Here is a 243,793-nt window from a genome sequence, read left to right on the forward strand (position 1 = left end):
AGCAGCAGCTGACCATGCCACGGGCCTGAGGTCACGCAGTGGGAATGGCGTGGTCAGAACCTGAACCGCAGATGTCCAGAGACTTCCATCTCTGCTGTCAACACGACTTGAGGCGTCCTGTGTGACCCAGGGTGGACGCTTTCCTCTTGAACACCCCCAAAATAGATCATCCCCAGACGCACTTTTTGGGGGACTCCCACAAACCTGCTTTATGTTCCTTTACTTCATGGGGTTTGGCCTGATGTCAGGGTCTTGATGCCCCCTCTGGAGCATACCCCATTGCCCTGCACCCCCATTTTCTTTAGTTTCAGTTCAAATGTCACCTCCCAAGAAAGAACTGTGATCCCCCAGCCGAAGTCCCTCCCCAGTTGTCACTCTTACAGCACTGGCCCTTGTCTGGCCTGCTCGGGTGAGGGGAGCCTGTCAGCCACGGAGCGGCCCCAGCCAACCCGGCAGTAAGTGCTCAGGGACCCTCCGGCTGCCTGGGACCCTCCTGCCCTCCCAGCCCTGAGCCTCAGGGCCACCCCCAACCGGAGCCTGCAGCGCGGGTCGCGAGCCGGGCGCTGTCCGTGGTGCTGAAGGCGCTGCGGCTCCTGGGCTGCAGGTCTGTCCAGGCTGCAGAACTGTGGCTGCCATGGGGACTGTGCATGTCCACCTCCCACCTCTGGCGGCCTCTGTGGGCAGGAGCCTCTCCTGCGCAGAGGCCTGGCCTCCCAAACCCACTGGCCCAGAGTTCTCTCCACTCTCATGAGAATTCGGGAGCCATGGGTTGTTGGGGTGACAACCAGCCCCGTGCTGAATCCACTGTCCCCACGTGCACGCGGCTGTCTCTGCCTCAGTCTTCCTACCTCCGTCCGCCTGTCTGTCTGTCTGTCCCCATCTGTCCCCGTCTCCCCCTCTGAGAGCTCCTGGCACTCCCTCTGCCTGCCGAGGGCCCAGCCTCCCCAGCCACAGGCCACGGGGGACAAGGCCGGACGCAGGCCCTCGGCCGCCCACAGGCCCTCGGCCGCCCGCACACTGGCCACGCGAAGGCAGCAGCGCCCCGAGGCCCGTCCTGCCACACCCTTCTGCGCCCCTTCAGAGCTCCGCATCACCCCAGGAAAACAGCGGGGGCCATCAAGCAGTCACGCCCCTTTCGGGCCGTGGCCTGCAGAGCAGTGGCCGCTTTCTGTCTCTAGAACTTTCCCGGCTTGGTCCCCAGACTGTTTTTAACGACCACTTTAAGATACCAAGAGAACAAACCATGACTGACCGCTGGAGCGAGGAGGCCGGCCCCTGGTGGGGGATCAGAGATTATGCAAATCACAGAGCAAGCCACTGCGTGTGTGTGTGTGTGTGTGTGTGTGTGTGTGTGTGTGCGTGTGTGTGTGTACACGATGCTGGGGATTGAACCCAGGGCCTGGTGCAGGCTCTCTACTAGCTGAGCTCCATCCCCAGCCCATAAGCAGGGCCTCTGGATAGCTAGAGGGAACGGCAGGTGCAAAGGCCCTGGGGCAGGAATGAATCTAAAGCAGAGGGAGCACGAGAAGATGAAGGGAATGAGAGCAGAGAGATGGGGCCACACTCTTCAGAGCCTTGAGGCCACATCAGGTCATTTAAATTTTAGTTTAGTTTAAAATTAACATACAGTAAAAATGATTTTGGGGAAGGGCAGAGTTCTATGAATTTTTAATGAGCTTTATTGAGATAAAATTCACATACCAACAATTCACCCATTTAAAGTGCACAGTTCAGTGCTCTTTAGTGCAATGAACCTGCAGCCACCAGCTACTCCGCACTCCACCAGCCCCAGGAAGTCACATACCAGTGAACAGGGACCCCAGCCTGGTTCTGCAGCCCCCTGAACCACCAATGCACCTCCGTCTCCGGGGACTCGCACCTGGACCGCCTGCCTGTGCGCTGGGGTCTGCCCCTCTCGTGCCGGCTGCAGGCTCCTCCCTGCCAGCCGGGTGCCCTGTGTGCACATGCGCGAGCCGGGCCCTCGGTGACGGGCACCGGGCTTTTCTCCAATGTGATTCTGTCACTGAAGCCATCAGGAACATCCATCCACAAGAATGTGGCCACACACCTGTGGTGTCCCTTGGCCAGGGCAGGAGTGAGGTGACAGCTACAGCATGGGTGGACCTGGGGACCTGGTGCTCAGTGAAAGACACCCAAGGCCACAGGGTGTGACCCAGTGACGGGAGAGTCCAGGACAGGGGAGTTCAGAGATGGGACGGGGCTGGAGAGGGTGGGGGCCCTCCTAGGTTCTCTTGGCCACTGGCTCCTTGAAGAAGCCACAAGCCATGGACCTGTGTGCGTTAGCCGGGTGACACATCGGTGAAGATCTCAGTGAGTGGTTCAGAAGAGGACGAGGACAGACAGGCCTCCGTGCCTTCACCAGGCTTCCTGCCATGGGGCCTCTTGGAGCCTTCTCCGTTTTCTTGGTTGAGTAGTATTCCATCATCAGTTCAACTGCCACCACCCATGGCAGGACACTGGGTTGGTGCTGCTCATCACATCAGGCCTGCGGGTGGCGAGGTCTTGGCCTCCCTGAGGTGTCCCCTGATGCAGGCGCCGGGTCCTGGGCCAGTGCGTGTTTGCTTTTATAAAACAGCAAGCAAAACAGAATCTTCGAGACCCTTTCCTGGGGCACTGCAGGGCTGGTGGCTTTTCTCCGCCCGCCGGCACTTGCCGTGAGTGCTGCCTGCACGGCTGTGTGGTGACACCCTCGGAACTGTCCCTGGTGCCTGGGAAGCGGCCCCTTTTCCTACCGCCTGCACCTCCCCTTCAGAGAAGCCTCCGTCCGCCTGCTCGCTGGGTCCGGAGCCCTGCCTGTACCCATGTCCCTGTGGCACGCTGATGGCCCCTGTTGTCCCCATCCTCTGCCACACCGTCACTGTGTTGATTCCAGTGAAGTCCAAGGTGTTCCTCCCGCGGGTCCTCCCTGGGGTCCCCTCTCAGGCAGCGCGAGGCCGTGGAGCTGGTCTCTTTTAGAGGCTCAGGCCTCCACCTGGGCAGGCGGCCCAGGGCCATCAGACCGCTCCTCCGAGGGGGAGGACAGCCCAGGGCATGTCACTGGGGGACCCCAGCGAGCCAGTGAAGGTTCCGGAGTGAGGGTGGGCAGGACGGCCCTGCTGGGAGGGTCGGGCAGCCACCTGGCTCTGAGCCTCAGTCCCCAGCAGTCAGCAACCCCCAGGGCAGAGGCCCTGCAGTCACCAGTAGGGAAAAGAGGCTGCGGCCCTGAAGCCGTGTCCCCAGCACTAGGGCAGGGACAAGCCGTCCCTCCCGCCGCGTGGGCGTGGCCCGTGGGTGGCTGGGAACCCCCTGGCCCCAGGCTGTGCTCCTGGCCCTGGGTGGCCTCAGCAGGCCACTTTCAATTCCAGTCACTCTCCTTCATACATAAAGTGTACCCAGAGCCACTTTCCCGAAAATCTAAATTGAAAGTAAATAGCACAGGGACAATTCTCGGTGATAAAACCGGCGATTTCGGAGCTTCTGGGGTGACATTTATTCTGCCCCCTCTGACGGCCCCAGCCGAGCTGCCCAAACCCAGGCGGCCCCCACCCGGCCCGGCCTGCAGAGGCCCCGCCGCCTGCTCCCGGACAACGACATTAACGGCCGCTGGTTTGCAATCACTGTAAATCAGGGAGCGCGTCGGCAGGACTTGTTTTCTTTATTGAAAATGTTTAAACTTCATGCATCGCAAACACCACTGCCCCCGACTGCACGGAGCTGAGTCTGGAGGAGGACTCTGCGGGGTGCGGCTAAGACCAGGCGGGCGCCCAGGAGGAAACTGGGTTCCGAGAGGGAACGCCACGCGCCTGAAGGCACGCAGCAGAGCACCGGAGCCCACTGCGTACTGCTTCTGTTTTGTTTTGAAGTCACGTGCCTCGTGGAGAGACCGGAGGAGAGCTGCCCTCGCTCCTCCTGGGAATATCCTCCACCGACCAGGAGGCGAGGCCATCCTCCGGGGTTTCTTCTCTGCTCGTGTGGTCACGGATGTACCCAGGAGGGCAGCCGTGCTGACCCTCATTCCCTGAGCACCCACGTATCTGTGGAGACCTGTTGTGCGCTGGGTGCTGTTTTAGGCCCTGGGGACACAGCTAGAGATAAAACAGGTCCGGGAAGCCGGTCCAGGCAGAGGGAGCAGCAGCGCAGAGGCCCCGGGGCTGGACCACACCGAGTGGGCAGTGGGCAGCGGGTGAGCCGGGGCAGGGGGCGGAGGAGCAGCAGGAGAAGGAGAAACTTAGGTACTTTCCTGTTGTTCTTTTCCCGGCGGCGGCCTCTCAGGGTGGACTCCAGGGTCCGCTGGAGGGGAGGAGGGCCAGGGCAGGCGGGACACCGGGAGGGTCCTGGGCTGGGCGTCTCCGGGGGTCAGAGGCCGCCCAGGAGGTGAGGAGGACACCACCTCAGGGTGGACCTCGATGGGGCAGTTCCAGTGTGGACGGTGGGGGCCGAGGGAGAAGGTTCTGGAGAAGCAGCAAGGGCCACCCCGTGGGGCTGAGGCACGTGTGGCAGCGGGGGTGGCCCAGGGGAGCGGACAGAACAGGACGCGCCTCCTCCTCCGCCTGCCTCCTGTTGGTCCGCCCCACAGTCCAGCACGGAGTGTGTGCAAGGGGTCACTGTCCGCTGCCCTGGCTGTGGCCCGGGGAAGTAGACAGCTCAGGACAGCTGAGCGGGAGAGGTCCCTGGGAGGCAGCCCCCGCCCCGTCAAAGTGCTTCTTCAAAAATAAACAGCCTGATTAGCATAAGGCATGCAAATGTATGCTAATGTGCCGACTATTAAAAGATCCCAAATGTCATCGAGGGAAAACACACGTCCTGGCAGGAGGAGGGGGGCACAGGACGAGCCCGGACCTCGGGAAGGTCGCGTGTCACACACACAGGTTCTCCCCGCGTCCCCCAGTCCCCGGGCTGTGGCTGCGGGCCTGAGTGGGGGCCTGGCTCACCCCGAGGCACCCGGCCGGTCCTGGAAGCTCTGCGCTGGGTGAGGGTGCCTCCCCGCCCCTCCGCGCCCAGGTGTGCCCCACAGACCTTCCTGGAGAAGACACAATGACAGGGTGACGGTCCCCAGGCCTTCCCTCCAACAGACACCCCGGCCTCCCTGCAGGTGGGAGGTGCCCCTCACTCGGGAGAACCCTCCTCCCAGCTCCGCTTACGAGCCACACGGGGGACCTTTGGCGGGGGTCACGCGGCTGTGCCGTCCCGCTGCCCCCAGAGCCAGATGGTGCCGCGAGTCCTGCTGAAAGCCTTTTCCCATCAGGACACGGAGGTCAGAGAGGGAGGGCGCCCTGGCCCAGGTCACAGGGCCCTCCCAGGCCTCTCTGCTGCCCGGCCACCAGGTCCTGGCTGTCCCCGTCACACACCCACTTTGTAAAGTTCTGAATCACTCAAAGGAGGCTGTTCACCAGGTCGGAAGTGACCACAAAAGCCCGTTACTGACTCCTGAGCCAAGGCAGCCCCGCCGAGGCCTGCCCTGGACTTGCCCGCGGTCCCAGCGGAGGACAAGGGTCCAGGAGGGGCCCAACCTGACCTCCTCCCGGAACAGAAGTGAGCCGCCCGCCAGGCGCAGGTGCTGCGCCATCCACCCACCACGGGAAACCGTCTCCTGGCCTCCAGGTGTGTCCACCTCCCTGAAGGGTGGGCCGAGCGGGGACAAAGGCCCCACTTGGAGGCGCTCGCTCGCTGTCAACAGCACAGCCAGAGCAGCGCAGCGTGACAAGGGAGGGACGGGCCATCTGCCCACCACCCACCCGCACCCTCCCACACCCGCACCCACTATTGGCCCACCCTCCCCCTGCCGGCCACCGTCTGATGACCCTGGCAAGAGCGGCCACCTGCGCTCCATGCGGCCACCAGCCACGTCTCCCGGCCAGCACCCAACCATCACCATCCACCTGCTGCTCACGTCCACCCCAGGTCCACCTTCCCACCCAGGCCTGTCTAGGATGGGCCTCAAGGTGACCTGCGCCCCTTGTTCTGGTCCCTGGGCTGTCCGGTGGGTGAGGAGAGAGGTCACCGGAGACACCAGAGCTGCCCAAGCTCCCCCTGCAGGCCTGACCCCCCCCCCCCCCGTTGGGGCTGCTGGCTGGTCCCGGGGCCCTGCACCAGGCCGGGTCTGCCTTGTGAGCGCTGACCCCAGGCCCAGCGCAGCCCTGGCGCCTGGGGGCCCCTCAGTCTTTGGGTGAGTACAAGAAACGGAGGCTTCAGGCAGCTCCTCGGCCGCTGAAGCTGCCCTGGCCATGTCCAGCGCAGGGCTCCTGGGCGGGGCAGAGCTGCTGGAAGAGGACTTCAGGAGCCAGGTCTGGCCAGTAACGGGACAGCCGGTGGACAAACGCCCCACGCCCGCCCCACCCGGGAGGCACTGCCAGGCGCGTGCTCTGGGCCCTCTCCCAGGGTCACCGAAGCTGCCCGCAGCACAGGGCGCACTGGCCCTTTCCGCCCCCCGCTGCCCCCAGCCGCTCCTCGCTCCAGGAGCAGCTCCCAGGCCCAGCTGGGACCCTGCAGAGGCAACCCCTGCCAGGCCCTCGCAGAGCACCGGGGAGGATGGCCGGCCCGGAGGACTCCGTGCCTCTGGCCCCCGCCGGCTGCAGGACGCAGGCTGCGACACTTGCAGTTGTGTATTAATTGCAGTGTTTTTTTTTCTTTCCAGAAACGAGATGTTCCTGCAGTGTGTGTGTGAGCGAGTGCGTGTGTGTTTAATGACTTTCTCATTTTGAGATCGGGCCAGATAGCTTTTGAAGCAAGTCTGCCCAGCGCCTGGAACATATAGAAAATTCTGCCGGCTTAATAGCACCCCCGCCCGCCCATCCGTCTCAGAGGCGGGCGGGATGACAAACAGGCACATTGATTGGATCCATTTCTAATCGACAGCCTGAGATGCTGTTTGAGATGCGCTATTAGACGGAAGGGCGGGTGTGGAAGTGGCCGCGTCTCATGTCTCAAGGGCAGGAGTCTGCAGGAGGAGAAAGAGGACCCTGGCCAAGTTCAGCCAGCAGTGTGAGCCGTGTCCTGGGCGGGGTGCAGGGACCCGCCAGGGAGACACGTCACCAAGATCACAGTCATGATGGGGACACTCAGGGGTTCTGGGGCCCAGAGGAGCTTCCTGACTCAGCCTGGGGGATGGGGCTTCCAGGGGGCGAGGAGCACGGAGAGGTGGAGGCTGAGAGACGGAGGCCGAACGGGAGTGGAGGGTTCCAGAGGCGGGTGGTGTGTGTAAAGGCCCGGGGCAGAGAGTAGCTGGGGTGACTGCAGCGCGGGGGGGTGAGAAGCAGGAGAGACGGGGTGCAGGTGGTAGTGCTTTAGGGCCGTGGAGCGGGTTGGAGGCCTCCTACAGACTCCAAGCAGCCGTAGAAGGATCTGGAACAGGGACAAGTGCTATTTGGTGGCGTTGCCTTGTCCTCGATACTCAAGATCACAAGTGGGAGGGCAACTAATGGGTCCCTGTCTCAAAAATAAGAAGGGCTGGGGTGTGGTCAGGGGGGCACTTGCCCAGCCTGCACCCGGCCGGGTCCGCTCCCCACACCACAGAAACTGTCACCTACATAGCATTATCAAAGGCACCCCACGGCACTCCTAGGCGTGTGCCCGTGGTTGACAGCGGGATTCAGACACAGGGATTCGGGGGATGGTCACATTCCAGCAAGGGTCCAGAAACCCTGACGTCCATGGTCACCACAGCGTCACGACAGCCAACCTGGGGCTACCCCGTGGCAGGTGCAGATGAGTGGGTCAACCTGAGTGGCCCAGCCGCACAATGGGACGTTATTCCGCCTTCGAAAGAAACCACCGCTCTGGGGCAGCTGCCCCTGGCTGTGCAGTGAGGACCTTATGCTGGGGAGGGGGGAAGCAGCCCTGGATTGTGTCCCCACTGTGAGGTCCCTGGGGCGGCCAATCCGGAGAACTGAAAGGAGAAGGTGGCCCATGAGCTGCAGGGGGCGGGGGCGAGTGCTTAAGTGGGGGAGCTTCTGTCGCGGAGGAGGGTGTGGCCACCACGCTGTGAATGGGCCAGAGGTCACCCGGCACACTTGAAAAGGGTTCAGACGGTGAGTTTCATGTATGTCGTGCCCTATTTTAGAAAACAAAAAGGTCTGTAACTTGAAGAAAGAAAAAGATTTTGGCTGCTATGTGAGACCCAGGCTGGAGCAATAATGGGACTCAGACTAGGTGGGTCCTGGGACGAAAAAGGAGAGTCGCATGGGCAGGGCCTGGCGCGGCGGGGCGGGGCGGAGGTGAGAAGCAGGATGGAGATCCCGGACCGTGCAGGCGCCTGGGTTCATGTGCCCATTTCCTGGATTCCTGGACACCGAGGTCCACCCCGTGGCCGACCTCCCTGAGTCCCCTCCGTTCATGGCCGGGCCTCAGGTGTCCCACAGGGAGCCCCCAGTGGGAATTCGTGTCGCTTTCTGGGTGCAAAGACCAGGCAGCGCTGGATCCAGACGCTCCGCTCCGTCCCGCAGCGCCTCTGCCACGTGCGTCCTCTTGCAAGGTGCAGCTGTGACACCTGCGTTTAGATTCAATTAAGGCGACTCGCTCCTCCTGGAATACGCGGGGAAGGGAAGGAGAGCGCAACACAGCCCAGGCCTATTTAGAGATCTCCCTCTAAGTGGATTTTAATTCTCTCGATTTATCAGAGGCCGGAGGAGCTGCTGACAGCCGGTGCTCCTTCAGCGTCCGCACACCCCAGCCACAGGCGGGGGGAGGGGGGCAGGGCTGGGCTCCCCCTGACGTCCCAGCCCAGGGTAGGGAGGTCGGGGGTCGCCTGTGAGGTCCGGATCCCAGTTTTGCCCTCAGTGGCTGCGTCACCTGGGGCCAAGTGCCGGACCTTCTCTGGGCTTCAGTCTGTTCATCTGTAAAATGGGGGCAAGGGTTGGGTCTAGCGCCGAGGACCCGTGGACACCGGTCTGGACTGCCACGGGAGTCTGGGCCCAAGTCTTGGTGCGCAGAGAAGGCTCCACCATGACGGGGGAGTGACTTGCTGCTGTGTGGCGCCTGGGTCACCTTACTGACGCTCCTCTGCAGCCCCTGGCCCGGCCCTGGGGGGAGGGAAAAGGGAGGCGCCCGGCTTGGCCCTGCTTCCAAAGGTCGGGAGGCCCGGGGGCAGGGGCAGGAGGACCTGGGCGGACTGGCCAACGCCAAGCAGCAGATCCGGCAGCAAGGCCTGGCAGGTCAGGGGATCTGGACGAAGGACAGAATTCAATTCATTCTCAGCAGCCACACCCTCTGTGAGACCCCTCCAGCCCCCTCCCTTGTCACCAGGGAGAGCTGACCAACCCAGCGCCGGACAGCAAAGCAGATAATGGCCAACCTGCTCCCTCTCCTGGAAGCCCCGTCCGGCCTTGAACTTCAGGGCAGGAGAGAGCTCCCCTGGCTGCTCCCTAGAGGGCCACCCTGGCCCCGCCCAGGACAGCGACTGATATCCCAGCCCCCAGCACCCGCTTAATGTGCAGTCCCCCTTCACAGGCGGGGACAGGACTTGGGAAAGAGAAGGGGCCATGCTGAGGCCAGCAGCTGGGGCTGTCCCCTGGAGGCTGGCCGGGCGCACACTCTGGCTTTGGTGGCCGTCCACGCCGGGCCTCCATTTTGCCATCTGTGGGAGAGAGTGTTCCCCCTCAAAGGCCATCTACAGGCGCCAGGTCCCCTGGGAGGGCACACGTCTTCACAAGGGCCTGGTGGCCAACACGGGGGCATCTCCAGACCCCAGACAGATAGGGTTCAGGTCCAAGGGGGTTCTGCCTGGGACGCCCCTGGGCAGGCCCAGCAGGTCACCGCTGGCTTCACGGGAATATCACAGCGTCCCCAGGTGGCCTCCCTGGATCCCGGGCACATTTCCCACCTGGCCCTGTCCTGGGAGGCCAGTGTGGCCAGGAGACCTACAGGGCCAGAGCTGGAGGTCGAGGCTGGAGGCCAAGAGAGACGGAAAGGGGCCGGGGGAGGGGCGCGGGCTCCTGGGCGGGGCCTGGCCTGCATCCCGCCTCCGCCAGCCGCACCTGGGGACAGGAGGGGGGGGCAGAGAGAAGGAGGTGGAAATTAGGGGAGACCCAGAAAGACGGAGGAGACCCACGCACAACAAGAGGAAGAGGGAGGGGGAGAAGGGGAAAGCAAGGGAGAAGGCGGGGCTCGGCTGAGGCGGGGAGGGCCGGGAGGCGGGAGCATGGCCGTGTCCCTAATTGTAATTACACGGGAACGTTTAGTGTGTAGATGCCGCGAGATGAAGGCCCAGCGCCCGGCCATTAATCTAATGGCTGTTAGTCAATCACGCTTCAAAAGGGGCCCGGCTGCGGCTGCGCGGGGGTGGCCACAGCCTGCAGAGCGCGAGGGAGGCTGCGACTAATGGTGCCCTCCGGGACAGCCGCAGGGGCAGCTCCAGGGAGAACACTGTTCTGTTCTGAGCCAGGAACTCCAGACCCTGCAGGCAGCCCCAGGGCAAGTGAGCCTGATTGCCAGGGGGCGCCTGCGTGGCGCGGGTCCTCCCTAACTGGCCTCCGCGGGTGTCTGCGCTGGGCCTAGAGGCAAGAACCCGGGGGCTCTGAAGGAAGGGAGGGCGGAGGAGGGGGCAGGGTCCTGTCTTCTGAGGGACAGGCAGCCACGAGGGTCCCCAGCAGACGGCGGTTCAGTTGGTGTTGGAAAGACAGCCCACCTGGGGCGGGTGGGGCCAACATAAGGCCTCTTCCTCACTCAGAACGCCTCCTGTCCCAGGGTGAGCAAGAGGCCGGCCACCAAGCCTCCAGGGGAGACGAGGGTGGGAAGGCCTCCTGCAGGCAGGCGGAGGGGGGAGCAGGTGGCCCCACTACACACTGCCACCCACCGTGGGCACCACCGCAGGTGAGAACCAGTGACTCCCGACAGGATCCTTCTGGAATACACCTGTCAGCTCCAAAGGACCCCACCCCTTCTGCGGCTCCACCTTTGATCTGCTGTCGCCTGCGCTTCACTGGACCAGCCCCATCCCCTGCTCCCTGCAGCCTGTCCTCCCTATAGCCACCAGAGGTACCACCGTCAGCCACCGGGGCTCCCACCTTCCTCAGGAGTAAAAGCTCAGGTCCTCCCTGGGGGAAGAGCTCCACCCGTCCTGTCCCCTCCCTTCTCCCCTCCCCTCACCCCCTCCGTCCAGCAGCGCAGGCTTCTTGCTGTACCCCCAACACGTCAGGCTTGGTGCTGCCTCGGGGCCTTTGCACGGGTTGTGTACTCGTCTTGAACTCCCACATCTCACAGCCTCCTCAGGTGAGCTCTCCTTGATTGTTGCTCCAACTGTCTCCCCACCTGTCTGCCTCTCCCAGCTGTTATTTTCTGCAAGACACAAGGATCTTCCGGAAGGAGCCACCTGTTCCCCAGCAGACCTTAGGGCGCAGGAAGCTGAGCCAGCGTCCTCAGCCCCAGCACAGGCCACGAACACAGTAAATGCTCAGTTAGTTACTGTCCCTTGCTGGAGTGGACCTTCCAGCAGCCCCTGTGGGGACTTCCGTGAACCCCAAGCCACACAGCAGAAAATGGGGAACAGGCTGAGAGGGAGCCTGCAGCTGCGGGGACATCTGGGTCCCTGCTCCTCAGGATGCCGGGCAGGTGGCCACAGTTCCACTAACTGAGCTGTGTTTGCGCTGAGGTGGGGGCGTCTGGCGGTGCCGCCCTGGGACACTGCTTAGCGAGGGCGGGTTGATGACCCGGCCCTTGGGAGGTGGGTCCCCTAATTTAGACTGGGAGGGGGCCTGTCACTTCCATTCTGATCCCCACCCCACTCCCCAAGATCGTCCTGGGGATAGCCGGGCCAGGGGACCCACGTGGGGGGGACACAGAGCGGAGGACACCATTCTAGAGGCCCTGCCCACGTCGCGATTCCCTGACCCACGCTGTCCCCGCCCCCTTCCCCTCTGCGCTCTACCCTTCCTCGTCTCGGACCCTCCCCGCTGGCCTGCGCAGTCCCCTCCCGTCCCCGACCGGCTCCTAGCTCCCGCCCACCGAGAGCCTGCAGCCAATGCCCGCGCCGCCTGGTGAGGTAATGCGCCCCCTCCGCGTCCCCATTGGCCGGCTGCAGGGCTCTCCGCCCGCCCCGAGGCCGAGGCCCGCGCCGCCGGCTCAGGCCCAGAGTCCCGAGCCTCGGGCTGACGGGGCGCAGGGCCCAGGTGGCACGTGACACCTGCGCCCCTCCATCGCCCTTACTGTAGCCCCCCCCCGCCTGTGCCCCTCTCTGGCCCTGGAGACCGCAGCCTCCCAGGGTGGCCGTGTGACCACCGACAGGCAGCACGGGAGACCCTGCACTTCCCTGAGCGCCCAGCTGCCCGGGGGACACGGGTGGCAAGTCAGCCCCGCCACTGTGGGCTCAAGAAGGATGGGGACGGGAAGCCCCGCCAGGGCCGGCGCGGCTGCGGTGGGCCGGTGACCGTGTGGTCCCCGCACCTGGCCCATCTCTGACACTCCTCCTTTTCCGTCCCCTCCCCTCCCGCAACCACCCACTGATTTCTTTGCCAGGGGGCCTCCCGGGGTGGGGGCTGAGCCAGGACTCAGTTGGGCCGGGGAGGGTGGACCCGGGCTTTACTTGGAACGTTGGTGTCAGGGTCACCCCGGAATGTTTTGGAACTAAGTTTGAATTAAAAAAGAAAAAGTGCTGCAGTCAGATGTCGCTGGGCCCCAGCTGGGGACTCGGGGTCTTTGGGGCTTTCTAAATTTCTGCACCTCAGATAAAGCCTGGCCTCCCCCTCCTCCTCTGCCCCAGCGTCACCCCGGTGCCCGCACACCGAGCTGCCTCCCAGCCCCGGCAGAACTTTCGGCCACCTGGAGGTTCCCTCACTCCCCACCACTGACTTTCCAGGCCCCAGGGCACCTCCTTTGCTGCGTGGACTTTAGAATTTGTCGCCTCTGGCTCAGCCTCACAGCTCTGGGATCCTGAGTCCTGGACCTCTCACCTCTTGTCTCCTTTCCATGGCTGCATCGTATTCCAGTGTGCAGAGGGGCCGCGGTGCAGGCCCGGTGGCGAGGGGGGGGGCATTTGGCGGTTCCCTGCGGCTGGCGCTTGGGGAGACAGCTGCGCCCCGTGGACATATGCTTTCTCTCCTCCCGGGTAAACACCTAGGCGGGCCGCGGGCTGAGTGGTAGGTGTGCGTTTCACTCCTTAAGAAACTGCCAAGTGGTTTTCCGAGTGAGGGAGCCATTTTGCAGGGAGGGGCGCGAGGTCGGTTCTTGGCAGTCCTCCTCCTCCTCCTCCCTTGTAGGCTTCGCCAGGCGCGATTTAAGGATCCAGTCGGACAAGTTTTGACAGATCTGTGAGTAAGTGCTACCCACCAGCGCCAGGCATCGCTCCCCAGAGAACCCCCGGCCTGTGTCAGACTGGGAGAGGCAGCTCTGCGCCTCCCTCCCGGCCTCCCCTCCCTGGCCACCTTTGCACTTGCCCCCGGCTCTCGAGCCATTCTCCAGCGCCCCCGAGTCTCCTCCAGTCTATTTGATTTTTGGGGGGTGAGTACCAGGGATTGAGCTCGGGCCCTGGACCACCAAGCCCCACCCCAGCCCTTCTACATTTAGAGACAGGGCCTCACTGAGTTGCTGAGGCAGGCTTTGAACTTGGGATCCTCCTGCCTCGGCCTCCCGAGCAGCTGGGATTCCCGCCTGGCTGGCTTTTGTGTCGTTTGGGGCTGGGGACGGACTCCAGGGCGCTTTCCCAGGGGCCGCCCCACCTCCTGAGACGGGGGTCCTGCTCTTGCTGGTCTCTTCCGGAGCCTGTGTCCTCCTGTCCCTGGGCGCGCCCCTGCACCGGTGATGATCCATGTTCAATGTGACGCCCAGCTGACAGGCCAAACCCTGGGGCAGCCGACACAGCCACCTCACTTAACTCCACCTGGTCCCCGTGAGCTGCCCTTCGCCATGCCGTGGGGGAACAGGGGTGCAGGCGAGCACTGTCACCTGCCCCAGCCCCATGGTTCCAACGGGGGCCCTAGACCCTGGCCCTCCGCTCGCTGTCCCTTGACCACCCTGCGCCCTCCTTGGCTGCCAGGGAAGAGCCTCCCCACACGGAGGCCGTCAGCCTGGGCCACCATCCAGCCTGCCAGCTCCGGAAGAGGGTCGATGACATCTGGAGGACTCCAGAACTTTCCGGATGCCCTGGTGGACTGGCACCCAGTCCTGCGGCCTCCACCCTCCCGCTGGCGGCCAGCCTGGGGGTGGGCATGGCTGCAGCCCTGCTGGGTGTGTGTCTCCCCCACCCGGAGCTCTGGAACATTCCGGAACCCAGCAGCCTGGCCCCGTGGGTGAGCTCTGTCACTGCCCCAGAACCCCCTGGGCACCGGTGGCCCAGGCACACCTGGCCCCCGAGAGGTCCCTGGGTCGGCAGGGAAGCAGATGGTGATGCAGCCACCGTGGGAATGACGGCCTGCAGGGGCCCTGCCACAGACTCTGCCAGTCCCTGGGGTCAGAGAGGGAGGGACCTCGCCCTGTGGGCGGGAAGGCCCAGGAGGACCCTGTGCCCTTCTGCTCCCAGAATACTGTGCAGCCCTGGGGGCAAGGCATGGCTGGGCCACCAGCGGGCTTCCTGGAGGAGGTGACGCCCAGCAGAGCCCTGAGGCTGAGCCCTGGCAGGGAGGACGGGGTGTCCCAGCAGCAGGCTTGGCTTGTGCAAAGGCCCTGAGGTGCTCCGTGGGCCTGAGAGGTGCCCCGTGGGCCCCACGTCCCCCAGGGAGGGGAAGGACAGCCATGCTGGCCTGCCCCAGCGCCCGAGCCCCTTCTCAGGCCATTTCTTGTTTCTGTCCCCCGGAGGCGGGGACACTTGAGCCTCTGCAGACAAGGCACATCCTGGTCTCTGCAGCCCTCAGGGCGTCAGCACCCCCATCCATGAGGCCAGGGTGACCCTGGGTGACGGGGGCCACTTCACCTGCACAGCTGCCTGGCCCTGGCCGATGGCCAGCGAGAGGTGGATAAGGCGTCTCTCGGGAAGGCGGCAGCCCGGCGGAGCCCGACACCTCGCTCATCAATGGCCAGAGAACTGGGGTGAGCAGCTCTGCCCGCCCCTTCCAGACGGCACAACGGGCACCTCCCTGCCACGTGCACCCCCATCCTAGCCCCCATCCCCACCCACGTGACCAGGGGTCGCCTGGGTCCTCCTCCCCATCCTGTCCTCCCTGCAGCCACCAGAGGGCGCCGTGGGCACCCGGGTCAGGCCCCGCCTCCTCTGCGCACAGACTGTGGCTCCCGGGCCCCTCCTGGGCTCTTACTGGCCCTCCAACATGCAGCTCATCCTGCCCCTGGGCCTTTGCACAGGCTGTCGGGGGACATGAGATCCAGGAAGGGGCAGAGTGGGTCAGGGCTGGCCGCGGTCATCCCCAGCATGGTGCTTGGCACGCGGTGGCTCTCAGTAGATTCCTTCCCGTGACAGTTACTTCGTGAGACCTGGACAGACAGCTGCCTTCCTGCTCTGGCCGGGAGCCCTTGGCTGCGGACAGTGATAGAGACGTCAGGGGGACTCGGGTCTCGACGCCTCCCCTGCCTTTAATTATTTTGTGATGAGGCTCACAATTCAGCGAGTCAAGGTGGCATCTGAGAGGGAGGACGGTTCCCTTTAGCGTAGCTGACAGCTAATTTGTGGGAAGTTTAATTACAGGCGGCGTTAATTAACCGGCAGAGCGCTGGGCGAGGAAGGCAGCCATCTGTTCTGGAGAACGTCCTCCCTCCTGGGTGGGCACGGGAGCACAGGGCTGGGGAGGAGGCGGGACCCGGAGGAGGGGGGCGGAGGACCCAGCCTCCACACCAGCCCCTGATGCAGTCGGTGGAGATGTTCGCAGCCAGCGTCCTTGTGGCCTCCCCCAGTGACCACTGGGAACAGCCTAACAGCCCCACCTCTCCCTGGTTCTATCACCAGGAGCAGAGGGTGTGGGATAGAGGAGGAGGAGAACACCCTGTTCTTGGCCTGCACTGGAGAGGACTGGCACCCAGCAAAGCCAGTCGGGAAGAGGAACACGGACAAGATCCAGGGTGAGAGAGGCCCTAGGCCACGCAGTGGGGGAGGGCGGGCCATCCCCTCCTTTGTCCATTCGCTCCTTCCTCCCCTGGTCAGTAGGGACGGTATGGACGAGGCAAGCCACCTCCGGAGATGGGCGTTTTGGATCCACATCCCGGTTTTGTCCCATCTATGCTGTGTGTCCTAGGGAAAAATACCTGACCTCCCTGGGCTTCAGTTCCCTCCTCTAACAAAGGGGGTTGGCCAGCTGTGGTGGTGCCTCCTTGTAATCCAGCAACTTAGGAGGCTGAGGCAGGAGGATTATGAGTTTGAGGCCAGCCTCTGCAACTTAGTGAGGCTATCAGCAACTTAGTGAGCAGGGGCGGAAGGAACCCGCCGTCCAGGCTGCGCAGCCACGGGAGGGCGCGGGGTGTGGGCAGCCGAGGACCCGCGGTGAAGAGGACCGCGGCTCAGCGGCCAGTCGGAGGCGCTCTAGGCGCAGGCGCGGCAGCCACAGACCCCTGTCAGGACTCAGAGGTCCGAAGGCCCCGGTCTCTGCTGTGCAGCCGGAACCCCGCGGGCACCGCCCACTGCTCCCCGAAGTGACTTCAAACTGGCCTCCATGGCCGAGATCCTGTGTCCTCAGCCCTTGTTTCCCCTCTGGCCTCCTCTTTGCCCAAAGGCCCCTCACACTCCTGCCCTGCTGCGGCCTCCGAAGCTCCTCCTCAGGGCCTTGCACGGCCTGTTCCCTCCACCTGGATGCTGTTCCCTGCATCTCCCCACTTCTCCCCAGGGCCGAGTCCTTTCCGCACTCAGGTCTCCGCCCCATGTCACCACCTTGGGGACGCCCTCCATGATCACCCTGTCTCCATCACACGCCTGTAACGCCACCCCCTTAACAGCTAATAGCAAACTCGGAGTCGGCCAAGGAACTCCCTTGGTCACAATGTCCCAGTGCAGCACTGAACACATAGTAGGTGCTCCTTAGTGTGGATCCAGAGACAGTTGAGGGAAGAGTGAGGGACAGGAGGCTGGGAACCCAAGTTGGAACCCTGGCATGGCCCTGGCACGCTGTGTGGCCTCCAGCGATTTGCTGAACCTCTCTGTTCTTCACTTGGAGGGTGGGATTGACCTGCGTCTCCTGCGGGGTGTGTGGAGGTGTGACGAGGCAGGAGGGAACAGGAGCCAGCGCGGGGCACCCCAAACCCTACAGGTGAGAGGCCACAAGGGGAGGCCCGCTCCAGGGGCGCCCAGGACCATCGTCGGCGGAGTAAATGAACCGTCGCCAACGCGGGTCTCAGGCCTGGGGGCGCCGGAGTCCTCCGCCCCCTTCCTTGAGCCCGGCCGCGGCTGCCGCGGTGCCCGGGATCCGCTGCGTGGTCTCTGCTCAGCGCACCTGGTGCCCCGCGTGCCCCCTGCCTGTGGCACCTGCTGGTCCCTAGTCCCCTCCTTGGGCGCCTCCTCCGAGCCTCCGTTTTGCCACGTGCAGCTCCCCCTTCAGCAGACACAGAGGCGTGGGGACGGGGACGGGGACAGGCAGGAGGGGCCTCCACGGTGCTGGGACAGCCGCCCGGGCGGGGGCGGGGGCGCGGGGCTGGCACGGCGGCCTCTGTCAGCTGAGTCCTTGGCAGCACGGCCTCGCGGAGGCTGGGAGAAGCTGGCACCTTCCCAGAGGCAGAAGGTCCCAAGCGGAGGCAGGGAGCTGTGCGTGCACCCAGGAAGCACCTACTGGCTGCATGCCCGGCCGCGCGGGACCTGGGGGTGCTGCTGCGGGCATCCGGGTCGTTTCTGTTCGTTTCTGTATCGCGGCACAGGGGGGCCTCGCCTCCTGCCCCCGAGGCCCGGGTCTGGAGGGGTCGGTCCTCACTCTTCCCCACCGGCTCTGGGCAGCTGTGTCCAGCCAGGCTGGGGCGGGTCCCTCGGGCCCAGACTGTGCCCAGTGCCCTCAGGGAGCCGCCCGGGCGTCTGGCCTCAGTTCCCAGGTGGGAGGCTGAGGCCGCATGGGTTGAGCACACAGTGGGCCTCCTGGCCGGCGCACAGTAGGGCCTCAGTGAGGGCTTATTTCCAGGCGCGTGGGCTCCCCCCCACCTGCCTGGAGGAGGCCCTAGCGCGGGGAGGCACTCACTCCCAGGAGGTGCCCTTGGGTCTCACGGGGCAGTTGGTCACTCGGCACCATCACTCTCCCTGCCGCCCACCTCCGGGCCCAGGCAGTGTGGACACGGTGCAGTGTGGGGTTTCTGGAGAGCATCCTTAAAGGGAGAATCAAGTCCTTCCTCGTTGCCTGGAATGCACATGTGATAGCTGGGGCTGAAGCAGCTGCATTGCCCCAGGAGGAGCAGCCCACTTGCTGAGGATTTTGGACAAAAGGACGTAAAGAGTCCAGTTCCAGGTGGCCCGGAGCCTGCGAGCCACCTACAGGCCCTCTCACGGCAGGAAGAGCCCTGGGTGCTGTGCTGCTGGGTTGGGTGCTGGAACCCACCCACCCCTGGCTGTTCCGTTCGTCCCTCGCTGCTTCTGTCCCGTGTCCCCCCCGCCTCGGGCCTGGAGCTGCCCTTGCTTGGTAGCCTTGGCCACCAAGGGCCGTCCCCAGTGGCCAAGGCAGCGAGCCCTGGGAACGGCCTTCCTAGTGGCACTGGACAGGCTGCTGTGGGGAGCTGGGTGGCAGTCCCCAGCATGCAGCTGTGGCCTGTGACCACCTCTGTGTCCCCGCCGCACGGGCCAGAGCATGACCAGGGAGAGCCAGGGACACTTACAGGGGACAAGCCACCGTGTTGGCTTCACGCAGCAAGGGAGGGGCGTGCATGCAGGGGGGAGAGGCCCCAGGGGACGCTGTGGTGGCCCTGGGGTGCTGGGCGCTCTCCGTGGTCAGGTCTGGGAGGCATCCCGTGGCCTCCTACCTTCCGCTGCCACTCGCCAACCGACAGTCAGACCCTGGGCTGGGGCGCCGTCGGGGGGGCAGTGAGGTGCCCAGCGTGGCCCCTCGGTCCTTGGTCCTCCGGGCGCTGCGGGAACGCGAGGCCGGCGGGAGAGGGGAGCCGAGGTGACCGGGAGGCACATGGGTCCCTCCCACAGCCAGGTGTCCGGCCGCAGACGCCCGTGGCGGGGCCTCTCGCCGCACGTGGACGGCGTTTCTGGACACCCAAGGTGATTCCAAAGTAACCCTTTATTTAGGGGGAGGCGCCGAGCCAGGGAGGCCGGGCTCCCAGGAGGGCCTCCTGGGCCAGCGGAGCGGGCAGGGCGTCCCTCCTGCTCCCAGCCGGAGTGGCCGACAGCAGCGCAGGGCGAAACTCACATTCAAACCCACTTTATTCTAGAAACACCCGTCGCCACCCCCCCGCCCGGACGGGGTCGGACCGGGGGCCCCAGCTCAGGGGGGCCCTGGGGGCCTGTCGGGGGGCGCGGCGGTGTCTGCTGCCCCCAGGGACGTGGTGCTGCAGTGGCGGCTGGGGCTGGTCCGGGCCAGCAGCTCCAGCCTCCGGGAGCGCAGCCGGGCCTGGATGGCCCAGATGGGCGGCTGGTGGCCCGGCAGGGAGGCATCCTCGTCGCCGAAGCTCTCCACCGTGGAGTCGGAGCCGTCCTCGGTGCTGGCCACCGACTGCTTGCACACGGGGCAGGAGCGCCGGGCGGCCTGCGAGAACCAGGGCCCGATGCAGCGGCAGTGGTAGGTGTGCGAGCAGGGCAGGATCTTGAGCCGGTCGCCCTCCTCGTACTCGTCCAGGCAGATGGCGCACAGGTCGCTGGCCCGCGTGAAGGTGCGCACCTGCGCCTTCTGGCTCGCCTGCGCCTTGGCAGGCGGCGCCCGTGGCCACCAGCTGTGCACCCAGAGCCACAGGCGGCGCAGGATGAAGCAAGTGGAGGCCACCAGCGCCAGGGTGCGGCCCAGCACCCAGGACATGGCCAGCACGGGGTGGCAGTCCAGGTCGGGGCAGGGCGGGGCGTCGGGCAGCAGCAGCACGTGGGCGGACTTGTCGCAGCGCACCATGACGCGCAGGTCCTGCGAGGCCGCCTCGCCCACGAACACGGAGGGGATGGCGATCTGGCGCCGCAGGTCCTCGTACACGTGGGCCATGCGCACCAGGTCGTCGGAGCGCACGTTGTGCACGATGGCCGCCTCGAAGCCGGCCCGCTGCGCGTTGAGCACCTTGAGGTCGAAGGTGCAGTCGTAGCGGCGGATCAGCGCGATGGCGCCCAGCGAGCGGTTGCCGGGCCGCGGGCCCTCGATGGGCTGGCAGGCGTTGGCCGGCTTGGCCTCCATCAGGTAGCCCCGCATGCCCCCTGGAGCCAGGGGCACCCCGAACAGGGCCGGCAGGTCGGCGAAGTCCACCGAGCTGCCGTTGCCCTCCAGCACGGCGCGCACCACGGCCCGCGAGGGCCCCAGCAGCACGGCCAGGACCAGCGCGGCCAGGGCCAGGCCAGGCCACCCCATGGCTACCGCTGCTCCCGCTGCTCCTGCGGTTCCCGCCTAGGTCCCACCAGGGCAGGGCGCCAGGGGCCCCTGGGGCATCTCGGAGGCCTCTCCGGGGCTCCTGGGCGGGGAACACAGGACTCTGGGCAGCGGGGGCAGGCCGGCAGGGGCGGGCAACGGGCTGCGGCCGGACGGCCTTAGTCAGAGGCGGCTCAGGGCAGCGCGGCCTGCATGGTGTCTCCCAAGCCTGGTCTCAGGGGTTCCTGCCCCCCAGCCGTTCTGCCAGATGACACTGAGCCAGGAGCCCTCAGGGTTCTAGATGCCTCCAGCCTCTGTGACATCGTCCTGCCACCTGGGCCTGGGGCTGCTGGGACCTTCCCAGGCCCCCGACCTGGGCCCAGGCGCCTCTGAAAACCCGCTCAAAGCTCAGCGCACCTTGGCTCCCGCACTCAGGGACCCACAGAGGGACCAGTGTCCCCAACACGGGTTCAGTCCTCAAAAGCCCATAGAGAAGATGCCATTGTCACCCTCCTCTGAGACTCCAGAGGACCTGGCTTGTTGCCCCCCATGGGTTCAGCTCTTAAGACCAAAGCCACTCCCCTACCCTGCCCCCCTCCCAGCCACAGTTCCCTGCTGGCCTCCAGCACGGCTCTGCCCTGCCTCAGGGCCTTTGCACGACTGCACCTGTGCCTGGAGACCCTCCTTCCTCCAGAGCCCAGTCCCCTGGTCACCTAATCCAGAGCAGCCCCTGCACCCCACCTCGGCATTCTGACTGCGCATCCCTCCAGCACGGGACCTTGACTACTATCTGCCTCCCCCATGGACCATGAGTTCCTGGGGAGAGGCCTCAGCCGTCCTCAGCCTCCAGAAGAGCCCCTGGCACATAGTAGGTCCTCGGTATACATCTGTGAAAGGACCAGCGGTCCTCAACCCCCATTTTATGAATGAGACCATAAAATTCAGAATCCAGGCTGGCCGGCAGGGCGCCAAGTCCCCTTCTGTGGGCACTCAGCACCCGCCATCCCCGCCTACTTCTCCTTCAAACTCGGCGTGGGGGGCGGCGGGGACAGGTGGAGCTCAGGAAGGCGGGCAGAGCAGACCTTGGGGACATCAGATGCCCCACCCTGGAGCTTCCTCTCTGTAGGGAGTCGGGGAGCTGGAGGTGCCACACTCCCTTCTCCATCTTTCTGGTCCGTCCACATCTTACCACTGGACTGTCATGGACTTAAGAGAACCCGTCAGTTCGTGTCTCTAGGAGATCTGGAGCGTGGGCCTCAGGTGCGGCTGGCTCCAGGCACTCGAAATGGCAATCAGGAAGGTGCTTCTCTCCCTCTTGGATTGCCTCCTCCTGTCTGGGCTGGGCTCAGTCTGGTCAGGCCTGCATCTGGCCAGCTTGGCCACCGGGAGCAAAGCTCCCTTTAGGCCCCCTCTCGGCCTATCTTCAGGCTAAGCAGTGGCCGGAGGGTGCAGCGCCTCAGCCTCCTGCTGGGTGGGCTCCAAGCCCAGGGAGGCCGCGGGGAGAAGCACCAGGGGTGGGGGACCCCCGCCTCGGCACTGCCAGCCCCCGGGGAGGCTGGCTTTGCCATTTTGGCGAGGGGGGGGACAGGGCTGCTGCTTTCTCCGGTTTCACGTCAGGGTCTGGACAACGCAGGCCAGCGCGGACCACAGCCTTCCCAAGGGAGGCTCTTCACGACGCTGCCTCCAGCCGCGGCCTCCCCCTCGCTGCGGATCGCGACGCTCCTCCGGCCCTTGGCTCAGCTTCGCCGGGAGCCCCAGCGTCGCGCGCGGTTCTTGCTGGCGACCCGCAGTCTGCGCTGCCCTCTGGGCCCGACTCACCTCTCAGTGAGGGACGACAATGGTACCACCTACCTCTGGCGACATCTGCTTGGGGCCAACGGCAGGGCGTGTCCGCGGGCTCTTCTTGTCGGCGCAAGTGGACTCTGAGCGTCGAGGGACAGGGCAGGGCAGCCGGGCTGCGGGGTAGGCACATGACCCAGGTCTGACCAATGAGAGTGTGGCTGTCCTCCAAGCCACAGTGATTGGCTCAGGGGAGACATGTGATCCAAGCTGGACCAATGAGAGTCCAGCTCCCAAGGGTGCATGGGAAAGAGCAGACCTGCCCGGCTCCTCGCCACGTGACCCAAGCCTGACCAATGAGAGCACTGTATTCTCCCAGCCACAGTGATTGGCTCATGGTAGAACATGTGATCCAGCCTGGTCCAATGAGAGCTGGTCCTGGGACTTTTCCCCAGGAACCAGCAGGAGGAAGGCGCCTGCTGCCTTGGTGGCTGAGCTGGGAAGGCCACTGCTGCCCGCTGGAGCCCCCCGGGCCTTGGCAGGGGAGTCCGTCCCACCCAGGGAGCAGCCCTCGCCAGTGGCTGAGGGGAGTTGGCGGCAAGCGCCCCATGGCCCTGGCCCCTCTGCCGCCACCCCCACTCTACTGTGTGCTCTGTGTCCATCTTCTGTCACCTACATCTGTGCCGTCTCCTTATGGACGTGTGCCTGTCACATTGTCCCTGTGTCCTTTGTTTCCCTATCTTCGTCGCTCTGTCTCTGTTTCTCTGTCTGTCTCCCTAGTTCTGTGTCTGTCCGTCTGTCTCCTGCAGCCCCACCCCTGCTCCAAGTGACCCACAGAGGATTCAGGCAGCTTGAAGGCTAAATGCCACCTTCCTGGATACAGCTGAGCTGCCCCAGTGAGGCCAGAGAGCTGGGAACGCGGCTGGCGGGGCCATGGCACAGAGGGAGCATGAGGAAGAATGGGTAAGGAAAGTGAAAGAAGACCCTGGAGGTCCTAGTGGACCACAGCAAGATTTCCCTGTGTTCCAGGTGCAATCAAGATTCCTGGGGGCCAGGGACTGACTCACATCTTGACGTTGTCTCTGGCGGAATAGATTGAAGGGTGGTGAGGGTGGCCCTGAGGACCAGGGCAGTCGACCTGCAGGGAGCCATGGTGGAGACTGGAGAATGGGGACGGGAGGGGGGACAGACTGCGCGGCTGGGACAGTTTGAGCTCATCTAAGCCTTGACTGACGCAAAGTCAAAACCTTGCTCCTCGCCCTCCTGGCGGGAGGCAGGGAGGGAAGGGCTCCGTCCCCGGAGGCTTCTGTGCCCACGAGGAGCTGTGGGGGTCCTCCGCGCAGGGACCATCACTGGCGGCCAGGCTCTGGAGGGCGCCTGCCTCCTCAGCCTTCCTGCCTCCGTCCTGGGCTCCACTCCCCCTCGCTGCCTTGCAGTCTGTCTCAGTCGCTTCCTCCCTTTACCCACAATGCACTTCACAGCGGCTCCCGCTGCCCCTGTCCTGACCTCGGGGCACCCCTCACCCCAGGGGACCCCTGATCCTGCTCCTGCCCTGAAAAACCCCAGCCCCTCGGCTCAGGACCCACCAAATAGGGCTCCTCGTCCATCGCTGGCAGGACACGGATGGCAGCCTGCCCAGGGACAGAGCCGGGGGAAACTGAGTCACACCCGGATGCGCTCCAGTGACTGAAACACCTCGTGGCAGTTCTGCCCAGTGCCAGAAGCCCTTCCCTTTGACTCAGAAATTCCATCTGTGGCCTTTCATCTCATGGTGACCGGCTCAGTGCAGTGTGACCGTGACTGGAGACAGAGCAACTGTGTTCCCAGCAAGAGGAAGCGAGCCAGCAGCTCCCGGCCTGGCCAGGTAGAGGAGTACTACACGGCCCTGAAAAGGAGCAGGGCGCCCCCACGTGCTGACGTGGCGCAGGGGAAGACGGGAAAGGCTGAGCGCGCAGGCAAGGGCACCCGGCACTGTTGGCCAAGCAGGGAGAAGCCCCCACTCGCCTCCTGCACACTGGGCCCACACGCTCCACACCTGCGACTCCAAGCACCGGTTGTGAGCGTGAGGCAGAAACTCTGGTGGGTTGAACAGGCACAGATGGTTCTCTTGTCCCCCCAGCAGCCCAGCGCTCTGGCCTCCCCGCAACCAATAAAAGTGTTGCCATCACGGTGCCCAAGGACCAGCTTCTGAGCACTGTCTTCAGGACCCGCCTTGGCTCCTTGGATCCTGACATCCCAGTCACACGCCGCCCTTTACCTTCAGTCGCACACATTGGTGCCTAATAACAGCAGGTCCACAGTACACAGCTGGCGCACCATAAAGGCTGCTTCAATGTGGAGAGCCCATAGGTCCTTTGGGGTGGTGCCCCTGTGCTCCGACCCAAGGCCGTGGCGAGAGAGGCATCCCTGTTGGGGACGCAGGTGGCAGAATTGATCTTGAACAAAACACGGGCCTGGGGGACCTGTCCCCACACAGGGACTGCTCCACCCAGCCTGCCCTCCTGGGTTCTCCTCTCCTTCCCTGGGGTCTGTGCTGAGCGGCTTTAGTGCAGTGGAGGCCAAACTGACCATTCCCCTCTTGCTCTCGGTGGCTCTCAGTTCCTGCCCCACGGTGCCTGAGACGGTGGCCGCCAGGAGGAAGCGTTGGCTGTGAGGCTGGCGGCCCTGCTCCGGCCGGTGGCGTGGGGCAGGGCCACGTGGAGGAAGGGAGACAGGAGGGACCAGCTCCCGGTTCCCCTGGGGGACGCCCGTGAGCCTTGGGGCCCTCAACTCTTCCCCTCGGCCTTCGGGGTCCCTGTTGGTGGGGGGCAGAGTTCAGAGCGCCACGTCCAGAGTCCCCTGGGAGCCCTGGGCCTTGTCCCTGCTCTGCACCCGGTTCCCAGGGGCCCGCAAAGCCACTCCCCAAGCTCCTGGGACCCGCGTGGCGGCTTCACTCAGGGTCCCTCGACCGTCACCAGGACGCCGACGTGGGGGCAGGGACCCCCACTGCCGGAGCCACCCGGTCCCCACCCCGGGCTCTGCCGGGAAGAGCGAGGTGCCCGTGGCGGACGGCAGGGGACAGGGGCCGCAGCCGGGCGCTGGCCAAGGCGGAGACCGCAGAGTCCCCGAGGCGCCCAAGACCCCTGCATTTGGAAAGAAGGGCTGAGGGTCCCGGAGGGACCCTGGCCACCGTGGCCCAGGCCCAGGACCAGCGTCCAGCAGTGAGACGTGCTGACGCAGTGGCCTTCTAATCCGAGGGGCCGAGGGTGGCCTGTGGGCAGGAGGCAGGGCCCAGCTGATCCCTGGGCAGCACCAGGTGCCCCCCCCCAACCTTCTGCAGAGGCCCGCGGGTTCTCCAGGAGTCCCCGGGGATCCTGGCTGGGGTCCCGACAGAAGAAAGCCGTCACTGGAGAATCTGGCGGGATGTCTGGAGGCTGACATGTCACCTCCCAGAAGAGGGACTAGAAAGGGCTGCTGGGCCTGAGGACCGAGGGTGGCAGAGACTGGCCGTCCAGGGCGCACCGGGCGGAGGAGCAGCTGTGGGGGTGCTGGGGACGAGGCCGGGGCTCACCCCTGGGCCGCGCCCGGCCCTTGGTACTTTTTATTTTGAGACAGGGTCTTGCTGAGTTTCTGAGGCTGGCCTCCAACTTGTGATCCTCCTGCCTCAGCCTCCCAGGCAGCTGGGTGACAGGCGCAGCCACCTCGCCCTACCAAGAAGGATTTTTAAAATCTGGCGGAACTCAGTAAAGTGCGTGGATTGGCTCTTAGTGACCCGGTGACACGCGCACATCCTGGTCTGACGGGCTCTGTGCTTGTGTGAGGTGTCGACCTCGGGAAGCTGGGAGACGGGGTGCACAAACCCCGAGCTGTCTCTGCAGTTTTTCTGTGAGTTTAAAGTTATTTAAAAATAAAATTCTTAAAAAAAAGCCCACAGAAATCCTTGGGCACTGAAGAAACATCCTTAGCGCACTAGGAAAAGCCTGAGGCAGAGGCAGCGCCCGTCCTGGGGGGCACGGCCTGGGGCCAGGGTGGCCAGGGCAGGGCAGCGTAGTGGGTGGCCCCCGGCACCAGTGACCGAGCCGAGCGCCCATGACCGCTGTGGTCCACCGTCCTTGGACGCGCAGGGCCCTCGGCGGTGCCCACTGTCCCTGCTGAAGTGCGCCTCACGGTGCCCGGCCTGGCCCCACGCGGGCCTCCCCCGGCACCAAGGTCCTCCCCGATGCTCTGCGCCAGGGGGTGCGGCCCAGGGGCCCGATGGGGAGGCTCGCCTGCTGGGGGACAGTGACCCGGCGGCGGGAGGCGCGTGGAGAGCCGCCAGGCTGGAGGTGGACGGAGGCAGGAGACGGCCACTGGGACCCCAGCCGGGGGACGCGGTGCCCAAGAGGAGGACGAAGCACTGGACTCCCCCGGGTGGAAGAGGCCGGGACCAGGGAGGCCGGGGCCCCAGGGCCCGCGGACATCAAGCGGGTGCCTGGCTGGCGGCTGGACTGTACTGCCCAGGCCTGGGCAGGCGGGGACTGGGGCGTTTGGCCACAGGCACAGTGGCAACCGCCGGGCCGCGATGCGACTTGTGGGGCGGAAGTGAGTGGCACACAGGATGAGACGGCTGCCCGGAGCCACCTCGCCTCCAAGTGGCTCAGGGTGTGCGCGAGTGTGTGTGTGTGAGTGAGTGCGCGAGTGTTCGCGTGTGTGAGCGTGCGCTCGCGTGTTTAATTCGGGAATGAATGAATTCCAACTCCGCGGCTGGGGGGAACAGCTGTCTGCCGAGCCCCGTGGCTTTAAATAGCCGCATCTGCGCCGCCTGAGCCAGCCGCCAGGCCACCTCCGCTCTGGGGCTCCGAGCCTGGCGCGGTGGGGTGTGGGTGTTGTACAGAATATCCGGTGGCTGTCCCGAGACCCCTACCGCCAGGCCTCGTGGCCGTGAGCCCCTGGGACCCTGCTGGTGTTTCCCGAGGATGTGGTATCCAGCAGGCGCACCATAACTGCTCAGACCCAGAGGAGCGCCTCTGCCCTCTGGAGATGGGGTCTCGCCCTCCCACCCAGGCGCACGTGGCTCCGACTGCTTCAGGTCACGGCCTGAGCCGCCCAACAGGACCCTTGGAACAGGCAAGTCACCTCTGCCCCGGGGACACGGGCGCCTGTCTGTGACAACCAGGGCTTGAGCCAGGTCCTGTGGGGACCGCAGCCAGCCAGGTGGTGAGGGTGTCCCTGGCGGTGTGGCCAGGACCGCCCACACCCTCGCCTCCTCGGGGACAGTGACAAGGTTGGGGAGTCCACGCCACCTGCCCGCGCCGGCTCCTCACTGTGAGCCACTGTGCTTCCAAGGACAGAGGACGGGACGGGGCATGAGGGGCCGTCGGTGTGGGAGGCCCAGAGGGGTCACTTGAGGAGGTGGCTTTGAGGTGGTGCTGCAACCAGGGGCCGTCCACACCCAGTTCAAGAGCAGAGTGTCCAGGCAGCGGAGCAGGGGGGGGAGGCCCGAGGCCAGCCCAGGCCTGGACGCTCCACCACAGCAAGGCCCTGGGGCTGCGGCAGGAGCAGGGAGGGGACTCGACCCGGCAGGTTGCAACCCAAGGCCACAGGGAGCCACTGCAGGTTCTGGGGGGAGGAGTGAGACCGACTTTCTGCTGGACACACAGCTCCCATCTGGGTTTCTGTGAGCATTAATTAAGTGCTTGCTGGATACCGAGCCCTGGGAGGACACCACACAGAATCCAGGCTGCTCACGGGCAAGGTGGGAGAGACACTGAGGTGCGCATCCCACCCCGCCTGCCGCGGGGCACCGGGATTCCACCCTGGACGGCCACTCACCAGTCACAGGGCCTGGCCGCAGTTTCCCCTCGGGAACCGAGTGGTCTCAGGGATGGAACAGAAAGGACGTGTCCCTCAGGACGTGCCGTGCTCAGCCCTGCCCGGCCTGCTCCTGGATCGTCCCCAGAGGCCGGGTGTCCAGGGCTTGGTCCCAGGGGCTGCCAGCAGGAGTCCGAGGAGGCTTTAAGAGGCGGGGCCTGGGGGGTCTGTCCCTGGGGGCCCTAGTCAGGGTGGTGGAGCCCAGTTGGGCCACCACGGGGAGCGGCTGCTCCCATCTGGACAGCCCGCCAAGGCCCAGACGCTAGAAGGCCAGGCAGAGGGCCTCTTCTCCTCTTGGGCTGACGGTGTGGCGTTTTGTCACAGCCGCGGATAGCCGAGGAGTCACCCTCTGTGCCGAAGCTGTCTACCTGGGGACCCGCCCCGCCCCCAGGCGTCCCTTCACCCCAGAGAAATGCCAGCCCACGTCCCGTGAGACGGCACAGGCTCAGACCAAGCAGGAAACTCCCAGGTCCCCACAGAGTGGATCCACAGGGCCCTTCAGCCACGTGAGGGGGACCAAGCCCGGTGCAGCAGCTGGCGCTGAGCAGAGCCGCCGTCCCCAACCCAGCGGGCGCCGCGGCCAGGCTGCATCCCCAGCTGCCGGGAGGCCGAGGCAGGAGGAGCGCAGGTCGAGGCCAGCCTGGGCGACTACTCAGCGAGGCTGATGCAAAGTCATTTACTGAAGTGGCCCCTTCCCACAGAGAGGTCCGCTGCAGCACGGCGGGTGTGGGACTGTCAGCAGAAGCGTCCAGCCTGGGTGACCTTCCCATTTCCTGTCGCCCTGCTGACTTGGCCACTGGCCGGGAAGATGCAGCTCCCCGGTGCTGGACCCCGTCACTGTTCACAGACGTGTCCAGGGCAGGGCTCTGTGGAAGTGGGCACAGCAGCCTCCGCCTGAGCCGCCTTCACATCGGTGTGATGTTTCCAAGGTAAGTCACAGCTGGCCATGGTCACAGCTGGGGGGGGGAGAGGAGGCCCCTTCCCAGGTGTGGTCCCTGAGGGGTCAGCGTGCCCAGAACAGAGGGAGCGGCTTTAAGGGGCCTTCTGCAGACCGTGGCCTCTGGGCGCCCCCCACTCGCTGGGTGTGACTCTGAAGCCACCTGGACCAGGGCTCAGGGCACTGGTTGATCACAGCTGCTGTGCCCCTGGACCTGGCTGCGGCCAACAACACTGTCTCCTGCCGACTTCGGTGACCTGCCTCAGCTCATGGGGCCACTCCCGGCCAAACGCCCCGCCTGGACCCCGCCTGGACCCCCCTGTGCTCACCTGCCCCAGGCACCGGCTCCAGGAGCAAGACTCAGGGCGCCTGGTGGCGCGGGGGCCATCAGCACGAGGACCCTTGGTGTGGGGACCCCCTGGGCACCGGATCCCATCCACTGAGCCCGGGCAGTGCGCGGGGAGGCGGTGGCCGCGTGGGTCCGGCCCAGGCGCCAGGCGGGAGGGCGGTCCTGCTCATGAGAGGCAGACCCAGGCCAGTGTGGTCCAGTGGCCGCCGAGTCCAGCAGAGTCCACACCCAGGGAGGCGGCCTCGGCCTGCCCACCGCGGCTCCGGCTCAGGGAGGAGGCGTCAGCGAGAGCCCGGCCCGTGTCCAGTTGTGACAGTGGTTCAGAGAGGACTCGGAGAGACGCAGGGACCTGGCACCGCCACCACCCTGCTCCTGGGGACCTTTTATGAGGGTGTCCAGCAGCCCCCTCCCCTTCTCCCCGGGTTCATCATAGACTCCCCTAGAGGAGAGCAAGGCGGAGGGCGTCCAGCTGGGGTCACAGAGGCGTGGACCCAGCTCAGCCTCTGAGGCTTCTTGGCTGTGTGACCTGGGGACAGTGCCTTTATTTCTCTGGGTCTTGGTTACCTTATCTGCAAAACGGGGATTTCAACACTTCTGTGGGGGCCTAAGGGCTCAGACGGTCATGAAGGTGCAGGTCGACTCAGCACCCTCCAAAAGCCTTTATAATTCTTAATAGGTGGGGCTGGGGATGTGGCTCAGGCGGTAGCACGCTGGCCTGGCATGCGTGCGGCCCGGGTTCGATCCTCAGCACCACATACCAACAAAGATGTTGTGTCCGCCGAGAACTAAAAAAAATAATAATAAATATTAAAAAAAAAAATTCTCTCTCAAAAAAAAAAAAGTTCTTAATAGGAAGCCAGGTATACAGCAGGCGCTGCATTGACGTCAGCCTCCACGAGGAGCTATTCTCACCATGTGTTGAGCCCAGACACTGTCCCGGGTCACCCCTGTGCTCACATCTTATTTCTTAATCTTTCATCTTTGCATTTTACATATGGAGACTCACAGCCATGCAAAGACGTGGTCAGGGACTTACTGAAGGACGTGGCTCAGCGGGCCTCGGGCGGACACCTCGGCCCTGGACGCCACCGCCCTGCAAGCCCGGTGCAGGTGCTTAGCAGAGTCGCTTCAGTGACGTCGAGGCCTTTCTGTCTGCCAGTGGGAAGGGACCCCGAGACTCGCATTCTCCTGTCACCCTCCCCGCCACCCTCCCTGTCACCCGTCACCCGTCACCCTCCTTTCCCTCCTTTCCCGCTGCGGGAGCTTCCGGCCTGCCATTTAGCAAATGTGACAGCGTCTTGGCTGGGTGCTGCGGCCCAAGCCAGTGTCTCTGGGGTGTCACCTCCCGCGCTGCCGAGCCCCAGTCGGAGGAGCAGGGATCGGCCCAGGAGGGTGGGGACAGGGGTGGGGGCGGGCCGCGGGCCCTGGGAGTGGAGAAGGTGGAGGTCAGGGCCAGCCGTGGCCTGGCCAGCTCTCTCTGAGGTGCGCTTTGGGTTCCAGGTGCGGGACGCAGTGATGAGACCTCGGGGGAGAGGTGCAAAGGCCCTGGGGTGGAAGCGCAGGTGGAGCTGGGCAGCCAAGATCGCCCTGTCCTGACTCTCCGTGGCCCCCTGGACTCGGTGACCAGGCCGTAGAGCGTGGAGGTACCACGTGGCCCTGCGTCCCCTCCTGGGCGCGTGCTCCTGAGAGCCCCGGGCGCTGCTCAGACGAGGGCCCTTCACAGCAGCGTCCACAGAGCCCACAGGGGGCGCCCAGGAGGCCGTCTGCAGAGGGAGGGGCGCACGGCCTGGCCACCACCCGGACCGTCCTCTCCAGGGCGGATGAAGGGGACAGCTGCAGACGGGCCCGAGGACCTTGTGCTCATGAGAGCCAGACCCAGGCCGTGTGTGACCCAGTGACAGCAGAGTGCAGGGCGGGCGAGGACCTGTGGGCAGGGCTGGGGACGCGCGGGAGCTTCTTTGGGGTGATGGAATGTTCTGGAACCAGGTGCAGCCGCCTTCCAGCCGGGACCTTCGACCTCAGTGAAAACTGTCTGGATCCGACAAAGCTGCTCGGGGCTGGGCTTCCCTGGGGCTGGAATGTCCGGGCTGGGCAGCTGAACACGCCCCCGCGGCCTTCCAAGGGTCACTCTGCGCTGGGTGGACTTCATCTCCACGGAGCAAAAGCCCCGCCCCTGGGTGGCCTCGGGGAAGCTGTGGGCGGAAGCTTCTGGAAGCCCTGCTGGCCTGGCTCCCCGGGCCTGCCTCACCCTGTCCTGGAAGGCAGGCTTGACCCAGGTGCGCCCCCTAGAACAGGCCAGGCCAGCAGGGGCCTCCCACTGTCCCCACTGGGTAAGGGGGCTTGTCCCCGTCCCTCTCCCCTTGTCGGGGCGGTGGAGTGGTCAGGTCCGGGGCCCTCTCCCGTGGCCTCCAGACCTCCCCTCCACAGCTCAGCCTCCACCCGCTTCCACACGCAGCCCGAGGCCTCGGTAGAGGCCGGAGGCCCAGCTCCACTCCAGCTCTGCACCCTCCCAGGCGCCTCCCTCTGCGGAGCCTCCCCAGCTCCTCCCTGCCCCTCCTGCCCCGGGGCCTTGGCACGGCTGCTCTCCGCCTGGGGCACTCCTCCTGCTCACCAGGGGCCACGGAGCTGCTCAGCTCCGAGTCTTTTATTCCTTCACTGAGGAAGGAGAGGCCAGGGACCCAGCTGGCAGGGGACAGAGAAGGTGGACGGCTGGAGACCGGTGAGCTGGACCGGGCAGGGCGGGGGCCAGCTGTGGTCCCTCCCATCCTCGCCCAGATCTCGCCCGTCGACACTCGCCAGAGACGCGGGACATATTTTCTCTCCGCTGACACTTTTGGCAAAATACAGTTCCTCCAGCTTTTTTCGTGCAAAAAACATGTCATCAAAACGGTCCCCGCGGCACGGAGGGGCCGCTGGCTTGGCCCAGGGACTGTGGGGGTGCTCCTGGGAGAGGAGACTCTGGGGGGCGGGGGCGGTCATCAGAACAGCCAGGACACAGTGAAGGCCACTCGGGCCAGCTGGGGCGGACGCCCACTCCCGAGCTGCTGCAGCCCAGCGCCACCCGCCATATCACCTCCAGGTCTGAGCAGGAGGCCGGGCTCAGAGTGGGAAGGCCTCTCCCAAGTCACACAGCAAAGCTAAGGTCTGGACACAGGTCGCCCTCGGCCCCAGGGGCCTCTACCCGCCAGGGATCAGCAGGGCTTCAGGAAGCCTCCAGTCACCAGCAGTGAGTTCCCAGGGCCCCAAACAGGGACAATTGTGGCAGCAACTGCAGCTGGTCAGACAGAGGAAGTAAGAGCAGGCCTCAGGCCTGGCGCAGTGGGAGGCTGAGGCTGGAGGATCCAAGTCCAAGGCCCGGCTTGGCAATGCCCTGTTTCAAAATAAAAATAAGAAGGGCTGGGGTGCGGCCCGGGGCAGAGCGCCGGCCCCGCCTGTGCCAGGACCTGGGACCCCCCAGCCCTGGAGACCAGGGACCTCCACTGGGAGGACAGAGGGCCACCCGGCACTGCCCGTGGGCTTGAAGCCAGGCCGGCCACCCACCACCACGGCTCCACCCACGCCCCCGGTGCTCCCAGCCCTGCCATGTCACCTCTCTGAGTCTCCGGGGGTGGGTCACGGTGCAGATGGCAGACACAGCAGAGGGCGGGAGGGTGGACCCTGGGCCCCACAGGCTGGGTTCAAATCCCAGCTCTGCCAGTGTCCTGCTGTGCAACCTTCAGCAGGTTGCTTGACCTCTCAGTGCGACATTTCCTGGCTCATAAAGGGCACTCACAAAAATGAGTCGCCGTCCAATCTAAACCCTGTGGGGGGAGGACGGGCGCACAGTAGGTGCTGATAAATGGAAGAGGGTTAGCTGGTGACTCCTGAGGGGAGCGGGCCGCAGGACGCGCGGGTGTGGCCCGGGAACAGGGTCCCAGGCCCAGTCCCCCGTGGGAAGTGGCTTCTCTAGGAGGCTGCCCCTCCCCCGGTCCCCGGAGCCGCACGAATCCCGCTTCTTGGCCGCGGTGGGTGGAGCAGGAGGCTGCCCTGGCGAGGCCAGATTGATCTCCCCGTCTGGCATCTGCGCCGCGATTCCTGAGCTCCCGCGGGGAGGGGCAGGGGGGCTGGGCACAGGAGGCTGAGGACAAGGACGTGGGCAGGCCAGTGCTCTAGAGCCCACGCGAGGAGCCCTGTCCAGGGAGCCCAGTCCCCTGCCCCACGCCTGTCTGGAGGTGGAACAGAGGAGGCCGAAGGTGGGGGGCGGCTTCCGGGTTTAATAAGGATGAAAATGAATGTCACCAGGAGACCTCCCGGCAAAACCTACAGGAGGCGTGGCTTTGGGAGGGACGCTTGCCAGCCAGGGCAGAGCCTGTGCAAAGGGCCTGGGGCAGGGCCAAGCCTGCGGCTGGAGGCAGAAGGAGCCCGGAGCCTGGGACAGGGGAGGCGGAGGCAGGGAGGGGCGGGCAGGTGGGCGCGGCCCTGAGGGCTGTGGGAGGACTTGGGCTCCGACCTGGAGGGCGGTGGGCACCGGGGGTCCTGGCGCCGTGCTCACGGGCGCCCCCTGGCGGCTCTTGGAGAACTGCAGGGAATCCGCAGTGACCTCGCTGCGGTGACGTGGAGGCTCAGCCTCTGCCCTGGTGGTGGCGACGTGTGGCCTCTGAGCTTGTGAATGTGCCGCCGGCGAGAGCTCACGCTTCATTCAATCTGGTGGCCAGGCCTGGTGACACGCCCTGTCAGCCCGGCTCTCCGGAGGCTGAGGCCGGAGGGTCACTGGAGCCCCGGTTTGGAGGCCGCCTGAGCAACAGCGAGGCCCTGTCTGCTGCCACCTGGACCATTTTTAGTTTTTCCAGGTTGGTGACCCAGCCCCGGGGACACCAGGCCAGCGCCAGCCACGCCCGGCCCAGCTTGACCCGCACACCCAGCCAGGGGCACCACGGCACTGGCCATCCCCAGGCCCCAGGGCCCCCCGCCCCCAGCTGAGGCTCTGCCCCTCCACGTGGCCCCCCCTTCGAGTGCCACCAGGCTGCCTCCACCTGTGGCTCTGGGGACGCAGACCTCCTCCGTGTGGACCCTGCTCGTGTCCCGTGTCCACTCAGGTCCCCAAGTGCCGTGTCCTTGGGTCTGTCCACATGTGGCCGTGGCACGATGGGCCACACCTGTGTCCTCGCCCGGCCAGTGTTGCAGGTTGGTTCTGCCTCTGTCACAAACAGATGACAACCCTCCATTTGAGACCCTCTAATGAGGTCGGGGTGTGCTGGGACACATTCACATTTAACCGCCACCACACGGCCATCCACCAGGTCATGAGGGTCACTGGTGGGACGGGTCGTTGTCTTCGTGGTCACTAATGCCCCGCCTGGGCAGCGGGCAGTACCTCCTAAGCCACCTGGGCCAGGACAGGCCGCCCAGCGCAGACGCAGCACCAGGGCCCAGGGGACGGGGAAGCCCTGCCCAGGACGGGTCTCCAGTCCCCCACTTTCCCTGTCCCAGCAGTTGGTCTGGACCCCAGAGTCTTAGGGCGAGAGTCACCATGTCCTGGCCACCCCTGTCTGGCTGGCCTGCCCGTGCCAGACCTGGGGTAGCCACGTCCTGCCCCTGTCCTAGGCTTCAGGGGACGGTGCCCAGGAGGTTGGGTGGCGCATCTACAGCTCCTCCCACATGTACCCCGCAGACGGCGGGAAACGGTCCTCGGGAGTGTATCAGTCAGCTGCTGCTGCGTGACAAACAGCCCGCTCAGAGCAGCTTCAGCCGCACGGCGTTGCCACTCAGACTCCGGGGGTGCGGACGCTTCGTCCTGTGCTCTAAGGTTCCTCACAGTCTGCAGTGTTGGTGACACTCCAGAGGTGGACAGCAGGAAGCTGGGGACCTCAGTCCTGCAGCAGGCTGGCAGAAGTGACACCCCAGCCCTTCTACTCCTCCTGTTGGTAGAGGACGTGGCTTGGGATGGAAGGGTTACCGGCAGAGGGCAGAGCCCGGGCAAAGGCCCTGGGGCAGGACCATGCCTGCACACTGGGGGCAGAAGGAGCCCACGTGGTGGAGCAGAGGGGGGAGGGAGAGAGAGGCGGGGAGGTGACCCCAGGCGAAGGGGTCGCACCTGGGGGTGAGCACCAGGGGGCAGGAACCTCAGGGTCCTCACTACCGGTGGCTCAGGGGCAGAGCTTCCAATGGCTCTGGGTCCCTTGGGCACCTGGGGGGACGCAGGAAGGGGAGGGCGGGCTGTGGCTGAGGGCCAGGCGGGCAGGGGGAGACTGGCTGCCCTCGCCCAGCCTCGTGTCCCAAACACCAGCCGTGATCCCGGCCCCTGGCGCCCCCGCCCGGGGGACCATGTGGTGATGGGGGAGCCGGGGATGCTGCGGCTCAAGCCTGGGGTGAGGAGTGGCCCTGGGGGACGAGGCAGGGTCCTGAGGGTGACACCTGGCCTCTCGGGGAGGTGACACTGGGCCCTCGTACAGATGGGGAAACTGAGGCCACAAGAGGGTCCCGAGGCTGGCAGAGGAGCTGGCTCCATGCAGGGAGGACGTCGGGGTCCTGTGGCCCTCATCCTGCCCGGGGGGCCCGGCCTCGGGGGCAGCGCCTCGGTTCCAAGCCCCTGAGCTGTGCCCGGCCTCTGCTTCCCCCTGGAGGGTCGCCTCGCCCAGGCCGCCCGGCGCTGGCTCTGGCTGCGCTTCCTGGGTTGAGTGTCCCTGCGAGCTGTGCGGCGGGCCAGCGGGGGCCTGGAGCAAGCCGCACCTGCAGGACACGTTGTCTACAACACCCGAGGATGACCCTGGGGGTGTGACCCTGGGGGTGTGACCGTGACGCGGAGTTCAAGTTTCAGGGCTCAGACGCCAAGCTCTCCGGGCACAGCCAGGCCACCTGCAGCCGCCCTTCCCACGGCGGTGGCAGAGCCCGGGTGGACGCTCTGTGTGGAAGCAGCCAGTGGCCCTCAGCTCACGAGTGGGACAGCCCCGCGCTCCAGCTCCGCGGGGAGCACGCTGTCCCGCTGGCTTATGTCCACGCGAAACCCGAGTCACCCCCGCAGGGCCAGGTGGCCTGGACACGTCACAGTGGTCGGACCCATTGGGAGCCAGGGGCGGGGCTCTGTCTCGGGGCCACGTGGGCTGGGGACCCAGGCGCTGGGCCGCTCCTCCGCAGAGGCTGGGGTGCGGGAGTGAGGCCGGGCTCCGCATGGAGCCTCCCCAGGGCGCCAGCGCTGTGGCCCAGGAAGCGGGAAGCGGGGTGGCCACTGGGCCCAGCAGCTCCGGCCCTGCTCTGGCCTCCCCCGGGGCCATCTGGAAAAGTGGCCAATTAAGAGCAAATCAATTAAACCCACGGCGCCCTGGGTTCCCAGTCCTGCCCCGACTCGGGGTCACAGAGGCGCTGTGGTGGCATCTGAGAAGGGGTCAGCGGTCTGAACAGAGAGCTCTAACCCGCCCCAGGCGGGATCTCAGACGGTATCATCTGATTCCCCCCAGGGAGGGGACTGTGAGCAGCCGAGGGTGACAGAGAAGCCGGTTCTGCCGAGGACGAAGACAAGCGGCCGGTGTGATCCGAGTGTGAGAGGAGCCCTGGGAAAACAAGGCTATAATTTGCTCATTTCTCGTGTCAATCAAGCAGGAAGTGGCTGCTCTTGGCCGCCTGCTCTCTGAGCAATTTGATACCTGAAAGGGAAGGGACAATTCAGACTTCCCTGCGGGGCTCAGAACCTGCAGTGTCTCTCGTGGGCCACATGCAGCCTGAAGGCAGAGCAGAGACACGTAGGAGAGCTCCTGGATCCAGCCCTTCCTGAAGCTCATACACCCTGGACTTTCCAGTTACAAGCCGGTGTTCCTGTGTATGGCTTTGGCACCGTAACTCACACCGAATTCCTCCTGATTTCATCCACTGAGATGGGAGATTAGATTATGGGTCAACCTCAGCTCTTCTCAAACGTCACCGGGGGAACACACGTCCCACTTCAGGGATGTCGGCCCAGCGAGTGATTTGCCTGGACAAGGCACTAGAGCAAAGGGAGAGCAGGCCGACTCTGAGCGTTGGACTAGGAGTCGGATCTTCTGCGTGTCTTGCGTCCCTGTCTTGAGTCACAGCTAATCCAAGCAGAAAGGGACACATAAGCACCCGCTCTGGACACAATCCCCGGTGAGACCGGAGCCCAGCCGCCTGCTGTGTGAGAGTGAGAAGGAAATGCTCGCGGTTGCGCCTGCAGAGATGTGTGGGCTGTTTGTCACGCAGCAGCAGCTGACGGCCACACCGGCTCATGGGAGAATTGCCTTTCCTGGGCTCTGATTGGTCAAGTTGGGTGGGACCAATGGAAACTGGCCAATGGGAACCGACCTGAGCCACTTGCAGACCCGAGCACTTGTTGCTAGTGAGAGACGCCCTCAAGAGTTTCTTGCCCTGGGCCACGGAAACCAACAATATCCCAGACAGTGGACGTACCAACAGCCAGGGTCCTGGAGAAAGGTGACGGGGACAGGTCCCTAGCCCAAAAGATCACAATGAATGTACAGTGTGAGAGGGAAATAAACCTTCAATGATGTTTGCTCCCGAGACCTGGGGCTGTTTGTTACTGCAGCAAAACCCAGCTGATCCTGACTGACACATGGAATGGGCTTTTGACAGTCGGGACAGAGATGGCACGGATCTGAGGTGAAAGGAGACCCTGGACCCTAACTGGTAGAGTTTTTCCGGTCTTTCTGCCTGCCCCCTTTCTGTGATTTTGCACGTGTGTGTGTCGGGGGGGTGCTGGGGACTGAACCCAGGGGTGCTCTGCCGCTGAACCCCTCCCCCCGGCCATGTTTTTTTGTTCTAAGATTCACTGGTCGTAGGCGGACACACTACCTTTATCGTACTTCTTTATTTTTATGGGCGCTGAGGATCCACCCAGGGCCTCACACGTGTAAGCGAGGGCTCGACCACCGAGCCGCAGCCCGGGCTCCCAGCCCTTTTGATTCAGAGAAGCAACTTTGAGACAAGTTGTGGAGGCTGTCCTTCAAGCTTGTGATCCTCCTGCCTCAGCCTCCATCGAAGCTGGGGTGGCAGGTGTGGCCTCGGTGCCCGGCTTGGAGTGATGCCGTTGGCTGCCCATCGGTGCCAAGCACCAAGAGCTGAACTGTGCCCCTGCTCAAGGCCACCTGGAGGGGAAGTGCTGGGCAGGTGGCCCCCAGAGCCTCCTTCCCCTGTCTGGCCTCCTCCTGGCTGCGAGGCTCCTCGAGTCTGGAGCCTCCCTGGGCAGCCGCAGGGGTAGCCGCCCAGGCCTGGCGCCAGGCCTCCTGATCTCCCTGCGGTCTCTCATCTTGTCCCCCCGGAGGGCGTTGGGCCTTCTTCCTCGCTGGGGCCTGAAGACTGGTTGGTGCCTCCGAGCCTCTGAGGCCACCTCTGGGTGATCGCAGCTCACAGCCCGATGTCCCCTCCCTTGACCTCTGGTGTGTGGGCGGCCGGCCCTGCCCTGTGCCAGAGGATGGGAACAGCACGTGCCCTTCCCTCTGTGGCCGGCATTTCTCGCCTCCTCACCCGCCCGCCGCCTCCTCACTCCTGTGCTGCACCGAGGCCTCGACCCAGCAAACACGAGGCGCACCTGTTTTCAATCCCACTAGGAAAGAACACAGCCCTGTGCGGGTCAATCTCCCGTTACTGTGACAGAACACCCGAGCCCGAGCACGTTACCAGGAAAAGAGGCTGAGCCAGGGGCCGTGGTGACCCCCGCTACTTGGGAGGCTGAGGCAGGAGGATGGCGCATTGGAGGCCAGCCGGGGCAACTAGGCGAGGCTGTCTGTGAATGAACATGGGGGGGGGGGCTGGGGTGGCGCTGGCCCAGCAGAGGCGAGGCCTGGGCTCCACAGAACAAGGAGGAAGAGGCTCTGGGGGCCGCGGACCTGGAGGTAGCGCCCCCTCAACAGGGGCCAGGACCCACACAGGCGCCACTCTGAGGTCCCCACCGCCCAACTGGCCGAGCTGGGGACAGAGCCACCTCACCACGGCCCCAGCCCCCGCCCTCCGGCCCAGCCCCCGGGACTCTGCAGAAACCTGATCGCGCCCCAACAGTGACATCGGATCACGGCGGAGCCCTGGACTCTGGTGATTAAGAGCGTTTGGGGACGCGGCTTGATCAGCCGCACATCAGCCGCTGGAATGGACACTCAGAGCAAATGGCCTCTGTCGCTCTTCAAACCGCGGTCTGCAGCTGGTGGAGCCGTCACCTGCTGTCAGGGCGCCGGGACCCTTGCGGCAGGCGGCGGGGACCTGGCAGGGTCAGACCCGCGTGGGCCTACCTCAGCCCCGCCCTCCTGCTCCCACTCAGGGACATGGTGTCCCCCCGCCCAGCCCTGGCTCAGAGGCCAGCGTGCTGCCCTGTCCCCACGTCCTGCGAGCCCCTCCCCAGGCACCTGCTCCCCACCTCCTCCCTGGCCTCCTCTCCAACCTCCTCCCTGCCTCCTCCTGGCCTCCACTGGGCTCCCAGCCTCCTCTGCACCCACTGCCCTCCTATTCTTCCAGTGTCACTTCAAGGTGACCCCAGGACTTGGGCTGGTGCAGCCCCCTCTGGGGGCCCTTCCGGCTCCCTGGGCGGCCCTCTGTGGCTCTGATCACCTGTGTTGTGGCTGCCTGGCCTCGGGTCTGCCTCCCTCCTGGACCGGGGCTGCAGGTGGACAGGGCCAGGCCTCCTGGTCACTGATGTGCCCTGAAGCCCAGCTCAGGCTGGGGCACCCACGGGGCCGGCAGCACCAGAGTGAGGGAGGGAATCGGGCGGGAGGTGGGGCCCGGGGGCCGGGCATCAGCCCTCGGCCCTCGGCAGCCCCCGGTCCAGCAGGCCTGTCCAGCCGGGTCCCCAGCAGACAGCACCGGGAGGCCCCGTCAGTAATCCCGCCCCCCGACGGCCAGCGCTCTGCCTCCCCTGGGAGCGGGACTCATCCACCCCGCGGGTGGGGCAACCCGCTCTACGGAGGCTGGTGGCTGAGGGGACAGGGACACCAGGGTCTAAGGGGCAGAGGGAGAGTTTGAGCAGAGGTGGGGGAGCCACAGCAGTCAGTGGGAAGTTCCTCCTGCAGTCTACCCACAAGCTGGGGTGCCGTCAAGGGGAGGATGGCGATGAGCTCTGCAGACCCAGCCGCAGGAACTCCACTCCTAACGAGGAGAAGCAGGGGTCTCCCCCGAGCCAACCCTGCCCTCAGGGGACACTGGGTGACAGGCAGGGACATGTGTGGTGGTCATGCCTGGGGTGTCCTGGCCGAGGAGGACGGGCCTTCCTTCACACCCGGCCCTCCTGGGGCGTCCCGCCCTGACTTCCCTGGGGGGACCCAGCGTCACCCACTTTCAGATGACGAGAACCCCCACGAGGGGCTGGGGATGTGGCTCAAGCGGTAGCGCGCTCGCCTGGCATGTGTGCGGCCCGGGTTCGATCCTCAGCACCACATGCCAACAAAGATGTTGTGTCCGCCGAGAAGTAAAAAATAAATATTAAAAATTCTCGCTCTCTCTCTCTCTCTCTCCTCTCTCTCTCTCTCTCTCTCCTCTCTCTCACTCTCTCTTTAAAAAAAAAAAATTCATTAAAAAAAAAAAAAAGAGAACCCCCACGAGGCAAACCCCCGTCCCAAGGTCACCAGAGGCAAGGAGGACAGGGAACTGAGGTGCCCTGTCCACTCGATGCCCGGTCCCTGGGGCCCGGAGGCCAGGGCTGAGGCTGGCCTCCCGTGGTGGCGCCCTGGGTCGGCGCTGGAGAGCCCCTTCCCGGCCGCGTCCTCGCTCAGATTGCGCTCTGCCTCCAGCCTCTGTGGGTCCTTTGTCCTCCGTGGCCTTCAGCTAATCGCCGCCTCCGCGGAGGGGGAGGGGGATAAGTACACTCGGAGGCTGGAATAACGGAGGCCGCTGGCCGGGCAGGGGATACTGACAAAGGCGGCCACTTGGCCCAGGTGGCCGCGTCGGGATATTCAGGAAAACAGATCCGGCGGCGTCTGGGCGGCTTGACTGACAGATGGTGGCTGGCCTGTGCTCGGGAAGGCAGTGGGTGGGGAGCGGGCCGCAGAGACCACCGGGGCAGCCCCTCTCCCACCCTCACTTGCTGTGTGACCTTGAGGAACTTACCGGCTGTCTCTGTGCCTTGTTGCTACTAAGCAGTCCCGTGGGTGCCCACAGTGGAGGGAGCCAGGAGGGTCGGGGGGCAGGGGCTGCGCGGTGTCCCCCCACCCCCAGCTCGGAAGCCCCACTCCAGGCCCCGCCCATGCTGCCCCCCGGGGGAGGGCCTTTCCACAACCCTCCCCCCTCCTCGCCTGACTCAGCGGCTGACCCGACCCTGGACCAGCCTCTGTGTTGGGCCTGGGGACACAGTGGTGGCCGAGGGAGACAGGCTCAGCACCCAGGTCACGGGGTTTTAATGGGGGACCCTGGCCGGCCGCACAGCCCCAAAGTCACCTTGTAGTGACAAGTTTCTTGGAGCCGGGCCTGAGGCTGGGCCAGCAAGTCCCCCCTGTGACAGACGGTGGGCGTGGCCTCGGGCCCAGGAGGACGCTGGGCAGGGGGAGGCCGTGGTGGCGGACGCAGCCCCTCCTGGCGGTCCCTGTCTCTGTCACCCTGGGGTGACCCTGAGCTTGGTCCCTTCTCAGGTGACCCCCGGAGGCAAGTCGGGGCCCGGGAGGACACCAGCACCCACGTCACCTGACCACGACTCGGGAGGAAGCTGCTGGCCCTCAGGAGCCAGGGACGGCCCCTGCGCTGCTGGGAGGGTCCCCAGGAGGGCTGTGCCGCTGGCCGAGCGTCCCTGGGCAGAGCAGCTGGGCAGGCTGGGCCTGCGGGGCCCAGGGACAGTCCCCCCCCCTGGGTCCAGAGCCACAGCCCAGGGTCCTCCAGCCTCTCTCTGGCCTCGACCCTCTGCCTCCTCTCGGAGGACCTGGAGGTGACCATAGGCCACCGCAGCTCAGGGCCCTTGGCTGATCCCTCTGCCCCCGGGTGGCCCAGCCACAGAGACGAGGAGGTGGACCACCTGGGGGGATCCAGGGTCTGGGCCTCAGTTTCCCCGTCTGCACAAAGGGGTGGGGTCCTTGGAACACTGCCCAGTCCTTTCTGGGGGACGAGCAGGAGCAACACAGCCCACACCCTGGCCAGGGAGGTGGCCAGGGAGGTGGCCGCCGCGCATCAGGTGGACCGGAGATGCCACTGGGGCAGCGTCCTGGGCGGGAGGAGGGCACGCAGCCTCCGGAGGAGCCAGGGGAGGGCGCTCTGGGACCTGGGGGCAGCCGTGCAAAGGCCCTGGGGCGGGCGGCAACCCCTCTTCTCTGGGAGCCTCCCCTGGGGAGCGGGCGGCGGCTACAGGAAGGACGTCCACTGTGCCCCCAGCCTGGAGGGCCAGGGCAGAGCCAGGGCAGAGCCAGGGCAGAGCCAGGGCAGCACGGCAGGTGTCGGGGCACCAGCAGGACGAGCGTGGGAGGCAGGCGGGGCAGAGGATGGCCAGGGACACAGGGGACCGGGCCACTTCTGAGATGGGCGCAGACGCTGACCTGGCTCAGGCCCGAGGAGGGAGGGTCGGCCTGGGGACCTCCAGGGAGAAGCCCAGGGGCCTACGCCAGAAGTCCGGCCGTCTTCACCACCGCGGAGGCCCCTGGAGAATTCAGGGACCAGGACGGGGACCCAGGGCTACTCGAAGGCCCGCTGCCCGCCCACCGCCTGCCCAGCGGGAAGCAAGTAAGGGCCAGGGGTCATGGGGTCATTTTGAGATATTTATTCAAGGTGCCCCAGGGGCAGGAGGCCTGTATACACTGGCAGGCACGAATTGAGCACCTACTGTGTGCAGCCACTCCCCAGGCAGCGTGGACCCGGAGGTGACCCGGACAGAAACAATAAATAGGAACAAATAAGAAAAACCTCACCTGGGCACCGGGGCCAGCCTCCTCCCGGCCACGGGGAGGCTGAGGCAGGAGGATCCCAAGTTCAAGGCCAGCCTCAGCAACTTGGCAAAACCCTGCCTCAAAGTGAGAAATACCAAGCACCGAGCTCACGTGGAGCAGCCGGGTTCAGTCCCCGGCTCTGGGGGCCACGAGGTGGGAGATGCGCCGAGCACCCCGTCCGTCCTGAGTGGTGGCCACCGTGTGCCCACCCCGCCCTGGACCACTGTCTGCAGGCCCGGCAGGCCCTGAGGCCCGCGCCAACCTGTCCCGGAACACAGTGGGCACCACGTGGACGTGTCCCCCCCGTCACGAGGGTTGGGGTGTTCCCGGATCCTGGCCTCCTGGCCTGTCACCCTGCGTGGCGTCACGGGGGGCTGGGGTAGCTGCTTAGCTGGGCACCCAGGGCTGCAGGTGACAGTCCTGCTGGCCCTGTGGCCTGAGGCTCCACCAGGATCGCAGGAGCCCCTGCCTGGGCCACCTCGTGGCATGGACGCGGGTGAGGACCAGGGGGATGCGGGAGGCCTTTGGGGCTGGCCCTGGAGTCCACCGTCGCTGAGGCAGGGTGCTGGCCACACGGTCACTAGGGACCACAAGGTCGCGAGTGCCTGGAGGCCGGGCTCTCTGAGACCGCTGGGTGGCCAGCCGCCGGGGAGTGTCACAGCAGCAGGAGGAGCCTGGGTGGCTGAGCAGTCCCCCGGAGCTGCCCGGGGAGAGGCCGAGGGAGACGCACCTCCTGGTTCCTGTCTTTGATGCCGTCTGTCAGCGATGGCCGGGGAGAGGCAGCCGGGGGAGACTGAGGCCCCTCCACTTCTACTTCTCTCCCTCCCTCCCCGTGGGTCGGGACGGAACCGGGCCCTTGTGGAGCCAGGCAGGCTCTGTGCGGCCCAGGCTCTGCTCCATGCAGACCGCCCATCGGGGAAGGCCCCCGCCCTCCTCTTGCAGGGAGCTGGACCCGCCTCCACTGCCTTCTGGGCGGCCTCCTCCCGGGCCACCTCGTCCCAGCTGTGGAAATGGTTAACCCTGCACCCGACACCTTGGGCCAGAACAGCCATCGTTTCCTCTGAAAACGGAGAAGCGTGGGCCCAGGAGTCCCGGCCAGGCCGAGAGGGGCCGCGGGCGGTGCCACGAGGTCAGCCCTGGCCTCCCACTGCAGCAAGTGGCCTCTCCAAGGGGGTGAGCACTGGAGGGAGGCTGCGACGGCCACGGGACCCCCCACCCCTGAAGGCAAGTGACACCTAATGTTGATACTAAAGTGCCACCAAGAAGATGACCCCCAGGCAGCACCCCTCGGGGGCTCAGGTCAGTGACACAGCAGGAGGGACTCTCAGGACTCTGTTTCCAACCCTCTGATTCTCCAGGTGGGGAAACTGAGCGGCCCTGGGTTGGGGAGCAGCACCTTCCCGACCCCTCCTTCCAGGGGCTCCTCATTTGCGGCCTGTGGGCACAGCACAGCTGAGCAGTTGGGGGAGAGGGTCTGGAGCAGCCAGTTCGTGGAGGCCCCCGTGGGCGTGAAAACCCGGAGTAGACGGAACACCCTGCAGCCTTCGGGGGAGTCTGGGCTGGGCCTCAGAAGGTGGGATGGATTTGATTCTTGCTGATCTGTGGAACAGGCTGGATCAAACCATTCCTGATGTCCACCCACTTCTGAAGTGAAGGCCAACCTGGCCCCGCCTGGCCTTGTGAAGTGCTGGAGCTGGGGGCCATTCAGAGAACCCACAAGCCTCAGGGAAGACCTGTGGGGAGCCCCTTCCTGCTGGGCTGTGTCCCTGGTGGAGTCCCTTGGACCCCTTCCCCTCTGGGCGCCCCGGACGGTGCGGGAGCAGAGGAGTGTCTCCTCTGAAGCCCTTGAGCTTGCGTCTCTCTTTCGCTGGCGCCTCGGCCGGCGGGGATCCCCCAGTCCTCCCGGTCCCCCCCAGACCTGCTGCTGGGCTGTCATCCCGGCGGGAGGGCCTGGGAATCGCAGCAGAATGACCCTGATTGTCGCAGAGTCCTCTGGTCTAATTTCCCCCAACGGTTCTGAGCGGCTAATGCGGCCCCCGCTGGGCAGGAGATGGAGCTCCCGGCGGGGCCTCCGCGCTGCAGCGCCAGGCCACCAGGCAGCCAGCCGCAGCCTGTCCCCGACCCCCAGGCCGGGGTCTGGGGGAAGGGCTGGGGAGACCCTGCCCCACTGGCCAGGCGCGGAGGCCGACCCTGGGGGACGTCAGGGCTGGGACCCAGCCGCGGGGCAGGGCTGGGGAGCAGGAAACTGAGGCTCGGCGGGGCGGGTCCTGGCCTCTGGCCCCGGGGGCTCTGACCACGGAAGCTGCTGAGCTTGGGGCGCAGTCTGGGCCAGAGACTGGGTCCAAGCTGGGCTCCGCCAAGGTCAGGCACAGGACGGGGACAGGGACAGGGCGCAGGTGGAGGGGGGCAGCGGGGGAGGCCAGCCGGGCCCCTGGTCTAGACCAGCCCCGGGCGGCCCACGTGTCCCTCTGCGGTCCCGCTGGACGCACTGGGGCAGGGCTTCGGACCCTGCCACGGTCCCCCTGCTGAGTGCTCCTGTGCCCAAGCCCCTCCAAGGCCGGAATGTTCCTGAGGGACACAGGGAACTGGGCACAGGTACCTCTCTGGACGCGCCCACCCGGCAGGGGAAGGTGGGTGGGCAGTGGGTGAGCGGGGGTCTCCATGAGCGGCAGGGCCCAGACCAGTGAGGGCAGCCACCCTGGGGTCCCGGGGGCACTGAGTCACCTGGGACCAGGCAGCTCCTGTCCCGAGCCCGGGCTCTGACCTGAGGGTGTGGGAGCCCCAGAGACTCTGCCAGGTCAGAAACCCAGGGCTCCCCCCTCCCAGGGTCGAAGCCCAAGTCCTCCCTGAGTCCTGGGGTCCCCCACGTCCTACCTGGTCCCCTCCCTCTGCTCTGGCCGCAAGGGCTCCTGGCTGTGCCTTAACACGGTGGGCTCCCCTGCCCCAGGACCTTGGCACGGCGGTGTGCTGCCCCAAACGCCCTTCCGCCAGGTGTGCCCAGCTCCCTCCCAGTGTGTAACTCGGAGTTTGAATATCACCTCCTCCTGGAGGCCGTCTCTGACTTCCCTGACTTAAGCCACAGCCCTCAGCTTCTTAACCCTATCTCCCTACCTGTTTTAGCCCCAACTTGATCAATGTCAAATGAAATTTCTGTCAAATAGTTCATTATTTGAAATGACAGGTCTATTTTATTGATTGATGATCTGTTGAACGTGCTGGGTCACACCACTCCTAACGTTGACACCCTTCTGGATTAAGGGCAAACCCGGTCTGGCCTTGCGGGACAGCACATCTCACTCCAAAAGGCAGGGGCACGGGTCTGCTAGGTCTTCCTAAGCACTCGGTACTTTCAACCATGGGGCTCCAACAAAGGAAGTGTATCATCTCAGAGTTTTGGAGGCCAGAAGTCCAAGATCAAGGTGTGGGCAGGGCCACCCACACACTCACCCCACCAAAGGCGCCAAGAGCAGGTCCACCCCAGGCCTTTCTCCTGGTTTCTTTGAGGGCAGCAAACCCCCATCCCCATGGGATCCCCCGTTACACAGGATTCCTCCCCATCTGAAGACCCCCCTCCTTCGCCCCTGGTTCTGTCTGATAGAGCAGGGGTGCAGTGCCGCCCCTCACCAGCAGAGGCCGCCCAGCACCTTCCTCCTCCAACCGGGGGCCCCCCCCCCTGCTGGCCTCGCCCAGCAGGCGGCCTGACTGGAGCCGGTTCCAGGCCCCTGACGAGGCCACATGGGCCCCGTTTTACAACCTGGAAGACGGCGGGGTCGGCAGAGGCCGGGTTGGCAGCCCCGTGTCCTCCAGCTGCCTGTGCCCACGGCCTGACCGCTAAGACCTCAGGAAGCCCTGGGCCGGCCACCTGCAAAACCTGCCCAGAACTTGCCCACCCCCTCCTCTGCCTCCCGGGTCTGAGGCCCATCACTGCTCCCCTGGGCCAGCCAGTCACCCACCCTGGTCCCTGCAGCTGGTCCTGCCTGCCTCGGCCACCAGAGGCCACCAAGCCCCTCGCAGAGGACAGAGGACTGAGCAGAGAGACCCGGCAGAAGCCACCCCAGCCTGGCCCCCACCCTGCGAGCCCATGCACCGAGCCCGGGGGGATGGACTTGGGACGGGCCTTGGGAGGCACCCAGGGTTGGGGGGTTGTGACAGTGTCCCCATGGTGGCATGAGTGTCCCACGAGTCGAGGCGGCACAGAGGGCATCCTCTCCTCCCCCTCCCTCACAGCACGGAGGCGGCCGGCCAGGTCCGCAGGGGGGGACGCAGGACGCCTAGAGTGAGCCAGCGCGGCTGACCCCGGGCGAGGCTGAGCCGCCAGCAGGCCCTGTCCTGGGCCTCCCAGGCCTCCTCACCTCCTCCGCCTCCTCACGCGCCTCCTCGCGGCAGGGGAGCCCCAGGCTGCAGGCACGCTGGGCACCTGCTGGTGGCGGACGAGCACCCAGGACACTGTCCGGGCTCCATGTCACAGGGGCAATTGGCAGGGGCGCAAGCCCAGGTCGGCTGTCACAAGAGCCATCCTCCTTCTGAACTTGGGGATAACTAGGACACACACGGGGTTCCAAGGGAGACAGGGAAGAGACTGGGTCCTCCAAGCCCCTGTCCCTGTCCTCACTGAAGCAGGGTCCCCTGGCACCAGGTGGTTCCTGGATGGGCATCCTGGGCACTGCAGGGAGCTGAGCCCCACCACTCCAGGCCAGGGGCTCCCATCAGGCCACCACACGTGTCCCCAGCCTGTCCCCGTCCCCCACCGCCTGTTTCCACGGTGCTGTGGGGGGCGGGGACCAGTGAGCCCAGAGCATACTGGCTGACGGGACATGGGGGGGGACACGTGGCCAGACCCTGGCAATTGGATGAAGTGGGAGGAGCCCCGAGGAGCGTATTGATCTCCACGATGCGAAAAATTAAATGATCCCTTTTGTTACTTAAAACGCTGCTCAGCAATTCCGTAATGGAAGGGGCTGGCGTGGGCCAGCAGCTGGCGGCCACCCGGCCTCCCGATGGGGTGGAGGACGAGGAGCCGGGTGCCGACCTGTCCCCAGAGATGGGGACAGAGCCCGCTGCCTGCGCCTGCGGCTTGGATTTATCAAAGACGGACGATTATGAGAGGAGCCGACTCCTGACCACCCCACCTGCACCCGGCTGATTTCCCGGGTGACACCTGGGGGTGGGGGGCTTTGGCACCCTGGGGACCGCGGGCTGGGCTCCGGCTTCTGTCCCCTGTGCAGGGGGGAGGCCCCCAGGACTGGGCACCGTCCCCAGTCCCCTGTGCTCTGGGGACCTGGCTGTGCGGCCACAGGCCCGTGACAGCCAGGCTCGTGTTCCCGCGGAGTCGGCCCCACCATGTCCAGAGCCTTCTGTGCCCCGGTGCTGAGCCGCTGGGCCAGGGACACGCAGGCCACACTGGCCCTGGGGGTCTGAGCCGGTGGTGGCGGGCATACTCTGGGATCCATTTGCAGAGTTTCTCTGAAATTCAGTTGGAACTGGATGTCCCCTATTCTAGCTGACGGTCCCACTGTGACATTCGGGTCCCCAGCTCCCAACAGCCCCACGGGGGAGGGGCAGGTGCCGCTGCCTGATGAGGGAAAGGAGGGGAGGGGCTGGACCTGGCTGTGGCACAGGGCAGGGGGCCCAGAGTCAAGGCCGCGCCGGGCACCACAGGCGCACAGTCACCCCAGCGACCCAGGCTGAGGCAGGACGAGCCATGCCAGGGGCCGTGCGATTCTCCAACCAAACCTGACCTCTGAGCCTCCAGAGCCACCGAGAGTCCACGCTCCTTCAGAGACAAGGGCCTTGTGCTGGGGCTGGGGTCCACGCCTGCGGTGAAGGTCTCCGACCCCCTCATTCCCAGGCACCAACCATCACATCTTTTTTCTTTTTTCCTTGATGTGCTGGGGCGGAACCCGGGGCCTCGCGCCGGCTGGGCTAGCGCTCGGCCACCTCGCTGCGTCCCAGGCCTCTTCTGAAACTATTTGCAGACAGAGTCTCGCTCAGCTTCTCCGGTTGGCGCACATTTGTGGTCCTACCGCCTCCGCTTCCTGAGTAGCCGGTGTGCACCACGGTGCCAGGCCGACCTGCCTCTGTCCACGTCGGCGACTCACAGATCTCGTCCCGTCAACAGACTCAGTGCTCTGTCACCACAGGGCCAGGGCCAGGGTTGGTCAGGGCCAGGGCCAGGGTCAAGGTCAGGGTCAGGGTCAGGGTTGGTCAGGGTCAGGGTCAGGGTTAGTCAGGGTCAAGGTTAGGGTCAGGGTCAGAGTCAAGGTCAGGGTTGGTCAGGGTCAGGGTCAGGGTTGGCCAGGGCCAGGGCCAGGGTTGGTCAGGGTCAGGGTCAGGGTTGGTCAGGGCCAGGGCCAGGGTTGGTCAGGGTCAGGGTCAGGGTCAGGGTCAGGGTCAGGGTCAGGGTCAGGGTTAGGGTCAGGGTCAGGGTCAGGGTTAGGTTTGCTCAGGGTCAGGGTCAGGGCCAGGGTTGGTCAGGGTCAGGGCCAGGGTTAGTCAGGGTTAGGGTCAGGGTTAGTCAGGGTCAGGGTCAGGGTCAGGGTCAGGGTTGGTCAGGGTCAGGGTCAGGGTTAGTCAGGGTTAGGGTCAGGGTTAGTCAGGGTCAGGGTTAGGGTCAGGGTCAGGGTCAGGGTTAGGTTTGCTCAGGGTCAGGGTCAGGGCCAGGGTTGGTCAGGGCCAGGGCCAGGGTTGGTCAGGGCCAGGGCCAGGGTTGGTCAGGGTCAGGGTCAGGGTTAGTCAGGGTCAGGGTTAGGGTCAGGGTCAGGGTCAGGGTCAGGGTTAGGTTTGCTCAGGGTCAGGGTCAGGGCCAGGGTTGGTCAGGGTCAGGGTCAGGGTTGGTCAGGGTCAGGGTCAGGGTTAGTCAGGGTCAGGGTTAGGGTCAGGGTCAGGGTCAGGGTTAGGGTCAGGGTCAGGGTCAGGGTTAGGTTTGCTCAGGGTCAGGGTCAGGGCCAGGGTTGGTCAGGGTCAGGGTCAGGGTTAGTCAGGGTCAGGGTCAGGGTCAGAGTCAAGGTCAGGGTTGGTCAGGGTCAGGGTCAGGGTCAGGGTCAGGGCCAGGGTCAGGGTCATGGCTAGGTTTAGTCAGGCATCAGATGGCCCCAGGAGGACCGGGCTCCGCCAGCTCAGGCCCCTGAGGAGAGCCACCCGTGGCAGAGCGTCCCCACGAGTCCAGCAGATGTGGCGGGACCTCAGGGGTGGAGATGCCCTCGCGCCTCTGCACACAGGTGAGTCCCAGGGCGGACGCTCGGGCCGCTGCACAGGGAGGGAGCCCCCCCTGGTGTCCAGGCCCGTCAGCCCCACCTGGGCCTCGTGAGCCAAAGGCAGGACAGGGGACGTTTAGGGGAAGGTCCACGGTGCTGCACCGGGGGCAGGAAGGACCCTGGTGGGCAGGAGCAGCAGTGGCCCAGCAGTGGCCCAGCAGAGCCTCTGGGGCCACTGCCCACCTCTCCTTTGGCGGTGGGGGGGCAGATGCCCCAGGCCCCTGGCTGTCCCCTGGCGCTGCCCGGGGCATCCCTGCCACGGTGCTGTGCTGGCATCCGCCACCAGGTGTCACTGTTGAACAGGCCCCTCGCGCAGCTCTGCTCTTTCCCTCGTCACTGTGTCCCCAGGAGCTCCAGCACGGCCCCCAGGGATCCTGAAGTCTGGTTCATGCTCGTGACCAAGCGGGACGGGACGCTATGGGGAAGGAAGAAGGAGGGGACCCTGCGGCCACCACAGCAGCAGGACACAGCCCCGCGCTCCGTTTCACACAGTCCCCCTGGGACACACCACATGCCTCTCCCTGGCTCCAGATGTCCCTCTGGGCCACGGAGCCTTCGGAGAGAGCCTCGGGAGGAGGCTGCTGGGCACGCTGCCATCTCGGTCTCTGCAGTGGACAGTCAGGACAGGCTGCTGTGGTCTGAGCAGGGTGACTGTGGGGCTAAGTCAGGCGGTCACCGGGCCCTCCAGCTGTGTCACAGGCATCTGGCACAGGACCTCCGTGGAGCCCGGCTCCTGTGAGGATCAGCCCAGGCTGATGATGACCGGGGACAAGAGAGGGCCCGGGGTCCCGGCCACCCGCCACCTCACTCCCAAACAAGGAGCCGGGCTGAGGTCTGCCGTCCCTGCTCAGCTCAGGCCCACCACGGAGGAGGCCGGGGTGCAGCCAAGGCAGGGCCTCCTCAAGACCTGGCCAGCCACAGCACCACTGGCCGCGGCTCGCTCGTCACACTCGCGGCTGGCACTGACGGGTGCACTGGGTGGCAGGCCGAGGGGGTGTCCCACAGCCTGCCCGCCGGACACAGGCCCAGGGAGGGCTCAGCGCAGGCTCCTCGGGCCGTCGGGCTGGGACACCAGCCTGGGGCTGGCGGGACCCGGAGGCCATGACCAGGACCCCCACCACCCAGGAGCGGCGACAGAGTCCCCCGTGAGGACCACGGCCATTTCTTCCCACACCCTCGGCCTCTCAAGGAGGAGGAAGAGCATAAACCCAGAGGCTGGGACCCGACGCCAGCGGATTCAGGACAATGCCATCTGCGCCCCGGGCTCGGCTGTGACCTGGGGCAGGGCAACGTCCAGGAACAAACCGCTCCTGCCTGGAGCTGCACTGACCCCCACGTGCCTGGCCCTTCCCTGGGTCCCCCAGACCCCCCCAGGGCAGGATCCCCAACAGAGCTGCTCCAGGACGCTGTTCTCACAGGTTAGTGCCACAGGCTGCACCTGCAGCTACATGGCCTGAACGTCCCCAGGAGAGCAAGGGCTCCTGGCCACGCAGCCCAGGGGGGGAGAGAACTTCCCAGGGAGACCCGGTGGACAGGCTTGCAAAGCCAGGAAGGTCAGTAATGAGGGAATGCAATCTGCACCGCGTGGAGTACTACGCAACTGTAGAAAAGGAGGGCTTTGGGGCAGGTCTCCAAGGTACTTTCCCTTGTCCAATGCTTCCTAAGCTATGTTGGCCATTAAAAAGGGACAAACAAACTGTGTGTTTCATTGTGTTTGTAGAAATTATAGAAGATTCTCAAGGAATTAGAGAATCCATGAGAAGAGAATTCCCTGGCGGGGTGAGCCTCGGGTCTGAGGACAGGATTTCCACTGTCTGCGACTGGCTCCCTCCAAACACCAAGTAAAAATAGAGATAAATCAGCAGATAAAACGCGGAAAAGAAGCCCCAGAAGACCAGGACCAGACGGAGCCAGCAATGACCCCCGCCGCGCCCTCGCGGGAAGCCGGGAGCCGGGTCCCACCTGGCCTCGGTTTCCTCATCGATAACATGCGGGCCGCGAGGCTTCAAGGGCCATCGTCCAGGTAAGGGACGGTGTGCATGGGATTTCTGGGCAGATCTGGGTGGGAACAAGGGCTGACGGAGGCCAGGGTCCTCCCCGGCCCCACCCCAGTCCACTGAGGAGGCGCCAGCGAGTCCAGGCTGCAGGGTCACACGCTGACCGGCTCTCCCTGAGGCCACCAAAGTCCCCAACCAGGGAAGTCTGAGGAACCGGCCCAGCCTCCAGGAGGCCTGGATGACCGAGCCTCCGCTGGGTCCCTCCGGGGACCAGAAGAGACGGGAAGGTGAGACCCGCAGCCAGTGGTCACGTGGCCTGTGTCTGTGCACCCCAGGGACTGCTCTCTCCTGCCCTCTGCTCAGCTCCGCCTCCGAATGGGGCCAGAGGGTCACACAGACAGGAAGCAGCAGGTGGGAGCTAGTGGCCTGAGGGGTCAGGGACTGGTGTTGATTGGGGCCGAGTTCCTGCTGGGGAAAATGGAAGGATCTGGAAACAGAGGCCGCCGCCATGCACTGAGACAGGAAACTGGGAAGTCCTTGTCTTTCTGGGGTGGGTGGAGCCCAGGGCTGCCCTGCCCCCGCGGCCCCAGCCCTGGTTACTCTACTTTGAGACAAGGTCCTGCTCAGCTGGGAGGCTGGTCTGGAACTGCCACCCTCTCGCCTCAGCCTCCCTGGCAGCTGGATGACAGGCTCAGCCAGAAGCAGAAGCCCAGAGAGGGTGGAGAGTGACCCGGGCAGCACAGCGTCAGGGGAACAAGCAGGACTGGGAGGGGAGGGAGGGAAGGAAGCGGTTTCTCTGTGTCTGAGCCCCCGAGGTCCTCCCTGGGGAGAGGCTCGGACTGTGTTAAACCGCTGATCACGAGATTAGGGCTTCACATTGGATGATCACAATACACCCACAGGCGCCAGGCCTAGCGGGTCCCCAGCTGCTCGGGTGGGGGCCAGGGTGGCCCTGTCCATCACTGCCTGGAGGGAGGAGCTCAGAATCCGGGAAGGACAGGGACCAGCCCAAGGTCGCCAGCAGAGGAGGGGCAGGAAACCTCCTGGTTAAAGCGCGTCCTCTGCCCACCGTCCCCCACAGCACCGCCGCCCTGTGGTCAAAGCCCAGGTCCCTCCCTGAGGCCTGCAAGGCCACCAGCGAGTTCTCCTCGGGGAAATGGGGGTTCCAGGATAAGTGAGGTCCCAAGGGAAGCTTGGTCACCGCCTGAGAGCTGGGCAGACCCCACGGAGACCCAGCCTCAGCCTCTTGGCCTCTCCCTGTCCTCTCGCCTCCTCCCTGCCCCTCCAGCTCAGCTCTGTGCTCCCGCCTCTGCGTGTCTGTCCCTGCTGTTAGAAGTCACACTGGGGAAGCAGCTCCTCAGCCACAAAGAAAATTGCCGCCCACGCGGCGGGGTAATTGAATCTGCGGGTGGCCAGGATGGAGGCCCAGGATGGAGGCCCGGCAGCTGGAGGTGGGGAGCGGGGCCCGGGCAGGGGGGATGCGCCCAGCCACCATGGGGAAGGACGGGACAGCTCCCCGCTCTGCCTGCAGCGACCTGAGCCCAGAGGTCTGTGCCGCATCTGTCCCCATGTCCCCCGGGCCCGGCACATGGAGCCTGGGCAGTTCTGCTCAGCCTTCCCCGCCCTCCACCCACCTCCCACCCCAGCCACCCACCCGGAGCTCCATGCTCTGCGCCCACCTGCCACCTACCCCTGCACATGCTGGGACAGGAGGCCGCCCACCCACCAGGGTCCACCCCCATGCTCCTTCTCCCTCCCCCGCGCCCCTAGCCGGCTGATCAAGCACCTCCTCGGAGCCGGGCATGGAGTCCCCAGGGTGAGATTTATTTGCAAAAATCATGGTGTCCATGTGATGTGCTGAGAACTGGGGGCATCCCACACCAGGGGGACCCAGGGGAGCACAGCCCGACCTCGTGGTGAGGAGACACCAGGACTCAGGTGGCCTTTGGGCCGTGTCCCACCCTCCCTCCCTCTGTCACTGAACTGGTGTTCACAGTGCACCCAGGCCCTGCTCCAGCCCTGGGGATGCAGCTGTGAGCTCCCAAAGCTCCGTCTCCAGGAGCTGTCAATCAAGCAGGTGAGACACACAGTTACACACAAATGCAGAATCCGACTTCAGGAAGCAGTTGGAATTGGAAAGCAAGGTGTGCAGGGGGAAGGGGAAAGAGACGGGGTGGTCACAGACGGCTTCCCAAGGAGGCCAGATGTGAGCAGAGCCCGTGGGAGGAGGAGACTGGCCAGAGGCTGGGAAGCACATCCCAGCCATGGGAGCAGCATGTGCACAGGCCCTGTGGCAGGACTGAGTCCTGCATTTTAAGAATTAGCTACTCCCCCTCCCCTTTGCAGTGCTGAAGCCGATCCCAGGCAGCGCAGCCTGTGTGCCCTGCAAGGGCTAACCACCTGGCCACCTGCAGCGAGGCAGCTGCCTGTTTGGCTGGAGCAGAATGCTGGGGTGGGGGCGCCCTGACACCATTCTGGCTCTGCTCACCGCTTCCCTGTGGCGGTTCTGCTTGGTTCACACCTCGTTCCGGGGCTGCTTCTCCCTCGGGGAGACGGGCTCCTCCCTCAGCCCTGGAAATCTTCGCCTGCGCTGGAATGAGGCGACGACCCGGTGAAGGAGGGGGAAAGAGCAGGTGTCCTTCCCGCGAGGGCCCTCGAGGCCACCTGGGAAGGCGGTCAGCGTCTCTGGCCACCGAGAGGCCCCTGAGGAGGTGGGGCTGCCAGCGGGGGTCAGGGCCTCCTGGATCCCCAGACGCCCATTAACCCGGGGCGGGGCGGCTGGAAGAGTCCAGATAAGTGGGGGGGGCTCAGGCGACAGCAGCCCCGCCCAGCCACCCGCCAGCTGGCCAGGGAGGCGGCCACGAGAGGTCATTTGCATAGGCAGGTAATTGGTTTTGCAAATAAATCTGGTTCTTGAAATTTGTAGATTAGCAATAATACGTCTCCAGATGAGAGAGAAAGGTCACGGGTGGATAAAACCACAATTAAACTTTCGGGAGATTATTAAACTAAACAGAAGCCTGGCACCCGGCGGCCGTGGCGCCCAGGCTGGGGCGGCGGGGGCGGGGAGGGGCCCTCCTGCGTCCGGGTCTGGGCAGAGTGGGACTTTCTGGGTGACCCTCCCAGGACAGGTTTGAAGATCCCCGTTTCTCAGTAGAGGAGACTGAGGTCCAGGGAGGACCCCAGGTGATGCAGGGAGGTGGCAGTGGGGGGAAGGGAGGGAGGAGGGTGGCCCGGGCAGGTCTGGGTTCTAGTCCTCCACCTCCTGGCAGCGGAGCAGCGCTATTCTGTCCCCTGCTGGGCCGCCCTCCTGGGCAGCTGGCAGCATCTCCTGTGAGCGCCACGCTCTGATGCTGCGGTGCTGCTGCTGTGCGGGTGGCAGTTCCGTGTGACACAGAGCTAATGGGATGGGCACTGGGCCTGGCATGACGCCGTGGCTACTGGGCCATCGCGGCTCCCAGCTGCAGGCAGGAGCCACGGGCTCTGGGCAGCTGAGCCTGAGAGAGGTGGGGGGCGCGACCTTGGGACATGGCTCGCTCCTGGATTCCAGACAGGCACTGAGCCTCTGCGGAGGGCCAGCTGGGTCCAGCCCAGAGACACTGCAGGGAAGAGCAGAAATCCCCGCTGCCTGCCTGCACGCTGTGAGGAAATCAGGGCAGGAGAAGAGCCCGAGGGAGGCAGGGGCTCAGGGGGGCAGACGGGGACGTCCTGGAGGGGGCGGGGGAGGGAGCCAGGGAGAGGCCGGAGAGCGCTGAGGCAGGGGGAGCAGCAGGGCAAGTCCCTGGGGCAGGGGGCCTGGTGGTTGTGGGCAGGAGGAGACCTGGGGCTGCAGCAGAGGAGGAAGGAGCCAGGGAGGGGCCGGGTCAACGGAGGCCACAGACTTAGGCTTTGAGACCAGAGCCTCCTGTGGGGCATCTCGCTGCTGTGGTTGCCGACAAGGTGACAGACCCCTCTCCTCCTTCCCAGCTCACCCCGTGGCAGAGACCAGGGTCAGCTGCGATTTCCACTCCCCACTTGACCCTTCAGAGACTACAAATGATGCATTTCCCAGCCTCCCTTGCAGTTCAGGGTGACCATTCGACACTGGTGCGAAACCTCAGAAGATTAGGACAGAGCCTCCTCTTTCCCTTCTCCCCAGGCCCCCCCACCCCCTTCTGGAAGACAGCCATGATGGCAGGACCTAGGCAGCCATCGTGGGCCACAATATGGAAATTAGGGGCTAAGGAGGCAGAGAAACATAAGAGAAGGAGCCTGGGTCCAGAGTGGTGGTGGAGCCCCACTGTAACCTGGTTGAGGCCCAGGTGGTGAGGACCCTGGACAGTGACCTCCCTCGTTTAGGCCATGGCTGTATGGCTTCCTAGTAGATCTCAGATAATCAAGGGACCAGAGCTCGGCCACTGCCCACTCTGCAGACTGCAGCCCTCCCTCCTCCCAGCATCAGCAACCAAGCTGTACCCAGAAAACGTGCCACCTTGTGGTCACTCTGGTCACTGTCCTTGTCTGGAGGAAGTCCTGCCCTGGGGGTTGCCCACTTCCTCAGCAGACCCCAAGACGCAGTGTGGACACCCCCCAACAAATCCTCTGACCTCACGCCCCCTTCAGGCTTTAGCAGGGGCACCAGAGCTGAGCGGGGACCTGCCAGCCTCTAGGTCCGATGTCTGTGTGATTCCATACAGCAGCAAGGGGACCAGAGAGGGTGAGTGGGTCACACAGCAGACCATCCTCTCCAAATCGGAAGCAGAAGAGCGAATGTGGCCAAGAGAGGGTGGACCACTGGCCCAATCTGAGTGCAGAGGACAGCAGGGACCCTCAGTCTGAATGCCCACCTTCTATCAGCCAGATATTTTCCTGGCCTCATTCATTCCCCAAACACTTATTGGGCAACTGCTGTATGCCAAGTCCTATTCAGGAAGCCAGGACCAGTCTAGCCAGGGAGGCAGATGGCAGGTGGGGATGAGCCAGGAGCCAGGCCTTGGTCCCAGGCAGCGGAATGGGGTGAGGGCAAGGAGGGCTTCAGGGCAGAGGAGGTGACCGCTGATGGCCTGAGGAAGGCTGGGGCGGGGCCTCCCTTGCTGTCCTCCCCACTGTCCTCCCCGCCCACCTCCTGCCTGGGCCTCGCGGGAGGGGACCGGCCGCCAAAAGCTAACGAGGTCGACGTGGCGCCGGCTATTTTTAGCGGCCGCTGCTCCGGACGCCCAGTCGCGTCGCCGCCAGGCTGCCATGGCAACGCAGTCCCGCCCGGGCTGGGAGGGACACCCTCTCGGGCCGCTCCGGAGCCTCGCGCTGTCCCCGCAAGCTCCAGGTCCAGGCCGCGCTGGGCGCTGCTGTGCGGGGCGTCGCCCGCGGCCCCATCCCAGGGCACGAGGGCGGCCTCAGCCCGGGGCTGGGGAGGCAGAGGGCGGAGGCTGCGGCCCAGGGGCCCCGGGGACACCGAGGGGCCAGCACAGAGGACCCAGGGTGGCGGCCAGCCGTGACACCCCCAGCGAGTCCTGGCAAGTGGGTGGGGACTGAATGGGGCCCCAGGGGGTCCGAGGTGACAGCAAAGCCCCGTGAGCCAGGACAGGAGGCAGGGAAGGGGACAGGGCACAGAGCAAGGCCTGTGGCCCCAGCGTGTCCCTCTGTGCCTCGGTTTCCCCCCCAGCAGGGCCACCCCCACGTGTCCCGGAGCCACCCCAGAGCCCTGCCAGGCCTGGGTCCTCGGTGGCACCACCGGGAGGTTTTTGGTCCTGGTCAGCCCTGAGCCTGGGGGAGGGGACCTGAGGTGCAGCTGGCGTCCCCAGGCCTCCCCGCCCCCTGCCCGGTGGCCGCTGTCACCCCAGGGGCGCCTCCGTGCTGAGCCCGAGGCGGGGTGGGCGTGGCCCAGGTCGGCCCCGCCCCTGCCAGGCTATAATTAGCCCCACGATGAATAAACATGAGGCGGGGCTGTCCTGTCGGGGCTGTGACAGCCTCTGTGACACTCTAATTGTTCCCAGGCAGCAGGCAGAGCACAGGGATGATGGGGGCTGGGGAGGGGACATAGGCCTGCTGGGTGCCGGGCGCCAGGGGCAGGGGCACGTCCTTGGCAGGGACAGAGGCCTCCGTGTGTGCTGGGTGCTCTCCGGGGCTGGGGCCGGGTGGCCCCCGGGTGCAGAGGGCTGGGGGCCAAGCTGGTGGCGGGTGGGAGGAGGCAGGACCCTCCCCAGCCTCGGCCCCGCTGCCACGGGCACCCACACCTGCCGGGGCCTCCTGGCTCCAGCCGTCCACCCGGTGGCGCCTGTCCTTTGACTGGGGCCGTCACCCTCTTCTGGCTTCAGGCCACCTCCACCATCTTCCAGTTGACCTGCTTGGGTCTCCGCTGGGGGACAGGGCTGGGGGCCATTCTTCCCTGGCACCTGCGGAACACCGGAGCCCTGGACGCCTTTCCTCTCTGGGCTCGCCTGCCCCTCGGGGATGGGATCAGGGTGGCACTGTACAGTTAGATGTGCCCTTGACCTTGGCCCCGGGCACCCTGCCAGGGGCCACTGGGTCCTGTTTCTGCAGCTGGAGGGAGGTGGGAGGTGGGCTGGGACAGGGGACCCAGGCCCCTCCGCCTGTGCCAGCACCCACCCCGGTGGCCGTCTGTTGAGATGAGGAGCTGTCCCCGGCTCTGCTGCATCTCATGACCTCGCCAAGGTTACTGGTGGCTCCAGTCTCAGGCAGGGTCCCCACTGCCTCCCAGCCTGGTCCCCTCCTGGTAAGACTGGGCACAACAGTGCCAGGGGCAGGGACTCAGGGGCCCCACTGCAGAGCCTAGACCCCAGGACATTTTCCCTGTTCATGTCCCTCCACCTGCCCAAGCCCCAGGGACTCCAGTAGCATCCCACGTTTGCAGGGACCCCACCAAACTGGGTCCAGACACCCAGCCCTGAAGAGGCTGCCGGGTCGGGAGGTGGGCCTGGGCTGGATGTCATGGGCTTCTCGAGGCAGGCACCTGCCAGAATTGACACCCGAAGTCAAGGAGTTCCCTGGGGGCAGTGGCCTCAAATCAAATCCCCTCTGTGTCATCCCAGCCCTCAGGAGGCTGAGGCAAGAGGTTGGCAGAGTCAAGGCCAGCCTCAGCAACTTAGTGAGACCCTGTTTCAAAATAAAGAATAAAAAGGGCTGGGATGTGGCTCAGGGGTAAGCGCCTCTGGGCTCAATTCCCTGGAGGGAAAACAATCAATCAAACCCCTGGGCTGTTTGCAGGCTGTCACCCCTTGCAAAATGGGTGCAGCAGCTCACACCCCCGAGCTATCACAGGGTAAAATGAGCTGGAGAGAGTGGGCAAACACTTGATGCCTACTGGGTGCTCAGAGAGCAGGGTCTGTTACTCCGGTACCCAGCACGCGCCTGCGGCTTGCCCTCAGCACGCGCCTGCGGCTTGCCCTTAGCAGTTAGGTCCTGTGTGTGGAGCCCGAAGTGACACACACACTCAAAAGCCAGGGGACTGCCCAGAGCAAGGCCTCGCCTGTGGGAGGCCCTGGGCTGGGTTCTCGGCACCACGGGTAAATAATGAGTAAAAGAAGGCCCTTCAGCAACTAAGAATTAAAGAAAACGAGGGGGCTGGGTCTCCTGGGGGCGTGTGCTTATTTTAAACAAATGGAGGGGCTGGGGATGTGGCTCAAGCGGCAGCGCGCTCGCCTGGTATGCGTGCGGCCCGGGTTCGATCCTCAGCACCACATACCAACAAAGATGTTGTGTCCGCCGAGAACTAAAAAATAAAAATAAATATTAAAAAAACAAATGGAGAGGAGGTGGGGAGTGGGGGGCCTGGCATCTTCCCGCCTGTTCCTGGGCGGGGATCAACCCCCAGGCCACTCACCCACCTCGCTCCTGCCCTCCCTCTCCCTGGAATTGAGGTTTAACCAGGAGAAGTTCAGGGAGAAGGCCTCCCAGGTGTGAGGCCAGAGAGGCCGCATGGAGGGGGCGGGACCCGGGGCCGTGTTGATGCGGCACCGCGGGGTCTTCACTTTGGCCACTGAGTGTCTCGTTTGCTTGTTCATGGGCGGGGTCTGCCTGCCCCGCTGGACGGGGGCTCGAAGGGTGGTATCTTCGTCTCCTTCCCTGCAGTGCCCGGTGTGCAGTAGGCACTCAATAAGTGTTGAGTAAAAATACACAGGTCCTGCAGATACTCCTGGGCTTCTCCCAGAATCCCAGCCCTCCCCCGCTCCCTCTGTGGCCACACCTGGCCTGTCCCGGGTCCCAGCCATCCCCCTTCCCTAAGGCACAGGCCACACGGCCCCTGCACCCTCTCCCCATTCCCCCACCCTCAGAGCCTGATGCACCCGGGGGCTCTCTTGGAGGAGGTGGACCCTTTAAGAGGCGGGGCCTGGTGGGAGGCCTGAGGCCATTGGGGGCATGGCCTCGGGAGCCCGTCTCCCCCCTCCCCTCTTGGCTCCCGACCCGCTGCGCCCGAGCTGCGCCCTGGTACCTTGATGTCCTGCCTCCCTGCAGGCCCCGGGCAATGGCCAGCAGATCCCGGCCTGGAGCCGCCAAAACCATGAGTCAAATGAACCTGAGGTGACCGTCTCGGGTATTTGTTATGGTGACAGGCGGCCAACACACTGAAGTGGTCGGGGGATTACCGAGTTGGAAAGGTTTTACTAAAATCAACTTCAACTGTGCTGTCTCCCTCCCCCGCGGCTACCCGAGCCATGTCAGATTGCCCTGTGGCCAGCGGGAGGCCAGCGGACAGTGCCAAGGTGAGGAGCTTGAAGGGTAAGATGTGTCGCTTTTCCACCAGAGGGTGCTGTGCCCCTGCAGCAGGGTAAGGCCATCTGAGTCTGTAGGAGCAGGAAGTAGTTCTGGCAAACTATTGGTCCTTTGTGGTTGTTGAGTTCTTAAGCTCAGACCTGTTTGCCACCCACATTTTTACCGTCTAAGGGACACAGATCTGTCCACTGGGTGAGGATTCTATTCCACCTCTGACCCGTTTTATTCTGCCAACAAGGGGAGAGAATTAGGCTTCCAATACCCCCACTGATTCTGCAGCACTTATTGGACACCTGTTGCATACTACACTGTATTTGCTTGAGGCAGTCCCCACCCCTCAGACCAATTCATCCCAACAGATGAGAATGTTTTTCTCTTCCCTTTTTCCCAAATGAGAAAACTGAGGCCCAGAGAGGGAAAGTGAGTTGCCCAAAGTGGCCCAGCTCAGCCCAGGCCTTCCCACCCAGTTCTGCCTGGCTCCAAAGCCTCTGGGCTCCTTCTCTTGGCCAGCTGCCTCTCAGCCTCTAATAAACTCCCGAGAAGCACTGGGCAGACGTGTCGAGGACACTCTCTATCTGTCGGGATCGGGCGGCTCGCTGGCACAGGCAATGATTAATTCTGAGTCTGGCCCATTTATCACGGCGGCAGGAGCGAGGGCGTCTGGAATCCCAACCCGGGCCTCGTGCCCCTGGGCAGCCTGGAGCCAGGCACAGAGGTGGCAAGAACTGGGCGGGGGAGGGGCCTGGGCGAGCCGGGGCAGGAGCCGCACTCGGGGCTGCTGGGTCCCGGGCGCCCTGCAGTGACCAGACCAGTCTCCACCTTCACGGTGCCCAGAGGCTCACGGGGAAACACACCAATGAATAATAATATAAATAATTGATGTCACCGAGGAGTGGAACAGGATGTCCCCAGAATACAAAGCCAGGTGGTGGCTGCTCCGCCCCCACCAGCAACTGGGAGGTGCAGGGGAAGGCTGGAAGGTGGAGGCAGCAAGTGTGGAGGCTGGGCAGCCTCCATCTGGGGAGCTGCGGTCAGGGCCAAGTCAGGAGCCCTCAGGGAACAGCCTGGAACCCTCACTGTGTGGCCAGCAGCCTTCAGTGGACAGCCAGGGGCCCTCACTGGATGTCTCCTCGATGTCCGGGGCGTGGTGAGGCCGCCCTGCCCCAGGTGGTCGGAGGCTCTGCTGGTTCCCCCCCCCCCCAGGATGTCCCAGCCCCCCTGGGGCACGAGGGGCAGCCAAGGTTCCTGTCAGGAAGACGCTCCAGGCCCCGTCCGAGGCCCGTCCTCTCTGGGCAGGTGGGAAACTGGCCCAGGAGAGGCCTCGCCCGAGTTCAGCAGGACGCCGCTGGGCGAGGGGCTTCAGAGCCCCCAGGAGCCCGCCCTGCAGCTCCCACACTTTGTTAGACCGTGGGCCCATGGGGGCGTCAGCTGAGTGGCCTGGTACCACACTGTCCCCAGGACTCGGTGGTGCCTAGGATGGGCCCAGGGCCAAGCGTGCAGGGCAAGTGCTGACCAGGGAGGCGCACCCAGCCCCAGGGAGGCTCAGGCCCAGGCCTGCTCAGCAGGGTGTCTGGGACAGTCTGGAATGGCAGGGTGACCCAGGTCAGGGACGGGGTCCTGCGGTTTCGGCTGCACTTGGACACTCCTGCAGAACCGCCTGGGTCCCCCCCACCCAGGGAGCCCCTCCCACCCTCCGGGGCCCTGGCGGGCTGCCAAGTCTCACCTGAAACTCGGGCGCCCAGACTTGCCCTGGGTGGGGCCGAGCCGGCCGCCTCCGCTGCCTGGCGAGGAGGTGGCCAGGACGCGGAGGACACCCGGGGGGGGGACACAACCAGGTCGGAGGTCGAACTTGACTTTTATTCTGCACACGCCCCACTCAGCCCCCAGGCTGCTGACCCCAGGGAGGCCGGACCCCAGTTCTGCCATAGGTGGCTGAGGCAGGACGGCCCAGGACAGCAGGGGAGCCCCGGGCTCTTGGAGACCCGCGTGAGGGTGGGATGGGCGAGTGGAGGGGCCCGGGCTGGAGTCTGGCCGCGATGAGCAGAGGACGAAGCAGGACAGGCCGGTGCCAGGTCCAGGGCAGCCGCTGCCTTCAAGGTCAAGGCCGAGAAGGCCCCAGTGTTCCGGGGCCCCGCCCAGCCAGGCCAGTCCTGGGAGACCTCTGAGGACTCCAGCCGCAGTCACCTCCCCTGAGCCTCAGGTTCTGCCCACTCTGCTCCACGATGACGCCTGGGGCAGGGATGCCCTCCATGTGGCTGTGTGACCCAGGGCCACCCTGGCCCTCTCTGTGCCTGCTGACAGCAGGAAGTTCTGCCGCTGACGACATCCATCGCAGGCCTGGGGGGGCTGGGACAATGAGGGGAGAGAAGAAATGGATGGAGGGAGGGGGAGGGAAGAGGAGGGGAGGGAGGGGGAAAAGCAGGGGAGGGGGAGGGGAGAAGCAGGGGGGGAGGGAAGGGGGCCCTGGAGAAGAGAAAGGAAGGGGCAGGGAGGGAGCGGGCAGGAGGCCTGCACCCCCACCAGGCCATCACCCAGGGACAGGTCCGACATTATTATTTCAGACCACGCCGGAGCTGTCGGGGCTTAAGAAATGGGTGGCGATTTGCATGCAATTTGCATGCGATTTGCATACTGTTTGTTAAATGTCAAAAGCCCTGAAAACGCCCCTCCCCCACCGGCCTGGCAGCAGGGACCCTGCCGTCCTCCCTCGGGTCCTCCCGTCCCGCCTGGGCTGGGCCCGATCCAGGGGCTGGGCGGGAGTCCCAGGCCGGTGCCCTGGGCAGCTGAAGCCCATCTGTGAGCCGGCCAGGCGCCTGGCTGGCTCGCGGTGGCAGGGAGCGGGAGTCTGCCCTGCGTCCTTGGCAGCCACCGCGGCCTCGCTGGCCCAGCGCAGGGGAGGCCTCGGGGAGGAGCCGGGGCTGGGCTGCAGCCAGGGATCAGGTGGGGACGGGAAGGCCACCCAGGACGGCAGGGACCTCCTCCCGGTGCAGGGCCCGGCCTGCAGAAGAGCAGTGGGTCCCCCCTGGGTGGGGTCTGGCGCGTCCCGGGGCTCAGAGCCCAGAGCCGCGGCCACCCAGGGCGCAGGGCGGAGAGAGCACCCTGCTGGGGTACAGCTGCACAGCCCAGGCCAGAGTCCACGCAGGGGGACAGGGAGGCCACCCAGCGACAGGGGGACAGATGCATGTTCAGGGACTTGGAGGGACACAGGGTTCGAGAACCAGCCCAGGGCTGGGGCCACCAGGTCCCCCTCTGGCTTATGAGACTGGGTGAATGTTCACAGCAGGAGGCCTGTGGGCCCAGAGGGGACAGGTGCTGGCTGCTGGGGAGGAGCCAGTCCCAGGGGACTTCCTGGAGGAGGCTGCACTGGGCTGGTTGGTGACGGGGCGCCAGGCAGGGGCAGCAGGGGCAGGTGTGGCCATCACATGGTCCGAGGCAAGAGGGGCCCCTCTTGTGCGGAGCTGGGTGGGGGATCAGGTGGGTGCAGTCTGGTGCCAGTCAGGGGTCCTCTCTGGCTGTCCACAGGGAGGAGACTGGCTTCCAGGTTACGGCACAGATGGAAGGCCACGGCTGGGGTGTGGAGCTGGTCAGGGACAGACGTCCTAGGTCAGCGTCGGGGACAGGGCTCCATCAAGAGTTCGAGGTGCAGCCGCAGCCTGAGGCCCTGGGTCTCTCGTGCACCTGGGAGCCCCGACCTGGGGCAGCAGCAGAGGGAAAGGCCACTTCAGCCCAGGCCAGGGGGGTGACTGGCTCTCAGGCCCATGTCCTTCCCCTTTCCCTAACAGCTCTGACGTTGGCCGCTGCCCCTGCACCCACCCCTATGTCCCTGTTCCCTCCAAGAGGGACGGGTGGCTTCCAGGGGCTCCCCTGCCCCCGGCTCCGCTGTGTTGGGCCACCTGGTGGCAGACTCAGGAATTGCAGGCAAAGAGTGAGGCGGAAACAGGTGCCAATCAAAGCCCAAGGCTCCATTTCAAGATGGCAGCACAGAGCCCAGAGGGGATGAGCGACTTCCCAAGGTCACACAGCAAGTTGGGGGCAGCACGGCTCAGAGCCATTTCCTTTATCCACAGGCAGTTGAGACGTGGAGGCCAGAATCTCCACCCCAAGGGCAGAAGCACTGGAGGAGGGTGACTGTCCTGTCTGGTCTCTGACCCTGTTTCTGCCGAGGTCCCTTCTGGGTTCCAGGTGCTAGAGTGACCTACCTGGAGTAAGGCCCAGGTGCCCGCGCCCGCCAGCTCCTTCACGCAGCACCTGGAGGCCCCTCCAGCATGGCTCCGCCTCCTCCAGCCCAGACTACCTGAAGAGAGGGACAGACAGACACAGGTTCAGACAGACACCTGCCGGGACGTGCCTCCCCACTCCCAGTCACCACCAGGGCAGGCAGCGTCCTGAGCAGACAGGCAGCGGTATCTGAACACCTACTGTGTGCCGCGCACTGCCCTGGGGAGCGGGTGGGTGCGGTTCTGGGTTAAGGAGGTGCTGGGTGGTGGAGGTGGGGCCTGGTCAGACCCCAGCCCCACGGAAAGCAGATCCACCAGATGAAGGAGGGGGAGGGGGAGATGGCATCTAGGCAAAAGCTCCTGGCAGAGGGTGCAGCTGTGCCAAGGCCCTGGGGCAGGACTGGGCCTGGCGGTTGGAGGCACAGGAGGAGCCTGTGTGGCTGCAGCAGGGGAGGGGAGGGAGGGGACAGGCAGGAAGTGCAGGGGCCTGCAGTCTGCAGGGCGGACCTGGGCTTTGACTCCCCCCCCCCCCCCCCCCCGGGAGGTGGGAGCCCTGAGGGCTGTGGGCAGGGGACAGGGACAGTGCAGTGGGCACCTCTGGGGCTGAGAGGGTGGGTGCTGAAATCATCTGCAGGGGCTGCAGGGGCTGGGGAAGGGGCAGTGAAATGACAATAGAAGTAAGAAGTGAGTGTCCCCACCGCGGAGGGCTCCGCCCCCCTCCCGCCTGGAATCCAGGCAGACAGTGGCGCCCGCCCCAGGCAGCCGGGGCCCTGGGGACCCGGGCGCCTCCTGGTCCACGCTGGCCTGCATGGGCAGCAGGTGCCCTGTGCCGACTGCCCTGGGCAGTGCGGCCATCTGGAGGCGGGAGAGTCGCCACCCACTTCACAGTTTAGAGACCAGAGGAGACAGGAGGGAGCCCGGGCCTGGGTGAGGCACCAGCCAGCAGAGTGGGCAGCAGGTCCAGCGCGTCCCCCTCTTCTCTGACGGGCAGCTGGGGCCCCGTCCACCTCTGTCTGCGTGTAGCTCCAGGTCTCAGAGCCCACTGGAGGCCCAGAGAGGCTGGGTGCACTGCCCCAGGACACACAGCCAGGGGGTGGCAAAGACGAGGGGCCGGGGCCTGTCCTCCCTGTCTGCTGGGGGCACAGTCGGGCTCCGCCATCAGCCCAGCTCTGTGTGGTCAAGGACCCAGGACAGGACAGAACACCAGGGCGGGGCTGGAGCCAGAGGAGGCCCACATCGTCTCCGCCCTCTCCTGACCCCCAAGCCCGCTGCCCCAGAGTTGGCAGAACAGCCCGTGGGCACCCGAGTCAGGCCCGTCCTCTGTCCACTGCCCTGCACGGCTCCCGGCTCCCTCCTCCCTCAGGGACCCCCGCCCGGTGCCTCAGGACCTTTGCACGGCTGGCCGTGTCCTCTGCCTGGAGCGCCCCGCTCCTGTTGCTGGCCCTGTCCCTCCCAGCCAGACTTCCGGCCACTGCTGCCAGAATGGCCGCCTCTCCTCGCAGCCATGGTCAAGAGCTGGCACTTCACGACAGGCGCGTCTGCCCCCCAACTGGACAGCAGCTTCCCCAAGGCGAGGCCTGGAGCGCGCCTGGCCGAGTGGCGCTTCCTGCAAGCTTCCAGCACCTTGAGCGACCATTTTCCGGCTGTTTGAGGGTTGCCCACCGCCAGGAACATGGTCTCTCAGCCCTGAGCCCCACCCTTCATCACCCACAAGCCTCCCCCTGCCCCCAGAGACCTTCCTCAATCGGGCCCAGCGGGGTCCCCCGCCTCCAGCCTCCCAGAACAGAATGGTGGCTGAGGCTCCATCTCTCAAACCATATCCCAAGCTTGGTGGACCAGGCCCGGCCAGTGTCACAAGGGCCACACTGTGACACCCTGTCCTTTCTCCGCTCAGCACCTCAAGGTGGCGTCTGAGACTCCATGACCAGCCCCTGTCCCCTCTGCCACCCACCCACCTTGCCAAGTGCCAGCTGCCACCCAGCTCCCAGGGGCCTCCCCCTCTGGAGGTGCCATTCCATGGCCAGAGCCCCGCTCTGCAGACCCCTCCTGGGGCGGGAGACCCTTCCTCAGTCGCCTCGGCCAGGGGACTGCCCTGGAGTCCCCTTGTGGCCAGGTCCAAGTGTGGGCAGCAAGTTTCAGGACAAACTGTGGAGAGACAAGTGGGCGGAGAAGGAACAGAGGGACAGGGGACCAGGCGGGGACAGAAAGGCAGAGGCAGCAGGGGCCGGGGACCAGCCTGTGATCCCAGCAGCTCGGGAGGCTGAGGCAGGAGGATCACAGAGACAAGGCCAGCCTCAGCAACTTAGCCAGGCCCTGACTCAAAATATGAAAAGGGCTGGGGAATGGGGCTCAGTGGTTCCAGGGTTCAATCCCTGGCAGCAAAAGGAAAAAAGGCCGGGAGGCCGGGAGGCCCACGCTGAGAGACAGCAGAGACAGGCGCGGATTCCGACAGAGACAAGAAGAAAGAGACACCGCGACGTGGAGACACGGGGAGAAGAAGGGTGGAGAAGGGCAGGGGCACCGGGACACCACCCGGAGCAGCTCCGGAGGCCCCAGCCCTCGCAGCGCCCGCCCGGCCCCCCGCGCCGGCCACCTGGGGTCGCTGACCAGCAGCAGCACCGCGCCGTCCTGCAGGCGCGCCTCGCGCACCGTCTGGTGGTCGCGCAGCGGCCGCGCGTTGTAGTAGAAGGTGCGCTTCCAGGAGCTCACGCCCTGGCCCACCAGCTGCGCGCGCAGGTCGCTGAGCGTGTCCCGCGGGCGCACGGTGAGCGGCAGCAGCAGCGCCTCGTCGGCCAGGTGCACCTTGATGTGGTAGCGCTTCCAGCGCCACAGCCCGCGCCGCAGCCCCTCCATGGCGCCCGCGCCGGCCGCTCCCGGCCGCTCCAGTGGGGCGTGGCCCAGACCCGGGGTGTGTAGAGGACCGCGGTCACGTGGTGGGAAGTGCGGGGCGCGGCCGGCCCGAGCCTCCCTCCCGGGGCGGTGGCCTCCCAGGAGATCTGAAGGAGGCAGCCGCAGGGTCAGGGATCCAGGCGGCTCCGGCCTTCGTGCGGACATGCAAAGGCCCTGGGGCAGGGCGCAGGCAGGTGGGAGGCGCCGAGCAGCTGGTCTGGCTGGAGCCCAGCGGGCGCCGGAGGGAGGCGGCTGATGGTGCTGGTCTCGGCCCAGGGACGACTTGGCTCTTCTTCCTTGGAGGGCAGGCCCCGGGCAAGGACCTGATGTACTCACCCAGCGTCAGCCCGAGTCCAGCTGGGCTGCGGGACGTGGACTCTGCCCTCTGGGGCCTCCCAGTTGGGAGAGAGGGACACACTGCACACACTGTCCTCTGCTCAGGTGGCCAGGGCCTGAGTAGGGGAGAGCCGCTGGGACCTCGGCTGGGAAACCAGGAGATGGGGATGGTTCCTCAAAGCTGGGCTTTCCACCGGGGTTTAGCGGGTGACTAAGAGTCCATGGCTCCCACAGGAGGCAGCTGACCCTCATGACCACACGCCTGCGGGGTGCCCAGCCACTTCCCTGCCTCCTCCAGCCCCACGTGACAGGCGCCCGGCCATCCTGCTGGGCCAGGACCCTGGCGTGGCCTCAGCCATTCCACGTCTGCCCTTGGCCAGTGGAACGTCCCCTCCAGCAGTGGATGGTGTGGCCTCGAGTCCAGGCCTGGCCCCAGCAGGCCCCTCAGGCAGGAGCTGCACCTCCCTGGGCCTCAGCCTTCCCGCCTGGGCAGCGGGTGGATGTGAGGGCCAGGCGGAAGGGTGAGGCGCTGGGGGGTGCGTGCAGTCACTTGCTGATTCGGGGTGCTCAGGGTGGGTCCCCTTGATGCTCACGCCCCACTTCACAGACGAGGAAACCCAGCAGAGGGAGACCAAGTGACCTCTCCCAGGAGCCCAGGAAGAAGTGGGAGGGCCGGACTAGCCCGGCCCCTGGCCCCAGGCTCGGCTCTGCCCCAGCCGCCACCCGCCCGCCGTCAGACTTCAGATGGCTGTCGGTTTATTTTTGAGACAAGGCTCTCTATGCTGCCCAGGCTGGCCTCAAACTCCTGGGCTCAGGCCATCCTCCTGCCTCAGCCTCCCCCGTAACTGGGACCACAGGCGCCTGCCGCTGGGCCTACTCCAGACGGAGGTTTTAAAATGGCTGAAACCAAAATAAATTGTAGATAGGCTCCCTTCCAGACACCCACCCCACCAGCTAGAAATGACCAACTGCTGGAAGAAAACAGGGGACTTCAGTGACGGCCCCAGTGTGTTGAAACATGACATGAAACCCAGAAGTCTTTCATTAAAAGATGAATAATGGCCAGGTGCGGTGGCACACACTTGTAATCCCAGCTACTCAGGAGGCTGAGGCAGGAGGATTGCAAGTTCAAGCCCAGCCTCAGCAATTTTACGAGAGTCTGTCTCAAAATTCAGAATTTTGAAAAGGCCGGGGTGTGGCTCAGAGTGGAGGCTCGCTTCGCACACGTGAGGCCTGGGGTCTAGCTCCCGGCACCTCCTCACGTGTCTAAGGGACCATGGCGCCTGCTCAGCCCCTTCACAGAGGAGGAGGCCAACTTTTCAGATGTGATAGATAAAAGACTGATTTCCTTAATATGTAAAAAGCTTCCTTCTAGAAATAATAGGAACGACACACCAGTAGCTAAATGGGTAAAGAACAGGGTTTTTGAAAAAGAAACAAAACGCAGCCGGCCTTGAAACACAGCGGAGGGACTCGTCAGATACAAATGAAGCCACCACCTTTTAGGTTGGCAAAGATGAAGACATTTGTTAATTCGCTGTGTCGCTGGGGCTTGGGGACAGCGGTCTCACGCAGCGGGTGAGAGGACGCCATCCCCCTGCCACACAGCCGCTGTGGAGCCGCTTGTCCTGAGCTTGCTGAACCGGGGGACACCGAGGCCCAGAGCAGGTAGCAGCGGCGTCCCTGGCCGGTCCCTGGCCCCTGGTCCTCTCTGCAGAGGAGGTGGGCGGGCCAGCTCGGCCTGCAGAACCGGTCACCAGGCCCTGCCACCTCCCCTGCCAGGCTGACCTCGGGCCTCGCCCATCAGCTGCTGGCACCCGGGCGGGTCAGAGGGAGGCCCAGGGATGCGTGGCTGGGACCCACGGTAATTGTGACCTGGTCGTGACGTCGCCAGGAAAAGCAGGTCCTCTGCCTGGTGGCTGGGATGGTGGGATGGCGACCTCTGTCCCCGTGATGCCGCGGAATGCCCTGGGTTGGGTGGCAGACGCAGGCGGACGGTGACAGGCTCTTGGGTGTGGGTGCCCGGCTCTGGGCCCTGGGGACGCGTCCCTCCCGCCGACCCTTCTGCGATCCAGGCTGGGCAGGCTGCGGCCACCGCGGGCCCCCTGCCCCCTGGGATGGCAGTCCTCCTGCCTCAGCCTCCACGGAGCTGGGCAGCGGCGGGGCCAGCCCCCACCAGGGCTGGGAGCGCCATGAGGAGCCGCCCCTCGGCGGGGTCGGGACAGAGGGGGCCGTGAGGAGCCTCAGGGCCGTGAGGGCTCGGAGGGACGGAGGAAGCCCCTCAGCAAGTGGAAGGCAGGGGGCCGGGCAGCGGGAACGGGGCTGCGCCCACCAACCCCGCAGGCAGGTACGGGCGGGGCCGCTGGGCTAGGTGCCCTCCACCACTGCCCCCAGCAGCGCCTCGCCCCATGACCCTGGACACGGAGCAGGGTTCCCGTCAAGGGCCACCTGGGTAGTCTCCAGGAGGGGCAAGAGGAGGAGGCGTGAAGTTCGTTTTTCCCACTCAAAACCTGGGTTTCAGCCGGGCACAGTGGCACACGTGTCTGCCATCCAGAGACTCGGGAGGCTGAGGCAGGAGGATGGCAAGTTGGAGGCCAGCCTGGGCAACTTCGCGAGGCCTTGTCTCAAAAGGAAAAGGGCTGGGCTGCGGCTCCGTGCAGAGCGCTGGCCTTCCCAGCCCCGGGCTCCGACCAGCCACAAAAAGAAGAAAGGGAAAAAATGAGGCCCACGTCCCCGAAGCCACCCAGGAAGGTGGGCGCAGAGGCTGGAGCAGGCCTAGTGAGTCCCCTGCCGGGCGGCACAGGAAGGAGTGGCATGCTGGGCGGTGGCTTCCAGGACGGAGAGTCCTCTGGGTGCTGACTGACAGGCAGGGCGGCCCACGGGGCTGGACTGGCCCTGAGCGGCCACCGGACCCAGGTTGAGGTGCTGGAGGGAGGAGCTTGCACACCCCGGGTCCCCCGGTCACCGTCCAGGGACGCTCCATGGGGCTGGGCGGGCGGGTGCCCCTGTGGCTCCGGGGAAGATGCAGGAGACGGGGGAGGGGACGTTCTACTAATGCCACCAGCTGTCCACAGCCACAGGGCCGTGGGGTTGTCCCTGACAGCCAGGGCCATGGACGGCGGTCACCCCACCAGATGCACAGACGCAGAGACCACACAGGCACACAGGACACGCACACGCAGGACCCAGGGCCTTGGCCTGGGCACTCGGGAGACCCTGGGTCCCAGCGGGAGTCTCTCCAGCCTCCACTGTGTCCCAGGGCCTCCCTCCAGGGGTGGCCGGCCAGGAGGGGACAGGCAGGCCGGTAGCACAGCATGGCTCTCGGGCGCCACCCAGTGGGCAGTGTCTTCCGGTCTCGCCTGTCCCTCCAGTGTGTCTCCTGGGCCATCTTTTCTGTCCCCACCTCCGCCTGCTGCCCCCTCCCCCCAGGCCCCCGCCCAGAGCGCGGGTCCCAGTTTGCACTTGGACTTGGTGGCTGCACACCCCACGCGCAGCGGCCTCCCCTGGGCCCCGTCCCCTGTTGCATCCCGTGTGGGACGCCATCTTGCTGACCGCTGGGGCTGCTGGCAGGATGGTCAGCCTCCTGGGCTTCGCTGCCCGCCAGCTCGCAGGCTTAGCCCGGCCCTGAGCCGGCTCACCCCGCCATGGGCCCCCATGGCCTGGGGAGGGCAGAGCGCAGAGCCCGGGGTCCTCGACCCCCAGGAGGCCAGCCTCCTCTCCAGGGCCCCAGACTTGCTGTGGCTCCCGACTGGCCTTCAGGCTGGTGACCCTTCCCTGAGGGGGTGGTCAGCTCCCCTGGGCCCTCAAGTCCCCTGTGCTCCGTGTGTGTCCCCCAGGTGTGGCACCCCTCCCTTCTTGGCACCTGGCCACCCTGGGGAGCAGTACTCAGGTGCACAGGCCGAGCCAGGGCGGGGGTCCTGGGGTGTTTGCCCGGCCGGGCTCTGGAGCCTGGATCTGGGACCGCCGTGCAGCTTCCCAGTCATGGGGCCTCGGGGACATTTTCTGAGCCACTTGTGACCCCCGCCCGCCCTGCTGGGTCTCCTCTGTGAGCCTTGGGCCTGGCCGCAGCTCTGCTCAGGCGAGGCCTGCGTCTCTGTGGCTGGGCACATGGGGCGCCCCGCAGCGCCACAGTCCGCTGGCAAGGTGTGTGACCCCAGGACCGCGCAGGCTCCCGACACCATCCTCGGCTCCCTGCACTCGAGTGGCCAGACTGTGGCCTCCTCCTAAAATTTGCTCATGCGCTGCGTGGGGGACGGTCCAGCGGGGACGAGTGGGAGCCTGACCCCTGGGGAGGGGTCTCTGACAGGTGGCTGGGGCTGCTGTGGCCCATGCAGAGCGCTGGCCAAGCACGTGCCAGGCCCTGGGCTCAGGAAGCAGCCAGGGGGACAGCACCAGTGGAGGCCACCGGCTGACACAGGTGCTGTGCATACGCAGGGGGTCGTGGGGCCTGGTTTCCTTGGGGTGTTCTGTTGCGGGGTGCAGGGGTCGGCCCGCTCTGCTGCCCACGCTGCTTCAGGACGAAGCTCGGGCAGCGGGGCCGAGGTTGCCGGGTGCCAGGCAGAGCCGGGATCCCCCTGCACCCAGGCTGGGGGCCCGCCCGCACCGAGGTCCCCAGGGGGCCAGCGTGCAGAGCCTGGGGACCCAGGCCAGGTGGAGCATCGAGGCCCAGGGTGCTCTCTGGGGACCCTGGAGGACCCCGTGCCCCTCCTGGCCTAGCTGTGTCCCGGAGTCGCCCATGTGAGGTGTTTTCTTTTGAGGCGAGAGGCCCTCTAGCGAAGCTGCCCTTGACATTATCTGGGTACGGCAACAAGCAGCCTAACAGGGCGCTCACCCTGCGCTCTGGGGCTCCGAGGTGGTGACTTTCGTGAACACAGAATTTAGTGAGTGGCGAAGGTGACACGGCTCTGTAGCCGCGCAGCCGTCAGTGAGGGGCCATCTGGTCCTGCCACCCCCCAAACCAAACTCCAGAGCACCTGAGCCCTGTTCCTGTAGGGCTCCCCGGGACTGTCAACATTTATGGAGCACTTACTGTATGCCAGGCATGATTCTGAGCCTCTTCTGTGGCTACACCACTGCTCATAGATGGCGGATGGCGCGGGATCCTTCTTCAGGTGAAGCCGCCGAGGCACAGCTGGTGGCCAACCGTGTGGGCAGACAGCAAGGTGGCATCGCGAGCACTCTGGCTCCCGCCTGGGCCTTCCCAGGTGTCCCCTCCCCAGGCTCACTCCTGGGAGGCCCCCAATGCTTCCCTCCTTTAAAAAGAAGGATCTGGGGCTGGGGCTCAAGCGGTAGCACGCTCGCCTGGCATGCGTGCGGCCCGGGTTCGATCCTCAGCACCACATACCAACAAAGATGTTGTGTCCGCCGAGAACTAAAAAATAAATATTAAAAATTCTCTCTCATCCATATCTCTCTCTCTTTTTTTTAAAAAAAAAGGATCGGTCCTTCTGGCGCCGAGTGGGGAGGCATCCGCGGCCCCTGGTGCCAGGGAAGTGCCTGGGCTCCGCCCCACCCTCAGCATAAGTGTGTGTACAGGGGGTTGAGCTCAGGGCCCTGGACCCAGTGCTGAGCCACCCCAGCCCCATTTTGTATTTTATCTTGAGACAGAGTCCCACTGCATTGCTTAGGGCCTCACTAAGCTGCTGAGGCTGCCTTTGAACTTGTGATCCTCCTGCCTCAGCCTCCGGGGCCGCGGGGATGACAGGTGTGGCCGTCCCACTGGCCAAAGGAAATCTTCTTTTAGGCTCTAAGCACATCCGCATGGTGTGCAGCACCACGCCCATCCCCAGAACTGTCGCCTCTCTGCAAAGGGAACTCTTCTGTCCCACTCCGCGGCAGCTCCTGTCCCCAACGCTCACCATCCCACTTTCTGTCAATCTGAGGGCTCAGGGTCTCCCCGGGGGCGCCATCAGGGATCTAGTTTTGGTGTCTGTGTTTTGTGGTGCTGGGGACGGAGCCCAGGACCCGGGACATGGTGGCGGGGCTGCTCCTCCAGAAGGGAAAGGGAGCCGCGGGACCCGGAGCTCGGCTCCATGCCCAGGCGCCGGTGGTGGAGCAGGTGTGCCCGCGGCGAGGCGTCTCACAGCAGCAAGGGGTGGCAATGACCCAAGGCCCTTCAGCAACTCCTTCCTGCAGCAGAGACCCTGTCCCCCTGCGTTCTCCTGGAGTGAAACCAGGACGAGGACCCCCAGGACAGTGTCGTCCTGTGAGGCCAGAACCACGGGCTGGCTTCCTGCCTTTGGGGAGAGGGACGTGGTTCTGCTCTTGGCACTTGTCAGCTGAGGCCCCTCCCTCGAGGACACTGTGGAAAGTGGACCTGGGGAGCAGAGGTGGACAGGAGCCAGCTTGTCCAGCCCGCGCACTGCCCACTCCTGCGTTCCCTCCAAGAATACTGCGCCCCTGGGGACGTGAACATTGGCCGTCTGGCACTGCTGGGCTTGGTGGTCACGATGGTGAACCAGCAGCTCGGGAGGCTGAGGCAGGAGGATCCCGGTCAGCTCCGTGAGACCAGCCCAGGGGTGCCGCCCAGGGTGCCGTGCCAGGCCCTGGGCCCCGTCTCCAGCACAACAAATAGACAACAGCACCGGGCAGGAGCCACAGGCCAGAGTGCCCCGGCTACGGCCCGCCCGCACTCCCAGGCCTGTGCAGAGGGCCGTGACCAGACACGGCAGGAGGCTGTCCCTGGCAGTGTGAAGTCTTCGGGTTCTGAACAGCACGTCCCTCAACCCACCCGGAAGACCCCCGGGCATCACTACTGTGACGGGCACAGTGGGGCTGCACTGGCCCCTCCACGTCCCACTCACACCCCACCCCGGGACCTCGGACGTGGCCACAGGAGGAGACGGGGCTGCTGCAGTGGGTCTTAAGAGGCGGCGGGAGCAGGTGGAGCAGGGTGGGCTCTGGGGGGGGGAGCAGCTGTGTGGGAGGGGTATCGGTCAGGGTGGGGGGCACTACAAACTCCCTCGGGGCCTCGCGTCCTGGATCCCGTTGGCAACCTGCAGGGCTGTGTCTGTGAAGTCCCGGGCCACCAGCAAGCAGGACAGGTCCCCTTTCTGCCAGACAGAGGTGTGTTCAGGCCTGGCTCAGTCCTGCGGCCCTAGGAGGCCTGCCTCCAGCTCCCAGCCAGGGACAGCCAGAGGGGCCTGGATGGGGAGCCCAAGGGTGGCCCCAGGATGCCACCCACATCCGCCCCGGCAGCTGAGGAGACCTAAAGCGCTCACCGTGCCCCCAGGCTGCCTGCTCTCAGGGCAGGGACTCTGCACAATGACTCCAGGGGCCACTGCCGAGGGGCTCGGGCCTTCCCTGCAGCAAGCTGGGCTCTCAGGATCTTTCAAAACCAGACCCCGGCAGGGACACAGGGACAACCTGCAGGAGTTTCTGGCCTGCGGGCGGCGGCCCTGGACCCAGAGGGGAGGCAAGCGTGCAAGCCTAGGTGTGCAGTCCCTCCGCTGCCATCGCCCGCCCACAGGGCTTCCACCTCCCTGTCCAGCCCTGGGGGAAGCTGCGCCTGCAGAGACCTCCCGAGGGCCCTGGGACTGGGCGGGTGAGAGCCAGCAGGCAGCTGCCCTCTGGGGCCAGCCAGTGTCCACCAGGGGCTGCCCGAGCTGCGCCCCATCCCAGTCGTCGCTGGGATGGCAGGCACGCGCCCCTGCCCAGCACAGGTCCCATCAGCCTGCACACGCAGGACCAGGGGGAAGTGGGTCCATTCCTCTTGCCCAGCCTCAGGCAGCCTGCCACAGCCCCCCCTGGCTGAGGAAGAGACAGGCACAGTGACGAGGCCTGATGGGTGGCCCACGGAGCATCCCCAGTCCATGACAAATAACTGACCACAGCACTGCCACCTTCAAGGTCTGTGCCCTGGTAGGTGCCTGACTCCGGGCCCGTTTCTGCTTGGGCTGAGTGGGGACCCAGCCAGCCACTCCCTGGGCAGCTCTGAGACTCAGGAAGGTGGTGGTGGAGATGGTCACCGGCTGGTGAAGGGCCAGCAGCGTCCCAGCTGGGTGGACACAGCAAGGCACACGGTGCAGGAGTGCGAACCACAACGTTTATTTGGAAATGGAATGCTCGCGACAGGAACCTGATCTACAAACGGCGGCGGGGCCAGAGCACGTTTATTAAAAAAACAAAACAAAACAAAACAAAAAACAAACAAGAGTCCCCACAGTGTGGCCTACGCCACGGCGGCAAGTCGGCTTCCGTCTCGAAGGTTCCAGTCACGGGGCCTCCGCCTTCCGGCAGAGCCGCGGTGCGGGGGCTTCAGTAGCGTCGGGTGAAGTGGGGGTACGGGTGGGGGTGGGGGTGTGGGACTCTGCTGGCCCGGTCCTGGTTGGCCACTCCGCCACCATCCAGTCCACCGCCAGGCACCACGTGACCCTGGGAATGTCCAGCATGTGTGAAGCCGCCTCGCCTAGAACAAAGCCAGAGGTCCCTGAAGCCCTGCTCCCTTGCAGCCCAGTCAGCAATGACAAACTGTCACCCATGCTGCATTCTAGGTGACTGAGGGACATTGGCACTAGCTGCAAAGAGTTGCTTTTTGGTTTGTTTGCTTTTTCAAAGCATCCAACCCAGCAAAGTTGACCAAACATGCACAGAAGGGGAGCGAGCGCAGCTGCCCTGCTTCTTACCCAGCCACGCCGCCTCGGCCTGCCGCGTGCCCGGGTCCCGAAGCTCCAGACAGGCCCCTTTCAGCACCTGCAGGAGAGGACAGGCTGAGGACACCAGCATGTGGCCTCCGGCCCTGGGCCCTGCCGCGCCTCTCCTCCGGAGTACCTTGCCACCGCGTGTTCTCCCGGCCCACGGCGCTGGCGTCCACAGCACCCTGCCAGGCCCGGACCTGATGCTCCTCCAGCCGCGGGTTGTGCTCGGCCCAGTCTCGTCCCCCCCTTTGCCAAAACAGAAAAGAGACACAGCTGTCCCGACACGTCTCCAGGCACACTGAGAGGAGGCAAGTCCTGCGCCCCAGAGAGATGGGGGCACATGACCGCCGAGCACGGGTCTCCCCAAAGAGGAAAGCCCGGGGAGGGTGCTCAGCAGGGAGCCACCAGGGACCTGGAGCTCAGTCACGAGAAGGCACGTCCAGAAGGGGAAGCTGACACGGGGCAGCCCTGTCTGACAAACCTGGGGCCCCTCAAAAAGCTCCAATCCCCTGAACATTCCAAGGAAATCGACACAGACACATTAAAATAGGTCAGAAACCATACTCCAGAGTGTGTGCCACCAGCTAACCAGCGTCATTATAATGTCATCATGTTTTTTTTTTTTTTTTGTACCAGGGATTGAACTCAGGGACACTCGACCACTGAGCCACATGCCCAGCCCCGCTTTGGATTTTACTTAGAGACAGGGTCTCTCTGAGCTGCTCAGCTCCTCGCTGTTGCTGAGGCTGGCTTTGAACTCGTGATCCTCCTGCCTCAGCCTCTGGGATGACAGGTGTGCACCACTGCGCCCAGATGACCATGTTCTTAATTATTGTTATTACACAGCCATAAATTTATGCTACATACCACATTTAGGTTTTTATAAGTGTCCCACGTCTGGGATGAGGGAACAAAACAGGCTTCACACAGACCTGCCCCGTGAGCGGCAACGCCAGGCTCCGGCAGCCCCCGAGGGTGGAAGGCAGCGTTCCAACAGAAACACCCGCACCAACGCAGCAGCGTGAACCACGGAGCCAAAAGGTGGGAAATGACCCAAATATCACGGTTCGCCAAGTAGGGCGCGAGCCAGGCGCAGTGTGCCCTCGGTGGAGGTGAAGAGCCAGACACGAGGCTGCTCGCCCACTCCTAATACCCCGAAAGCCACTGAGCGACGCAGTGCCGGTGGGTGACCGCACAGCGTGTGAACTGGACTTCAGCTTTAGGCAGAGACTGCGGGATCAACAGCCAGTGCGATGCCAATGTCCCAGCAACAGGGGTCACCAGGGGCTCCCGGGGCTTCCCAGCCTCGGGCTGTGTGAATACCCAGCTACTGCTGTGGGACGGTGGCCCTGGGCCAGCCGGGCTCAGGGGACCCAGGGAGTGAGGCCTCCACATGGCCCACCAGCCGCTGCCCACTGCGGTCTGGGCTGAGGACAGCTCTCCCACTTAAATGTCCCACAGGCGATGAAGTGACGCGGAGGCATCAAGCTCTAAGTAGGTCGCTGGGGAGAGAACATGTCCCACTAGTTCATCAGACTGTGGCTGCAATCTGCCACATGCAGCGGGGTGGGAACTGCTGGTGTCCTGGAACACCAGGAACAGCTCAGCTCCAAGGAGAAGCAGAGTCCCCAGCAAAGGTGCATGGAGGGACAGGTGGCACAGGAGGAGCCCAGGCCACCCTGCCCCGTGCAGCAGGGCCCCACCTCACATAGGCCACAGAGACGGGAACAGCAGCCTGGGGACAGTGCCAGTCCGGGGCAGAGGTGGGCTGGCTGGGAACTGCGGGGCCACTGTGGACACCAAGCACCCTGCTGGGGAGGGAGGCCCAACCTCACAGACCCTGAGCCACGGGGCCTGCCACTCACCTGGGGCCAGGGGGGAGGCCCCGGCCTTCGCTCATCCTCTTGTCAGAGCTGTAGCCCCCCCAGCCATCGCGGGAGTCCCGGCCATGGCGCTCGGGGGGTCCTCCATGGCCGTGGCGGTCGTCTGAGTAGTGCTAGAGGCAAAGGGGGACAGGGGATGCTCTGCCGTGGCCGCCCCCATCCGGGAGGGCCTGTCCACCTGTGGGCCCAGGGGAGCAGAGGGCAGCCAGGAGCAGGATGGGGGCCGGGGTGTCGAGCTTCCCGAGGCCTTGCACCAGGGGACCCTTCGCCCCCAGAGTCCCCTCGTCATCCCCTCACAGCTCTGTCACCAACCCACCTGAGCATCCCCAGCACCACAGCGCCTGACTGGCCTGGCTGAAGGGCCACTTATGACAGCCCTGAGGCCCCTCCTCCTAAGGACGGCCCCTCGCTGCCTGCCACCCGAGGCCGGTGCTGTATATGCAGACCACTCAGTGCCCCTGGCGAGCAATCCAGCACGATGTCTTCTCAGAGAACACACCTGCTTCAGACGCCCACCCCGTCCCTCAGCCGCGCTCCTCTCCTCTGAGCACACACAGGGCCTGCACAGTGCCAGAGACTTAGGGCCACCTACAAGGTCTTCACCCCAGTATCAAGCGCTGTAGCTGAACCAGAGGGCCCCCAAATGTGGTTAAGTGATGCCCCAGCCAGCTGTAGGCCGCCACCTGGGGTGTCCTAGGGCACCCACTGTGTCGGACACGAAGTTCCTATGCTGCTGAGGCTGGCCTCACACCTGGCCTCCTGAGGCACTGGGATGACAGGCAAGACCACCGTAGATGACTCTGACCCTGCAGCCGGAGCGCATGGAGACCACTCGGGAGAGGACCCCAAGCACGTGCTCTGCTAAGCGCTCCCAGAACCGCTGTTCCCATGAACCCCTGCCTGGTAAAAGTCACCAGCCACAGGCCGGAGCACAGGCAGGCAGGACCCTGGTGCGGGCTCTGGCCCCACTCACCTGACCGTCTCGCTCTCCCATCACAGGCCTGGACCCCTCCCTCCTGCAAAAGGAACAGATCTCATTCAGTCGGCAGATGGTGGGATGGACACTCTACTGGTCACCCTAGAGTCCTCCAACTAAGGCATGGGTGCCACGTCCCCACACGAGCACTGTCATTCCCTGGCCCGCTCAGCGTGAACGCGCTTCTCTAGAGGTGAAGCCGGGTCCCTGGACGGTCGGAATAAAGATGTGACTGAATGCAAACCCTGAGAAGGAGCCTCAAAAGCAGACTCGCTGGAAGGCCTCACTGACCGGTGGCCTGACAGCCTCAGGCAGTCCCCAGTGTCTCCTCTGACCCACGCCTGTGACTCAAGCCATCCGCCTGTGAATCAGACACCTGTCTCCTCCCACTGTTCCCAGCCCCCTGTTGTGACCCCTTCCATTTCCCAAGAGCTCCTGAGTGGTGATGTGGCTCTGCCCGCCAGCCCAAGGGCAGAGAGATGTCAGGTGGGGCTCACCCGGAGAACCCAGGTCACCTTTCCTTGCAGTGCTGGAAATTTTAATAAGCTACACACACTCAGCCGGGCACAGTGGCACACACCGGTAATCCCAGTGGCTTGGGAGGCTGAGGCGGAGGATCTCGAGTTCAAAGCCAGCCTCTGCAAAAGTGAGGCACTAAGCAACTCAGTGAGACCCTGTCTCTAAATAAAATACAAAATAGGGCTGGGATGTGGCTCAGTGGTCGAGGGCCCCCGAGTTGGATCCCTGGTACCAAATAAAACCAAAAACCCTACACATACTGTCCTCCTCCTCCAAACAGGGACTAGCAAAAAAATGAAAACCAAAACCGCGGCGGGGGAGACACTGGCTAAAATCCCCACCCACACCACCAAGGGAATAGGCCCGAGGCGTGCTGCGCACTCAGGCGACGCTCTGCAGCCCACTGGCATGGCAACCTCTGCTGGTCAGCCAGCCCCGAAGTCCCTTCTTCCCCCATTTACTCCCTGTGATGACCAGAAGGATGGGCCCTGTGCTCTGTGGCAGAGTGTTGACGGAAGAGCCTGGCCATGTTGCCAACCCCACCCTGACAGCTTGGCGTGAGGCCCAGAACGCTGCCTGGGCCAGAAGTGTCCTCTTTGTACGGAGAGGACAGTGGATGTAACGGGCTCGGATGCCTTCCTGCTTGGCAAACTGAGGAAGCTCAAGTGACCACGACTCCAGCGACCTGCTGGAGCTGTGTGTGAGGGACCAGACCACCAAGACACTAGAGGACAACAAGACTCTGAGAGCAGGGGCGAGGACCCGTCCCTACACAGGATGGGAACACAGCTGACACCTGCCGCGGGCGCGGCTACAGACTGCTGACCTGTCAGCGGCGTGGTCCTGGTACTGGCCTCGGTCTCGGTGGTCAAAGTCATGGAAGCGATGATCCGGCCGGGGGAAGTCAGCGCGGTACCTGTCCTCCAAGGCCACACGCTTTCCTTCTGGCCAATAGGCATCATCTCTCCTGGTTTTATAAAAAGGACACCAATTTCACTGATGAAAGAGAATGAGGAAAAGGAGAAGGCCAAGGCAGGAGGAGCCCCCTCTCCAGACCCGCCATCCAGGCCACCCGCAGGCTCATCTCTAACAGCCCGTCGTTACCGCCTTGATTTGATAAATTAAAAGCCCCCAAACTGCCAGGAGGCGAGCTGCTAACCACCGGGGGAGGGACTGCTGGGAGCTAATTGTATCACAGGCTGTTAGGACCTTGATCCCCGCGTGAGCTCAGACGCAAGTAACATGAAATATGTGGTCCTCCAGAAGGGTGTTCTGGTTGCTGCGCTCTTACCTTCCATCTTCTATGGGAAACCAAACTCCCTCTGGGTTTTTTTTTTTGAAAGCAAAGGAGTCAGGTCGGGTGATAGTGAACTACATACAGCGCAGGAAGCATCCAATTATCATCTTCCTGGCTCTTACCAGAAAAGGAGGCTCCTGGGGAGCAGGGTGATGGGTGACCCTCAATTAAGTGGCTCCGAGAAGCTGGAGACCAATAAACCTACTTTCTGGACGGGAAGGCAATTTCCTCTTCTGTGGAGCCTTCTCTGCCTGTTGGCAGACAGACTGGCCCTGGCCAACCCTGGCCTGGCAGACGTGTGGTCACTCAGGGCCCACAACAAAAGCCCCAGAGGACAGCTGTAAAGCCCCTGAGGGTCTCTGTAAAGCTAAACTGGGAAGAACAGGCTGCAGAGCCCAGGGTGGCCACTGGTGGAAGGGGACACTGGGGTGCGGGCGGCAGGCCTGGCTCACCGGCCGTCCAGGTCGTAGGGCCTCCGCAGGGCCGGGCGCCGCTCCTGCTCGTAGCGCAGCTGCTCCTGCTGGCGCCGCAGCTCCTCACGCTCGCGGTGGATGCGCTCCTGCTCCTTCCTGCGCTCGCGCTCCACCCGCATGCGCTCGCGCTCCAGCCGCTCCCGCTCCATGCGCTCGCGCTCCAGACGCTGCCGCTGGCACTCCAGCTGCAGGCGCTCTCGCTGCAGCCGCGCCTTCTCCTTGCGCTCGTGGAAGGCCTCCAGCCGCTGCTCCCGCTCCCGTTGCTCGCGCTCCCTGCGGACAGGGACACCAAGTCCGCCTCAGCCTGAAGTAGGAACCACTCCAGCTGGCCCTCGCCCAGAAGCGCTGGGGTCAAGGTCAGCAAGACTGGGCTCAAATGCACCGAGGAAGCCAGCAGGACTACAGGAGCGCACCGCCACAGGCAGCAAGGCCTCCTGGCTGGACAGCTGCTGGGCTCGTGGGGAACCCTGGAGCAAAGCTGCACCTCGGGGAGCAGTGCCCATTCCTGTAATCCCAGCAGCTTGGGAGGCTGAGGCAGGAGGACCTCGAGTTCTAAGCAACTCAGTGAGACCCTGTCTCCAAGTAAAACATAAAAAGGACTGGGGTGGGGCTCAGTGGTCAAGCACCCCTGGGTTCAGCCCCTAGTGCCAAACCAACAAAAACCCAAATTCCCAAATATCCCCAAATCTACAACTTTCTGAGCACCAACCTGAAAAGTAGAAGATTCCACCCCAAGCTCATGTGAGGGGTCAGTCCAAAAGCTCTCAAAGTGGCATATAAAAGTACCCTCAGGCCGCACCCCAAGGTAACTCAGTAAGTTCATGTAAATACTTCAAAATCTGAAAAAATCCCAAACACATCTGGTCCCAAGCATTTGCAACCGCCTCCCGAGGGGAGAAAGGCCCGATTCCTGTCTCAGAGCAACACTCCGAGGCCAGCAGCTGACCTGCGCCTCAGTCCCTCGAGTCAAGCTCATTCAGGACTGTCAGTCTGGACGGGGCCTGGAGAAACACAAGCTCAGGGCTGGGTGGGAGTGGGGGCCCGTAGCAGACCCCATGGCCAGGCTGCTGCGGGTCAGAGGGGCACTGCTCCTCACAGTGACAAGGCCTGGGAAGGATGGGCACCAAGAAATAAGAGGAAGCTCCCAGGGTGCCGGTCCCCAAGCCACTAGCGCAGAGGGCAGGAAGGCCCTCACTGCGGGACGCAGACGCAGCTCAGGGGGAACGTCCCAACACTGCAGCCCTTCTGGTCCCCTGAGCAGCATCTGAGAAGGGAACTCCGGATCTCCCTTGTGAAGTGGCAGAAGGTCAAAGTGACAATGACAAACCTACTTTAAAACTTTGTTGGCTGGGGTGGAGCTCAGGGGTACAGGGGATGCCTGACAGGTGTGAAGCCCTGGGCTTGATCCCCAGTCCCACAAAGAAAAGGCCCTGCCCTGACACCATCTCCTCAGCAAAGGGAGGAGTGCTGGGGACTTGGCTGGGGCTGCTGCAGCCTGAGGGCGCTCCTGAGGCAGACATTTCAGGAAGCTATGACGGTGGGCACCCTCTCTGGCAAAGCTGAAACCAGGCCACAGAAAGGTGACCACTGACTTCTGGCTGCAGGCTTTGGTCTGATTTACAAAGAGGGTCCCGGCGGGAAGGACCAAGCCCCCCACCCCGACTGAGAGATCCAAGTTACTGAGGGTGAGCTGTCCTACAAGGGCCAAGGTCCAGCTGCACCAGGGGAAACACTGGGCAAAACTGGGCTTCAAGGACCTTTGTGCCACTTGTCACTGTGAACTGGTGCTCAGCCTTGCCTCCTGGATCTCGGCAAACCCAGGAACAGCCAGATGACTCGCTCTACGGGGGCAGCAGGGAGAAAGGGCGACCACCCAGAGAAGCCACCAACCCAGCGCCGCGCCCGCGCCCTCACCGCCGCCTCTCCGTCTCCCGGATCTCGCGTTCCCGCTGTCTCTGGCGCTCCCGCTCCCTCTGCTCTTTGATTTTATCGAAGGACAAGATGTCTCTCTTCTCTTTGCTTTCCGACTTGCGGTCCTGACTCTTGGAGCTCTGTTTGCCAAAAGGGACGTATCAAATTTAGTCAGAAAAGTGACCGCAGGCCAGAGGGGCTAGAGGAACTCTCTCAAAAATCTAGGGTTGTGAACGCTTTTGCCACGAGGAGATGGGAAGCGCCGGAGGAGACAGGCTCAGCCTGACGTGAGCACGGCACGATGGAGATCACGCACCAAGACACCACACGACACCCCAAAGGCACGGACAAGTCCTCTTGTCCCAGCTAAAACACTGAATTTAACAAACTCTTAAAAAAGTGACTATCGCACACACAATGGGAGTGGGAGATACATATCTGGGTTAGACTAAGATTCTTTCGTCCCACGTGGTTTACTTGGAAAGCCGTGGTCTCCGAACCGGAGGCCTGGGCACAGGCTGCCTCACTCGAAGTCTGAGTTTTGCCGCTTAAGCCAGAAGCTTGCTTTCAATTGTTGAAGGGCATTAACATAAGAGAAAAGTTGGCTGAAACCTCAGAAATCCCGCAGGGAGCTTTCCTGGAGGAGCAGAGCCCAGCACTCACCATCCAGAGCAAAACCAGGCCTCCCAGGGCCATGGGCCAGGCTAGGTGAGGCCAAGCGTGGCCACGGGCCTCAGTGGGTTCAGTAAAACCAGCTGCTGGCTCAGCTGGGTGACTGACCGCCCACTTCCCTCTCTTCCCAGCCCAGCCAGCCATACAGGACAGGCTGTGGGAGGCCGAGTGGAACAGTGCCCCTGGGGAGGCACAAGGTGCCAATGGCCAATGCCTAGGACGCCATGTTCCTGGGATGAAATGAAATTTTGATGTTTGACCCCCATTTCTGAGACCTTCGAGGCCTCTCCCATCCTGGCCACTTGTCACTGTCCCTCGAGGCTCTGGAGCAACACAGAACCTGGGGCTTCCTGCTGACAGACTCACATCTCCAAGGCGGGGGCCTGGGCGACTGTATTTTAAAAATGTACCTGAGTGGTTTCACGAGCTCACGTGGGGAGGGAGAAAGACAGTAGACGGGCAACGGTGAAAGCCAGTCATCGCACCAGTCAGGAAAGAAGGGTGGAAGAGGACGGGGAGAGGCACAGAGGACAGCCTCGTTACAAGGACAAACCCAGACGCTCTGGGCCTGAGATGAGCCCACAGCTCACATGGTCACTTGCCCTGCAGCTGTAGTGAGGGCCACAGGCACTTGGTGGTGCATGATCCACTCCCAGCCAACCATCTCCATTCTGAGCAGCACTTATTTCAAAATAAATGTGCTTTTAAAAGAAAAACGACCGCATGCCTTAGCTTTTGAAGATTTTCAAGTGACATTATGTGCACAACTAAGGCAACCTGCCGCCATTCCCTGCAGGGGCTGACTGGTGTTGAGAGCCAGAAGTAATGGTTGAGAGGCGAGCCATTAAGATGATGCTGGATTGATTCAACTGTATATTAGACCTTTACTGCCCGGTAATAGAATGGCTCTTGCTGCCTCGGGCGCCCCCTACTTCGGAGTTCCCCTTGAGTTCTCGCGGGGTTCCGAGAGTGAGTGCTTGTGCAGCTCAGGGGAGAGAGTGCCGGTTGGTGTGTGGTGTGTTCCTGGAGGAGCCGAGTGGGTGGAGAGTGCCAGGGGAGTGTGCGTGGAATGCTGTGGGAGTTCGGAAATAAAGTTTGTTCCTGCATGAGTGGCTTGTGATTTGTGCCCAGCCAGACTGCGGCAGATCGGGTCCCGTGGCGTCTGCACGCTGCAGGTGTGCTACGTGCGTGAGGCGGGCGGGCTCGCGCCCACACAGCGGCTTCCACTGGCCCGCTGCATCCCCCTGCGCCAGCTGGACGCTCCCATCACACGTGCTGTCTCCAGGGAGTGTTTTCGCCCTGGCTCATCTGGGTGGTAAGACTATGGGTCGTTTTTCCCTTCGGACGTCTCTGCAGTTCACAATTTTCCTGGAGCCCATGTGACAAACGATCTTGGAACGTTCCTTTTACTTCCTTTGCGCTGTGCTGGGTCGCAGTGCAGGACACCTGGTCCACGCGGGGCAGGGGCTCCACCAGGGAGCCACGCCCCAGCCCTCGTGTCATTTTCAAAGGCAGTCTCGCCACCCTCTGCCCCCACGTTCTCAGTGGACCCTGGACTTGGCGCTCACTGCCAGAGCCCTGCCCCCCCGCCCCCCATCGCGGAGCAGCAGGCCCTGCAGTGAGGTTTTCTCAAGTGGACAAAACCTAGCGGAAGCCCCTGCCTCGCCAGCTCCTTCGCCAATAACCCGAGGTGCTCAGCTGGAGGCGGGCTCCGCTTTTCTTCTGGTCAATTTAACACGAGACTAGAAGTCGACTCAGGATCACTGATAACTGCTGCTCAGAACTCCGGGGTCGGCCTGCCTTCCGACGCCAGCTGGGCCCCTACCCTCCCGCCCAGGAGAGGCCCCGACACGAGCCACGGCGCTCGGCATTCTCAGGAAAGCAAATCCGGGAAGTGACGTTTTAGGATGTGACAATGGATCTTGCATGTGCCCAATCTCAGCAGTTGATGGACCCGGCTCCTGAGTGCATCAGCAGTTTTGAAAGTTGAAAGGGAAGCAACGCTGCTTCGCCAGTGTTGAGGCCCAGAGAGCAGCAGCCCATGCCAACCCAGAGGCAGAGGCCGTACTCACCCTCTCCTTGGACCCGCTTGTGGTCTTCACACTGATGACGGGCTCTCCTTTGGACTTATCCATCACGACTGTCCGTTCCATTCCTCGGCTCCCTTCAGGAGAAAAACAGCAACCTGTCAGAACACGCCACTGGCTTGGCTTCACAGGGTCTCAGCCAAGCGACAGTCCTGCTGCAGAATTCCTTCACCCCTTGCCAAGCCCTCAGAGCCACATCTTCACCCTCCTACACGCCCCACAGCTCTGTGGAGCCCAGCCCTGTGCTCTGCACCAGCCACTGCTGTCCCCGAGGGAGTGCCCCGCCAGGTGGGCGGGCTCCCTCACTCCTCCGAGGCAGGAAGGCTTCCAGAGCAAGGTCCTGCAGTGAGACGGACACCTCTGACTGCAGAAGCGACGCCTTACTGGAGGAGACTTACACACTGGGGGAACATTCAAAAGACACGTTCTGAGAGATGAGGCTGCTGGTCACCACCCCGACTCTGGAGCGCTAAGCCCAGTGCTCCAGCAGGTCGGGCTGTGTTTCTGATTCTTGTCGGGGGTTTACTTTTTGTCACAAAACAAGCTCAGAGTATCACACAATGCAGTGGTGTAGGGTATGGCAACTTTCATAAAATGACAACAGAAACAGCACCTTCGAGGACAACTACCTCAATGCGCGCAGATGTCCTGAGGTTTTAGTTATTCTCTACTTGGGGGACACAGACTCCTGCTCTCAAAGGTCCCAAACCGTCCTGCCGCCTCAGCCTCTGGAGTACCTGGGACTAAGGCGCACACCCGCGCACCCTGCCGCTCTTCCCCGCCTCTCACTCTGCCTGGCTTTGACACACTCACAGCCGGTTGCAGGAGCCAGGAGAACTCCTCCTGTGAGCCCCCGCCATGTTCTGCCCGAGACTCACTCCAACCTGTGCTCAGCCTCAAGCCCCTGGACTTGGCCGTGGTTCAGAAACCACAACTGCCTTCCCGAGGCTGCTCTCCGCAGTTCCCGTCAAGAGCAAAACTCGGCCACAGGGACTCGGGACTTCTCTGCCCCCTACACCCAGGTCCTCCTCAGGCTGCCCCCCACAAACACTGAAAAGATGCCAATCACCTGACTTGGTGACTCTAGACCGATTTGTTGGTGCTGGTTTAGGCTCATCTTGGTCTTTTTCTTCCTTTTTAATGTCTTCAGGCTTCTTTTCCTCCTTTTTCTCAATCTTCTCTTCCTTCTTGATTACGGTTCTATTTAAAAACATGGTTATCAACCTTGAGCACCCAAGACTCCAACAGGAGCAGCCCCTCACCCCCAGCTTCATCCCTGACAGCGAGCGCGCAGTGAGGAAGGGACTGGAAACCAGTGATAACGCTCTTTGGACCCAGCCCCGGGTCCCACTTCAATTACCCGCTGCCTCTATGGAGACTGGGGGTGGGTGGGTGGGGGGACGGGGACGTTTCCCCAAAACACGAGATGTGCTGGCGTCAGACAGACGTGCAAGTGCAGCTGCGGAACTCTCCAACTTCCTGAGAACACTTCGCCCTGACATGAGGCGTTCTTTGCACGTGATGGAACACACGAGGACCCACTGCCTAGGGCCAGAGCCGCTCCCCCACACCAAGACCCAGATGAGAGGGCCCCGTGTACTTCTGGAGAGTTAAAATGGCACCCCAGGTGCCAATCAATGTGACTGCACCACATCAGAAGCATCTTGTGCTGTGAAGGAGCCACCTAGCCACCAACCGGTCTCCAGCACAGGGGTTGAAAAGCACCATTACCAAGTGCCAACCACAGGCGGGTCCAGGCAGGAAAGCCAACCGACCCTGCTCCTGCCCCACTCTGTCTCCTAACTCCTGTAGCACAGAGCGACCTTCTTGTAATATTCATTTTAAATAACACTAACACGATGAAAAGTGGTGTGTACCAGGACTACTGTAAACGGCTTGCTGACACACTGCTCCTGTTTGGAAAAAATCTCTCACAGATTCAGCTGAAGTGACGTGAACTGCTCCATCGTCTCCCTGCCTCCATCCGACTCTAGCGTCACCCACCTCGTGTGGGTGTGGGTACAGAAGTTCCATCAGGTTCTGGGGCCTGGCATAAAGGAGGCTGTGTCCAGCAACCTGGCCCCGGCCTGCTCTGAGGACGGCCTGTGTGGACGCATAGATCTGTCCAACTGCTGTCAGCACTGCACAGTGGTTTCCTGGGGCCTTCTGACGGACAGAGGTCACTCTACACAGCTGCCCGGAAGCCACGGGGAATCCTGAGGGGCCTCCTCTGCTCCCATTTTCTTTGCACCTCCAGGGTACTGCCTAGACACCAAGGGACAGGCCGGCCACACCAAGCCAGTCAAGGGACACGCAGCGAACACGAGGCCCTGGGCGGAAGGACCCCTCTGAGGTGCCCAGGCTCTCCAAACCAACCACACAACACCACGTCCCAGACTAGATGCGTCTTTGCAGAGTCTATTTCTCTGGGTCGACTACTCAACCTCCAGAATCTTAAGACAAAACGCAAGGTCAACAAAGGTGTTTGAACAAAATAACAACAACAAAAATAACCACCTCCTGGCCGAACATTTGGAAGCAGTTTAGTTTTAAGCACCATGAGCCCACCTCCCAGTTACAGCCAAAGGGCTGAGGCAGCCTCACACACAGCACTGAATCCCTGCTGGCTGTGTGACCCCCTCTCCCAGCCTGCTTCCTCTTCTCTCCAGGGCACCTGCCTCACACAGCTCCGGCACTCCAGCCCAGCACGGAGTCCAAACCTGCGCGCCAGCGGTCTTTGCCTTCCTTTCCCTACCAACACATCACCGTGGGACGCAGGTCATCAATGACACGTGCCCGGACACCAAGAACTCTCAACAGTCCCGTCCCAGCTCAACCCGTCTCAAGCATTCGATGGAGAACAGGGACACGGTCCCTCCACGCACACTGCCGCTTGAAAAGCGAGATGGGTGGATCCGTAGCAGAGGGCTCCTCGTGTAAAGCAGAGTGGACCTGGCCACAGAAGCAAGTCATGACAAGACAGATGGACACACACTGGGCTTTGAGACGGTGCCACTACCAGACCAGTCACCAAGGCTAACCGACTCCAAAGACAAGCCCTGACCCTGATAGCATAGGAATGGGCCGTGCTTGCTTTCAAAGTTTGGGGTCTATTTCCATCTTTATTAAAAATATAAATCACTTCTTTTTATGAAAAGTGCCATAGACCCTTGGCTTCTCCACTGCTGTGCCAAGGTGCCCCAAGGGCACCACAGTGAGCTCACAGCACGCTCTGGTATACTTTTGATTCTGACATGAACAGCAATCCCTGGCTTCTGTCAGGCCCGGCACAAACTTCCAGCTCAAGGTCGCTCCCTGCAATGCAGGAGCATGCTGAATTCCTTTGGATGGTGTTTTATCTTGGAAAAATTGGGTTTTTGATAGTTTCCCTGCTTAAAAAAAGGCTGCATGAAAATCTACGTTGATGAAAAATGTCTCTAAGCCTGGAGAACCTTAGGAAGAAACAGAGACCAGAGCGCTTCAGTCTATGTGCAAGATTGCTTTCAAAGTCCACTGAGTCGTCGGGACACAGGTGAGGACCACCTGACCCGCGTCTGTAGGCAGCCGGATCAGGCAGTGCACCAAGGGCAAGTGCGGGCTGCACTGGGGACACAAAGGAGACGCTGCTCTCCTCGTGAGGCCCACCCAGGGCCACCCGGCCTCCTCCCAGGAATCCCAAGGGAAAGATGTGTAAAATCACTTCACTTTTCCATCTTGATCTCCACAGAATGGTGCCTGTCGACGCCGGGAGGCTTCTCCTTCTTCACTTCACACTCTCTCCGCTCTGAAGGCTTCTTCCCGGCAGGTTCGTTTTTGGCCTAAAATAGAACATGGGCAGAAATGACCCCTAGCAGGTCTCGGCGCCTGTGAGCCTCAGTCAACGCCGACGAGAAGCCTCACCCTCTCCACGGAGATCATTCTCCCGTGCAGTTCGGTTCTGTGCAGATGGCTGATACACTTGGTCGCCTCGTCGGACGTCGACATGGTGACAAATCCATAGCATCGAGCCCCAGGACTGCGGGCATTGGTCACCACTTTGGCCCCCACAACCTTTAAGACAAAGAGCACTCTTGCTCTCAGATCACTTTGCAACTTGTGACATTACCAGCACTTAACAGATAACCAGATCATGGCCCACAAATTATGAGTTCTGCACAACCGTTACTGGCTCTCATGAATCCTGGTCGACCAAAATACGGCTGTTTTAACAGGAATCAGCTCTCCAAAAGACACAGGCATGCAACACCGTCCACCTTTAGCACTCACTACCTGGTAAGTAACCAGAAATGGGGTCGTTTCATCCACTGTACCCACGGATGGCTGAGGGGCTATCTACTCAGATATGTACCCACCTGCGCCAAGGAAGGCTGGGGGCAGTGCTGACCAGCATGGCTTCATTGCTTGCAGCAAAGTGCTGCGCTGCTGTCTGAAAGGACTGAACACTGGCGGGAAGGTGGACACAGTAGTTTTCAGACCCTGGACCCCAGGCTGCCCAGGACAGTGATCCTGAGGATGGTCCTGTGATTGCCCTGGTTACTGCCGAGTCTCCAGGTCACAGACAGGGAGGAGAAACTAAGGCAGATGTCAAATGAGTTGAGACTGACCTGAGATGCTGAGGTCAAGGCAGAGAGAAGTTATTACACAGAGAGATTACTGGACGGCAGGAGAGCGCAGCACATGAGACCCCCAGAGACCTGCAGAGGCCTTCTTCTGACCAGGGCACACGTGTGAGGACACCAAAGGCTGCGAGAAAACCAGCCACGAGGAGAGGAGCAGAGGGAATAATTCGTGGGTCACTCAGATCCAAAATGGTTCAGCTCTGCCCAGGAACCCGAGAGGAAAAGCTGCTCTCTCGTGGGGCACCAGGCAGAGGCCTCAAGGGACGCTGTGCCAGCAGTGGGACAAATCAGCCCCATGAAAGACCACCCTAGCCCTGGCCAGGTCACCTGCTGTGACAGATAGGAATAAGCCCAAAGGTAAAATGCACATCCATCAGAGACCATGAGGCAGCCAACCGGAAACACAGTGACCCACCCTGAAGACAGGGTGGCCCACCAGGCCAAGGCCAGACCTGAGAGGCGAGGACCAGTGGACAGGATTAACAGTTAGCTCCACCCTGACCTTCAAGAAGGTGGAGGAGGCCTAGCACGTCAGGCCCACACCCACAGAGACCCCAACCAAACTCCTGGAGATGAAAAGCACACGAGAGGGGACCCCAGACAGACACCATGTAAGAAAATAATCAGGGAACCTCAAGAGACAGAAGAGAAACCACTAAAGATGAAAAAAAAAAAAAAAAAAGATTAGGAGGAAAAAACCCGAACTCAAATATCAGTGAGCTGACAGCTCAGGAGCCCCCAAAGAAAGGGAGCAGGATGACCAACAACTGAAGCACAACACACCGTCACCAAACTGTCCCAAACCAGGCTGAGGTTTAGGTGTCTTTAAAGCTGCGAGCGGGAAAAGACAGACTGTACTTAAGATCACCCCAGACACCACGGCCTGTCATCCCAGCAGCTCGAAGGTCAGGAGGCTGAGGCAGGAGGATCCCAAGTTCAAGGCAAGCCTCAGCAACTTAGCAAGGCCCTAAGCAACTCAGTGAGACCCTGTCTGTTTTTAAAAGGGCTGGGAATGTCGCTCAGTGGTTAAGCGCCCCTTGATTCAATACCTGGTACCAAAAAAAAAAAAAAAAAAAAAAAAAAAAAAAAAAAAAAAAAAAAAAAGAAAGATAGATAGATTAAGAATTCTTACCCAGGAAAATATAATTCAAAATGGAGGTGAACGAAGACTTCACATGTACAAACGCTACAGGCGTCCACACCAGAGCCCCACACTAAAAGTGATCTCAACAGGGACCGGACCCAGCAAACAGGAACGAAGGCTTGACTCAGTAATCATATTCTGTCCTTATTTATAAGCCTCTTTAAAATTAACTGTTCAACCCGGGGGAAGCCACAGAGCAAAGGAACTTTCCCCCACATCATCAAGGCCATTTATGGGGCTGGGGTGGTAGCTCGGTGGCAGAGCGCTTGTCGATCACACCAGGCACTGGGTTCCATCCTCAGCACCACATAAAAATATTGTATCCACTTTAAAAAAACTAAAAAATAAATATTTTAAAAAATAATCAAAAAAATTAAGAAATAAATAAATACATAAACAAAGGTACTGTACTCTCCTACTACAACTCCAAAAAATTTCATCTAAAACCAGGACCAAGACGGGGCTGTCCACTCTCATAACTCCTATTCAATGCAGTCCTCAAACAACAGCCAGAGTGATCAGACAATAAAAGGGTACAAACAGGAAGTCAAACTATCTCTGTTTGCCAACAATAAGATCCTATACCTAGAAGACCCAAGAAGACCAATACCCATAAATCAACGGCTTTCCTACACTTAACAGGGATTCAGCCGAAGAAGAAATCAGAAAACCACAACGTTACAATGGCCACATTACCAAAAGCGCCATACAGATAAAATGCTATCCCCATCAAACCACCAATGACATTCTTCAGAGATTTAGGGAAAACAATTCTTAAATTCATTTGTAAGAATTATGGGAGACCCAGAGTAGCCAGACCCAAGAAAAGTGAAGCAGGCGACTTACAATACCTGACCTAAAATTATACTGCAGAGCGGTGTCACGGAGACCAACGGCACAGAAGACACAAGAATAAATCCTCGAACCTAGAGGCATCTGATAGGGCTTCTGTATAGGGGCTGGGGCTGTTGCTCAGCTGGTAGAGTGCTTGCCTTGCATGCACAAGGCCCTGGGTCTGACCCCCAGGACCAACAAGATGAAACAAAACAAACACTTCTGCATAGCAAAGGAAAGGGTTAGGACATGGAGAGAGCTGCAGAATGGGAGAAAAATCTTGGCCAGCTACTCCAATAGGGAATTAGTATCCAGAATATAGAAAGAACTCAAAAAACTTAGCACCAAGTCAAAACCAAAAACCCCACAAAACACCAACACAGTAAATAGACAAAAGAAACAAACGGAAACTTGTCAAAAGGAGGAAACACAAATGGTTGACAAATTGTCAGCTATCCTACTCACTCCTTGGAATTTTTCCAAAGATCCCAAAGCAGCATGCTACAGCGATCCAGCCACCTCCAGGTTTATAGAGCACAATTCACGATAGCTAGATTATGGAATCAACCCAGATGCCCATCAGCAGATGAATGGATTAAGAAATTGTGGTGTATCTACAATGGAGTTCTACTAAGCCATTAAAAAAAAAGAAATCACAAAATTACGGCATTTTCTGGTAAATGGATTGAAAATGAAGAATGTCGTGTTAAGTGAAATAAGCCAAACTCAGAAACTCAAAGGTCTGATGCTAGTTTGTGTGGTTTTTTGTGGTGCTGGGGATTGAACCCAGGGCCTTGTGCATGTGAGGCAAGCACTCTACCAACAGATCTGCATCCCCAGCCCTCAAAGGTCTAATGTTTCCTCTCATTATGTGTAAGGTAGAGTAAGATAAAGAGGGAGGAAGGATAGGATCCAGAGTCAAAGATACATTATCAGGAGCGAAAGGAAGTCAGGTGGAGCCCAGAAGGAAGAATGGGAGCGGGGAGAGAGGACAGGAGGCTAAAGGGGGAAGATCTTAACCTGAAATGGATTTCTATGCAGATGAGTTTGTCGGCATGAATACAGCTACTTTGCGAAAGTAGAAAACTCCAAGTTAAAAAAAAAAAAAAAGGTAACTACAGAAAAAAAGGCAAGGAAAAAAAAAACCCAGTAACGTAGTGCATGGGTTCTTCTTTTTTAAAAAATATCTTTATTTATTTTTATGTGGTGCTGGGGATCAAACCCAGGGCTTGGCCCGTGCTAGGCGGGCGCTCTACAGCTGAGCCACAACCCCAGCCCAGAGCATGGGTTCTTAAAGGTGTGTGCTATAATCCCTAAACAACAACAGTTGGGAATGGTGGCAAAGGCCTGTAATCCCAGCAGTTCAGGAGGCTGAGGAAGGAGGATTGCAAATTCAAGGCCAGCCTCAGCAACTTAATGAGACCCTGTCTCAAAATGCAATATAATGGCTGGGATGTGGCTCAGTGGGAGCACACCCTTGGGTTCAGCCCCCACAGAGAAATAGCAAACACAGCAAAAGTTATAGACAACAAACCAAAAGTCGCACAAAGATGCGGTCCACAAGAAGGCAGACCAACAGGAGAAAGGGATCGGCGCGAAGGGAAACAGCGTAGCAGTGACTGGTGACGCCACGGACTCAGGACGTGGAAAGAGCCGTGGACACGGCAGTCCTGGCCTCAGGCCCACCACTGATCCAGAGGGTCAGCCTGGGAGAGGCATTTTTCCTCCTGACCTCTGGGGTCCCCAAGGAGACACACCGCAGGGCCCTCGTGCCCAGGCTCTGCCGTCAGCCCTCCAGTCAGAGACGGGGCCTCACAGCTTCCCAGCCCCCAGCACCAGGGAGCTGAGCCAAGACGGTCCTTTACTTTGTCACTCTGAACATCCTCACAAGGGCACCACTTCTGAGGACAGATGAGACCCAGATGGGAGGAGACACCACGATAAGCTCTGGTGTCCTCATTCCTCACCACATGCCCCGTCTCCAGCTCCTCAGAGCCTCCTCTGACCACTTCACCTTGAGCTTCTGGCCAGAGCCAAGTTCCTGGGGCAGGGCCATCAGTCACTCCAACCCCAGCTGAAGAGTCACCTCCCAGGTGGACACAAGGCCTCGCTGGGGTGCGAGGAGCCTCCCTGAGGCACCCTGAGCCACGTGCACCTGGGATTTCCAGCAGTACCTACTGCGATGCCAGCGGCCGCAAGAGCTACCCAAGCCGGCTGTTCAGAAAAGCTCGACATGATGGACGCTTTCTCGGGTGCTGACTGCCTACAGCTTCCTGGATGGCTAATCAGTGACAAGATCAGTGACAGACTCGTGGACGGAGGATGAGGCCATGCTAGAAACCCATAAAATTTTTCTGCCTGAAATCCTGCACCTTTCACACCATGAGGTCCTGAACCTCCCCTCTCCCTCGGGGGCCAGGGTGGTCCTGAGGGTTGGCATGAGGCTGTTTCAGGCATTAACTCCAGGACAGCGCAGTCATTTCTAATTGCCCTTCAGGGCCTGTTGGGGTGGGGGGGTTCTGAACTGTGTACTTTCTCTCCTGTGTATTCCAACAGCACTTTAGTGATTTGTTTTTTGGTACCAGGGATTGAACGCAGGGAGCCTAACCACTGAGCCACACCCCCCCCCCACCTTTTATTTCTTGAGATCAGGTCTTGCTAAGTTGCTGAAGGTGAGCCTTGAACTTGGGATCCTGCTCTCTCGGCCTCCCATGCTGCTGGACTATAGGTGTACAGCACTGTGCCCTGCTAGTGATTGATCTTTAAACCACCATCACGTTCCACTTTATCAAAGTACACATAAAACGCCAAAGATAGAAAGGCCGAACACACACTTACCATTAAGGAAAACTTAAGGAAGATACCAGCACACTGCTGTAAGTTTGCACAGGCCAGAAGAGTCTGTGTGTTTATGACAAGTCACAAAGACAGTCTTAGGTAATGGCTACCTACACACGGTCCGAAGCAGGGGTAAGACCGGAGCCTTCTGCCTTGCTTCCCAAGGGATCCTGATAACCCTGAACCAGAAACTAGGGCACACTACTGGGAGCTTGGTGGGTCTCCCCCTTTTGGACATTTAAGACCAGAAATGAGAATCAATGAAACCAACAGCAAGCAACAAGCTCTCTAGCTCCTTTTTTAACCCCACATTTTTTAGGCTGCACATACCTTCCCGTATTTGCTGAAGAGGTTCTTCAGGTCAGTGGCACGGGTGGTGGAGGACAGCCCGCTGACCCACAGATTCCTTCCAGAACTGCTGCCCACACGGCCTGCGGGAGAGGGAGGTCACGGCACTCAGCTCCAGGCACACCGGGAAGTGCCGCCGCCCCGAGAACTGCAGCCCCTTCTAGCACCCTCACTGTGTCCAGCGCCAGTGCCTCTGCCTACGGCAGCGCAGTGCCACCAACCCACAAGGCAGACAGGGAAATTCTGCCAGCAGAAGGTGAGACTCTCTGAGGCATAACAGCAGAGCCATCTCTCACGGTGGAATCCTCTTTGGACGACGGGTTCTCAATCAAGACTGCAGTGTCTGAGAGGGGCGCCTCACTATTACTCAACAGGTTGAAGTGTCCCCATCTTGGAATGCGAAATCGCACTATCCATAGATGAAAACCACAACCGACACAGAGCACAGCGCTCCCAACCACCCAACTCATCCCTAGAAACCATCAGAGGCTAACTGTGGCAGCCCAACATGATGGCCCGGACATGAGGGCTGGACGCCAGGGCTGCACGGCCCCTCCCCCAACACCAGCTAGTCCTCGCCCCGCGACTGGGAACTCCTACCTTTTTCATCTTTAATGACTGGCTTTATATCTTTTTCTTCCTTAAAAGAGCTAGAGACAAAAGTTAATGTTACTCATACAGGAAAAAAACGAAAGAGAACTAAATTAAAGGTATGGTATGTGCTAAAACTGAATACCTACCAGAAAATTAGTCTGAAATAAAATTTTAAGACACCTTTGTAAGCTTATTTTGGAAAATCTGACCCCAAAAATACAATGTCAGATTCGTAAAAGTCAATGTCAATTCAATTAAGCTGAAGATAACAATTAACAATTTAAAAACACAACCATGGTAGGTTGATAAGAAATAAAGGAATGGAATCACCCATTAAAAATACACAGAGAAATAAAACACTGTTGGGAGGTAAACTACAATTTCAGCAGTCTGGCTGGCCAATTGCAGAAAAAACAGCTTATGTGTGTCATTAAATGACCAATGAAAAGGAGATAGCGTCTGGTCTAAAACTGAGAAACAACAAACCTCATTTTCTGATCAGCGCCCTCACTGGTTGAGGACTCTTTAGGAGCCGGAGGGACTTCATTACAAGCTTCAAAATCAAACTTCTTCACGTCTTCTTTGCTATCTCTGGGCTCTGGGCTTGGAGCTTCCGTGGGCGCTTCCGCGGCCTCCTGGCTAGAGGCCTCTGCGAGCTCGGAGCCCGCGCTACTCTGCTCAACTGGCTTCTCTAGCCCTACAGGCTCACAGTCCGTCCTCGCGCCTTCGCCTGTCTGCTCCACGGGCTCCCTTTTCACTACCGCTAACAGGGTGTCTGCCTCGCTCCACTGAGCGCGTGTTGACTCGCTGGCCAAATCTAAATCTCCCTCCTCCTCCTCCTCCTCCTCCTGCTCTTCCTCCTCCTCCTCTTCCGGGTGGGCGCTGCCAAAAAGGTCCTCTTCCTCCGCAAGCTTTCTGTCTGGCCCCACGCTACTTGTATCCTGTGCAAATGGCTGCTCCAGCTCGGAACCTTCTTCTTTTACTGGCTCAGATTTACAAGTTTCCCCCAAAATGTCGAGTATTTTCTCATTTTCTACGGATTTAACAGGAATAGAATGGCACAAGGTTTAATTACCAGGGAAATAAAGCAATCACAATGTGGAACTGGCACGGCTGCCACACTAACACGAAGAGAACTGCTAGCTACACAGAGATTGGAAAACCCGCGGGTACACACAGTTACACTGGTTACACTACCTGCGCGCCGCCTACTAGGTAAGCCTCTACGCTACAGGGGAGAAAAAAGCCCCAGATTTAAACACCTACAACCACTGGCTGTTTCAAGACAGACTTCCAAGTTTTGTGAGATCTGGGTCTTCCAACTTATCTTCCAATGTCCCGGTGCCGAATCAAATGCAATCACCATGCACTGAACAGTTTAATTTCCAAACTTCTTTGATTTTCGGTTAACAAAACAGTTCAATGTGAAAACCAGAATCTCTTCCGTCGGCAGGAGATAAACACAGTCCAGAAGGGGAATGCGACGTTGGAATTTTCTTGAAGAAACTCTGCCTCCTCTTCTGGAGTCCAGTTACTTCTCGGGTTACCGAGCCCTGACACCAGCGTTAGCCTGCCTTACTGCGTTCACCAAATCGACTGCAGCAAAATATCACAAGATCTGTTTCATGTGTAGAAACACATGGAAGAAACCCAGGGGGAATTACTTAAATGCCACTCCATGTGGATAGAGATGAAAATCATCACTACAGCTCAACCAAAATGTCTGACCTCAAGAAGCCAGAACAGCACTCTACAGATCTGGTGATACGTACGGGTTTCCAATCTCTGATCCTCGTACGATCTGGATTGTCCACCACTAGCGTAATTTACAAGACCATAACACAGCTTAAGATTTACACCGCTTTAAATAAGAGTAGCGCGAAAAATTCCAAACCATACTGTTGTGTTTCTCTTATCAGTACCTGGCTCCAAGAGAGGTTCTTCAATATCCTATTTAAGAAAGACAAGAAAAGAAAAAGCAGATTCACAGTCACTCTAAAAGCTGCATGGGCACGTTCCCCGCAGACTTGGCTTCAGACTCCGGTAAGGAAAGGCCTGTTTCCAGACTCTCCAAACACCCCATCCTACAGCACCACAGCCACCACACTCTCACACGGCCACTTCCTCTGGGACCAGTGGGATGGCAGTGGCAACTCCAGCCTGCCCCGTTCACTCCCAAATCTGGCCACCAAACTCTGTCCCCGAAATGATCAAGGCCACCATAGTTAGCAGTGGCTCCTGGGTCAAAGCAGAGGTTCTACAGCCTATCGCTGCACCTCACAACGGATTGGGGTAGAAAAACCATCTCCCCAGGGCCAGCTGTTATTTGTAACCAGAAGTTTTTATCTTTAACAGACCAGACCTCTCTCTTCCCTGCTGCAAACCTCCCGACTACCCCTCCAGGAAGCAATCACACCTTCCCTGGCTAGGACAGCTGAGCCCTGCTTCTGTACTCCCACCCTGCCTTCTTAGCCACTGCCCACACCATGGCTCCCATTTCTTATTCCCTGTGCTAACTCCAGGCCTGGATTCAGACAGGACTCCTGAGAAACTTGGAGGCACATTCATGCCGACCAACTGCTTCCTCGCAGCACTCGCTCCTGGTCACATCCCTGTGGGTTCTGTAAGAGCCCATCATTCCAAACTCTGAGACTGAGACTGCATCCATTCTACCAAGTACCCCCAGCCCCGGGTCCGTGTCAACACTCAGTCCACACCCTTCTCCTACACGCACTTTCTCTCACTGAGGAAAAACCAACTGTTGTTCATCAACGTTTCCAAAATCACAGACTCAGATGATATCTTACCGGAATCACTTTGAAGTCCAATGATGAAGCTTCCAAAGTGCTCTCGAAGCCTTCCCCATCCACCTGAAAAAGGAGATAGAGCGTTACTTTGTGGGCACCAGAGCTGTGAATGCTAAGGCCTGCAATTTGCCACTTTCTAGCCACTTGTGTCCCTGTCCTTCAAGTGCCTGTGGCCACATGCAGATCCACTGTGAGATCACTCAGTTTTCCCCTCCCCCTGTCCCTGCACTGCACCACACCTGTGTCCCACAGTGGCTCACAGGTGGTGGGCGCGCTGTCTGCTGGCTGAAGAATAGGAAACCGACTTCCAGGGCAGGTTCTAAGCACCGGTGGTTTACTTCCACTACCCAAGCCCAACTTTTCCAAAGTAGAAATCAAAACGTGAGCCACAATTTAAAATCGGAAACTCCTCCAATTTCACTTGATAGCAATAAATAGGCACTTTTTTGTAGGATTTTTTTTTTAAGCAGTGCCAGAGATGGAACCCAGGACCTTGTGCATGCTAGGCAAGCAGTCTGCCACTGAGCTACATGCCGGCCTTCAAGCTTTTATGTAAAGTACAGTGATCCCTCCTTTCTCTAATAAATCAGAACCTAGGACCTAGATGCCTTCAAGAAGCAGGAAATGAGAAAGCAAGCACACCCTGGAAATGGCAGAAATGGCACCACAGCAGGGTGCGAAGAAAAGAGGGCAAGCCAGCTGCTGCACGCCACTCCCCGGATGAGTGGATTGCGAGTCTGGAGCTCACAACTTCCAACGTCAGGGTTAAGATTCAGTCCTATAAGGGCCTTTTCCCCCAAAGGTGAAAGCTAAAATGCCTTAAAATAAAATAACCAACTACAATGGCTGGGCACGTGTCACAGTCAGGTTAAAATGACACTCAGTGCTAGGGTGGCGTGAGCCACAAGCGTCTGGTCTGTCATTCCGAGCACCTCCCCAACAGTAGGAGGGCCTGGATGGCGGGTGAGTGACCATTTGTTACCTCTGTATTCACACTCCAGGTTAAACACACACATATAACCTTCTTAAAAGGAAAAGACTCTCTCTAACTGTGTCAGCCGTCTGTTTGATGGCTCACAACATCACAACACGAGGAGAAAGGGTCTGCCCGCCAAATACTCTCCGATACTCACCATGCTCTACTTCAAAGCCATCTACTGTTTAATTCCTGACCCGCGCGGTGCTTAAATGGAGGTAATTGCTACCAGGGCTGGGACCCCGCCAGGAGCCCAAGGGATGAGCCCAGGCTCCCCCACACCAACAGCCCGACTGCTGGGTGCCTGGGGCTGCTCGCACGCACCCGCGTCTCCAAGTTACCTACAGCGTGTTCCGTGAGCTGAGCTGGAAGCTGTCCCAGCCGCGCAGCCACGTACTCTTTACTGCGGCAGAAGGAGGCGAGAATGCCGTCGGGGGCGCTGTCCTCCCCAAAGTCTGCAGCGCCACTGCTCTGAGCCTCAGCGCTGTCTAGAAGGCGCATGTCCACCATGCCCGTGTCCTGCAAACTCTCCAAACCTGCTTCCACGTCCTCCTGAGAGGAGAGGACGGGCATGAGCAAGGCTGAGCAGAGCGCGCAGGGCTGCTGCGGCCACCTCCCCTTCATCGCCATGTACCTGCCCGTCCCTGGAGTCTTCTTCCAGGCCGTTGTCCTCTGTGCCCTCCTCCTCCACCTTTTGTCCTGAACACAGAATAACAGCCCAGTCAGCTAGCGCGCAGGCGCTGGACTCAGGAACTCACACAGGACAGACTGCAGTCTCTGGCTAGACTGGGTTACAAAGGAAATGAAAAGTGTCTTTTTCTATCATGTAATTTTGTCTCCACTGATGTTCTAAAGCAAGCCACCAGCTCTCACAAGAACAGCCAAGGTGTCAGTAACCTCTCTAGGTATTGACATTTTTCACAAAGTAACCATAAGGTTCAAAGCACTTCAAAAGCACTCTAATCACCTTCCTTCCCTAAAATAAGAAACCGCAGAAGACAAGGGTTAAAAAATAAATAAATAAATGAAACTATGATGCCCTCTAGTCATCAGAGAACTGCATCCTAAGCCAGGGTAAAAAAAAAAAAAAAAAAAAAAAGAATACTTGACAGCCTCTGCATCTTTACCTTACAGAAAATAATTGCTGCTGAGCTGCAAAGTGACAAAACAGGTGACCTCCTGTAGGTGGCGGGTAGGGAGGACCAGCAAAGTCACAGTCCAGCATGGTGGTTTGTTGGTCTGTAGAGATCCTCAGCCCCCAGCCCCAGCCCCAGCCCTTACACTGGTTTAGGCTGCAGTTTTCTGATTACTGATCACAACTTTTTATGTTCCTTTTTATTTTTGGAAAACCCCCTGTCCTCTGTACTTTCTTCAAAACAAAGACATCAACTTCTATAACATGCAGGCTGGGTATGTGGCTGCACCTGTGAAACACAGGGGTACCAAACCCAAAGCCCTACCACCTGGAAAGGTGAAGCGCTGTTACATGTTAGAGACCTCGCGCCACAGAGTGCAGGTGCGTATGCTTCCTGTAAGCATATAAGTACACTTACGTGTTCCAGGTTATCTACAAGTACTCTCTCTAGTTCTAAAAATAAATAAACAAGGAAACCTACCTCTCTGATTGAAGTTCCACCCTGCAGGTTACACACTCGCAGCAGCCCATGCCCTGCTCTCATGGCTGGGCCTGGGAGCTTCTTAACAGGCTCCCTGGCTTCAATATCCACAAGTGACATGAGAGAGAATCTGGCTCAGCTCCAAAGCTCAGAACCCAAATTCAGCTGTCCTGCCTCCTGTCATAAGTGAGCACAGTCTCTCCTTCTGAAATACATGCTTTAAATATGTTTGGTAATCGCTCCTAATTTCTAAGCCCCTAAATATTCACAAAGGATGTAAAGAGGAGGCACACATACCAGAAGCTTCCCAAACAGGAGGGGGCAAGAGACCAGTGCTGCAGATGGGCAGCACCCCAACTCCCAGTGGCTGATCTGCACTAACTGAAAGGCAAGTGACGGGGACATGGGCGGGAAACTAAATCTTACTCTGGCCCATTCCAATTTGGAATCCCCCCCCAAATTTTTACTTTTTAGTTGTAGTTGGATGCAATGTCCTTATTTACTTTCATGTGGTGTTGGGGATCGAACCCAGGGCCTTGTCTGTGTTAGGCATGTGCTCGACTGCTGAGCCACAACCCCAGCCCTCACTTTGCATCTTAATCTTTCAAAATCCACTGTCAAGTCTTCAACAATTTTTCCTGTTTAGATGAATGAAGGGAGAGGACTCATGTTTCATCCGCACTAAGGACGTGAAGTTCTGGAAGCGGCGCAACTCAGCTACACGATGATCAGAAATGATTGGCTAATTCCTCCCAATCAGACCCTTTCATGGAAACACAAGGATCTCCTTTTAACCTTCTAGCCATCAGGGTCCAGCACGTCACGTAAGGAACCTCATGCCCATACCCTCCAGAAGGAGGTAGCTGACTGAGTCTAACTCTGCCCGGGGACCCGGGCCACTGGTTTCTTCTCTCTGGATTTGGCAATTTCCATTTAGAAAGAAGGGGAAGGGACCAGAAGCGCTTTAATCCCTCAAGAGCCAAGGCTATGAAAGTTTTCTCTACACTCATGGAAGTAACCACTGTCCAAGCTTTGTGGACAAAATGCTAATTCCAAGTAGTTTTGAGTTGACCTGCTTTAAACCAGTCTTTCAGACAAGTGTGTGAATGACTAACAGCTAAACTTCTACTAAGGTTGAGTTGGTTTAATGATTCAAAGATCCTGCTAGAAGCCAAGGACATTTGAATTAATACGCCCTGAATCTGTTTTAAATGAGTACCTACATTAAAAAGTTTTAAACTATTATTTTCACAAATATTCAGAAACATACTTTCAGATCACAAATAACATCTCGTCAGAAGCCACCTGTGTGCTACAGAGTCTCAGAGTCCAGTCCATTCAGTGTCCCTAGCTCAAAGATGATCCAGTGTTGAAGTCAGGGTCTGAAAGGTCCAAACGTATTGAAGACCTGGTCCCCAACTGCACCATGTTGCTCTAACCTCCAGGGTGGACGACGAAGTCTGCGGGCTGAGTGATGTATAGGAACCCTGAGAGGTGGGAACTGCAGGCAGGTAGGCATGTAGGCATGGCTGGAGGAAGCAAGTCACTGAGGGATTGTCCTGGGAGACCGTGTCCTGTCCCTAGCCCCCCCCCCCCTTCCTGGACTCATGAGTTGAGGTTTGCTCTGCCATGATGCTCTGCCTGACCTCTGGCCCAAGGCAATGGAGCCAGCGGACAGTGGACTAAAACCTTAAGCCAAAATAAACCTTTTCTCCTCTAAGTTGTTTGTGTCCAGTATTTTGGTCACAGCAAAGAAAAGCTAACACAAGAACAAAAAGATACATCAATGTTTCAAAGTTAATTTTAACTTAAACTTTAACCTCTTAAAACACATGGGTTAGTATGTCTTAGGAAGAAGTTGTCCTTCTTTGAAAAAGTGCTAAAGAAATACAGTGAGGACTAGGGCTGGGGCTGGGGCTCAGTGGTAGAGCACACGCCTAGCACATGTGAGGTACTGGGCTCAATCCTCAGGACCACATTAAGGTAAATAGATAAATAAACTCATTGTGTCCATCTACAAACTAAAGATAAACATAAAAAAAATTGTTAGAAAACATAACATATACTATATATCATATAAAAACATGACGCTAATTATATTTTCACTTTCTAAGCAACTATCCTCCATTGCCTGAATTTAGTACCATCTGGATGGACCATGTACGGCTGGGAGATTTTTTAGTTATAGATGGACACAATATCTTTATTTTATTTTTATGTGGTGCTGAGGATAGAACCCAGTGCCTCACGCATGGTAGGCGAGCGCTTTACCTCTGAGCCACAGCCTAAGCCCAACTGTGAGAATTTTCACATGGCACCTTTCCAGAAACAATTCTAGGAGTTGGGGATGTAGCTCAGTGGCGGAGCACTTGTCTAGCATGCACAGGCCCTAAGTTCCGTCCCCAGCACCACAAATAAATAAACAATCTGGGCATGGTAGCCCATGCCTAAGTGGCTTGGGAGGCTAAGGTAGGAGGAGGGCAGTTCAAAGCCAGCCTCAGCAACTTAGCAAGGCCCTGTCTCAAAATAAAAAAAGGGTGGGGATGTGTCTCAGTGGTTAAGCGCCCCTGGGATCAATCTCTGGTACCCCACCCCATGATTTTAAAAAACATTTTTAATTGTAGATGGACACAATACATTTATTTATTCTTTTTAATGTGGTGCCGAGGATCAAATGCAGTGCCTCACACGTGCTAGGCAAGCGCTCTACCACTGAGCCACCACCCCAGCCCCTTCCCCAAATTTTGATTAAAAAATAAATAAGAAAACATCAAGTGTGGTTGCACACACCTATAATTCAAGACGATCACAAGTTCAAGGCAAGTTAGCAAGACTGCCTCTCAAAACGAAATGTAAAAAGAGCTGGAGACATAGCTCAGTGGGACTACACCCGAAGGTTCAACCCTCAGTGCCATGAAAAGAAATACAAGTCACCACACAGAAGTCTCAGATCATATTGTCCCCATCACTGTAAAATCTAATGTGAACAGTAATTAGAACAACCAGAGTTCTGGAGTTTCGATATTTAAAACTAAGTGCTTTTGAAAATAACCAGTACCAGCCACAAAAAAGAATGAAGTCCTGATGTGTCATATGGCTGGGCCTTAAAAAAAAAAAAAAAAAGGCAGCTAAATGAAGGGGGCTGGCAGGAAAGGCCACTGGAGCCCACTCACATGGAACACCTGCAACAGGTGACTCCAGAGTCAATGGGGGCTGGACAGACAGGGACAGGAGAGTGATGGCTAATGGGCTGGGGTCTCCTTTTGGGGGAAGGAAATGTTCTGGAATGAAGACAGTGGTAGTCAGTGCATGATCTCGTGAACACAATAAAAACCCCTGAACTGGACACCCTAGGAATCAAGATTTGTGAATTCTATCTCAATTGTTGGAAAAAACATACTGGTAAGACATAAGCTGGGTACAAATACCCAAACAATCTATTTTGGATCCTAGACAGGAGGAAGGGCCCTATTTGGTCTCGGGCTGGTGTTATTTTCCTTGGTTTGTTACTTTTTGAACAAGGAAGGGAGCCGAGCAAGTGCCACACTGAGTTGCTCAGAGCAGGAGGGCAGCCCAGGCCGTGCTGCACCGGGCTCTTTTCAAGCCCTGTGTGCCCTGTACTGGGGACTGCAGGGGGGTCGTGGGGGGCTTTACCACCGAGCTCCACACAGCCCTTTTCATTTGTTTGAGACAGGGTCTCATTCAGTTGATTGGGGCCTCTGAGTGGCTGAGCTTAACCTTGAACTAGTGCTCCTCCTGCCATGGCCTCCCAAGGCGCTGGGTTTAATGTATATTTCAACTTTACCTGGCACTGTGCACCTGGCGCACCTACTTAGCAGGTAGTAAAGAGCAAGCCTAGTTCTTAGAGGGGACGCTGATGGCCAGCAAAGTCCTCCTCCCAGCCTGCGGGGCAGGAAGTGTACAAGAGCCACTCCTGGGCTCCAAGCAGCCAAGGGTCAAGTGGTTACCTTTAACACATCTCTTGGTCGTCCTCCTGCTTGTGGTTTCCAACTCGATGCCAACTTCGTCAGGGTCTTGCCCTTCTTCTTTAACCGCCTATTAGGAGGAGATGATGATTTTTTACAAGGTCATTAAGAGCTGGGCAGCAGCACACACTGTTCTTTGCAAGTAGCAACTCCCCAGTAAACAACAGCGAACTCCCTCTTGCAAAGAGCAACTCCACTTCTGTTGTGCAGGTTGCAAGCCTAACACAGGACCATCCCAGAACAAGTGGGTTCTCCTTGGGTCCAAGGCCCAGAAGACAAAGGGGAGGCAGGCTGTGACCCTGGGCCCCAGAACTCACCTCAGAGCCCCACCTTGCACTTTAAGTTATACCCCGGGACAACAATGAGAGAGCGCCGGCCAGACCAAGGGCTGGGTGGGTGGCCTCACTCAACAGGGCCTTCCCCTCCTGGTCCAGGACCCACAGGCCTCTGCGCCCAAGGAGCTTGTTCCAGTTGGGACCCCCCCCCCCCCACTGGGGGATGTGCCTCTAGGGAGGGACACAGGACGTGTGACCCTGGCAGGGAGCTGGAGCAGCAGCACCTCAGTGGAGGTGGCCACGCAGGTGACATCTCAGACAGACCCGAGATGACCCCAGGCTCCAGCCAACCTGGGGGCTGGAGTGGAGGACGGATGAGTGCAAAGGCCCTGGGGCAGGGGCGGGCAGCGCCTCCCCGTGCGGCCAGCTCTTCAGTTCCCCGGTTCTCCAGAGCAGGAGACCGAGGTGCAGCAGGACCGGCGGTCGCCGCCAAGGTCACAGCGCCCAGCCCCGACCCAACCCCACGAGAGGTTCGGGGCCACACCGGGGCGCAGGCGGGAGGGGACCGGGAGAAGAGGCACAGAGAGGGACGGAAGCGGGCCAAGGTCACACAGCCGCCCGCTCCGGACAGCGGCGGCCGCGGTGACAGCCCGAGCGGGGCCGTGCCCGAGCCGCCCGCGCCACCCCCGGGGCCCGGCCGCCTCACCTTCTTGAGCCGCTCCATCAGGACGCTCTTGTTGCCGCCGGTGTCCAGGTTCCGCTTCTTGAGCTCCGCCCGCAGGTCGATCACCCGCAGCTCGCTGAGTCGCCGCGTCCCAGCCTCTGAGGGGCCCGGGCCGAGAGCGGCAGCGCCAGAGCCCATGTCTCCCGACCCCGCCAGGGCCTCCGCCATCCCCGCTTTGCGGTCGCCGCCACTGACTCTACCCACACCGCCGGCGGCTGTAGCGGCTCTGAGCACAAAATGGCGCCGCCAGAGAGGAAAACGCACTCGCTTCCTCCCGCCCCGCTTTGCGGCCGCGCACGCGCGCCGCTTCCACTAGCGTTCTTCGCGGCACCCGCGCGAGCGCGTCGAGCGGCTTGACGTCCCCCCGCCACAACGCGCCTGCGTTAGTCTTGCAGCACGCAGGCGTCGCGGCGGCCGGTCGGCAAGGCGCAACGCGCCTGCGCAGATCTCCCCGAAGGTCTCTGCACGCATGTGCAGTTGCGACCCGGAGCGTCGGCCTCGAGCTGGATACGCCTGCGCAGAAGCGAGGCGCGCCGGGGCGGCTGGAGCGGTTCCCTTGCAGGCGGCGCCATTTTGTGCTAGAAGCCGAAATAAAACCGGCCTGGTTCTGTGTGAGGTGGGTGTCGGAGCCAGGGTCCCTGGAATGGCGGAGACTCTGTCTGGGTTAGGAGATTCGGGTGCGGCGGGTGCGGCTGCTCTGAGCTCCGCCTCGTCGGAGACCGGGACGCGGCGCCTCAGCGACCTGCGGGTGATCGACCTGCGGGCGGAGCTGAGGAAACGGAATCTGGACTCGAGCGGCAACAAGAGCGTTTTGATGGAGCGGCTGAGAAAGGTGAGGCGCGGGCGGGCCGCGGGCGCTGGGGCCGGCGGGCGGGCGGGGCGGCCGCCAAGGTCACGGCGCGGGGCTCCGGGCTCCGGCGAGAGGCGCGGGCGGGGGCGGCGCGGGTCGCGGCGCCGGGGCGGGAGAGACCGGCCGCGCCCCCCGGGGGCGCTCGGGTTCCTCACGCCGCGGCCGGCGCCGGGCCGGGGGAGGGGGCCGCGTCGGCCTTCCCGGCGTGGACAGGCCCGCGGGGCTGCTGCGGTCCTCGCGGCGCGCACCCCCCGTTACTGCCTCGGCCGTCCCCCGGTGTCCTTGCCTCGGTCGTTTCTGCGGGAAGGGCACTGATCGCGCGCCGGCGGGACTGGCCGAGCCCGGCAGCCTGCCTAGAGCTCGGTTCCCCCGCCGTCACCGGGGTGCGACCTGGGACCCCGTCTCCGCCGTGAGCCGTGCCCAGTGGCTTTTCTGCGGTGGCTGTCCCCGAGGGCAGGGCAGGGAAGGGGCTTCCCGGGGCCGTCAGGGCGGAGTGCCGGAGACGGCGTGCACCGGCTGCGGTGCCCCCAGCCGGGGAGCTCCTGGGCCTCGCCGAGGCTTCTGGAACCGTCTACAGGCAGAACCTAGCAGTTGGAGTGGGTTTGAGCAGAACCCGGTGGGAGTGCAGCCCGGGCCCGGAGTGTGTGCCAGGAGCTGAGGCCCCGGGTGCTCGCCAAGACAAAGCGGCAGCGGCACAGAGAGGGGTCGCCAGGGAGACCCGACTGCAAGCCCAGCTTCTGCGAAGGTCACCACTGACATGACCGGGCCGGTTTGCAGAGTGCCTCGTTGGTACCCGCCACTGTGCTGAGCTGGGGTCTTTCAAGTGAATGGCAAATTCTTGGGGAGAAAGATGGGACCTGCCAAGAAATTCTTATGATTCGTGGTTCTATGAAGCAGGGCCACCTAGTGATGGAGAGGGAGATCTCTGGAGAGTGTGTTTGAGATGGCCTTGGGGTGCAGCAGGCTCCCTGTCCTTCATGGTCCCATGCCTAACCCGACTGGAACTCAGGCAATGAGTGGTCGTGCTTATCCACAGGACCAAGGCGGGCATGGCCGGGAAAGGGGTGGCTGGTCACTGCAGGGCCAAGTAGCACTTTGCTGGGTCAAGTCAAAGGAAATGAGAATGTACCTTTTCCTTTCTGAGTTTTTTTTTTGGCTGGGAACAAGATGAACCAGAAGAGCTGGAGATGAGTTTGTTTTTAAGAGTCCTTGCAGCAGCCTGAGGAAAAGACCAGACTCACTGTTAGGTAAATCTGCCTCAAACCACAGTTCAGACCTCCAGCACCCTGCTTGCACGGAGAGCAAGAGAAAAGTGACCAGCTGTGGTAGATAGGTGTGCACTGGGGAAGAGCATTTTCAGGTCTGTGTTAGCTCTGTTCTCAGGATGGGATTCCCATTTCACTTGAATGTTCTGTGAAAGTCTGTGTGTGCTGTGGGTTTGTTTGTTTGTTTGTTTTGAGACACTTTGTTGCCCTGCCCAGCCCTGAACTCCTAGGCTCCAATGATCTTCCTTCCTTAGTTTCCTGAGCGGGTGGAATGGTAGGTACATATTGTGGCCAACATTTTTTGGTCAGCTTTTCTTTACTTCCCTTTAGGCAATTGAAGATGAAGGTGGTAATCCTGATGAAATTGAAATTACCTCTGAAGGAAGCAAGAAAACACCAAAAAGATCCAGCAAAGGTACCAAGGACTTATACACGTGTGCTGTTTCTTGCTTATTTGGTTGTGATTTTGGACCTGTGACAATCAAGAATCCTTTGGGGGACCTTTGCCTTGTCATTCAAGTTCTATTTCCCACAGTACCTGGGAATTCTAGTAGAGGGTTTACCTTGTTTTTGGATTTGTCAGTAGCCCTTGTTTAACCAAACCCTTTTTGTGGGGTGGTGGATACCTTCATGTTGAACCCAGGGAGCTTTACTACTGAAATATATCCTCAACCCTTTTTGTGTTTTAATTTCGAGACAGGGTCTTGCTAGATTGCTGAGGCTGCTCTCAAACTTGAGATCTTCCTGCCTCAGCCTCCTGAGGTGCTGGGATTATAGGTGTGCCCTACTGTAACTGGCCAAATAGAGTATTTAGGTTGCTTGGGTCTCCTGTTGCTCTAACTTGCTAGAATGTAATGTTTCTTTGAATACCACCTGACCAATAAAGAACGGTCACGTTTCTTTCAAAAACTGCCTGTAGGATGAAAGCAGGGTTCACAGAACATTAACCTTCATCATCTGATCTGTTCTCTCCCACTTCCTCTCTCCCTTCTATTCACTCTTGGCCCACTGGACCTTGGTTTTCGTGTCTCATCCGCCTCTCTTTCCCGTCTCTCTGTGTTCAGGGCCTTGTTCATCCAGAGACAGCTTCTGATCTCATTCATAGCAGCTCATCTCAGGTCCTCTGCACTCCCTTAGCCTAATTCCCTTGAACCTTGTTCAGTGTTTAGCTATCCTGCTTTGTGTCGTGACTAGATTTTTTAGGATGGGAAGATTTTTGCCTTGTCGTCTTTTCCCTTGGTAGTTTGTCTTCGTATTTTGAAAGAATCATCTAAAGCTATGCATTTGGGCCTCTTCAATTATCTTTTGATAATTGAAGCCCGTGGTGTTCAGACCTCAAACCTAAATACTGCTGTGTACCTGCCAGTCACAAGGAATGGGGTTTGAAGTGTCCCAGAGACAGGCCCAGTGTCCACCATATTTTGGGAGATAGGTCCTGGGAGAGCAGCCCCAGTGATCTCACTCGAAATGAAGTTACTTGAGTACGTTTTGCATTTTTGGCTTTGCCCAAATAAATGTCTGTGTAGAGGAAAAGATTGCTAGAGGGTTGACATGCCTGTGGGCCTCCTTTTTTATTTCTTTTCCATTTAGTTAAAAAAAAAAATGCTTTTGGGCTGGGCTGGGCTGGGGCTCAGTGGTAGAGCACTTGCCTAGCATGTGTAAGACACTGGGTTTGATTTTCAGCACCACATGTAAATAAATGAGTAAAATCAAGGTCCATCAACATCTAAAAAGATTAAAAAAAAAGAAATGGTTTTGCTAAAGTTTTATAAAATACATGTATTTATGTCTGGTGCAGTGACCCACTCCTTTAATCCCAGCAGCTGGGAGGCTGAGGGAGGAGGATCCCGAGTTCAAAGCCAGCCTCACAAAAGTGAGGCATTAAGCAACTCAGTGAGACTTTATTGCTAAATAAATACAAAAAAGGACTGGGGATGTGGCTCAGTGGTGAGTGCCCCTGAGTTCTGTTTCCTGTGCCCTCCAGCCCCCATTCCCCCCAAAAAACTAAAATATGCATTTAAGTAAAAATGAGAACTTCTTCCCAGTCAGGTAGCCACTCAGTGGTAAAAGTTGGGGCAAAATGTCCAGATATTCTGTGTGTATTCTGTCATTTAAAAGTAGACATACGAATAGACACATACACGTATGTACTTATTTCTCTTTAAAAAATTTTAGTCGTGGGGCTGGGGTTGTGGCTCAGCGGTAGAGTGCTCGCCTAGCACTTGCGAGGCTCTGAGTTCAATCCTCAGTACCACATAAAAATGAATAAAATAAAGGTATTTAAAACATTTTTTTAGTCTTTTTATTCAAAATTCTCTATAATTTGCTTTTTTCACTCAATGTGGTAAGGACAAAAGAAAAATGATGAGGCCTTGTCCTTTTATAACACCCTAACAGTAATTTTCCACATCAATGTATTATGATTTGCCTTATTAACTCTCCTTACTATTGGTCTGTTGAGGGCTTTCTTTGTTTTCAGTTTTCATTGTTGTCACAAACCAGAAATACCTCTTTGAAGTTACGATGATTTTTTGTTTTGTTTGTTGAGCTGAGGTCCTGCTGTGTTGCCTAGACTAGTCTTGAACCCCTGGGCTAAAGTGATCCTCTGGACTCAGCCTCCCAAATAGCTGGAACTTCAGGCATGTACCACGATGCCTGGAAAAGGAAGATATTTTTTGATAAGTAAAAGAAGAAGTTTGAGGTTAAAGGGTATGATGTTTTAGTTTGAAATAGCTATTAGAAAAATAGTTTTCCAGCAGGCTGTACTATTAATGTCCCTACAAATAGTAGATGAGAGTACCTGTTTCTTTCTTTCTTTTTTCTTAATATTTATTTTATTTCTTAGTTTTAGGTGGACACAATATCTTTAGTTTACATGTATGTGGTTCTGAGGATCGAACTCAGTGCCTCATGCATGCTAGTCGAGCACTCTACCACTGAGCCACAATCCCAGTCCCTCTTTTTTTTTTTTTTTTTTAATTTATTTTTTAGGTGTAGATGGACACAACACAGTGCCTTTATTTTTATGTGGTGCTGAGGATCAAACCCAGGTTCCGCCCGTGCGAGGCAAGCGCTCTACCACTGAGTCACAATCCCAGCCCCAAGAGTACCCTTTTTTTTTTTTTAAGAGAGAAAACTTTTTAATTTTCAGTGGACACCACATTTTTATTTTTTACGTGGTGCTGAGGATCAAACCCAACGACCCGCGCATGCTAGGCCAGTGCACTAGCGCTTGAGCCACATCCCCAGCCTGAGTATCTATTTCTTTAAACCACAACCCAACACTGAATATTTGTGCTTTTTTTTAAAATTGTTGATGGACCTTTATTTTATGCATTTATTGATATGTGGTGCTGAGAATCGAACCTGTATGTGCTAGGCAAGCACTGTACCACTGAGCCACAACCCCAGCCTCTATTTGTTTGTATTTTTAAAAGTTACCTTTTACACCAGGCACAGTGGTGCATGCCTGTAATCCTAGCGGCTTCGGAGGCTAAGGCTAGAGGATCACAAATTCAGGGCCAGCCTCAGTAACTTAGCAAGGCCCTGTTTATGAATAAAATATAAAAAAGGGCTGAGGATGTGGCTCAGTAGTTGAGCGCCCCGGGTTCCGTCCTTTCCAAAAAAACAAAGTTACCTGTTATTAGGATAAAAGTATTTTTTATATTCATCTCCTCCTCTCTGCAGATAAAATTTTAAGTCTGTCATTTGACTTAACTTGTTTGTGGTGTTTTGGTCATTAAAGAGTTAATCTTTCACGTGGACAATGTTGTCAACCTATATGGCAGATTTCATTGTGGTTTAAAAGGTTCTACCTGGCTTTAAAATTATATTTTTAAAAAGTTACCTTGTAGAGTAACGTTTATGGTTTCTTTTGGGTATTTAATTCATTTAGAATTTGTTTTTGCATGTGGTGTGAGGTGGTAAGTAGGAATCAAAACATGAAGCATTTCTGGCATCAGAAAGATAGCTCCTTCCCAGTTTCCCACTCCACCCACCACCCCAGCAATAACAGAACATCATTTTCACCACAGATTAGTTTTGCCTGTTTTATTTCATGTAAAATGGAACCATACAGTACTGTTCTTAACCCTGTGTCCCCTGGGTGGGGTTTATTCTGGAACTCTACAGTACATTTGACATTTGACAGGGCAGATATGAAAGTTTTCATAAAGATTTGAACTGAAAAAAAAAAAAAAGAAAAAGAAAAAAAAAACAAAAAAAAAGAAGATTTGAACTGAATATACAGTAATCTGTTTAATGAATTAACTCAAAAAAGTTTGAAATTCTGGGAAGTATATTTCAAGTAATCTCAGCAGTTCTCCCATAATATATTTAGCAGAATATTAATTTATCAGTAAATTTCTTTTAACAGCATTATCACAAAGTTCAAATTAAATATGTCATGGTGGTTGAGAATATAGCTGGACACGTAAAGCTAGATTGTTTGCTTTTTAAGTATTTCCTAATCCTGTGCTTTGCTGGATTGTTTTTTGTTTGGGTTTGTTTTGACATTTTCATACTCACAGAAAAGTTACAAAAATAGAGGAATTTCCAGTTATCATTCACCCAGGTTCCCTGAAGGGGATGTGTGCATTTAGTACGGTTGCTTTACAGCACCCCTCTTAGCTGTGTGATAACAAGTAGCCCCTTTAACCCGCGTACTACAGTATTTCCTTAAAAAAAAAAAAAGAAAAAAGAATGTTGCATAACCATAGTCTTCAGAATGAAGATATTACCATTGGGCTGGGGTGTAGCTCCGTAGTAGCGCACTTGCCTAGGCAGCCAGAATCCCCCATATATGTGAATACATATACAGACAGCATTTTAAAATAATAAGCAAAAGCACACACCTGTAATCCCAGTGGCTCCGAAGACTGAGACAGTTCAAAGCCAGCTTCACATAAATGAGGCGCTGCGCAATTCAGTGTGACCCTGTCTCTAAATAAAATAAAATATAGGGCTAGGGTGTGGCTAGTTGAGTGCCCCCGAGTTCAATCTTGGGCAACCAAAAAAATAAATGAAAAGAAGCAATCGAGAGATGTGACCTAAATAACTTGAGAAAGATTTCATAGATTAGATGATTTCATATCAAAAAATTGTCATTTTCCCCCAGAGTAACCTTAAAAGGTACAGATTTGTCCTAAAATTAATGTAAAAAGAAAATACACCAGAATAACTAAAACTCTGGTGGGGGGAACAGTGAAGAGAGCTTGCTTTAACTTTAATGATAGGATTATGTAAACAGTGGACAGAAAGTTTGAAGATTTGCAATTTAAAAGCATTTTTATAATAAATGACGCCGAAACAATTAGCTGACTGATAGTGGGGAAAATTGCTTTTCTCATATCTTTTCATGCAAAATATGAATTCTAGCTAAGTATGGAAGTCCCAAAGTGAGACTAAAACTGGGGAAAATTTGCTTATGTAAAAGTTTTAAATCTTGGGCTGGAGTTGTGGCTCAGTGGCAGAGCACTTACCTAGCATGTGTGAGGCACTGGGTTCCATCCTTAGAACCACATAAAAATAAACAAATAAAATAAAGGTATTAAAAAAAGTTTTAAGTCTCTGTTAACAGAAAAAACAACGAATGATATATGAGAGACAAAATATGGTGAGGAATTGTGTTCCTCGCAACTAAAACACTCAGGGTCACTCCAGGTGAACTGGGCAGCACAAAATAACCACACAAGAAACTGAGACCTTTTTCTTTGGGTCCTGTGACGGCTCCTCTGACCTTAAGGGTCCACAGAAAGCGAGCCAGTGCTTGCTGAACCCTTTTATTGAGGAGAAGCCATTCAAATGAGGCTGGGGTCAGGATTCCGGGGGCTGAGTCTGGCTTCGTGATGTCTGCTGTCAGCAGGTTGACTGACATCTAGGAAGGCCACACCCAAGGGCAGAGCAAGAGAAGGGGACACACAAAGGGCGTTTCTGTGGAACATTCTATCCCAAACAGGGCAAGGGGGTAACATCACAAAGGAACAGGTGGGCGTAGCTCAGTCCATGGGGCTGAAGATGGGGTCCTCAACCTCCAGGACCTGGGCAGTATCCAGGTAACTATGAGATGTAGCGACGGTCAGAGCCTCTCCGCTCAGGAAGGAGAATGCAAATCATTCAGACTGGCTCCCCACAAGGAATACACAAAAGTATGCTGTCCAGAGAACATTAAATATTCTTACAAATCAGTAAGAAAGATAAAACCCAGTTAACAAAGAGCTAAGACTGTATAGGCAGTTCACAGAAAACAAATTGGTGGCACATGCCTTTCATTCCAGCTACTTGAGAGGCTGAGGCAGGAGGATCATAAGTTTGAGGCCAGCCTCGGGAAACCTTCATTTCAAAATAAGATTTAAAAAAATAGGGCTGGGGGATGTGGCTCAAGCGGTAGCGCGCTCGCCTCGCATGCGTGCGGCCCGGGTTTGATCCTCAGCACCACATACCAACAAAGATGTTGTGTCCGCCAAGAACTAAAAATAAATATTAAAAAAAATTCCCTCCCCCCCCTCCCTCCCTCCCTCCCTCCCCCTCTCTCTCTCTCTCTCTCTCTCTCTCTCTCTCTCTCTCTTTTCTCTCTCTTTTCTCTCTTCTCTCTTCTCTCTCTCTCTCCTCTCTCACTGTCTCTTTAAAAAAAAAAGATTTAAAAAAATAATAATAAAGAATAAGGAGTGGTAGTGTGGCTTAGTGGTAGAATGCTCTTGAGTTTAATCCCTAGTACCACACATGCAAAAAAGAGGAAAGAAAGGAAAAGAAAACACGACTCATGTACAAAGATGAGTGCGTCTTTAATAACATTGGAATAGGGATATGGCTTAGTGGTAGCGCATTTGCCTGGCATGTATAAGGACCTGGGTTTCATCCTCTGTAAGTGGGGAAGAGGGAAACAGAATCTTTTGTTATTGAAGTGAGTTATGATAATATTCATATAATTGCAAAATGTTTTTGTAATCAGAAACATTTTGTGGGCTAAAGTTCTGGCTGGATGGTTAATGCTCAAGACCCTGTATTGATCAACAGAAAGTGAGCATGTGCTGCACCCTTTTATATAGCTGGACATGTAAAGCTAGATTGTTTGCTTTTTAAGTATTTATATTAATTTTTTTTTTTTTTTTTTAAATAAAGCTTGTTTCTTTGAGGTAAGAATTTCCTTACAGCCAGGTGCGGTGGCAGCTGGGGAGGCTGAGGCAGGAAGATTGTGAGTTCAGCAACTTAGTGAGGCTCTAAGCAACTTAGTGAGACCCCATCTCTAAATGAAATATAAAAAAGGCTGGGATGTGGCTCAGTGGTTGAGTACCCTTAGGTTTGGTCTGGTCCCCAGTACCTCCCCCCCCCCCAAAAAAAAAAGTTACAGACATTCTTTTTTAGCCTAGCATAAAAGATTTGCCCTTTAACTTTTTACCCAGCTGTGGGAAGCTATATGTCAATAGGTCGTAACATCAGAGCTAACTGTAGGTGCTGGAGTTACTAATATTCATCATTTTGTTTATTTATGTTTTGCTCTGTATCATTGTTTCTCTGAGGAATATGCTGTGTGTTGCTTGACTAAAAAGCAGCACATTTTTACCAGATGCTCTTCCCACAAACAGCCACTTAGGACAGGTCTAATCTGCCTTGGCCTTAGTGAGAACCTATTTCCACACCTCCTGCTCACAGCCAACTAAGAGCAGAGCCTCTGCTCTTACCCTGAAGATGGCGTGCGGCCCCCCTTTCTCAGAGTGCCCTTCCAGGCCTGCATGTTGCAGTGTTTCTAAACCAGGAAGTGCCGTAGGTGTTGGAGATGGCTACTTCGATGGTGTTCGGGGGTCATGCTTCTGGAAAATGCAGCTCATTGATCTTTTGTAAATGGTTCTCTCATTAGGGCGTAAACCAGAAGAAGAGGGTGTGGAAGATAACGGGCTCGAGGAGAATTCTGGGGACGGACAGGTATGTGCAGCCTTAGGAGCAGATACACTTAGTAGATGAGGGGGGCGGGGGGGCAGTCACGTAATGGTTTTTATTTTGTTTTGTCACAGGAAGATGTGGAAACCAGTTTGGAGAACTTGCAGGACATAGACATGATGGATATCAGTGTGTTAGATGAAGCAGAAATTGATAATGGAAGTGTTGCAGATTGTGTGGAGGAGGAAGATGCTGACAACCTCCCAGAGTCCCTTTCTGACAGCAGAGAGCTGGTTGAGGGAGAAATGAAAGAGCTTCCGGAGCAGCTTCAAGAACATGCTGTAGGTAACTCGGCAGTGTCCCTGGAATGTACCCTGAATGCCATCCATAGGTACATGGTAGATGATAAACGTTATAATTGGAATGAAGTTCTTATAATGCCAGTACTGTAGGATAATGGTTCCGGTAATTCTGAAAACACTTTGTTGGAAAGTGGAATCTCATAAAGTACCTAAGTACGTGCTGTCCACTCATGTGGTGCAGCATGAAGCATTGAGGAAGGCTGTTCAGGTCTTTCCTATTATAGGAAGTTGCTCTGTGGTGTTAGTATTTTCAAAGCATCCCAGTACTGAAATGAAATATTGGAATTCCAACAGTTGATCTTTAATACTAACCTCGACATTATGTTTGAAGCCTCAGCTTTTTTCATGTCAGAAACAGTCAATTGTGGTAAGATGTTACTGGTGGTGTTCCTTGAACTCCACCTGCCAGGCAGTAGACATTGTGTCCTGTGAGCCTTCCACAATGTGCTGTGTAGACACTGTTGCCCCTGCTTGTCAGTTGAGGGAATCGGGGCATAAGGAAGTAAGGAATATCACCAGATAGCCCACAGCTCATACTAGAGTAAGAACCGGACCAGGCCAGTCCCAGTGTCCATATAGTTAAGTCAGACACCACCTTGTCTTAGTGTCATCACTTGTTTGTTAATTGGGGGATGGCTTGGGGCCTTTGGATGTGTGGTTTGTGGGAGGCCTCATTCCTTCAGCAGCCTGCTGACTGTGGCACGTGCACCCTGTTCCGTGCCTGTCAGTGGGCACGTCCTCCTGGAACCAGTTAACCGTATCTTGAGAGGTAGCATATTATTGTTGAATAGGGGGTTTGATAACAGAGTATAAAATTGTTTTTCTCTGTGTGTGTGTGTGTGTGTGTGTGTGTGTGTGTGTGTGTGTGTGTCTTCAGCTTCCTAAAAAGGAATAGCAGAAACACTTGCATAGTGGTGAGCAGTAGATACCATTTATAATTGTATATTCTTAAAGCTCTTTTCTTCCCCTACTAAGTAGAAAATAACACATTGTGTAACAGTCAGTTGGAAACATCCTAAATTTCTGTCAGTAATGGCTAAATGATTTTGATTTAATGGGAACAATATAATTTGAGTTAAGAGCATTTACTTTGAATGTCTATTGCTGTGTGACCTTGGACAAATTACTTAAAGTCCCTAGGTCTCAACTGCAAAAATAATAAGTTTTGGGAGGATTAAATGGATGAATGTTTACCACAACAGTAGAACGGAAATCATGAGCCTGTCCATCCATGAGTTTTTATAATGTTTGCTTAGAACACAGCCATATCTGTTATTGCTATTGTCATAGCTGCACACAGTAGGAAAGGTCGGTAGTCACAACAGAGCCCATCAGCCCTACAAAGCCCTACAAAGCCCTGCTTGCTGCGTGGTCCTAACAGAGGTTTGCCTGATCTAGACCAGCGCCTAGTACATAGCAAGCACCATAGAATTATGAAATTTTTTTACAACCAGTAATGTAATTGCTGTTGTGTAACCATCGAAGTGAACTAAAACAACCTCCAGGAGGGAAGGGAGAATTGGTACAGAATACTGTGCTGCCTTTCTTGCAAACGGAGGAAGGGGTGATCTTTGGTGCACAGGCACTGTGCTCAGTGTGTGTGTCTTGCGTTTGGGGCAACAGTGCACCGAGGGAAGGAAGAAATGGACCCCGGGTGGTTTTTGATGTATAGCTTTTGTAGACCATTTGAGGTTTTTGATCATGGGAGAGTGTCTTTCCTAGTCAAACCAAGGTGATGATAACATATGCTCATATTTCAAAAATATCCACCTTAAAAATAAACCAACTTTCGGAGCTTTGGCAGATAGCCAAAATTATCTTTCTTCAAGCTAATCCCCCTTTCTGGGTGTGAGGAATCCCATGCCTTGCTGGGCAGAGCCCTCATCTAGAATAGAAACTCTGTGCTTCCAGTTATTCCCTTGCAGGTGGGCCATAGATCTGGGTCTTGTCTGCCCTGTGCTCCTGTCCCCAATGCAGCTTGGGAAACCACTGCCTGGAGGCGGAGTAGTCAGAGGTGCTGTTCTATTCTGGGCCGGGGCTTCTGAGCACTTTTGGATTCTAGACACTATTTCTTGAAAAGCCAGCCAAAACTTGCTAGTGTGTGTTTTGCCCAGTTTTTTTTTGTTTTGTTTTTTAGAGAAAGAGAATTTTTTAATATTTATTTTTTAGTTCTCGGTGGACACAACATCTTTGTCTTTTATTTTTATGTGGTGCTGAGGATTGAACCCAGCGCCCTGGGCATGCCAAGCGAGCGTGCTACCGCTTGAGCCACATCCCCATCCCCTGTTTTGCCCAGTTTTGATCTCTCCTGTGTAGCCCAGGATATTTTCTTAGAGGCTTGCATCTCAAAATCCACGCTCATACTGTTTTAGTGGGTTTCCAGGTCTGTCTGGAGATGGACATTTATATCCAGCATTTTTTCTTTCTAGCCAGAATGCTATTACGCTGTTTTAATCCCCTCACGGTTTTTACCATTTTGTAATAAATGATCTTCATGGCTGTTGCTTTTCATTGAACAGATACGCTGTTACATCACCTTATTGATGTAATAAATTGTGTTCTTCATTTGTTTCGTAGGTAGATGACAAAGAAACCATAAACAATTTAGATTCATCATCATCTGACTTCACTATATTACAGGTAAATTGTTACATGTCTCCACTTTAGAATCAAAGATTAGGCCACAGTTTCTGGAAACCATCTGAGACATTGCATGGCAGTCCCAGCTAACAGTCATGACAAGGTTTGTTCCCTTTGACAGGGTCTTCAGCAGGGGTTTTGCTTTCTGTTATCCCCAACATAACAGTGTGCCTGGTGCCAAGGATTTCCCAAGTTTGACTGGTTTCCTTGAAGCACTGTAGCTTATCAGCAGATAATTGAATGGCATATTTTTTGGCATTCTTGTTACAGGTTGAACATCCCTCGTCTAAAATGTTTGGGACCAGAAGTATTTTGGACCTCAGGTTTTGGAATATTTGCAGATGTACAATGAGTTGTCTTGGGGATGGAATCTTAATTCTAAACACAAAATTCCTTTGTTGCTGTTGTTGCATCGTATATACATGGCCTGAAGGGCACTTATATACTCTTCGCAGCATGCCTGTATTTAAATTGCAACCTGCCACAAGTCAGGTGTAGCGTGTTCCTCCTGTAGTGTCAATGTTCGCTGCCCCAAGTTTCAGATTTAGAGCAGTTTGGATTAGAGATGCTCAGCCTGTAATTTCATTGCTCGGGGAAGGGCAGTCTGGCTGAGCCCATCTGGATGCATCCCTTGCAGAAAGATGAGTACTAGGTGAGACAGCAGAGGGTGGAGCTCCCTGAGAAATACAAGCAGGGCACTGGTGAGGGCGTGAGGTGTGAGCAGATGATGCCACAGCTGGGCCTGTCCTTCAGGCATTTTCTTGTAGAAACTGCCCATGTTTCTTTTGACTACGTGAGTCTTGTTTCCTTGAATGTCTTTGCCAGCCTACCTAGGTGCCTGTCTAGTCTTAATAAAAGTTAGTGTCAGCTTTTGCTGATCCTCCTTTTCCTTAATGTCACCTATGTGTTTAATTAGAAATCACCTTTCAGATGAGATCTCCATGTGCTTCTGCCAGGCAGGGGCGAGGGAGGTGTTGGAAAGCCAGAACTCCAGCCTCAAGGAGGGTGCAGTCCTCAAGGAAATTGGGTGCAGCCCAGCTCATCTTTAGAGCTGATGTTGCTCCAGCTGCGAACTGACACAACCATTCCTGACTCAGGAAGGAGAGGAGGAACCAGATATTGCCATTTTCTCTAGTGTCTTAGGTCAAAGGTTCCCTTGTTAAAGATGGAAAATATACAGTGTCTCCTAGAGATGAATACTTCTCTCTAAACAACGTTAAGAGGGGAATCATTCTGAGAGTGGTGATTCACTTCAGCTGTAGATAAAGTCTTAATTCTCAATACTGGGTAGGTTACAGAGGTAGGTGAAAGCAAATCAAAAATAAATGAAGCCAGGCTGGGTACGGTGGTGCACGCCTGTAATCCCAGCGGCTCAGGAGGCTGAGGCAATAAGATCGCAAGTTCAAAGACAGCTTCAGCAACGGAGAGGCCCTAAGCAACTCAGACCTGTCTCTAAATAAAATATAAAATAGGGCTGGGGATGTGGCTCAGTGGTCGAGTGCCCCAGAGTTGAATTCCTGGTATCATCCCCCTGCCAAATGAAACCTGGAAGAAAGTGGACAGGCGTCACAGAATGGCAGGGAAGAGGTGCAGACACTCCAGCCACCACTGAGTGCTTGTGAAGCTCCTATGATGTGTCACATGCGGTGTTGGCCACCAGGGATAGGTGTGAACGAGCATAAGGACCATTCTCTGTGTACAGGGCCTAGTCTCCCAGTGTGAAGTTCCCATGGCCCCAGGGTTGGGAAGAGGCCTGGACTGAGGGTTGGGAGCACAAATTCATGTTCACATAGGCCTCATTCAGAGTCTGCTCTGTGTCCTTGGACAAATTACTCAGTCCCTCTGGGCTACTGTCTCCTAACCTTTGAAAAGAATGTTAGTGCAAATAGTACCAGCCTCCTAGGGCTTGCTGATGGCCAGCGTTTGTGTCTAAGGTGTTCACGATTGTGCCTGGAACCTTGTCAGCGATCAGTGTGGTCTGGAGCTCCCAAGCAGAGTGTCCTGGGGACATGGGCCCTCAGTGGGCAGCAGCCAGACTCTGAGGTAGTGAGCCCTAAAGGAAACCTTTAGAGGAGGTGCCCCTGAGCCAAGCACAAAGGTGGGAGGTTGTGTGGGGAGCCCAAGGTTGGAGTTCACAGAGGGTCGAGAGCATGCCCCTTCTAAGCAGGGTACAGATGGGGCAGGGCGTCCTGCAAGGCTTCCTGGGAAGGGTTGGGATTTTACTGATACGATAGATGACCTGGTGGGAAATTGAGGGAAGGAGGAGATAGAGGAGGGATGAATGCTGGAGGGTGCTTCTGTGCCCTGCCCGGAAGGCAGGGTGGCACCACTACATGATATAACTGATGTCACTAAGTCTTGAGTTTTTAGAAAGCTAGATCTGGGTTAAATGAATGAAGTGATTGCCAGGCTCTCTGTTAGACATGAAAGGAAAATGAAAGCCCTGTTGTCCTTGAGCTTAAGAGTTCTCTTCTGAGGGACAAATGGGTGTGTGACTAGTGAGACGGTCCCAGAGGCTGGGAAAACCTTATGAAGAAAATTGGGTCCCCTGAAAAGGAGGCTGGCATGTGGGGCTGGGGACAAGCTGGCGGATGCCAGCTGTGTGGGGTCTTTCCTTAAACAAGCAGATGTTCCACCTGTCTTGTATAAAGTTCCCCTTGGATTTCACATTCCCTTCCTAGGCATTAGAGTCTTGATTTTAATGACGTTTAGGTGTTGTCTATGGCAGAGTCTTACTTGCTTTTTTTTGTTGCAGGAAATTGAAGAGCCATCTCTGGAGCCAGGTACTGTTCAATGAAAAACTTAGCAGCTGGGGTTTGGAACCATTCTAGTCTTCCACCTTCTTTAAGTTGAATACTTTAATTTTTAAAAGTTGCAGAACTATAGTGTACGTTGTTCTAAAGGTTTACAATCCAGAACATACCAGGATCATAGAGATTGGAAACCCAGCCGTATCACCAGATCTGTGAAAGTGGCTAGTTTCTCATTTTGCAAAATGTTATTGGTAAGATGAAATGCTCTTATGCCTTTTTAAACAAACGGCATTTAAACATTATGGAACAAGATTGCACGCTCTTAGGAGCTGATGCCTCTGTACCCCACGAAACAGATCTTGTGATATCGGGCAGTACCTTAACTTTGTGGTGTTTGGTTCAGGCAGTGTAGGTAGTGCTAGGGAGACCCATATGAACCATTGGGATGTGCCTGGACTCCAGAAGAGGAAAGAGCTCCTCCATGAGAATTCCAAACAAACACTGTCCCCCTTCTGGACTGCAAATATCTCAGCACCAATGGAAGAGATTCTGATTTTCATGTTGGACTGTTCTATTAAACGAAATTCAAAGAAATTTGGAAATTGAGCTATTCGGTGAACGGTGATACATTCAGTTAAGCACCTTGGACTTCGGAAGCTAAATTTGGAAGAGTCATATATACACGGCGACAGAATGAAGACTGTCAAGAATTCAGCCAGAAGGTTTTGGGGGTTAAATCTCTGGGATGCTTTTCTCTCCCCTGTAGCGTAGAGGCTTACCTAGTAGGCGGCGCGCAGGTAGTGTAACCAGTGTAACTGTGTACACCCACGGGTTTTCCAATCTCTGTGTAGCTAGCAGTTCTCTTCGTGTTAGTGTGGCAGCCGTGCCAGTTCCACATTGTGATTGCTTTATTTCCCTGGTAATTAAACCTTGTGCCATTCTATTCCTGTTAAATCCGTAGAAAATGAGAAAATACTCGACATTTTGGGGGAAACTTGTAAATCTGAGCCAGTAAAAGAAGAAGGTTCCGAGCTGGAGCAGCCATTTGCACAGGATACAAGTAGCGTGGGGCCAGACAGAAAGCTTGCGGAGGAAGAGGACCTTTTTGGCAGCGCCCACCCGGAAGAGGAGGAGGAGGAAGAGCAGGAGGAGGAGGAGGAGGAGGAGGGAGATTTAGATTTGGCCAGCGAGTCAACACGCGCTCAGTGGAGCGAGGCAGACACCCTGTTAGCGGTAGTGAAAAGGGAGCCCGTGGAGCAGACAGGCGAAGGCGCGAGGACGGACTGTGAGCCTGTAGGGCTAGAGAAGCCAGTTGAGCAGAGTAGCGCGGGCTCCGAGCTCGCAGAGGCCTCTAGCCAGGAGGCCGCGGAAGCGCCCACGGAAGCTCCAAGCCCAGAGCCCAGAGATAGCAAAGAAGACGTGAAGAAGTTTGATTTTGAAGCTTGTAATGAAGTCCCTCCGGCTCCTAAAGAGTCCTCAACCAGTGAGGGCGCTGATCAGAAAATGAGGTTTGTTGTTTCTCAGTTTTAGACCAGACGCTATCTCCTTTTCATTGGTCATTTAATGACACACATAAGCTGTTTTTTCTGCAATTGGCCAGCCAGACTGCTGAAATTGTAGTTTACCTCCCAACAGTGTTTTATTTCTCTTTGTTTATTTTACACTGATTACATAATCTTTTTTTCTTTTCTCAACCTATCATGGTTGTTTTCTTTAATTCTTCCTAATTACCTTTAGCCCAGCAGAATTAATTAACTCCTGTGGGTCTGAAATCTTACGGTTAGGTCAGATTTACAATACAAGTTTGTCGGGGTATCATTTTTTCAGAACTAAATTTCGGGTAGGTATGCAACCTCAGCACGTATTTTATAATTTTGAGTTTTGTCTCCTCAATGCTGCTTCCTCGTGGAGTGACACTGTCTTTTGTCTCTAGTTCTGTTGAAGATGACTCGGACACAAAAAGACTTTCCCGGGAGGAGAAGGGTAGGTCCCCGTGGCAGTGCCATTTTCTTGGAGCATGTTGGACCCCAGGATCAGCGGGCAGGGCATTTAATTCTAATCCCTGGTGCCCTGTGTGCCCACCCAGACGTGCCTAAGTCTTTCGGGAAGTCTTTTCCGCTCCCTCCTGGATTATAGAGTGCGAACCAGTTCCTAAGAGTGAATGCAGTGTCTTGATGTGGACACGTGATTTTGAGAGTGTTTTGAATTCCTTGATCCTGTAACCCTGCCTTAAACCACTCATTGAGGAAACTGCTTCACCAGCCTCTAGTTCCTTCTCCAGTGCTCTGCAGAGAGTGAAAGGGTGGGGTGGGTTCCCTCAGGATCTCTGTTTAGCTCAGAGGCAGGCGCTTACTTGCGTGCCTGACGCCCTGGGCTCTATCCACCTTACCCTGTGGTTCAGCTACTTGGTCATTGTCTAAGGAAACCTGAGCCATCCCACAGCCCTGGTTCCTGTTGTAATCAGCATTCCTGGCAGTGCTGTTGGGTTTGATGGACAGCTGCCGAGTCCTCACCCCAACGGACGTTAGGTTGTGTCATGATCTGAGAGCAAATGGGAGTTGTCTCAGCTTTAAACTGACTTTCTTGAATACTTGGGGTCTTGTGGGTTTTGTGTTCTTAACCAGAACTTTCTTTTGAAATAGGTCGTAGCAGTTGTGGTAGAAATTTCTGGGTTAGTGGACTTTCTTCTACGACCAGAGCTACAGATTTGAAGAACCTTTTCAGCAAATATGGGAAGGTAAGAGCCAGGGGCGTTCTGCCAGTGCATGTCTCTGTGTGCTCCAAGGCGTCCTGGGGCTCATGTGCTGATGCTCTGCAGACCCTGGCCCTCTAGTCAGGAATGTGGGCGCTCCCAGAGCCCACATCTGGCTTGGGTCCCTCCATCACTGTAAGTTTGCCATCTTCCTATGGGTGGCTTTGTGACCCTCAGGTCTTAAAACCCAGAGAGGGCTGCTGTAAGGTTGAATCTAAGGTGTGGACAAGAGCTGTGGTCAGTGTTTGAGAAATGACAATGACTGGATAAGAGCAGGAGTGACACTGTGGCGTAGTGCTTCAGAGGAGGGCCTGTGCCATCCTGTTGAGATGGGTGACCCTGACTGCAGCTGTATCACTGCCTGGCCTTGAGGTTGCTACCTTAGCCCACCGGAGGGCAGTTCTGGCTCCTGCTTGTCTGAAGCATCTGCCTCTCTTGCACCTATGTAGGCTGGTGGGTGATGGCCATCGCAGGTACGTCCTGCAGTCCCTATAGGGTGACACCGGGGTTGGCTTTCTCACCTGCTCTCCTCGCTTCCTGTCTCCCTGTGCATTCTGGACTTGCCTCCCAAATAAACTTTTAGGGATAATCACAGGTTAACACCAGCCTTGTTCACGGGAAGAGCTCAGTGTACCATGACAGAGAAAACTACGAACGTTCACCCTGATTCTTGATGTCCAAGTGCTGAAGGAGAGGGAGCTGAAGACACCGCGGTCGTACAAGTAGCTAATGAAGCCCGCAGGGCCTGTGATCCCCATAACTCCCGAGGCTGAGGCAGGGGGATGGCAGTTCACAGCCAGCCTCAGCTACTGAGTGAAGCCCTAAGCAGTTTATGACCCTGTCTCAATATTTAAAGGGGCAGGAGGTGTGACTGTGGTTAAGAACCCACAGGTTCAATCCCAAAGCAACCAACCTGGTTTTGTGTGGGTCACAGATGTGACTTTTTGCCCCATTGCCCATGTCCCTCTCCTAATTTGGCTGGACATTTAGGCTCATTTCCTCCCATATTTAAGCCACGTTACAAGAGCACAGGCAGAATTTTGCTTTTTTTTCCCCTGGTGGTGCTGGGGGTTGAACCCAGGGCCTCGGGCAGGCGGGGCAGGCCCTCCACCAGCTGAGCTGTGTTCTCAGCCCTCAAGTTGGCACTTTTGTCTCCCCTTCCCTGTCCTCACCCTGCCTTCCTGGCCCTCCCAGGGAGCCCAGAGAACTGTGTGAGGAGGACCGAAGGCCTTTGAGGAACTGCAGGGAGATGGAGCTGCCCCCTCTCCGTGTGTCCGGTCCCCCGTGCTTTTGCTGCTGTGGTGTGGGGCCTGCCCTGCCGCGGGGTGTGTCCGAGCCATATTTGCTGCTTTCCTTCAGGTGGTGGGCGCCAAGGTCGTGACGAACGCCCGGAGTCCTGGTGCTCGCTGTTACGGTTTTGTCACGATGTCCACAGCAGAAGAGGCAACAAAATGTATCAGCCACCTGCACAAGACTGAGCTCCACGGGAAGATGATCTCTGTGGAGAAAGTGAGTGGCCGTTTTCTCCTGGGGTGCAGCAGTGTGAGGAGAGGAGGGGGCACTTGCACTTGATTCTTTTCTTCAGGCAAAAAATGAACCTGCTGGCAAGAAAGCCTCGGAGAAGAGAGACGGCGAAGGGCGGAAGGAGAAGGCAGGCACCAGTGACAGGTGTGCTCTTCCCTGGTAAACCAGCGGGCAGGGGCTGGCGAGGGCACCGCAGCTTGGCAGGCTGAGTGTCTGTGGCTCGACCACTGCGACCCGTGCCCCTGCATTTATTTGTATGGGGCCGGAAAGCTGGTGACACTGTCTTCGTTCTAGTCACTGGGTGCTCTTGCGAGGGTGCAGTCACAGCTGCTGTGTTTCCCTAAACACCTGCTTTAACGGTGGCGTGTCTGGGGCTGTCACTTGCAGATCTGCAAACATTAGGAGGGAGGATAAGGCCGACAGAAAAGATGACACCAAAAAGGGTGATGACGGAAGTGGAGAAAAGACTAAAGAGCCTGATGATCAGAAGCCTGGCCCCTCGGAGCGCTCTCGAGCCACCAAATCAGGTAGCCAGCCAGCCCAGCCATGTAGGAGCTTCCATCTTTCCTCTGTCACTAGCTGGTATGACTTGTTGATTTGCTGTGATCAAGTGACACCACACACCAAGAGTCCTCCTGCATAGTGTGCAGTGTGGAGCTTCCTTCCTGAGGTGCTGCTTTTCTTTTGTTCTTTCTGGGTTTTTTTTTTTTTTTTTTCTTTTTTTCCTTTTTTGTAGTTGTTGATGGACTGCATGCTTTTATTTTATGTATTTTTATGTGGAGCTAAGGATCAAACCCAGGGCGGCACACATGCTGGCAGCCAGCGCTCTGCCCCTGAGCCGCAGCCCAGCCCCTAGGTGTGTTTCTCACCTCAGATGTCCTCCTCTGTTTCTATAGGAAGTCGGGGCACCGAGCGAACTGTGGTGATGGACAAATCCAAAGGTGTGCCTGTGATTAGTGTGAAGACATCTGGGTCCAAGGAGAGAGTGAGTCGGAATTTCCTCCTACTTGTAGTTGTTCGTGGTGTTTTGTTTTGTTTTACAGTTAACATTATTTCTGGGCATATTTTAGCAGATTCTTGAACCGTTCAATTGGAAAATAAGCTTTCTACCTTTACAAAAATATAGAATTTTTAAAAATAACTTTTTTTGTAGTTGTAGATGGACAGAATGCCTTTATTTTATTTATTTTTATGTGGTCCTGAGGATGGAACCCACTACCTCATGCATGCTAAGCAAGCATTCTACCACTGAGCTACAGCTCCAGCCCCCCAAAAATGTAGAATTCATAAAGGAAAAAGGTGGAAAGGTTTTCTTCATACTCATTCCTGCTCTGACATCAGTTGTTGGTTTTTATTTATCTCCTAAAGCTGTCTTCAAAAGTAGAATCTGGGAGCAGTGGGCGTGTTTTGCATCGCAGCGGCTCTCCTCTGTGAGCCTGAGCCCTCACACAGACGCCTCTAGGCATGGGCTTATTCTTGGCCTGTCTTCTGGCAGCATGTTCCACAGGAGACAGAAACCGGAGTGTCTGTGTGGGTTCTCGGCCCAGGTACACTCAGGCTAACGGCGACCGCAATGGTGAAGGCAGGACACCCAGGTCATGAGGGGATGATGGCAACAGAGACGGGTCCCTGTGCAGGTTGCTTCGGCAATCACGCCTGCCCCTGGGTCTCGTGTGGTACAGTGAGAGTGCAGTGGTGTGTGTGTGGTTCCTATCCAGAGAAGCCCCCTGGAGCAGTGCTGTGCAGGATGTTAGGAGGCTGGTCACGAGGGCCACCCTCTGCCTGGCATGAGCCAAAATGATTACATCCCGAAGGGAAAGTAGATCTTTAAACTTAAGCTTTTGTCTGCAGACTTGGAACACTGAGTGACCAGGGACCCTTCTAAAGAGAGCAGCCATGGGCCTGCTCTGTTAGTCTGAGACACACAGAGGACGAGCTGGCTACGGTTTTGAGTGGTGCAGATCAGTTTTAAGCTGGCCTTTCAATTATGGAAGCCCGTGTTTCTTTTTGTAAATATTATATCTTTTTACTTTTGTGTTATGATAATGATTGAAAGATGCAAAAGTAAAACTAATTCCTGCCAGGTACAGCGGCACACACCTGGGGAGGCTTAGACAAGGGGATCACAAATTCAAGGCCACTAGGGGAAAATTAGACGTAATCTCAAAATAAAAGCATTGTTTTAAAAGGCAGGGGATGGCTGGGTGCAGTGGCACACGCCTATAATCCAAGTGGCTTTGGAGGCTGTAGCAGGAGGGTTTCATGTTCAAAGTCAATTTCAGCAACTTTGCAAGACCCTGTCTCAAAAGATGAAGAAGACTGGGGACGTTGCTTAGTGATGATCGAGTGCCTCTGGGTTCCGGCCTCAGAACCACACACACACATTCCAGGGCTCAGATGGGTAGCTCTCATTAAAATGTTACACAAATAAGGAAGTTGTTAGGCATACTAGAATTGGCTGCATTTTTGAATTCACTGAATATTATGAATCTAGTGCAAAATTAAGACATTTATTTTGGATGCATCAGTTGATGTATAAAAATTCATTTTGATCTTAAATTTCTTCGTGAGAAATACTCGTTTTCATTCGGGCTCTGTCGGCTGGAGTCAGTAGATCATTGTTTGAAGAGTTTATGTCACGTTAGACATAGAGGAAAGCCTGTGATCTTCGAGGCACGAGATTTCTTTAGAGAGAATACTTCCTTCTTACTGCTCATTCCAAATGAATTCTTCCCTAGAGTCTGCATTCATTTTTGGACACAGATGCTCCTCCTTTTTTCTATTGTCTTTTCTACCTTAGTTTTTGTCCTTTGATAAACTAGGTCTCCAAAAGCCAGGATCGCAAGTCGGCCAGCAGAGAGAAACGGTCCGTTGTGTCCTTTGATAAGGTCAAAGAGCCTCGGAAGTCAAGAGATTCAGAGTCCCGGAGGTGAGTCATGGTCCAGGAACACTCACTGATGTGGCTGTCCCCAGACTGTGGTCATGCCCCTGTCCTGAGTGGATATCCTCAAAGTTCCCAGTGGGTGGAACGTTGCTTTAAGCCTTTTTGTTCTATGGCTTTCTGTTTGTGGATTTGCCGTGTGCTGGCTTTCAACTTCTGGCTGTTTTCAAAGAATTTCATTCAAATCACCCATTTCTTCCCCAGAATTGTGGAAGGTAACGAGGTGGTTAGGTGGCCTGCCTTCCTGTTGCGGTGAAGCTGTTTTGCCGATAGTGTCACATTTGCCTCAGGAGCTGGGAAGGGAGGATCCGACAGTGAGCACATTCTTAACTGCACCAAGGAAAACTGTGGGATAGTGTTAGTTCCCCAGGGTTGTCGTTCTGTGTTCTATTAAGCAGTTAAAAAATAAATAAAAGGCCGGCAGGGAAAGGGGTAGGCACAAGAGCAGGGAGTTTCTGCCCTGTCCCTGGAGGACTTCTGGCCTAGAAAGCAAAACGGTGGGCAGTGAAGCAGGTGCCTTTACCTGTTTATCTGGCAAACTAATCAACAGAAGAGACCTTTATGACTGGAAAGTCACGTGAAAAGAGCAGCATTTCCCACCAGTGAAGGGGGACTCGGTGTTGGGGTCCTTCACCAGCGGGAAGGAGGACTTGTCCCGGTCAGAGTTGTGCATCTGCACAGTGGAAGTCGGGAGGAGGGATGGCCACATGAGGAGAATAAGAAGTCAGAATAACGGGGCCACCAGAGAAAGGGACAGTCCTCACAGGGCAGCACGGGTTTCCTGCCTTGAAACGCAGGGAGTGCTGCTCAGCCTCACCAGGGTCAGAGAGGTGGATGGTGGCAGCCGGAGACCTTTTGTTGTTTTCTGTCATGTCCTTGGTGTCAGTGTAGGGCTGAGGTGTGAAGAGGTGGTATTTCTGCCAGGGCGAGGAGGGGTGGACACGGGCCACAGAGCCCTCCAGGTCCGCGTGATCCACTGCTCCTTGTCACCTCTAGGGAACCCACGCACAGGGAAGGGGTGTGGGTTGTGCAAAGGGGTCAGGGTTGTGCCGTTTTGGGCCTTGCTTGGGCAGACCACACCTATTGCACACATGGTGGCCTGCTTCCCCTGAGAATGTCGTCCATCCATAGAGGCGACCCATGGTGGGGTGAGATGTGTTCAAAGTACACAAAACGAAGCCTGGTGGTATTTTTCTGCCGGTGTAGGTGTGGGTCACCTTTATTGCAGAGACTAGCACCAGAAGGAAATGCACTAACACATCACCATGTCCCTGCCAGAAGCAGACAGTGGGCTGTCCTCCTGGGCAGGCCCCATCCTTGGTTTTGGGTTGCTGCAGAAATAGGAGGTGTGGGCATGAGAGTCCATTCTGCCTTTAGCCCCATTTCACAGGGACTAATCAGGCTGGTGGCAAATGGTGTCACATGTTGAACTTCAGGAAATGTTTAAGAAATGAGGCCAGTTCATAGGACAGCTGGCCTCTCCTGTCCTCCACCTGTGCTCCCTCTTCCGTGGCTGGGGTGGATAGGGCTGGGAGTGGAATCCTTGGGCTCTTGCTGTGCTTCACCAGCCCCCTATGGCCAGCACCTCTCCCGCTGCTTCTCATGCATCCTGGAGTGTGAGTGGGAGCCCTGGCCCTGGGTGTGCCCGGGACCCCCTGTGGTGCCATACACTCCAGCCCTGCTGTCTTGCCACAGGGAGCGGGAGCGCAGCGAGCGGGAGCAACGCCTGCAGGCTCAGTGGGAGCGTGAGGAGCGGGAGCGGCTGGAGATCGCCCGTGAGCGGCTGGCCTTCCATCGGCACCGCCTGGAACGGGAGCGCATGGAGCGGGAGCGGCTGGAGCGAGAGCGCATGCACGTGGAACAGGAGCGCCGGCGTGAGCAGGAGCGCATCCACCGAGAGCGCGAGGAGCTGCGGCGCCAGCAGGAGTTGCGCTATGAGCAAGAGCGGCGGCCGGCAGTGCGGAGGCCCTACGACCTTGATGGCCGGTGAGCTTGGCCACCTGGGTGTCCTGGTGTGATGTGTGGCATTGGCCACCAGAGTCATGGAGGCCCGCAATCTTGCTCCAAAAGGAAGCCCGGGTCTGGGCTTCTACTCAGCTTGCCCCCTGGCTTCAGCAGGGTGCCCTGGTGGTTTGGCTCAGTAGAGATGGCGCTGGGTCCAGGCATCAGGTCCAAGCCCAGGCGCAGGAGGGGTGCGCAGTCCTCCAGGTCGCGCAGGAGGAGGAGCACCGGGAGGCAGCCAGGGACCCAGAAACGCCTCCCTTGGGGTCCACACAGGCCTCTGTCTTCCACTGGATAGGTTAAAGGGAACCCATGTGCCATCCAGTGCCACTCTCATCAAGGGCCTTCTCAGCTGCCATCGGTCTCTGCGCCTTTGTCTAAGAGAGGAGTCTGCTTTAGCCACCGCTGAGTGACTAATTCGTCAGTGGGTTTCTCGGTGCCTCTTTGAGAGGCAGCAAGTCAGCTTCAGGCTAGAAGCAATGGCAGAGTCTCCTGAAAGGGCTCTGGAGAACAGAGGTCTTCCTGGTTTCCCCACAGTGGCATTGGGTTGGGTTCCCAGGGTCACCTGTGACAGTCCTCCTGATGGCTGCCCTGCTGAGAAAACGAGCGCCCTCTGCACAGCCCTTCTTCACTCCCAGCCCAGCCTGACCTGCCAGCCCAGGCAGCCCAGAATACTGTGTGGGAGACGCTCATGATGTGACGGGGACGGGACCGTGGGGCTTAATTCCAGCTCCACAGGGCTGTCATTGGGAAGGCCTCTTTCCATCCTGTCCTGCACCCCTCACAGGCGGGACGATGCCTATTGGCCAGAAGCCAAGCGGGCCGCTCTGGATGAGCGCTACCACTCTGATTTCAACCGCCAGGACCGATTCCACGACTTCGACCACAGGGACCGGGGCCGCTACCCCAACCACTCCGTGGACAGGTCAGTGTGGCCCTGTTGCCCCTCCTTGGTGGGTGTGGGTGTTTTTCCCTCTGGTCATTCACTGGCCTTCCTTGACCCAGGCGCCCACATGACCCATCACTTTGCATCCAGAGCAGCTCATGCTCCAGTCACTACATCCGTCCTGGGCACCGCCACTCCACCTGGGGTCTGGGTCGCCCCTTCTGGTTAGCAAGCTTCTTTTCCTCATGGATTGGTTTAAACTGTCTCTTTCAGGAGAGAAGGTTCCAGGTCAATGATGGGAGAAAGAGAAGGACAGGTAAGTCAGAGCGACAGTGTACCCACAGTTCCCATGGAGTCCAGTCCCTTCCCCGCTGCAGAACCCCCCTCCCACTTGAGACCTGGTGTTTGTGGGACAGAGATGTGGACCTGCTGGGCTTAGTTGGGACGTCTCCAAACCATCACCTCAAGGCCTTTTGCGGCTGTTGCCGAGGCTCCCTAGGCTGGAGGCCTGGCAGGCCGACCTGTGCTGCTGAAAAGTGCTGAGCCGCGCAGTAGCACTTCCTGTTGCAAGGTCCTCTGCCCCATGGGCCTGGGGAGGCAGCAGCCACTGCATCTACTCCCAGGGCACACTCGGACAGCTCGGGCTGCCACTAAGCCTTGGAAACAGCCAAGTCTTTGGTCCGTACTTGTTCTTGATGCAGGTTTATCCCATTAGAAAAATAAACTCGGGGTGGGGGCGCTGACTCTAACCCCAGCAACTAGGAGGCTGAGGTAGGAGGACCACAATTTCAAGGCCAGCCTCAGCAACTCAGTAAGGTCCCAAGACCTCAAAAAAAACATAGGGGTCTGGGGATGTGGCTCTGGGTAAAATCCCCTGGGTTCAATCCCTGGTACAAATAAAAAAGGAAAAAGTTAATATGGGATCCTTAAGAGAAGACAAGCTGTGAACCGAAAGAAGTGTTGGCAAAAGACACATCTGGTAAAGGACTGTTACCAAAACACAGAAAGGACTCTTAAAATGCCCAGTCCCAAGTGGAGAGAGAGCACAGTCATCTCAGTTCTGTCGGCTTCTAGATGGAGAATTCCCACCAGGGCCCTGCACCCTGGGGTGCTTTACTGGAAGAAATGGGGGGAAGGGGGAGTTCAGGAGGTGCTTGTGGCAGAGGAGATGCCCTGCGACTTGTGTCTCTTCCCATGGCGTGTTCTTGACAGATCTGTGCCTCGCTGTCCCATCTTGTCCCCTCTTTGGTGTCTCAGCATGACTGAGGACAGCTAGCCTCCTGGCTTAGATTTGGGTGTCCTCACAGGATTACTTCCTCTTGGTTCCTGGGGGTAAACCTTCCGTGCAACAGCACCACAAGCTGGTCTTGATTTCCCCGGGACAGCTGGAACACAGTGGCCACACATCCACACTCTGGAATCTAGACAGAACCGGGTCACATTCTGGTGACACCCTATCTGCCGAGTCTGTTCCTCTGGCTACAGAATGGGGGTGATTATTCCCCCCACATCAGGCAGAGGATTTAGGCGAGGTGTTGCGCACACCTTCGTAACGTGTGCACAGTTCCCATTGGTCATGACCAGCTGCTTTCCATGGGTTAGTAGACAATGTCCTCCGAAACTGACAGTGTTTCTCACATGCCCAGGCCTGCGGAAGGGAGGAGCAGTGCTGCCCCAGCAGCATGGGGTGGCGTTTGGCTCCCAAGAAAAGGTCACAGAAAGAGAAAACTAGTTCAGAACTTGGGCTGTTGTTGAGCTCTTAGTGGGTTTGGTTGGACAAAAAAAAAAATACTGGTTTGATTTTAAAATTGCAGGAGAAGTGGAAATGGCTAAATAGTAGAGAAGTAGGTCTCAACGTAAGTCTTTTGCTTTGTAGTAAATGATGTGTCCACTTTCGCGCCTTAAAACTTAAGGTTATTGAGTCAGGTGCAGTGGCCCACATTCAAGACCAGCCTCAGCAACTTTGTGAGACCCTATTTCAAAATGAAAATAAGTGGGGGGTGTGGCTCAGCAGGTACGTGCCCCTGATGTAGGTAGGTAGATAAGTTGATAAAACGTCATTCAAATGTTTTCTCAAAAATTCAGTGAAGCTGTCTAAAGCTATGGGCTGGTGCGTGTGTTGTGATCAGCGTGTCCTGGGGATCGCATAGGGAGGGAGCAGTGTTTTCTGGAGCCCATGTTGGGAGCTGTCCTTGGCTGTGGCAGGACGCACCGTGGGTGTGCCCTGGCCTCTCCACAGTGAAGCCCCTGGTCTTGCCTTGTCGAGGCTCTGAGAGATGAGGCCAGGAGAGTGGCGGGGATTGCCCCTGTGCCTTTGCACACACTGGTTAGGGCCCCTCTGGTGCCGCCGTGCAGGTAACATTTTCCTGGGTAGCCACCACAGTCGTGAAAAAAGGAAAGGGGCGCGTGACTCTGTTACTTCCTCCGCTGGGAGGAGGACACTTGGAGAAAGGAAGGTGCAGCCACAGTGCCCGGGGGATGAAGGGGGAGACCTGGGAGAGCTGGTGAGTGTCCTCTTCACCTCCTCGACTGCTCTGGGTGCTGGGCAGTCACCAGGCCTCTGCTCAGAGTCCTTTGGAGAACTCTGGCGTCCTGCTTGGGGGACCTCTGCCTGCCGTCACCAGTCGCTCTTTCCTTCAGCCACAACCCGGGCCATGGCTTTTCTGGCCTGTGGAGATGAGGGGGTGCAGCTGTGTGGAGTGAGTGAGGTGGCCCTGCGTACCTGCGAGCCCCCCGGCAGGGGTCTGGATACTGCCCTTGTCATCACCAGCTTTGTCGCCCACAAGGCCTTGGGCAGAGTTGATGACTAAAGCTTTCCTTTCGTCCTCTCTCTCTGATGTCCAGCATTACCCTGAGCGCCACGGAGGTCCGGAGCGCCATGGCCGGGACTCCCGCGATGGGTGGGGCTATGGCTCTGACAAGAGAATGAGCGAAGGCCGAGGGCTGCCCCCTCCCCCCAGGTTTGTGTCCCCTGCTCTGCCTGTCCCGGGCCTCTCAGTTGGCCAGACAGACCTGTCTCACCAGGGCCACTCAGTCACTGGGGTGAGCCACCAGGTGGAGAGGGCCAGGCCCAGGCAGCTGGCCGTAGTTCAGGGAGCCCCAGAGCCCACTGAGCAGCTGCCGGCTGAGACCCATATCCTTCCTGCGGCTCCCTGGACACAGGGATGGGGACGCCCCCGAGCTGAGAGGACAACGCTGAACCCACTCTCAGTGTCCACCTCTGCCATTAGGGTGGAAGCCAGAGGAGGGGACACTCCAGATCAGAGATCTCTTTTTCCAAGGGGCAGACGTGACTGGGGGGATCATGGCCGAAGACTAGAGGATGACCGGGCCTGGCAGGGAGCTGCTGACGGGGGCATGATAGACCGGGACCACAAGCGGTGGCAAGGTAAGGAGTGACTTGGTGGGTGGAAACCCGGGACGGGGAGGAGAGCGCCTGCCCTGCCTGGGGCTCCGGCCCCTCAGGCCACCCGGAGCTGGCAGTGGGAGGTGCTCTTGGGGTCTGGATAGGCACTGTGCAGGGGGTGTCCGAGGTCCTCCCCACCTGACCCAGTGAGGGCTCGGGGACTGCCAGCTCCTGGCTACGCAGGTGCCTCAGTGGTGAGGCCTGGAGGGCGGGGGAAGCGGGAGTGGAGGCCCCGAGTGACAGCACCGATGCCCGTGTGAGCCTCCCTCGGCCTTTCTTCCAGGTGGTGAGAGGAGCATGTCTGGTCACTCGGGGCCTGGCCACATGATGAACCGGGGCGGCATGTCAGGGTAAGGTGGTGGTTGGTGACACTTGAGACTCTTGCTGGGATGCTCCACCTGTTCCTTCTCTGCATGGTGGCTTGCCAGGGTGACAATTTAAAATCCCCCGCTAGCCCCCTTGCCTTCCGAGTGGGACACCAGGTCAGAGGGCTGCCGCTCAGGAGGGGCTGGGCAGTTGCAGGGGGCCTACCCTTCCTGGGCCCACCAGTCCCAGGACAGAGTGGGGCTTGGGAACGGCCACAGCCTGTGCGAGGGCTCCAGACCCAAGAACCTGACTTCTTCCTAGGCGTGGCAGCTTCGCCCCAGGCGGGGCCTCCAGGGGCCACGTGATCCCGCGTGGAGGGATGCAGGGCGGGTTCGGAGGACAGAGCCGGGGCAGCAGGCCCAGCGATGCCCGCTTCACTCGCCGCTACTAAGTAATTTGAATCCTGTGTTCCTGTCACGTGGCCAGAGTGTGTTCTGTTAGGAGTTCTCTTAAACCGTGTACAAACCTTTTTTTTTATCTGCTGCCATATTGTAGCTCAATACAATGTGAATTGTTTTTTGTTTTTCGTTTTGTTTTTTGTAATAAAGGTGTTTCTGTTCACATGCCCTTTACTCATTTATAAAGTGTGGCTTCTGTTTCTGCCAGTGAAGGGAGGTCGTGCTCAGCTGGCTTCAGGGCAGGGGGTGGGGCTGTGGGGCCGAGGGACTTGCCAAAGCCCACGCAGAGGTGCAGGGCTCACAGGGTCCGCAGGGCCATCTTGTCCCTCCCTAGCCCAGGCTCAGCGGTTTCGGTGACTGAGCGACATCCCTGGCAGCCATGCCAGGAACCCGCCCAGATCCAGGCAGGTGGGACTTGGCCGCCTGCCCAGGAAAGGAATAAGCAAATGACATTGAAAACATGAATTGAATGCAGTTTAATGCAGCTGGGGAGGAGCGTCTGAGTTACTTCCGCACCAATCCTCCAGAAGTAGTTCCAGCTGACAGAAACTCCAGGGGGTGGCCTGGGGATGGGTCCGCTCCTGCCTGCTGTCACCCAGCACAGCTGGTGGTAGTGTCGGGTTTCCAGTCTCCGCGGGAGGGGGCTCAGGGAGCCTTAAATTGGAAAGGAGCTGTTCCCTGGCAAGACAGGGTGCTGGGCCACCACGACACACCTGGGTGGCTGAACACAGCTGTGCCACCAAGTGTCTCCTGTAGAGATGCACCTGGCAGCGCTTGTACCTTTGAGTCCCACTGTGTGTGTTGCTGGGTCGCGGTGTCCGGAACAGGTGGGCGTAGCTCTGTCCATGGGCAACACACCAACATCTGAACACATGCTCTCAGCTTCCTGAACTGGGGCAACGTCCAGGTCCCTATGCAGTGACTGGTCAAAGCCTCTTGCTCCAGGATGTTAGGCGCGAATGGTCAGAGTGGCATTTGGCCAGAGTGGCCCCCTGCTGCAGAATGGGGGAGGGGTCAGTGCACTTGAAGGCAGGGGACCCTCTGGACCTGCCTGCTTTGGAAGAGCTCAGACAGCAGAGGGCCAGCCTGAGTGCACGGGCTGTGGAGAAGGCTACACCAGCAGCAGGCGGCGGCCGTGGGGGACACACCTGGAACTGCAAGGTGGCGAGCCATTTGGCCCAGCCTGGGCCTGACAGGAAGCAGCAGACGCAAGGAGGACAGTGGGGCTCGCCTCACTCTGGGTCCCCTCATCTCCAAAGCACTGGTGGCCCTGCCAACAGCCACTGGCTCCAGTGAAGAAGGTGGTCGTGTGGACGTCAACAGGAAGTCCAGGTGGGCGGCTCTGTGAAGACTGTCCCACTTTCTATTTATTTTGGTGCCGAGGATCAAACGCAGGGGCACTCGACTACTGAGCACACATCCCCAGCCCTGTTTGTCCTTGATTTAGAGACGGGGCTCACTGAGTTGCTTAGCACCTCACTTTTTGCTGAGGCTGGCTTTGATCCTCCTGCCTCAGCCTCCCCAGCCGCAGGGATGACAGGCATGCGCCACCCTCTCCCTTGCACCAGGTCCCATCCATTTTTTTATCTTGAGACAGGGTCTTGCTAAATTGCTAGGGTTTCACTAAATTGCTGAGACTAGCCTCAAATCTGCAATCCTCCTGTCTCAGCCTAACCCTAAGTCCCCTCACGGCCTTCCTTTGAATACCCAGGCAGTGTGCATTTGCTGGAAGCAGAACTCAGCTGTGATTTTTTGGTGGGCGGGAACACAAGGACCAGGGGCCCACCTGCGGGGCGAGGACCCACCACATTCTCAGCCTCCAGTTCAAACCGGGCGGCCTTGATTACAGGCGGCCCCTCCTGGTGCCTGTGCTGGCGGTCCCCCACCTGCTGCCTCTCACCTTCTCACGATAAGGGGAGCCCCGAGGACCTCAGCCTTCAGCCTTCGGCAAGGGCTCCAGCCCTGCCTGGCTGGCGGGTGTCCACGCCTGCCCTCTGGAACCCCAGCCTGCACACGCGGCCCAGGGCACACTCGACCACCAGAGTGCCCAAGCTGCTGGACTCGGCGGCTTGGATGGGGGTGAGGGGCCCACAGGGGCCATCAGCGGCCTCCAAAGGCTGGTCAGCTTTCCCATCAGCTCTGCTGGGGACTCGCATCACAGGGGGGGCGGAAAGGGAAAAAACAGGGGAATGACATTGGCCAGATTACTGTTCTACTGCGTGCAGGCACAAATACGTAACACATGCCACCAGTATGTCCAACTATGGCGCACCAATAAAAAAATACGGGGTGGGGGGTCAGCACTGGGCTCTTAACAGCTGTGACGCAGGGCAGGAGCACTTTGGCGAGTCCCCTCCTGGCCAGGCTTCCTCCTCCCCCTCTGTGACAGTCACTGAACTCTGGGGCCACCTGAAGCAATGGCTGCCACCTGGCACAACCCAGGCATCTGGAGTACCAAGCCAGGCCCCAGCAGATCCTGGTCAAACACCAGGACACCTTGGGTGTGAGGTATGCGATGTGACTCACCGCCTGGGCTGCAAGTGACAGGAGGTTTTGCATTTGGCCAGGCAGGTCCCGTCATTGGTAGAACAGGCCTGGGAGCCTGTCCCTTCCCAGAGCTGCTGGAAGGGCTTGGTAGACAGGCCGGGCAGGGCATGTGTTTCTTCCTCCACAGCACCAGGGGACGGGGGTCCTTGCCAGTCCCCCTCATTCTACCCTCACCAAGGGCTATCAAGGACAAGAGGGGCACAAGGAGCCATGCGGCTTCCCAATGAGGAAGTGAGGGAGTCCCCATTCCTGGGTCTCAGTGGCACAGCACCTATGGGATGCCCGTCCCCTGCCCAGGCATTCCCAGCCACACCCCGCCCAGTTCCCCACTCAGGCCAATGGAGGCCTGCTGGCTTCTCTCGGGGACAGACAAGTTCAAGTCAGACAGCCTGGAGAGCTGCCCAGTCCTCTGCTCCCTTCACCTCTAATATCTGTCCCCTGCTCCCCGAAACTCCTGGGAATGGGGATCCTGCTCCCTGCTCCCTGTCCTGGCACAGCATCCTGGGAAGGAATCCGACTCCCACCAGGCTGTCTCCTCCCAGGGAAACTGCTCTCTGGTTTCCTGACACTGGTTTCTTGCTGTCACCAGCCATGGGGACACACTCGGTGGCTGGGTACCAGGGGCTTCCCAGGAGCCTTAGACAGACCCACCTGCCAGAGCTTCCGTCCTGTGGGGACACAGAGCACAGGCAGCCGACACACAAGGGACAGGGAGACTTGGGAGAGGAGGCAGGGCCTGGGTTCTGGTGGATGTCCCTCAGGCACAGGGCCCATGGCCTGGGCGCTCAGGAATCACCAGGTTGTCAGAGAGAGAGTGGCTGACGGTGGTGGCCAGGAGGCCAGGACTGGACTAGGACCCAAGGGGCTGAGCAAGCGAATCAGTGGCCTTGGGGCTCCTGTGGGTGCCACGTGGGTGCTCACAGGCTGAGCCCCTCAGACTGACTCCCTAGGCTCAGTCAGCCGGGATCATGAAGCCCCTGCACAGGCTCGACCTTCCTGGGAGCCTGAGCCCTCTGGGGACCAGGAGCAGCTGTCCACCGTGACGCCCCACATCAGGTTGACAGTCCATGACAGCAAAGGAGTAAACCAGCTTGAGAACAAGGTCCAGCCTCAAGGAACCACTAGGAGGAGCCAGAAGCTCAGGCCCAACCGTGACCCCCGGCAGCACACAGGTGGCAGAAGAGTTCTGAAGTCCTTTATTGGGCCAGCAAGGCTGGGAGCTGCCCTTGGCGTGGGGTCCCAGTCGGGAGTCGGGAGCCCACGGCACCCTGCCCAGGCCCGCAGGTGGACAGCCTCTGCAACTCCTACTTGATGCGCTCCTTCATGTACTCCCAGCCCTCCCTGGAGTACTCCTGGGCCTTGGAGGGAACCGCAGACAGGGCCGACATCACCTTGATGATGCCTGCGGGGGCGGGCGGGGAGGGAGGCCGCTGTGAGGCTCCAGCTGGGCAGCCAAGCCCCAGGGAAAGGTCTGTTTTAGAGACCAAACTTCCAACAGCAACTGAAGCAATGCAGGGCAGGGCCTGGCTCAGTGTGGCCCTGGCCACCTGCCCCCATTCTACCAGGCAACAACAGCCCCGCCCTCCCGGGAGGCTCTACCCCCCTCCATTTCCCCAGAATCTCCACCCCTTCGCCTCTTTTAGATCCATGGGAGACAGGAGGAGGGATGACAGGAAAGAAGGGCCAGGAAGCCAGGAGAGGAGCCATGTTGGGGTGCCTTGGGCCACACTCTGCAGAGGCACAGGGCGTACCTGAATTCCAGGACTCGCGAATGGGAAAGTTGATCTTTGGAGGGGCTGGGAGCTGGGGGAAAAAGGAGCAGAGGCTGGGGAACAGGGAAGGGCTCTGCCTCCCAGCAGCCCCAGGCATGCAGAGGACACCAAGCCAGGCTGGAGGACTGAGGCCATCCCAGAGCCACACGCACTCCCAGCCGTACCTGTGGTATCTGCAGGCCTGTCTGCCGGGACACGTACTGGCTGAACTGGTGCACGGCAGGGGGCACCACCTCCTCGGCCTTCCGCAGGGCGGCCTCACTCTTGTCACTGGACCCCAGCAGATCCTGGTCATACACCAGGTAGGTGGCACCACCAGCCACACTGCCTTTGAGGAGGAACCTGCAGCAGGGAAAGGAGCTCACTGTGTACTGCTGGCCACCCACGAGGAATGTGACCCTCCTGGGGGGTTCCCAGTCCAGATGACACTCGTGTGGCCTGAAAGCTAGCTGGGGAAACGAAGGGCACCCTGAGAGCCCAAAGGTGCTACAGCACTGAGTTCTCACTGCACAAAGCAGAGCCACTCAGGGCCACTGCAACTGGAAAATGAGGCCGGAAAATGGACACTGGGGTTATTCAAGGTCCCTCAGAGTGCAAGGGACAGTGAAGACTTGAGACACCTAACCTGTCGGGAGCCTTCCTGCCCAGGCTGGGCTCTCGGCGGGCAAGCCGCTGGTTTTTCCTAAGTGTCGCCGGGCGCTTCCCGTATGTCACTCGCTGCTATGGGAGCATTAACCTCGGGACAAACGCGAACGGTAGGATTCCCTGGGCACTCCCGTTTCACAGACGCGGCAGCTGAAGCTTGGAGAGCTCTCGGGGCAAGTGAGCCGAGCGACCAGGGATCGCCCGGAGGAAGCGGGAGGCGACCGCGACCCAGCGAGGCCCGTCCCAAAGAGTCCGATTCCCTACGTCGGCCAGGGAGAGGGGACTGACACCTCGGAGAACCGGCCGAGTAGGTGCCCGCAGGAGGGGGCCCGCCCGAAGCCCCACGCACCTCATCACCGACCACACTCGCGACACCATGGTCGCTCCGTTCCGCGCGCAAGGACACTGCACTCGCCCGCCGCTTCCGGTCTCGGTGCCGCACAGGCCTCTGGGAAGCGTAGTCCTCCTCGTCTGCCGCAAAGGCCTCTGGGAGTGGTGTCTTGTTTCGCCTCAGGCTCCTCCGCAGGGGCCTCTGGGAAATTCAGGGCCCGTCCGCCGCACAGCTCTCTGGGAAATGTAGTGCGGCCCGGCCCAGGCGGCCGAGGGGTAAGAGGCCTCAGGGGTCTGGAGTGAAGCCTGAGGTGCCCCAGAAAGATGTCGAATCACGAGGGATCCCGAGCCAGCGCAAATGACTGGAAGAGCACGTCTAGAAAGCGGTCGTCACGGCAACGCGAGGCTAGTTCGAGAGAGGCGGGCCCGTAGCACGTGACCGGGCTCGGGGCGTCAGACCTGGGGGCGTGGCGGGGCGGCGGCGAGCGGGAGAGCCCGGCGGAGGCCGTTGCCTGGCAACGCCGGGGCGCGGAGTCCCGCTCACGTCCCCGCCCATAGAAGGTGGGCTCGAAGTCACGTGGCCCCGCCCTACGGGAGGGGGCGCGGTCGGGGTCCGGCCGAGCGCCGCCGGGAAGGTAGGTCCGAGGGTCGTTCACGCCCGGACCCCGGCCCCGCTGGACGGCGGGGAAACTGAGGCCCGAGTGGGTGAGTGCGCGGCTGGGGACACGCAGGGGTCTCACACCCCCCTGTCCCGGCGGGAAGCGAGGCCGGGCGCGGTCGCGGCGCCAGTGCGTTCTGCCAGGTCTGGTGCCCCTTCCGCCCGCTGCGACCCGGCTGCCAGGCCCCCGTCTCCACCCGCCACCGGCCCGCCTGCCTGTCCCTCTGCACCCGCCTCCTTTGCTGGACCAGGGGTGGGAGGAGCCCCCCGGGGCGCTTCGTGCCCCGTCCCTGGGAGTGAGAAGTGGGAGCGCGTGTCGGGCTTGGTGGCCCTGGCTGGGACGGCTGGGGGATCCGCTCCTCTGAGCACCCAAAGGTGCAGAGATAGGCGGTGGGGTGATGGGTGGGCAGCGCCAGACCCGCGGTGAGGGCTTCGGGCCCTCCGGGGCAGGGGGGAGCCCTGGACAGGCTTGCAGCTGCAAGGGGCTCGGCCAGGATGCCTTCCAGAGACCCCTCTGGCTGGCTCCAGGGGGCGGGAAATTAGGGAGAGAGGAGCGGAGATCCGGTTCCCCCAACCCATCATCCCGCCGCTCCCGGCCCTCGCAGCTTCTGGATTTGTGAAGACCCCCGTCCTTGTCCCGTGGACTTCAGAGGATAGCAACCCCAAGGTTGGATGGGCTTGTGGGAGACCGTGGTCCCCAGAACTTGAGGAATCTGGCTTGTTGCCCTCTTCCTCCTTTTCCCCCACACTGAAGGCATGTCTTCACCCCATGAGGGGTACTTCTGTGTCCACCCATCCCCAAGTGTCCAGCCCTCTGGTGTCTCCAGACAGACCTGTCTCTCTGGACTCCTCCAGCTCTTGCCTATCCATTCCCCATAGCACTCCATGTCAACCTAGGGTCTACTGAGCACCTGTTGTATACCTGGCATGGCTTTGGGTACTGAGGACCAACAGCCAGGTGCAGTGGACCATACCTCTAATCAGTGGCTCAGGACCCCGAGGCAGGGGGCTGGAGCTCAAGGCAACCCAGGAACTTAGGTCCTGAGCCATGCAGTGAGACCCTGGCTCAAAGAAGGGAACATCAAAGGGCTGGGGCTGGGGCTGGGGCTCAGTACCAAAACCCAACCAGCCCTACAGTGAGGAACACAGAAGCCGTTGTCTCTCTTCTTCCTGCCCTCAAGGTGTGACCCTCTGGGGGGAGAGGGGGCAGTGAACACACGAACGTGCTTCCAGGCCAGGATGAGTGCGGAGGTGGGGAGAAGACGGGGTCAGGGAGAGGGCCGGGTGCAGCAGCTCTAGGGAGGTGGCTCAGGGTAGGGCATCTCTACAGGAGGTCACTCTTGTGCTGAGACTTGAAAGAAGCAAGAGGCCGATGGCAGTGCCAGCGCAGGGGTCCTGAGGCAGGGTGGTGCCTGGCTGTGGCCGGTTTGGCGAACCGAGAAGAGGCTAGTGGAGTGGAGCAGAGGGGAGAACGATCCTGTCCACACAGCTTTTTGGTCATCAGGATTCTGGCTTTTGTCCTTAATGAAAGAGTTATCAAAGGGGAGGGAAGCTGCGATTTGCCTGTTGGGTGGAGGGAGAAGGCTTTGAGAAGTGGGGTCACTGGAAAGTGGTCCCGAGTTCAGGTGGAGGATAGTGGGGGGCTGGACCAAGTGGTCGCCATGGAGGGGGAGAGGAGGGGCAGGTCCAGGGCCACAGTGTTACCAGATGCTCATCAAATGAAGGCCCACCAAACAGGTGTGGCTGCGGCCAGCCCCTCCCTGCTCAGGCCCCCAGGCCATGAAGGTGCTGCTCCTCACGGGGCTGGGGGCCCTGTTCTCTGCCTACTACTGGGACGACAACTTTGAGCCAGGTGAGCGCCCAGGGTGCGGGGAGGGAGGAATCCCGCCGGCTCTGCCCTGCCCCTGCCTGACCCCCCTGCTCACTGCAGCCCGTCTCCAGGGAGCCCGCGTACTGCTGACCGGGGCTGCGGGCGGCGCTGGTGTTGGTGAAGAGCTGGCCTATCACTACGCCCGCCTGGGCTCCCACCTGGTGCTCACTGCCCAGGCCGAGGCCCTCCTGCAGAAGGTGAGCCACCCCATTTCCAGATGGATGGCTGGGGGCTTGTGAGGAGAAAGAAGACCTAAGTTTGAACTTCTGTAATGGGCTTCCTATGTGACCTTGGGAAAGTCGCCTAACCTCTCTGAGCCTGGAGACACAGACCTTCCCTTGGGTTCTGGGTTGCGCTGAGCACAGTGAAGGAGTGGAAAGCAGGAAGTGCCCTTCAGGAAGGGGAGTACTGAGTGTTCCCGCCGTGCTGATGGCCAGGGTCTCCAACCCAAAGGCCCGGGGCCCTCCCTAGCAACAGCTGTTAGTGCTTGGGGGAATGCCCGAGAGAAACCAGAAATCAGAAACGTGTGTGGAGTCCCCGGGGACTTGGGTGTTGGTGAGTGGCTCTTTTTAGCCCGCAGTGTGAAGCGTTGAGAAGGATGCCCTTGGGACCTGAGCTCAGAATAGAGGCGGGGCTTCAGGTGGGATCCTCCGTGTGGCCGGCAGGGGGGGCGGCTGGGGAGGAGAGGCCCACGGGCAGCTCTGGCCCCCCAGGTGGTGGGGAACTGCCGGAAGCTGGGCGCCCCCAAGGTCTTCTACATCTCCGCGGACATGGCCTCCCCCGAGGCGCCCGAGCGCGTGGTGCAGTTTGCGCTGGACAAGCTGGGTGAGGGGCGGGGCCTGGAGTCTGGAGCAGAGTACCCTGGCCTGAGCCTTAGGGTCGGCGGAACTGGGGTGGGGTGCCGTGGGGGCGGGTGTCTGGGGGCGGAGACTCGCGGGGCCTGGGGCGCAGCCAGGGATGGAGGCTTACCACTAGGGGGCGAGGCTCACTACCAGGGGTGGAGGCCCACTACCAGGGGCGAAAACTTGCAGGACGCCAGGAGAGTAATGCTTTGGTCTCCCGGGTGGGGGGTGCTACCTGCCGCGAGGACCTCGGCGCTCCGGACCGAACCCCACCCGTGGCGGGGCGGGGATTCGTATAGCCCAGCGGGCAGGGCCTCGGGCCAGCCCTACGCTGACCAGCATTTCTGGGCCAGGGGGTCTGGACTACCTCGTGCTGAACCACCTCGGCGGCATTCCGGCCGGCATGCGGGCCCGCAGCGCCCAGGCCACGCACTGGCTGGTGCAGGTGCTCCCCGAAACCGGCGGCCCTGCCCCTTCTCGCCCTGCCCTCCGCCCGAGCGCGCCTATCCCAGCCCAGGGCTCCGCCCCGCGTGCAAAGGCGCTGCTCCCTCCTCGGCTCCTCCCGGGGGATGTCCGGGCCCCGCCCCTTTGGGTCCTAGGCTCCGCCCCTCCTGGCCTTGGCTCCGCCCTAGTATGGAGCCCGTACCCCTCCACCTGTGTCCTCGGGCCCCGCCCGTCGGGCCGGGCCCCGCCTCTGCCCTGTGACTCGCCGTCGCCGCCTGCAGGTGAACTTCCTGAGTTACGTGCAACTGACCAAGTTGGCGCTGCCCAGCCTGACTGACAGCAAGGGCTCCCTGGTGGTGGTGTCCACGTTGCTCGGTGCGTGAATGTGGCTCTAGCTCTTGGGGGAGGGGCTTGGAGAGGACGGGCTTCGTGCGGGAGAAGCGGAGGGGCGGGAAGGCTCCCTGGAAGAAGAGGAGCATCTTGTGGCCCCCCCAGCAGCTGCCCTCCTGCGCCCCTAGGCCGTGTGCCCGTGTCCTTCTCCACCCCCTACTCAGCGGCCAAGTTCGCGTTGGACAGCTTCTTCGGCTCCCTGCGGAGGGAGCTGGATGTTCAGGACGTGAATGTGGCCATCACCATGTGCGTCCTGGGCCTCCGGGATCCGGCCTCCACTGTGGAGGGAGTCAGGTGAGGCCTGGGTGTGAGCAGGGAACCATCGGTTGGTTGCATGCCGTGGGAACCCACCGCAGTCCCTACCATCTCCCTCCCTAGGGGTGTCATGAGAGCCAAGGCGGCCCCGGGACCCAAGGCGGCCCTGGCTGTGATCCGAGGTGGCGCTACACGAGCCTCCTGTGTCTTCTACCCGTGGCGCTTGCACCTGCTCTGTCTGCTGCGAGGCTGGCTGCCGCACCCGAGGGCCTGGTTCATTCGCCAGGACCTCAACATCTCTGCAGTTGCAGCCTGAGTCCCCTGGGGCTCCTGTCTTCCCAGACGGGAGGTACCATCCAGCTGTTCCTGGAGTCCGGACACTGACAAAGACATCTCCGAGAGGGTGGCCGGAGTCCAAGATGGAGTCATCAGAGCAAAAGCCAAACAGAAGAATATCTGCGGGCACCTGGAAACAAACTGCAGTCTTGGAAGGCAGCAGCCCAGACTTGGGGTTCTTGGAGGTCACTGGTGACATGATCATTGCTTCCATTGTGCAAATAAGAAACAGTCTCCAGAAAAGTGATGCTCCCTCCCCAGGTCGCCTGAGGCGGATGCCCTGAGTCACCTCTGGGAGCCTCTAAGTCTCAGTTGATTCTTTCCACTGATTCCAACTGGGAGCATTTCCCACCCCCAGCTAGGGTGTCTGGTACTCTTGACACCTGCGGTCCACCTGATGGCCAGGTGGGAAGAAGAGGAGAAGAGCATATTCTGGGCTAGACTCAGCCTCCCGTTTCATAATAAAAGGTCTTCCCTTGCTTATGTATATATATCTATTCAAATTCCTTTTGCCTTCCAATTTCTAGGAGCCGGGAGAGGGGCTAGAACTATCAGCCTGTTTTGTAGGTGGAGAAATGGAGACAGACAGGATGGGCTCCCCTCAGGAAGTCAGTGGGAGAGGCAGGGGCACTGATGGACCTGCGGGACTTGGTTGCAGCGTCAGCAATAGTGTAACCGGGCCCCACGCCCTTGAGGTCAAGGATCTTAGGCCTTGCTGTTGGAGTTTGGTCTTACAGTTGTTCCCATTCTGAGGATGACGCTGTAGCTTAGGGAGGTTGGGCTAATGAGGGCCACAGCTGCACATCTGTCAGTTAAAAACGGACGCTCCTCAAAATGGAAAGCCAGTGCTACTGGTATAAAGCAATTGTAAAAAATAACTGGCATGGATACAATGTTACAAAAAGCTGCTACTGTGGGCTGTCCAGGGCTCTGTCCAAGAAAGACTGTCCTCGTCACACCAGTCCCAAACTGAGGCTGTCTCTTAGAGACAAGTAAGATTGACAAAAGAAGGGGTAAAAGGGGTGCGGAAATGGGCTGGGGATGTGGCTCAAGCGGTAGCGCGCTCGCCTGGCATGCGTGCGGCCCGGGTTCGATCCTCAGCACCACATACCAACAAAGATGTTGTGTCCGCCGAGAACTAAAAAAATAAATAAATATATATTAAAAAAAGGGGGGGCGCGGAAATTAGAACTTCTAGATCTTGTTGTTTCCACCACCTGATTCAAGGTTGTTCAGCAGGCATCCCTCGGCCTGGCATCCCGGCACGACCTTACGTCACGCCAAATGCCACCAGGAGGCACTATGACCACACCATTCGTGAAATCAATAAACCCGTTGATGGAGGTTTCTTCGTGCCACCTTACATATGGAAAAACTGGGGGGCCTGGGAGGTGAAGTTGCTGTGTCCGGGTTAACCAACAAGCTGCAGCTTCGAACTCAGCGGCCTTTGGGGCACCACAACCACTTCCGCTGGTCCCGGGGTCAACGCGCATGCTCAGGGAGCCTCCGGACGCCAGGGGGCGCGCGCGTTGTTCTTGCCTCTCTGGTCCGCGCCTCCAGCAGCGAGTAGATATCCCAGAGTTCCGTGTGGCGCCGGCCCTTCCGCTCCGGGAGCCATTGGAGAGCAGCAGGTGAGTTCGTTCGCGCCTGACTCTTCATCCTTCGCCATCCGGGCCCCCAGGCCTGCTGGGCCGGTTGGAGGGTGGCTGGGCCCGGCGAGCGTGCCCGAGGAAGCCGCGGCGCGGGGTGGCGGGCGCCTTGCCGGGACTCACCCCAGCCCTTCTCCCCACCGCCTCCCGCAGCCATGGCTCTGCGCTACCCCATGGCCGTAGGCCTCAACAAGGGCCACAAGGTGACCAAGAACGTGAGCAAGCCGAGGCACAGCCGCCGCCGCGGGGTGAGTGCTGGGAGCGGCGGGGCCTTCCGGGCAGAGGCGCGAGCCCTGGCGGACCGCGTCGGCGCGAGGCTCGGGTGTGCACGGGCTTGGGCCCTGGGCCGGGGACCGCCGTCCCGTGTCGCGATACTGTGGACGGCAGCCGGGGGCAGGCAGGGTGAGGGCTGGAGTGCAGGGGGCCGGGTGCGCCCCGGCCCGGACCCGCGCTGACGGCCGCCCCTGCCCCCAGCGCCTGACCAAGCACACCAAGTTCGTGCGGGACATGATCCGGGAGGTGTGTGGCTTTGCCCCCTACGAGCGTCGGGCCATGGAGCTGCTCAAGGTCTCCAAAGACAAACGGGCCCTCAAGTTCATCAAGAAAAGGGTAGGTGGGCTGCTAAGGAGGGTGCGCCGCGAGGGGACCCGGGGCGCAGGCTGATGGGTGGCCTTCTTGCCGCACAGGTGGGAACACACATCCGGGCCAAGAGGAAGCGAGAGGAGCTGAGCAACGTCCTGGCCGCCATGAGAAAGGCAGCTGCCAAGAAGGACTGAGCCCCCTTTCCTCAATAAACCATCCCAGAAAACCATGGCTCCTGCGTCCTGGTGTGGGGGGTCATCTGCTGGGGGCAGGCAGCTGACACAGAAGCAGGTAGCCAAGTGGTCCTGGAAATGCTCTTTAATCATGATCGTACCAGTCTCCATGATCAAGCTATAAGGACCTGGGACCCAGGTCACCTGGCCAAGCCAATGGGTGGGTGGCTTTGCTGCCAGGCCCAGCGTCCTTCCCCAAGCGTACAGTTCAGTCCAGTCCAGGCTGGGCCTGCTGCCATCACCGCTCCACAGCCAGGGCCTCAGCCTGCTGCCCAGTGCAGGAGAAGGCAATGTCGAAGACCTCCCGGTAGTGCTCCACAAAATGCACCTCCAGGCCCTCGGTGATGAAGGCCGCCAGGTCGTGAAAGTCCTTCCTGTTCTCCGAGGGCAGGATGATGCACGTCACCCCAGCACGCTTGGCCTGGAAACAAGGATGCTGAGTGCCAGGTCCAGGACCCTGAGCCCCCCATAGCCTAGGGAGGTGGTGGTCCCTTGTTTCTGGATCATCTGGGACACACCCATACCCCCCTGCTCCACACCAGCCCCACCTCATGATACCTGGGGCAGGGGTGCCAATGGGAGACCCCACACCAATAGGGACTGTCTAAAACAGGGCTGGAGGAGCAGCTGGGACAGCCAGCTCAGTTGGGCTCTGGGTCCAGGAGGCCACCCTGCCCAATAGGTGTGATGGAGTGGTGGCCACGGCCTGTCCCGTGGAGGGTCTGGGAACTCACTGCAATAGTCTTCTCCTTAATGCCACCAACGGGCAGGATCTTCCCTGTGAGGGAGACTTCACCAGTCATGGCGAGGTTCTGCCGGACAGGCTGGTCCATGGCCAAGGACAGTAGGGCCGTGACGATGGTGCACCCAGCACTAGGGCCGTCCTTGGGGGTGGCACCCTGGTAGGAGACATAGGTGGGCAGGTGGCCACTGTTGAGGGTGGCAGGAGGGGTCTTGGGGTGGTAGAGGGGAGAGCTCACCTCAGGCACATGCAAGTGGATGTGGGAGGTGACCAGGTACCCATTGCTGGGGTCCTGCTGCATCAGGAAGGCCCTGGCGAAGGTGTAGGCTATACGTGCGCTCTCCTTCATCACCTCCCCCAGCTGGCCCGTCACCTCCAGACTGCCATCCTGGTCCTCCTTGTTGCCCTTGAATGGTGGCCGCCTCAGGGATGTTTCAATAAACAAGGTGGATCCTCCTGGGGGAGGGGGTGGAGCCTGTGACCACCAGTGGGTCCTGAAAACCTGCCTCTGCCGCCTACTGCTTCCAGGGAGGCAGGTCATGGATGGCCCAGAGCCCACCTCTGCAGAGCACTAACTTAGTGGACACAGCCTGAGCAAGCAGGGTCCTAGCCACTCGGAACCTCCTTTGCACAGCCCAGAACCTGCACCCACCCGTGGCCAACCCCGGCCCTCCCTCTCTGCCCAGGGTTATGAAGACTCCCCCCCCCGGAACCAGTGCTGCCCTCAGCTGGCACCCACAGGCTGCCCTGCTGCCAAGCATAGCCCACTCCCCAGCTCCCTGTCCTTAGGTCAGGGTGGGCTCAGACTGGGGGCTGCCCCCACCCTCCCAGGTGTCGCCACACTGCTGGCTGCCACACCTTTTTTCTTGCTTAGCTCTGAATCCCTGGGCTTCATTCCACATGGTCCCTCAGGGGGAAGGTGTTCAAAGGGATGGTGAGCTACAAGCCCTTGCAGCCCTGGGGTCCAGCTCACCCATGGCGGTCCAGGCCAGGCCCATGACCACACCCGGCGGTGTTACATCGTACATGCGCTCCACTGTGAACACGGGCTTCCCCACAAAGTCCTGCAAGTTCTCAGGGGTCACCTCCACAGACTCGGCCTCACCGCTGACAATCTTGTAGGCCGACTTCCGCAGCACCTGGGTGGACAGCGGGGTGCAGGTGGGTGGCGCGGGGTGGAGGGGCAGAGCGGAGCAGGAGCAGGGCCAGTGGGCAGAGTTGCTGCTCACCTTCTCTACCTGCTTCTGTAGGTTGCGGACGCCACTCTCCCGGCAGTACTGCTTGATGAGCAGGGTCAGCACATCTGAGGACAGCCTGGCCTTGCTCTCGTCCAGGCCACACAGGGTGCGGGCCTGAGGCACCAGGTACCTCTACAGGAGGAGTGCTGTCAGGGCCCAGAGTGGCCCAGGACCTCAGGCCCCACCTACCCACCTGGGGCCTGGCTGGCAGATGAGACCAGCAGGCACTAGCAAGCGGGGTTGCAGGTGCCTGGCCCTGCAGAGGTCACATGCCCCCGTCCTGTCCTTCTTATGCTACTGCATCAACACAGACCCTCTTGCTGTCCCAGTCACCCTGTGTGCCACTCCCTACAGGAAAGCCCCCGGGTCCCCTGGGGTCACCCCACCACTAGACTTGAGTGTGTGAGGCTGCTGACTGCCCGCCTCAGCGAACAGGAAGATGGGGTCACAGGTTCCAAGGTCACCCAGAGCCCAGCACAGTGGCCCTAAGCTCTGGCAGTGTGGCCTAAGACATCTGAGACACAGCACATTCATCCTACCCTGGGGTTGGTCCCTAGACTCCTGAGGGGTCCTATGCTCCTGTCCTCCAGCCCCAGACACTGAAGGCTCAGCAGGGCAGGGGGAGGACACTGGGGCTGGGGAGGGGAGAGGCCCCGCAGCCTTTCCAGAAAGCATTCGGAGATCCTGCTCCAGGTGGAACCAGGCGCCTCAGAGGCCACTGTGCCGCTGGGGACCACCCAATCTAGGCTACCAAAGCACCCAGGCCTTGCACGTCTCTGGAAGGCAGGCGTCTCTGTGTGACCTCAGGGAGGGGATGCTAGAGTGGCTCCCGCCACCGCACAGCGTGACCCCGAGGTAGGAGAGTGCTCCAAGGACACCTGTGCCTGAATTCCTTTCTTTCTTTCTGGCCTCATCTACCTACCGCTGCGCAGGCTACAGTGCCCCTCCCCAGGGCCACATCTGCCCTGCAGTCCCGTGAGTGGACTTCTGCAAAGCGGGCCACTGCAGGCACCAGGCCCAGCAGCTGGCGGCACTGAGGTAGGTTTGCAGAGCCGAGACCCAAGCAAGGCAGCTCCTGCCTCTGAGCCGGAGGCAGCAGGGACGGCTGGCCCTCACCTCCGCAATGGCCAGTTTCTCCTGGGCCACGTAGCCAGACACGTTGATCATCTCCATGCGGTCCCTCAGCGGCTCGGGGATGGTCTCAGTGACGTTGGCCGTGCAGATGAACAGCACCTGGGGAAGGTGGTCAGGTGTTGCCACTCCAGGGGGCCTGGCCAGCCCCCGCCCCGCGAGCCCCAGGCAGCAGGACACGCACCTTGGACAGGTCCACAGGCACGTCCAGGTAGTGGTCCAGGAAGTTGGCATTCTGCTCCGGGTCCAGCAGCTCCAGCAGTGCTGAGGAGGGGTCCCCCTGGTAACCCCGGCCTATCTTGTCCACCTGGAGTGGCAGAAGGCAGGTGGCACTGGCACTTTGCCCCACTCCTGTGCCACTCAGGACAGCAAGGGGCAAGAGGGACACCTTCCCTCTATCAGAGCCAGTGTCACTGAGACGGTCCCACTAGGGTGGATCCCCCACAGTGACAGCACTCCCTGGTCTGGGCACCCTGCACCCTGCACTCTGCAGCGTGTGTGCCGGGGAGTGAAGGGTGGGCCGCAGCACGGCCGGGGCGGCTGGAGGGCGAAGCCCGGCACACACCTCATCTATCAGGACCAGGGGGTTCTCCGTCTTGGTCTTCTTCAAGCACTGGATGATCTTCCCGGGCATGGCCCCCACGTAGGTCCGCCTACAGGGGGGGGGGGGGCAAAGCTGGGTCAGGAGCCCAGGAAGGCCCCAGGGCCTCAGCACACCCTGCACTCAAGCAATGAGGAAACCACCAGCCGCCGCCGCCGGCAGCAAGAACACACAGTCACCCCTAACCTGCCTCGCACCGGAGCCGGAGACGCAGGTTCTCCAGCCAGACACGAGTGGCCTGGACCACAGGGCTACCTGGGTCCCCCCAGCAGCTCACAACTCCTACCCAGATGCCGAAACTCGGCTTCATCCTGGCGTGGCAGACCAGCCCCATCCGAGTCTTCCTAAGGGACAGCTGCAAGGCCAGCTCTCCATGACCTGCACTACAGGTACACGAGGCGCGTCCCCAGGCCTGGCCACAGCCCAGCGCCTTCCCTCCAGGGGCTTCCTGATAAGGTAGCTACTTGCTCTGCCTAGGAACACGTGAGACAGGAGTCCTGCGCGAAGGCCCAGCAGGGCAAAGCCCAGGGAGGCAGAGGAGGATCATGGGGCACAGAGACCCCACCTGCTGGGAAGGGGAAAGCGGGCTGGGGTGCCGGGAAGGCCTTGTGGGATAGGCAAGAAACACTCAGGGAGAGGCTCTGAGCAAAGGTGGAGAGGGAGCCAATGGGGTCTGGAGGAGCAGCTCTCCAGCCGAGGGCACGGCTCACGCAAAGGCCCTGAGGCAGGACCAGGCTGGCGTGTTGGAGTGAGGAAGTGCTGGGGCAGGGGGAGGGGGCAGGGAGAGGACCGGACAGGGTACAGGCCTGTGGTCCTCCAGGAAGACTTGGGCTTTGATCCAGAGGGAAGTGGGAGCTGTGGGCCTGCTGCTATGACAACGTATTTTAGTCCAGCTATCAGTGTCCTGTCCTTGTCCTTGCCTTGGAACCCAGACTGACGTCGTCACAGAAAGCCTGCCCTTCTATCCTCAGCCCCTCTTGTGTCCTCCGCTCCACCTCAGAGGACGCCCACTGGCTCCTCTGCTCCGCCAAGGTCTCCTCACCCCCAGGGAGTGGCCTCAGCCTTGCAGGCACCCCCAGGAAGGGCACACTCGGCCTCCTGGTACCCGCTCCTGCAGCCTGCTGTGGCTCCTGTCCCCTGCTTTCCTAGAGCCCCCTGCCCCACAGTGAGGCTGCCAAGCATGCCCATGAGCCTTGGCAGCCAGACATGTCAGCACTGGGAAAAAAGATGTCACCTCCTCAACAGACTTGACTCTCTTCCTTGCTGTGGTGTTGGGGATGGGGCCCCAGGCCTCACGCTCACCAAGCTCTGTAAACAGCAAGGCCAACCTGGAGCACATGCTTGGCTCGCACCAAAGCTACAGCCAAGCTTCTCCAGAACCACGGCCTAGAGGCTGGGGTGGCAGGAGGCCCTCAGAGAAAGCAGCACCCTCACTGCGCACCCAAGGCCACAGCATGCAGTCACTGGACACGGTTCCAGCCCCAGCCCTGGGCCTGAAGGCAGGAGAGAACAGGCAGGTGCTGTCCCTGGCACCTGCGACTCCGCCCCAGCTCCCTGGGAGGTACAGCTGGGCAGGGCGCAAGGCTACCCAGGGACTCTGCCTAGAGCACCAGGGAATGGGATGCCAGGACACCAGTTGCAACTGCGGGGCCTCTGACGAGCCTGGCCAAGAGCCTTGGGGGGGGGGGAGAAGTGGGTGTGGGGCCAAAGCCGCCAGCTGGACTTGTGGGACCCGCCCACTTCCAGACACACTCTAGCGGCCACCCAACAGGTAGCCAGGGGCAGAAGCACGAGGTGAGTACAGGGGAGGTGCACCAGGCCCACCTGTGCCCCTTGATCTCGGCCACGTCGGTCATACCCCCGACACTGAAGCGGAAGTACTCGCGGTTCAGGGCGCGGGCGATGGAGCGGGCAATGCTGGTCTTGCCCACGCCGGGGGGGCCGTAGAAGCAGAGGATCTTGCCCTGGGTGGAGCCGCGGAGCTGGCTGACGGCAATGAACTCCTGCAGGCAGAGGGGGGCTCAGCAGGGCTCGGCCTCTCCCCAGGAGTGGAGCAGGTGAGCAGCTCTCCCTCCCCGTCTCCCCAGTGCCTGGGGTTCAGGAGGGCGTTGGGCTTGTTCCAAGGGCTGGCTGGAGCTGCCATCAGCCCCAGGAAGGACAGCACATCCAACTGGACGACCAGGTGCCAGACTACAGGTGCCCAGCGGCACGGCAAGTCTGGCTGCACCCACCCCACACACCCACCTCCCTCCGGCTCCTGTTCTGTCACCCCTCCTGTCCAGTTTCTGTTGCCCCCAGTGCAACTTTTATCCCCGTGGCAAATCCATGAGCCCTCCACGGTGGCAGGGCCAGTGGCCCAGGGCCCCCGCCCCTCAACATCACTAGCCCCCACCAGCACCCTCAAACCCTTACCAGGTGGCCCTCATAGCACAGGGCCACGAGACCATGGCAATCCTCGCTCCCCAACGTGCCCTGGGAACCCCAACCAGGCACCCAGGACGTGGGCCAAAGGTGCCTGGTGGGGGCAAGGGCCAGGAGTGCTGGTGTGATGTGTCCTCTAGAGCCCACCACTGGACACACGAGCTCTGTGGTCACATGGCAGCAGGTTTGGGGTGGGGCCTGGCGAGGGCAGTACTGGCCCAGGAGAGGAAGAGGTCTCAGCTGGCCGCCTCCTACCACAGAACCGAGGCCAGCACCACGCTCAGGGCCCTCCCAGTCTCCAGGACTGAGCCAAGTCAAGTCCTGTCCCTTATAAGTCCCCGTTCCTGGAACTCAGCCTTGGCATCAGACCAGGAGAGCAGTGGGGCCCCCTGTGCCCGGCCTCACCAGGATGCGCTTCTTGACGTCCTCCATGCCGTAGTGGTCCTCCTCCAGCACCGCCTGGGCGCGGGCCAGGTCCAGATTCTCCTTGCTGCACTTGCCCCAGGGGATGGACGTAAGCCAGTCGAGGTAGTTTCGGGTGACACTGCCACGACAGAGCCTGGTGAGTGGGGTCCCAGTGCCCCAGCCTCTGCTGCAGCAGCCGCACGGCTGTGCGGGTCCTTCATACCCCATGCCGTGCCCACCATGGGCGATGTGGGCTCACACAGGGCAGCGCCCCTGGGCGGTCAATGCCTTGGAAAGCCATCGTGGTGGGGACTTAGGGGTCTCTCTGCTCCTGGGACAGGGGCCCTGCCTGCTCTACTTCTCAGCCAAACACCGGATGCGCAGCAGAAGGGCCTGAGATCTAATGTGCATCACAGCCACGTTGACCTTCTTGTGCCCTCGAGGCCAAGACTGAGGGAGATGCACAGAGGGGACAAGGCTTAGGACGGGGGAGAAACTGGACCCAAAGCTTTGGGTGGAGGAGAAGGCCAGGGTTACTGCAGGCTGGGAGGGCCACCCAGACTGACCCGGAGTTGGGGCTGTGCATCTCTGGATGGCAGCTGCCCTGGGCCATGAGCACGTGGGCTAGGGGGAGGTGGAGACCTCTTAACTTTGGGGAAGAACTGCCATCAAGGAAAGAAAGGTGTTGGGTAACTTAGGGACGTGCTGCCACGAAGACCACCCTCTGGGGCACGGGTTGCCCAGATCAATGGCCCATTGGGCCCCACGCCCGGGGGATTCACATAAGGACAACCAAGCCCAGTGGGAGGACGTCACCAGGCAGTGCCACAGCCAGACTCGGGCTGAAGGAGCCTCAGGCAGCTGCAGGTGTCCAGGCTGAACAGCAGCCAGAGGCCTGCTGTGGGATGGGGCACCAGGGCCTGGCGGATGGTGCCTCAGGAAGGGCCCAGCCAGGTCAGCAAACAGAGCCCCAGAGCCCCGCACAGAGTCTGCCGCGCACACTGGCGCACATCCGGAAGGGAAGGGAGCTCCAGGCCTGGAGGGCTGGTCCCCGAGTTTCCAAAGCCCCTAGGAGGACACAGCACTTGCAGGGGGACAAATGGCTTCCAAAACATCCACCCCCCCACCTGTGAAACATGCCGCCTCCCAGCAGTCCTGCAGAAGGGCCCCAGAGGGGACACTCTGGGCCATCTGAGACCCAGTGTCACCAGGGGTCCTTAGGAGTGAGGGAGCAGGAGGTCAGAGCCTAGAGGGCTCTGTGCTGCTGGCTCTGCAGATGGAGACGGGCCCAGGAGCTCCTGGGAGGCTGGGGACTCTAGGAGCAGGAAGAGGCAGGACGCAACTCTCCCAGGGCCTCAAGAGGGACCAGCCTGAGAGACCTCCACTGGACTCCCGCCCCAGAACTCAGTGGTGTGCTAGGTCTTCTTAAGGCATTGTCATCTTAAGGGACTGTCACAGCAGCAGTGGGACATTTAGATGCCACCCCAGAAGCAGGAGTTGGGTGCTAAAGCTCCAATGCCTTCCCAAGTGTTCCGGGCCAGGGGATCTGGCCCAGTAGCCAAGACCCCCAGGACTGGGTGCCTGCCTGGGTCTGGCCGCCTCTGAAGAGCTGTCCCAGAGCCTCGGGAGGCCGAGGCAGGACTGCCAGGTTCAAGGCCAGCAACAACTTAGGGAGACTGTCTCCAAAAAATAAACAGGTCTGGGAGAGAACTCAGCTGTACCATGACCCTGGGCCCAATCCCCAGTACCACCGATGAGAGCTGTCCCAGGGCCTCAGCCCTGCCACCAAGCCCACTGACACGTCCTTGAGGCCAGCCTCTCCCCTCCTGGGAGCAGCCTACTGGGAAGCTGGGTTCCTGGGCCACAGGCAGAGGGAGCTGTGCAGGGAGGGGCCAGGCAGCGCGGCTGTGCGTGGCAGGCGTGGTACAGCGTGGGCTCCTCGTGGGCTCCTCCAGCCCCGTAGGCTTTCCCCACTTGCGACAGTATTCGAGGAAACAGGCCCGGCAAGGTCAGGGCCACAGGAAGACCTGGCCATTTCCTGGCTGCTCTCAGGGGACAGAAGCAGAGGTGGTCTTGGGGTAATGGCTCTAAGCCAGGCACCCCTGCCCTCAATCCTGTGGTCACCTCCCAGCCCAGGGCCCTGATCACCAAGCCCCAATCTGCTCATCTGCACAATCAGAGAGACGGTGGCAGTTCCAACCGGGACAAGGAAAGCGACACACCTGGAGCCTCTCCACACACTCTCTGTGACAATCTACCGCAGACACCACCTCCTGGCCCACCCACTGCTGGGGATCGAGGTCTGCGCGGAAGGCGGCGCTCACTTAAACTCCGACGAGTGGTTGTCCAGCAGGCCCAGCTTGCTCAGCTCCTCGTCCACCACGTCCATGACGTGCTTGGGCACCACCAGCTCCTTCAGCCGCTCACGGAACTTCTCTTCGATGGCGTCCTTGTCCTCCTTCTCCAGGCCCAGCTCCTTCTTGATGATCTTCAGCTGCTCCTGCAGGAGGTACTTGCGGTGGGTCTGCTTGATCTTCTCCTCCACCTGCAAAGACACGGGGGGTGGGACTCAGGGTGGCGGCAGGCGGTCCGCCCGCGCTCAGGACTCAAGAGCCCGAGTGCCAGCCCCATGCCATCTCTCCTCTGTGCACGTGGTGCTGGGGTGGGACCCAGGCCTGGCATGTGGCAGGCGAATCCTACACTGAGCTGCACTTGTCAAGACTTGGGGTCTTGCTACTGCTGCCCAGGCTCCCTTTCCCCACAGGGGCACTGCCACGCCCAGCCCCTCCTGTGCTTAACCCGGTGTCCCCCAGCGCAGCTCCTGGTGAGCACTGATGCCCCAGGAAGGCTGGCTGGCTGGCCTCCCCGCTTCTCAGACAGGGCAGAGGCCCGCGTTGCTCAGCCCACCGCCTACTGCCCTGCTTCCTGTGAGAGCTGCCCAATATTCAAGGCTTCCCAGATCTAGGCGGGAGTGAATTCTACCTAAAACTAAGTGGGAAAAGCGGGTCACACCAAAATACCACCGGGGCTCCAAGAGCGACGTCCAGGCCGGCCAAGGGTAGGCTCCAGGGCCTCCGAGGACCCAGCACAGGTGCAGTCTGGCCCCTCCCAGCCTGGCTCCCACCTGCAGCCGGCACTGGGGGTGGGGCGTACAGAAACTCTCACCAGGACCTGGAACAGACCTGGGACAGACCTGGGACAGCTCTCATTCTCTTGGGCTCATGACTCTGGGACGGTTTCACAGGCCAGAACAATAAAAGGCCCAGAGCTTATGGACCTTGAGTCAGAGTCGGCCAGATGCAGTGGCGCCTGAGTTCCTAGCGACTTGGGAGGCTGAGGCAGGAAGATCAACTGAGCCCAGGAGTTTTCAACCAGCCTGATGACTCCCTCTGATGACCCGGTCGCCCGTCTTCCCCGGGGCTGCCAAGCCGCTGGCTCACCTCCCGTCCAAGGCGCTGCTGCAGCTTGCTCAGCTCGAACTCCTTCTTCAGGAGGGAGAGGGCCTTGTACAGCCGCCTGGGGATCTGCCGAGAGAGGGAGGACAACCTCATGGCCAGGAGTCGGCCTGCGCATGTGCAGGGTGGCGACAGCAACACCCAGAGCTGCCAAGAGAGGGAGGAAGCTGCCCACGCCTCCCCGACACACAGCAGTCTTGAAAACGCCTTCCTGACAAGGCCCGGGGTCTGCGGCCACATGCCCAAGACGTCCACAAGGGTGCACGTCCACAGAACGGCAAAGGCAGGTGACACCTGAGGACGTGACTGAAGGCAGGCTGACTCGCCAGTGGCCCACATAGACCCACAGAGCCTGCTGACCGCAGTCACCTCACAGTGCTGAGCCCGGAGGCTGCCCGGCGCCCAACACTGCACAGGCACAGCCAGGCAGGAGGTCACTCACGTTGGTCTCCTCCAGGACATCCTGCAGCTCGTGGGACTCAGCCCCAGTCAGCGCAGCACCCATGTCGCTCAGGTAGATGGGGTTGTCCACCACCCGCTGGCCTGCCTGCATCATCTGCAGCACTGACTCCCTGCAAAGGACAAGGGGGGACATTGCCACAGCAGCCAGGCCTTCACCCTCACTGCACTGTTGTCCCCAAAAAGGCCTAGGCCTTCCCGTCCTACTGCCTAGTGCCGCCCCTCCACGGCCAGAGCCAAGAGGGCCTGCTGTGCCCCAGCCTAGAGCTCCTGCGGCCCCCTGCAGCAGGTGGTGATCCGCCCCCATAAGACTCCGCCCTCTCCTCCAGAGGATTAGAGCACAGGCTCCAGGACACACCAGGAAGGGCAGGAAGGGGAAACACCCCAGGTCTCAGGTATAGGGTGTCCCCTGCACAGAGCAGTCCCTGTGTTCTGCAGGATGGCCCTCTTGGAACGCCCCTGCCACCCGCTGCATAAAGGGCCTCAGGCAGGCCCAGCATGACCCCAGGGCACGCCAGCCACTCACGTGGGGGACAGACCTGTAGAGGGGGTTCAAAGCGATGATGTCACGGATGGTCTTCACAATCTCAGCGGTCAGGGCCTGGTGAGTGTAGACGGGGCAGTTGCATGGGCCTGGTAGCCAAGGCCAGCAGGGGGTGTGGCCCAGGAGCCCCGCCCACCCGCCACTCCATCAGCTCCCTGTCCACTGAGGCTAGATCTGGGCTTGGAAACCAAGGAGACCCACATCTTAGTGAAAGACGTTCACTTTCAAGGAGTGAAAGCTAAAACCAAAGCCTGTCTCCTCAGACCCCCTGAGCTTGGTCCTCAGAATAGGCCACCTTGGGAGGAAAGGGTGGGGCCCATCTCGGCCTCCTGCACCTGAAGCTCTGTGCTCCTCACCCTCACCCACACTACAGCCTATATGCCACCAGGGCTCTCGGCCCACCACACCCTGGAACCTCGCACCAGGCTCTCTCCAGAGACAGGGGCCCTCCGCTGTGGGCGTGACAGAGGCCCGTTTTCCTTCTTGCCAACTCTGGAAGCCATGGGAGGCCAGTGTCACTGCTGGAGCATGAACCACACCTCACTTGTTCCCCAAAGGCCACAGGCTCTGAGCAGGGCATAGCCCATGAGCACACAAGTGGCCTGCAGGGGCTGCCAGTCACCTGTATGACGTCCAGCCTGGCCTCCAGTCACTGGTGTGGCCCTGACCTGAGTTCACCTCTGCAGCTCACTGGAGGCCTCCTACCCATCACCACAGCACTGTGAGGCCCGCCCGGCCGGCCCTGCTGCACATTCCCAGGGGACACCAATACCACGCTCTCCACTGCAGCAGAGCCACCGGCCAAGCTTTTTTTTTTTTTTGTTACCAAGGACTGAACTGGGCTCCAGCAGCCCAGGGGTGCTTAGCCACTGAGCCACATCCCCAGACCTTTTTTATATTCTAATTAGAGACAGGGTCTCACTGAGTTGCTTAGGGCCTTGCTGAGTTGCTGAGGCTGACCCTGAACTTGTGATCCTCCTGCCTTAGCCTCCGGAGCTGCTGGGATCACATCATGGGCAGCTCTTTAAGTTTAAATAAGTGTAAGTAAGTTTTCACCTCCTGTCCTCAGCCACACCAGGTCACTGAAAGCCCGTTTCCACCAGCACGGGTCTCAAGGGCCTCACGTGGCTCTGTGCATGGATCTGTCTACCCAGGCCAGCACAAGTGCAGCACCCACAGCCAACAGCACGGGTTGATCCCGCACTGCTAGGAGAAGCCCCCGCATCCTCAGCAGAGCCTCAGGGGACACAACCACAAAGGGCCCAGACCATCCCTTGTGGCCCCACCTGGCTCATGCTGTCCTTAGGGAGGCAGCCAGTGACATGAGGCACACCCCTAGAGTCACATACACCCCAGCCTTTCATTAGCTTGCTAAATGGCCCTGCCCCCAGGGACATCGAAGGCTGGCTCTTGGCACAAAGAAGGCGGCAGGACTGTCAGGGTCTGGGGCCTGAGGGCCAAAGGCTGATTCTTTCCTATGGAGCACCCAGGGGTCCCCTGCTTGGAGGGTGGAGTGGGGACAGAGGTGCTCTGGTGGAAGCTGGAGACTCCTGCAGGGTGGACTCGAGCTGTCTGGACGCGGGTCAAAACCTGCCCCCCCTGAGAGGAAGGCCTGGCTCAGCCTTCACCCTCTGGCCCAGTTCCACCAGAGGCTGCTGGGAGGAGCGTGTGCTGCTCACTCCAGGGCGGGCCTCCTGCGGGCCTGGCCCAGGGGCAGGCAGCAAGTCCTAGAGGGAGACCCGCAGGACAAGACTCACTTTGACTTCTTCAGTGACCTGGAAGTCCTCGTGGACGACGTTCTCGACCTCCACCATGAGCACCCCACTGGAGGAGCCCGAGGTGGGCTCCGGTGCCACCTCCAGCTGGGGCTTGGTGCCCAGGTCATCCTCCGCCTCCTTCTTGCCCCGCTTGGGCTTCCGCCGGGGCTTCTGCTTGTTCTCCACCTCTGGCTCCTCTGGCTCCACCTCCAGCTGCCTGTTGATATGAATCCTGGGAAGGGAATGAGGTGGAGGCGAGGCTGAGGCAGTGAGCCCAGCACCTCAGTCAGAGGCAGAGTGGACACAGGCTCCTTGTGCTAGAGGCTGAGCTACTTTCTCAGAGGCCCAGAGACGGCCCAGGACATCCAAGGGAGTCAAGCCCCTGAGTCTTTGGGATGAAATGCCAGCTAGCAGGGCACAGGCCCCTCCCCAAGGCCATGCACCATGACCACACCCCCGCCCAGGGGTTTCTTCATTCCCTTCCACCTCAGTTGGAAGAGCATCTCTACAGCCACCCCCCAACACCCCCTTCCAGATGAATGCAGTGTGACTCAGAGCTTTCGTCTGTCCTCCCTCCTGTGCCCATTTTCTGCATGCAGCCTAGCACCAGAGACAGGCCCTCAGTGTGAGATAAACGGAAATAAGCCTTTGGCCTCGAGGGTCTCTCCTCCGCCACACTGGGTAGTAGCAGTACCTTCCTCAGAGGGTGGCCTGAGAGCCTTCTGGGATGTAGTCAGAGCCTGGCTGACACTGGGCCCCTGACAACCGGCCTCTGATGTGCCCAGGACAGGCCCCAGGGTGCTGGGCAAACCTCAAACCTCAGGGGCTGGCAGGCCTGCTTCTGTAGGGTTCCCTGCTGCCCTTCGGTGTCCCCAGGCAGCTGGTCCCACCCCCACACGGATTTATCCCTTGCATAAAAAAGTGCAGCCATGCATATCCTCCCAGAGACTGAGAACACCCAGCAAAATAACCCTGACAGCCTGCGGGGTGCAGGCGGTTTCCTCTGCTTTGATTCATTTCCACTGCATCTATTCCTTCCCCTGGCCCAGGAATCCCTCCAGGGGCAGAGGCAGCAGCTCATCCCTACCCCAGGAGCAGAGGACAAGGGCCTGGGAGCCTGTGGCAGTGGGACACCTCCAGCATGTCTCAGAACCAATGCCTAGTCCTTCCACTGACACAAGAAAAGCCTCTCTAAGAACAGGGAGGGCCCAGGACTGGAGAGGCAGCTCAGCAGGCAGAGGGCCCGCCCCGCACGCACAGGGCCCTGGGTCCAACCCCAGCGCCACCAAAAAAGAGAGAGAGAGAGACACACACACACACACACACACAGAATAAAGAGAACAAGGAAGACTCCAGGCTCAACAGACTCTAAGAGGGGCCCAACGGGTGGCTTTTTAGAAACTCACTCGCCGAGACCTTTCCCGCAGGGACCTGGGTGCAGGGCTCTGAGGAGACACATGCTCCAGAAGGATGCTCCCGGAGCACACCAGCCTGCTTTTCTTTTTTGGGGGGTGGGGGGGAGGTACCTGGGATGGAACCCAGGGACACTCAACCACTGAGCCACATCCCTAGCCAGGCTAGCATCTTTTTTTATTTTTTAGTTGTACGCAATACTTTATTTTGTTTTGATGTGGTGCCGAGGATCAAACCCAAGGTCTCGCACGTGCTGGGCAAGCGCTCTACCGCTGAGCCACCACCCCAGCACCACCCCTCAGCATCTTTTGACCTCTTGATTGATCAGCCAAACTTGCAATCCTCCTGCCTCAGCCTCTCAAGTTGCCGGGATTACAGATGTTCTTGAGTGACTGGTAATGACCAAAAGGCTAAGCAGGTTATGAAGGTTTTACGTGCTCCTCAGCAGGATACAGGCAGGTGCTCCTACTGAAAACCCATTGCTGCAAACGTTAAGCAGGGGCTGGGTGCGCTCAGTGGTGAAGCACTTGCCCAGATGTGCGAGGCCCTTGTTCCACCTTCAGCAGAACCACACATTCTCACACTCACACAACCAGTGACAGAGGCACTTTAAGCTGGGGGCCACGTGTATGTCCGGTCAGAGAAGTGGTGGAACTTGCCAGCTATGGGCACTTGCTGGTAGGCACAGGCCTAGGCACCTGGAGGAAAGGCTCTCCCACCTGCCAGCATCTGAGACAGCTTGCTACTCTCTGTGGTGACAAACCTCAGCCTTTGTCCACTGCTTTGCTCTTAGTGCTTATAATGAATCTGCATAAGGCTGATTGACAGGGTGGATCCATGCAGGGACCGGGCACTCCAGGGCTGCTCTTTGTACCTGCCTCATGTGCAAGGGTCCCACATGAAAAAGCCCCTTGCTGGTCAGCTCACACACCTTCTGTGTCCTGTGACGATCATGCGCAGCTTATCTCCAAGGTCCTGCATCTCGTGGATCTGGGCAAACGTCCCCGTGTGGTAGATCTCCTCCAAGCTCTCGACCACATCGGCCTCATTGCTGAGGGACAGCAGAAAGGTGCATGAGCCGAGCTGCAGGGCGCACAGCGTCAGGGAGGTGTGGGATAGAAGGGCCCTGCCAGCGCCCTGCCGGCACTTTACAAACAGTGGCCTGGGGCTAGGGCATGGCTCAGTGGCACAGCACTTGCCCAACACACGGGAGGCACTGGATTGGAGCCTCAGCACCACATACTAAATAAAATAAAGGCATTCTGTCCATCTACAGCCAGAAGAAAAAAAATTAAAGCAAAAAGCAGAGTGGCGCCCTGGGCTCCCACAGGGTGACCTCCACAGGGCAGCTCCTTGCCAGCTCAGAGCTGAGGAAGGGCTCTCTTCCACTCTCCTTTAACTTGGAAGAGACCTCCGGCTGGCTCAGCACTCGAGCAGCCTCCCAGGTGCCTTTTAACACTACAGGTCCTTGAAGCTAGATCCCTCATCTGGACAGTTTGCAGAGATTCCCTGCTCGGTGCTAGGGTGGAGCCAGGCGCGGCCAGCACTCTTCACAGAGCCCGGGAGCTCAGTGCAGGAGCCACCAGCGGAGTCCTCAGCTGCGACTAGAGAGGCATTCTGCCCAGCCCTTAGCTGGGGCTCCTCTTAGGTCAAGGGGAAAGGTCCATGCTACTCTACATAGCAGGACCGCAGGGAGCCAGGCGCCAAGGCCCCTTCAACAAAAGAATGAAGGAAAAATGCCACTTACTTGTCATCTCTCTTTAGAAAGACGCCGACATATGGCTGGGCAAGACGGACTTTCCTTCTCAACAGCTCAACCAACTTCTTATTTTTAACCTAGCATGACAACAACCCGAGTGAAATGCAGGGCAGGTCTTCTACTGACACTCGACAGTTTTACTCTCTACGGACATGCTAACCTGATTCAGGACACTAATCAACATGGTCCAGGAATCCGGACCAAAAGGACAGGGCTGGGGTTACTGGAAGGGGATGGGGCAGAACAGTATTACCTAGTGCAGTGGTCCCTCCCACGTTTCCGAAGAAAATTCAGGGGCTGGGACTCAGTGGTAGAGTGCTTGCCTAGCATGTGTGAGGCACTGGGTTTAATTCTCAGCACCTCATATAAATAAATAAAATAAAGGTCCACTGACAACTAAAAAATATTTTTAAAAAAAGTTCAAAGTAGACAAATGACCAGAACCAAGAAATTGCTTTAGCATCCCACTCAAAAAGCTATTTCAGGGCTGGGGTTGTGGCTTAGTGGTAGAGCGCTCGCCTAGCACATGTGAGGCCCTGGGTTCAATCCTCAGCACCACATATAAAATAAAGATATTATGTCAATTACAACTAAAAAATATTAAAAAAAAAAACTGTTTCAGTGGCAAAATGGCTGAGTTTGAAAATCATAACCATTCTGCTTTTCTTAATGTCAGGACAACATATGTGGAGGTCAAACGTGGCCTCTGCACAGGCCACACTCTCACAGGAACTATCTCCTCATCCACCTGTGCTAGTCATGTTCACACCCCAGAACCACAGCACTCTTGGTGTCATCCCAGGGGCGGGCCAGGGCTCCACTGTCCTCCAGGAAACATCTGGCTGGCAGGGTGCAGCCATCTGAGACTCAGCTGATTCCCTCCACTCATTCCTGGCCAGATCTTAGTTAATGAACCTTAAGCTTTAACAGGCACCAGAATCAGTTGCAGGACTGCTTAAACTGTCAGCGGGGCCCCAGCTATGCAATTTCTGATCCAGGAGGCCTGGGGTGGGCCCCAGAAACAGCGTTTCAAACTGACTGCCAGGTGACACTGAAGCTGCTGGCCCAGGGACCACACCGAGGACCAACAGAGGCTCTTGTCTTGTGGTGGGAACACCTGACTCTGTAGATTTATTTTTTAATTTTATTTATTTTATTTTTTATTTTTTTGCAGTACTGGGGATTGAACCCACTGGTCCTCTACCAGTGAGCTACATTCCCAGTCCTTATTATTTTCTAGGGCAGGATCTCACTAAGTTGCTGACGCTGGCCTCAAACTTGCAATTCTTCTGCCTAAGCCTCTGAGTAGCTGGGATTTCAGGCAAGACTACCACATCCAGCTTAGACATACTTTTTCTGGGAAGAAAGTGTGTAGTATCCAGTAAGAGGATGCAAGACCCCAAAATTAAGAAAGGCTGCTCCACATTCAAAGGCCACCAATTAGGAGAGAAGCTATTAGAGCAAGTAGTATTAACTACAAAATCAAGCATAAACAGTTTTGCTAACAGGTTCAGAAATGTTTATTGGGTCCCAAAGAAGCCACCCCAACTTCTCCCCTGCCATCGGCTGACTGCTACACCCTCCACACCTCTCTCTCCATCCCCGTGGCAGAATCCTTGTTATTTCCAGGGTAACACCGACAGAAACACTGACGACCAGGTCTCCTAATGCAGTCCACAGTGACTTGTTTGGCCCTCCTGGCTAGCTCCAGATGGGCACAGGACTTTCCTGAGGAGTCATCTCTCTGCTGGGATACTGGGGCAAAGGGCATCTGTCATTATGGGGTGGGAGGCAAGCCTGGTGAACAGTCCTGGCCCCAGAAGCCTGGGAAGATAAGGAGGACAGCTGGGGGTGGGGTCAAAGCTGGGCCAGAGGCCTTCAGGGAGGAGTTCTGAAATGTCACCAACATCTTCCATGTGCACCTGCCACGGCACTCGTAGGAGGAGGAGTTGCTACATAACTTCTAACTTCCTCTGGGTAGCAAACTGCAGCAGCAGCATCTCACTACTGAGGCAAACTAAGTGCCAGACACAGATCCAAATCCTTGACACAGAACTTCATATAAGTCCCACAACAGCTCCAAGCAGTAAGATGCTACTCTGATGTCCATTTCACAGACAAGAAAATCAAGGCCTTGAAGAGTAACTTGAAGAGTAGTGGGGCTGGAATGACTCCTTGGGGTCTGGCTCTGGTGTGTGCCCCAGAAACCATTACTCAATATCAAGGAAGGGTCTTGAAAAGGAGCTCAGACACACAGAATTGGAGAGGGGCTTCATCTGTCCCTCCCGACTCGTGGGCTGCTGCCTCTCTGCACTGCCCTTTCCCCTTCCAAGCGATCCTTGGGATTTATTTATTTATCCAGACTCTGGAATGTGAACGCAGAGGCTGACTCACTGTGTGACCCTGCTTACACGATTGACTGATAACCTTTCTCCTCCCTGGACTTGAGCTCCCACTGATTTTAAAGGGGAGGGGGTGGTAGGTGGGGGAGAGGCATTTGGGTTCTTCCCACTCTGAAAGCTGAATGACAAGGGCCTCCTGCAGCCACTGCTTTCTCCCTCTTACATCACCCTGCTCCTTCCCGCCCCCTTCATGGCTCTTCCTCTGAAAGGACCTGGTTTACTGCCTCTTCCACCTCCACATCTGCTCCTCAGGCCAGATGTTCACCGCTGCCTTCCTCTGCCTGCCCCGTGGCAGTCATCAAGAACACTGCTGAATGAATAACTCAGTCCTCCTTCCCCTCCCTCAAGCCTCTTTACCATTCCTCGCTCTATTATTCCTGGCGATCACTGCTGCTTATTTCATCCTCACAGAAGGTCAACTCCACAGGCCGGGAATCTAAAACTACCTGACAGAGCACAAGCAATCAAGAAATGGTTGTTTAACGAGGAAATGAATCCTGATCCCAAAGAGGTTCCTAAACTGTCACGCGAGGGAGTTACAGAAGAGTAAGCAGGCTGCAATACTGCCTCTGGTCCGCCCGGCCTTCCATCACCAGGACTCGAAGGGAGTCCTAAGCTCACGGAGCCCAACTCCTCTAACAAACCCAAGGAACTCAAAAGGGTGAGGCATTTGCTCAGGAGCACGCCACCAGTGCCGCGCGGACGGGACTCCAACTGCAAACTCTGAGAAACTTCGGAGAAAGTTCTGCGGCCTGAGGGCGCTACGCGATCCCTCGATCCAACCTGTCACTTGCAGAGGCGGGGAAACCAAGGCCGAGGCGGGGGCTCCCATTACCTCGATGATCTTGATAAAGCGCGGGAACACGGGGTTGCGGGTGATGGCGATGAGCGGCAGGTGCGGGAACACGTCCGGGATCGTCATGGGCGTGAGCGCGGTTATGACCGGGCCTTCCCCGGCGCCTGCACCGCCCCCTGCGCCTTCCTCCCCGCCCCCGTCGGCGGCATCCTCGCCGCCCGAGAATGCCCCGCTGCCGCGGCTGTTCGCTTCCCAAAGCCCTCGCCACTGGCCGGCGGCTGCCGGGCCTCGGCCCCAAAGCGCCCAAGGAGGCGAAGCGTCGCAGGCCCTCCGGCCTTTGGGCAGCCACGCGCCGGCCGCGGTCGGGCCCCTCCCCCCGGCGGCGGCCAGCAGCGGCCGGCGCAGAGCCCAGCACCGCGCCGCGCGCCACAGCCGCACGTAGCCTGTGCTCGCCGCCATGGCCCGGCCATACTGGGGGCGCGCGGGAGTTGCGTCATTTCCGCTGTCCGGGCCGCGGCGCACGTGACGCCAGGCGCGTGCCGCGGCCCTGAGGAGGGCGTGGCGCTAGAAGCCACGCCTCTAGGAGGGGCTCGCGGTGGGCGGGGTAACTCCCTCGGCCTCCCACCTCACGCGCGGCAGAGCTTTCGGGTCACCGGGAAAGCTGTAGAAAGAACTGATGCTGCAAGCCTTTGAGAACTTATGGGCTCCCTGTGCACGCGCTTAGGGGAGCGGGTGACATGCGCTTGGCCAAGCTCTGGGCCGTGAAGTTGCATCCGAGCTTCCCAGGAGACAAGACGCGCATGCCCACACTGACGGGCCCTGCGGGCCCAGGATCCAGTCGCGCATGCTCAGAATCCAGGCCACGCAGGGTGCTGCCATGTGCGCATGCCCAGGCACGGGAGCGCCCAGGCTCGTCTACGCACGCCCTGCCTGTAGAGCTAGTGCCCGAGGCGGTTGTAGGGCGGTGGTATCCGTGTCCAGCGAGATGCTGGTGTTGATGCTGGTGGTGGCGGCGACCGCGCGGCTCTGGGCGCCGGTCGGAGCTAGTCAGCTGTGCCGGTGGGGCTGCCCTCCGGGGGCTGGGTGCTGCTAGCGGTGGGGAGGGCGCCGTCCTTTACGTCCTTGAGGCCGCGGACTCTGTAGGAGTCAGGCTTGGTACTGCCCTTTCTCCCACCTTCCCAGCCCATCTCTGCGTCCGCCAGTTTTACCCCGGGACTCCTCGGCCGCTTCCACCCTAGGCTTTGTCCTCCTGTCCGTTGACCAACCCCTGAGCGGCTCTTTGTGGGCATTCCCCTGCCTTGGTTCTCCGCCGAAACCCGGGACAACGCACGTCCCTCGCGTAGCCTGCAGTCCCCTTGCACAGCCGGCCGGAGCTGTCCTGTGCCTCCTTCCACGTTTAGCTGGACCACGTCCCTGGTCTCCGCTCCCTGGGGGCCGGTAGTAGTAAGTCCTCTCCCAGACTTCACAATCACCCGAGAGGTTCCTGGGTTTCCCAGAGCTCCTGGCCTGACCCCTGGGTCACAGGACTGCAACCAAGACGTCCACGTCCTCGGTCCAGGCTTAGGGCTTTCTGTTCCCTCTGCCTGGCATGTTTGGCTTCCAGATTTCTCCATTGACCAGTTCTTCATTCCCCCTTTTAAGCCCTTCTCCACTGTTACTTTCTGTCCCCTGATTCTTGTATTTCCTGTCACTAATTGCTGTTATTTAATTTTTTGACCAATTCGCACCGTGAGCCTGTGGGCTCTGGGCTGCGCATTTCATTTACTCCTTACCCAGTACACTTCTCGACTGCAGTAGACGGGTGGATAGTGTGCAAGGGCGACGGGCCACGCAGATGCCAAAGCTCAGTTGGCACCCTCGGGCACAGGAGTGAGCTGTCACTCAGCAGGGACCTGCTTACTGTGTGATAGTCAGTGTGTGCCTAAGACCCTTTGGGTCTTTATGACAAGCTTCACAAATTAGTGATTCCTTCACCTCATTTAATAGATGTGAAAACAGACCCAGGAAAACTTAAGACCCACTTGCTGAAAGACATATAGCTAAGTGGGGAGTAAGGTTTTCCTGTAAGGCTTCCTAGGAGGACTTATCTCAAGGTGTATAAGGATCAGTTGTGTCTACTTCTCCCATTTCCCCCATGCTGCTGGTCCCCGGCCAAGCAGCGCAGCACCTAGGAATTGGTTAGAATTGGGTAGAGACACAATTCCCCAAACTTACTGGGTCAAAGGTTCCCAGTCATGCGGCGCTCACTCAAGGTTCAAGACTGAATCTCTGCTACAAACTATGCCGCCATTCCCACCATCACGTAAAGGAAAGAAGCAGGAAAGCTAATGGCTTGGAGCAGGAGTTTTATCTTCCTCATCTGGGCTCTGTGAATGAGCTTTTGGGAACTGACAGGCTCCATCTCTGTGTAGGCCTGTACATAAATCTGCTTCACAGAGCGGAGGGCCCACGGTTTCAGAGTTTTCTAGGGTCACCCACAACCCTCAAAAAAAATCAAGGGCAGTAACTAACATAGTCTGAATATTGACTGCAAATGTGTCTGTTACCTCCAGGATTCGCACGGTGAGGACAGGAAAAGTGTTTAACGTCATTCAGCAAGTCCAAGGGGTACGTGGCTTCCCCCTACATTCTGCCTTGAGTTTTTATCTAATGGCTAGAGGGGAAGGAACATTTCCTTATATCTCCTGAGGGGCAGCAGTACATCAGGTCTCTAAGGAGATGGCTTTATTTAATCCTTAATTAATTTTCCTTAGCAGTAGAGAATAATCACTCCCATTTCCCTAAAATCTAGTTGAGAGCTTTGATCAAGAAACCTACCAAGGGTAGGAGTGGGGTTAGGACTCAGGTCACCTGACCCTCCACCCACGGCTATGTCTGCTATCATATCTGATAGATTTTGAAATGCAGTCACGTGGAGGTGCTCTGCGTGGCACAGCATGGTGGGTAGCACCACATTTCCCAACACGTGCTTAAGATGCCTAAAAAGCAAATTCCCCTCCAAGGAAGCTTCCTGTTGACGCTGTGCAATTTCAAAGGTAGTCTTTCTAAATCTTCAAGTCTCTGGATTCTCTCTGGCATAAGACTCTCCATCCTTAGGCCTCTCTTCCAAGTAATCATCTGGGTGTTCTGTTTGTTTAGAGAAGGGCTCTTTTTTAAAAAAATATTTATTTAGTTGTAGATGAACACACTATTCTTAGTGGTGCTGAGGATCGAACCCAGTGCCTCACACGTGAGACAAGCACTTTACCACTGAGCTACAGCCTCAGCCCCTGGAGAATGGCTCTTGCCATGGTGCCCAGCCTGGCCTTGAACTCCTAGGCTCAAATGATCCTCCCGCCCCATCCTCCCAAAGTAGCTGGGACAACAGGCGTGGGCCACGGTACCCAGCTACTATCTGTCAGTAGACAACATCTACAGGAATGAGGTGTGATTCGTATCACACCTTTTATTTCATTGTGATTATAGATTGACATCAAACTGCAAAAATAGTCCAGAGAGGCTCTAGGGACCCCTCCCCAGCTTTCCTCAGTGGTAACACCTGACATGACCACACTCTAAAACCAAAAGAGGAAAATGAAGCTGGGCATGGTGGCATACACCTGTCGTCGCAGGTAACCTGGAAGGCTGAGGCAGGAGAATCACTTCAGCCCAGGAGTTCAAGGCCAGCTTGGGGGACATAATGAGACGCCATTAAAAAAAAAAAGAAAAAGAGGAAATGACATTGACACAAGCCACCTACCTAATGGATATTTCACCCTTTACATTTGTAATGTTGACATTGGGTTGTTCTTGTATTACCTGGTTATCAGCATTGATCTCATTAAGACTGTGTGATTCTCTCTAGGATGTGCTGTATTTTCAGTCTGGGACCAGGTTGATTAAGCATGCTTGTGATAAAAACATGGCACTGTATCTAGGGTAAGTGGCCATTTTATTCACCGTCTCCTTCCTTTACGTTGAAACGTACTCGTCCTACAAACACGAGCAGAGATGGTTTTGCCCTCACTGCTCCTAGCTGGCTGCAGGGAGTCCACGCTTAGGGCTAGGCTTGGAGAAAGGGGAACAGAGAGCAGCAAGTAACTAAAACAGTCACAGCAGAGCGTCCACGTCCTGCATCTGTGCATTCCACTGACGGCAGACTGAAAAGATTTTCTTAAAAAATTGCATCCCTGTTGGGGGCGTAGTGGCACACACCTGCAATTCCAGCTGCTACAGAGGCTGAGGCAGGAAGATCCAAAGTTCCAGGCCAGCCTCAACAACTTAGTGAGACCCTGTCTCTAAATGAAATATAAAAAAGGCTGGGGATGTGGCTCAGTGGTTAAGCGCCATTGGGTTCAGTCCCCAGTAGCAAAACCAAAAACCAAACAACAAAATCAAATACCAGAGCTATAAAGAGGTGCTCCTGCAAATTCAGTAACAGGTGTTACCTGGATGGTTCCTGGCTAAACAGGAATTTCCCTTGAACAGAACATTTTTAGAGTGACTTCATGGTCTTTTTAAATTTTCTTGTGTGAAATCGTCCTGATTTAACTCTTTTATGGTTTATTTCAGAAAACACGTTTTTCTCACGAGAGACAACTTTGAGAGTAGTCTCCTTCCACTCACCATCCCTACATCCATGACGGTAGTTACTTTACCAGATGGTTTGAAGGATCTTTGAGATACGTAATATTCAGGGGAAGACAGAGTTCAGAAGCATCAGAGTGGCCTGCTTTCGTTAGTTTCAGGTTTCTTTGACAATGAGCCCTTTGAGGCCCAGAGCAATTTCTAAGCTAAAACCGGGTTGCTCCTGTTCTCTTCCTACTACCAAAGTGGGCTTTTTCTTTGAGAGAAAGGAAACACAATCGTGGCCCAGGGTCTTCCTTCCACTGTGTGCCCCGGAGATTGGATGGTATCCTCATTTCCTGAGGTCATTTCAAGTCCTCCCTAAATTGTCCTCAGCCAAAGCAGAACCACCCTCACAGTCACTGTCTCAGGAAGTTCTGCCACTGGCCCTGTGCAGCCCTCATTGCTCACGCTGCTGGCCTGTCCCGCAGACATCTAGCTGTGTCCCAGAGACAGAGACAAGGACGGACAGGGGGTCAGGGGACAGCTTAGCAGATCCGCGTCCCGCACAGCGCAGTGACCGCATCCTTCTTTCTAGGTGGGCGTGCCAGAAGTGACATCAGCACATTTTGCCAACGCGTTACTGCTGTTGGTAGTGAATGGAAAAGTCTATACTTATGCCTACAAGGAGGATGTCTGGCAGATAGCGACAGGTGCGTGGGTTTGTGTTTTTGAACTTTGTTGGAGTTTAGCCAACATTTGAGAAGAGAGGATCAATTTCAGAAACATATATGGCCTTCCTACTTGGGAGTCAGTCCCTGGATGTCACCTTGTCTCCCCCCAACCCCCAGGTGCTGGGAATTGAACCCAAGGGTGCCGCCCAAAATAAAATGGTCTGGGGAACCGCACTTGAGTCAGGGTCTTGCTGAGTTGCTGAGGCTGGTTTGGAACTCGAAGTCCTCTTGCCGAGGCCTCCGGGTGGTGGGATGCCAGGTGTGCATCCCCAGGTGTGGCTCAGCGGAGGAGCACTTGCCTGGGTGTCTGAGGCCCTGGGTTCCGGCCCCAGTACTGGAAAGAGGAAAAGAAGGAAGGGAGGGTATGGGGGAAGGACCCAAGTGAAAATTGGCCGAAGCCTCGTCCCAGAGGGTGGGAACCCAGTGTTTCTGCCCCAGCCACAAAATCCCACTCGGCCTGATTGAATCAGAAGACACCCCAGGACCCGGCAATGGAGTGGGTTTGGGGAAAGGACCCAGGAGGGCCAAGAGTGACTCCCTGATGTCTTGTGGGGATGCTCAGTCCCACATAGAGCTCGTTAGGGGCCCGGTGAGCATCCTGAAGAGGAGAGCAGGGAACCCCAATGCAGGCGGCAAGGGGGTGGCCAGGGGAGCCTTCAGGGCAGCTCCCCGCCGGGTCCCCACATTCTGTCCTGTCTCCATGTCATGTCGACCGGGACCTGATGCAGGTGCGGTCCTGCCCTCTGTGTCCTCCTACTCCGGCGTCTTCACTGACCTAAAGCCCTTGAGGTCATCCACGTGGTGACCGTGCCTACTCCCACGTGGGTGCCGTGCCCCAGTGGGCAGACACTGGGGTCCTTTCCACCTCTGGCACAGCCTGCTGCGGGGGACACAGGTGCCAGGCCTCCCCAGTCCCTGCTGTCAGTGATTCTGGGTGTGTCCCCAGGGGCGGAACAGCATCCTCGTGTGACTGTTGGTTTCTGGGAAGTGCGAGCGTTCCAGCCCCACGCAGTGCTCCATGGCCCTTCCCCAGGTCCTCGGCACACTTGGGCCTCTGCTGTTTTGATCAGCCATCCCCGTGGGGTGCGGGCCACCTCCTCCTGGCTTTGATCTGCGTTTCCCTAATAGTCGGGACTGTGTGGCTCTGGAGGAGAAGCCTCTGCTTTTAAATAGAATGAAAGGAAGCCTTGCGAAGAGAAGGGAGCCCCACCTGGGATTCGGCAGCCCTGGAAGTCCCCCCCAAGCCAGCAGGTCTCACTGGAATCCTGCGATGTTCAGAGACACTTTCCATTTCCAAAGCCGGGGGAAGAGGCTATGGCACTGAGGACCTGTTGAGCCTCCTGTGGTGCCTCGAGAGGGCCTGCAGCTGAGGGTGACCGCCTCACGTCCCTAGTGTTGAGGCCGACACACTCCGCTCTAGAACGTTCTCTGATGGTGTATACAATGGTACGTAAGGATCACCTGTTCTTTTCAGGTATTCAGCATCCCGTTTCACACATCTCTGGTGACAATTGTTGTTTTGTTGGAAACACCTTTTGCACGGTAAGCACGATTTACGATTTTCCCTTCTTCACTCTGTCCCGAACACAAGTCATCATGAATGGGCCCCATGCCGGGCTCAGGGGATGTCACCTCCGTGGAGCTGGGAAGAGGGCCTGAGAGCTGGCAGGGGCCCTGGAGAGACTTCAGATCAAAGAGCTCCCCGCTGTGGGCCTGTCTATCTTGTTTCAACAAACGTACCATTTTGGAATAATTATAGACACTGTAGGGATTTGCTAAAAGAACAGAGTCCCAGGTGCCCTTCCGCCAGTTCCCCAGTGGTCACGCCTCACACAGTCGTGAAACGGTAGCAAACAGGACGTGGATACGGGAGCCACGCCCATTCCCAGTTCTAGGCCATTTTACCCCGAGGCCTTCAGTGCCACGGAGACAGCCTTGTTCTCTCTGCAAGGCACGTGTCTAGAGACCAGGGTGCCGGGCACTGAGGACAGCATGAGGCCACACGTGTGTGTGTGTGTGTGTGCGTGCGCACACGTGTGCACACTAACTACACAGGTGTCTATGTGAACTATTTTTCATATACGTGGAGACCCATGGTAAAGTCCAACTTGTGATTTAGGTAGAGATCAGCAACGATAAGGAATAACAGAACAGAGATGGTCACCTCCTGTGACCAGAGTCCTGCAGGGTGCGGGGCTCTCCTTCCCAGCAGGGCCCACTGTGTTTTTCTTTTTCCCTTAAAGGACGCACTTGGACCCCTCTGTGGTGGGTCCAGTGGCCCACATGGCCACTCCCATGCTTGGGGCCTTGTTCCACGAGGTCGGGGCTGTGCTCTGGGAAGCTGTGGTATTCAGTGGATGGCCAAGGGGCAGGTGGCACACACAGCGCAGAGGCATCCAGGTAGGGTGGGGGATCCGACCCAGGAAGCAGATTCGCGTCCAGCAGGTGGGAGAAGGTGCGAGGCCAGTTAGGGGAGCACCCGTGCTTTGTTCAGAGGTGGCCACGGCCATCGGCCAGCCCCAGCTTCGCTTCTGCCCCGGCCAGTTCCGCTCAGCGCCCCCCAGCCTTTCCTTTAGGCCCTTTTTCCATGGAGCCAAACAGAGGAGGCCACCACCACCAGGCTGCAGGGGCCAGGCTCACAGGCTGACATTCAGGACTCAGGTGGGCCCCTCCATGCAGTTGGTGGTCCCGGCCCTGGCCACACCACAGACCGCACAGCCCTGAGGCCTCTGCCGGGGCCGGACTCAGCCATTGCTGGGCCTCCCCCCACAGCCGAACTAGGGGATGCTTCTCCCCTGGGCCAGGGGAGCGTGGGGAAGGGGACTGCATCACACTGTGCAGAAAAGCTTGTTATTTAAAATTTATGAGTTGGGCTGGGGATGTGGCTCAAGCGGTAGCGCGCTCGTCTGGCATGCGTGCGGCCCGGGTTCGAGCCTCAGCACCACATACCAACAAAGATGTTGTGTCCGCCGAGAACTAAGAAATAAATATTAAAAAAAAAATTCTCTCTCTCTCTCTCCTCTCTCACTCTCTCTTTAAAAAAAAATTAAAAATTAAAATTTATGAGTCACCCATTTCTGGAATTTTCCGTTTAGTACTTTTGGACCATGCTTGAATGAGGGTGTTAAGACTGAGGAGAGGAAGGCCGAGGGCAGGGGTTATTGTCCTGAAGAGCAGCAGCTCCTATTTTGGACACCCCCGTTGGTGGGGGTTGGAAGTCCTGTGACGGAAGCTGGTTCCCAGGACTGATGGGTTAGAGATCCTCTGAGTCTGGTCTTGAGTCAATCTAATGAGGCAGGGGCCAGCTTAGCAGAAGGCCTATGGCAAGGAGAGGGGTCAGGAAAGAGAGGCCCTGGAGACGGGGGAGCAAGAAACGAAGGACGGACGGAGGCCAGGCAGAGATACCCATGGAGTTTATTTGCCAGAGCTGACGAATAAAGGCCACCTCTCCCTAGATGGAGAGGGGAACAGAGGCTTGGGCTCCAGGACTTTTATGGGGCAGGCTCAGGGATTAGAGCGGATTCCTGAAGCCGTGGTTAAGGGTGGGTTGGGGTGAGGGAGTGGGGAGCCCTTCTCAGAAGCGCCCTGGGGCAGAAAGCGAAAGGCTTTCTTAAGATGGCAGCTGTCACTTAAGATGGCCAACCCGATGCTAAGCAGGGACCTTACAGTTTTTGTTATTGGGCCCCTTAAGGGACAGGGGCGTAGGTCAATCTTCTGTGGCTTCTTCCTGCTGGGCAGGGGCGGCTTCTGGATGCTTGTCGGGGGCGCAGGGTGTCATTGAGGCCGTGGTGAGGGTCGGGAGGTGATGCTGACCCTGGACGCCCCCGTTGGTGGGGGTTGGAAGTCCTGTGACGGAAGCTGGTTCACGGTTTGGTTGGAGATCCTTTGAGTCTGGTCTTGAATCAATGTAATGAGGCAGGGGCCAGCATCAGCAGAAGGCTATGGCAAGGAGGGGGTCAGGAAAGGAAGTGCCCCTGGAGAGGGGGGTGCTTAGCTGCCATCCTCAAGTTCCAATAGCAGAGGAAAGCCTGGGGACCTGAAGGGGACATTAGTAATGAAGTCCCTTGGTGGCAAGGAATCCGCTCCTTCCCGATAGCAGAGTGGGAGAGAAGAATGTGGGCAGCGTATGTGGAGTCAGTGTGGACGTGTGGGGGGGGCTCCCTCTGCCCCAGGGAAGGCTCAGCGTGGAGAAAGGAGAGAGGCTGCTTGTGAGGGATCTCCTTCCACTTTCCTGAGCGCTGGCAAAGTTATGAAGATGGGGAGGCAGAGAGGAGAGGCATAGGCGTGGGAGGGTGTCGCCGTCGTTTACCGGGACGAGTCCTTGCTTCCCCAGGGCTGAGCACGACTCCAGAGAAGCTTGCCAGGGAGGTAGAGTGGACAGCGGAGGAAAGACCTCTCCTGGGGCAGAAGGGGCCCAAAAGGCGGAACCCTTGGAAGGGATGTCTTGGGTCTTCTTTAGTCCCCCCAGGTTCCTGTCCTGGTTCCCTCTATCCTGCAGTGATGGGGTGCTGGGGAAGGCCACAAGGGGGAGACAGGTGGACCCATGGGGCGGGGGAGTAGTCTGGGCGGGGGGGGGGGGGGGGGGGGGCTTTGATGAGCACTGTCCTGTTGCTGGGAGCTGCTTCATGAACAGTTCTCTAGGAGGCTTGGGGCCTTGGGGACACTAACATTTCCACAGGTGTGGTTCTGGTTTCCTGGATTTTCTGTGTCCTACTCTGGTTGGACCCTGCTGATGCTAACTACCTACCTGTCTTTAAGTCTGGCTTCAAGGAGGAGGGAGGGGAGGGCGAAGTCACCTACCCAAAGGAGGCCGCAGTGAGGATGAAGAAGGAGCCCCAGGTGAATGGAGGAGGGTGTGTGCTAACTGCCCTGGGCCCAAGGCCAGGGTGGCGCAGGCCTGGTCACACACACACCTGGGGCTAGAAGGGAGCTGAGGAGGCTGCCCTGCAGAAGGGGGCGGGCAGCAAGGGGGAGAGCGAGATTGTGACTGGGCAGAAAATGGAGGGCTTTGGAGACGATGTGAACAGGTTCGTGGTGTGCTGTAAAGAATCTCAGAGAAAGAGGACGCAGAGACAAGGTGCAGAGGAGCCCCGCGGCCACCTCTATCTATGCCAGTCATTAGTACCGTAACCACTTTATCACTCAGGGTCCAGGAAGGCTGCTTACGTGTCACAGCTACCGCTACTGTACGCAGGGCCAGGAGCTTTGTGCGGTCTCAGGGAGGTCACTGTGTGAAGTCACTGCTAGGCGGGCAGCTCCAGGAGCACCAGAGCCTGGGGAAGCCTTGTAGATATCATCGATCAAGCAAGTTCCTCTGTTCCCGGGGCTATGTGCCTAAGGTTAAGGTGGAAGCTGATAAGACTCCGGCACGGAGAGCGTTGCCATAGCAACCGGGCATCCTGTGCCTTTGCACAGAAGCTTCCCCAGGCACCAGCATGTCACAGCCGGGGAGTCACAGGGACCCCATCCCAACACAGAACCCCTATAGTGTGAGGCGACAGAAGGGCTTGAAACATCCCAGACAGTAGGGTCCACCCTGGGCGGGTAATGGGAGGCCCTGGCAGATGGGCTAGGGGATGGTCCTAAGGTGAGGCTGAAGATCAGGGGCGCGGCAGGTGAGTCTGGATGGAAGCGAATATGAGGGAGGAGGAAAGCGCAGCCGCCACCTTTGTGAGAATGTCTCTTCCCACAAGGGAACGGACTGCTGTGGAGTGACCAAACAGGACTGGGTGAAAATCGGACAGTCAAAGCCGAGACAAGACTGGGTGTCTGTCAGGGCTGGTCAGGTTTGCCTTCCACCCCGCAATAGAGGCCACAGAGGTCACAGTCCTTGGGGACTGAGTGTGTGGCCCCGGGGTCTAGGAGGAAGGGGACAGGTCCACCTGAACTAGGCAGAGTTACCCTAGGTTCCCATGGAGTGATGGCAGTGGTCGGCTATGGGACCTGGGCCTCGTCAGTCCACCAGGTGTCCGAGGAGGGACCAACCGGCCCAGGAGGGAAACAAAACAGGCCAGGCCTCCGGGCTGCTGGGGCTGCCACCGGGCAGCAGAGTCCTGAGCACAGGCCCGGCCCTGGCTCCTTTCCCAGCCCCAAACACCAGCGAGTGCTGGTCAGCGGCCAGACAGACATGTCGTGAAGGGCCACTGCCCTCCAGCCTGGGGTCAGCGAGACCCAGTCTCTAAAACGAGGGTGGCACAGGCACAGGCGGGGGCAGCTGTCCCTGCTGTCTTCTTCTGAGGGGTTGTTTTCTGTGTGTTGTTTTCCCAGGAGATAAACAATTCCATTTTTGCATATTCGCGTGGAGAACAGGTATCGCAGACCACTATTTATTCCTCCGAAAACGGAGGAATAAGTTTCACCAATTTTACCTTCAAAAACCAGGTATGTTCAATTGGGCAAGAAAGTGAAGATGATATATGTCCTGCCTGTTGTCCCCATTGCTCCAGAGACTGAGGCAGGAGGAGGCTTGGCCAGCCTGGGGGACATGGTCACCAAAACATAAGCAAGTAGATACTCACATACAGGCACCCGCCTGCGAGATGGGCCGTGGGCTGGCAGAGGATGAACACAGTCTCCTCTCTGCAGGATCCAGCTGGCTTGGGAGTGGGGGGACACTCCCAGGAAGTCACACTGGGAAGGAAGGGGGTACGAACATGGCGCCCATGGTAGAGCACCTCAGAGAGCTGCACCACATCCGCCCACCTCCACCCAGACAGTGCCCTCAGCCACCACCATGGCACCCAGTTCACAGGTGGGAGAACTAGAGTGTGTAGGATCGTGTCCCCTGAAGATGCACGTCCCTCCGGACTTCATAAGTAACAGCCTTAGGCCATCTGTGTCCTGTGCAGTTACCCTGGGGGCGGGGCAGCCAGGCGAAGACTCTGGGGGGACTGACCTCTGGCCAGGCTGCTCTCTGCTTCACAGAGGGCGTCACGGTGCCCCTGTGCTGCTTCAGCCCCCGGACCCGACCCTGTGTCCTCGCATGGCAGGAAGGGTAGGGAGGAAGGGCAGGCAGGAAGGGCAGGGAGGGAGGGCAGGGAGGGAGGGCAAGCAGGAAGGACAGGCAGGAAGGACAGGGAGGGAGGGCAGGGAGGGAGGGCAAGCAGGAAGGACAGGCAGGAAGGGCAGGGAGGAAGGACAGGGAGGGAGGGCAGGGAGGAAGGGCAGGCAGGAAGGGCAGGGAGGAAGGACAGGGAGGGAGGGCAGGGAGGGAGGGCAAGCAGGAAGGACAGGTAGGAAGGGCAGGGAGGAAGGACAGGGAGGGAGGGCAGGGAGGAAGGGCAGGGAGGGAGGGCAAGCAGGAAGGGCAGGGAGGAAGGACAGGGAGGGAGGGCAGGGAGGAAGGGCAGGCAGGAAGGGCAGGGAGGAAGGACAGGGAGGGAAGGACAGGGAGGAAGGACAGGGAGGGAAGGGCAGGGAGGAAGGGCAGGCAGGAAGGGCAGGGAGGAAGGGCAGGGAGGGAGGGCAGGGAGGGAGGGCAAGCAGGAAGGACAGGCAGGAAGGGCAGGGAGGAAGGACAGGGAGGGAGGGCAGGGAGGAAGGACAGGGAGGGAAGGGCAGGGAGGAAGGGCAGGGAGGAAGGGCAGGGAGGGAAGGACAGGCAGGAAGGGCAGGGAGGAAGGGCAAGCAGGAAGGACAGGCAGGAAGGGCAGGGAGGAAGGACAGGCAGGAAGGGCAGGGAGGAAGGGCAGGGAGGAAGGGCAGGGAGGGAGGGCAGGAAGGGAGGGCAGGAAGGGCAGGGAGGGCAGGCAGAAAGGGGCAGGGAGGCAGACCTGTCGCCCCCAGAGCAGGTGAGCAGGAGAGGGGAGGGCGACTTCTCCAACCCGAGCCCTCGCAGGAGGATGGAGCCCCTGCCACCACCTTACAGAGCCCACTCCTTTCAACTTGAATCTCAGAGGACACTGGCGGGCGTGTGCACCCAGTGGTCATCCGACTGGGAAATGGGGTGTTGGCCCTGTGACGAGTCCAGATGGTGTGTGCAGCCAGATGGAGTAGGTCGCGCCCCAAGTCCAGGCTGGTGTCCTGGTAGAGGAGAGGACCTGGGAGGATCCACAGAAGGCCCTGGGACAAGGGGCAGTTTCTGGTGTCAGAAGCCTGGGGACACAGAACACAGCTTCTTCCTCAGAGGCTGTGGGGGCTCCTGATTAGCCGGCACCTTGATGTCAGACTCTGAGCATCCGGAACTGTGCCAACAGATTTCTGTTGTCTTAACTTAATGCCTGCTGTTCTGAATGCGGTCTTCTGCCGTGGCAGCCATTGGAAATGAACCCAGGAGCTAAGGCTCAGAGAAGGGCAGTGCCCTGCCTAAGGTCACACAGCATGGCAGAGCAGTTCAGAGGACAAGAGCCCCTCAGGCCACCAAGGGTGTGGGAAGTTCTGGTGTACATCAGAAGGCACACTTGGGGGTGCGTCCAGAGGAGTCTGGCCCGCTGCCGCGCTCCCCAACATCCCAAATCTGTTTTCTCTGCCCTACCAAGAAGCCCCGCAAAACACAGAACTGAGCTGACCACACATTTCATTCAAAATGAGTCCTGGAAGGACCTGGTCACAAGATAAGAATGAACCTTGAGTTTGGTCGCAAACGCGCATCACTGAGGTCCCCGATTATTAACCAAACGGTTTCCCTCTTCCCTCCCCACGCCTCAGAATTGTTTTCCCATGGACTTCTCGACAGGAAGGTCCCTCCGCTCAGGGACTATCTGGGCTCAGGGCCACTGAAGCCAGGACAAGAGCTGACCACTGTTTCTGTTGACGCTTGTACGCGTGGGTCTCCTGACTCTCCTGTCGCCATCTGACTGCCCCTTGTCCCCTTCCCCCGAAGCCAACAACGGGCCTCTCCTGCATCCACGCTGGCATGGTGGCCTGCGGGTCACTGAGGGTGACGTCTGGGTTCTGATCCTCCCTCTCTCGTCCCAGACTGTGGCCCTGATGACATTAGCACACATGGCAAGGTGAGCCGTCCTTGTCCTGCGGGAGGAAGGTGGCAGACGTGCTCTGTGGACTCACTCCAGGAGACGGGCCCACCCACCCGTTAGCCAGGGCGGTCACCTGCCCCCCAGCCCGGGCAGTGCCCGTGGAGCTGAGCTCGCAGGCTGATCTGCTCCCGAGTCGAGGTTCCTGGAGGTTCCACTGCCAGAGAAGAGGGGGTGGTGCAGCTGGTGCGAGGCGCTGCTCCGAAGAGGTCGGCCCAGGAGCTCCGGGGTCCTAGAGGCCTCGCTCCCCCACAGGACGGCCCAGACCTTGGTCTCCTGCTGCGGGTGGCTGCTGGACGCTTCTCTGGATAGCGAGAAGCTGGGAATGAGGATCCACCCGGCGTGGAAGACCAGGCAGCTCCCGGGGCTGGGGCCACGTGGGGTCCTCCAAACACCCACACCAGAGCCGCCTTCCTCCAGGACCCGCTCCTCTGTCACAGACAGGAAGTGGGTCTAGAAAAAAGGCTTTCATCAGCACATGGATCCTACTCAAAAATAGATCATATATTATGTCACAGGGCAACTCTTAGCCAGTATAAAGGAGTAGAGATAAAACCATGCATCTTATCTGATCATAATGGAATGAAACTGAAAATCAATGATAAAAGAAGGAAGGAAAAATCATGCATCACTTGGAGAATGAACAATAGGTTACTGAATGATCAATGGGTTTTAGAAGACATCAAGGAGGAAATTAAAAAATTCTTAGAGATAAATGAAAACACAGACACAACATATCGGAATCTCTGGGACACATTGAAAGCAGTTCTAAGAGGAAGATTCATTGCTTGGAGTTCATTCCTTAAAAAAAGAAAAAACCAACAAATAAATGATCTCATACTTCACCTCAAAATCCTAGAAAAAGAAGAGCAAAACAACAGCAAAAGAAGTAGAAGGCAAGAAATAATTAAAATCAGAGCTGAAATTAATGAAATCGAAACAAAAGAAACAATTGAAAAAATTGACAAAACTAAAAGTTGGTTCTTTGAAAAAATAAATAAAATCGACAGACCCTTAGCCACGCTAACGAAGAGAAGAAGAGAGAGAACTCAAATTACTAGCATACGGGATGAAAAAGGCAATATCACAACAGACACTTCAGAAATACAGAAGATAATCAGAAATTATTTTGAATCCTTATACTCCAATAAAATAGAAGATAGTGAAGGCATCGATAAATTTCTTAAGTCATATGATCTGCCCAGATTGAGTCAGAAGGATATAGACAACCTAAACAGACCAATATCAATTGAGGAAATAGAAGAAACCATCAAAAGACTACCAACTAAGAAAAGCCCAGGACCAGATGAGTATACAGCAGAGTTCTACAAAACCTTTAAAGAGGAACTAATACCAATACTTTTCAAGCTATTTCAGGAAATAGAAAAAGAGGGAGAACTTCCAAATTCATTCTACAAGGCCAACATCACCCTGATTCCTAAACCAGACAAAGACACTTCAAAGAAAGAAAACTACAGACCAATATCTCTAATGAACCTAGACGCAAAAATCCTCAATAAAATTCTGGCGAATCGGATTCAAAAACATATCAAAAAAATTGTACACCATGATCAAGTAGGATTCATCCCTGGGATGCAAGGCTGGTTCAATATATGGAAATCAATAAATGTTATTCACCACATCAATAGACTTAAAGATAAGAACCATGTGATCATTTTGATAGATGCAGAAAAAGCATTCGACAAAGTACAGCATCCCTTTATGTTCAAAACTCTAGAAAAACTAGGGATAACAGGAACTTACCTCAATATTGTAAAAGCAATCTATGCTAAGCCTCAGGCTAGCATCATTCTGAATGGAGAAAAATTGAAGGCATTCCCTCTAAAATCTGGAACAAGACAGGGATGCCCTCTCTCACCACTTCTGTTCAACATAGTTCTCGAAACACTGGCCAGAGCAATTAGACAGACGAAAGAAATTAAAGGCATAAAAATAGGAAAAGAAGAACTTAAATTGTCACTATTTGCAGATGACATGATTCTATACCTAGCAGACCCAAAAGGGTCTACAAAGAAACTATTAGAGCTGATAAATGAATTCAGCAAAGTGGCAGGATATAAAATCAACATGCATAAATCAAAGGCATTCCTGTATATCAGTGACAAATCCTCTGAAACAGAAATGAGGACAACCACTCCATTCACAATATCCTCAAAAAAAAAAAAAAAAAAACTTGGGAATCAACCTAACAAAAGAGGTGAAAGACTTATACAATGAAAACTACAGAACCCTAAAGAGAGAAGTAGAAGAAGATCTTAGAAGATGGAAAAATATACCCTGTTCGTGGATAGGCAGAACTAACATCATCAAAATGGTGATATTACCAAAAGTTCTCTATAGGTTCAATGCAATGCCAATCAAAATCCCAACGGCATTTCTTGTAGAAATAGATAAAGCAATCATGAAATTCATATGGAAAAATAAAAGACCCAGAATAGCAAAAACAACTCTAAGCAGGAAGTGTGAATCAGGTGGTATAGCGATACCAGATTTCAAACTATACTACAGAGCAATAGTAACAAAAACAGCATGGTACTGGTACCAAAACAGGTGGGTGGACCAATGGTACAGAATAGAGGACACAGAAACCAACCCACAAAACTACAACTATCTTATATTTGATAAAGGGGCTAAAAACATGAAATGGAGAAAGGATAGCATCTTCAACAAATGGTGCTGGGAAAACTGGAAATCCATATGCAACAAAATGAAACTGAATCCCTTTCTCTCGCCATGCACAAAAGTTAACTCAAAATGGATCAAGGAGCTTGATATCAAATCAGAGACTCTGCATCTGATAGAAGAAAAAGTTGGCTCCGATCTACATATTGTGGGGTCGGGCTCCAAATTCTTCAATAGGACACCCATAGCACAAGAGTTAATAACTAGAATCAACAAATGAGACTTACTCAAACTAAAAAGTTTTTTCTCAGCAAAAGAAACAATAAGAGAGGTAAATAGGGAACCTACATCCTGGGAACAAATTTTTACTTCTCACACTTCAGATTGAGCCCTAATATCCAGAGTATACAAAGAACTCAAAAAAATTAAACAATAAGATAACAAATAACCCAATCAACAAATGGGCCAAGGACCTGAACAGACACTTCTCAGAGGAGGACATACAATCAATCAATAAGTACATGAAAAAATGCTCACCATCGCTAGCAGTCAGAGAAATGCAAATCAAACCCACCCTAAGATACCATCTCACTCCAGTAAGATTGGCAGCCACTATGAAGTCAAACAACAACAAGTGCTGGCAAGGATGTGGGGAAAAGGGTACTCTTGTACATTGCTGGTGGGACTGCAAATTGGTGCAGCCAATTTGGAAAGCAGTATGGAGATTTCTTGGAAAGCTGGGAATGGAACCACCATTTGACCCAGCTATTCCCCTTCTCGGTCTATTCCCTAAAGACCTAAAAAGAGCATGCTACAGGGACACTGCTACATCGATGTTCATAGCAGCACAATTCACAATAGCAAGACTGTGGAACCAACCTAGATGCCCTTCAATAGACGAATGGATAAAAAAAATGTGGCATTTATACACAATGGAGTATTACTCTGCATTAAAAAATGACAAAATCATAGAATTTGCAGGGAAATGGATGGCATTAGAGCAGATTATGCTAAGTGAAGCTAGCCAATCCCTAAAAAACAAATGCCAAATGTCTTCTTTGATATAAGGAGAGTAACTAAGAACAGAGTTGGGAGGAAGAGCATGAGAAGAAGATTAACATTAAACAGGGGTGAGAGGTGGGAGGGAAAAGGAAAGAGAAGGGAAATTGCATGGAAATGGAAGGAGACCCTCAGGGTTATACAAAATTACATACAAGAGGAAGTGAGGGGAAAGGGAAAAATAATACAAGGGGGAGAAATGAATTACAGTAGAGGGGGTAGAGAGAGAAGAGGAGAGGGGAGGGGAGGGGGGATAGTAGAGGATAGGAAAGGCAGCAGAATACAACAGACACTAGTATGGCAATATGTAAATCAGTGGATGTGTAACTGATGTGAAGCTTCAATCTGTATACGGGGTAAAAATGGGAGTTCATAACCCACTTGAATCAAAGTGTGAAATATGATATATCAAGAACTATGTAATGTTTTGAACAACCAATAAAAAAAATTTAAAAAAAGAAAAGAAAAAAGGCTTTCATTATAGTTTCTAAGCTAATGTGCACTTAAAGTGAGAATGAAGCATTCATCGTCACAGCAATGGGTGTGTGTACTCACGGGGACTGTCTTGTGCTTCACAGGCGGGACTGGCCGGGTCTTTAGGGGGGATCTTCTACTTCCATTCCTTGTCACAGATCGGGCTGCTGCTCGTGAACAGTGGGAAGGTAGGTGACTTGGCCCTCTGCCCTGCACTCTCCCCTGCACCCAGCAGTGCCCCTGGCTCCCAGGGTGAAGGGCGAATGTGGCGCCTGTGTCGTTGGAAACTCTGAACCCTGTGGTGGATTCACGGGCACCATCCAGGGTGAGACTGAGTTGGGACGATGATTCCGCCTGTGCAAAATGAAGCTCAGACCCAGATTTAGTGGGTTAACCCCAGGTTTTGCCAGGCCATGAAGAGGGTGCGCAGCCCTGGAGTTCGGGAGAGCCAGTCCCCAGGAGCTGCTGGTCGAGAGATGAAGGAATAAAGAGCCTGGTCCCATCAGAGGCTTCCCACAGGGAGCAGGTGGTGAGGGGAGGGGATCCTCTGAAAGGTCTCAAGGTGGCCCATCCCAGAGAGGAGTCGACCTGGAAGCTTGGACCAGCCCCCAGCCCCGCCTCTGTCTCCTTTGGCGCCATCACACTGCGGTTAGGCGGTGTTTCTGGTCCTGTCTTCCTTGCTCCGGGTCTGCGGGCTCAGACTCCTGTGGTCGGGATCAGTGGAAGGGTCAGGAGATGGGGCTGGGGCTCAGTGGCAGAGCGCTTGCCTGGCATGTGTGAGGCACTGGGTTCGACTCTCAGTGCCACATATAAATAAATAAAATAAAGGTCCGTTGACAACTAAAAAATATTAAAGAAAAAAAAAGAGGTCAGAAGACGCTAGCCGGGCTGGGGGGTAGCTCAGTGGTCAGGTGCCTGGGGTTCAGTCCCCAGTACTGAAAAGGAAACAAACAGAAAGAGCAGGGAAGAAGGTGCCCGACCCGACGGCACACTCCTGAGATCCCAGTGACCTGGGAGGCTGAGGCAAGTTCAAGGCCAGCCTTAGCAACTTAGCGAGACCCTGACTCAAAATGAAGACTGTAAAGGGCTGGGGTGTGGCTCTGGGGTGGAGAGTCCCCAGGTCCGGCCCCCAGTACTGAAAACCAAAGAACTGTGGTGCCTTCAAGCCAGGCCGCAGGTGTCCACGGCTTTTCCAGGCAAGACCCCCTGGGGGAGTTGAGCCTCAGAGCCGCTGGGAGGCGCTGAGTTGAGGCCTCGGCCTCCTGGCTGCCCGAGCTCTCATGGGACTCGGTTCCTTTGTCTGAAGACTCTTTCGCGGGCCTGTGCCAGGTCCCCAGTGGGGCAGGAGGCAGAACCTGGCTGACCCTCCGCTTTGCACCAGGGCTCTCCATTCCCAGCCCTCTACCCCTGCCCTTGGCCTCTGGGTCCTTCTTTGCAGTGCTCCCTACAGGGACATGACCCGGGGCCACTGGGCCAGTCCCCTTGGCTCCCGCCTGTGCACCTCTGTGGGGAAAGTGCCGTGGGTCAGTGCATCCCCGTGTGGGTGGGCCCAGCAAGCGCAGGCTGAGTCTCGCCTTTTGGCTTGGTGCTTGGTGCTTCCCTGGCTCCTCTGACCACCGTCTGGCAGTGCCAGCCACAGCCCCTCGCGGCACCATGGGGGTGAGTGAGGGCTGCAGACCCACTCTGTCTCTCAAGCACCCTGCAGGCCCTGGAACGCAGCACTTCTCCTGCCCAGGGCTGGTCTGTGTCCTCCAGCGGCTGGGTGGGGGTGGCAGGCCGGGGCGGGCAGACCCAGAGCAGGGTCAGCAGTCCCCTGGGATCTCTGCACTGTGCGTCTCCTGGGGGACGGCGTATGTGTCGGTGGGGCCACGCGGCAGGATGCTGTGTGTTTGTTGTTGGGGTGATGGGTGCTGGCGGTGCTGGGGATGTGCCCCGGGCCTCATGCTGTGTGGGTGCTGCACCTGGAGCACTCCCCTGCCCTTTCCATTTCCATGCTTTCTCTGTTTTGGGGAGCCCCATCCCCAGGCCTTTTCATTTTTTAATTCGAGACAGGGTCTTGCTAAACCACTCAGGGCCTTGCTGAGTTGCTGAGACTGGCCTCAAGCTTGCAGTCCTCCTGTCTCAGCCTCCAGAGTCACTGGGATGGCAGGCGTGGTCAAGCTGACATTGTGCAATAGGGACTCTGACCCTGTCCTGGGAACTCTATGACGGGCAGATAGGAAGGGACTTTGGAAACCGCACAGTGGAAGAGCCAGCCCCTCACAGGGATTTTAGGAATAGAAGCTAAATTGCATGTGCCAACAATTTGGAGGAGAGAGGGACCAGCTAGGGAAGCCGTCTGGATGCCAGTCCATGTGGCCCCAACGTGCAGCTTCTCGGGCTGCCCTGCCACGGCAGAGCCTGTGAGCAGACCGAACACCGGGACAGCCTCGCCCTGTAACAGCCCACCTCGCAGTGACCAGTCCCGTCCTCGAGGCCTCGATGTAGGCATTTGTCCCTTCCCAGGTGGCCTGGTTACCTCTAGAGGGCAGAGCGCAAGCCCAGCACAGCAGGGACCACAGGGCCCGCCCAGCAGGCAGGGGTTGGTTCCCGCCCTGGTGTGGTGGGCATGGGCCAGGCCCGTCTCTGGGTGGGCGTCCTGGGTGCCCGGGTGTTGCTCCGCACACAGGAGCCCCCCAGTCCCCACAGACCCCCAGACGTGGCCCAGTGTTGCCTGGGAGGAAGAGTCTTCCCCCGTGGAGATCCCGGGCCGAGACCTGCTGGCCTTCACGAGGAGGCCGAGGTTGGAGGGACGAGTTCCACTGACCACAGCGGGTGTGTGCGTGTGGCGGGGGGCCAGGGCCTCCTGCGTGCTGCCGGGCACTGAGTGTGCGACCCGCGGCTTGCCCACACGTGGCTTCTGTCCCCGCGACGGGTCTCTCTAGGGCGTGTTCGTGTACTCGGAGCAGCCCCTCGACCGGAACCCGGGGCTGGCTTTCAACTACGACAAGACCCTGGACGTCTTCCTCTGCCCCGGCCTGAGAGGCTTTCTGATCCTCTGGTCTGAGAAGACCCTCTTGGTTTCTCCCAATTCAGGTGAGTGGGCTGCGCTCTCGGCCTGCAGGATGCGGGGCCTGGACAGGGAGCAGAGCCAGGTCCCCTCAGCAGACCCCGGTGGACGCGGCAGGTTCTGGCTCCACTGAAACCCACCCGTCCTCCCCAGTTCCCTGGCTGGCTCTGGAGGGCAGGTGGGCAGGTTCCGAAAGCCCCAGACTCCGCAGGCACAGGGTCCCAACTTTGACCAGGAAACCTCAGATCTTCTCTTGGGGCCGCAGTCAGTGATTCCACGAGGTGGGCGGGCTGTTGCCCATGTTATAGCATCCAGGATGGACGAGGGACCGCCCCAGCAGAGGGACAGTGGGGATTGGCCAGCACCTGCAGTGCTGTGGTTGTGGCTCAGCCCTCCACCGCCAGGGATCCGAGGGGAGGGCCTCTGCAGCACTTGGGCTGGGGGCACACAGCCTCATCCTAAGGCACAGAGCAGCTGGGGACGTGGGTGTGACCCCCACCCTGCCAGTGGAAGAAAAGGGCTCAGGCTGACCACCCATTTTGGAACCCCACCCCAGGAAGAAGGCACTGCTTTGTGGTTTTGTTGGTGCTGGGGGGGAACCTGGGCCTCCGGCATGGTGGACACACACCCAGCTGAAAAGCTCTGTTTCGTCCCTTATTGACACTGTCTCTATTAAAAGGCCTAAGCTGAGTGCAGAGGCCACACCTGTCATTCCAACATCTCAGGAGGCTGAGGCAGGAGGATCAAGGTTCAAGGCCAGCCTCTGCAATTTAGCAAGGCCCTGCCTCAAAATATGAAGGGTGGGGGCCTAGAGCACCCGTGGGCTCGACCCCTGGAACTGCAGAGGAGTAAAACAGAAGAAGAGCCAGGTCACCACTGGAGGGCAGGAGGGTGGTGGCAGGGGTGGCCCTGGTCTCAGCGCTGGGGATGCTCACGGGTCCTCATGACTCTCCTCTGTCCCCTCGTAGGTCAGCTCTTCGAAACTGTCCAGGTGCACAATGGATCCCAGGTTCTGTCCACTTCCATCTCCAGACTCAACATCTCCATCCACAGCATCACTGCCAGTGCGTGCCTGCCCCACCGGTACCTTCTAGAAACCTCCATGCCCAGCCACAAAGCAGGCACACGGGGAAGACACAGCTTGTGCCTCAGCGAGGGCACGGGGCCGGCCGGGCACCATCCTGGGGCTGCCAGAACCAAGAGCCACAGACTGGGCGGCTCTGACCCCAGAAGTCTGCCCCGCTCTGCCGCCCAGGGCCTGCTGGACGGCCCTCTCTGCAGCCTCCAGGCAGGTCTCCGCTCCCAGCTCCGGTAGCCTTGGCTGAGCCTGTACCTGCAGGTGGCCATCCTCCCTCTGTCCCTGTCTGTCTCTGGATCCAGAGTTCCCCTTTTCACAAGGTCCCTGGTGATATGGGACCAGGGCACCCCCACGACCTCCTTTTACCAAGGTCACCTCTGCAAAGACCCTGTTTCCAAATGCAGATGTTTCTCAGGTGGGGATGGGGTCCAGCGAGCCGGCCCTAAGCCCGCCCACTGAAGCTGCGGCCACCGTAGCCCCAGAGGCTCCCTGTGCCCCCACCACCCCCCGGGAAAATGGGAAAGATCACGGGTGAAGCCGTCGCAGGTCCAGGGCGTCTGCAAAGCCACACTCAGCTCCTGGGTTAGGACCCCAACATCTGTCTCTGAAGACACAGATCAAGGGCTGGGGTTGTGCTCAGTGGCAGAGGCTTGCCCAGCAAGCACAAGGCATGGGGTTCGATCCTCAGCCCCACGTAAATGTAGAATAAAGATACTGTCCCCCCCCACACACACACACACAAATATATCTATCTCAAGCAACTCGCCCTGACTCCAGCGCCCTTGGGCCTGCCGGCTGGGCCACTGCTGTCCTGGGGCTGTCCTGTGCTCCATCTTTGGAGGAACAGGTTCTGTCCAATAAGTGAGATTTTCCAGGATAATTTTCCCCTGAGACAGTTATTAGCTTAGAGACTCTGAGGCAATCAGTGAGAAAATTTGCAGGACCACTTGACTTTTTAAGAAAAGCCAGTGCTTCCCGTTTGCTAATTATGCATTGCATCCTATCCTCTGTGTCCATTTATCTGTTTAAAATTAATTTATAATTAGAGAAATTAGTTATATAAGAAATCCAGGGGGGGCTGAGGATGTGGCTCGAGCGGTAGCGTGCTCGCCTGGCATGCGTGCGGCCCGGGTTGGTTTTTTTTTAAAATAAATATATGTTTTTAGTTGTTGATAGACCTTTATTTTATTTATTTTTTTATGTGGTGCTGAGGATCGAACCCAGGGCCTCACACATGCTAGGCGGGCGCTCTACCGCTGAGCCCCAACCCCAGCCCTGGATTTCTTTTTTTCTTTTTCTTTTTTTTTTTTTTTTTTAGAGAGAATGAGAGATGGAGAGAGAGAGAGAGAGAGAGAGAGAGAGAGAGAGAGAGAGAGAGAGAGAGAGAATTTTAATATTTATTTTTTAGTCCTTGGCGGACACAACATCTCTGTATGTGGTGCTGAGGATCGAACCCGGGCCGCACACATGCCAGGCGAGCGCGCTACCGCTTGAGCCACATCCCCAGCCCCTCCTTCCTTTTTTTAATACTTATGTTTTAGGTGTAGATGGACACAACACAATGTCTTTATTTTTATGTGATGCCAAGGATGGAACCCAGGTCCCGCCCATGCTAGGCGAGCGCTCTACCGCTGAGCCACAATCCCAGCCCCCAATTTCCTTCCTTTTTAAGGCCAAATAATATTCCATTGTATGGCTGGACCACATTTCCTTCATTTTTTCGTCAATAGACTTTGGGTTGTTCCATGTCTTGGGTTTGTAAATCAGGCTGCAGCGGATGTGAAAGTAGGGAAATGCCAGTTGAAGCCTAAGGAGGGCTGTCTGTGGCTGGTGGAGAGCGCTTGCCTAGCCTGCAGGAGGCCTGGGTTCCATCCCCAGCACCGCAAAAAAAAAAACCCAAAAACCACCCTAGTGAGACACAGCCCACACTCATTATTCGATGGCTGTGATCAGGAAAAAGGACAGAAGGAAAAAGGCAGGAGTCCAGCTTGTGCCTGTTACCTAAAGCCACGTGTGGGCTCCAAAGGTGTCTGTGGGGTGACTGCCGTGGGTCACCAGGAGGGCGCTCGCTGCAGCACTCAGAGCAAGGCCACGAGGCCGCCACGAGGCCACCACCCGGGTCTGCCTGTCTGTCCTAGATGAGCACACTCTGGCCGTGCTGACCAAGGAGGACGCTCTGTACTTCGGGAGTCTGGAATTCCTGTCCAACTCCATCATCCAGGTGGGTGACAGTCGAGTGGCCACAGCCCCTCCCCCTCCTCTGCTCGCTCTTGGGACGGGAGGCCAGAGGCCAGCTCCCCGGGGCTATTAAAATAGCAGCAGCGGGAGGCGAGACCCCGAGCACCTAAGGAGCAGCAGAGCCGGCCGCCTGCGTCTGTGGGTGTGGGAGACGCTGGACTTGGGTTTAAAGTCAGCCGACGCACGTTGATGCACACGTGCGTGTATGGAAAGACATGTGTGCAGGGGAGGTGTGTGCACCACGGCTTGTTTATTTATATGTGTGCTTGCTGAGCTGCATGCTCCGATGTGTGTATTCAGTGGGCGACAGGCCAGCGTCACTGGCTGTCCACCACCTCGGCCGTCCATTTTCCTTTGTGTCAGAAACACTCAAAATCCTCCTTACTGGCACCGTGTGTGTGTGTGTGTGTGTGCGTGCGCGCGCGCGTGCGTGTGTGTGCGTGTGTGTGCGTGTGTGTGCGTGTGCGTGTGTGTGCGTGTGTGTGCGCGTGCGTGTGTGTGTGTGTGTGTGTGTGCGTGTGTGTGCGTGTGTGTGTGTGCGTGTGCGTGTGCGTGTGTGTGTGTGTGTGTGTGTGGTGCTGGGGTGGACCCAGGGCCTTGTGCCTGCTGGGCGAGCCCCCTGCCCACTGAGCTCCAGCCCCTCCCTGCTCGCACTTTTGAACCCTCCTCCCACCCACCTGCACTCCCCGGCCCCTGCCTAGGCTCTGTCCCCTGTCCCCTGTTCCCCTGTGAGGTCCCCTTCAGTCCCGGCTGTCACCTTGCCCAGAGTCCTCAGTGAGCCCTTTGGGGCAGTCACTTCTGCTGCCCCATCTGACAGGTGGAGAAGCAGGGTCCACGGCCCGGCCGGCCTGTCCACCAGGGCCACAGAGGCGCTGGCTGGGGCCTCCCAGTGTCTTGCCCGGCAGCCCTCCCCCACTGCCGTGTTTCCCGCGCTCCCCTTTGTCCCCCCAGGCTTCCCAGAAGTTCCTGGTGGCGACTACAGTGAGTTAATTGGGTGAAGCACAAATGTGAGGACCATTTCTTTGAGGTCCCCATGGTGGCATCCAGGGCTATGGTGTCCTGGGGACAAATTCTGTAGCTGCCTTTGACTCTCCCGAGAGGCTGGTGCCCTGTGGCCAGGCGAGACTCCTGGCCACCTCCCACGAGGCCCCCCCAGGCTGGGAGCCCCAGAGAGCAGCTCCCGTGGGACCCAAGGCTTTGCCTTTGGAGGGGGGGGCATCTTTAGTTCTGAGCCACAGGATAAAGCCGCATCTCACCCCAGACCTGGCTCCCCTAGCTGGCCGAGGGCTCCGTCTGGTTCCCAGAGGCGGTGCTGATGTTCTCCGGGGTGGGGATGCTGGACATCCTGACGCCGCTTCCCGACGCCGCCTTCCCCACCTTCGACATGCAGAAGTGCCCGCTCAACATCCAGGCCGTCCTCATGGACCCCGGCCTCCAGGTGAAACAGTGCAAGGTGCACGTCCGCCGCCGAGCTGTGGGCCTGGGGAGGGGGCCGGGCTCAGCCCTAGAGCTGGAGGCCACGGCCAGCAGGCCCGGGAAGTCCCCGAGAGGGTTCCAGGAGGGACGGGCTTCTGGTCAGCTGAGTCTGCCAGCCCTGCACCCGAGTCTCCTCAGGAGCACCTCCATGTCCCTGTCGCAGACAGGAACAGATGTCACTCTCATGTTTTCCTTTCATTCTTTATTTTTTATTTTTGCAGCGCTATCCCTATGTTAAGTTTTTTAAATTAATATTTTTTTAAAAGAGAGAATTTTTTAATATTTGTTTTTTAGTTTTCAGTGGACACAACATCTTTATTTTATTTTTATGTGGTGCTGAGGATTGAACCCAGCGCCCCGCGCATGCCAGGCGAGCGCGCTACCGCTGGAGCCACATCCCCAGCCCCCAAATTTAATATTTTTGATAATATTTTTTGTGGGATCCGGGATTGAACCCAGGGGTGAGCTACACCCCCAGACCTTTTTGTTTTTATTTTAAGGCAGAGCCTCACTAAGTGCTGAGGCTGGCCTTGAAGTTGTGGTCCTCCTGCCTCAGCCTCCTACTTGCTGGCCCGCAGGCCGTGTCCTTCCCCAGCTCTCCTGCACCTGTTCCATTGGGTGAGCAGCTGGTCTCCTGACAAAATGATCCTGGCTAAAAGCATGAAGCAGCCCTTCTGGCTACCCAGCGAGGGAACAGAGAGGCTCGGAGGACAACAGTGGTTTACGTTAGAGAGCAGGCGCCACACTGAGCGCTCACATCACCCACCATGTCCCACCAGCGCCATCAAACCCATGTCCACTGGGTCGCCTGGATCCTGCCATCGAGTTTCCCAGAAACACCGAGGGCAGAGGAACATGTTCAGCCATCCCAGAGAGCTCTAGGCCCACCCCAACAGCCAGGGTTCCCCAGAGATATGCAGAAAGGGAACTAAAGAAATAAAGGGGACCTGTTGGTGGCAGGCGTATTAGCTGGCTTTTCGTTACCATAATGAAATACTAGAGGCAGGTTATGTTTTGGAAAAAAAAAAAAACTGGTTTATTTTTTTGGCTTCTGGTTTGGAGGTTGGACTCCAAGTGTAGCTTGCATCAGATGGTGGCAGAGGTGTGTGGTCTCCATTTCTGTCCTGATAAAGCCACCAGGCCTCCGGTCATGGGGCTCCATCCTAATGACCTGTCCCATCTAGTCACTTCCCAGAGGCCCCACCTCTGTGCCTCGTGGGATCAGGCTTCCACCTCCTCAATACCATCGGCATTGAACTTTGGGGATTAAGCTCTGCCTGATTTCCGGGAGACAAATCATATTTGGATCATAGCAGACAGAGACCTCAAAGAGATGACCATGTCCAGCAGAGCCAGGAGGCGCAGGAATCCACATCTAGGCAGTGGCGCGCTCGAGATGCACAGGAAGCACTGCTGGGGGGCGGGGAGGGTTCCCCGGGGCTGGCAGGGAGGACAGCGGCACAAGTGGAAGTCCAGGTGACCCGCCCAGCCAGACCTGGGCTCCATCCCCAGGGCCCCTGTGTCAATTACCACTCACCGCCCCTTCTTTTTGGAAGTAGGGGCTTGACCCTTTCATCCTGTCTTCCTGACCAGATAGAACTTCTGGAAAGCAGATTAGAATCTGAGATGTACACCATTGACATGAACAGCAAACTGAATTTGTCCTTCACATTGATACCCCGGCTGGGCATGTCCCCCATTCCACTGGTGAGTGAGTCTCTGATGCCCCTGACGGTCAGTGCTAGGCCACTGCCTTGGCAGCGCCCAGGCTGTGCCCAGACTCTGGACGCCCCCGGCGTCACCTGGGGAGAGAGGCCTCTTCAGGTGACTCCACAGCCAGCCCTCTGTGCTGAGTTTGTGGCTGACCGGGCCCTTCCCCACCCTTCACGGAGCAGCCCCAGGCGAGTCCCACCCAGGGGAGGTGCTGGGAAAGGCAGGAGGGTTCCAGGACCGTCGGCCAGGCCCTGCACCTGGAACGTGGATGCGGGAGATCAAGCTGAGGGTGGGGACCGTGTGTCTGAGGTGGCGGGAAGGTAGTGGGCCGCCTGCAGGACCCCGCTTAGCTCTGTGCGGGCTCTTCGGCTGGATCCAGGCATCCAGCATCTGAGGGATGAACGGAGCATGAGCTGGGAATTTTCCCTGTAGTTGGGGATCTTCAGAAGTCAGCCAGGTCTGAGCAGTGAGGGAAGTGCCATGCTTTGCTTTCAGGTGTCCTCTGTGACCTAGGGAGGACTAGCCGGGGATGGACCTCTGCCTCAGGGGAGTGAAATCGGGGTGTTAGGACATGGGGGAGGGGCTGTGGAAGCTTGTGGAAGTCATGCTTACTTCAAAGAGTTTGTTCAGCTTCGCTGCAACCCGGCCACCAGTCCAGTGGTCAAGGTGGTCTCCTGGCCTTAGTCTGTGAAGGAAGCCCCTCCCCAGAGTTTTTCTTTTTTTCTTTTGGAGACAAGGTCTCACTAAGTCGCGCAGGCTGGCCTCAAGCTTGTGATCCTCCTGCCTCAGCCTCCCGAGTAAGCTGGGATGACAGAGGTGGCCCCTAAGCCAGGAGAGGCTGCCTCTTTGAGATGGCATGCGCATGACCCCTGCAAACCCAGGCCTGGGACCAGGGCTGCCTCTGCTCTCCCCAGGGGTCCCTCCCCCCACCTCCTCTACAGGAAAGGCCACCTGCAGAGTGGCACTGAGGTCCAGAGAGGGTGGGTGGATGAGGGCACAGGCGTGGGACCAGCAGCCGCAGTTCAGGGCGAGGCTGGTCTTCTCCTGAGGAGGATGGGTCCCCTGTGCTTGCCCTGCTTGGGCTGCTGGCTCCAACAGCCGCCCCCCACCATCTCGCTCCCCAGGTGATGGTGAGCAACCCCTACTCCCTGGGGCTGCAGGCCTCCATCTACGAGGAGGCTGACAACACCTTTGACAGCAACATCGTGTACAAACTGGTAAGTCCCAGCAGTCAGGCTGGGGGACCTCAGGCCTTCATGGAGGGGACCCTCCCTCCTGCTTCCCTTGCTTGCACATATAGAGGGTGAAGCATCGGGGAATTGGGGGGATGCACCCCTGCCCCTTGTTGGCAGGGGACAGGCAGCGGTCACCCACACTTGACCTCATCACTCACATGGGAGCCTGGCAGGACAGCCTGGCAGGGAGCCTGGCAGCCCAGGCAGGGCGCGAGCCCTGGGCAAAGTGGGTCAACTGAGGTATCAGGATTGGGCCACACCAGGGAGGGACTCAGCCCAGCAGTCTGGGACCCGTTGTGCGTGTGCACCCATCAGGCCTCGCGGTCACCCCTGCAGTGTGCACTGGACCCAGCGCCAGGGAAGCACAGGGCAGTTTGCACGGGGCCTGCCCGTGTGACTGGCTGCAGGGAAGTCCGGTCCAGCCTGCCCCATCACACCTAGGTGACTGGGACGTGGCTGCTCCAGGGACAGACACCGCCAGGGAGTGGGTGCCCTCAGCTGGGGCAGCACCCTGGAGCTTCCAGGAGCCGGGCCCCCAAGGACAGCCTGGCCAGGGGGCTGCGGGGCTCTGGGCTCCTCCCAGAACCCCCTCTCCTCAGCTCTCCTCGTTCTGATGGGGGACATCCGGGAGCCCTGCTCCAGGTGGGGCCTTTTCCTTGGTTCCTAGGACATTGACCTCAAGCAGCAGCACCACTGGGGCAGGGCCTCCCCCAACTTCACCTCCAGGTACGTGGCCGTCTAGACAGAGGAGGGGCTCCTGCGGGCTGCGGGGTTCCCTGGGAGAGAGACAAGGCTGAGCTGGACCCCAGCTCAGGACACCGGGTTGAGAACAATTGAAAACGCTTTGCAAAGTAAACAGAATTGGCACACGCGGGGGCCGCCGTCCCGCTGAGGGTTCGTGTGTGGCCAGCGTGGGCAGCGGCAGCTCCCCGAGCCCCGGTCCGCGCTCAGAAAGAGGGAAACCCGGAGCGCAGCAGTGGTGCTTGGTGACATGAACCGGGCACAGAGGGCATGCAGCGGGGTCCACTCCCGGGTCCACCACGGGCAGCGTGGGGAGCAGGCGGAGGGGGGGCGGGGCCGCGGCCCAGGCACTGAGTGGGGCGAGGGTGGGGACGGGGGTGGCCGCGCTCCCGAGCTGCGCCCGCAGACGCGGCTGATGTGTCCAGCCTTGAGCTCTGTGGATTTTACCCCCGTGAAAAACGAATAACTAAATATTAAACGAGAACGTCACAAAGAAGGGCCGGGGGCGGGGCCGAGCGGCGGGGGCGGGGCCGAGCTGGCGGGGCGGGGCCGAGCGGCGGGGGCGGGGTCGAATAAAGGACCCTGGGAATTCCTGAGCTGCAGGGCGCGTGCGGAGCCTCAGGGATGCCAGTTGTAGAGGTTCACAAATTCATTCATCCATTAAACATTTACGTCTCAGGAAATGTGCACCCCAGGCACTTCTACCCTTAGGGGACCTGAATGACAGGGAGACGAAGGCATAGTTACGCGGGAGCCCGAGGAGTAATAAGAAAGAGTCGCGAGCAGGGGCCCCGTACACCTGGAGCTTATCGGGTAGAAGGGAAGGGTATACAGGAAAGATGCGGCGGCTGTTCAGAGACGGATTTGACAGGAACACCCCGCAGTCCCGATTGAGGGTCCGACAGGGGGCGCAGAAGCTGGTGGCAGAGCCCGAGTCCGGGCTGGCTCAGCGGTGACACGCTGACGTCAGGGGTGGTTTTAACAAGTGACGGCCCTGCCGGGTGTCTGCGGCCATGGTGCACTGCCCAGGGCTGGGCGACTGCAAAGAGCACACGACTTCTCCTGGTTCTGGAGGCCTGGAAGCCCCAGGCCAGGGTGCTGGTGTCTGGTGATGACCTTCTCACTGTGTCACCCCATGGTGAGAGGTGGCAGGCTGGAGAGCCCGAGCCCCAGCCAGTGATGGGGCAGGCTCACTGTGGTTCCCCTCCCTGTGCGAGAGGACCCCCCTCCCCCGGAAGCAGTCACTCATCCTGCTGAGCTAGTGGCTTCTCCTCAGCCCCCACCTGGCGAAAGTGTTGCCTTGGGGACTAGGTTTCCAACACGTGAGCGTTGGGGGCACATTCAATCCACAGCAGCTAGGCGACCACCAACAAAACGGACACAGGAAGAGGTGGAAACTTGAGAGAAATTAGGCCTCCACCTGAGCAGAGGTTCTCAGCATTTACGGATGGGTGGATGGTGGGTGGGTGGGTAGATGGTGGATAGATGAGTGGATGGGTGGATGGTGGGTGGGTGGGTAGATGGTGGATAGATGAGTGGATGGGTGGATGGTGGGTGGGTGGGTAGATGGTGGATAGATGAGTGGATGGGTGGATGGTGGGTGGGTGGGTAGATGGTGGATAGATGAGTGGATGGGTGGATGGTGGGTGGGTGGGTAGATGGTGGATAGATGAGTGGATGGGTGGATGGTGGGTGGGTGGGTAGATGGTGGATAGATGAGTGGATGGGTGGATGGTGGGTGGGTGGGTAGATGGTGGATAGATGAGTGGATGGGTGGATGGTGGGTGGGTGGGTAGATGGTGGATAGATGAGTGGATGGGTGGATGGTGGGTGGGTGGGTAGATGGTGGATAGATGAGTGGATGGGTGGATGGTGGGTGGGTGGGTAGATGGTGGATAGATGAGTGGATGGGTGGATGGTGGGTGGGTGGGTAGATGGTGGATAGATGAGTGGATGGGTGGATGGTGGGTGGGTGGGTAGATGGTGGATAGATGAGTGGATGGGTGGATGGTGGGTGGGTGGGTAGATGGTGGATAGATGGGTGGGTGGATGGGTGGGTAAGTGAGTTGATGGATTAGGTGGATGGGTGGATAGATGGTGGATGGTGGGTGGGTGAGTGGGTTGATGGATGGTGGGTGGATGGGTGGGTAGATGGTGGATGGATGGGTGAGTGGTGGATGGGTGGATGGGTGGGTGAGTGGGTTGATGGATGGGTGAGTGGATGGGTGGGTGGGTGAGTGGGTGGATGAGTGGATGGTGGATGGGTGAGTGGGTTGATGGATTGGGAGATGGATGGTGGGTGGATAGATGGTGGATGGTGGGTGGGTGAGTGGGTGGGTTGATGGATGGGTGGATGGGTGGGTGGGTGGGTGAGTGGGTTGAGGGATTAGGTGGATGGGTGGTGGTTGGGAGGATAGATGGGTGGATGGGTGGGTGGGTGAGTGGGTGGATGGATTGGGAGATGGATGGTGGGTGGATGGATGGTGGACGGGTGGTGGATTGGTAGATGACTGGTGAGGGTAGACCATGCCTCCGTGTCCACTGACAGCGCACACCCCTGCTCTACAGCATAAAGCGCCCCACGATCTCCACTTTGACTGTGGACATAGCCAACAGGGAGATTTCGTGTGTGGACATGAAGCCACTGGTAGGCCCTGACCCTTTGCCTCCCCCTCCCTGTGTGAGCATGTGCCCGGGCCATGCTCTCTGTCAGCTGCAGCCCTCCCTCCCTGACCTGCCTGTCCCTCTCTGTCCTCTGCAGTCGATGCTCATTTCTGTGGGTTGTGATCTGGAAAAGAAGATCGTTGTGCAGAAGTAAGTGTGTCAATACGCGGGTGGGGTGGCACACAGCTGGGTGGCTGCAAGGGACAGCTGCTCAAGTGGGCATTGTCGTGTGTTCGGCTATTTCCTGTTCGTCTCACATTCCCACAGTGAAATGTCAAATAATCCACTGGCAGAGCGCTTGCCTAGCATGCCTGGGGCCCGGGTTCACCCCGGGTACCAACCCCAAAAAGTCGGTTAAATAACCACCGTGGACAGGCTGAGCCGGCTTCTGCCGCGTCCCTCCTGCACCGTCAGAGCTCACTACCTCCTCTTCCTTCTCACCTGCGTGTTCTGTTTCCTCCTTTCAGCCCTCTAATTCCTCGTTTTGATCAGAATTGCGCAGGGTCTTCGGCTTTGATCTCTTGCTAAGAATAATTTAGAAAATTTGCCCCCCAGAAACAGATCATGGGAACCCAAGGAAAGCAGCAAAGAAACCGAGCGGGGCTGCTGCAGTCTGGCTGGGCACAATTCAGGAGCCACTTGTCAAAAGAAACACTTTATTTTTAGAACTACAAACGCCAAACAAAACAGCTCCTCAGGAAAAAACCCTCAGAGCCCAACTGCCACCACCGGGCTTCCACAAGCCTCTCACCCACACACAAACCTCACCACCTCCCACAATCCTCCTGCTCTTGAGGCCGATTGGCTGGGTCACGTGGGCGGAGCCAAGGAAGTCCCCCAATGAGCAGCTCCGTGGTCTGAAAGGGCAGGGAAACAGCCCAATGAACATCACCGCAGAGGAGCCAATCAGCTAGATGTTGCTGGGGCCACTGTGAGCCAATCATCAGCCGGCAGCTGGAAGTTTGCTGGGGCCCCTTTGGCTGTGGCTCTCAACACGGGGCTCCTGGCCTTCCTGTCCCCACAGACACTGCTGTGCTGGTGGGCAGGCCATAGCCGCTCTGGGTGGACACCTGACGCGTGGCACCTGCCCATTCCTGTGGTGTAAACGCCCCAAGGTGGCCGCTGATCTCAGGCTCATGAACCCCCGAGGGTCAGGTGGCTGTCTCTCGGCAGCACAGGGTAATGACAGGCTCCATGGCAGTTTCCCCAGGTCTCCCCCCAACATGGAAGGGTCTGCGCAATTGATGGATTACATACCCTGATCCTGGTTGTAAAATAATACACAGTTTGTTCCAAAAAAGTTGGGCAAAGGCTTGAACCAGCACTTTCCAAACAAGGAAGGGAAAAGAGACGCCAGTGGCTGCAGAACACACCGGACGCTGCTGCGGGGAAGGCGCCCAGCTCACCGAGCGGGGGACGCGTGTTAGAGCTTAGCTCTCAGGAGAGCTGGTGGGGTCGCCACGCCCACTACCCAGCTCTGCCAGAGGCTGAGGCAAGAGGATTGAAAATTGGAGGCCAGCCTGGGCAACTTGGTGAGACCCTGTTTCCAAATAACATGGCTGAGGTGGAACTCAGTGGTGGAGACTTCCGGGCTGATCCCAGTTTGACGAGACCCGGTAACGCGCACCTGAGGACGGCCAGGCTCCGGAGTAGGGCAGCGGGGAGTCCCGTGAGGTTGGGGTCCCATAGCTCCAGGCTCAGAGCCGCTTTTGGGGTGTACATCTTCCAGCCATTTGCAAGCCCCCGAGGACCCAGCGACCCAGAGTGGTCACAGTGGCCTATTCCTGACAGCTTCCAGGAGGAGCCAGGCCGCGTGCCCCAGAGGGAGTGAAGCACCCCAGCGTGACGTTCTGACCTAGCAGAATGTCACAGTGAAGAGAAGGAGCCAGGCCACGTCCCCTGACGCTTGGCACAAATGCCAGCGTGCAGTGAGAGTCACCGACAGGAGGCCAGGCGGGCTACTGCAGCCCTGCCCATCTGCGCTCCACCTGCACCTGAGGACTTCCTCCTGTCCCCCCAGTGCAGCTGCCCACACCAAGGTTTGGTGGCTCTGCTGTGCCTTGACCTGAGGAGATGGCCCCGCCCCTCCGTGGTCCCCCAGCCCCATGGCCGAGACCTTAGTCAGACCCCCAGGATGGACACGCTGCCCGGCCAGTCCTGCCCAGCTGCCACAGCCTTGAGGAGCCCAAGGAGACTGAGGACAAGATGTCGCGTGGGACCCCGTGGGGCTGCAGGATGGGAGGGTGCTGGGGAAGCCACGGCAGCAGAAGAGCCCAGTGACAGCAGTGTTTCACTTGGTCCCCGAGCCACGCATGAGCGTCGAGCGAGTGCTCTGCCAACGTAGAACCCACCTAAAATAAAGCCACCCAGGGCCACCAGGCTCGGGGACGCATGCCTGTGATCCCACACTGGAAGGCAGGAGGAGGCCAGTTCAAGGTCAGCCTGTCTCAAAATGAGGAGGGCGCAGTGGCCAGGTACCCTGGGTCAGTCCCCAGGAGCAAAAGAGAAAAGTCAGGGCCACGGTGGCCTCCGTCAGGGTCCAGGACTGGCCCCGGTCCTCTGAGGTCAGCTCTGAAAACCTGCTTCCCAAGAGCCCGCGGGGCCTGCACAGGACAGAGCAGGGCGATGCTGCAGGGGAGGGCGGGCTGCCTGGGGCGCTCAAGGGTCCCAACAGAACCGCTGGGAACAATCTGTGGGGGCAGGTACGGGAGCACTGTGCCCGGGGTGGGAGACACGGGGGTCCGACAGATGAGACAAAGAAATGGGTCACACAGGGACGGGCGGATGGACAGATAGAGATGTGGGGTTTTGGGGGGAAGGGTGCTGGGAATTGAGCCCAGGGGTGCGCTACCACTGAGCCGCATCCCCAGCCCCAGCCCTTTTCAATTTTTATTTTGACAAAGGATCTCGCTAAGTCGCTGAGGCTGACCTCAAATTTGAAATCCTCCTGCCTCAGACTCCTGAGCCCCTCGGATTACAGGCATGTGCCATCACACCCAGCCTAGAGGTGGATTTTTGAGACTTTGGGTCACCCAGGCCAACTGACAAACATACGTGCACACACATGCACACACACGCACTCACTTTTTCTAAGTGTGTGACTGTGCCTCATGCTCTTGCCTGGTTACTCTGGAAAGACTCGCCCTGCTCTGGTCAGTTTAGAGCACACAGCTACCTCTCCACGGCCACACCCGAGGCCACCCTGCGTATTCTGATGTGTCCATCCTCGCCCGTTGCTATGGCTATGATAGAACACTTGAGACTCAGTAATTTGCAAAGATAAGAGGTTAGTTTAACTCAAGAGCACTGCGTGAGGCCCTGCTCTGCACCTGGTGTGGCCTCGTGCTGTGCCGTGTCAGGTGGCTTGATCCGAGGCCCCCTGTCCTCACCGTGACTCACCCCTCCCAGGAGCCACACTGGTCATCAGCTCTTCCACCAGGGCAGGTCCCTGGTGACCCCAAGGCCATACTGTGGTCCCCCGACTCTCCACCTTCACTGGAGGTTCTGTGGGGACAAAGCCCACCCCAACGCAGCAGTACCCAGCCTGCCCCGCTGGACCGCCTGTCCTGGCCATAGGCTGGTGGTGCACCTGCCGGCCAGGGGAGTGCAGACCCCAGAATCGGACCCAGGACTCAGGCCTGTGCACCGAGGCCCTCTGGGATCCAGCGGCCGTGCTGTCCTCTCCTGGGGCGTCTCTGACTGCCCCCGCCCATGGCAGCCTCTGGCTCTGCTCTCCTCTTCCGCCAGCCAGCCTGGACGGATGGAGACCAGCTCTCCAGGGCAGATGGCCAGGTGTGTGGCCATGGCCTTGGGGCCAGGGAGACCGTAAAGGCAAGAAACCCACAGGAGAGGGTGGAAATCAACACTCTGGCCCAGAAGCCCGCCACAGGGGCTGGTGAGGGATTGGGTGGGGAGCAGAGGACCCCCGCAGCAGGGGCATATGTACTCATCCAGACTGTTCCGCAGCACGTCACTGTCACTCCTGATGTCCTGCATACCTCTGTTCTCCTTAGAGGCCGCGTAGCAGCTCCATCCACTGAACCCCCTTCCCTGACACTCCATCTGGGACGTCTTTCCTACTTCAGGCTGCACAGCTAGGCCTCACCTTTTTATCAGCTGCATGGTGTTCCTGCATGTGGCCAGTAAGCTGTCCCTGTCTTTAGGGACATCTGAGGCTACACGTGAAGCTACAGAGCCCCCAGCCTTGTGTGCCCATCTTCACGTACCACCAGGGCATGGGCTCTTCAAGATGAACTTTGCGGAGACTTGCTGGGTCCAGGCTTCTGTCTCAAAAAGCTGTGTCAGGGCTGGGCTGGGGCTCAGTGGCAGAGCGCTCGTCTGGCACGTGTGAGGCACTGGGTCCGATCCTCGGCACCACATGAAAAGGTAGTGTGTCAGCTACAGCTGAAACATATTAAGAAAATAAGGCTGGACCAAAAACACTTGAGTAGACATTTCTCCAAGGAAGACAGACGGGGCCAGCAAGCCCTCAAAAGAGTGCTCCGCGCCACTCGGGAGGAAGGGGCAGGTCACACCCACGAGGAGCGGCCACCTCGCACCCAGCAAGACGCTGCTGGGCTTGACTGATGCATGAGAGGCGCTGGGAGGATGAGGCCGGGTCGGACCCTGCGCACCGTGGGCATGAGGGGACAACGGGAAGCCACTGTGGGGAGCTGGCGGCCCTCAGAGAAGGGAAACACAGGATCTGCACACCCTGGGGCTGTCCCATTGCTGGGAGCAAACCCAGAAGAACCATGTCCTCAGCAGCAGGACCCACGAGAGCCGAGGCATGGGGCACCGTGGGTCACGAGGGGCGAGGGACCCTCACGCCATGCACACCACAGCACCCTGACTCCTGCTCTCACGTGGGCGCACCCCAGGGACACTGTACTCAGAGACGCAGCAGGACACGCGGCAGGAGCTGGTGTGGCAGGGGCCGAGCTTCAGTGTGGGGAGATGGAATGTTCTGGAGAGGGTGGTGGGGACGGCTGCACAGCCCTGTGTCTGCCCCAGGACCCTGGACTGTGCACTGGAGTCGGATCAAGACGGTAGCTCCTGTTACATGTAGGGCAGCCCACATCCTAAGTGACTTCTTTTTTTTTTTTTTTTTTGGTGCCAGGGATTGAACTCAGGGACACTCAGCCACGGAGCCACATCCCCAGCCCTATTTCGTATTTTATTTAGAGTCAGGGTCTCACTGAGTTGCTTAGGGCCTCGCTGTAGCTGAGGCTGGCTTTGAACTCATGATCCTCCTTCCTCAGCCTCCTGAACCGCTGGGATGACAGGTGTGGCCACCGTGCCTGGCCTCTAGGTGACATTTTTATGTCTTTATTTTTTGTCGATGTAGAGGACAACGTGCCTTTATTTTATTTGTTTTTCTGCGGTGCCAAGGATGGAACCCAGAGCTTCCCACGTGCTAGGCAAGCGCTCTGCCACTGAGCGCCAGCCCAGCTGCACCCTCTAGGTGGTGAACCGTCCCCTGGCCAGGTCGGGCCCCGCTGCCTGCATCCTTCCCAGCCCCCCCCCCCCCCCCCCCCCCGTCCCTGGCTGTGGAGGAGGTCCCTTCCAGGCCAGGCAGCTCTCACCATCTTTTCTTGCTCACAGCAAAATCTCAGCCTGCTCCAAGGGCATCCTGAACCCCGTGGAGCTCCAGAAAAACTACTCCTACGTCATCGAGAAGTAAGGCTGCCCCCTCCCCCAGCACGCAGGGCAGGGCAGGAGTGAGGGGGCTGACAGCTGGCCAGAGGGAGTCCATGCTGGGCGAGGACCAGAGCCAGGAGGTCACCGCCCACGGGGCCAAGCCACCCAGAAAGAGCCAGGTCCTGGGCACCCCTGGCCACCGCCCCAGCTGCCCCGGCTCTGGGTCTCCCCCGAGGTAGCGGGACCGCTGGACATTCCCAGCCTGGATGGGAGGGTGCAGCGGACCAGGGCCTGGTGGCCACATGTGTAGTCCCTGACCCCGGGGCTGAGGCAGGAGTGGACCTGAGCTCATGAGCCAGAGACGAGCCGGGGCAGCATAGTCAGGCCCTGTCGCCCGAGACAAGCAACCGGACTGTCTGTGCCGGACGTGTGGCCTCGCCACTGCCCTCGACGCCACAGCACAAGAGCCATCACTGACACCTACAAGTGAGTTCGCAGGCCACCCACAGGTGACACACAGGTTCTGCGAAATACCACACCTTACCGTTTATTTTCCAGCACCGGGAATTGGACCCAGGGGCACTTATCCACTGAGCCCCAGCCCCAGCCCTTTTTTTTTTTTAATATATTTTTTTGGTTGTAGATGGACACAAGATCTTTGTTTTTGTTTATTACTTTTTTTTAATGTGGTGCTGAGGATCAAACCCAGGGCCTCACGTGTGCAAGGTGAGCGCTCTACCATTGAGCCACATTCCCAGTCCCCTTCCCAGCCCTTTTTAAAAAGTATTTTATTTAGAGACAGGGTCTCTCCAAGTTGCCTAGGGCCTCGCTGAGTTGCTGAGGCTGGTTTTGAACTCACCGCCCTCCTGCCTCAGCCTCCCGAGCTGCTGGGATGCAGATGTGGCCACCAGCCTGGCATATTGCACTTTTTTACATAAGGGACTCAAGCATCTGTGGATTTGGGAGTCCTCGGGGGATCCCAGAACCCATCCCCGTAGGACTAAATCCCCTTCGGATCCTGAGGGATGCCTGTAGCTGTAGATACGGAGGGAGGGAAGGAGAAAGACTGATGGTAAGGAATTGGCTGAGGCCTGGAACTTCGGACATCTGCAGGGTAGTGGAAACTGGAGCCCAGAAAAGAGCTGCAGTTTGAGCCACATGGCCAACCGCTTCAGCACAAGGGTTGGGATTGGGGGCAGGTAGGTGTTTGTTCTGTTCTGGCCTTCGCCTGATTCGGGCAGGCCCACCCAACATGGTGGGTCCCCCACAGCACTCAAAGAGCCCTGATGTAAACGTCAGTCTCATTCAGAAACCAGAAAAGACGCCTTCACAGAAACAGCCAGATCATGTTCCACCAAAGGCCTGGACCCAGTGATCCAGCCACGTTGATACACAAAATCAACAGGAAGTCCCAGTGTCTCTGGGTCTTGACTGTGAAGCTTGCCCCCTAGATGTCACTTCCATTCTGGTGAAAGTCCCTGTTGCAGAGGGAAAACAGGCTGCAAAGGGCCTGGCAGTGGGCAGGAGCTGACCCCACTGCCCGTTGCTGCTTCCTGCTCTCTTAAAGGGAATCCTACGACTCCAGCTACCAGGGGCAGCGGTCCCACGAGGACCTGGTGGTGCAGTACTCGTACAAGGACCTGGGCTGCCCGCGTCTCGTCTACTACGACACCCCCTGGAAGCCCGTGATCGAGCTGTAAGAGCCCCGTGGGTGCCCAGCTTGGGGACACCTCCGGGCGGTGGTCACTCTGCCCTCTGGGATCACAGCGTGTGCCACTGCGCCAGGCCCAGCTTGCTTTTCAAATATTTGTCACTTGCCTCTGGTTGGTTGGACCCACGGTGCAGCTGCCACGTGAGGGGAGCCAACTAAGCTGCAGATGTCACCAGAAACCTCTGGGGCCGGGGAGGCGTCCTGTTTGCTTGGGCAGGGTGCCGCTTGGTGATGGCACGCTTAGCGTGTGCAAGGCCCGGGTCCTCACACATGCCCAGTGTGCGCATGGGATTTGTCCCTGTGCTTATCATCGTGACGTTACTTGGTTCCAACACTCGGCATCAGCTTCTTCCCGTCCCTGCTCATCGGTCCCTCTCAGAGAGGCTGCTGCCCGGTGCCTGGCCCCTACTCTGTCCCCTCTCCCTGCACTTGGCGCGGCCCCCCCACCCCCAGGACAGGCCCACGCAGCGGGCAGCTGTGGCAGAGGTCTTCTCAGGTCCTGGGAGCAGCCCTGCCCGGCGCTGTGTCCCAGGTGGCGGAAGTCGGACTTCCAGGAGATCGTGAGCGCCGAGTACGTGCTGCTGGAGGTGAACGGGGTGTTCACCTACTCCTACGCCATGACAGCTGGCTCCGCCTCGTGCCTCAGCCAGCCCCAGAACTGGACCAGCATCCTGGAGACGTCCTCCAAGAAGGGACCCTTCTCCTGGAACAGAGAGGTAGCGCTGACCCTCTGGCCTGCACAGATCATGCCTGGATGAGGGGGAGGGTCGCAGCCCCGGGGGGATGGGAGAGCGTGGCACTGGGCCGTCCTTTGGAAATCCGCAAGGGAACTGACCACGGTCCAGTGGGCCCTGCTGCGGGGGTGAGCCCGCCGGACGCCATCTCCGCGGCCTGACTCAGCTCAGGGTCTGAGCTCCGAGAGCGTTTCCACAATACGGGGTGGTCTGTGGTCAGCTGGGAAGCAGACCTGGTTAAAGGCCGAGCGCAGAGCGGTGCCGCCAGCAGGGGGCGCGCGCTCCCCGCGCCGCCGCCCGAGCGCTGTCCAGCCAGGTGACCGGCTCTCGGTCTCGTGGCCCTGATCCTGTGGGTTCCCCTTGAGGGTGCTGAGGATGCACCCAGGGCCGGACACGTGCGCGGCGAGCGCTCTGCCGCGGAGCCCCAGCCCCAGCCCGTCAAGGGCTCTGGCTATCGCCGCGTTAGTGTCGCTCTCCCTGTTTTTAAAGATGAAACTCGCTTCACATTCCATGAACTTTGGGGGTTCTGGAGTCGGACCCAGCGGGGCGCCATCGCTGAGCCCCAGCCCTTTCTCATTTTTACCTTGAGACGGTCTTGCCAAGTTGCCGAGGCTGACCTTGAACTTGCAGCCTCCCGCCCAGCGTCCACTCAGTGGAGGGGCAGGCGTGTGCCACCGTGCCCAGCACTGTGGTGACTTTTTTTCTTTTTTAATAGTTATTTTTTAGTTGTAGTGGGACGCAACACCTTTAATTTATTTATTTACTTTCACGTGGTGCTGAGGGCGGAACCCAGGGCCTTGTGCATGCTCAGCGAGCGCTGTCCGCTGAGCCCCGGCCCAGCCCCGGCCTTGGTGACTTTTTAAGGGAGAATGTGTCAGAGTTCCGCACCACATAGTATTTCGGTCACCGACAGACGGCATGTGTGGCCGTGCTCCTGTGAGATCAGGACAGGGCTGAGGACGCCCTGTCACCTGGGGCCTCGTGTGCTGTGGCCGTGCAGCTCTGGACACACCACTGAGCAGCCAGTCGCCCAGTAGCGCAGCGCAGGCAGCTGTGCTGGGCTGTGCAGCTGTGGGGCTGATGACAAGGCGCCTGGTTCCTGTGTTCCCTGAGGTTGGGACCCAGGGCCTCACGCAGGCCAGGCGCACTGCCCTGCTCTGCGGTGCACTGTGGCTTTCAGACACGCCCGAGACAGGCACTGTCCCGGAACCCCGTCCTGTGGAGCTGCGTCTCTGATGGCTAGAGACTAAATGGTGTGCAGTTCCGCAGAGTCCCCAGGCCTCCCCACTGCAGGCTTGTCCCAAGGTGCCCAGGGACGCGCGCACCAGAGTGTGCTCGCATGTCCTGCAGCAAGGACCCTGGTGCCTCTCTCTGTTCGAGGGACACCTTCACTCCTTTGTGCTGGGTCCTGTGTCCTCGGCGGTGCCCGTTTTCTTGCGGGCTGGGGTCTCCTCTTGGTTTTCGAGAGCTCGTGGCTGATGGCAGGCCCCGTGCCATCCCCAGGTGGTCTCTGCCTCTGGTCTTCACTCACACCACACAAACTACCCCTGGACTCCCTGTTGCTCTCCTTTGTTGCTGGATTTTCCCTCTCTGCTCACCTGCCTCCCTTCTGGGAGGCTCCGGGCAGGCGGGGCAGAGGACCCAAGCATAGGGCCAGGAGGTGGCCTGGGTCCTGGCTGAGGGCAGCCAGCATTCTGGGCCAGCCGCGGGCTTCCTGGGTGAGGGCGGGCTGGTGCGGGTGGACAGTCTGACAGCCCTGGGGAAGGCCAGCTTGCCAAGCTGGAGTCATCTGCAGACCCCTCAGGCTGACGGCCAGGGGCCTCCGCCTCCACAGAGCAGTGGGCACCCTGCTCCCAGAGGCCCAGCAGGAGGCTGCAAGTTCAAGGCCAGCCCCAGAACTCAGCAAGGCCATCTCCAGCATAACAGGGCTGGGGTGTGGCTCAGAGGTAGAGCAGCTGGGCGAGGTGCAAGCCCCAACCCACGACAATCCCAGGACTCGCAGGAGTCCGCAGCAGGGCACTGGTTCATCTTCCTCCAAGTGTCACCCTAGAATCTGGGGACAGGACAGAAAGCTGCCACCTCGACTGGTCCCCCTGACCTGGCTGCATCAAGCCCACAACAGCCCCTGGAGGGGAGTCCGGGCTCCACCTTCCCAGATCCCAAGCGTGGAGTCCCCCCGGGCGGCTCCTCCCGGGCTGTGAGGAGAGCCCGTCCCTGGCCCTCTTGGCCAGCCTTGGCCTTCTTGGCCTGTGGACGTGCCACCCCACCTCTTCCCTCACCCACATGGGGGGTCCCCTGTGCCTGTGAGGGTGCAGTGGAGGGTGGCAGGCAGCTCCCGGGAGGACAGGCCAGGGCCAGTGGCGTGCTTCTGTCCCCTGCCTAGAACTACATAAGCTGCCGCGACAGCAGCAGCAACCTCACTGCCTTGGAGTGGCCCGATGTCCAGTACCAGGTCCTGGGGGGCCCAACAGACAACGAGATCATCTTCGACCAAAGGAACGGGTTCTACATCTTCCACCTGTCCATCGTGGACCCCTACTACAGGTCAGCTGGTCCGCCCTGCACCAGGGCTACCTGGCAAACTGGTGGCAGGCTCTGTGGGGCGGGCCACACCTGTGCAGGGTACCCTTTATGCCCCTCCCTCACCGGCTGGTAGATTCTGACTGAACTGACTTCCCATGGGGCACCGGGGCCACAACTGTCATCCCAGTGACTCTGGAGGCTGAGGCAGGAGGATTGCAAGTTGGAGGCCAGCCTTAACGACTTAGCAAGATCCTGTCTCAAAATAAAAGTTAAAAGGCTGGGGTGTGGCTCAGCAGTAGGGCGCTTGCCTGCCTCCCACACGTGAGGCCCTGTCTCTGTCCCCAGCGGTACCAAACAACAGAACAAAAAATCCCAGCTCAGACTGTCCCACAGAGTGACGATTTTAAGTTCTAGTTGACATCTGTTCATTCGGGAAGTCCTGGCCCTCTGTGGATTCTGCATCTGCAAGTTAAACTGACCACTGGTCACAATGTTTAAAGAATCCTGTCTGTACTGGACACGTACAGGGTTTTTTCTGGCCACCATTCATTCCCTAAGTAACACACGACAACAACCGCTACACGGCCCGGGGCCAGGGGTCCGTCCCTCAGAGGTGACTTCCGGCCCGGGGAGGACACAGGTTCTGTGCCCAGACTGCCTGTTTCACACAGGGGACTGGAACCCCTGGGGTCCTGGAACTTGGCCCCGTGGATTCCGGGGACAGCTGGATTTCAGATTCACAGCCAGTGCTCCTGCCACTCCAGTGGGGGACACCGTGGGGGCAGTGGCTCCAGGCAGCCTGTCCCATCAGACGTCCCCACCCAGGGGCGTCAGGAGCACCTGGAGCCAGCCCGGTACTGGTGGCCAGCGTCTCCCTGGGGACAACACGGGCGACTTCCTCACCCTGCTTGAGTCCTCTCGGCCACCACCGTGGAGGAAGGTCCACCTAGACGTCCATGGGGCCTCCTGGGCCCAGTGCTGGCGCCCACTGCGATGCCCCCTCAGTCCGCAGCCCGCTGTCCTGCCTCGGGTCTGACGTGCGGGCGGGGGACCTGCGGCTGTCCCAGCGCCTCCCCTCCTGCCCCCGCAGCTACTGCCAGCTGGAGACCACCTTCAGCATCTACGTGTACGGGGCCTACCCGCGCAGAGCCATCCCGCCCGAGGCTGCCATCATCCTGCTCGTGAGCGGCCTCCTGCTGGCCGTGTGGCTGGCCTACCTCGTCCTGCACACCAAGGAGGGCCACAGGTGCCAACAGTGCTGTGCCAGCCTGTGCTGCTGCGGCTGTGCCAGGGCCAGGCACTGAAGCCCCGGCCCCCCCCAGGGCTGAGCACTGGGGCCTCGGAGTAAAGTGTCGCGACTGAGCAGGCAGCAGGCGCCTTCTTTCTTGCTGGGGGTGGAACCCAGCAGGGCCCAGGAGGTGCTCTGCCTTGGGAGACACACCCCAGTCCTTTTTTTCTTTTGGTATGGGGGATTGAACTCAGGGACACTCGACCACACCCCAGCCCTGTTTTGTATTTTGAGACAGGGTCTCCCTGAGTGGCTCAGCGCCTCGCTTTGCTGAGGCTGGCTTTGAACTCGTGATCCTCCTGCCTCAGCCTCCCAAGCTGCTGGGATGACAGGCGTGGCCAAGGCACTCAATCCTCACTGATTCTGTGACACTGTGGCATCCCGAGGCCAAGCCCATAGGACCATGGTTTCCTAGAGATGACACTTAGTGCCCCCTCCACAAACCTCACATCTGTAACATGCAAACCAAGCAGTGCCCAGCGCAGGCTCCCAGCCTCCCGTCACTGGGATCCTGCAGTCCAGGGCCAGCCCCAGGGGCCTACCATACAGAACCTGCCCACCCTTTGCCTTTTGTGCCCAAACCACAGCAGGGACCCTGCCTTGTGTTCCCAGCTCCCTCTGCGCCCGGCCAGTCCTGTGCTTCTGGGCGGCCCTGCCTCCTCCCCTCCCCTCCGCTCACTTGGCTGGACCGATTGCGAGGGTCCACGCCGTGTCAGACCTCAGCTCACGAAGCTGAGCACGGTGGCACACCCACCAGGTCCCAGGCCCCCTGGGCTCCCCCAGCACAGACCTCGGGTCCCCGGATGAAGGTCCCAGCCCCAGGGGACAGCGCAGGGCGGGCAGGACTCCCAGCCCATCCTGGGAGGAGCAGGCCAGGCGAGCCATCCCACAGGGGTGTCCCAGGAGGGGCAGCCTGCCACCTGCTGTTTGGTCACACATTCCTGGGGGTGGCACCCCTCAGGGTCACCTTAGGCACAGCAGAAAGGCAGGTGAAGGCCTGCACATGGGCAGTCCCATGGGATAAGGGGGGAGGCTGAGGACGCTGGCACTTGGGGTCACCCTGCCCTTCCTGGGCTGTCTCTGGCTTCTCAGATCAGCACCTAGGCAGTCCCCACTGGAGCCCTGCTGGACAGCCTCACCTGGACTCAGGGGCCACGTGCCACATGTGTCCCCGCCCTCCTTACTGGGCCTCCCTCCTGCACCCGCCTCGCCCACACTGAGCCAGCGCTGCCCCCACCACAGGGGGGTCTGCTTGTGCCCAACCCTCACCACCCGGTCAGTCGGCAGCACCAGCCCAGTCCCTGGCCTGCCTCCCCTCGCCCACCACTGGCCCAGGGCTGCAGCAGGGCCTGGCCCATGGCCCCAGGCTCCCTAGAGGCCCCACAGAGTCAGGGCCTCTCCCACCTGTGCAGCTTCCTGGGACGCAGGGCAGACCGTAGGGTACAGACCAAGCGTGCTGGCCACACTCTGGGAAACCTTGATTTTCACCACCAGACACAGAAGTCAAGTCCTCGTGCTGGCTGGACGCAGTGCCACGCACCCGTGATCCCGGCTACTCAGAGCTCCTGAGGACTTAGCAAGACTGTTTCAAAGTGAAAAACGGCCGGGGATGGGGCTCAGTGGAAGAGCACCCCCAGGGTTCCTTCCAGAACCAGAAAAAACAAGTTCCCCACTTCCTGAGGACCCCTGCTCGGGCCCTCTGGCGCAGGGACTGGCCTGTCTCCTGCGAGTAGCCCTGGAGGCCAGCATCACCAAGTGCTGGGTCCTGCCCGACCTCAGCACGCAGCAGGGCACAGCCTTGCCTTCCCTCAGACGCGGGCCAGGGCACAGGTGTCCGCACACAGCCTCCTGCCCCTGGAGGCCAAGGGATGTCAAGCTGAGAGATCAAAATTTTTAATGGGGGGTGACTCCCAGGTCCTGCCGCGGCCCCACGGGGACTGCCACCTGCCTGCCCTTGCCACCCGGCTTCCCCTTCCTGACAGCAGAGGCAGCCTTCTTCTTCCCCGGGGGGTCAGACCTCAGGACAGGGGCCGCAGGGTCAGCAGCAGGGGGCCCCAAGCGGGGCGGCGGGTCCTCATCAAGCGCCTTGAAGTTGAAAAAGCAGTCCACGTTGGACACGGTGTCCAGGATCTCGGGCACGCTGTAGTCGAAGGACAGCAGCTCGTCGGGCAGGTGCAGGGAGCGGATGTCACTGGAGGAGTCGCCGCCGCCGCCGCCCCCACAGTCGGGCAGGGCAGGCCTGGGCAGCTTGCGCGGGGTGGCCTCGGGCTCCACGCCGGCGGGCAGGCAGTCGAAGAGCTTCATGGCGTCCTCCAGCAGCACCTTGTCCGGCAGCACCAAGGCCCGCGCGGCCTCCGGGGCCTTGATCTCCCCGGGACCCGTGGCGTGCGGCAGGCTGGGCACGGCCCCACTGCCACCCTGCGGCTCCTTGGTGGGGACAGCCAGGGGCTCGCTGGGTCGTGAGGTCCCCTCAGACCCGTGGACTTGGCTGAGGTGGCCCTTGAGGGGGCCGTAGGTGCCTGGGGGCAGGGTGGCCTCGGTGGGCAGCGTGACAAGCAGCGGGGGCAGCTTGCTCTCCTTGGGGGGCGCCAGGCTCTCCTTGAGCAGCGGCGGGGGCAGGTCCACAAAGGCGGGGGGCCCCCCATCGCCCACAAAGCCCAGGGCCTCGGGCCCAGGTCCCTCAGGGGGGAAGTAGGGCATGAGGTACTGGGGCCCCCCGGGTGCCGGCTGGTAGTGGGGGTACGGTGGCGGGGCTGGCACGGGGCCCTTGAGGTAGCGCTGCGGCTCCAGGAGGTAGCTGCCTGGCGAGGCGGGGCCCCCAGCCACGGCCAGCTTGTACAGGGACGACTGGCCAAAGTCAGTGGTGGCCCACTCGATTCGGTAGATGCGGGGGTCGAAGAAGCAGCCGCATGGCGCCATCTGGAAGCCTGCAGGCAGTGGGCGTGGGCACCCACGGGGTTGGGACAGGGGCCTCCTGACTAAGGGCCCCTCGCTCTGAACTCTCTGGGGGTCTGTCTGGGCGAGGACATGGCTTTCTCCGCAGCTTCCTGAGGGATGGTGGCCCCAGGCTTTGCTTCGGGGACCCACTGGGATCAGGCCTCACTCTGGGTCCCCATGGGCAGGGCCCAGGGCATGCTTTGGAGGCTGGGCAAGGGGGGGCAGAGCTCGCCTCTGGGGAACCCGGGGAGCAAGGCAAGTGGCCTGCCTTGTGGCACAGAGGACTGGCCCCTCCTCTGCGGCACCCGTCTGAGGTTGGGGACTCAGGCCCACCTGCAGGGTCCCATGGGGGCAGAGAAGGGAGATGAGCCCTGCCCACTCTTAACTGCTCCGGCCCTCGTTGAGCTGGGGTGGCCGGTACCTGCTGGAGGGGCGGGAAACGCCTCTTTCTCCGAGCTTAGGGGCTGATACAGGAGGTTCGAGGCTGTGGACAAAGGGGCCCGGTGGGTGGGGCCTGAGCTGCGGAGGAGCCCTGGGCACCACCTCCACGAGGCCGCCCCCACCCCCACCACGCATACCCACGGCAGGAGCAGGCTCGGGGCAGGCGGGCGCTGGCTGGCTGCCCAGCCCCTCGGTGCTCTCCAGGCCCCTGGGGCTGAAGCCTTCCTGGGGGGCTGCGGTGGGGTAGAAGGGCTTGGGGTGCTGCATGGGCAGGCGGGGCCTGGCAGGTGGGAGTGGAGGCGCCCACCGGAGAGCAGGCTCAGAGTCCTGCGGGGTTCTACGCCCCTGGTTACTGGGGCAGTGGGTTCCAGGCCAAGGCCTGCCCACCAGGTGGGGTTCCGGGGGTGGGAGGGTGGGTAGGAGGCAGAGGGGACACCCAGAGGTGAGAGCCAGGTGTCACCTGGGGTAGGCAGACCCTGGCCCAGCCTCTCCTCTCTGGCAACACTGTCCACTGCTCCAGAGCCATAGCCCCCCAGCAGGGGCCCTGACCTCACCCGAGGCCCACTCCACCACCCGCTGGCAACCTGGTGGTCCTGGCCTCTGGGCAGCACAAAGCACAGCCCCACCGGGCCCTCGGGTGGCCGGAGGCCTGGTGCATGAGCGCATCAGTTGGGAAGGGCTGCCAGCCAGGAGGGAGGCGGGGGCGACCGGGACGGCAGGGGAGGCTGGCGAGGAGCAGCCGAGCAGCGGAGAGGCCTGGGCTCCCGTGGGCCACTACTTGTACGCATTGGCCTTGTGCTTGGGCAGGAAGACGAAGCCGGGCGGCACAGGTCCCAGGAGCATCTCGCTGTGGGGAGGGCGGGGGTCAGACCTGGGGCTTGGCCACCCCGGCAGCCCGCCCCAGCCCCACCGCCCGGGCACCTGATGCGGATCCAGTCAGCCGCCTGCTGGCTGGCCATCAGCGTCTCCAGGTAGTCGCGGCCCAAGTAGTAGGGTGGCCGCTCGTTGACCCTCTGCGGCAGCCGCTCCAGCAGGCCCACGGGCACATACCTGCAGGGACGCAGGTCAAGAGGAGCCTCCAGCCTGGGCCCCCGCCCCCCAGGGCCCACCCACCTGCACAGGAAGGACAGCCACTCCAGCAGGAAGCGCCGCGTCTTCTCCACGCCCTGTGTGTCTGAGCCCCAGTGCTCCAGCCCGTAGCTGGTGAAGTCCCTCAGGATGTCCAGGCGCTCGGAGGACGAGATGTCCCAGTGCCGCTGCTCCTTGATCTCCGTGAACAGCCACGGCTTCAGCAGGGCCCCACTGTGGGGTGGGGGCGTCAGCCTGCGGCTGCCTGGGCCCTAGGCCACAGCCACCAGAAGCCCTCCCTGCTGCGACTCCCCTGCCTGTCCTGGTCCCACAGGACCACAGCGGGCCCCTCACTCCCACGCAGCTGCCACTGGCCTTGGGTCCTGCAGGGAACTCACCGGGCGATCATAACCCCGGCCACTCCCGTCTTCAGGGCGCGGTTGGCATCCTCGTATGACAAGATGTCCCCATTTCCTGACGGGACAGAGAGGGCACCTCAGGAGCTGCTCTGGGTGATCCCCACCACTGGGTGGCCCCCGTCAGGGCAAAAGAGGTGCAGGTGGGTGAGTCTGATGAAGGGGGTGGCCTCAGGTGGCAAGGGGACAGAAATGGCTTTGGGGCACCCACCGAACAGCGGCATGGGGCTGGCGGCCTTGGCGCACTGGGCGATGTACTGCCAGTCGGCCAGCTTGGTGTAGCGCTGCTCCCGAGAGCGGCCGTGGAGCTGAGGAGGCAGAGGTGGAGATGCAGACATCAGGCACACAGGTGGCCGTGGGGACAGGGGCCGTGGGGACGGCGGCCACAGCCCAGGCCGGGACCCACCGTGACGAGGGCCGCACCCCAGTCCCGCAGCTCCGGCAGCAGGCGGTGTGCCAGCTGCACCCGCTCCTGGACGCCCGTGCGCAGCTTCACCGTCAGCGGCACGTCCAGCACCTGGGGACAGGAGGGAGTTGGCGGGGCCGGGGACAGGCCGGGGACGGGCTGGGGCAGGGCCAACCATCACGCACCTGGCTCATGCCGCGGACGATCTGCTGGAACTTGGCCGTGCGGTTCATGAGTGCGCAGCCCCCACCCTGGGGAGAGGGAAGGTCAGCCCTGCCCACGCCACCGGCACCGCGACCACCCAGCCCTGCCAGGACTCGCGCCACGATGACGTCTGCCGCCACCCCCCCAGTCTCCAGCTGGCACGGCACCTTCATGACCAAGTGGGGGGAAACCGAGGCACGGGCCCGGCCACCTTACCTTCTTATACACCAAGTCGATGGGACAGCCAACGTTGATGTCCACAAAGTCCACCTCGATGGTGCGGCCCAGCAGCTCTGCACACCTGGTCATGGTGTCGGGGAAGGCGCCCTCCAGCTGTGGCACAGCAGGAAGACCCCAGGGCCTCGCACCTGGGGACTGCCACACGGCCATGGCCACCTGCCCTGGCCTCCCAGGGGGTGGCCAACCAACCACCCTGCTGGCAGCGTCTCTGAGGCACCAGGCCTGCACCAGGGCCACTGGGCTGTCACCTGGGCAGATCCTGAAAGTGGCTCTGAAACCTGGCAGCCACAGGGCCCACCCCGCCTCCGGGGCGGATGCTGACCTGGACACCGAAGATGTCCTCGCACTGGTGGCGCTTGAGCAGGGCCCACTCGGACATCTGGCCCTGCAGCAGGTTGGTGCACACAGCCATCTCCCCACACGTCACGTCCGCCCCAAAGCGCTTGCAGATCCGCCGGAAGGGCAGGTTCCCGCACTGGGCCACCAGGACACAAGACATGTGAGGCCACAGCGGGCAGGGACCCCGGGGCCCGGGCCAACCAGCCTCCTCCTCTGCCAGGCCCTACCGTGGTGAGGGGGGCCAGGTACAGCTTGCCGCTGATGTCCAGCTGGAAGGAAGAGACCACGTGAAGGCAGACTCCCCCACAGCCCAGGACGCTCCCCTCTGTCCTGCCATCCTAGCTCCTTTCCACCCGGGGCTCCTGCAGGTGACGACCCACCCTTCGTAAGACTCCTTCTTTGCCCCCCACTCCCTGTGCTGGAGAGCTCATCTCCGACCACCAAACCCCAGCCACGATGCCCCTGCTCTCAGAAGCCTTCTGCGTTGCCCCCCTGCCCAGCCCTGGCGCTCCAGGGCGGCGCTGTGCGGCCAGCTCTCCTGCCCGCCACACTGAGGCTAGCTGAGGCTGGGCCCAGGCTGGAAATCAGAGGGGAAGGTCAGCGGGGCTTCTCCAGGCACCTGGCTGCAGGCGTCTAGCACACGAGTGACACAGCTGGTGCCCGGCAGGCGCGTGCTGTGAGGCCAGCCCTGCCGCCGCACCGTCTGCAGTGGGGCCTGGAACACACACCCGCTTCTTCTCACAGGGCCGCAGCCTGACCACGTCCTCGTCCGTCAGGGGCCCACAGGTCTGCATAGGGCGGCTGGGAGAGCAGCCAGCGTCTGGCCCAGCGGGGGCCTGCTGGGCGCCACAGTCGCTCTGCCCTGGGGTGCCCTCGGCTGCGGTGGCCTCGAGGACGGCACCAGCCGAAGGGCCTGGCAGCTGGCCCTGGCTCAGCTGGCGCAGGGCGAGCTCAGCTCGCTCGAAGCGGATCTTGCGCTTGCGCAATTGCTGCTGCAGGGCCTTGTCCAGGCCGTTGCGCACTGGCTGGCGGTGGGCCCAGTCTGAGGCCAGCTCCTCCTGCACCAGGTTCTGGCCCTCGGGCCCCAGGTGGGCCCCAGCGAAGCGACAGGTCACACCATAGGGGCATCTGCCGAAGGTCTCGAAGAGCACACAGCAGGGGCCCAGGTCGGCCGGCTTGGTCTCCAGGTAGCGGCTCACGTCGTGCAGGAAGCGGCAACGGTCACCAAAGACACACTTTGCAGCAGACTCCTGTGGAGCGGAGGGAGGATGTCACAGGACCGGGAAGGCTGCTTGTGCGTCCCAGATCCCCGTCTTGCCTGTGTCCTCAGGCACGGCGGCAACCTCCCCAGGCCTCAGGCTCTCCATCTGTGACTGGAGACCAAGAGCAACATAGTCGGTCCTCGACCTGCCAGGAGGTCACCTGCAGACACCCACGGTAGGTTAAAGATGCCCACGTCCAAAACATGGGGCCCACCTCACCACCAGACCTCCTGGGTGGCTATGGGGACCATGGAGCATCGGCCTTCACCTTTCCAGGCCTTCACCTTTCCAGCCTCGGGCTGACGGGACCCAGCATCATGTGACTGTCACACCACTCACAAGAGAATCTCATGTTACAAATCAGAAAAAGACCAAAATTCAAGTCTCAAAGTGCGGTTCCTGCGGAATGTGTGTGTCTTTCTCGTCATCAAAACGTCAGATCAGAGGCTGAGTCACCCCAAGCTGCCGGCTGTACTTACGTTGTGACGGGATCCTGAGGATCAAATAGGGACTGAAGCCCCCAGAACCTACTCATGGGGTCATGCTCACCTGAATCAGTGAGGGGCAGAGCCTGGTCTTGTCATAGTGTGTGGGCTTCACGTGGGGCCGGCCCTTGTTCTGGCCGCGGGCCCTTTTTTGGGCCTGTGGCTGCTGCCCCGGCTCAGCTGCCTGCTCCGCCTGCCCATCCTCCGCCTGCCCATCCTCCAGTCGGATCCTCTTGGCCCTAGGCTCAGCCAGGTCATTGCCATCAGGGTCTCCTGCCTCCGATTCCTGCTGGAGCTTCTCCCCTTTGGCTTCCAGGAATTGGTGAAACTGTTCCTTGGTGGTGAGGTATCTGCCAGCAGAGAGGGAGAAGAAAGGGGACTCGTCCAGGAGGTCCTCCTGTGAGCGCAGACCGAAGGAACACTGGGGTGAGGAGGCTGAGCACTACCCCTGCTTAAATGCTTCAGTTGACAGAGAGCTCACTACTGAGAAGCAGCCAGCTCCCATCCAGGGCTAACCTCAAGGCCAGAGGGAGAACCTATTTTGTTCCTGGTTCCCCACTCCCCTGAGCATCAGGCCTAAACATAAGTTTTATCAAGCAGGAACATCCCTGGCCTAACGTGGGAAACTACAAGTCCCAGCATGCCTTGCAGCGAGGACCAACCCGCCTTCCAGCCCCACAGACACTGCAATCCCCAGCATGCCCTGCGGCATTCGCGGCGACGCCAAACCCCCTCCAGCAACAGCGGCTGTAGGTGCACACGCGCCGTTCCCACCATACGGAGGGACTACAGCCCCCAGCACACACTGCGGGTCTCGCCTTGAACCCCGCCTATCCAGCACGCACGTGGCCGCCCCTCACACAAGTAACAGCCTCCGACGCACACCTCTACGGATGCTAGCCTGACCAGTCTGCGGGCTATGGGCGGAGGAATAGCCCGGACTGAAGACTGCAAGTTCCCTGCTCTGGACCGTGCCCCACATCCGGGCATGCGCCGCTCGGGCCGCACTACGGGTACCGGGAAGACTACATAAGGTGCCCCCTGCTGCTCTGGAGACTCACTGAGATTTAATGGGCGCGACTCCCCGTTCTGACGCGCTGACTGCTGAGTCGCTGTCACCTCCACTCTCTGCTGGGGCCTTCTTCACTCCCTCCGCCATCGACAACTCAAGGCCGTTGTGGAATGTGGCAGACAGGCCTTCCGGGTCGCGCATGTGCTCCATGGCCGTACAGGGCGAGTGCGCATGCGCGCAGCGCTCCAATGACGCTGTTATGCGCGCCTGGCGTCACGGGGCGGAGCCAAGCGTGGGTGGGTCCTCGGACGGGCTTGTAGGTCAGAGGAAAGCCAAAAAGGGTCCTCAAGGGCTTCAAACCTGACACCTGCGGGCCACAGGGAGTGTTCTGCTCTGCTTTAAAAAATATAAATTCTATGAGGGGGAGTGGCGGGGAGGGAAGTAGTTCCCAGTAACCTTTTATATGTTTTTATAGTAACCGGAAGGCAGGAGCGCCAGGCTCCCAAGTAAGGACAAGGAGTTGGCAGCACGGTGCCCCTGATGGACGGTCGCACGTCGTAGGCGCGTATTGAGGCCTCTTACTGGGTCCCGTAAGTCTGTACAGTTAGCGCACGTTAATCAAAAGTTTAAGGAATGTTTAAGGAGAACTTACTACCTACCCTGATTTGATCATCACATACTGTACATGGGTCAGATTATCACAGGGCACCCACATGTTTGTACAATAAAAATAATTATTTTTAAATGTAAGTTTCACTACTTTGAAGTGGGGCATTTGTTCAACAGATAATTAGTTGACAATTTATGTGCCAGATGCTCTCTAGATGCTGGAGATACAGCAGTGAAGAAAACAAAATCCCCCTGAGCTGGCGCAGGAGTTACAAAGACAGTGAACATGATACGTAACTACCCTGTTAGTAGTAATGAAGTAGGGAAGGGGAATTGGGGATAACACTTTTGGTGCTTGCACATTTTTAGTAGGATGGTCAAGGAAGGCTTCACCAACAAGGCCATATTTGAGTATACTCAGAAGAAGTGAGAGTCATAGGGCTATTGAAGGAAAAAGTGCTCCAGGCAGAGGGCATAGCTGTGCAAAGGTCCTGGGGCAGGACTGGACTGAGCATGTTGGAAGCACAGCAAGGAGAAGGAGAGGTTGGGAGAAAACAGGGAAGGTCATTCAGGGTCCTTTGGGCACAGGGAGGACTTGGACTTTGACACCCAGGGATTTGGGAGCCATAGAGGGCTTTGAGCAGAGGAGGGAGGCCCTAGTCACCATTTGCCACTGCCCCCATCATGCCTGGTTATGCCCCCTAAGGTCCCCGATTTTGGAGGAGGCTGGTGCAGTGGGGAGCTCAGGCTCTCCCCGAGTTAGACTCCCTGCCCCTCCCTCCACCTGCCAGTGGGGAACACCCTGCAGCTCTCCCGCCTCCCCTCAGCTATAAAATTGGGCTGATCAGAGCACCTCCCTCAGAAGGAAGGGGCTCCCGAGCAGTAGTCAGACAGCTGTCGTCACTGCGTTGTTGTCACTTGTCCTCGTTTTCCCCGACTTCCGTCCAGGAATGCCATGCGTCCCTTCACCACCTCACACAGCACTCAGAAGGCGAACGCTGTCCACAGCAGGAAGGGGATGTGCTTCTGGTGTGACAGGTGGTGAACAGGCCCAAAGACGGAAGGGATGTCCCTGAGGCCACCACAGCCTCAGCAGCAGTTTTTCTAGGAGGGCGGAGAAAGTGGAAGGGTCAGAGCTGCCGCCCACCTGGGGCCCGACCACCTTCTGTGGGACACAGTAGGGTTAAGTGTGGAGGCAACCAGCTCCTCCTCCCTCCTAGGGTGCCTGTCCCCTGCCTCTGGATCCTGTCACTTGTCCCCCACACGGCTTCACAGGAGACAGTTGGGGAGACAGGCTCAGGGAGGCCTGCCTCTTCCTGGCCAAGGAGCCCATGGCTGGCTGTGGACACCAGGGCGTTCTATGAACGGTGGCGCGTTGGCTCATTACATGTACCGTCCACACGGTAGGACGATGGTGGCATGATAGTGCTCACTTGTCCCCCATGAATGGTTGTCAGTGTGGGCCAGGCCCTGTTCTAAACATTGATACCCGACTCTGACCTTTGTCACCCGCAGGCCACAGAAGGCCCCTGAACTGCACTTGTCTGGCCTCCCTAGCCTCAGGCACCCCGGTCCTAGGGAGACCCCATGTTGTCCCCAGGAGACTTCCCTCCTGCTGTGGCCTCGGAAGCCTCCAGCCCCTCCTGGCCTCCTTCCCCTGGCCTCCGCATCCCCAAGAGAACAGTGGTCTCAGCACCTCTCCGTGTCCTGCTGTCCCCAGCCAAGGGCCGCCTCACCACCCAGAGCCAGAGACCAAGAGGACACCTTCCTGCCTGTCCCCCCAACAGCCTGTGGACCTCACTTTCCCGCCAGACTCTCACGGCCATCCCCGCCCCTCCCCCTCCAGACTTCCATCCTCCTGTTCCAACAGCCCAGCTCCCCCTGCTCGGTGGGAAACAGGATCCCGGCAGAGGATGCACCTGACGTGCACGAGCCCCAGGTTCAACCCCTGGCACTGCAAAATAATAATAATAATATCGGGTAAAACTGACCAGGCCCTCCCGGCTCCCAGTCCTTCCCTGGCTCCCTAGTGCCCTGCCTGTCCCATTCCCTAAGCTCCCGCACGGCCCAGCCCTGCTGCCTTCTCCCTGCTTGCTCCAGAGCTCTCAGGAACCAGTCCTCCCTCTGAGCCTCCGCACGTGGTTCCCTCTTCAACAACACCATTCCCTGCTCCCAGGCACCTTGATCTCCCCACCCTTCCCCCCGGAAGACTCCCCGACTGTCCCCACGAGGTGAGTCCAGTGCCCGCTCTGGCCCTCTGGCTGCCTGGCCCATGATCACCTTCCCCACAGGACTGTGAGCCCAGAGAGGGTGGGGGTTGGGTCTGCCTTTGTCACTCTGTGTCCCCAGCACTCAGCACAGGCCTGACACAGGAGGGGGCTCCATGAACACTTGTCCAGGGGAAGCGTCTTTCCCCAGCTGGAAATGGGGCACCGCGGGGGGCCTTCCCTTGGAGTCCCACCTTCACTGCGCTGTGGCAGGGGCCGAGGGATTCCTATGAACCTTGGGAGCATGGGGGACATGAGGAGACGTCACCCAGGCTCATCCTCCCAATGCCTGACCTTGACTGAGGTCAAGGAGGGAGGCTGTGACCCTGGGCCTCTGAGCCGGTGGAGAGAGTGAGGGCCAGGTGGGGGTGGGACAGGCCTAGGGACCTCGCAGCTGGCTCTTTCTTTGCGGCTTCTCTCTGCCTCTGTCTCTTTGATTCTTTCTATTTCTGTCTCCAAGATTCATTTTGCTCTTGCTCTTGGTTCTCTCCTCTGCTCCTCTCTGCTCCCCTCTGCCCCCTGCGGTGCCCTCCCAGCCCCTGCCCTCTTCCTGCCTCTCCCTGGCTGGAGAGCGCTGCAGGGCAGGTGCAGCCCGGGCTCCATGCCCGACACTGCCGCAGCCACCCCGGATTTGTGGCTGCGACTTCTTTATCGGTGGCTGCAGCTGCCCCTTATCTCCTGGCTTCAGGACAGGAGACCGGGATTAGGGCAGCCCGGGCTAAGGACACGAGACGGCAGGGCCAGCCAGGCAGCTGGGCGGGCGGCGGTGATGACAGGGAGCCAGGGTGCATGTGGTACACGTGGGTGAGCAGTGGTGTGCACACTTCCATCTGCTCCTGTGTGTCCACGGGCAAGGCAAGCGTGTGTGTCTCTCTGCACAGCCCTGCAGGGCCCCACCGGCCACCCGCATAGCCCGGCCCCGCCCCCTGCCGGGACTGTCTGCCTGATGGCTTTCCCACCTTGCTGACCTGAGACCCCCAGGGATGGGGCCCTCGACCTGTGACCTGAGGCTGTGAAGAGCCCTGTGGGGACAGCTGCTGGCCCTGTTTTTACCATCCTGGCCTGGAAGGCTGGCTCCTTCCTGCCGCCCACAGGCCTCCTGGGCTCCATCCCAGCCTGGCTGTCTTCCCCTCCGGCTCCAGGGCCCTGGTTTGACCCCCAGCCAGGAGCGTGTGTCCAGCTCTGGGGACCCTGCCAGAGTTGAAGTGAGAGTGACGTTGAATTCAGCACCCAAAGCTGAGCGCTGAGGAGGACCAGGGCCAGTGGCGGCAGCCTGGAGTCGTCCCACTGATCCAGGCCCGTCCAGGGGACACTACCCAACTCCAAGCGCTGATCTGATGGCACAGGGAGCCGTTCCTCAGGTGGAAGAACTGAGGCCGGGGGCCTGTGCACCAGCACACTGCAGGATGAGGACGGGCTCTGGGACCAATGCTCGGGCCAGAGGCCGCTGGAGGTAGAGAGGACACTGAGTGCCCAGCCACCTCCAACCCTGCGGAGCCGGTCCCTGGGGGTCCCAGGGTGCAGCCCCAGGCCCTCTGGCCCTGGACCAACTCCTAGCACTAAGATGGAAAGTTCTCCACCAGCCAAGTCTACATCTTGGCCAGCAGCCGCTGGCCTCCCAAAACTGTCCTGGGTCTCCACCCCTGAACAGGACACTCCCCTTGGGAGCAGTGGCCTCCCAGGGAGAGAAGGGGCCAGTCTTGGGGGAGGGGCAGAGAGGAACATTCCAAAGTCATCCAGTCCCAGGTCGGAACCCCTTCTTTGCTGCGTGACCTGGACCTGCGTCTGGATCTCTTTGATCCTGGGGTTTCCCAACCACAGAACGGGCATAGAGCAGGCTGTGGAGGAGGGCGGCCGTTGCCAGGAGCTACCAGGGGGAGCCATCTGCAGAGGTGGTGAAGGAGCGGAACTAATTTCCAGGCAAACACAGGGAGGGCAGTCAGGCTCTGAGGCCTGGGTTTCAGTTACCCTCGCCCGGACCCACCCCTGCCTTGGCCTTGACCCTGGCATCCACGTGCCCAGGGGGTCCCTGTGCCTCCCCAAGCCTCAGTTTCCCGACTCCTCTGCTCTGGGAAGGGAAGACCAGGAATCCCACGGTGGTGCAGACACTGGGAGATTCGAGGCCTAGCTCCACCCACCCCACCCTGCCCAGCCCAAGTCCTGACAAGGAAAGTTTAAAAATAAAGCGCTGAAACGCCCTTGTTTCCTGCCAGCAGCTCCAGCCCCTGGCCTCCCAGCCTCCCGCCCAGCGGGGCTCTCCCTTTCTTGGAAGCGGTTGAGACCCCAAAGATTGGTCCTCACAGGGGGTCTGTGGGTTCCCAGTGGGGATGGGCCCCCGCCTAGCTGGGGGTGGAGAAGTTCTGGAAATGAGGTGTGACTGTGCACCCCAGTTCCTGACTGTGCTGAGTCAGCGTGTGTGACAGGGTGCTGTCGGTCACTGCCTGTCTGGAGGGTGACATTGTGTGTGGGTGACTGTGCGACTGCACCCAGATGGAGGGAACTTGTGCTTCTGGTGTGACCACGGTGCAGTGGTCCTGAGCAAAGCAGCATCCTTATGTCCCAGAGTGTGACACTGTCTCCTCCATGGGTGTTTGGTCAGCGCGTGTCCCTGACTGTGGCTGGAGGAGTCCTGAGTCCCCACCTTCTGCTCCTGTCCCGCCCACCGACCTCAGCCCCACCCCTGAACCTCCGCGCCCCCAACCCAGAGGAAGAACCAAGTCTTTCAAGTCGCGTTGCCCAGGCAACTATTTTATGAGCGTCCACATGGTGGGCACATGTGTGTGTCCTGCACCACATGTGTTGGCCCGCCCCACCCCCGCGGCCCCCAGTCACAGCGGGGAGGGGGGCACAGGCATTGAGGGGTGAGCGGGAGGCGGCGGAAGGGCAGCTGGTGACAGCTTAATGGTGGCTGGCTGGCTAGGGGTGGGCTCCTGCAGGCTGCGCGTGTGCAGGGGCCTGTGCCTTGGAGCCCTGCCCGCGGGCCCGTGTGTGCACATGTGCCGCGGGACCGTCTCTGGCATTCCCGCGGCCCGGTGGCGGCGGTAGGCGCCTCAGCACAGGGTCACCTGAGCGTCGTGTGTGGGCGCTGTATACATGTGCAGGGCAGGTATAGGTCGCGTGGGCCATGTGTGCAGCGGGCCTGGCATGGGTCATGGCCCGGATGGGTGGTATCATGCCCAGAGCTGGTGTGTTAACCAGCGCCAGGCAGTGGGGGCAGAGGAAGGACCCGCCAAATGTGTGTGAACGCGTGCACGCGGGTGCACCAGCAAGCAGGAAGTTCCTCTGGGGCCAGTGGGCTACATATGTGCGTGTGTGAGTGTTAGTGTGTTAGTGTGAGGTGCAGGCTGGGGGTCAGTGGTGTGTCCTGCTGTCCAAGTGTGAGCACGTGGGTGGTTGTGACCTGCTTGTGTGGCCTGAGGCTGCACTCGTCCTGTGTCTGGCTCTATGAGAGTGGAGGCGGTTTGGGGGTCCTGCCCAAGGGGGAGCGCCCCTGCCACACCTTGTCTGGGTCAGGGCCAGCTGGCGCTGAGGGTAAGTGCCTGTGAGTGAACATCTGGCAACGCCGCTGTGCATGCGCCAAGCACGGTCACTTGGTACTGCATCCCATGAAGATCGCTAGTCACACCCCACGGGGAAACTGAGGCACGCGGAGGCCACGCAGAGCACAGACCTTTGTTCTTTTCCATCCTGGGCTGGAGGCAAGCCACCGCGGAGCCGTCACTCCTCTGACCCACTCTCCTGTCCCCGCACCCCCAACCTCACCTGGCTCGCACGTGCACCGCACCACGCGCAGCCCCGCATCAACCCGCACCCAGTGATCCAAAAGAGGCGTGGGTGTATTGGGGTTGTCCTGGGGAGATCCAGTGCGAACCCACAGGCTGCCGGGATCAGAGGAATGTAGGCGGCCAGGCCAGAGGGAGAAGGAGGCCCCAAGAGATCGGACAGCGGGAGAAAGAAACCAGACCACCAGGCCAAGAGAACGCGAGCCGGGACCGGGACCCGCGCGCTAGAAGGAGTCTGCGCGCCGGGGCCGGGGGCGGGGCCTCGGGCGGAGAACTCTCCGTAACTCGGATGTGGGCGGGGCCAAGACAGCTCCAGCCCCCTCCACCCCGTCCCTCCTCTGAGACCGCTGAGCGCCGCCAGGGGGCGCTTTGTGAACGCGGAACCGTCGGGGAGGGGGCCGGGTGGGTTTGGGCTCTGGGGAGTGAAATGACGCCGGGCACCGAGGGTCCTGGAGCCCAGGAGGGGGCGCCGACGGGAGCCAGGAAAGAGAAGGGGATCCCCCGTAGTGCTCTGAGGCCATATTGGAGAAACTGCTACTGGATGGGGGACTCTGTGGACAGCGGTATCGTCGTCATCAGTCTTAGGGTATCGTGGGCGGTCTTGAGGGGAAACTTTGGGTTCTTGGTTCCCTGAGAGGATTTTCTTGGGAACGAGCTTCTTCAACTTTTTGAGAAGAGGACCTGGGACAGAACCGGCGGGTGAACCTGTAATCATCAGTGGGGCGGGGGCCCTGTGGGTCGAGGACGCCGCTCTCGAGTGGTGCTGTGGCTCTTAGTCCTCCAGGCAGGGATCTGGGGGGCGTCTTGGGACTCTGGATTTAAGGAAGACCTAGGGATCTCCAGAGTAGGGATGGGAAGCAGCCAGTATTCAGGGGGGCGCTGGTCTGGGATTTTCTCCTGAAGGGCTTTCTTGCACCCTCGGCTTCCGGAAGGGGACCTGGGACAGGACTGTGGGGTCTGTCAGTCGGGCCAGATCCTCAGCGGACTGCGGGGCGCCGAGGGCCGCAAACACTGGCGTCGGGGAATTGTGGCTTTAGGATTCCAGGAGGGGACTCTTGGGAAGGGCGTCTGGAGCCCTGGCTTTCAGAAGGGGCGCCGTCGGGGCCCCCGGGACCCGGGGAGCTGGCCGTCTAGGTGGTCGCCTTGGGCCCCGCGCTCCGTCCACCTGCGCTCCTCCAGCGCCCCTCCGGCGGGGGCGGGGAGGACGGGGGCGGCTCCGGGCCCGGGAAACCCGAGCCACCGCCCCCGGCCCCGCCTCCGGCCCCGCCCCCGGCCCCGCCGGCTGAGCCGTCCGCGGCGGGAGCGGCGGGAGAGCGCGCCGTGGAGCCGCTCCGAGCGCCCGGGCCCCTCGCGCCGCCGCCCCGGAGCCCCCGCCGCGCGCCCAGGCTGCCCGCGCCGTCCGTGCGGCCCGCGCCCGGTGCCCCTGAGCCCCGGCCGTCCAGGGCACCCGCAGCCCCAGCCCGCGCCGGCCCGGGATGGCCGCAGCGCGCGGCTGAGCGAGCCCGGGGGGGCCCCATGGGCCGGCCCGCGCCGCGCACCCCCCGCGGCCGCCTCCTCCGGCCCGGGCCCTCCCGGGCCCCGCGGGCCCAGGCCGCCCTGATGGCGGGCGCGGCGGCAGGGGCAGGGGCTGGGGCCGGCGCGGGCGGCAGGCGCAGCCGCCACTGACCGGTAGTCCGGCGCCCTGAGCAGGTAAGCAAGGTTAGGTGGGGGCTTGCGGGGACGGGCACGAGACGACGACCCGTCCGGTGCACCCCCGGGGCTCAGGGAGACCCTCAGCTTCCCTCCTGGGGCCCGGGACAGGCGCGTGTGTGAGGGCGGGTCGGGGGCGACAGGTCTGAGCGTGGAGGGGCGCTGGGCTGGGGAGGGCGATCTCAAGCGCCCCTCCAGGCGGGAGTGGCGGAGGTGTCCCTGTCCGACGGGGAGGACGCGCTCTGCCTCCATAGACCCGCGTAGGTGCCTCGGAGGAGGCCAGGAAGCGCCCGCGACGGGAATGCCCTCCCCAGCCTCTAGGAGGGCGAAACCCAGACACCCCTTCTGTCTCGGGGTCTACAGGGGCGGGGCTGGCATCTGGATCCCGAAGACCCCGGGCGGGGGCTGCCGTCGCGGCCCAGCTGCGCACAGAAGTAAACATCTGTCAGCGGCGCGTTCCAGCCGCGTTCCCTGCGCGCCGCCGCTGGCGCCGCCGGGGACACGGTGTCCTCCGGTAAAGGCCGGGCCCTCTCAGCTCCGGGAGACGCCAGAACTGCCACAAGAGGGCGTCCAACCCTTGGGGGGGGGTCCCTTAAGGGCAAAGATTGGATTTGCAGGGGCCGGGCAGCGCCTGTCTTCTCTGCTTTTGTGAAAGAAGTCTCTTGCTCAAAATTGCCCTAGGAGGTGGTTTGTGGGTTAGGAGTCGTCAGGTCCAAGGGGATTCAGACAGTGGGCAGAATGGCGTGCACTGGAGAGAAACCATGTCGCTGCTAGGATACATTTGGGTGCCTACCGGGCTCTGCAGTCCCCAGCCCTGAACTGGGGGAGCAACGGCAGGAGCCCCGGGTGAAGTAGGGTGGACCTCATGTCTGCCTCACAGCTGCCTGTCTGCCCTGCCCTCTCCTGCCCCATGTCCTTCTGTATTCCATCGCACTCTTTGTCTCCAAGTGCCCGGGGCTGAGGAAGCCCCGATGGGGCGTGACCAGCCCAGGCGGATGTCAGTGGAGGGCAGATTTTGCCAGTCTCTTCCCACCCCCAGTCACTTGCCTGGGGGCCCTGTGGCACCCCTCCCCACTCCTTTCATCCTAGGACTTCTGAGGGTCGGGGTTCCCAAGCCCGTGCCACCCCCAGCGAGCTGCAGAGAGCTGGCTGTAGGGGAGCAGGAAAGAAAACAGACATCCCCCTCTTCAATGGGACAGTGTCTGGAATACCACCAGCCCCTTGGATTTCTGGCCTCAGCTTTCAGGGCTTGAGCAGAGGATAGAACTTTCAAGAATCTGGGGCAGAAGAGACCCAAAAGTTGGCAGCCAGGCACAAGAACACATTTGTTTCAACAAATGTTTGACAAACAATGATGGTATCAGAGTCCTGGTATCAGGCCTCTTGTGCCCCGTCCTTGAAGACAGACAGATTTGGAGACCCAGGGACACAGAGCTGCTGTGTAGTAAGGGGTGAGGGCTCTACCACAAGGTAGGAAGGGCATTGGAGCTGGGGCTGTGAAGGATGAAGAGGAGTTTTCTTAGTGGGAAAAGAAAGGACATTTTGGGTGGCAGGATCTGCACATGCAAAGATCTGGAAGCAGGCAGTGGCATGGCCAATTCTGGCATATTCAGGGTTCATGGTTAGTGTGCCAGAGGAGGAAGAGGGTGGGGTACTCAGGACAGAGCTCTGGGGTGAGGGTTGGAATCAGGAGGAGAGAGGAGATCCAAATGCACTCAGCATTGCTGGGCCAGACTGGGCTGGGGGAGGGGGGTGTCCAGGCCTCAAGGCCCAGGTAGGGAGGTCAAGGCAGATGGGTCTGAGCTCCAGGCAGGCCCAGCAGGATGCCACTTCTCCACATTTCCCAGCTGAGAAAACCAAGGCTGAGAAACTGGGAGGCATTTCCTTCCTGCCTCTTGTTCCTGAGCTTGAGGCTGCATTGTGTCCAGGCCCCGTGAGGGTGAAGCCAAGCACAGGACGGCCGGGCAAGGAGGGTGCGTGTGGGCGAGGGGCGACAGTACCCCAGGCAGCTGTGCACTTGCAGAGTGCGGAGACAGGGCCTTTTGGACAGGCTGACCAGGAAGGCCTTTCAGTGAAGATAATGGACAGAGAGTTCTTGTCAGATCCAAATGAAATCAGGCTTCAGGTGAGGCCTGGAAGAAATCAGACAGGAGCCAGGTCCAGTGGTGCACACCTATAATCCCAGCAGCTCGGGAGGCTGAGGCAGGAGGATCCTAAATTCAAGGCCAACCTCAGCAATTTAGTGAGGCCCTAAGCCACTCAGTGAAACCTGGTCTCAAAATAAAACTTTGAAGGAGGCTGGAGTGTGGCTCAGGGGTGAAGCGCCCCTGGGTTCAACCCCTGGTAAAAAGGCCCGGGGTGCAGCTCAGTGGCAGAGCACCCCGGGTTAAGTCTCAACACCGAACGAAACTGGGGTCCAGAGAGAGGGTTCCATCCGGGTCTGAGTGGCACGTGCCTCAGGGACCTGAGTCCAAATTTGAATTCGGGAGGAGGAGGAATGGCCAAGTACGTGGTGCCCGTCTTTTTTAATTTTTTTTTTTGAGAGAGAGAATTTCAATATTTATTTTTTAGTTCTCGGCGGACACAACATCTTTGTTGGTATGTGGTGCTGAGGATCGAACCCCGGCCGCACACATACCAGGCGAGCGCGCTACCGCCTGAGCCACACCCCCAGCCCAGGTGCCCGTCTTCCTCGGCATGAGGGTCTGGGCCCCTGGGGCAGGGCCTCAGTTGCCCTCTCAGGTGGTGGCTTCCTGGGGTGTCCTCTGGCTGCTCCTGGGAGATCCATGTCTCCGGAGCTGCCCGCTGGGCCCCGCACCAGCTGCTCAGTGTGCCAGGCCTCATTAGGCTGATCCTGTCATCCCACCCCGCGAGCCCCCTCCTGCCAGCCGCAGACGCCTGTGGGGCCAGCGGGCCTGCCCCGTGTGGTCAAGGTGTTTATTTTATGGGCCAACACAGAGGGCCGGCCAGCAGGTCCAAGAAGCTGGTGGCCTGGCACACAGAGGTGCTCCTGGGCACACCTACGGTGTGGGGTGCAGGAACAGAAGGCTCCAGGTGCTGGGGCAGGGGGTGGGCAGCCGATTCTGAGCCACAGGGCTCCTGTCACCTCTGACCTCAGCGTCCCATGTTGTCCCCTGGCTCTGCTTGCTGGAGCCACACTGGTCGCCTCAAATGCACATCCCTAGCTCCAGGCCCCACCTTGCAGTTCCCTCTGCCTGGAACCCTCTCCCCAGAGGTCACCTGGCCAGTTCTTACCATCCCCTAGGCCTCAGCTCCAAACCTCCAGTCTGAGAAGCTGCCCTGGCCACCCCCTGGGAGCAGCCGGCCAGTCACTCCATCTGGGCTGCTGGGGTCCGCGTGCAGCCAACGTCTACTGTGCCATAGCTCTTCACCTTGTTCTGTCTGTCTGTCTCCCCCACCAGAGGGCAGCCGGGCCCAAGGTGTCCCTGGCCCCATCCCAGTCCCTGGCATACAGTAGGCGCTGAATAAGTGTTTGCTGGGTTGCGGTGTGTCAGGAGCAGAACCTGTGCCGGCATGTTGGTCCTTTCTTTGCCGGGACCTGCTGTGTATCTCTGAGGAAACCTGTCCCTATTCTGGGCTCTGCACGCAGGGCCTGGCCCCCCGTCCCCACTCTTCACCCCGCTCCCAAGCTGGGCGGGCTCCCAGCAGAGTGGACTCCCTGGAGGCGATCCCTGGTGGACTCCTATTTGCTCTGTGACCACGAGCCGTCCCCTGACTGCGGAGCCGCTCCCTGAGGGAAACGGTTTGGAGCCTCTGCAGGCTGTGAGGGGGTCAGCAGCAGAGAGCACTCCGCACCGCACCTGGCCCCAGCCACCAGAGGTCGAGTGGCTGTTGAGCTCACACGGCTGTGAGGCCACACGGCGCAGAGTGTGAGGAGGGGGTGGACAGCCAGGGCTCTGAGGGGTGCGTAGGATTCGCCCGACCCCCGCGCCCGCCCAGCTGAGCCCTGTGCTGCTTGGCCCAGAGCAAGGCCACTGGCTTCCTGGACCTGGGTTTTGCACTGGCCATGTGGGGTGAAATGGCACACCTGCTGTCGCTGCTGCCCTGAACACTGGGGACAGCACCCGTGTAGCTTTATGTCCTGCCACGATGATCACAAAGTGGCTGTCACTGGCCTCCTCGTAGGCCAGTGTCCCTGTTTGCATCCCTCGGCTTCACTGTGGCATGGACAGACCCAGAGCCCCCGAGGACGACCAGGGGCCTTGATGCTCAGGGCAGCAGGGAGCCCACGATGGCTCTAGCAGTGGAGCAGCACGGTACTCTATTGGGGAGAGGCCCGACGGGAGTGGGTGGGGGCCAAGTCCACCCACCCAACACAAGCCGCCGCCCCCGCCTGCGGATGCTGCATTCGAACCAGCTGGGCTCTCCAGATGTTCCTGGTTTGCCCCCAGATGTGCATCACTGCCCCGTCTCGTCCTCTCACGGGGTGGGGCTGGGCCCTGGCCCCCGAGGGAGGGGGCACATTTTTGTGGGCTGTGGAATTTGTTTCTTGTTTGAAAGCCATGGCGTCCTCCTTGAGAGAGGCCCCAACCGCTGGCCAGTCCTGCCCCTCAGTTTCCCATCAGCGGGACCCCAGGGAACCCCCCAGGCCACTGGGCGAAGGGGCGGCCGGGCTGCCCTAGGTGTCAGCCAGCGCCCCCCCAGTGCCAGCGCTGACCAGGAAACAGGCATGGGGAGGCAAGGTGAGGCACATGGGCCCGAGGCCCCTGCCCTGGGCTGCCACCACCAAGCCTGCAGGACCTCACTGAAGGGGCCCTTTAAGTGGGAGACCACCGTCCCCGTGGGGACAGCACGTTGCCCCTGGCCCAGCCCCGCCTTCCTCCTGCGCCAGCCCACGCGACCCCCGCCTGACCGGCCCTGGCAGCAGCATCCCCAGGAGCCCCCAGCCAGGTCCGCCCCGGGGCACTCCCTGGCTCTTACTGAGGAAGAGTCACTGAGGGGACGGGGCATGGGCAGAGGGAGAGGGCACTGCTGTGACTCCAGGGCCCGCCTTCCAGCCTCCACAGGCCGAACTCTCAAAGCCTGCCCCTCACCGCGAGAGGACCCCCCAGAGGACCCTCCTGAAATCCTCGCCAGCGTGGATGGGGCTGGGGCTGGGGACACGGGAGGCCTGTGGCTGGGAGCGGTCAGGTGCGGCGGAGGCGTCTTGGTGGAGGAGCTAGAGGACTTTGAAGGATGAGCAGGAGCTTGCCAGACTTGGACAGCCCCTTGCCGACCCGTCCCTCCCTCCTTCCTGTCTCCCTGGGGGCAGCCATGGGGCCAGACAGAGGCTGGACCCCAGGACTGGCTGTGCCTGGCGGATGTCCCCTAGGGAGCGTGGCAAGAGGGTGGGGAGGAACACAGCCTGCACAGAGGACACTGCCCGCCAGGGACCCTGCACACCCTTGCCCGCTCCTCCCGGCTGGGCCTGCCCTGTTGCCTCCCCTCCGGGCCTCTTTCTCCCCTGCCCTGGCATGGAGGGTCAGGGCCTCCAGCCAGAAGTGGTGGCCTTGCTGCAGTGTGGGCCCTCAGGGTCCCAATGGAGGATGCACCCCTCATCATCAGCAAGAGCTCTCAGGCTGTGGACGTGCCCCCAGGACAGGAGAGACTGCTGGCCAGGCCCGTGCCTGCGGCACAGCTCCAGGCCCTGGTGCTCAGGCCCAGCAGCCAGGCCCGTGGCCCTGGGCAGCCCAGCTGTGCACTCCTGCGTGTGAGCCGGGACGTGCCGGAAGGCCCAGCCCAGGCCAGGGCAGGTTGGTGGCAGACACCCCTTGGTGCAGGAGTGAGCCGGGGCTGTGGCTGGGGCCCGCGCAGGCATGAGCACAACGTGGTGTGCGGGGCTGCCCAGGAGCGCACTGAGCTGGGGACCACTCGGCCTGCTCGAAGTGGGGTTTGGGTGTGGGAGGGAAGCACACCTGTGTATGGGTGTGGCAGATCTGGAGGGTGAGCGAGGGGCGTGGGTGCCTCTGTGGGGAGCATCTGGGTGTGGAGCTGTGCGCAGGGCGTGAAGTGCTCGTGTGGGGAGCCATGGGGCACGTGCGGGAGCAGAGGGCTGGGCGTGTGTGACACAGACTCACGGGGGCACACCTGGTCCCCTCCGCTGCCCGCTGCCACACCTGCAGCACCCCCTCCCGTCGGGCCTGTGCCAGAGACAAACCAGTTGGGTGACCCCCAGACAGAAGGGCCCATTGTTCAGGTGCTTATCAGCCGCGCCTGCGGGGCCCCTCCACAGCGGTCCTGCTTCCCTGCCCCCACAGGAACTTGGGTGGGGGTCTGCAGCTCCAAGGCCACCAGAGGCCCCTGTGGCCAGCTGGGGTTCAGTCTCAGTCCACTCTTTTTTTTTTTTAGAGAGAGGAGAGAGAGAGAATTTTTAATATTTATTCTTTAGTTCTCGGCGGACACAACATCTTTGTTGGTATGTGGTGCTGAGGATCGAACCCGGCCGCACGCATGCCAGGCGAGCGCGCTGCCGCTTGAGCCACATCCCCAGCCCTCAGTCCACTCTTAAGCCCTTTGCACACACAGCCCCGAGCCTGGGTGCTCACACCTCGTGGGAAACTGAGGTGCGCCACTCCCAGACGTGGCCTTGGGGCGAGCAGGGGCTGGCGGCTGGGAGGGCTCAGTCCCAAGGCTTCCCTGCCTGTCTCCCTTCCTGGTGGTCAGACCACCAGCTTTCAGATCCTCGCTGTGACCTTGGGCGAGTCGCATGGCCTCTGGGCTCAGTTTCCCATCTGTAAAATGGGGACAAGGGTGTCACCCGCTTCTTAGGGCTCTTGTCAGATAAAACGATTTAATTTGTGGGACGTGTGTAGAAGGGGTGATGCCCAAAGCAGGTGCTCGCCAGGGGTGAGCAGGGGTCTGGGCGGGCAAGGCCACGCTGCCCTCCTTGCTCCCTTCCCTCTGTCACCTGGCTTTCCTTTCTGTCCTCAGCACGCTGGCTCGCCCCGGCCACCATGTTTCTCTGCATGTTGTCTGTCTTGGTCCCACAGATTCTTCAGGGCCTGGGCACCACAGGTGCCCGCTTTGCCTTAGGTGAGTGGGTGGACACCCATGTGGACGGACCCTGCAGGCAAGGCCAACAGGAGACAGACAGTAGAGCTTCGGAGGCAGCAGTGGCCTTCCGCCAGGGGCTGGTGCTGGACTAGAGTGGCAGACAGAACCCTGGACCCTGGACCAGGATCCAAGCCACCCTAGGCCCAGCTCCCATTCGTTGATGTGCCAGGAGCGCCCTCCAGGGTGACTCTTATCAGACCCCCAGACTGGTCCAAGACTTGTTTACACACCGGGTACCAGAGAGCTCACTCCCACCAACACCACCCACCAGAGACGGCTGCGCAGGGCTGGGGTGTGGGCAGTGGTAGAGGGCCTGCCTGGCAAACCCTACACGGTGGGTTCCCTCCCCCGCACCAAGAGAAGGAGAAAAGCAATACCACTGACAGTGGCAAGTCCCCATTTGCGCCTCAGTTTTCCCAGCTGCAAAATGGGAGACCCAAGTGCCTTTCTGGGGGCTTGGCATCAGGCCTGGTATACAACTGGAGCTTAATGAAAGTCCCCTCTTGCGTACTGTTTGGTGATGCAGCCATGTGCATCCATGCGCTGGTGGGATGCCAGGAGGAGGAGTAGCCATTCCAGGGCCGGGCTCATGCAAATCACATACAAATAAACGCAAATGCCCCCGCGCTGGGGCGGCCTGCGAGGCTCGCGGTGCGCGCGTGGGGGCGCCCGGGGACCCGAGCCCCGCCGAGCGGCCGGGAGCTGACCCGGCCGTCCGGGCTCATGTAAATGTTTACACCGGGCCGGCCGCCAGGCTCCGCGCCGCGACGACACCAGGCTGCCGGGCGGGAATGTAAACGCGGCCGGGCCGCCCTGAGTCCGGGAGCGCCCAGCCGGGGTGGGGGTGCGCGGGACGCTGAGCACTCGCTGCACGCAGGAGCCACAGCTCCAGCAACCAGTGCCCTCGTGGAGGCAGCTCAGGGAACTGTGGGGACCCAGCAGGCACCCCTGCGGTGGCTGCGGATGTCAGGGGAGGCTTCCTGGGGGAGGCGCAGTCCACCCTGCCCCAGGGGAAGGAGAGCAGGGAGACTTCCTCAGCGGAGCCTGGAGGCCGGGCCGTGCTGCTGGGCAGCTTTGGTCCTTGGCTGGCCGGTCTGCGCCTCAGTTCAATCTGCCTGGAGGGAAAACAGGCTCAGGAAGGAGCAGGGAGTCTCGCCCGGGGACATAAATATGTGGGGGAATGGCCTCAACCTGGGTTCCTGCCTGCACTCTGTCATAAGCTCCAGCTGCCCTCCCCACCTTTGTCCCACAGTGCCACCTTCAGGGATGCTCTCACCCTCCTCCTTTCATGGCTGCAGTCAATACACCAAGCTCTGTGCAGCCTCAGGGCCTTTGCCCCACCACACATCATTCTCAGCCCCTAGGCCAGCTCCTGCTGTAAGCTCCTGGTGTCACCTACCATCAGCTACTCAGGAAAACACTCCGGGACTGGAGTTCGTTGCACCTGGCACGAAGCCCACCTGGCCTCAGGCAGCCTTCTGCACAGCCTTGTGCACTGGCTCTTTCATGAGCCATGGCAAAGTTACGTTCAGCATGAAGTGTTCAAAGTCAGGGGCCCCACTGTTCAGGGTGCCTGGCCCACTGCTGCTCAGGGCAGGCGGCTGACCATCCCGTGCCCACAGGCCGAGGATGCAGCGCTGGAAGGCGGCGGCCCTGGCCTCGGTGTTCTGCAGCTCCGTGCTATCCATCTGGATGTGTCGGGAAGGCCTGCTGCTCAGCCACCACCTGGGACCCGCGCTGGCCCCGCTGCGCCGCCCGCCTCGCACCCTGGACGCCCGGATCGCCCGCCTGGCCCAGTGTAAGCCCCGACCCTTTGGCTCAGATCCCCCGTGTGGGGTGGCCATCCGGTGGCACTGCAGGCAGTGGAGCTGGAAGGGGTCACGGAGTTTTGTGTTTCAAGATGGAAGTGAAGGAGGTACAAGTGCCCCCCAACCACCCTGGGCCTGGGCCTGGCCTGTGGGGAAAGATGGCTGCTGGGAACCGGGGTCCTTGGACTTAGCTGTCACAAAGAATTAGGCTCTGGCCCTGAGGGACCGTGGGGGCCAGATGGAGATTAGACCTAGGCATTCGGCCCAGGCGGCCCCCACAGCGCAGCAGGGGATCGGGAGAGGGAGGCTGGATCCAAAGCCCCAGTGACCTGCCTGGTGAGAAGCCACAGAAACACCAGGGGCAGGAGGCCTGCGCAAGGTGGGACAGGGGAGGGGCACTGTGGAGGCATGGAACCCAACGTGGCAAGGGCCTGGCCCAGCTCCCCCAACTGTCCCTGGTGCCCCAAGCTACGAAGACTGTGCGAGGGCCCTCCCCTGTGTACAGCGCACATGCCCACGCGTGTGCCTGCGTGGGTGGCTGGGCTGTAGGACGCGTGCGTGGTGCCTGCGAGAGCAAGTCTGCGCCTGCCCTTGTCAACCCACACAATCCTCCTTTCTTGTCCTCACAATGGACAAGGGCAGCCCCCGGCATGAGCTCCACTCCACCCCTGCGAGCTGAGAAGTCTTCTAGGACACTGGGTCCCTGAGACCCGGGCGGGGCCCCCCAAAGCCAGGGCTGCAGACCTGGGGCAAAGCACGCCTGGTGGAATTTCAGCCCCAGGGAGGGTCCCGGTTCCACGGGCAGGTGCCTGCCTGCCCTGCATCCGGTCCCAGGGAGAGGCATTGATCCCCCAAAGCCACAGCGCTCTAGGCCCTGAGCTGATGCACAGATGGTGGGGTTTCAAGCTCGGGGAGGTGGATGGGGCATCCGTGCAAGTGGCCAGCCCTGCTGGAGGGAGGCAGGGACAAACACTAAAAGATTGTTTGTCAATTATTTATTAGTGATTCAGGTTCAACTGTGCATCAGTATTTTATCTGTGAACCTCATGAATAACTGCCCATAGACATACTTCTGGGGTGGAGACAATACTGGTGGGGTTCTAAGCTCCGGTTGGGCTCGCTCCTAGCCCCACCGAAAGCCTTATGCACCCTGTCCCCACCCTGCGATTAAACAGCTGGGACTGTGCAGCTCAGGGGTCCCTCTGTTCCCACCTTTCAGTCCCTGCCAGGACAGGGACAATGCAAGATTCTTTGAGTAGACGGGAAACCAGGGCCACCGCCTGCCTGGAGCTTCAGTAGCGAGTGTCTGAGCCCAGGTTCGTCTGGTTTCCAAGGTCCTGGCTGGGAACAGACACCCGGCAGCCAGCCCCTCCTCCTAGACCCTCCTGGAAAGCTCATTCTTTTGCCAGCCAGGTGCAGCAGCCTTGGGGCAGGACTAAAGTCGGAATTCCCTTCCAACCGTCATTGTGACTGCCACCTGCTCTGGGGTAGGGAGGCCCCTGCCTGCAGTCCCACCTCCCCCGCCCCTGCCTGCAGTCCCAGCATCTGCACTGCTCTCCTGGGGATGCAGGGTGTTGGGGCAGGGCCAGTCACTTGGGTAATAAATTTAGGCTTCGGGGTCCTGGGAATTTGTGACTCAGGCACCTCCTGGAGACTGTGGGAGAAGAGGGCTGGGATTGGGCCAAACTTGGGCTGGGCGACTGATGGAAGCAGAGAGAATGTCCTTTGCCTCCCCCCACCACCACCTGCTAGTGGATGACCTTGGGCACAGCTCTACCTCTCTGATGCTCATTTCCTCCCCTGTAACAAGAGGGTGGAGCTGACGGTAACTGCTGCCACCCCACAGGACAGGGTACCCAGGCAGTAGGCGCAGTACCTGCTGCTCCCCTGTGTTCTGAGAAGCCCAAATACTGTGGTTTCTTAGGCAGGGACACTGAGACCCGCTGCACAGCGCAGCAGCACGGGGAGGCAGACAGCCCAGGCTCAGAGGGGAAGAGGCTCTGGGTGGGGCCCAGAGACAGTTTTACCTACTCAGCGCAGCTAAGGGGTGAGGATAGGGGATTGGGAAGCAGCCCCTCAACACTGGCTGGAGAGGGTGTGCCAGTGCCCTTGGGCAGCCCAGCACAAGGGTGGAGAACAGCTGGGGGCCCCACGGGGACATGGGTCACAAACAGCCCCCGGGAATTCTTTTCTGCAAAGTGGAAAAAGACACCCGAGCAATGCAGCATGGATGGGGGTCAGATGGAATTAGGCGAGCAGATGGGTCAAAGGGAGATGGGCAGCAATGGTGGGGGGGGGGAGAGGAGCCCCAATCAGCTCAACTCAACGGGAGTGGGGGAGAAGGTGGCCCTGGACACCCAGAAAGGGTGAGGCTGGTTTTGAGCAGCCCATCACAGAGGCAGGGGTCCAGAGAGGGGTGCTGGGTCTGAGTGTGCACCTGCCCCAGTGCAGCCCAGAGATGGGCGCGCGGGCAGCAGCAAGGGCGGGAGAATCGGGATGTGGGAGTGAGGGGAAGGGTCCTCTGTGCGGGGAACAGCGGGGGAAGGGGCGCCCACCCGCTGACCTCTCCGTCCTCTCTCCCCTCACAGACCGTGCGCTGCTGCAGGGAGCCCCGGACGCGGTGGAGCTGCGCGAGCTGACGCCCTGGGCCGGCCGGGCCCCGGGTCCGCGCCGTCGTGCAGGGCCCCGGCGGCGACGCGCGCGTGCGCGACCGGGGACGCGGCCGTGCGGGCTGCGCGAGCTCGAGGTGCGCGTGAGCGAGCTGGGCCTGGGCTACGCGTCGGACGAGACGGTGCTGTTCCGCTACTGCGCAGGCGCGTGCGAGGCGGCTGCGCGCGTCTACGACCTGGGACTGCGGCGCCTGCGCCAGCAGAGGCGCGTGCGGAGGGAGCGGGTGCGCGCCCAGCCCTGCTGCCGCCCGACGGCCTACGAGGACGAGGTGTCTTTCCTGGACGTGCACAGCCGCTACCACACCGTGCGCGAGCTGTCGGCGCGCGAGTGCGCCTGCGTGTGACCCTACCTCATCTGGCCGGCGAATGGGCGCCCCAGCCCTCCCTCCCCGACGGCACCCAGCGGCCCGCAGGGAAACAGACTGCACGTGCTCTGCTCGGAGGATGGGACGATGCCGTGGAGCCCACAGACTCTCGCGATAACTGAGTTGAGATAAAGTGTGGGAAATGGTGCCTGGCTCTTCACTAAGAAGGGATGAGGTTGTGTGGGGAGGGGCACCGTCTCCATCCAGAGAAGGGGAGCAAGTAGGGGTTCCACCTGCAGGGTGGAGGGAAGCTCCCGTTTGCTTTGGGGGGAAAAGTTGACATAAAGAAGGGAGCGAAAAAGAAAGTAGGTGAGTGGTGTGAGGTCACAGGGACTGCTTTTCCCGTCTCCCTGCAGGTCCCTTTGCCCCCCTCCGCCTGTGCCCCCCCTCCGCCTGTCCCCATCTGCACCTCCCCGCAGTGTATGCTTTTGAGGTGACAGAGGGGGCTTTGGGGTTGATAGAGGAAGGTGGAGCCACCGTGTGGGTGGAGAGAGTGAGGTCTAGGTGTGTACCCCGACCTCCCTCGCCTAGAGGGCCTCCGGGTCTGGTCCGCCTCCACCAGCACGAACTCAAGCCACTATCTCCTTCCACCAGCTAAAAATATCCACATGCCGCTTACCTCCCGGAGGGGACAGGTCCCGGGCGACGCCAGCCCCATCCAGACCTAAGCCGGCGCCTGCTGGGGCAGAGCTGTGTCCCCAGGGACCTGGGTCCTGGGCCCATAAAAGCCTTGGACTGGCCTCGAAGGGGGATTTACGACGAGCCCCGGCGGAGGATGGAAAAAGCTCTGCGTGGTGTTTGGATTTGCCGCGGTGTCACCTTGATGCTTGGCAGGCCCAGACAGCGCGGGGGTGTTGTGTTCCCAG

At 59.5% G+C, this 243,793-nt stretch overlaps 12 protein-coding genes and 1 long non-coding RNA gene across 34 annotated transcripts; 6 read left to right on the plus strand and 7 right to left on the minus strand.

Annotated features, from left to right (window-relative positions):
• Positions 1–19,265: 19,265 nt before the first annotated feature.
• On the minus strand, positions 19,266–20,873 carry ZNRF4 (zinc and ring finger 4; the record flags this gene model as incomplete). Its single annotated transcript, XM_081287731.1, has 1 exon — positions 19,266–20,873. Exon 1 carries the CDS (start codon positions 20,322–20,324, stop codon positions 19,266–19,268), a length of 1,059 nt encoding a protein of 352 aa, XP_081143857.1. The 5' UTR covers positions 20,325–20,873.
• Positions 20,874–26,903: 6,030 nt separating this feature from the next.
• On the plus strand, positions 26,904–29,518 carry LOC308645216. The gene is made up of 3 exons (XR_014021169.1): positions 26,904–27,189; positions 28,635–28,858; positions 29,064–29,518. It is a non-coding gene; the product is annotated as an uncharacterized lncRNA (long non-coding RNA).
• A 35,018-nt stretch (positions 29,519–64,536) lies between these two features.
• Positions 64,537–68,111, minus strand: TINCR (TINCR ubiquitin domain containing). Of its 2 annotated transcripts, none has more exons than XM_081288231.1 (3): positions 67,831–68,111; positions 65,206–65,300; positions 64,537–64,698 (listed from the first exon to the last, which is right to left on the minus strand). In XM_081288231.1, exons 1-2 carry the CDS (start codon positions 68,074–68,076, stop codon positions 65,244–65,246), a joined length of 303 nt encoding a protein of 100 aa, XP_081144357.1. In that variant the 5' UTR covers positions 68,077–68,111; the 3' UTR covers positions 64,537–64,698; positions 65,206–65,243. The 2 variants fall into 2 exon arrangements, with proteins under 2 accessions (XP_081144357.1, XP_081144358.1); XM_081288232.1 differs by having other exon boundaries at positions 67,817–68,111.
• Positions 68,112–76,473: 8,362 nt separating this feature from the next.
• Positions 76,474–108,031, minus strand: SAFB2 (scaffold attachment factor B2). Its single transcript, XM_081284851.1, has 21 exons — positions 107,646–108,031; positions 106,647–106,734; positions 101,697–101,761; positions 101,408–101,614; positions 100,087–100,149; positions 99,202–99,229; positions 97,766–98,312; positions 97,286–97,335; positions 96,668–96,768; positions 90,803–90,952; positions 90,608–90,720; positions 87,972–88,102; positions 86,888–86,979; positions 84,147–84,283; positions 82,212–82,505; positions 81,289–81,429; positions 79,941–79,983; positions 78,950–79,080; positions 77,218–77,330; positions 77,073–77,139; positions 76,474–76,855 (listed from the first exon to the last, which is right to left on the minus strand). The coding sequence occupies exons 1-21, from the start codon at positions 107,829–107,831 to the stop codon at positions 76,705–76,707; spliced, it is 2,898 nt and encodes a 965-aa protein (XP_081140977.1). The 5' UTR covers positions 107,832–108,031; the 3' UTR covers positions 76,474–76,704.
• A 132-nt stretch (positions 108,032–108,163) lies between these two features.
• Positions 108,164–137,856, plus strand: SAFB (scaffold attachment factor B). 3 transcript variants are annotated; one of them, XM_081284848.1, is made up of 21 exons: positions 108,164–108,495; positions 110,109–110,193; positions 117,634–117,698; positions 117,788–117,994; positions 120,593–120,655; positions 123,411–123,438; positions 124,370–124,916; positions 125,342–125,391; positions 126,051–126,145; positions 127,520–127,669; positions 127,746–127,828; positions 128,072–128,211; positions 128,581–128,669; positions 130,507–130,613; positions 132,321–132,611; positions 133,414–133,551; positions 133,786–133,828; positions 136,357–136,472; positions 136,743–136,900; positions 137,202–137,268; positions 137,546–137,856. In XM_081284848.1, exons 1-21 carry the CDS (start codon positions 108,307–108,309, stop codon positions 137,673–137,675), a joined length of 2,841 nt encoding a protein of 946 aa, XP_081140974.1. In that variant the 5' UTR covers positions 108,164–108,306; the 3' UTR covers positions 137,676–137,856. The 3 variants fall into 3 exon arrangements, with proteins under 3 accessions (XP_081140974.1, XP_081140975.1, XP_081140976.1); XM_081284849.1 differs by having other exon boundaries at positions 108,165–108,495; positions 136,794–136,900; XM_081284850.1 differs by having other exon boundaries at positions 108,166–108,495; positions 136,800–136,900.
• A 3,552-nt stretch (positions 137,857–141,408) lies between these two features.
• On the minus strand, positions 141,409–233,446 carry MICOS13 (mitochondrial contact site and cristae organizing system subunit 13). Of its 2 annotated transcripts, none has more exons than XM_081284878.1 (4): positions 233,443–233,446; positions 142,166–142,365; positions 141,981–142,032; positions 141,409–141,631 (listed from the first exon to the last, which is right to left on the minus strand). In XM_081284878.1, coding segments are annotated over exons 1-4 (351 nt in total). In that variant the 5' UTR covers positions 233,444–233,446; the 3' UTR covers positions 141,409–141,533. The 2 variants fall into 2 exon arrangements, with proteins under 2 accessions (XP_081141004.1, XP_081141003.1); XM_081284877.1 differs by lacking the exon at positions 233,443–233,446 and adding an exon at positions 142,996–143,150 and having other exon boundaries at positions 142,166–142,343.
• Positions 143,286–159,493, plus strand: HSD11B1L (hydroxysteroid 11-beta dehydrogenase 1 like). Of its 15 annotated transcripts, none has more exons than XM_081284872.1 (9): positions 143,396–143,681; positions 144,240–144,301; positions 145,372–145,486; positions 145,565–145,701; positions 146,218–146,329; positions 146,700–146,791; positions 147,072–147,165; positions 147,309–147,474; positions 147,559–148,268. In XM_081284872.1, exons 3-9 carry the CDS (start codon positions 145,414–145,416, stop codon positions 147,749–147,751), a joined length of 867 nt encoding a protein of 288 aa, XP_081140998.1. In that variant the 5' UTR covers positions 143,396–143,681; positions 144,240–144,301; positions 145,372–145,413; the 3' UTR covers positions 147,752–148,268. The 15 variants fall into 15 exon arrangements, with proteins under 15 accessions (XP_081140993.1, XP_081140986.1, XP_081140987.1 ...); XM_081284868.1 differs by lacking the exon at positions 144,240–144,301 and adding an exon at positions 144,816–144,885; XM_081284867.1 differs by lacking the exons at positions 143,396–143,681; positions 144,240–144,301 and adding an exon at positions 143,286–143,381 and having other exon boundaries at positions 147,345–147,474; positions 147,559–148,238.
• Positions 146,164–223,381, minus strand: DUS3L (dihydrouridine synthase 3 like). 2 transcript variants are annotated; one of them, XR_014020895.1, is made up of 14 exons: positions 222,735–223,381; positions 221,738–222,023; positions 220,655–221,176; positions 220,154–220,195; positions 219,910–220,062; positions 219,564–219,680; positions 219,329–219,394; positions 219,144–219,254; positions 218,949–219,045; positions 218,720–218,795; positions 218,367–218,555; positions 218,175–218,303; positions 217,977–218,100; positions 146,164–146,174 (listed from the first exon to the last, which is right to left on the minus strand). XR_014020895.1 is itself a non-coding variant. In XM_081284853.1 (13 exons), exons 1-13 carry the CDS (start codon positions 222,893–222,895, stop codon positions 218,028–218,030), a joined length of 2,022 nt encoding a protein of 673 aa, XP_081140979.1. In that variant the 5' UTR covers positions 222,896–223,379; the 3' UTR covers positions 217,775–218,027. The 2 variants fall into 2 exon arrangements, 1 of the variants encoding a protein (XP_081140979.1); XM_081284853.1 differs by lacking the exon at positions 146,164–146,174 and having other exon boundaries at positions 217,775–218,100; positions 222,735–223,379.
• On the plus strand, positions 149,270–150,228 carry RPL36 (ribosomal protein L36). The gene is made up of 4 exons (XM_081284879.1): positions 149,270–149,402; positions 149,574–149,668; positions 149,895–150,029; positions 150,107–150,228. The coding sequence occupies exons 2-4, from the start codon at positions 149,576–149,578 to the stop codon at positions 150,194–150,196; spliced, it is 318 nt and encodes a 105-aa protein (XP_081141005.1). The 5' UTR covers positions 149,270–149,402; positions 149,574–149,575; the 3' UTR covers positions 150,197–150,228.
• On the minus strand, positions 150,306–169,839 carry LONP1 (lon peptidase 1, mitochondrial). Its single transcript, XM_081284852.1, has 18 exons — positions 169,398–169,839; positions 166,149–166,237; positions 165,333–165,452; positions 162,989–163,220; positions 161,227–161,288; positions 160,671–160,800; positions 160,214–160,297; positions 159,098–159,318; positions 156,774–156,912; positions 155,772–155,950; positions 153,912–153,999; positions 153,531–153,653; positions 153,332–153,448; positions 152,207–152,347; positions 151,951–152,116; positions 151,216–151,433; positions 150,970–151,134; positions 150,306–150,656 (listed from the first exon to the last, which is right to left on the minus strand). The coding sequence occupies exons 1-18, from the start codon at positions 169,815–169,817 to the stop codon at positions 150,474–150,476; spliced, it is 2,877 nt and encodes a 958-aa protein (XP_081140978.1). The 5' UTR covers positions 169,818–169,839; the 3' UTR covers positions 150,306–150,473.
• Positions 170,034–213,891, plus strand: CATSPERD (cation channel sperm associated auxiliary subunit delta; the record flags this gene model as incomplete). The annotated part of the gene is made up of 21 exons (XM_081286901.1): positions 170,034–170,417; positions 171,911–171,965; positions 173,203–173,276; positions 173,910–173,982; positions 174,502–174,616; positions 176,112–176,179; positions 180,905–181,018; positions 190,710–190,860; positions 191,803–191,898; positions 194,051–194,133; positions 195,427–195,603; positions 197,220–197,333; positions 198,464–198,556; positions 199,242–199,300; positions 201,884–201,962; positions 202,077–202,129; positions 207,584–207,658; positions 209,187–209,315; positions 209,863–210,046; positions 212,448–212,608; positions 213,678–213,891. Exons 1-21 carry the CDS (start codon positions 170,203–170,205, stop codon positions 213,889–213,891), a joined length of 2,382 nt encoding a protein of 793 aa, XP_081143027.1. The 5' UTR covers positions 170,034–170,202.
• PRR22 (proline rich 22) lies at positions 215,748–217,653 on the minus strand. 2 transcript variants are annotated; one of them, XM_081284857.1, is made up of 3 exons: positions 217,391–217,653; positions 217,234–217,296; positions 215,748–216,802 (listed from the first exon to the last, which is right to left on the minus strand). In XM_081284857.1, exons 1-3 carry the CDS (start codon positions 217,518–217,520, stop codon positions 215,769–215,771), a joined length of 1,227 nt encoding a protein of 408 aa, XP_081140983.1. In that variant the 5' UTR covers positions 217,521–217,653; the 3' UTR covers positions 215,748–215,768. The 2 variants fall into 2 exon arrangements, with proteins under 2 accessions (XP_081140983.1, XP_081140984.1); XM_081284858.1 differs by lacking the exon at positions 217,391–217,653 and having other exon boundaries at positions 215,749–216,802; positions 217,146–217,281.
• On the plus strand, positions 230,632–243,585 carry NRTN (neurturin). Of its 2 annotated transcripts, none has more exons than XM_081284875.1 (3): positions 230,632–231,032; positions 239,708–240,000; positions 242,482–243,585. In XM_081284875.1, the coding sequence occupies exons 2-3, from the start codon at positions 239,715–239,717 to the stop codon at positions 242,904–242,906; spliced, it is 711 nt and encodes a 236-aa protein (XP_081141001.1). In that variant the 5' UTR covers positions 230,632–231,032; positions 239,708–239,714; the 3' UTR covers positions 242,907–243,585. The 2 variants fall into 2 exon arrangements, with proteins under 2 accessions (XP_081141001.1, XP_081141002.1); XM_081284876.1 differs by having other exon boundaries at positions 230,637–231,032; positions 239,708–239,883.
• The last annotated feature ends 208 nt before the right edge of the window (positions 243,586–243,793 follow it).

The sequence above is a fragment of the Spermophilus citellus genome (genome assembly GCF_964194105.1).
Source record: "Spermophilus citellus genome assembly, chromosome: 3".
Classification (NCBI taxonomy): domain Eukaryota; kingdom Metazoa; phylum Chordata; class Mammalia; order Rodentia; family Sciuridae; genus Spermophilus; species Spermophilus citellus.

Bases quoted from the DNA above. Each gene is read 5' to 3' on its own strand.
- NRTN (XM_081284875.1), top strand. From the start codon at position 239,715: ATGCAGCGCTGGAAGGCGGCGGCCCTGGCCTCGGTGTTCTGCAGCTCC. The intron at 240,001-242,481 runs GTACAAGTGCCC...CTCCCCTCACAG, and splicing joins TCAAGATGGAAGTGAAGGAG to ACCGTGCGCTGCTGCAGGGA.
- SAFB (XM_081284848.1), top strand. From the start codon at position 108,307: ATGGCGGAGACTCTGTCTGGGTTAGGAGATTCGGGTGCGGCGGGTGCG. The intron at 117,699-117,787 runs GTATGTGCAGCC...GTTTTGTCACAG, and splicing joins AGAATTCTGGGGACGGACAG to GAAGATGTGGAAACCAGTTT. The intron at 117,995-120,592 runs GTAGGTAACTCG...TTTGTTTCGTAG, and splicing joins AGCAGCTTCAAGAACATGCT to GTAGATGACAAAGAAACCAT.
- LONP1 (XM_081284852.1), bottom strand. From the start codon at position 169,817: ATGGCGGCGAGCACAGGCTACGTGCGGCTGTGGCGCGCGGCGCGGTGC. The intron at 161,289-162,988 runs GTGAGTCTTGTC...TACACTCACCAG, and splicing joins AGGTCACTGAAGAAGTCAAA to GCCCTGACCGCTGAGATTGT. The intron at 152,117-152,206 runs GTGAGCAGCAAC...CTGTCCACCCAG, and splicing joins TACAGAAGCAGGTAGAGAAG to GTGCTGCGGAAGTCGGCCTA.
- SAFB2 (XM_081284851.1), bottom strand. From the start codon at position 107,831: ATGGCGGAGGCCCTGGCGGGGTCGGGAGACATGGGCTCTGGCGCTGCC. The intron at 97,336-97,765 runs GTTTGTTGTTTC...TTTTGTCTCTAG, and splicing joins GGCGCTGATCAGAAAATGAG to CTCTTTTAAGGAAGAAAAAG. The intron at 76,856-77,072 runs GTAAGAAGCAGG...GCTTTGTTCTAG, and splicing joins GGCCGAGGCGGCGTGGCTGG to GCGAGGCGGCTTCACACATG.
- DUS3L (XM_081284853.1), bottom strand. From the start codon at position 222,895: ATGGAGCACATGCGCGACCCGGAAGGCCTGTCTGCCACATTCCACAAC. The intron at 220,063-220,153 runs GTAGGGCCTGGC...CTGGTGGCCCAG, and splicing joins ACCTGGCCCCCCTCACCACG to TGCGGGAACCTGCCCTTCCG. The intron at 219,255-219,328 runs GTGCGTGATGGT...TCCTGTCCCCAG, and splicing joins TCGTCCGCGGCATGAGCCAG to GTGCTGGACGTGCCGCTGAC.
- HSD11B1L (XM_081284860.1), top strand. From the start codon at position 143,301: ATGTCGAATCACGAGGGATCCCGAGCCAGCGCAAATGACTGGAAGAGC. The intron at 145,487-145,564 runs GTGAGCGCCCAG...TGCTCACTGCAG, and splicing joins GGACGACAACTTTGAGCCAG to CCCGTCTCCAGGGAGCCCGC. The intron at 146,792-147,071 runs GTGCTCCCCGAA...CGCCGCCTGCAG, and splicing joins CCACGCACTGGCTGGTGCAG to GTGAACTTCCTGAGTTACGT.
- PRR22 (XM_081284857.1), bottom strand. From the start codon at position 217,520: ATGCAGCACCCCAAGCCCTTCTACCCCACCGCAGCCCCCCAGGAAGGC. The intron at 217,297-217,390 runs GTATGCGTGGTG...CTTTGTCCACAG, and splicing joins CGAGCCTGCTCCTGCCGTGG to CCTCGAACCTCCTGTATCAG. The intron at 216,803-217,233 runs GTACCGGCCACC...CACTGCCTGCAG, and splicing joins GTTTCCCGCCCCTCCAGCAG to GCTTCCAGATGGCGCCATGC.
- TINCR (XM_081288231.1), bottom strand. From the start codon at position 68,076: ATGGAGGGGCTGCGGCGCGGGCTGTGGCGCTGGAAGCGCTACCACATC. The intron at 65,301-67,830 runs GTCAGCGACCCC...CCCTCTCTTCAG, and splicing joins ACGGCGCGGTGCTGCTGCTG to GTAGTCTGGGCTGGAGGAGG.
- MICOS13 (XM_081284877.1), bottom strand. From the start codon at position 143,024: ATGGTGTCGCGAGTGTGGTCGGTGATGAG. The intron at 142,344-142,995 runs GTGCGTGGGGCT...TCCCTGCTGCAG, and splicing joins CGAGTGTGGTCGGTGATGAG to GTTCCTCCTCAAAGGCAGTG. The intron at 142,033-142,165 runs GTACGGCTGGGA...TTTTTCCCCCAG, and splicing joins CAGGCCTGCAGATACCACAG to CTCCCAGCCCCTCCAAAGAT.
- RPL36 (XM_081284879.1), top strand. From the start codon at position 149,576: ATGGCTCTGCGCTACCCCATGGCCGTAGGCCTCAACAAGGGCCACAAG. The intron at 149,669-149,894 runs GTGAGTGCTGGG...CCCTGCCCCCAG, and splicing joins GGCACAGCCGCCGCCGCGGG to CGCCTGACCAAGCACACCAA. The intron at 150,030-150,106 runs GTAGGTGGGCTG...CTTGCCGCACAG, and splicing joins TCAAGTTCATCAAGAAAAGG to GTGGGAACACACATCCGGGC.